Below are 279311 nucleotides of genomic sequence, written 5' to 3'. Positions count from 1 at the left end.
GAATAATTCTCAATATACTGATTACTCATGATGATCTCTCACACTGCATGGTACTAGCAAGTCTACTAGTTTAATTTAATTAAAGGATCCATGGGTGCTTTACCGCTTCATGGAATAATTCTCAATATACTGATTACTCATGATGATCTCTCACAGTGCATGGAACTAGCAAGTCTACTAGTTTAATCTAATTAAAGGATCCATGGGTGCTTTACCACTTCATGGAATAATTCTCAATATACTGATTACTCATGATGATCTCTCACGGTGCATGGAACTAGCAAGTCTACTAGTTTAATCTAATTAAAGGATCCATGGGTGCTTTACCACTTCATGGAATAATTCTCAATATACTGATTACTCTTGATGATCTCTCACGGTGCATGGAACTAGCAAGTGTACTAGTTTAATCTAATTAAAGGATCTATGGGTGCTTTACCACTTCATGGAATAATTCTCAATATACTGATTACTCATGATGATCCCTCACAGTGCATGGAACTAGCAAGTCTACTAGTTTAATCTAATTAAAGGATACATGGGTGCTTTACCACTTCATGGAATAATTCTCAATATACTGATTACTCATGATGATCTCTCACGGTGCATGGAACTAGCAAGTCTACTAGTTTAATCTAATTAAAGGATCCATGGGTGCTTTACCACTTCATGGAATAATTCTCAATATACTGATTACTCTTGATGATCTCTCACGGTGCATGGAACTAGCGAGTCTACTAGTTTAATCTAATTAAAGGATCCATGGGTGCTTTACCACTTCATGGAATAATTCTCAATATACTGATTACTCATGATGATCTCTCACGGTGCATGGAACTAGCAAGTCTACTAGTTTAATCTAATTAAAGGATCCATGGGTGCTTTACCACTTCATGGAATAATTCTCAATATACTGATTACTCTTGATGATCTCTCACGGTGCATGGAACTAGCGAGTCTACTAGTTTAATCCAATTAAAGGATCTATGGGTGCTTTACCACTTCATGGAATAATTCTCAATATACTGATTACTCATGATGATCTCTCACAGTGCATGGAACTAGCAAGTCTACTAGTTTAATCCAATTAAAGGATCTATGGTGTTTTACCACTTCATGGAATAATTCTCAATATAATGATTACTCATGATGATCCCTCACATGGCATGGAACTAGCAAGTCTATTAGTTTAATCCAATTAAAGGATCTATGGTGTTTTACCACTTCATGGAATAATTCTCAATATACTGATTACTCATGATGATCTTTCACAGTGCTTGAAACTAGCAAGTCTACTAGTTTAATCTAATTAAAGGAACTATGGGTGCTTTACCACTTCATGGAATAATTCTCAATATACTGATTACTCATGATGATCTCTCACGGTGCATGGAACTAGCAAGTCTACTAGTTTAATCTAATTAAAGGATCCATGGGTGCATTACCACTTCATGGAATAATTCTCAATATACTGATTACTCATGATGATCTCTCACGGTGCATGGAACTAGCAAGTCTACTAGTTTAATCTAATTAAAGGATCCATGGGTGCTTTACCACTTCATGGAATAATTCTCAATATACTGATTACTCATGATGATCTCTCACAGTGCATGGAACTAGCAAGTCTACTAGTTTAATCCAATTAAAGGAACTATGGTGTTTTACCACTTCATGGAATAATTCTCAATATAATGATTACTCATGATGATCTCTCACAGTGCATGTAACTAGCAAGTCTACTAGTTTAATCTAATTAAAGGATCTATGGGTGCTTTACCACTTTATGGAATAGTTCTCAATATACTGATTACTCATTATGATCTCTCACGGTGCATGGAACTAGCAAGTCTACTAGTTTAACCCAATTAAAGGATCCATGGGTGCTTTACCACTTCATGGAATAATTCTCAATATACTGATTACTCATGATGATCTCTCACGGTGCATGGAACTAGCGAGTCTACTAGTTTAATCTAATTAAAAGATCCATGGGTGCTTTACCACTTCATGGAATAGTTCTCAATATACTGATTACTCATGATGATCTCTCACGGTGCATGGAACTAGCAAGTCTACTAGTTTAATCCAATTAAAGGATCCATGGGTGCTTTACCACTTCATGGAATAATTCTCAATATACTGATTACTCATGATGATCTCTCACAGTGCATGGAACTAGCGAGTCTACTAGTTTAATCTAATTAAAAGATCCATGGGTGCTTTACCACTTCATGGAATAATTCTCAATATACTGATTACTCATGATGATCTCTCAACTTCGAAAATCAAAAAATTGTGTTGTATATAGACTTCATAGTGAGAGTAACTGAATCTTTTGTAAATTTATTCCAATCAACATTTTAAAACATTGAGAATTGTACAATCAACCGAATCTTTCTTAGATTCATCTCATGCGAAATTGCAAAATATTGTAAGTTATACAAAAGTTATATTCGGTAAATCATCCGTTAATAGTAAATTCAATCCTGTACGATATAATAACATATAATCACTATAAAATTCAATCATATTAACAATTCCTTCACCAAAATTATATCACCGAACAGTTTCCTCAAGTAATCAATGTCTTGATATACAGAGATTGTAATCCTTGCTTATTTTCTCTCTAAATTCCTTCAGATTGCAGGCTCCATCAATCTTAAATAGTTTCAATTCTGAAGAAGACCTAGACTCCTTATAAATCTCATTTCGATCCAAGATCATGAGAGCTGGTACGCTCCATTGAAACGATGAGGAAATGTTATACATTTGAGGATTGATGATTGAACATAATGTCACACGCTCCCCCTTGCACTCGATAACAAATTGCAAAGCAATCTCATTATTGTTATTTTCGTCAGTCTTATTTGCTTGTATTACTTCTAAAGAGGCTGGAATATCCAACTCTTTTAGATCAACCAATTTCCATGGTTCTTGCACGTTCTCGGTTTTAAAAACTGTTGAAGTGGGTGACGATGTTTTCTTCACACCTTCCGTATAACTATCCTCGGTTTCAAATAACCGCTTTACTACCGAACTTTTCCTGAGTGAACTTCGTAATAACATAGGTTTATTTGATCTAGACTTGGTTGGTCTTCTACATCGTCTTTGTTTTATATTCAATTGGGATATTCTTTCAGAAATATTGTCGAATTTCATAGTACGTGAAGTTGAGTCCTCGGAAGCTCCAATAACATTCAGCACTGACTAGTAACGTATCGTGAATTTATATATTTTCTTTTTAAAAAGTGGTGGATCCATAACAGTGGTGGATAATTTTCAGAAATTTATGAAGTTTACAATCGAAGTGAATAATAAGAGGTTCTTACTTTAACCGAATTATCTAATCCGTCTGTAAACCCTATCGAGAATATCGAGCTCCAACCGCGAAATTCAATTTCGCGAAATTACACATTATATATATTATATCGTCAACTTTCGCGAAATTACACATTATATGTTATATAGTCAACTTTCGCGAAATTGAATTTCGCGAAATTGAATTTCGCGAAAGTGAAATTCGCATTTGAATTTTTTGTAACATTTATAGTTTATATTTTATAATAAAAACATCTCTCATTCAACCAAATATATAACATTCTCCGGAAAATCAACCCCTCGGTGTCCCAGATATTAACCCCCTCACTCATCCGGTAATCTCTCGCTCTCCTCGATAATCCGCGAGATCCACTCCGGAAAACCAACCAGCCCTCGATGTCCCAGATATTCACCCCCCACTAATCCACCGATAATCCGCGACGATTCGGCCGACTAATCCGCAACAATCCCCCCGACTAATCCCGCGATAATCCACGTTTAATCGGATGACTCATCCCCCACTAATCGGATGACTCATCCACAGATAATCCGCCGATTACGCCGGGAGCGGATCCATACCCCCTCGAATTCAACCCCCTACTCTACACCACAATTTCCCCCCAAACCCCAACATCTCATTCAACTCCACGCAATTCAATCTACACCCCTAGCCAATTTAATTCGCAACCCCCTTTTTCTATCCCCCCACTGGATCCGTCACTTTTTTGTGTAGATCTGCTCTCTACATACTACTCTGCTATTCTGGTCTATTTGAGTAAAAATCTACTCAGACAATTTACAGCGCTTAAATGTTAGTCATCTTCTATCTTTTGTATCTGTTTATTTAATTTTGCAATATAATCTTTATTGCTCTCATGCTTGTTGTGTCATTTTATCCCAGTTTGTACAGGTGATATATTAACATGGGTACTCTGAGGCAATGGTACAGAACTTGATTCGACCATTGGCTAACACAATAACCTTTTAATACACTGCAAGTGATCAATTGATTGACCACTTGTAGTCAATCACAAATATACCTCAACAACCTTAAATAGCGCAGAAGTGTTTGATTCCAACTCAATGAGTTCAGGTTGAAAATGAAAGAAATCTTGAGTATCGCTGTGCTTAATGCTAGTTATTCATAAATTTGCATTTATGTATTTCATAGTTATTTATAAATTTGCATTTATGTTATTTTATAGTTATTTATAAATTTGCATGTATTTTGTTTTATAATTATTTATAAATTTGCATTCATGACAAAGATTTTTATGCTCAAAAAAAAGTTTTAAGATAGTTTGCAGTGCAGCATGAAGCTAGTTTTGTGCGTAGAATGCATATAAAAGCAGCGCTCACCTATCAAAGTTGGTTACACTTTATGTAAAAACTATTCAAAAAGACCATATAGATATACTGGCTCGGCTAACAACTCATTTTGATGCCAATATCATTTGGTTCAGAAATGGAGAAGACTTTAATCTAAAAAAAAGCGAAGATAGAATTTGAAGCTCGGAAGACAGTGAAAGTTGGCTAGCTGAAAGTACAATGAGTAACTCTGGGAAATAAATTTAATCAAATGCTTCTACGGTTATATTTGCAAGAATTATAAATATTTCTATATATCACCTACTTTTGTATATTTGTTGTTAACATTTTAAAGATTTTATTTGTTATAAAAATTTGCATATTTGTAGCATTCTGTTTAATGGCTCTAACTAAACTAAACAAGCCTAATGAATTCCAGGCCAGAGCTCGTATGTCAACTTTTTGTATCTCAAATCAATATTTCCTATATAAAATAACTATACAAATTACTGTGAAATGTTTATTTGGACGCCATGAAGGTCTATTTCCAGTTCTTCCCCTATAGTGGCAATGTATTAGAGGTGACCATCAAATAAAGGGTTGCGTTGTGTCTTTTTTCAAATAGTCAGTCAAAATTTAGGAGAGAAAAATTTAACGCTTTCACAGGCAAAGGAAATGTTGCCTATATTTTGTATTCTCCAATGAGCGGAGAGACATTAAGCCTTTTGGATGCAAAAAATCTGCCAACATACTTGCAATTTGTCATAGATCTCTACATAAATATGCAATGGGAAACTTAGAATGATCTCTACCAGTTGATATGAATGATATCTGTTGCTTGCAATGACCTACGATGATGTTACTGCTAGCGTTGCAATCTCTGGCAATTTTTTTCTAACTGGTTCATGGCAACCTGAGGAAGCTTATCAAACACCTGCTGGCTCAGCAAGTTTTACTGGATCCAGTTTCAATCAGAAACTGAACAGGCCGCCCCGTCAACTTACCAGAAAGGAAGTAAGAGTAAAATGTGGCCGGCTAACCGCCTGGGCGACTCAGCGCAACTAGTAGTCAGCAATACTGTTGCGGCCCTTTGGCAAATCTCCAGTGTAGCGTCTTTTTGGGGCAGTGCTATCGCACGGGTACAGGAGTCCCACAGCCTTTACACTGCAGGGGTCTCCTTTCCTGTTCTCTTTGAGGTCGGCTTTTCTTCATTTCCTGTTGCAGTTACTGCATGTCACAGCACCTGCTGCTGGACGAGCAGGGCTAATTGACCAACTGTTTGATCCTGGCCCAATGTGGTCTGTTCTTCGGAATCCTCCTCCACAGTACATATGTCGGTTGTTTCTCTGCCCTCTCTTGATTTTTAAAGAAACTTGTCCCCGGCACATACGGCTTCTGTTAGTGTAGCCGCCGGTGCGGCTAAATAGTGCCTCTGTAAGCTGCCATGGTTCACCAAACACAGAATAACTCTATGGCCATGTCAGCTTTGTATGTGACTGGCAGATCACCATATGCCACCAGGAATAGCCATTCCACCTGATACCGTGTTCCTAAAGAAAAGTAGCTGTGGCTCACCTAAGGATGTTGATCCTGCCCTGAACTTGTTTAGAGAAGAGGCCGAATCTGGCTCGCAGTGCACCGAAGATGCACCGAAGATGCACCGAAGACGGCTCCTACATGATTGATATGTCTGCATTCATTGGCCTTCTCTTTCAAAGCCTCTCGGATGTGCAGCAACCTGGCTTTTTTCCAAGCATTGACCTCAACTACGTTTTAAAACTCGCCAGTGAAGTACTCGACATCTCCAGATTTTGAGGTGCCTTGGACTGGAGGCCCAGGAAATTGTCAGCAGTTTTTCAAGAGCTTGCGCCAAGAGTTTTTCAAGAGCTTGGTCTGTACCTCTGTCTATGCTCCTTAAGCATTAGCCATCTATTCTTCCTGCAAGAAAGCTTGCCAACTAAGAAGGTGGTAATGCTTCAGCAACGCCTCCATCTTGGAGGTCACTTAGATGAGTATTCACCAACCGCCAGAGGACAGTGATGCTGGCTCCAGTAACACGGCCTGTTGAGAAGTTGAGGACGACCCTCGTTCCTAGAATCGGTATTGTGAAGCTGAGGTCTTCGATCCCGCTGCTGCGACCAGTGTAAAAGACTCCAGCAGCCCTTTACTCTCCACAAGACTGATCAGACAATCCAACACACCAAGTGTTTATTCAAGAAAACAATTCACTAAATATATTGTATTTAGTTATATGTCTATGCACAAATAAGCACGCAAGAACGTATGCATAAAAACTACTCAAAACTTTTAGTCAGTTCTACATGTATATATATTCATTTTTTCAACAGGCTCCTCCCGTTTTATTCATTTTTGCGTTTTAGCTCTTAGTCCTCACGGTTCATCAATGACCGAGTCTTTTGCCATGATAGAAAAGTTCGGTTTAGCTGCGCCAGTGCTCACGGATATGGCCTCTTTTGTTCATACCACAACGTTCTGCCGTTACAAAGTGACAAATTGTCCTGTTTAATTGCTTTGTTTGCGCAATACTTGGGGAGCTGAGTTGTCTCAGTTTAGAAAGGGCTAAAATGGTTAAATTAGACTCACCTGATTTAATCTGAAGTAAAAAGCGTCAGAACAAGACTGGGTCCAGAGATCATCAACCTCTTGGTTTCCTGATGTACACAGAAACAGATGCTCCCACTTCTAAAATGGTTAGAAAACTCTATTAAAAAGTTTGCTTGCTGATAAGATTAACTATCTTATCAGCAAGTCAATTTGTCTTCTATAAACTATTTAAAATAAAAAAAATTCTGAGCTCAGGGTGGGAGTTAAATAATGTTTGTGTGAAAATCTTCATAGTAATTAGCTACGACAGTCTGCACATTTGAATTTTCCTATTCAGAGCAGAATCAAAAAAGCCCAATGAAAAGTAGAGAGCATTTCATCAAAAGGCATTCAACTATACAATGGTTAAGTTTTACTCGCAGAAAATACACTAACTACATAGTTGAATTACTACAGCTAAGTACAAGTGTTAACCCTTTCAGTCCTGATCCCTACTATTTCGGGAGAAGTTGTGTTCACTTTGGCCTGAGAGCAACTATTTCGGGTCACCTTCTGAGTAACTTTATTGATACTCCTTTTATGTAGATCGTTTTTTTAAGCTTTATTTCGAAAGATAAGAGTCTGTTGTTATTTTGATACCAAAATTGTGGTTGGATAAAAAGATTTTACCAGGCCAATCCTGTGTTAGATGTTAACTTCTTCAACTCAGGAGGTCGCCATTTTGAATACGTTTACCAAAAGCCGTCGCTAGATTTCTGAGTCAACCTAACGTAATTGCAAGTTCAGATTAACAATTCAGCAGTGAAAACGATTCACGACAACAGAATGATAAATTATTAGCAGCATAAGGTAAGTTCTAAATGTACAACAGCAGAATCATTGAATTAATATATTTTTTATTTTGAACAAATTTTTTTTAGCTGATAAACCTTTTTATAGTTTTTGGTAGATACAAAAGACATAGTAAATGCATTTGCTTTTAGATATCGTCGTGCAAAAATTTGGAAGCTAGAAAATTATGCCGTTTTTATATAATATTTTTTATTATCGTTATGCTGTTTCTTGTAGGTGAGGTTGAAAATGTAAGTGATGATTCTTTTACTAATAGCAATGATGGTATGCACAAAGCGTCCACACATGTCAGTGATTACCAGCAACTGCTAGTTATAGTTTATGAACATTTATTTTATACCTTTTTTGATAAACTTCCTTTTTTACTTATTTAGATACACATTCTTTTTACCCAATTTCATGCGTTTTTAAATGATATCAGTTTTGTACTCAAGTTTTTTGCATATTATGTGTCTTATTATCATAATTGCAATAATGTTTGTTTGGAGTCATTAGAATGTAAATGTTGTCTTTATAGAATGTATTTATAGTATAAAGACATAATAAACCAATAAATCGAACTATGGATCGGACACTCTTTTATGCCATGATGTTGCATATAGGCTGATAACTTCAGTTCTATCAGTTAGAACTCCAATTTTTTTTGCAACTTACTCCTAACACATTTTTCTGTCATTCTAATATGTTATTAAAGTGTTATCAATCAAGAAGTTGACTGGTAGTAGCAACCAAGCATAGACTTTTCGATTTCCAAAACATACATCGATTTGAATCTCATCTATATAATATCCTATAAGTTACCTTAATAGGCTTATATTAGTATTAAATTGTAGCTAAAAATGTTACCAGCAAGTTACAAAAAGCTTTTTTAAATTATCTGCAATACAACATAATTTATACCCAATCTAATCCAACTCACTTGATTAAATAACGAGTGTGAAAAATAAATTAATTAGGCCTGGCAGGTGGTCAACTGGAAAATAATTAGGGTTGAAAGCGTATAAATATCCTTGTTAAATAATACACCATATATCTAAACCGTTAGGTAAATCGTAATGTAGGAAAAAGGAGAACTATCCTCACTGTAATTTGTTATTGTAGTTGTACCAGTTTTATGCCAATTATCATGTTTAAATTGTTTAATACTTGTACATAAGACCACTTCTTTTCCTGATTCTGGTTTTCTCAAAATAGCAAAGTCACAATAATGCGCTTGTTGTAAATTGTGCAAACGAAAATACAATTCGTTAACAAGTTGCTTTTGCAAAGACCTGGAAAAACCATAAAATACAAAGAGAACTTTTCAATGAGTAAAGCTTGAACTTCTACTTACTCTCATCATTGGGTCTAAGCCGTAGGTGTTTTGCTGGTGATAATATGTAGCAAAATCCTCTACAGCTTTGATGTATTCTGCTACTGACTGTAACGAGTGCTCATGTAGAGTCAATGCCAAAACTCTTAGTTGGATGGTTATCATATTTAGTGCAGACTCCCATGTTGTAATTTTGTGCTCATATAGAAAGATTTCCCGAAACTGAGCAACCCTTTGCAAGATCACGCTCAGGGCATTGGCATCAGATCTACATTTAATTTGCAAGATAATATAAGTAATAATAATAATAATAAATAATATAAAAAAAGTTGAAAATTATGAGAAGCCACTTAGCTGAGTTAGAGAAAATTAATTTCTTCACTACAAAACCGGGTTATTAATAGTTCAAACATCTACCTTTGAGATGAATAAGCACTTGCATCTGATTGGTAGAATCTCAGCCATTCCGCAAGTTCTGCGTAAATTGTCTGTTTGACCTTCTGCAAAAAAAGTAAAATAATTATATGACTGGCAGATATTTCAAAGATTTATATATACCTGTATTTCTATGTACTTTCAAACCTGTTATGCTTCAAATCTCTAGAAGATAATGGTTTATCTTGGCATAGTTTCTCTTTGGAACCAGAATGATATATGTACTCAATTACTTTTCAAACATTTTGTTAACCACAATCTATTTGTACAATCTTATCGCAAGTAATAATTAACAGCTAAACTCGGCAACCAACTGTGTTAAAACATCTTATATTTTATGTAACATTTGACAAGAAGCATTACTTCACAATTTTGTTCAATTATTGAAGCATTTTGAAAAGGAAAAATTAAATTCCTTATAATATTAATAAATAACAAAGGTGCAGTTAAATATGCAGTGTTTTATTTGAACAACCTATTATCAAAATGTATTGAAACCGCTGAACTTATTCAAGACCAGTTTGCACGGAAGTCAAATGACATGGTGAATAGCATGAAGTACACGTTATTTCTAAATGTGTCGCGGTCACAGAAACCATGGTTAAGTCGCAAATCACGCAGTTGAGTTATCTGACTTTGAAGTTGCGCCAACTGAATTTATAATATTGGTAACGATTTTTGTAACACGTGCATCTGGACCAATCAAAGAGTGATCTTTCTGAATCTAAAGCCAGTTTAGCCAATAAAAGTTTTCAACCCTCGGAAAAGCCCTCTTAAAACCGTTGCTAAGCTAAACAGGAAGTACTGAAAAATGGCGTCCGATAAATATAATCGTTTCTTTTTTGCCGATTTTAAAGATAACTCTGACATTGTGGACACTTATAATAAGTACTTTGGTGTTCCAAATGATGTCAAAAGCAGTAAAAATGAAGGGAATTACGATGATAATTTCCTAACAATTCTTAAAAGATAATCACATTATTTAATCATAAGAATAATTATTCGATTTTATAGGATTATTATCAGATTTAAGTAAAAGAATAATTATTCGAATTACCAAGATCGAAGTATATAGTGACCGATAATAAGCAATATGTTACTGTTGTTACTTTTTTAAAGATTTTGCTGATGATTTGATTGTGCCCGATATCGCGGTGCTGCCAAGCCATTTTGAAATATCTACAAAATTAAGTAATACATTTTCTTATAAATATACAGCTATTTCTCTGACAACCAGCTAAAATCTGTTTAAATGTTTGAATTCAGCATAATTTTTTGAATAGGAACACAGAAATCTAGATGAATATCACAACCTCCTGATATTGGTTGCTATGACGTTTTGAAATGTAAACAATTGGTTTTCGTTTCTCAAACTTTAACACAAGTTTTCTCGGAACTATTGTGGAGGACTGGGACATATAGCAATTATTACGCACATATATATATCCTTACTAGCACTTGCCTGAATTTCCTGAAATTCCTTTCCATTATATAATCGTATTCCTGAACTGCCTTTCTATTATATAATCGTATGCTTATTCTGTGTGCAAATCCTATTATATCCTGTGCATCCTTTGTGTTATAAATAGACTGGTGGGCGGAGCTAGACCGCTATATAAGCCAGCGCAGTGAATAGACAAGTGGTGCTTGATATCACTCGATCTTGTGAACACATGTTGTTAAAGCTATCATTAATCAAACTATTACATACCCGCAAAAACTGACTATATTGACGCCTGTCTGGTTGGCTCAACGATTACGCAAGCAGGCTCATTGTAACCATCGGACGGAACTGCCAGGTTGGCTCTATAAGGCTAGGGATCGATCCACGGCTTTGTCTAGACTTGATCGGGTGTGCTATGGCATAAGAAATCAAGTCCTAAGGCAAGCTGCTAGTGGATCCAGACTAGCCTGAAATAGAGATCCAGAGGGCAGGGCGAGGTTTGGTTTCGGAGCAAGCCTGACTACCAGGTTCTTGTCTTGGACTGACTTGACCGCTCTTGGCGGGTCAATTAGGCCTCGGACAAGGCAGGGCAGTAGCTCAGGTTGCGTCTCCCTTGTTAGGAAGTAAAGCTGACTCAGCTACCGGAGTCAGATCCTTTACACTGGTGGCAGCAGTGGGATATGCTGAACCAACAACAAGACAACTAACAGGGACTAAAGAAGACGCAAATATGGCCAGACGGGCTTGCAGCACAGAATGACCGGAAGCTCTCCGAACGGAGGGACTAGGAGATCTAGAGCGACTGACAGGCGTCTTGGAAAGACTGCTAATCAACCAGGGAACCCAAGGACCACCTGCACACAGAAACGTTCAGAGCCCCAGAATACGACGGAAGCAGCGATGTAGAGGCCTTCATCAGACAATTCAACGACTTAGCCGTTGCAAATGGCTGGGAGCCAGGATCTGCGCTGCTACACATCCGAGAGAGACTGCGAGAGCAGGCTAAGGACTGTAGACACAGGCAGACCATACACGCAGTGTTTAACAACCTCCTGGCCAGGTTTGGACTAACGCCCAAGAAGCCAGAGCCACACTAAAGGGCCTGAAGAGGGACCAGCACGCCACACTGTTCAAGCACGCCGTTCAAATAGAGAAACTGACCAACATTGCATTTGAGGAATTGTCGGATCGCCTGAAAGAAGAGATGGCCATAGATACTTTCTGTGGGTCGCTGGGTAGTGTTTATCTACAGAGACATCTGCTCGCGGTGCCTACCCCTACGTTAGAGGCAGCCGTGAGAGCAGGAAACGAGTATTTGCAGATTCGACCCAGTATAGCTACTCACCTAGTCCAACCCTTCAGGTCGGACGTCAGGGCAGTCCAGCCGGGTGAGACAGGGCAGGCCTAAGGAGAACAGGCCTTCGAAGAGCCGGCCGTGGTGGCCAGGATTGCACCAAATACCCTAAAAATGTTGTTGACCTCGGTAACAGACCTAACCAGAGAGGTGGCCAAACTAAAGTTGTACATCCATCAGCCCCAACCCATTCCAGGAAATGGGACCAAGGAAAGGGAAGTGGCTAAATGCTGGGGATGCAACCAGGAAGGCCACTGGAGAAGCTGTACACAGAGACAAACAAATCAGGGGACGCCCCACAGGCAGAACCAGGGAAACGCCTACCGCCCGTAGCAGTAGGTCTACCTGCTGGCTGCAATAGGGCGCCAGGACACAAAAATAACGCAGAAAACCTAGAAAAACAGGCCGAAGGGAGCCGAAGGGATCCGGCTAGGATGGCTGAGATGGCCCAGTAGAGACGATTCCCGTCTACAACCCAACCAAAGTCTATGGAATCTGGACGAGAGGGAAAAGGAATGCGAGGCGAGCCCCCGGGACTTGCCACAGGTGGCCAAACAGGCACAGCGGTAGTACCTCCACCAGATCCAAAGGCAGGACGAGGGACGAAGGGTTTATGAACATGCCGGAGAACCGGAAAAGCCACCCGGAGGCCGGGAGAGGCCAGAGAGGAAGGGAGGTCTAACCAGGGCCGAGCACCCCGAGAGATCTGGACAGCAAAGGTCGGGACAGAGAGCGGATTCAGTAGTAGCTGAAGCTCTCGAGAGATCAATGCAATACAGATCGGGAAAGGAGGAGCACTCAGCACGGGTGGAACCCCGCCATAAACCTAGACAAGTTAGGTCGGAGAGAGATGACCCCGCAGGCGCTGATCAACCGGATCGGGATGGAAATAGGATCCAGCAATGGCCGAGCATCTCCAGAGATCAGGGTATCACAGATCCAGAGGTGAAGGAGGCTGGAACCGAGCCGACCCTCCAAGGGGATCTGTGCCCAAAGAGAGACGAGGGCGAACCAATGCGGCCGTCTCCGGGAAGGGAACCAGGGCCAACGTATGAGTCCGGTGTCGGGTCCGACAGGCCGGTACGGGGAGAGCACGATACCAGCTACTCCTGAGGAAAGCCTGGCGCACCAGCTCAAAGAGAGTCCACCACCGGACAGGCCTAGGAGACGCCCGAAGAGAAGAAACTCAGAAGGGATGCGTGACGCCGCCGCGGTGGAGGAAGGGTTGCCAAGGATTGGGCTTTGGAAAAACCACATAAGTCGAGCTACTTCCTACCTGAAAAGGTGGAGAGGCAAGACTTACTGTTCCTCATAGACACCAGCTGCAACACTAACCTGCTATCCAAGAAGGTGTTCGATAGAATGCCGGGGAGGGTGAAGATGCAGCTCAAAGAGAATGACCGGTACGGGCTCATGGCAGATGGTAGCAAGCTCCAGTTTTATGGACTAATAAGGCTATCCGGAAGGATCAGGGATGTACTTATCGAAGAGAACTTCCTTGTAAGCCAGATCAGCGAAGTTGCTATTCTGGGAATGCCTTTTCTGATCTCCCATAAGTGTTAAATTGATTTTGGCCGACCAGTCATTTCCGTAGGAGATAGGCAGCTTACCTGTACCGACAAGTATGGGAGACTGATGGTGTCCAAAGTTTACACCTGGAAGAAGGTCACTATCCCTCCTTAATCAGAAGTACGAGTGGCAGGAAGGATTTCCGCCAAAAATTATGTTCCAGTGGGCATGATAGAGTGCTCTGACCCGCGCATACCCATAGCCTATAGCCTGAACCAACCTGGAGAGAGGGGTGATGTCGCCATACGATGCCTGAACCCAGGACATCAACCCATAGAGTTGGGCGCCAAGCACGTCATTGGCTCGTTCACGGCTGTCGAGGAAGAAGACGTGCAGACGGATCTCTGGTCCGGGCCGGAACGCGAGAGCCTCGACGAGTCAGGAGTTGGGTGTGCCGCTATACGGACGGGGGAAGCTGTCCCGGGTCACCTCGTTGAGTTGTACCGGCAGGTCCTTCCGTGATGCCGGCACGAAGGACAGAGGCAGAGCTTGGCATGTCTTCTGACCAGGTATCAGGACATGTTCAGCAAGTACGATGGTGACTTGGGAAGGACAGACCTGGTAGCGCACATCATACCTCTGATGGAAGGTGCCAGGCCGGTCAGACAACCCCCCGCAGGTTAGGACCCCTCAAAAAAGCAGAGGCGGATAAGCAGGTACAGGATCGAGCCTGCCAATGGAGCGTGGAGTTCTCCGGTCGTTATAGTAAGAAAGAAGGGTGGCGGGTGGAAGTTTTGCATCGACTATCGACAGCTGAATGCCGTCACCAAACAAGATGCATACCCCATTCCAAGGATCGACGAGAGCCTGAACGCCCTGGCGGGGAGTCGATTCTTCAGTACGCTGAATCTAACCAGTGTGTACTGGCAAGTACCGTTAGATCCAGAAGCCCAGTAAGATCTGCTTTTGCCACGAGAAGCGGATTGTGGAAGTGAAAGGTACTGCCCTTCAGGCTGACGTCGGCCCCTGCCACTTTCCACAGACTGATGGAGTCTGGACTTCGAGACCCACTTGGCCCGTTTGGGGGAGGTCTTTCAGAGGCTAACCGCCGCTCAACTGAAACTGAAACCCTCTAAATGCAAGCTCCTCCAGGAGAAAGTGCGGTATTTTGGTCATGTGGTGGGCCCAGAAGGAGTGTCCACGGACCCAGAGAATGTAAAGACAGTTGCCAAATGGCAGATTCCTCGAAACATAAAAGAACTGCAGGCCTTCCTGGAAATCACGGGGTACTACAGGCAATACCTGAAATATTACGCCGATGCCAAATTACTCACGCTCCTGACCAGCAAAGGAAAGCCATGGAAGTGGAGAGAGGAAGAACAGCAGGCATTCGAGATCCTCCGACAAGGCCTGATCTCGGCACCCGTGTTGGGATATCCCAACCCAAAGAATAAATATATTCTGGACACTGATGCCAGTAACGCGGAAGTGGGGGCCGTCCTGTCTCAGAACCAGGGAGGTAGGGAGAACGTGGTGGCCTATTACAGCAAGACTCTCAGCCCAGCCGAACAAAACTACTGCGTGACACGTAGAGAGCTCCTGGCAGTGGCAAAGGCCATCAAACACTTCCGGCCCTACCTGTATGGACAACAGTTCGTGCTCCGCATGGACCATGCCTCCCTGAGGTGGTTCTGTAGGAGAAGGGAGCCGTCGGCTCAAGTGGCTCGGTGGTTAGAAATTCTGTCAGAATTCTCGTACCAACTAGAGCACGGGAATGTCGACGGTCTGAGTAGACAGGTCTGCGCAAACGACTGTCGACAATGTATCCGAATGGAGGAACGAGACGGGGGCCCTAGCAAACAGGCATTGCTGAAAGGGGAATCTGACCCAGTGGCAGCAATTAAGTTACCGAGGGAACGAAACTTTCGACAGTTGGTGCAGAGTCAAATGGAAGGAACACCAGCCGTGGCTAGAATGTACTGGGCAATAAAAAGCGACCAGGAACTACCGGAGGAGTTAACCCTGGAGGTAATGAGCTCCGGATCCTACATAGAAGACGGGAAGCCATGAGGTTGTCAACTAACGGTGTCCTAGAAGTCAGGCTAGCGGCAAACGGCCACCCCAGCTGGTGTACCATATGCCCCCAGGCAGACCAGAACCGGGTGATTTGGGAGACGCATAGACTGGCCCATGCAGGGGTACACAAGGCCGTAAAGAGGCTACTGTTAAGTTGGTACTGGCCGGGACTGAATGCCGACGTAAAACGACTCATCAAGACATGTGAGATCTGTCAGGTGGCCAAGACCGGCGGGAACCACGCGACAAAGAGCAAACACTGACTATACGCCGGGCGACCCTGGCAAAAATTGGCGGTCGACCTGGTGGGCCCCATGCCAGAGACGGAAAGGAAAATCAAATGGATACTGGTGGTCAGCGACCATTTCTCCAGGTGGCAAGATGCCTTGGCCATTCCGGACGTGACCGCCCCGGTAGTGGCCACGGCCCTGGACGAGAGAATCTTCTGCTACTTCGGCCTGCCAGAAAAATTACACTCCGATCAATTTGAGTCTAAGCTCATGGGCAAATTATGTGGTCTATGGAACATAGATAAAACACGGACTACACCGCACCACCCCCAAAAGAAATGGCGTCGTGGAAAGAAATAACCGGAGCCTAGGAGATTCCTTAAGGGCCCTGCTCTTGCGCCGTGGACCTATGGAGTGGGACTTGTTACTACCTCAGATAATGAGGGCTTTCCGAGGCACTCCCACTCCGCCACAAGTGAAACCACAAACTATATGATGATGGGCAGAGAACTGAGATTGCCATACCAGCTCTCGGAACCCATTGCAGTCGCTAGTCAGGCAGTACAGCCCTACGTACTGGGACTAGCCAGCCGGCTAGAAGAAACCTATGAAATCCTCCGGGAACGGCAAATGAAGGTCCGAGTGGAGGAGGCAGAGGAGCTCCCGTTGTTTGAGTGCTTGGTGCTGCTAGTCAATAAAAGACATCGACGAGGAGAAACCCCCAAATTACAGCCCAAATATGTGGAACCATATACCGCCACCAGGTGTAACTCTAACAACACCTACCAAGTAGAGAGACAGGGCCAAGTATCCATACAAAACGAAGAGAGACTGAAACCATACTATGCATGCCAGGAGGCCGATGGGAGGGCCCCGGCCACCAAGGAGCCTTCCAGGAGACCAAACATGAGAGGTGCCACTGGACGGAGGGAAAGGAGACCGGAAGGGCTGGTAGAGATGCTGCCCACCTTGGAGTTCACTAGGAAGGAGCTCCCTCCGCCACCACAACAGGGGGAGATGGACTTCTCCCTGATATGGACAGTGACGCGTTCAGGAGACGACTCCTGGAGGTCCTGGCCAGGGAAGGAAGGCCTACCCCGGGAGGTCACGATCCTACCGAAAGGACCAGGGAGGCAACGGAGCAACCCGGTGTCACCAGCACAGAACCGGAGGAACCGAGTCTCGAGCCCTGTCCCGAGCCCCCGGTGGAGTCCCCCGGGCAAGACCTAACGGAAGAGGAGGCAAATAACTCTCCAGTCAGTGAGACCTTCACCTCCGGGGCCACGGAGCAAAGGGATCTACTCCCACCTGACACCTCTAGACCAGCTCCAGCTGGAGAAGAGGTACGGGTAAACCCAGAACCAAGGGGAGAAGAAAGCAATATTGAAGGAAGGCGGGACGGGAGACCCCGACAAGCGGTGGGACCACCCATCAAATACGGTCAGGCCGTATGCCACCGGATTTACCCTGAGGACGAAGGGTCGGAAGTAAGGGGAAGACAGGTCGAACTCATGGAACGGTACTAGACCACCAAAGTTATGGTGGAAAAACTGGCAACATTAATAGAGAGGGAAGACTTGAGGACGAATCAAGAATTGATGTCCCAATACGCGATCCTAAAAGAATCGATCTCTGAACTGGAAGGGATGTTGGCCATGAACCAACACGTGGAAGAACAACCGGAATCAATTATACTTGGCCGAAACATCTCGGAAAGGGGGCGGAGGCTGAGGCAGACGGAAAAAATCAAGAAGTAGGAAAACAGTCCGGCAATGAATGCTTTCGACAGAGGACTCCGGACAGCGAAATTTTTCAGGAACAAAGGCACGATGGGACCGGAAAGTGGCCATTTTCTGAAATTGACGCTGCTTCCAATCATTTCACACGCAGCACGCTGACGAACAACAAGCTCCCTCTACCTCTGAAAACTTATATCATTAATATCAACATGAAACCGGCACAAGACGATATCGGAGCTGTCGAGGACCGTGAACTGCAAGTACTATTGGCAGAACTGGATGGTATTCTGGAGGAAACGGAGGTACCAGCAGGAAAACAAGGAGTCGATCGAGAGAAAATATCCGTGAATAACGAAACAAGGGGAAACGCAGTACCCATTGCTTATAAGGGAAAAAGACCGGGGGAACCGGTAGCGACCAACACTAGAGTGGTACAATTGGTAGAAAACAGGGCCCCCCGGGACAAGGCCAAGTCAAACCAAGACAGGCCTAATTCCGAGGGACAGAGTTTTTGGGTCAGGAGCAGAGGTGAACCACTCAAGGGTAGCCCTTCGCTAGAGAATAGACAGAAACGCCAATCGCACACTCCGCTAACAACGAACAAGAGCAGACAAGGGCCGATGCGGGTCTGCTCGGTAAATCTACAAACAATTCCCGCCAACAAGACAAAAGAAAACGAATTGTTCAAGAGAGGGCAAGACCGAGAAACCGTCAAGGGAATATCAGAAGACATCTGGTACTCCCCCGCCTCCTACGAAAGGATGGAGGCCGCCGAAGACCGCCAGAAAGGGGAATGCCGTCTCTGTGGCTTCCAAAATAAGGAAAGCCGTGTGGTTAGGAGGCACATACGGCACCACTTATGGCGCTTCTGGTGCAAATGCCAAAAAAACTCCTCTTCATTCTTCAGCATATATAAACATCAGAAGAAAGCCAAAAATCCCCAACTACACCCCAGCGTCGTGTACCAGGTAGACCAAGAGTGGTATGCTGATTTTTGCACATATATGAAATGGAAGGAATGCCTCCCGTTTGGAGCCTGCCTTCCTGTGAAGGGTGGAAACGGATGGATACGAGGCAGGAGGGCCGGACAAAAACGGTCAAGGGCCGATTCACCGGAAGGGAAAGGGTGCGCCGACCGGGAGAACCGCCAAGAGGACGGGAAGAGTGGCCAACCCGACCTCCGCTTCCACCTAAACCGCTGCAGAACCACCGAAAGAAGAGAGATGGCCGACAAGCCAAACTCAGGCCAAACAATTGGGGGGAGAGTGTGGAGGACTGGGACATATACCAATTATTACGCACATATGTATATCCTTACTAGCACTTGCCTGAATTTCCTAAACTTCTTTTCCATTATATAATCGTATTCCTAAACTACCTTTCTATCATATAATCGTATGCTTATCCTGTGTGCAAATCCTATTATATCCTGTGCATCCTTTGTGTTATAAATAGACTGGTGGGCGGAGCTAGACCTCAATATAAGCCAGCGCAGTGAGTAGACAAGTGGTGCTTGATATCACTCGATCTTGTGAACACATGTTGTTAAAGCTATCATTAATCAAACTATTACATACCCGCAAAAACTGACTATATTGACGCCCGCCTGGTTGGCTCAACGATTACGCAAGCAGGCTCATCGTAACCATCAGACGGAACTGCCAGGGTGGCTCTATAAGGCTAGGGATCGATCCACGGCTTTGTCTAGATTTGGTCGGGTGTGCTATGGCATAAGAAATCAAGTACTAAGGCAAGCCGCTAGTGGATCCAGACTAGCCTGAGATAGAGATCCAGAGGGCAGGCCGAGGTTTGGTTTCGGAGCAAGCCTGACTACCAGGTTCTTGTCTTGGACTGACTTGACCACTCTTGGCGGGTCAATCAGGCCTCGGACAAGGCAGGCCAGTAGCTCAGGTTGCGTCTCCCTTGTTAGGAAGTAAAGCTGACTTAGCTACCGGAGTCAGATCCTTTACACTATGTTTTCGCATTAATGGTAAACGCGCATTTAGTTTATTGACCATAAAATCTGCTGTAAATAAGCTAGAATCAAAAAAAAATTTGCAAAATAACTGTGAGAATTTTCTCTTTCAGTTGATGTGGATAACTCCAAATCTTACAATCCCGACTTAACCATGGTTTCTGTGATCATGACCCAAATACTTTTGCTCCTTAGAATGAAGAGATGTTCAATCAGCTTGACATTGGTTATAAGCATGTAGTTTACAATTAATAATTTTTGGACACAAGAAGCTTAGAAAACGTTTCTGATTTCACAATGGTACTGAGGTAGCATATGCTGGTATTTAGGCTGCAAGTTTATTCAAGCTCCAATAAGATACCTTGTCAATGCAATTTTATTTTAGTGCCCACGTGGTGTAGACCTCAAAAGTGGGATTGTTTAAAGACAGAATATTAGATTACAGGTTTCCAGGTCATGTTTTCTGTGTGCCTCTTTTTTAATTGCAATTATCTATCAAATTTGACTCACCTAATAGTAGGTTAAAAATGACAAAATATAAATGTAGCACAATATTACATTTCAAAAGAGCAAATGCAAGTACAAAGTTCAGGCACTTTTACCAAATTACCAAATCTACTTATTTAGCAATTGTCGTCCCTCGCAAATGTTTTGAACAGATTTTAAAGTAAATCAGAGCACACCAAATATGAGTCATCGAAATTCAATATGATAACTTATAAAGTTATTCTTTATTAATCGTTTTATATGACTTAGCTCAAAGAAGTTGAATAAATGAATAACATTGGCAAACAAATGCTGTAAAACCTCTAGTTGACCGCCACCTCTATTTGAACGCAACCTCTATTTGAACAGCTCTTCTATTTGACAGCTAATATGAGAACAGGGTTAAAAAATAGAGCCCTGACCTCTATTTGAACGCAAATTTCATTTGACCGCCATGTTGGCAATCTTTGATCTTTATCAAGTGATCAGTAAAAAGTGTTCACAAAATTGTACTAATAATTAATTGTTTACGTCAAAAACAATCAATTCTCTTGTAGTTAAACTCCAAAGCTATTCACTTTTTTTGGTAAAGCTTAGAGAGCAAAACCAAAGAAATAATGACCGTCTCAGGCTAATAGTAGTCTTTTGTTTGAAACAGTCTTGATACTTCGAAGTACATGTACGCGTATACAAAAACCCGTTTAAATTTACGATGGCAGATGAATGACCAGTTTTGGCCCAAAGGTTTCATTTAGCGAGCAAAACTTTCAAGCGTTACGTTTATGCCATAGATATATATACCTAAATTGGCCAATAATATCTATTCCCATCGGTTGCCTGGTCAGACTTAAATAGCACGACGTAACGTCATTGTATTGTACCTCACGCTTGACTGCACTGCTGGTAACAATGAAGCTTATGAGGAAAATTTGACAAAATTACCTTTATTTTCACATAAAAACCTTCTTGGATACATAATCCATTAAACTAAAGCAATTATGTGATAATATCTGATAACCACCATAGATTAAAACTAAAAAAGCTATGAATTGTTGCACACAAATCGTGAGCCATCAGGGCTTTATTTGCCACCCTCTGCTATACCCATTCTCTCTTTTCCCCTTCTCCAAAGAAGAAGTGAGAAGGGGAAAAGAGAGAAGGGGAAAGGAGAGGCGGGGCAAATAGCCCACCCACTCAAAGAGCCAGACCCTGGCTAGGTAAATAGACTAAAATATTGCTGAACTAAACATGATGAGTATGTAAGTATGTCTTAAGTCAAAAATGAGACAGAATTATTATTTTACAGCTGGCTATGTAGCTAGCTAGGTCACCAAAGCTGAAATGTAATGATTGTTTCACTAGCACCGTGGATGTTACCAACTATGATGTAAACCAAGCAACGAATTTCCTAATCACAGTTAAAAATCGTGGTGGCTTGACTTTGTCTTCGCCTGCGGTGATTGAGGTTTGCAACCAGTGAGAAAGCGAATGAGAGTGTTGCTTAGTAGTGCTGGATTGGTGAAAAACTTTCCAAGGCTAGCACTAATTGTCACCATGGAAAAGTTGCTGAGATTCAACATCATGCTATTGTTTATGTGTAATCATCAAGCTAGTAGCCTAGCTCGTGAGATAGCAAAGAGATATATTTCGATTAGGGCGCATTATGAAGCTAAGAATAGAGCTGGCACAGGTAGCTCGTCTGGTCTTGACCCACCGGGTCAGAGGTGCTCGGGTCGGGCCACCTGACCCTCGGGTCTTCCTATACAAAGACACAGGTAGGTTTATGGCTAAACAACAGAGGTTGTATATCGCTTTTTAAGTGCGATTGAAATTGAGTCGCATATAGTCCTAGAGCGGAAGGACCAGGCGAAATAAAACAAGGTGAGTCAAGACTATATTTTTACGTCTGCGACAATAGTCCTTGGACTATAGGTTTCACAACGTTTTTCGGCAAGAAATAATCAACATGTCGGTGGTCTGGGAGTTCATGAAGAAGCCAGTCACGAAAGGAAAATACCAAGTTATTTGTACAATATGCAAAAGCAAGTTCAAGGTTGACTTGCAACAAAATTCACATTACAGTTATTTGGTATCATAAGATTCACCATGTCTTACTATGTTGTGTTCTAGGTGTGAAATATATGAGAATGTGATTACAAGCTCTTAAAAGCTAAAAAACGAACAGTTAATCGCAGCCACACGAGACCACCGTAGTTTGGATTCGCTTTCCAAAACGGCTAAAATGGGCTGTAGTTGTTACAGGATGGTTTCTGTTTACACTTTCATGCAACTATCATGTGACTACTATTGACCTCTGACCTTTTTATGTGTTTTACTGTTTTACTTGTAATTAATAAATAGAGACAGTTGGGCTCTAGATGTGAAGCAATAAGCACGCTTACATTAATTAGCAATACACATCGATACACTAAACTAAACTACTATAGTCCTACACTACAGAAGATAATACACACAATAACAATCATACTACACATGGTGGAGGTAGCCTTATTTGATCTTGAAGTACCTATCATTAGCTATGCCACCCAAGACTGTGACTTTGCGTCGGAGGCTTGCTGAGAAGGAAGAGGAGCTCAAACGCTTGGAGGACAGACTAAAATTATTTGAGCTACAGCAGCAAAGTGATCAGGCTGTGGGAGAAATGTCAGACAATGAAGAGGAAGTGAAAGTGCGACCACAGCAGCCTAAGAAAAGTATTTCAAGGACAGAATTAGCATTAATTGGAAAATTTTCAGGCTATGGTGCAACTACGGAGTTTATAGAATGGTCAGAAAAGCTAGTGTTGGACAATGAAATGACAGACAGTGAAAAGAAAAGGACAATACCATTGTTGCTTGCGGGTGGAGCCAATAATTATTATAGTTCGTTGCCTAATGCAAAGAAAGCAACGTTTGAAGGAATTATGTCAGAGCTGAGCCTACGCTATGGTAGAACCGATGACCAAATATGGAGAGCAACAGCAGAGCTTAATGCTCGTAAGTGGAACATTGGTAAAGAAACTATAGAACAATTTGCTGAGGACATTGACCGTCTGATATCTCAAACAAATAAAAGTTCGAGAGAGAAGTTAGAAGCAGTAATGCGAGGACTGCCAGTAGATGTACAAAAGCAAGTAATGTGCCATCGACCAGCCACGGTTGAAGCTATATTAGAGTATGCCAGGATATTAGCTCCTACAACAGGTCCTATGACTACGACACAACCGTCTGTGGCTAGTGCTTCTGTCTCGACTGAACTACAGACATTAATTCAAAATGAAATTAAAGCAGCGGTAGCACGTTACATGCCTAGACAAGAACAGAACAAGGGCAATCGTTATCATGCTAACAATAACACTAATGGCAATGACAGTAGTCATAGCGCTAGAAGCAATAACCATGCTGGGTATATCAAGAACTGTCAACGATGTGGTAAGTCTCATAGCAAAAATGCATGTTATGCTTTTGGTGCAACTTGTCGGGGTTGTGGCCGGCGGGGGCATTTTGTGGCCTACTGCAGGTCTGGCGGAGTTGGGTCACAGCCTTCAGCTGGTGCCTCGTCCCGGTCGGGGGAATCATCTCGGCAATAGCAATCAAATGCTCCTGTTCACGCCGGTTGCCTTGGGGGTTTGTCTGAGTGCCTTATTCTTGCTGCCTTTGGAGGTTTTTCTGCTCGTGCACCTGTGGACACGGGAGCACTAACTTCTTGCATGAGCATGACAACTCTAAATAGAATAAATCCTAAATGTAAGCTAACTGAATGTACTACCCCTAATCTTAGAAGTGTAGGTAACACAGTAGTTCCTATATTAGGTGTTACTGATGTAGAGGTTAGTATAGGTAGTTTTATCTGTAGTCATAAGTTTCATATTATAGAGAATCTTAGTCATGACATCATACTAGGTGTAGATTTCATGAAGGCTCATAATGCCACTGTGGAATATGACAATCAGGATGGCTCTTTGTTTCTGGAAGGTGTATTTGTTTCTACCATTGAGAGTTCAGATAAACGCTTTCCAAATGTGAGTGTTATCACAGCAGAAACATTTGATATACCTTCCCGAAGCATCGTTGTGTTCCCTGTAATATTCTCTGATAATGCAATAGCTAGTGACAATAGAGGACTACGTGACTGTGTAGCTGAACCTTTAGACTATAGTTCTGGTCCATTGCAAGGTTGCAAAGGTGCTCATTGTATCATTAGCAGAGACAAACCAGTCTATCATATATCAAATGACACAGATCAGGACATAACTGTTCAAAAGGGAATCCCCCTAGCTAGAATTTCCCCTATCAACAAACATTCCACAAATACCACAAAGAACATCAAAGCCAGTGAACTAGCTGTTACAGCTAATAATAGCCATATGAACGTGCAAGTGTGTAGCAAGAAAGTGGTTCCGCTTGATGGGCAAGCTTCAGCTAATGAGCTGAACATTGACTTTTCAACATGTGCTTTAAATAGCAACGATGAGGCTGAGCTAGTTAGCATGGTAGAGGAAAATTCTGATGTTTTTGCCAAATCATGGGCTGATCTAGGTTGCACAGATCTGCATACTCACAAAATTGACACGGGTGAAGCTCATCCAATACGCTCATTTCCTTATAAAACCTCACCAGTGATAAAGCAAGAAATCTCTAGACAAGTAAAAGAATTGTTAGAGCTAGGTATTATAGAGGAAAATGACGATTGTGAATGGTGCTCCCCTGTTGTTATGGTAAAGAAGTCTGATGGTAACTCTTGGCGCATGGCAATAGATTATAGGCGCATAAATGCTGTCACTAAACCAATGATATGGCCTTTACCACTATTCACTGAAGTCATAGATACATTGGGCAGTGCAGATGCTAAGATATTTAGTGTGCTGGATTTAAAAGGTGCTTTTTGGCAAGTGCCATTAGACAAAGATACTAAGGATAAATCTAGTTTTATTACCCATGATGCAGTATATCCATTCAACAGAATTCCTTTTGGGCTCATGAATGCTCCAATGTCATTTCAAGCAGTCATGTCTAAAGCATTAAAAGGTATTAGCTGGAAGTACTGGCTTGCATTTATGGATGATATCATAGTATTCTCAGAAAATTGGAGTGAACACAAAAAGCATCTGACTGAAGTTTTTGCTAGGCATAGAAAAGCAAATCTTAAACTTCACCCAGCGAAGTGTAAGCTAGCTTGCTCTAAGGTTCCTTATTTAGGATACACAATTGGTGATAATGGCCTTTCTGTTAATCATGACAAAGTGAAAGCTGTGCTAGAATATCCTGTACCAACTAATGTTAGTGAAGTTAGATCATTTCTTGGGCTAGCACAGTATTACTCACGTTTTATACCCAACTACAGTAGCATAGCTAGTGTGCTACATGGACTGACAAAGACTAGCAATAATCAAGAATTTGTTTGGAATGCAGAATGTCAAAGTGCCTTTGAGCAAATACGCAATTCTCTAGTCTCACCACCAATTCTAGCCTTGCCTAAAGCGGACTCAAAACCAGTAATATATACGGATGCGTGTGACAAGGCGGTAGGTTTTATACTAGGGCAAATAAACAGTGATGGACAAGAGACTGTGATAGAATATGGAGGAAGGGCGCTTCATGACGCTGAGAAAAATTACTCTATATGTCACAAAGAGGGTCTAGCCTTAGTTACAGCTATTGAGAAATACAAACACTACATAGCGGACAAACATTTTCTTGTGCTGACTGACCATATTTCTCTCAAGTGGTTAAAAAGCATTAAAGATGCTAATGGAAGATTAGGCAGGTGGTCTTTGTTGTTACAGCCCTATGATTTTGAAATACAACACAAGAGTGGCAAAAAGCATGGGAATGCTGATGGGGTGTCTAGAAGACCATATACAAATGACAATGATAATGAGAAAACAGTGACTGACCTGGTAGAGCACCTTCCTGTTTTAGCCACAGGAAACATTCATCGTGAAAATGCACCCAAACCTTGTTTGTATGAGCTTGAAATTGATGGTAGCGTTTTGGAACAAATGGGTGCTAGGACCATAAATGCGTCAATTTTGATGACAAAATAGACATACCAAAGGAACAAAGAGATGATGAGAGTGATAGCACCTGGGAGTCAGCTGAAAATATTCCTGATTATTTGATAGCTGAGTTTTTTCATAGGAAAGGGAAGAGAAAGAGGAGTAGGAAGTAGTATGTAATTAGGTAGATTAGATAGTAGTGTAGTATATGGTAGTTAATAGTAGTAGTAGTAGTATATTATGCTTGTTTGACAATGTCTAGTGAAGGTTGGAATGCATGGTGTCTGAGTAGTGACTTTGGAATTGTCTTATGTTGGCTTATGCTTACATGTCTATTATCATTTACTCAATTTATTAGTTTGCATAGGTAGTCAACATTTATATTGGTAAAAATGGACACACTTCTAAATCTTGTTTTTCATAGAGAATAAGTAGCTTGTAGACAGGTGGTGGGATAAGGCATGTGAATATCAATAGCGTATCTAACGTGTTGATAAATGAGATTAATTCAACTGGTGCAATAAAAATAGCCAGTCACCATGTATGATCAAAGGACATGCATGCGGGTAAATAAATTAATTGGTTAGAAGTATGCTAGCCAGTCATCATGTATGTTTAAGAGATATGCATGTAGTTAATAATTAAAATATAATTAGTTAAATTTACTGTAATAGATTAGCCTTAACTACACCTTGACCCAAGTTATGAGTTGTCTAGTCATGCAGGGTTGTGACCTGTTGTCCATTGGTGCTGGGGTTGAGTGGCTCGCTTTGGATTAGTAGTTGGGGCGCTTCGGACTGATCACTCGGGGTGCCTGTGTGGCGGGAGCTGTTGTTTGCGACTTGCTGGAGGGGTTCACCCGCTGGACGGGGTTTCTCCTGTTGGCTTGTCTGAGCTCTGCTCGAATGTGGTGGGTCGCGGAATGTCAAAGTTTGGTTAACGTGACAAATGCACTAGAAGCTTGACATGTTGATTGCCTATGAGACTTATTAGCATTGAATTTTTAATCTTTTAGAATACGTTTTATTCTGTGTTATTTTGAACATAAATAGAAGAGGCAAATATCATGTGACTACTATTGACCTCTGACCTTTTTATGTGTTTTACTGTTTTACTTGTAATTAATAAATAGAGACAGTTGGGCTCTAGATGTGAAGCAATAAGCACGCTTACATTAATTAGCAATACACATCGATACACTAAACTAAACTACTATAGTCCTACACTACAGAAGATAATACACACAATAACAATCATACTACACAACCTTGTCCGTCGAAATATTTTCACAAATATACTTCACGCATTCAATAAAACCATGTCTATTGTTCTTACGCGTCTATTTTATCATCATGGTAATGATGTCATTTTTAGCAGTGATATCTTATAACTTACCGTAAAAATTCGTTCAATTTTTTAGCCTTAGCTTGAAGGAATACATATCATGATTGTCTGATAATCATGACGAGCCTGTTGGTCACTTGTGATAATCAAAAAGTGCTGCAGAAATTATTTATGAAGTATTGGGTCACGTGATCAGATTACGACTTGACGATTGAATAAGGCCAAAACAAAAACTGTAAAGTAGCGAACATCTATATTTGATACGGGGTATTCGGTGAAACCCGAAGTGTTTGTCATAAACTAGTGCTACGATGAGTTTCATATTGAGCGTTTTATTGGCTTTTCAATTCACGTGAGAACATCACATGACGATAACCACACTGTAATGACTACGTCAGATAAATAAACAGATTCCCATCTACGGCGGCTTTTCGTTTTTGAGCTTTTAAGAGCTTGTAATCACATTTCCACGTATTTGACACCTACAACACAACAGAGTAAGACATGGTGAATCTTTTGATACCAAATAACTGTAATGTGAATTCTGTTGCAAGTCAACCTTTAAGCTACAAAGAAGGGTCCACCTCAATACTATTGAGGCATTTACAACGAGGGCATCCTGAGGAACTTAAAAGCGCGCCTAAGAACCTTCAATCCGACAAATTTATTTTATTTTTAGTTTCTTTCACTAATACCAGAAGTTTTAGGGAAGTAATGGATTTTTGCTTTCCACTTTGCTGGGTTATCCATTTCTATATTTGGAAAGTATTTCTTAACTAATCTCTTGTTGATTATAATAGCAGTTGAAAATAAAATCTGTAAAAAAAACTAGCCAAATCATGCCATTAATCTATCACCTATTGAATAGCATTGATCCACCAATGTCTAACCGTAAATTGTAGATTGCATCTATAAACCAAGCAACAAAATATAATGATTGGTGTGATAATGGTTCCTTTTATTTTAGTTTATTGATGTAACAACATTAGGCTGTAATATAACTATCTCTTAGCCTTAAATGAATAAAAAATCGCGCATCGTGCTGATCCGGTCCGACCCGATCTTGGCCCTCATTGCTGACCCTGAGTCTGGTCTGACCCTGCATTCCTTGATCTCGTTCCAGCTCTAGCTAAGAAAGCCATTGATTCCATTTCCCTGATCAGATCAAAACTTCACAGGCTCATCATATTTAGTCATGTTTAGTTCAGCATGATATTAGTCTTTTCACTTAGCCAGGGTCTAGCGCTTCGGGTGGGTGGGCTATTTGTGCCCCTCTCCTTTCTCCCTTCTCTCTTTCCCTTTCTCACTTCTTGTTTGGGGAAGGGGAAAAGAGAGAATGGGGATAGGAGAGGGTGGCAAATAAAGCCCTGATGGCTCATGATTTGTGTGCAACATTTCATAGCTTTTATACTTTTAATCTATGGTGGTTATCAGATATTATCACAGAATCGCTTTAGTTTACTGGATTTTGTATCCAAGAAGGTTTCAATGTGAAAATAAATGTAATTTTGTCATCTTCTCCTGATGAGCTTCATTGTTAATAAGAGTGCAGTCAAGCATGAGGTACAATATAATGACGTTACGTCGTGCTATTTAAGTCTGACAGGCTTTTTCCCTATTGGCCATTCTAGGTATATATATATCTATGGTTTATGCAAAGTGCAACGCGTTTTGCTCTGCCGAAAAATGGATAGACGCTGTGATTATTGAATTAGCTCAGCGGTGCAGACAAAAAGTTGAGGTCAGAAAACATTGCGAAGGGTATTAGACAACAAAAAGATGTTCGTTTCATTAAAAGGAACAATCCGAATGCAGCTATCTTAGCAAACGGTGCAAGTATTTTTGTTGTATAAACGTTAATTTTCATTTCGGCATGAACTATAAGTATGGTTTGTTTATGTAACTCGTCCATGAATATCTTTGTGTATTGTTTAATAGATTATTATTATGTAACCTATAAACTTCCAGATTTATAGCGTACTAGAAATTAAGATAGACTAGAAATTCCCCTGTCATACAGCCCACGACCAAAGTGATATTGAAAAAAAGAAAGGGTACTGCTGGTTGTGAAATGCAATATTAGCAGTCAAATGGCACTGCAGTGCAATAACAGAACCGTAATGGTGGCTGCTATGGTAGCTGTAATGTACTGGGTGTTATTATGTACAACAAACAGCTATAACGAAAGGAAAAGATTATATGTTTATCTCTCCCCTGCAATAGGAGATATGCAATATTAGAAGTAAAATGGCAAGCTGCTGTGTAATATACAGTTTGAAAGTTGGTTGTGTTGAATGTAGAATGGTTTTGACAGCGATCTGTAACCAAAGTGAAGAAATGGGTCATGATCACAGAAACCATGGTCAAGTCGGTTGTGTAAGATTTAGAGTTATCTACACTAGCAGAAGGAGAAAAATCTCAATTACTTTGCCAAAAAAATTTGATTCCAGCTTAATTACAGCAGGCTTAATGGTCAATAAACTGAATGCATGTTTACCATTAGTGCAAAAACATAGTTCTGAGAAAACTGGTGTTAAAGTTTGAGAAACGAAAACCAATGCACAATTTTGTTAACATTTCAAAACGTCATAGCAACCAATATCAAGAAGTTGTGATATTTATCTAGATTTTTGTATTTATATGCAAAAAAATTATGCTCAAGTTAAAAATCTAAACAGATTTTAGTTGGTTGTCATATAGAAATAGCTGTGCATCTATAAGAAAGTGGAGGCCTATAACTTAATTTTGCAAATATTAAAAACGGCTTGGCAGTACCGCGATATTGGGCACAGCCGTAGTATCATCAACAAAATCTTTAGAAAAATAATAACAGTAAAATATTGCCCACCATCGATCACTATATACTTTGATCTTGTAAATTCGAATGATTATTCTTGTAATTAAATCTTACAATAATCTTATAAAATCGAATAATTATTCTTAAAATTAAATATTGTAATAATCTAATAAGAACTGTTAGAAAAATATTATTATCATTTCTTTTAATTTCACTGCTTTGGACATACCTAGTTGGAATACCAAAGTACTCATTATAAGTGTCTAACATGTCAGTTACTGTATCTTTAAAATCAGCAAAAAAGAAAGGATTACTTTTCAGAACTTCTACGTTAATTACAGAAACCTTCTGCAATTGGACAATGCCATAGACTGGTGAAATGTGCGCACGTTTTCCTCGTGAAATGCGCACGACTTAATGGTTCTAGTCTCTGTCGCACGGCTTTATCGGAATTTTGTTGGCCGGTCTTAATTTTGATTAAAAAAGGCTTGTCAGGTTTAAATGGCGATTTTAGGCCAAATTAATCTGTCTATTTATGTATTATCCGATGAGATAGGTAAGTTTTAGGATATTGTCTCTACTTTTCAAAGACTTGGTAACAGATTTATTTTGGTGAATTTGTGTGTTGTATCGTTATTACAGTTAAACGACTCCATAGAAAAACGGTTAAATTTGTTGATGAGATTTCGGTACAAGGGTTTGGGACGGCTGTTGATGAATAATTTTTGTGAGTTGTGTGCACATATGCATTTATCATAAAGCTCCCAAACACTCGCTTCGCTTGTGTTTGGTCGTGGGATTATTTGATTACATCATTGCGGTAATGTGATCATGCAATTGATTGATTCTTACTACCCCTTATATTTTCATTAAAAGCTAGTTTTGACTGCAAATTTTAGCCAACATATCAATCAGTGCAATGAGCTTTTATGCAACATTGTTAAATCTATATATATATCTCTCAAAGTCCGTATGTTCGTCGGAACTCCGGTTATAGATCTTAAAACCACGAAATTAATATTACGTTCCGACGAGGATTCGATCTCGCACCAAGCCGTTCACAGGTCTTATGTCTAACCCACTGGACTATGGAAGTCAAAGTTGCTGGCCAACCAATATAAGGGATTATATCAGAGCTATACCTACCCTACAGGATGAAAATATTCGTTGGTCATAAAAATTCGCGATTTCGCGAGCAGTCAATCCCGCGAATTATTAAATTCAGTGAATAATTAGTTCTATTTTTAATCACAAGAGAGAATAACTCTTGCATCAAATTGAAAACTAGTCACTAGCCTAGTTTTTAATGTAAATACTAAACGTAATTGAGTTCCAAAACATTTTTAAAATCATTGCCTGAGCTTTGAGCTAACACCATTGGCAATGCATCACATTTATTTACAAACTTATTCGAGGTTGTCACAAGATATGCAGAATGGCGTCATCGCGAAAATAGCCGCGAGGCAGAAATACTAAACGTAGCCGAGTTCCATAACTTCTTTAAAATCATCGTCAGGCTTCGAGCTTTATTGCCATAGCGTCAAACTTGACAAAATTATTCAAAGTTTTTACAAGTTATTCGGCATGGCTTCAGCATAGCAAAAAAGCTCTCCTAGTCTCTCTACATTAGAATCAACTTCATCAATCTCTAATACCGAAGTCAAGGACGATCATGATTCTGATCTGGACATTATGGTATGTATTTGATTTGCAGTGCAGATACGTTTTTCCATAATCAACTGCATTAGTTAATTCTTTTGTTTAAAAACTGATCGCTTTCATCAAATACTTCAGCTATTGTTTTTGTACTTCCTCAACACTCGTTAATATTTTTTCTTTTTTGTGTTCACTGCAGATTGAGAATGAAACAACCTACTCCGATTACGAAAACTAGAGACAAGTAGTAATATTCATCAAGGCAGGAATTTTGGCAGGAAGGCAACCAGTCAACCTAGAAGTCAAGTTGCTTCATCGACAACTCCTTGATATCGCTGTAGCAAACATGATTAAATTATATATTTTATTTCATGTATAGATATATTATAATTTATTACAAACTTGAGTGTACAAATAAAATATTTCAAATACAAATAAAATTTTACAAATGATGAATGGAGTAAATATAAACAGTTTAGTCCATATGGCGGTTGTCTAGCAATAAAATTAAACTGGTACTCTTGATATGTGAATACTAGCGTGTAATGGTGCTTTCTGACTAGTTATTTTACTAATAGCAGATCTGTCACTGTCTTGGGTAGGTGTTGAAGGCGATTCTCTCGCTACTACATGGCTGGTAAGGAAGTTATCATCAGAACTCTCCTCGTGGCTTACTATTGCAAAGTTCTGCCGGTTGGCCAAAGATTTGTGCTCGTAAAGGCGTTTTTGTTCCTTTTTTAAAAACAGATATATTCTTCTCGTAAGTAGCTGCGGTCACTTCAACCTGAATTTCTAGACCTCCCTGAATGATTGGTGTTCTTCTAAGAATGACATCTACCACCCTTGCAATCATTGTTCTTCGGTGTATGATGAAAAATCTTTCTCTCACACTAAAACAAATAATGAAGCAGTAGGGATGGAAAAAAATACGGTAGTATTGCGTTTTACCGAAGAACCAAAGTAAAATTTAACTAATTTAGTAAATGTAAAAACTCATTACTCACCACAAGTTGTTGGCTTATCAAAGGCCTCCAAAGCAATGAATATTCCAAACCTCTGGACGCAGCAAAAATTGTTTACCGTAGAATAGCACGATCGCCTCGCAGCTGTAAGCTAAATATAAACCGGAACACGCGGTGTGCGCATGCGTAGTAATAACTATTATTAGCCGCAATAGAGTTAACTTTTCCTAGAAAGCGGCAGTTTTCAGCCGCGAATAAATTCATCCGCGAATATGCATGAAAAGACAATTTTCGCGAAATATAACTCCGCGAATAAATTCATCCTGTAGGGTAACTGCTTCAAGTGCGACGCAGGTCATAGCATAACGTCACGCGAAGCTGTTAGCTCACATTATTAAACTGGCTAATAGCAAAACTCTCACTACTTCTCATTGTTTATAAGACATAAAGCTTTTCTCACCAGGGCCGTATCCTCCTATACTGCAGCTACTGCCATGGCAGTACCATTTTTTGAGGCTTAAATTCCCGGAATTCACGTCATTTGTGCTTGATTAAAACACTTTGGCTGAGGAAATGACCAAAATGTCGTTTATCGGTTGCGTGGGGAAACGGCACTTATGTCGCTTTCGGTAGACATTTATAAAGCTGCCATCTCGTATGGATATAAATGCTAGTAAATTTGAAATATCATCAACAAGATATTAGCAGATAAATTCCAATATGAAACAATTATTCGAAAGGCGTTGCTTCGTGCTAAAGAAATCGCGCCTCCTTGAAAAAGAATAAAAGCTAGAAATACCAGTCAACACCGGCTCGACTTTCAAAACGGTAAAATAAAATATTATTTGAACCTCCGATCGTAAGTGACTTTTGGTGTGATTAGAATAACAATAATTCAGATGATAGAAGTGATGTAAACTTTTTAGACTTTTATTATGCTTGGAATATACAGAGAAAAACTATCGTTATGGTAGCTCGCACGGCAACGTTATAGCGTCGGACTCTAACGAAAGGAATGCTTCCAAGCATTTCATACAGAGAATTGTACATGGTTGTATTTTTTGTAGTAGTAGATATGTAAATGAATGCTTATGGACAAAATATTTTGTTCATAGAAATAAATTTAAGTTTGAGCTCAAACTTAAATGTACTACTACTTGCTCAGTATTATGAACTATAGTATAAGTGCATTATTTTTAACATGGTGCTCTATCAATTTTACTTTTTAACTCTACAATATTATTTAATTGAATTATATCATAGGAGACTACTCCTCTCCTACACCATTCAGCATTGTACCCAGTGATAATTCTACCTCATGCTAGCTGCGGCCAACCCCTTTAGCAGTTCTCATTCACATTATATTTTTAATAAGCATTGTTAAAGACAATCTCAATAAACAGTTTTATATTTAGAAAACTGAATTATAATGTCAAATTTGCTGTTAGAACATGTGCCCCATCAGGAGCCAAGTGTGCTAGATTTGCACCATTTTGGCTAGTTATACTAAAGAAATTTCTGTGGGAGAACCCCTGAACCCCCTCCCCCACCGAGAGGGCGCTCGGCACTTCTCTTGGACTCTCCCTGCAGTACCATTTTCAAACAGGTGGATACTGCCCTGTTTCTCACGATATGTACTTTGAAAGTTAGAATGGCAAATGTTGTTATATGTTAAACACAAATCAATTTTCTGTTCAAATACACTTCTATTACATGGGCAACGCCGGGTGGCACAGCTAGTATAGGTATAAAGTAAAAATATGATTCCAAATTTCAAAGGAAATAAAAATTGAATGCTCCAAAAAATGGCAAAACAGGACAGTCTATAATATCATAGCGGGTTAATTGTAAACAATAGCTATCAACTGGTAGAGACATTTCTCAGCTTCCCAAGGCATGTTTATTAAAGGATCTTTGACAAGTTGGAGGTAAGTTAGCAGATTTACAGCATCCAAAGAGTTTGATATGGCTCCACCAAAAGAAGATGGCAAAATATAGGTGACATTCCTCTCACCCGTAAAAGGGCTAAACTTGCCTTCCCAAAATTCTGAATAACCATTTTAAAAATACAATGCCAGCCTCTATTTGAACGCCACCTCCAATAGGCCGCCAGTAGTATAGGGGAAAGGTTGAAAAATAGAGTGCCATGGCGTTCAATCAGAGGCTTTACAGTAATTATTTAAATGTTCTTGCAACATAAAAATGACAATGTAGCCACTTAATGTTATGTTTCAAAAACCTACCGAAATTCGCACAACTAAATATTGCCTACTCACAAACAAACACACAAAAATTATGAATGAAACCTATAAATTCTAAGACAGCTTAAAAGAAACTCAAATGTCGTCGGAATTAAAAAAGTTGCTTGAATTTTTTATCGTCTTTTATTTTATTATCTTTCAAAGTTGCAAGGCTCCTTTGTCCTGGGTAGGTCCACTTAAAATAATGATTTTAAACTTCAGATAATTACCACCAACGTTAAGCACTAATTTCAGATGCATTAATAAAATGTTTTCATTCTAACACTTGCAATGAAACTCTGTTAGATTTAAAGTCATAATATTTGTCGAAGTTTAATTAGTGTGCTGAAATAACACAAAAATGATTAGATGTTGAAAAAATTCAAATCACAAATTTGAAAAATATTAAGGTAAAATTAGGTAACAGTGTGTCCAACCCGTTTGCAGCACAACAGGCCCCTAAGAGTAAATTTACTCCCTTTTTAGAAGTAAATTTTTTGGAAGAAACCCAAAAGAATGATGGCTATGTTTTCAGCCAAATGATATATGTAAATGAAAAGGTGACAGAAACAGAAGCTGAACTGGAAAAGAAAAAAAAAGAGAAGAACATTGCTGCCTTCAGTCAACTGTTGACAGTAGAGTGAAGCATACAGTTGACACCAGGTATACAAACAATAATTAGAGTTTACTATACTGCATATCGGCATATCTGTAGAGATTTCGACATACATATACAGAAACATTATGAAACATGAAACAGGAACGATTTGCAGATAATAAGTTTCGCTACGAAAAATTAAGTGTATGGAATTTTTTACTTATCTTCCGATTTTCACAAAACCCCACACATTACATAATAATGACACTTATTAGAGTGCAGTTCATGATGTGTTATGCCTAACTATCAAAAGAAATGTAAAGAAACTATCAAATTGCAATCAACTCAAACACAATACCAAAAATTAGCCTTAAGTTGTTCGTATATTTTAAGCTTACACATTTTCAATCAAATTTCAGATTGCTGCTTTTGCAAAAAACCGGCCAATTTGGGCTCTATGTACATTTGCTATATACATGTGCTGTTCTTACCTCATCTATATTCCACTGCCATAAATGACGTCCAGCACATGCCAGGATTCCATCTAAGGGAAGAATCATAGTGCCTTTAAAACCTACTGATTGCCGGTTGTTGAGAACATTCAAAAACTGGTCTTTGGTTAGGCAAGCCAAAAATGTATATGGGAGAACCTTGTCAATGTTACAGAAAGGTTTTAGCAGGTCCATCCAGGGTTTCCAGGCAGTAGCATCGCTGAATAAAAAATAAATGAAGTTCAAGCATTGCATTCCGCTTGAATCATATCTTCCAAAGTACTGTTTCTTTGTCAAGACGATGAATAAACAAAACTGTGGCATATATAACAATTGAATGTGGTCTCGTTAGAACTTGGTAAAAATTCAGGCAAATTCTTATTGGGTTAGCTTTTTTATGCTTGCTATACAGTTGTCTACATTAGAAGCTATGAAAGCAAGAGCTGTAGCAATACATGGATTCTTTTAAAAGGACTGTTCACTGTTTTAACAAACACATATTTCAGCAAGTCATTTATGGCGAGTTTGATAGTTGGTAATTTCACTAATAAAAGTTGGCAACTTGAAATAAATATGATATTTGATAATAAACAGAGATTACAGTTGGCTAAAATCCAGTTCTTTAACTTGTTTAGTTTGTAAAATGCTTTTTAATTTTTACAGTCAAAAGTAGTTCATAGCCTAAATACCTGATTGTGGTTTGCTTGAGTTTTTCAATGCAGTTAGTAAATCCATGAGTTCCCCACCACTCTGATTTGTGACAGTTGCTTCCACGATTATCTTGTGCTTTTGAGAGAACATGGTGAATCGGTATTAGGTACCGCCAGACGAGAGAGTTTCCGTCACTGAGAGCTTCTATGCAAGCTTTGAGGGAGTCTTGGATTTTTCTATAAATCCAAAATAACATTGCAAAGAATGTTAACTGATCTTCAAGGTACGGCGATACCAATATTAAAATAAATAAAACCACAAACCTGAGATATGTTTCGTCAGTAGGCCACTCTGCTAGTAAGGTCCTTGCATCTTGCATCTCATATGGATGGCCTGAGACGCGTTTTATGACAGTCTTGATGACCTCAGAAAGCGAGATGATCAGGACTGAGAATTTGTCATGTGTTAAGTACTGATGGGCTAGGTAAAGGAGGGCTGCTGCTGACTCTAAGACTCTTGGTGCAGGACTATATGCAGCAGACAGTTGTTCAAGAGTCTTTTTCAGGTATTCTTTAAGTGTCTGCAGCATAGTTCATTAGAATTCAAAGTTAACAATGAAACTGGAAACTGACATTAGAACAAATACATAAAATATTCAGGTAAACTAGTACCAAGATCTTAATTTATTTTAAAATAGATTTAATCGGCACTTATTAACAAATGGCTTCAAGTCAAAAGATTTATTTTGCCCTTCGATACTTTATATAATTATATGCACAAAGCACACATATTCTGATTTGCCTTGCACACTGTACAGTGTCTATTAGGCCTGCACTACTTGAGATATTTAAATTTAAGGGTAAAGCAAAGAATAAAATGTTGTGAAAACAGCTGCAATAAATGAAATAATTTTTTTGTCAAATAATAAATAAATATTATAAATATGTTAATGTGTTTCAGGATGTCTGTTTGAAAAAAAATTGCAATAACTTGTCTAATTTAATCTAAATTCAATGAGCCTCAATTAAAAATGTGCAACTTCTAAGAAGTAAACAGATCAAAATTTTTGCTTATTACTATTTGTGAAGCATTAAAAATGTATTTCTGCCATGGTGTTCATCACTGCTAATAGCTATATGAAATTTGTTAATGACCTTGCTTTGCAAAAAAAGGTATATATTTTGCAAATTTACAGACATTTATTGTGTTAGGAGCTGAAAGTGAGTGTATAAAACAATCATTCTGATCTGACACAGCAAAATATATAAAATATTTATACAACATCCTGCTGTTGATGCCCTATAGGATTTTTAACGTGACAGGAAATCTTCTTTTTGAAAGAATTTTGAGTACATGTAAATAATTTTACAGAAGTTAGTTTTGTGGACAATATTTCAACATCTTTATGGAATATAAAATGCATAAAACAATAACAAAGCACAATCTTCCCCAACTTGGCAGAAGAGGCTTTCAATTTTTCACCCAAAAGCTGATTGAGCTCAAACGAAAGGTTGTGTTATTAAGGAACAACACCTAATCTTGCACATACTACTTGTACACTAGATTAAGAATTAGGCAAGTGAAACATAACTCTCCATTGAATAAAAATAGCTTGGCAAGCATTACCTTAAAAATAGCAGTTTTCTCCCGGTTGACCAATTGTGGTTTTTCTGAAAATCCTGGTCTGTCAGAAAATTGTCTGGAAGTTGCAACTACTACCCAGTTTACCAAATTGCTCACTGAGGCTCCATCATGTACTTCTCTCATCCAATCAGGCAGCATGGCCTCATATCCAATCTGCCGTTCTTGTTCCTTGAACCATTGTTCGTTCAATAGCACGGCGCCGTCAAACAGCTTGACATCCTCATCTAAGTTGAAGGTTTGAGAAATGTAGAATTTGACTAACGGTTTGACTTTGGAATGTAGTGCTTGGAAGTATTAAGCAGCAGCAGCAGCTCAATAACAGCTCTTACATCTCTTTAAATTTTATTATATAACGTTTTAATGTCAAATTATGGACACCTATTGAGGCTGTGTTTGTTAGTTGTCGAGTGATTAGCCCTCATGAGTCATCAGAATATGACGGGAGATGTGAGAGGGTAAGCTAAATTTGGTATTGTATTCCCTAAAAGTATTTCAAGTTTTTTTCATTCTACAAAATTATATATTTTAGTCATTGACAATATAAATGAATTTCATCCTACGGAAAAAAGGTCTACAAACTTTGAACTGATGTAAACAGGAGCAGCTGTAGTTGGATGCTCTTCCTCACACCACACAATGGTTCTTGTGTGACTCAAACCACTGATCTGCTAATCATAAATCGGGGTCCTAACCGCTGAACACGGGTGCTTCATATTTTTTTCACTTACATATAATCTTCTGATTTTGTCCCAACCCTATTCTTAAGGCTATTATAAATAGTAGCTTAGCCATTTTAGAAGGATTAGACTGCATAGAATTACTGAAGAACTTAAGATATATAGATCAATAGCATCTTCATCTTGCAGTAAAATATGTTCCTATAAAAATTGGCCATCAGTAAGCTTTAAAAAGCCTTTCTATGAAAACGTGTTGAAACATGTCAATATGAGATATACTGAAATGCTTGGTATAACGATGCTCCGAAGATTGAAGAGTTTGTGAGTTTTCATTTACATAAGAAATGTTTGTATACAGTTAACCCGCCATACCACATTAATCCATTAAGTCAGTCAACCAAAAGTTGTATAGAAGGGTGAAGAAACCCCAATAAATAATCAAATGCAAACACCACCCAGTAAAAACATTATAAATTTCATATATGTACTATGCATATTAAAAATTTGTAACAAAACAATATGTTAACCATAGTAACCATGTAAAGGAATTTGCCAGCCTTTACTCGGCACGGCCTAGACTATTTCATACAGAAATAAATCGCGCCTGTTTTCATTCAACTTTTTATTAGAGAAGGAAATCCACTAGCTGAGGAGCGTACGGCCATTTGCTCTGCTCAACTAAGTGAGCGCGCTCATTTATATATAGTAGCATCACCTGTTCTGGCTAACGGCAAACGGTAAGAATACCGGCTAACAATCACTATGTTTTCATGGTGCACAGTACTGCGAAGCAGCCCCCTCCAAAGTCGAGGGGATTGTACGTTTCCATGCTGCGCAGTGGTTTTCAGCAAATACGGCAAATTAGCCAGAGAAGAGAAATTGTATAAATCGAATCGCCTGATGGAGAAATAGAATCGATCACGGATACCGAACGTCATAAACGGTCTTTTTATGATTCTGTCGTCATTATACTTTTATTTACAATACACATTCACAAGGTTTTACAAACCTCAACACACTTTTCACATAGTAATATATTTTTAATAAGTATTTTTAAGTAATATATTATTTAAACGTTAATTTAGGACTTGCCACCTATTATTCGAAAAGTGTTGGCATCGATAACAAAGCCCAGGAAAGTAATCACCTCATCATCCTCGTGAATGCAGACCATAATTAAATTTAGGTAAAAGAAGATAGTAAAAAAGGAAGAATAGTAAAAAAAAAACAAGGTTAGCAGGACAACTTTTGTACTAGTTTATGGCCCTCGAAGAATCCGTCTCCACGGCATGAGAGCTACATGTATGCGCAGCCACTGCGCAGTCGCTGTTTCCTTGCTGCGAATTTGCACTGGCTTCGCACTGACCAGTGCGCAGTGATTTCAGTGCGAAGACGCCGTTTCCATGATTCGGAAATAGCGCAACTCCGAAGCACTGCGCATCATGGAAACATAGTGAAGGTGAATAAACAGGATTTCTAGTGCGTTGGTATGACAACAAGTGAAGATGAGTGATAGCATAACGAGTAAAACAACGATATAATAAAAAGGTCATACAATAAAATAAGACAACAACATGAGTTACGACACGTGACAGCACACCGAGTAAAACTACAATAAAATTAAAATGAAAACGCATGCAATAAAATAAGAAATGTAACGTCATGGCCCGGCGTCCACCACAGCTGTAATTACCTACAGTAACTTAAGTGTATTTAGTGTGTTTAGTGGTTATGATCTGCAATAAAATGTAACATTACAATGTACTATGTGCAGGACATACCGTAGCAATTTCTTGATGGTCATATAATTGTCTAGTTCCCACAGTTACATGTTTATATAAACTCATCATGCGTATTCATCGGTTTATCTAAGCTGTGCTTTATTGCTTTAAGCTTTATTGCTTCATGTGATTTAAGTTGTGCTTGAGCTGCATACCTTCCCAACCCAATATGTACATGTAATGCTTACTCTGTCTATTGTATCTCAGTCGGTTATGCTATCTTGAGAAATAAACTTCTACTCGTTTCACACAAACTCGTAATTCTAACGGTTCTTACCTTCGATGCAGACATTACCAAAAACTTTGAAATTAACTCAAATGAGTTTAACTTACTAAACATACTTAAAGCTTTTAGTATGTGTTTTAGTAAACATTAGTTTTGGCATCACATAAAATTTTATCACCTGTTTCTGGTTTTGTTTTCACTATAACTTAAAATGAATAAAGCTAAAGTGGAAGAGAGCATCATATCTCGTTCAGGCGAGGAATTTCGTGGGAGGAATTTCAGCAAATGGCATGTTGGCATCTATGTTATTCCAACATATTCAGCACACAGACTGCCAAAATTGAATTTCGAAAGAACTTTTGTGTATGTCCTATGGAGGGAAAAATGTCGTATGGCGTGGACAAAAACATGGGTGCACAGTACATGTATGTATGCTACAACTAAAAGTAAGCTATAGAAGCAAAACATCAAGTACATCTGTATTATTCGTCAAACACACTTTCAAGTTATTTTCAATTACATTTATGCATGCGTAATGCCTTCAGGAGTTGAACAACGAAGCCAGCAACTTAACTTTTGGGCAGCTTGTCTGCGACTCTGCCATTGCTAAGAATTAATGGAACTTAACGACTGGTGAATGAGCATAATATGTTTACTAAATATCTAAATACTTTATAAAGTCACAATGAAAGTATATTTAAATGCTATAAAAAAGTTTTAGACAGTTAGGACGAGTTTTAAATTAATAGTGGCAAAAGAAATGGATAACAACAGAGTCACCCATTTAATCTTGATGTTGCAAACGCCTTCTAAATATTTATCAACACTTTCAAAACTTTGCCAAAGCCCACCTAGCCTGAGTTCCAACACAGTATAAACCTCTATACATCTATGAGATATTAAAAAGAAATATTATATTGCTTGATAATTGCTTTTCTCACCAACAGAAAAATATATTTCGCAGAAGTCAATTATCTGAAAACATTTGTTTCTATAAGGAAAGCTTACTTTTTGGTATGGTGTTTAATGACTAACGTTGGTACAATGTCTTTTAGTTCAAATTCGAAACCTTTCTTTGTGGTAGCACTCATTGTCAATTATGTTTGTAAGTTTCTGATACCAATAATCATATTTAAAATGAGAAGAAATTTATTTTAGTCGATCTTCTAGTCTGTATTATATTCATATTATGTCATATCACTTTATAATGATTTATTCTAGCTTATCCAAGCTGCATTCATGTTATCTTAACACTTCTAGTAACAAAATAAAACAGCTGGCACTCATGAAATATGAACTAGAGCCTAGATAGCTGTATTTTTCTTTTAAACAAGTTTTTTTCGTATCCGGCATCATCTGGGTTGCTTTAAGGTCACCCAAGATAGGTACGATATTCTGTTGTTTAAACATATAATGATCTAATGATATATTGTTAATTTGAGCTATATAGATCAAGTAATAACATAGTATTAGCCAAAGCAAAATGTCGTGTTTTTGAGTGAAAAAATACAGCCCAAACTCTTGCAACAAATAATGCAACAGTCAAAAGGTTAAAAACTCTTGTGTAAACAGAACTTAGTAGAAAATTATAATGAAAGATTGAAACTAATTGTACTGCTTAATTAAAAGATGGAATAATTTAAAATGAAGCTGAATGAAACGTTTAATTGTGGCAGCGTTTTGTAGCTGCTGTTGCCAACACAAAGAAAGTATGTAAGAGAACATTTTTGTTTGTCTATAATGCTTTGTATTGTATAACCTTTTGAATAATATCACAGCTGCTTCATGCTTTTATAATAGTAAACTACTTTGGCTCACTTTTTCCATGCTTTGCAAAACTAAAGTACAACACTTTAGCCTTAACCAGAAATAGCTTAATATTACAAGATACAATATAAGGATATTATATTATGCTTATATTATGCCATAAGTTCCAGGTTTTACAATTAGTCATCATTGAGGTAGCATAGTATACCTTTTTCAAAGAACACATGGCGGTTGTTATTGTCATGCTGGTGTTCCCAGTAATCACATCTTCCATCAGATATTTTGTATTTGTATTCAACAGCAAGAGGTTGCTTTGGAATTTTGAAGCATTCTCCTTTCCAGATGTTCCCACTGTAAAAAACGAATTATACATAAAAGTGAGATGAAGATATCATAACTACAGCAAGAGTTAGAACAAGACTAAGCTAACATAAACTATGGCAATTTTAAGGAGTTCAAAGATAATACATTAACCCGGACTCGAACAGATTTTGTTAGTTAGACACATAGACACAGGCATCTTATCGGTTTATGCTATGTCTATTTGCTGCACTTAAACTACTCTTTTTACCCATGCTCATCTGTCAAAAATACCAACTACATTCTTATGCACCTATTGAATGTATCCCTAAAAAAATTATTTGTTATAAAAATCGAATTTTCAAAAAATACTATGAATTAAATGCTTCTGGGACTGTTAGCTTGCCATCCCAAAATTACAATGAGGTTGATAACAACTACAAGAGGAACTAACATTCAAAATGGCTGCCTTCTTTCAAGCTGACAAAAAGCTAAAGCTGGCTAAATGCAACGTGTTCTTAGTTCTCTCGACTCTTTAAGCCAAGGCACAAATCGTTTGTTATTTAAACTATGTATGTAACAATATATAAAGCTAAATCTAACTTTTAAATCTACATGTATATAAACTAGCAAATCAGTACAATGCTTATACTGTTAATCATCAGGAGAATGAAAATATATTATTATTCAGGCGTGACTCCTTCTTGTCCTTTTGCCGGATTTCAATTCGATCCTAACTGGGCGTGCTGTGTATAGCTTCCAAAGTGCTCCAGTAGTTAATAGCATGCTCCAAAGTTAGAAAGAACTGTGTGGGTGGACGGTAGTTCTTCTGTTGGTCTAGCAACTTTAGGTAGGGGTCCGCCAGTGAGACACAGTATGCATCTGCCGTATGGTAGACTCTCGTAGGTCCTGTGGGCATACTGCGTACCAGTTTGGATAGCTTGGGAAGCCATGCGGGCTCCCAGCACCTTATTCAGCTAGATTATGAGAGAAGTCCACAAGTTGTATGAGGTTACCAGTTTTTTGCTTTCTATTTTCAGCTGTTTTAATATCATCTCATTTCGTCGGATATGGCTCAGTAAATGATTGTCACTAATCTGTAGCCTAACCTGCAACATTGCCAATTAATTTCTTTCCAGAGTCTTTGATTGCCACCTGCATTACATTGAGAGGTCTAGCTAGAGGCTGATTTAGCTCTGGCTTAGCTACTTCAACGGGGTTTACTACAGAGTCCGATGTCAATCTCACTACTTTCAAACCTGGAGACACTTCCCAGGAACTTGTTGTTGTTCACATACTCTAAATCTTTTGGAAGCAGGTCAAAAAAGACTTTCTGGTCTTTTTGGCCAACATTATTTGCATCAGCACTCCGTATCATAGCTCGATTCCCGCTCGCATTGGTATCAGACCTTGCTGATTTGCCTGGTCAGCCCATCTGCATTTTTGTGCTTCTGGATGGCCTGCCGCCCCAGCGTATACTAGAAACCTCCCAGTCTTTCCAGCACTCTAGCCATTTGAATTGAGATTACCTCTTTTGGCATCACCACTGAGGAGAGGTGGGATTTATCCGCAAAAGAACTTCCTGACAATACAGTCTCTGAAACGACTGTCACCAGATGACGGACACTCCAATACACCTTGCGCATACAGGGACCTAGTGCACTACACTGAGTCATGACGATAGAGGCAACCTGCCCTGGTGTAGTCCTGTCAGGTCTCGGACCTAAAACAGGAGGAACAACCAAAAATTGTATGCCAAATTTTACAGGTGTGGCTCAAAACTGCACACAAACTGCATCAAAGCCTGTTACAAACATTTATAGTTTATGGAAAGCCTGGATCAGTCTTTAATTCAGAGCAAAGGTTGTTTGGAACCGTATCATGCACAGCTAGATAATTTGGACCATCCCCAGCCGAGCTGGACCTATAAAAGAGCCAAACATGAAGAGGGAAAAACCTCGTCTGCAGAAGACAACCGAGAAACTGGAAATACTTGGTGTGATCCTTCTGCCACCAGTGCCACTCTCATACATGGAGCCGACAGAAAAACACCAAAAAGAATGGAATGGCCGACAATTCCTATGACCATCAGAGTTAGGGAGCCAGCCAAAAGATGCAATCATGATGACTCTATTCAAATCGACCAAGGAGCTGGTCCGGCGCAATTCCAGACCCACAATGTTCACCAGAAAGCCGGAGTGGTACAGGGAGTGAACATGTTAAATGGTAACAATGAAGTAATATGCTGGAAATCAAGGCGGAGAAAAAAAGGTGTAAGCAAGCTTACTCCACGGTCGACAAACCATTTGTATACAAACCTTCACATGCGCAAGACCTCATTGCTTTTCTATATAATATTCAATGAGATGTGGCTACTGAAAACTTGGACCCATTGCTGCTGGAGTTGCTGAGCTAGTTGGAAACACACGCATACTCTGCATCCACATCCACACTGACCAAACAAGCTGAATCAAGGATGATAAGAACTGGTAAGGGAATTGAAGTTACCTTAAAAGTGACAGAAGACTTCACAGTTGAATAATGGCTTACAAAGGTGGAAGATTTGGACAAGATCTGCCCAACCAGGCCAGCCAGTCAGCAGCGGTAAAGCCGCATGAAGACATCAACAGGCTGGAGGAGGGAGACAGACTGGAAATGGCATTAAGAGAATCACCTGCCTTAAAAGTTGTTTGCGGTTCACCAGCTACTACCGTGGCTGAACCACTGCCCTTGCCAAGGTCGGTCGTATATGTGGTGCAGGCCAAGCCAAGGTGAACCACAAAAGACATGAACCTCCTTTGCCAGTCCAGACCCATAGATAAATAGTTGAAGCTTGAACTGAATTGAATTTCCAATCTTTTGGCTAAACAGAACAAGCAAAAAAGATAGTCTGTACCGCCCAGTGCTTGTCAATTTAGACCTTGGATGTGGTAACTGCAGCACTTAAAGATTGCAAAGATCGGTGTGGCGTCTTCCGGTTCACCACTAGCCACCGAGGAATCGGTCATCACTTGATGCAGCCCTTTGCCATCTTTATTTGAATGTTTATGTGGCAATACTTCTCACAAAACAAGGTGCTCCAGCACCCGGATCACCAGAAAGCTCTGGACACCAAGCTAGTAGCCTACCAAGTAGATCGGCTCGAGTGTAACTAGTTCCTAACCAATAGGAGTTGGGACTATCCATTCCAGACATAGGGCTGGCTACAATGAAACCAAAAAAATGGCCAGCCGCCCCGAGTAGAGACCCAAGCTGAGAAGCAGCGCTCACTAACTACAGTGCTTCAGCCTATCCCCAAGAATTGGTCAGTCTCAAAAACGCCCGCCAAAGAACGCTGGCTCAAGTGAGCTAGTGGTGCACGCTGGCCAGTCAAGCTCTAGAAAAGAGCAAAGAAACAAGATCTGGCAGCTTTGCCAAAATGAGATGCTTAGGATGATGCAGCCCAGGCTGTGAAAGACAGCGTATGGTAGCAACCACAGTCTGGCCGGGCAGGAGTTGCTGCAGGAGATAAGTTGTGTTAGAAAAAAAGAGTGGGCTCAGTTGGCTCTCCCAGCCGAGCTTAAATTGGAGAATCATGCTTGTAATGGGTGAGAGTTTATGGTGGAAGCCAGCAATCCTTTGTCTGGACAAATTCAACTAGGCAACTCAGCTGGTAGGAAAAGCCGTCTCAGACAAATAAACAAGGACACTAACCCAGAAACTCGACAAAAGCGCGCAAAGCCTAAAACCAACAACGCATCAAAAAGATAACTGCCCGAAAAATCACAGGAGCACTTTTGCGCTTTCTTATATAAACATTTGGCTGCAACTCTCATATATAAAAATACTAGCTGTGCTACCCGGCGTTGCCCGAGTAATAAATTAGTCTTTGGACAGAAAATTGCTTTGTATTTAACATATAACAACAACTGCCATTCTAACTTTCAAACTACATATCATGAAGGAAGTGTTCTGGGTAGTTGAAATAATTTAAGGGACAAAATAAAAACCATTGTAAATGTTTTCAAACTTTTTCAGACAATTGTAACTTTTAAACTTCATATCATGAGGAAAAGGTTTTGTGCAGGACCAATAAATTAAAAATAAATAAAACAACTGTAAAGGTTGTTAAACCACTGTAAATTTAAAACTTCATAACATTCAGGACGTATATCTTTTAATAACGTACAGCAGAACCTCAGTTCTCGAACAGAATCCGTTTCAGAAGGTTGTTCGAAAACTTAGTTGTTGGAGATCCAAAACAATTTTCTCATTAGAATAAATTTATGTAAATTTTAATCCATTCCAATGGGAGAAAACAACATCGGTAAAAAATTTTCAACATTTCACACCATAAACTGTACTGTATACTGCATACTATAAATAAAAACGGGTAGATATAGAGCGTGTTTGATTTTTATAAAAAGTATTTTTTTTATTATTATGGAAAAAGACAAAAGTAAACAATTTGTATGTTTGGCTCTTAAAACATCAAAAACATTAACGGTAAAGATCCAATACTAAAAATTGCAAAAATTAATAATGAAACGGCAAAAAAATGCAACAGATCAGTTACAACAGAAATTGTAGGAAAAAGAAAATATGAACATCAAAGTCAAGTTTACTTTTCATGTTTAAAGGAAAATCCCCCTCCAAAAAAATTTAGGGTAACTCGACTAGAAGGATTATCTGCCCAAAAAAATTCTTCGTTAAAGGAGACATCGTCCCAGATGGTTCCTCCCTTTTGTAAAGAATTTATGAAGCATAAAATGTTTCTCCGTTTGATTCCATGCAGTTTCCGGAGCTGTTCTAATTCTAATACGCATGCTCCGGCTCGATCGAGAACCGAAATTATGTTCGAGCTCTGAGACGAACGAAGCTCAAAATATTTGGTCAAAAACCGAGTTGGTCGAGAACCTAAGCGTTCGAAAACCAAAGTTCAACAGTACATATAATCAGTACACAAATCGCCAAATTTTAAGTTCTAGATAAATTAATATCGATATCGTGGGGCAAAAAACATTAGCCCTAACAAAAAACACGAATAAGCATTGCATTGGATATACTTCGGTCCCAAAATATTTCTGAACAAAAGCATCGTAATTCGTAGACGCAAGGCTAAAATATTTTAACAAGCGCACCGTGTATCCGTGATATGAAAACTCATCTGATTACTATGGCATTCTAGCTCAGTGGTAGAGCATCCGGGTTAAAATCTTGCTGATGCAATTACTATTGCGTTCTAGCTCAGTGGTAGAGCATCTGAATTAGAATCTTGTTGATGCATTCGTCGCGAGTTCAAATCCATCAGTACACAGTATTTAATATCAATATTTTAAGATCTATAGTCGGAATGCAGACACACGACACACGGATTTTAAGAAATATATATATATATATATATATATATATATATATATATATATATATATATATATATATATATATATATATATGGAAGGTAGAAGATACATTGCTTCACTTATTTGGAAATTATTCTGAGATTGGTGTGATGCACTAAAGGAGTCAGTTGAGTTATTTTATAATAGTATTTAGATTTTTAGTTCGAAATTCACATTAGGTGTTTTTTATTGTAAATATATGTAAGGAATACCTCACAACACAAACGTCTCCATGAATTTTACTACCATGTCACAATGTGCCCTACACTATGGGGTACAATGGAACAGCAGTATGATCAAACTAAATGTTGAATAACTAATATTTATTGATGTTGAGCGTACAAAAAGTCGACATGTCAGATTATTTGCTCCATTAACTTTAGGTTAATCTAAACACTACATTTCAAGCAATAAAAAAAATAATTTGTTTAGTCTTAATTTATCCCACTCTCTCCTAAACAATGGCAAAACACAATGATACTAACAAGATAAACAAGCTCACCTTCTGCTGTTATTCTAGTAAAACTTTATTTGCCCATTTCTTTTTTGTCAGTTTTATTAAAGTTAGTCAAATATTAAAGTTTAGCAAAGACTTAATTTATAACCAAGTCTTCTCACCTGAAAAGAAATTCTAGCTAAGAAAAACAGATGATGAAAAAAGTACATACTGAGGTCGGTTAGTTGAACCATTAGAAGGTTCACAACCAGTTTACAGTTGTTTGTTCTTTAATAATTTTTAACATAAAACTTTATCTCACGTCAAAAAATGTTCTGTTTTAAACTTGAGTATTTAATGTTTTAGTACACAGAACACCAAATGATATTCTTTAATTGTTTTTACAGATTGCATGTTGGAGGCAGAGAGAAGGATTATAGCATAGGTGAAAAGGAAAAAAACACACTAACACAAAAAACTTGGACCAAGGAAGTAGGAGGAGACAAGTTTTGGTACGGCAAATGGAATTATTGCATTTACAATTTTTTAAGGTTCGGTAACCTAGCATTCAGCTCAAAGTTTTTTAAATAAAAAGCATCCAATCAGCATTGGCAATAAAATTATTTATTGCCCAACTTCATTATGGTTAACTAAAACAAACTTAATACTTTGTTTGATACATGTAGGTGCTTTCTAACAATTACAAGCTGTTAGGACTGATCACAGGCTACCTGCAATGTGTCTACCTTTAAATACATGCAAGTGCAGCTGCAGTGATTTTCCTAGTTTTTTTCTTGAAAAATATTTTTTTTATTTGAGCAACTATCATGCAACTTTTCAGATTTACAAAAGTAACATTTAAGCAGAACAATCTTTTATACGGAACAACATACACACCAACGATTCAGTTTTGCAAGAGGAGGACCAGTATTCCAAGTGTATGGTCTAAAATCTGACCGAACTTCAATCTTTGCATCTTTCGTAGATAAGATCTGCCTCACAGCATTTGAAGGAGCCACCCAAAATTCAACTCTTCGATAGTCTGACCTAAAGCAAAAATCAAATATTTTGTAAAATTAAATAACTGATTACTAGAAAAGATTCAAACTAATCTAAGTGTACAAAGAGATCATTAATTAAAATAACAACAGAACATATTTTGGAATGTAAAACGATCGTTCAAATACATTCAAGTCGTGCAATAAAAAGTGACAGATCTAACATCTATTAGCTAGTTTATATCTCCTGATCATACCATTTCTCTTACTACTATTTGGTACCGCTCATTGTTCACATTGTGATAATCGATCCTTAAATCTAAGCAAGTATTAAAAAGTTGCTTTCAAGCTATTTTTGTAACCGATTAAAAATTCATCACCAAAGAAAACTATAACTAGTCTCACTTGACTGCAAAGCTAAAATTTTGCTAAAACAAATACAATATGCTTTTCAGTAATCGCAGAAACTAAAAACATATTGCAATAAAGGCTGTAAAACTAGATTTTTCCCTCTTCTAGGTCAAACTATATAAAACACTAAAATATCAGTAATGAGAGAGAAGTGAAAAAATAAAAATATATATAAGGTAAAGTTTTCTTTTCAGTATAAAGTAGGTTTGGTTCAGAAGCAGATTACATTTCTCTGTTTAATTCTGGTTTGTGCTCGATAAGCTGCATTTACCTCTAGATAGCAAAGCAAAGAAATATATTAATATCAAATCATCCCCAGATACTGTACAATCAAAGTGGATGTACCACCTCTGTTCAATAAATGGTAGATACTCTATGTGTACCTCAGATAAGCACTCGCGCCAAACACTTGAAACACCTGACTTTGAATGCAATAAAATTTCTTAGGCTTCTCTGCGTGTCCAAACGTTGAGTTTTTCTCCATGTCGCATTCATGGATATGGTGTTCACAGACTGTTCACTCAATCGGAAGATGATGACTTTAATAAAGCTAATTTTAGCATTTATTGAACTGTAAGTATCCAACATAAAACCTATATTTGAATGCCACCTTTATTGGAATGCAATTTTTATTTGGCCAACACTATAAGAGAAGGGTTGAAAAATTGACCATCACCCTTTAGTTTGACAACACTGCCATTTTTTGATTTTTACAAACTTATAATAACAATTGATCAGTAAAAAAGTGTCCACAAAATAGTACTAATAATGACTCAATTACATCAAAAACGATTATTTCTTTTGTTGAACTGTTGGTATCAAAGTCGGTTTCTTAACGCCATATCTTTACGGTTTTTCGTTAAAACCTTGAAAGCAACACCATAGAAATCATTATTAACTCTATAAAAGTAATAGTAGGTCCTGGTCTAACCCGGTCTTAATGCTTCGACGTATGCGGAAAAATCATTTAGTAATCGCGATGGAATCAGCTCTATTACATGGAGGCTAAAATATTCACTTGCACATGCCCAAGCTTACACACAAACGTTTTCCTTATTAGCTCAAAATGTGCAATGCACAAAGGTTTAGCTTGGCTAAAACAAATTTCAACACTAACATTTACTAGTTTAGCAGTCTAGAAGAGCTGAGTTTAAAAAACACTGTGAACCAGAATAGCCAGAAGATGGAATGTGTCAAAACTCTAAACAAAGGCAACTAGAACCCAACTTGTCAAGCAAACGATGCTAATAATTTTGTTGCAAAAGGGTCAATTTCTGTTACTGCATGCATTATAAATATGGTTTGTTTATGTCACTTGTTCTGAAATATTATATGTGAAGCATTTGCTAGACTAGAAATTCCACTGTCATGCAGCCCACGACCAAAGTGATATTGGAAAAAAAAAGGGTACTGATAGATGAGAAATGAAATATTAGCAGTCAAATGGCACTGAAGCGCAACAGGATAACTGCAATGGTAGCTGTAATGTACTGGGAGTTATTATGTACAACAAACAGCAATAATGAAAGGAAAAAATGTTTATATTTTCCCCCTGCAATAGGAGAAATGCAATATTGGTCAATATTAGAAGTAAAATGTACTGATATTATTAGAATAATCAATATTATTAATATAGTAATAATAAAAAACCAATGTACAATTTTGTTTACATTTAAAAACGTCATAGTTAACAATATCGATAAGTTCTGGTATTTATATAGATTTTTAGAAAATTTATTGAAGTGTTTGGTCATGACAAACAGCAATAATGAAAGGAAAATATTATATGTTTATATATCTCCCTTGCAATAAGAGAAATGCAATATTGGCCAATATTAGAAGTAAAATGCACTGATATTATTAGAATAACCAATATTGTTAATATAGTAATACAGCAATAATAGAAAACCTATGAGCGTTCACGCGTCTGGAAGATTTCTGCAAACTGCAGCAAAATAAAAGCTGTTATAAAAGTGTTATAAAGCTGTAGGCCTAATCTACTGTAATGTATGTAATTCAACAACAAAAAAGAAATATGTTTATTATAACTCTGAAATGCAAAATTAGATTTAAAATAGCAAGCTACTGTGTACTATACACAGTTTGAAAGTTGATTGCGTTGAATGTAGAATGGTTTTGATAGGCGATCTTTAACAGAAAGCGAGTATGAGCATTCACGCATCTGAAAGTTTCATGCAAACTGCAGCAAAATAAAAAATGTTCTCGTCATAAAGGGGCATATTAGTTCGGCCCTAGCTTGTACATAAGTTGTAAAGAATTTCGGCTAACGTTTTAAATAATGAAACCTTCGGTGATTGGACAAAAGAACACAGGCTGATAAACTGTGTACCACAATTTTGTACCTGTAATTCGGTCTACGCCTCAAACGGTCTACGTTTATAACAGAAACCTTCGAATAAATTCAATTGCAAGTAAAAAATGCCATAGACTGATGAAATGAGCACGGCTTTCTCTTGAAATGCGCACTGCTAAATAGTTCTACTATCTTTCGCACGGCTTTATTGACATATTGTAGGCCGGTCTTAACTTTTATTAAACCAAGCTTTTCAAAAGTTTTGTGGCGATTTTCGTTCAAAATAATCTGTCTATTTGTGTATAATCCGATGAGATGGGTAAGTTTTAAGATAATGCCGACGGTATACAAAGACTTGGTAACATATTTGAATAGGCTTAAATGTGTTTTGTATCGTTATTATACATTAACGACTCTACAAAACGATGGTTAAATTTGGTGATGAGATTTCATAACAAGGGTTCGTCTCATTGTTGATGAATAATTTTCGTAAGTTGTGTGCACATGCATTTATCATAAAAACTCTCAAACTTCGCATCCGCTCGTTCGGTCATGGTATTATCATTATATAACTTATAAATGTGCGGGTTTATGGCATATTATTTGATGACATCATTGTTTTTATGTAATCTTGGTTTGTGATGGATTGAACTCCTTTCCTATTGCCCATAACAACCAGTTTTGGCTGAAAACTGTGGTAAGCATGTTTATGAGTGCAATGAGCTTTTATGCCAAATTTTTAAATATAATTATAAAATGAAAATTTGCCTTCAAATTTACTATGAAAAAGTTGAAAGCTTTATCCAACAAATGGCAATGTGGGCTTTAGGATCATCACAAGTGAATTGTAGGCAACAGGTACATGTATCAACTGATAGAGATGTTTCTCAGCTTCCATATTTATCTAGAGATCTATGATAAGTTAGAGGTAAGTTAGCAGATTTCTTACACCCAAAATGGTTAGTATTACTTCACATAAAGGCAACTGCAAACTATAGGCAACATTTGCTTCGCCGGTAACAGGGATAAATTTATCCTCCCAAACTTCTGACGAGCTATTTGAAAAATACAGCACCATCCTCTATCTGAATGTCTCCCCTAATAAAGTACCACTATTATAAGAAAACGGTTAAAAATACATCACCATGGCATTCAAATAGAGGTTTGACAGTATATTACTAAATCAAACTTTGTTATTGCCTGCGTGCGTGCGGGCGGGGTTGGGTGCGCGGGTGCGGGTGGGTGTGTGTTGGTCTGCGTACATGTATGCGCATACTTTTAACAAAATATTTGGTCTCAGAATGCTGTCTGCTCCCTGAGAACTAGTTGATTGAAAATGAAAGCAGCCTCCGGCGTCGCCGAGCTTACTGTTAGTATAGCAAGAATTTAGTTATTGCGCCTTAAAATCATGAAATAAAGCTTGAAATATTTATAAAAACTCTTTGAATGGGCTTTCAAAGTAAACTAATTACTATAATGTGACACTGATGCAGCATAGTGTATCAAAGAAGTGTTGGATATTTCCAGGAACAGTATGCCAGAAACGGGAAAACGCTGGTGTTTAGATTAGAAGCAGAATAGTCAGCATTATGGTCCCAGTTTCTGAGCTGTAAGAAAAGGTAGAGGGCCATACGTTCACACAACCTGAATGGACAGTTTTAATTACCCTGAATGAGACTAAATTTATCTTCCCATTCTTTCCAAGACTCCCATTATTCTTTTTGTTGAAACATTTAACGATCTAATACATTGAACTAAAATGTCGCAAAAGTTGTATGTATGATGCTATATGCACGGCAGTTTGTCTTCCGCAAGGCCGATGAAATAAATTACCATTCAAATCGAGTTTGATAACTCGCCCGACTTGACAATTGTTTTCAATGGATTTTTTACGTAGTGGGAAGCAAAAACTTCACATAAATTTTTTACGCTTGATGGAATTTACATTATAGGATATATATGTTGTAGGAGCTAGACTGGTTATTGCTAGATGGTTATAGCTCTACTGTATTGCTAGATTGGTTGTAGCCATTTTGCTTGTTAGGTTACGAAATGGCATTGTTATTGTTTAATTGAGCTTGAGAGATATTCATAGTCAATGTTATTATGAGCTCTCTTTTTCATTTATAGTGTGCACTACAGACACATTCTATTACAAGAAAATAACAATTATGTTTTACCTTTGATTAAGCATCAAAAAACATGTGCTCATCCACCATCAAAGAAGCCTTCCTGATTCCATTACTGTGCACACTAGTGTACCTGACTCAGTGTAAAACCTACCATGACTCATGTAACATTGTGAAGAACATGAAGTTAGAATCAAAATGCCAATTTTGCACCTTTTTGAAGCAAACTTATGTGTAAAAAATAAAACTTGAAGACCGACATGTTTAATATAATTTCTTATGATGACAAACATAAAGAGTCACCTGATTTCAAAGTTGCTCCAAGTATTTGAAGGCAACCACATTGCTTACCTCGGAAATGCAGTAGGTGTCCTTTCCATTTGCTCCTTCTTTGCCTATTTGAAAATTAAAATAGACCAGGTTGAACTAACGATTAACATCAGCTTTAAAAAAGTGTTTTATTTGTGTTTATCATGCTGGATTTGAAGCAGGCAATTAAAGTTAGAACTGAAAGCGACTAATGTTTTTGACCTAAACAATTAATAAATTGAATCTATAAATAGGTATAAATAATCTCTTAATTTATAGTTCTTATAAATATCTTATGGAAAGTTCAATATTTTAGTGTTGTTTTATTTCAACATCTGCTTCCGAATAAATTTCTTTTACTGAAGTAGGCATCAAAACCAATCATGGGTTAAATGTTTCATTGGAAACTAGTGCAGGGCTCATTCTTTTTGTAACAAAAGATTCTGATGGAATGTAATTGGAAAAATCTCACAAAAAATAGCAAAGGTAGCAGTCAGTTTGAATGAAGTCTCTCAATAGCTTACCAGCATTTTAGAAATGGCAGGCGCTATCAAGTCATTTTCATCAGCCATCCGTTGCAAAAATTTGGTCATTCCTTGTATAATCTGCTGCAGCTGTGTTCGCTTTTTTTCACGCTGTTGTGCATTTTTTGTTGATTTCAGTTTTTTCTGAACAGCTTTGTAGTTAGCGCTCAGGCCTGTGCATTTCTCTGCTGCATTCCTCAACGCTTTCTTTTCATCAGCTGTCAAGTCTTTTGCGTGCTGACCCTTGCTGATCACTTCGAGATTTTGGTTTTTCCATTGTTCAAATTCACCATAGACCTCTTGAGAAAAGTGTAGTTGCGCTGTGCAATGAACAAAAATGTGGTGTTTTGTTGCTCAAAAAAGTATGCAAAAAAATTATTTGTAAAAATTAATTAATTTGGTCAAAAAAACTTATCAATTTTAATGAAAGATACTGGACCAGTCTTAATAGTATCGAATGAACATTAATTACAATTGAAAGTTTCATTTTTTCAGCCAATTATAATTATTGTTTCAACTTATACAGTAGCAAAGAAAAATACATAAGTTATCTTTAAAGGTTTGCATGGTGGAGCCAATAGACTTCAAAGTTAAAGGATTTTGTGAAAGGTAAAGGGGACCCATGAAGAGAACACAAAAAATAATCTATACACAAATATTGTTGAATGAATGTGCCTGATAAGCAGGCAATTAATCACCACAATTTTCATAGAATTATGAGGATTACAGTGAGTGTTTCAAGTTTTCCCAGTTAAAATTGGAAAGGTAATTTTAACTATTACACCAACTCAACCATATAAAGAATAAGAAACCAGCTTAAAAACCTTGAGCGCTTGCAAGAAACAATGCAACGTAACACATACAACAGTCAGTTTTCGAATAAGATATTTCTATTTTAAGTATGAATGTTCTCCTTGTCGTCACTAGAGCATAAAACCGTGAACACTTAGGATTGGCAAAACCAGCCAGTGACTACAGCCATAAAACTAAAATACTAATTTAAGGTAGTAAATAATCAAAAACTATTTTTGAAGCTTAATTTTCAATTATTTAAAAAACCTGTTGCCTCCATAATATATTTTTTAACTAGTCATACCTCGACATACGAGCCTAATGCGTTCTGGGACTGAAGTTGTGAGTCAACTTACTCGCGCTTCAAGGCACTATTTCCAAGATAAAACTATTAAGTACAAATTAATCCATTACCATACTGTGAAAAAAAATCACCGAGACAAGTAAACTAAAACATGTTTAAATTGTTGTAATTCAATACCTACAATACCTATTTCGTTTTTATGATTTTCAATAAAATGTAACATCAATGTGTATATTATTACTGTAGGGAGTTTTTATCTTTGAAACAGATGGTGTGAATAACAGTTGTCTGAGAGAAACTTGAGAGCAATGTGTTCGGGACCCTAAATGTTTGTGAATCTACGTAAGAGAAATTTGAACTTGACTATAATAATAATTATTTATATAGATTTCAGGATATTTTTCCATTATACATAAAGTGGCATACTTTTGCTTACAATCAAAATTGCATCCCAACACCTCCTGTGATTTATTAATGATTGCAGAGGCCAATTGTGATTGGAAAATATATATTACCACATAAAGAATCAAAACCAACTTTAAAATCTCAAACCACACGAAACAATGGATAACAATGCATACAACACTCATATTTTAATTACCGTAAGAGTATGGTCTCTCTATGGTAATAGAATAGAAACGCTAATTCAAAATTTTAAAATATCAAAAAACAGTTTTCAAGCTACAACTTTTAATTACATGTATTTGTCAGCCTGCTAAGTCGACGACTTGATTAGTATATAGAAATGAATATTGCAATTGAAATACTTTTAGTACAGTTAGAGCTGGTTCAAGCATTCTACTAGCCTATTTGAATGACACTATGTTTTGTTAGACATGTTTTGTTTAGCTCTTTTCTAAATTTTAAAACGCATGACTGCATAATTCTAAACCAACAAAAACTAGAAACTAGGTCTGACATTTTTCAACAATACCTTTTTGAACAAGAACTCAAGATGCTCATGTTAGCTCTACTAAAGACTAAAATGCGCAATTAAATTATTTTATAAGAACAAAGATTAAAAACTTGGTCTTACACTCTTCAACAATACATTTTGAAATAAATATTTATAAAGTGAGTTAAAAATCATAACATACCAGCATAAGCTTGACTTTGATTTTCTTCTATAGGCTTATGAAGGTTAGCTTCAGTTGCAGGACCTGTTGCCCCTTCAGAGCTGTCTTTGTATCTGTTGATTAACAAACTTTGATATTTATATGGAGTACACAGACCCTATGGAGGTATGCAGCTAGTAGTATTATCAAACAATTGAAGTAGTTGTTTGATAGGCCCTTGAGATTAAGAATAGTTCAGATTAGGAGAAAAATGTCCAAAAGGTGCTGGTGGTGTTTTCTGCATATGTGATAACCAACGTGATTCTTTGCCTTTGGCTGGGTTGGTTGAACAATAGAACATATTTAACTCACTGTCAACAGTCAAATACATACATAAAAACTTTCAATTACAAGTAGTATATCTAGCAAATCTTTTGCAACACATACTGTGGCAAGCTTGGTTCGGCTGATGCAACAGAGTCTGGAGCTACCTCCTCAGTATTGGCGTTTGATAGAGGAATATTTATGCTTTCTGATTCATCACTTGTACCAGCTGTGTTCTTTGAGACTAAACAACCATAACAATCATAGCAAAAAGTTAGAGAATGTATTTCTAACACAAGATTTATTTAGCTTTTTTCCAAAATGAGACTTTCCTTGTTATGAAAAATATTTTTATTACAAATTCACCTTACTAAACTACCAGCCATTATCAACAGAGTGTCGAATTGAAAACCATGAAAAACAGCCAAAGTTCACTGTCTTGTCTGCTAAATTAATAGCATGGTCGCATCTTTTTTTCTTAAACTTCTGCAAAGGTTTGTCACATAAAAAATCATTAAAGCTGCTCAAGGTAGCTTCTTTTTAAAAGATAAAACGTGTAATTACATAATTTTAAACAAACAAAACTAGAAACTAGGTTTGAAATTTTTCAACAATACCTTGTGAAACAAATATTTATAAAATGAGTTGTGAATCAGATAGCGTACCATCGTGGGTTTGATTTTGACTTTCTTCTACAGGATTGTACAAATTGGGTTTAGTTGCAGGTACCAAAGCTCTTTCAGAGCTGCCACGGGTTGTTGATGTGTCACAAGTAGGATGCTCAATTACAGCAGCATTTTCACTCTTTGTAGAGCAACTGTAACAGTTTTTATCAATTCTACATGTATAATTTGATTCATACTTACATTACATTTACTATTTATTATTAAAACCACCTCTTTCAGTTCATAGCAGACAAAGTAAATTAGCTTTCATTTGGAAGTTGGGAACAACCAAGTAGAAGCTGCCCACAAAAAGTACTGGATGATTTGTAAGAAGAGCACATAATGATTCAGAAGTTTTGCACTAATGGCCTAAGAAGTTACTAAGCAAACTCACATAATAACATAACATTGCATTAAAAGTAAAGCATAATTCCAAAAGGAAAAAACTTTGCTGAAGTTCCTGATAATTTCTGAGATGCTTCGTATTTGTTGTACATACCAAAAAACAACAAATTTTGAAACTCAGTCATTTACATTAAATGAGTTATTTAAATTTCACTAAATAACTTTTAATTTGAACTAGATCTATGAGCTATATCTCCATATTTAATACTCAAAGATGGTCACTTCTTGCTTATGCTTGTCTTAATAAACATAGATTGAGAGGTATCATCCATTTACATTGGGAGCCAATCGGTTTCTTTACTTTACAGGGTGTTTACAAAGTTAGGTATGTATATCATCTATGGATTACAACAGATGTTTTTCACACAGAATGAATGAAGGTATGTGGCAAAACTGAAGTAATTGTTTGATAGGTAGCCTGAATTTGATGATTGATAATTTAATTTTTAGGTGAATTTAAGGCAAGGTAGTTTGGAATACGAGATATTTTTAACACATACTGTGGCAAGCTTTGATCAGATGCAACAAAGGCTTGAACTATCTCCTCTGTCTTAGCACTCTCTTGAGGAACATTTCTGCTCTCTGGTCCGCTACTTGTATCAGCTGTCTTCTTTGAAACTACACATTCATTGTAGTAATTTAGTACAGGCAGGTCATAAATGGTTAGAAGAGTAACTACATAGAAACACATATATATAAACTACATATACGGATAGGCCAGAAAAATAGTTTGCTATTTCTTCAACATCTGCTTTCGTAGGAAGGTGATGTTTTAAAATTCCCAAACTATTATTGCAGCTACATACATGCTAGGGAAAACTGTTAGTTTAAAGTTTTCTTGTTTTAAAGTTGTATGTTTTTATAGAGTACATAAAGCAAGCAATCTTACATGAGAGTATTGGGCACAAACCTCCAGTAAGATACGAATATTTGCATTTGGCACAGATGCGGGCAAAATTGTTTTTCTTGTGTGTTCTGAGGGTGCCACAGTCAGGACATTCTCCCAATCCTAACCAAGGAGGCAATTCTTCCACACAGTAAGCGCAATTTTGTCCAAATGTCCCATCATCCTCTCTATCCAAGTCTTCTTTACAGAAAGGACAAGGTGCAGTGCTGGGAAGAGCCAACTTTCCATCTGCACTCATCTCACATGTTTTTACACTCTTCCCTAAATTTTATATAGATTAGGATTAACATTAAAATTTTTACAGTGCTTAAAACATTAAGTTATAAACTGTAACAAGGCATAGATATATGTATCAAATGATATACAGAGAAAATATGTTTAAAGAAAGACTGAGCAACAAACAGTTATCCAGATAATTTAGTTACATGTATATCGTTTTAAACCTTCTGATGTTTTTTTGAATTTAATGAATATTTGATCAAGTAATTATGATGCTGATTATATACAATTGACAGTGCCATATAGCTAAAGACTAAAATTGTATGTATACTGGTAGGCCTCGGAGTGCTCGGTAGAGTGCTTGGTAGGGCCTCAAAGGGTGCTCCTAATCAATTAGACTGACGAAGGTTGGACAATTTTAAGAGGGTGTTGAACAAAGAATCTGAAAGCATATATTATCATTGACAAATATGGTGATCAATGTGGGTTAATATTTTTTATGCGTGAGTCATGACGTCCCTGATAGATTGTCCATTACCAGACTATCCTCAACATACTAATGATCAATAATGGATACATATAAATTATGATGGCAATGAAATTTATGAAGCTATTTGCACTGCAATGTTTTAATGAAGAGAAAAAAATGCAAATTAATAGCAATAAAGGTGAGTTGAAAAACAATGATGGTTTCTAAAAGAGATAAAAAATAAAAATGTTGTTTCAATGGATGTAATCAGCCAATGGATTATCTTTAATAGTTGTAGCTTTAACCAGTAACCTTCAACATAAATAGTTATTGCAATAAAATTCCTGTCATCACTGTTTAATAATGAAATCTGAAAACACTTCTGCTTTATCTCAGCATCTCATCGATCTCATTTATAAATTTTTAAACAATTTTTGGTTGTAGTGCAAAATTCAAAAGCTCAACCAGTTCACACAAAAGGCGCAAATAGACTAGGCAATATTTAGTGCGATATCGTGATGCAGCCCAATAATATGAACTGGACAATTTGATGTCGAGAGATAACCCTAGAATAGCTCAATTAGACACAGAATGCACTGTTCTGGTTGTTAAATTTTTCAGGTTATTATTTAGAAACTTACAACAACATTTTGTTATTCCATTATAATTGAAACATTAAAATAAACACTGAACTGTTCATAAATTTGATAAGAGCAATACACACGTACACGACTCAACACACAAGAATTACAAAGATACCGAGTTCAAGACCAACATTTGAGAGTCAATTGTAGTGCAGGTTGATCAGCTTGAGAATGGTAAAATCATTTAGTAAAAATGATAAAAGAATCATTTTTTCTTAGATTTTCTTCTAATTTGCAATCCGTGAAAACGATATAGGTCTAACAAAATTAGAAGTTGTTTACGTCATTGTCTATAAGGCGCCACATTTACTTATATCGACATAACAACAATCGATGTAATAACTGGTTTCTATAGAAGAAACTGGTTATACAGAATGCTATAGATTATTTGCGAGTGTACCCACGCTACCACTCGCCGGTGAATCATTCACCTAGGTGTGTGATGGCTTGTATGGGCAATGATTGTATGGGCAACATCCATTTTGCACTTGAAAAGGGTTAAATGTATCCTCCGAAAGTTTTGATGAGGTGTTTCAAAACACAAAATGCTATGTTTTATATAAACTTCAACATTACTAAAGCGCCATTATAGTGGAAAAGTAGAAAAATAGACTACCGTAGCGTTCAAATAAAGGTTTTATGGTAAGTTATTGCACATTCCTATTTACAGAAAATGGTCATTAGAAAAATATAGTGCATAGTTATTATGAAAATGTTTTTCAAAGCATCAAGAAAGTGAGATGCGGTGACATGTGACACAAGGGTGGGCTAGATTGAACGTTTCTACAAAGCAACGCAATTTGTTGTGACTACAAATTTAGCTTACTGTCCACTCCATAAGAATAATCATGATTTGTAGGTAACTCGATTGATAGCTGATAAAAAGTTTGCTTCAAGCTTTAGATGATGCATGAAAGCTCTACAGTCTGAGTTTATTTCACCTTATTGACAATGGTAAAACATGGTATTTATTATTAGCCTTCCATAACCTAGAAGCCATAGATGAAAATAAGATAAAACATACTTGCTTATTGAGCAAATTATTATAACAAAATATTACATAGATAATCAATGCAAATCTGTTCCCTTCATAAGTACCCATGTAGCTTTCAAATGTGTTATCCTATCAATGATAATCCTAAGGAAGCAAATCACTATTGCTTTACAAAACAAATCGAAAACATGTTTGCTCGTGCTGATAAATAGTGAGCCTATCAATAAAAGTGAACATTCAGTGTTTCCATGCTTTGAATGGGTTTGGAGTTGCATGCTACTGACGAGCTCACATCCTACAGCTTCAAAGTTTTTGAGTTACACTGTAGCTCTTTCCAAGAATCACAATTTACTCCTCAAAGCAAAACCTGTCATAGTAGTCCCGCTTTTGGGTCACAGTAACTTTTCAATTTATGTGTAGTTAACTAGTTTTACTAAAGAGTAAATATTTTCTCACTCTCATATGAACAAGCCATCCTTGACACATAAATGCTAATGAAAAGGTAAAATTCCCTCCGCCTTGAGGAAAGTGCAAAATATAGACAACATTCGCATTGTCTATAAAAGGGTTAAATTTATCTTTCCTAAGTTCTGACAAGCTACTCGAAAAATACACTATTTGAATGAAACTTTTAATAAAATGCCACTATAGTGGAAGGGTTGAAAAATAGATTGGTTATGAAATAGAAGTTTTACGGTAACTTCATTAGCATTCTGGCCGATTATCTTGGCTCTCTTGAAATTTTGTGACGCAAATGCCAGGATCTATCTGCTAAATTGCTACAGCAAATTAGTAAAGCCAGTATATTCTGGCCAATGTTTTGCATTAACCTTTACTGACCAAAACACTTTGGCAGAGCAAAGGTTAGAAAAGTGAGAGAAGTCAAATACCAAATAAATTATTCCGAGTTGCAAAAAAATTGTTCTCGAAATGACAAACTTATGCAAAACTGACTGGGTGAGTTATTTCAGCAGAAAAATTGGCTAACATACAATAGTATGTAGATTTATAAACAAAGACAACAAAACCATAATTAAACTATTACCTTGAAAGTTTCGGCTAGCAGCCAGTTCATTCATCAATGAACATCATTGCACTCAAAATTGCAGACAAAAAATTGATACTCTTGCAGTAACTAATCAATATGCAATAATTTAAAAACTATTCATCCATTACAGTCTTGTTTGGATGTTTTTATTGCTCTATTCTAAAAAACTGTGACATATAAACCACTCAATGAAAGGGAAGCAACATCCCCTCTCAGCGCAGAGTTGCAAATTTCTGACACAAATAAGCAAAGATTTTGTGAGATTGAATATCGAGATTTAATTACATGCTGCCTGTAAGAAAAAATTGGTAACTACCATTTAATTATGAAATGCTCCAATCAGAACTTTGTGTATTAAAAAACTGTATATATTAATACCTTGAGATACAGGTGTCTCACCATTCGAGAACTCCGAGATGCGAGGAAAAGTTTGGAAAAAAGCTCCAGAAATCTTCCACATCTCTACTGATGTGGAAGATTTTCTGGAGCTATTTGAGAACATAGCCATGCATAATGGCTGGTCTGTTGGGGAAATGGCTATTCGTCTCCGTCTGTCAGTGATGGGCTCAGCCGGTATAACTTTACATGGGAGTAACTACTTAGAGTTGAGGGACAGACTAGTGGCCAACCACTCTATTACCATGGAAAAGGCAATGGCTGTGCTTAAAACGCTGCGGCTGAGGCCGGGGGATAATGTATTCTCTTTCTCAGACAAACTTTGTAAACTCGTTAGTAAGGCATTCCCTGAAATGGAACGTGAGTCGGTGGACCGACATGCCATGAGGGAGTTAATTGCTATGCTACCTCCAAGCTCGCAAGCAGCTTGGCTGTTTAAAGCGCAACCACCTCATAGTTTGGAAGAGGCTGTCCGTAGGATTCATGAAGCTAATCCAAGCGTTGAGCGAAAGATAAATCAACAGGATGCGACTGAGTCATCGTCGAACCTTTCTGACAAAATGATGGCCATGATGCAGGGCACACAGGCCAGCATGCAAACCCTAGTGCAGCAACTTGCAGAGGGACAGAAGCAAATTGCTGAAGGGCAAAAGCAGATGCTGGAAATGTTGGTACAACAAAGGCAGCGACGTGGGCCCCCTAATAATCGTTCAGAGCCTGATAATAGAAAGTGCTACACTTGCCAGAACATTGGTCATATTGCTCGGAATTGTCCTACCAAAAGCTCCAACAAGGCTTCAATAGAGGGAAACTCCAAGGTCCAGGGGTCATAGGCCCAGAGCCCCCTGGACAGATACCTTTAAACCTGGGCAAATGCCAATTACATGGAGGCCATATGACCACTGCTTATTATGTGCCTGTCACTATAGATCAGGGAAAGAACGTTATGCTGTTGGACAGCGGGTGCACCCAGTCCGCCTTTCCACTTAAAGAGTTCCAAAAACTTTCGGCCCAAAGCTGCACCAAACTCCAGCCCGTACTCGGGCAAGGTATTTTGGCAGATGGTACCGAGATTCAACTGCAGGGCTTAAGCTATATACAGTTTCAGTTGGGAACTCAGAAGATAAGTCACCAGTTTGTCATAGCGGATATCGACAATGCTATTCTGCTTGGATTGGACTTCTTCGAGCACCATCAGTGCCTTTTAGATTTTCAAAATGCTCAGCTGAAGATCAGAGATTCAGCGGTCAGGTGCTGTGACAGCCAGGGAAACCTATTGAAAGTGAATGTTCAGGTCTGCCAGGACACAGTGTTGCCTCCCCGCACAGAGAAGTTTAGCATGGCACGGCTTAGCACTAAGTGGGTTCAAGGGACCGCTTGCATTGAATCAGCCGATAGGGTTCCAGGGGTGCTTGTCGCCACCACTGTTCAAGATCCGGATGAGCAACAAGTTCACCTGAGACTGATGAATTACACAGATCGGGAAATACGAATTCCAGCGGGGAAAATAGTGGCTACGTGTATGGCTGCTAATCTAACTAGACCGGCCCCTACAGAATCAGCTAGCCGTGGCCAGCTGCCTGAACACCTCAAGACGCTAGTAGAAGAGAGTTGTCAAGGGTTTAGCCTTGAGGAGAAGCAGAAAGTTCAGGCGCTGATAACAGAGCATCAGAGTGCGTTCAGTAGCTCCCAATATGACTTAGGCAAGACTAATGTGATTAAACATGGTATTCCGCTAGTGCCAGGAGCAAAACCCCTAAAACAGCGACCGTATCGACATGGGACGGCTCAGGAAGCCGAGATAGAAAAGCAAGTCAAGGAATTGCAAGGGCAGGGCCTGATCCGGGAAGGGCATGGTGCCTGGAGCTCCCCAGTGGTGTTAGTGCAAAAAAAGGACGGGAGCTGGCGATTTTGCGTTGACTACCGTAAGCTTAATGAGGTCACTCACAAGGATGCCTACCCGCTACCCCGAATAGATGACACCCTTGATGCTTTGGGGGGCAGCCGTCTTTTCAGCACCCTGGACCTCACTAGCGGCTACTGGCAAGTCGAAATGGAAGATGATGCAAAGGAAAAGGCTGCCTTCGCCACACGATCAGGGTTATGGGAGTGGCAAGTCCTCCCATTCGGTTTGACCTCAGCTCCGTCTACCTTTGAAAGGCTGATGGAGACTGTATTAAGAGGATTGCATTGGAAGACACTATTAATCTACCTTGATGACATTATTGTGTTCTCCAAGGATTTAGATAGCCATTTGGAGCGTCTAAAGGAGGTATTTGTAAGGCTACAAGAAGCTGGGCTGAAGCTAAAGCCCGCAAAGTGCAGATTGTTTGCTGATAGAGTCCACTACCTAGGGCATGTAGTAAGTGCTAGCGGGGTGGAGACTGAAGAGAGCAAGGTTTCTGCTGTAAAGGAATGGCCAGTACCTCGTCACAAGAAGGACGTGAGGGCCTTTTTAGGCACTTGCGGATATTATCGAAGGTTTATCCACAATTACTCTGACATCAGCCGACCATTGAGCCAGCTCAGTTCGAAACATGCAAGGTTTGAATGGACAGAGAAATGTAAGCTGGCGTTCCAAGAGCTTAAGGAGAGACTCACCTCTGCACCCATCCTTGCTTACCCGAACCATTCACTGCCCTTTCTATTGGACACGGATGCCAGTGGAGTTGGTACTGGAGCAGTACTGTCACAAATCCAAGATGGCCACGAGCGAGTCATTGCCTATTTTTCTAAAATGTATACTAAAGAACAAAGGAACTACTGTGTCACGCGTCAGGAGCTTCTGGCCATCATTAACGCTGTGAAGCATTTTCGTCCTCTTTTGTTTGGAAGGGAATTCACCATTCGTACCGACCATGCCTCACTACCCTGGCTTCTCCGGATGCCCAATCCTGCAGGTCAGCTAGCACGGTGGCTGGAGATATTGACAGAGTATAACTTCCAACTGCTGCACCGCAAAGGTCTGAAACACTGCAATGCCGATGGACTCAGCCGGCAGGTCTGCCATGATTGCCAGCAGTGCCAAAGAATGTTCCCCGATCAGAAATCGATGATGCGACAACTACAGGTTGATAGCCAACCTTTGGATTGTTCCACAGCTGCGTGTGCTACTCAGGGGAAGATTGATGTTGTTGATATTGCTCTGGCGCAGAAGGTAGATGAGCAAATCAAAGAGGTTTATCAGGCTGTGAAGGAACAGGCTACCATTTCTGGTAGAGAGCTTGGTTGGCATGCACAAAAGCTGCTCAGACTTTGGGAGCATTTGAGATTGACTGAGGAGGGTGCTACAGGTAAATCTGCCTCAGAGGAGCTCGCGGACGTGGAGGACAGTCTGCCCTATGAGCATGAGGGCTGAAGTTATACAGGCCACTCATGCAGAAGCTCATCTAGGTTTCAACAAAACATTGGCGGTAGTGCGCCAAAGGTGGTATTGGCCAGGCATGACAAGTCAAGTGAGGCAGTGGATCCAAGCCTGCCTACCATGTCAGAAGTCCAAGCCTGCCTCTCACAAGAGCCACAATACCAGGAACAAACTCTGGGCAGGAAGACCCTGGCAGATTATCGCTGTAGACCTGTGTGGTCCGCTACCGGAGACTACACGAGGGAATACAGAAATTTTGGTGCTGGCTGATCACTTTACGAGATGGTATGATGCTAACCCCATTCCCGATGGACAGGCCAGCACAGTGGCTCGTGTGTTGGATGAGCGGATCTTTAGCTATTTTGGCATACCAGAAATCATCCACACAGACCAGGGGTCACAGTTCCAATCGGAGTTGCTTGTTGAATGTTGTAAGCTGTGGAATTGTGACAAGACACAGTCCGCTCCATACCACCCTCAAGGAAACTCGGTGGTCGAGAGGTTGAACCGAACAATGGGAAACTCTCTGAGAGCCATGCTCGCCGAGTCAGAACACTTGGAATGGGATCAACTGGTTCCCCAGATTATGCGTGCAGTGCGCGCCACCCCCCATTCGAGTACTGGTGAGACTCCAAACTACCTCATGCTCGGTAGAGAAACACGCCTGCCCCATGATCTACTCCTCAACTATCCGACTGGTGTAGACTGCTCTGAAAATGAGTACGCAGTTCGTCTGCAGAATGATCTACAGACAGTGCATGAGAGACTACGACAGCAACAATTCCGTGTCCCTAGAACTGATGACAGTGAAGAAGAATCTAAGTTTGTGACTGGCGACAGAGTCTGGCTCAAGTCATACTTTAAAGGAAAGGGTCGGGGAGCCAAGTTACAGCCGAAATATGTTGGGCCCTATTCCATAACTAAGGTACTCCCATTCCAGACCTACCAGATGGAGCGAAGAGGCAAACTGACAGTTCAGCACGAGGGCAGGATTAAGCTTTATCGAGGAGACTTGAATGAGCCAGTGTCTCGATCAGTGCAAGACAAACAGGATCCTCTCCCAGAGGAGAATAATCCTCCAGTAACGATAGAAGAGAGGGCAACTTTGGCTGCACGGCGTTCTGGCCGGAATGTCAAACAGCCTGCACATCTCTCTGATTATTGGCTAAATCGGATGAAGCGTGTTTCGCTCCCAGATAGACCAATTCTGGGACAGAATTCTGTCTTAGGAGGGGACAGTGTAATAAAAATGGATGAGAAGTACGACACTGAGTTTCCGCCATTGTCGACGCAGAACAAAACCCTTAAAATGGAAATGGTGGCCCTGAGAAGGGCTGAGGTGGTTGGTGAGACTACTGGCACTCAGAAATCGATTTTGACTGGTGAGTCCAGTAGCCCGAGAGGGTCACTGTCGTCCCCGATAGGATCTACCGATGGGCGAATGATCTTGGACCCCACTTCATGCTTGTAAAAGCGAATGAGCTGTCAATCAGTGTGTACCCGTAATTGTAGACGTCAGAATGCGCAAGAGTTGATGACGTCTTTTCTAAGCCTATAATCCGGCAGCTTCAAATTGCTAACTCAACGGATCTATATTACGTTCATCGCAATTCAGACAAATTTGAATAGTCATTTATAAGGCGCACGCTTAACACTTGTTCAATGTAGAGTGTATGTATGTGTGATACTAGCAATTTTTTTATGTTAACCATTTATTACCATATTGTTCTAAGATTTGCATGTTACTATACAAACACAAAAAAAATTATTAATACTCGTATTGCGTGATTAGTTAGTGACAAATGTTATCGTTTTTGTATTCGAAATATGTTATTGTGGAATTGGTTGACCTGATTACTGTGCAGCCAATCAATTTGTGGATTTTTCTTGGGATTGCTATATAACCTGCCGGTTTGATCATTGTTGGTGTGTTACTGCTTGGTACTGAGAGATATAACACCAATAAAGATACTGCGTTCTTTATAATAAGCTCTGTTTGATTTTCAAAAGCAAATAGGGTACAAAATTCTTGTCACTGTTTCTGCCTTTAGCATTGTGATATTAGCCAGCGTATCATAGCTGCTTTCACTATAAATGCTATTGACCGAACATCAAGAATTATTGCGCTTGGCTTGCGAGGGTGTAACAATTGAGAGAAGTCGCCATTGAGTCTGTTTATCGGCTCACTCCCGAGTCTGTTTATCGGCTCACCCCCGAGTCTGTTTATCGGCTCGCCATCGAGTCTGTTTATCGGCTCGCCATCGAGTCTGTTTATCGGCTCACTTCCGAGTCTGTTTATCGGCTCACCATCGAGTCTGTTTATCGGCTCGCCATCGAGTCTGTTTATCGGCTCACCCACGAGTCTGTTTATCGACTCGCCCACGAGTCTGTTCATCAACTCATGGAGTTTGCGTGAACTCGCTCTTGAGTTGGGAGTTGGCTATCCTCAACGACCAGAATTTACTTCACCTTTATGCACATGCCAGCTATATCTCAGCCCTCCTCATGACGCTCGCCGCGATAAAATCGCCCAGTGTGTTTAGACCTTAATTGATTCGAAGATGGTCACGCATCTCTTTCATGCGTAATGATGATAATCATATCTGGGAGTACATCTATCATGCTTGTTAATGTCTCTCCTCAGCTGTATTGGTTAAATGGCTCATATGCTTGATATTTTCATCAGTACATCATTTAGTACGCTGTTTGTGGCAGTGGGGTGGCAATGCTTCAAAGCTGCTATTATGCTGTCCTCGTAACGCTACAATGCTTATAATACTGATGCATTCCTTGCCCCGTGGCTGCTCACGCTGACCTGTCAGCGCTTTAATCAATGATGCATTCCTGGCTGTCATATCTAATGCTTCATCCTCCTATCTCTGTAGTTTCTCGTGCTGACCTACATTCCGATCTCTGCTGATTCTCACGTTGACTTTCAAGCTGGCCTGTCAGTGCTTGCAGCCTTGATGCATTCTTAGCCTTGTAGTTTTTCAGCTCTTATTTTAGCATTGCAATTCTTGCAATGCCAATCCCAGTGTGATTGCTGTTTTTTCTTACGTTGCTGCAGAGTCCAACTTTCATTGTTTCAAACCCTGACACATACTGGCCCTCAGGTGAAGCTAGACCCTGGCTTAAACATTTACAGGAATCTGTGTTGATCATGTCCTATCTATATGCTGTATGGTTTTTGGTCTTTATCCGCCTGTCACAACAATGATTATTATCTCAGTTCATTAACATTCATTGCCCACTTGTGTCTTGTCTTTGTTTTGGTTAAGTATGATCTATGGGTGTGTCGTATTGCAGTTTCTCAATCCTCATTAGATGACTCTCCATTGCCGTAGCCAATTTGCTTCAGGTATATCGTCATATTTTGCCTATGTTGCTTTGTTGTCGATTGCACTTGGGCCGTGTTGGCTTGTCTGTAAGAAAATGGGTGCATTAAATCCAGGTGTTGAGTTGAGAACGTTTGACTACTATATTTCCTGTTCATCTTTGGTTGCGATAGATAGCGTCTACTTCTTTATTTGACAGGCATATTCATTGCTCGCCAGTCGTAATACTTCTTGTATATTTGTAGATTCAGCAGTGTTGCTTCTGGTGTACAATCTTTAGATTTGGAGCATGTTATTTCTTCAAGTAAGTCTAGTAATAAATGGCGGTGTGATCTGGCACAATATGTTGTATGACAGCATGGAATGGACTGGGTATGCTTTTGCTTTTCCAGTTAGGCTGCTAATCAAAATTATTGTGGCTCTTACAGCAATCAGTCCTACCGTTTTTTGCATAGCAGTTGTCAGTCTTTCTGGCTTATGTCTTGTGCCAAATTGAACTATATCATACTTTGGCAATTGTTGAAACTCAAAATAACTGTCTTTAGGGCTTTCTGACGCTTCTGATGCATGTTTTTCTGCTCGGAATGTTACTTGCTGCACTGTGTTTGTTTCTGTAGTTGCAGTTGCTTCTATGTCTGGCTGTTATATTCGTGACTGAGGAGTTGTCTGTTCTTTTTGTGGCTGAGGAGTTGTTTGCTTTTCATCAGTTGTAGCACATTCAAGTTTCTCCTTTACAAGAGCCGTTGGTGTAGGTAGGTCTGGGCTTAGATCGTTCACCATTCCTGTCCTATTAGTGTTTTGACCTTCGTGACTATTGAGAGTGTTGACAGCTCTCGGCTGGTTTCTGGTGTCTTGAAAGCGCACCTGCGATTTTGTTGTGTCACTCGTCCTTCTAGTGTAGAGTTGGCTGTTTTCCTACAAAAGTAGTGCTGATGACAAATGCAATTGCAATTTCTGCATATGGGTTCACTATTCATTGTGAACACCTGACCCACATGATGGCGATGATCTGCTTTTGCTGTTTGCATCCGGTTCTGTCGCCATAATTTTCTTCGACGAGCATTTGAAAAGTTGGTTTTTTTTATTTCTCTAACAATTATCAAATATTTCGCCTGAGTAATATCGTGCTTGGCCATTTTTAAAAATGCCGTGGAACTATCTACTCATCGGTTTATTCCATTTTCTGTCTCGCCAGTTTTGGTTGGTTGCCGCATTGCTACCATTATTTATATTTTGTCGGAACCAGTTTCTATTGTTATAATGTCTATGTCTGATCTCGGCTACTCTCTCACCTTCTTTTAGCTCCAGGTTTTTCAGGCTGCGCTTCATTGCTTCCAACTGCTCTTCCTGTCGTATGCCTGTTGTATTATATTAATATTTGCGTGTGCTGACTCATTAAGTAGAATAGCATTTGTCTTTTCCATTCTATGTGCTGCTTTGAAAGCACTATCCGCTGTAGTAATGCTAGGATTGTTCAGAAAGCCTCTCTTGAAGGTCACTGGGAGGCCTCGGACAGATGATGATAGTATTATCTGTTCTAGCGCATCAGCATGCATTGTGGGAAACAGTCTTTTAACCATAGTAGTGATGCTTGCATAGTATTTGCCAACACTTTTAGACTCCTGCTTTACTCTGTTGTCTAGGTCTACTGAGTTAGCTATTCCATCTGTCACCGCTAATTCTTCAGCAAGTTTAGCTGTGAGTATATTGTAATCTTCTTTAGTGGTTGGATTTCTTGCTACTATATTGCGATAAGTGATGAGGGCGTCTTCGGTGAAATATATTGGAAGTATTTTTCCCCAATTTTCTTGCGGAATACTCAAGGCTTGGCAGTTCAGCTCATAACTGTCTGTCCATTCACTGAAGGTGGTTTCTGCTGAGGGTCCATTTGAGAATTTTTCTACTTCAGGTAGTCTTGTAGCTACATTTATGATGTTTGTGGATTGCTGATCTGCTCGCTTCATGACTTGTTTCGCTAGTAGTGTTGGTAGTCCATGCATCTGCTTGGCAGGCAGTCTTTGTGTTTGTTTGGCTCGGATATAATCTAGGACAGAGCTGTCAGGTTCATAATAAGGTATCTACTGCTCTTGCAGTAGCTGGCTGCTTTGTCTGTAATGTTTCTGGCTTGATGTATTTGTCCAAAGTGTTGCCTTATACGTTTATTTTTCCTGATTACCTCTTCTTCCCAGTAGCATCTATGGCTGGTTATGTTCAACCTCACATTCTGGATAGTTAAATCTCTGTCTCAACTTTAATTTCTGCTGTGATTTGCTGCATAATCTTTCTTCATCTAGCTCTCACTATATTTGTTCTTTTAGATATACTAACTGCTCTTTTTCATGTCTTTCATATCTTGTTGAATGTGACGCTTGTAGGAATTGTCTCCTCTCTTGATATGATGCTCTGCCATATTATTTGTCCCCTTCAGGTATGCGGTTCTGTTTTGATTTAAGTATTCTTTTCTATGGCGTTATATCGGGTGAGTAATTGTAATGCATTGCTTCTTGAGGCTGATAACATTCTTCATCTACCTTTTCTTGTTATCAGTGTCTTTGCTCGTAGCGGGTGGGCTGCTCATTTTCATGCATGTTCGTTCTCTCTTGTCGGTAATTTCGTATTGGCTAGTAGTTGTCTGCTGCTTGGCTCATGCAGTCTTTGTCATGCTTGTCTGCTTTGCTACGCTCTAATTTAAAATAGTTTTGCTTAGTACTGCGCTCTCGCATGCTTGGTTGCATAATTCTACAATTACAGTTCTCTTCATCCGAGCTTTCTTCCTCATTGCTAATTATTAAGGCATCGTTCATTGGTATGTACTGATTGGCATGGAGTACTTACTCTCTAACTCCCTTGTAACTGAGAGCTGGGGATAATTTATACTTTCGAGGCGGTACTTCTTCATTAATTGTGCAAATTTTTAAAGGCGACGACGGTAAGTTAGCATGGTGTCCGTGCTTCATTGTTTTTATGTGTGCTTTGTAGCTGAGATGTTTGGTTCGAGGATCCTCATCACTGAGCGTGTCATGGGTCGATCTATATAGCCAGTCATTATATTCAGTGGTATCACAAATTAATTTATTCTTGTATGCGAAAAAAACCAAAAACAAATCGCTTCATTTCTAATTTCTGAAAAACACATAAAACAAGATATTACAATAAAAGATATGTTTTCAATTGTCCTAGTTTATGACAAGCACTAACAAAGTACTAAATACATACCCAGTAGTTATCGCATGCAAAAAATTTGACATTATTATGTACAGTAATGTAGAGGTTGTATCTTCTACGTAGAGTGTAGTGATAACGAAGCGGGATGGTGTTTGCAGGGGCGGCGGAAGACAGAAGTTATTTCAACTTCAATTAATTTGACTTCCTAAGCATAGGAATTCCATTGATAGCACCATTCAGAGGTGTTACGAGTGGAAAAAATTTGTGAGTGAAGCTATGACAAAAACATGCAGGAATGCGAATACAAATATGGCATTCACTTTAAATGACAATGCGTGACTTGCAGTGAAAGTGATTTCATTGGCTACTCAAATTGAAAATTAGCCAGGAATCGACCATCGATTCGTTATTGGGCACGGCCATCGATTCTTTATCGGACACGGCCGTCAATTTTATGAGGCACTGCCTGATTAAAGATTTTCTGAACAAAATCGGTTTGGGGCTCACTTGCTCTGTCACACGATGCAATTTCGGTTAGTATGGAAATCAGTCGGAAGATTGCCCTAAAATCAGCTAGTGAGAACGCAGCTTTACACAAACGTCTTAACGCTGTTGAACTTGACAACTCTTCATATCAATCATTTTGTAGATATTGTATTTACAAATTGCATTGCGTATATTATCCTCATGTCTGAGTTGTCTTTTCTGTATAAACCATTTAAACCTTTAAGCAACTATTTACCTCACTTATTAATTAAAAAGCTAATGATTACAGGTTTTGATCAGAGCAGAGTATTCAGGCATATTTATTAAACCAAAAAATAATGAGACTTGCATATGAGCTACACCTGTTTGGCATATCAAGCCATATAGCAGTTTTTCAATACATTCTTGGAACGCTGTCAATTAAAGTCTTAAAGAAATACTTACTAATCACAACAATTCACACCCTACTCAAGTTTAATACTCCCTCCACCCCAACGCAAAGTAAAGCTAATAAACTTTTGTTTGCATTTCAATACATCAGACCAAGAAAAATTTAATGTTCAGGGGCTAAATCAAACAGTTCAACAATAGTTAAATGAGGTAAATGGTGTTTTGTTTGAAAGTTTTAGGTAATATCTGTTTATACAAAATGTGCCCATAAACTGTAGGGCCCCCAAACCTTGAAATCTGCCAAACATCAAAGCCAGTTGGCTCTAATTTGAAGGTAATTAGAAAATAGTATAAGTTATGGAGTTTGTCTCACTAATCATGACATTGCAGAAAAACTAGAAAACACAGACAACAAAATAGTAACTGCTTGATAACAAAATGTCACTCATCTCTTTTTCCAGGTCAAAGTCTTTCAAAATTACCTAAAATGTGTAGCTTTTTGTGGAGTATTCAAAAAATTGGTATTCTATAAACATATGTGGCTTAAAATGAAATTTATTAGATGGTTTTTGCTGTGATGCTTTCTATCAAAGCAAGCCGCTTTGTTTAGCACTTCCCACAAACCCTTGCTCAGAAACAGTTCAATAAATCCGCTCTACTAAGTCGCTCCACTGTAGCACTTTCCCAATAAACGCAGTTTGGACCGCGGTTGCCGAACTCCAATCTTTGCACTATCATTGCAGTATTTGTAATAGTTGTTAAATTCATATACTATAAGCTCCCATAAATTACTTTCGCCTTGCTCAGTAGGAAAGAAGAAGTAATCAAAATACGCTAACGGTGAAGTATCAGCAGGTGGTGTGAAGTTGGGCGCTGAGTGAGAGGAAAAAATGTAGAGTGATAGAGGTTTGTCACCATCTAATTCAGAAACATTTTCCAAATAATAAAAGCCTGATTGGTTAAATATGCTCCATATTCTGATCCTACCGTGGTAGAAACCGGTGTATTCGAGCTAGTAGCACGGGTATTGGTTGTAACGGAGTTGCTATTATGAGACACTCTTCTAGTAATCAAAACAACAGCACAAGTGGATATAGCAATATCATCGTTCAAGCAACCATAACTTTTCTCTCAATAATCAAAGTCTTCAGCGTTTAAATAACTACTTCACCTAAAGTACTATTGTATTGATCAGTCAAACGATCAGTTCCCACCATGAGATCAAATAAAAGTTTTATTTTTTTCGTTTCAAATGCTGAGCGGCTTGGTGACTGGCTTTTCCATCTTAAAATTTTTTTCGATAAAACCGCAACTCCGTATATCTTTAGCTTGTAGCATAGAACAATGCCCATTAGATAATTGTCTTATACCATAATTCATGAATAAATATCTTGAAGAAAGTATTTGGACTCAATAACACTCATATCCTTTTTATTGTTACTAGGCAATGACTTTACAAACCTCTAACACAGTCGAAACTGATGTTGTTTCCCCGCCGAACCAATAGAAGACACCTATATGATTTATCCAGTGAATAAATTAAGCCAAACTAATCTGACTAAAAGAGATTAAATAATAAAGTGAAAAGGGATACATGAGTTACCACCTCTGCTTGCCTCAACTCACATTTCACCAACTTTTACCCATTTTACCAACTCACCATATTCTCATATATGACTTTTTATCACATAGAAAAACATTAGTCAACCTTCGGTACAAACTACTGTAGTGCAAAATTGAATAGTTGAACGAAATCACACTCACATACATATACCAAATTTGTCTACATTACTGTGGAGCTCCACCCAAGAAAGCTGTTTGCCCTGCGGCGGTGTGCCGGTTAATGCGGCAACAAAAGCATCTAGAATGGTCATGGCTGAAGTGCAAACAAAACCTGTTTGCATGACGCTATTAATAACTGGAACAATATGGCCCATTCAAGGTTAGAGTGAGTGCCTTCAGGAAGATGAATAGAACAAAAATGACTGCACAAAGAGCAGGGATCAAAGGCAAAAATGGCGAGACAGACATGTTCTCCTTTACTTCAAAATGAGTACATCATATGATGGTTCACTCCAATTGGATAATTTAAATATAGGATAATTTTATCCATGAATGTGTCTGGGCTTTCAATTGTGCTTTATGTTGAATGATCAGACTTCCAGTTGTCAATAGCAAATTTAACATAGCAATTCACCTAGTAGAAAATAGGCTTGAATGTATTGACCTGAACAATGACTAACCTTTACTGCGCATAAGTGGATGCTAGTCATTTACCTGATTTGTTTAAAATCTAACAACTGTTGACAACACTACTTAATATTTCCACATTTGTAACATTCAGACATTGTAGGTGCCATGCCCCATATCAGTATACATGACAAAATCTACTGTATATATATATATACAGTATATATATGCAGTATCTACTGTATATATATATATATATATATATATATATATATATATATATATATATATTCTGGAGGAATACTCTTCAGGTGACTTGTGTTCACAAGTAACCTGAAAAGTGCACCAGCACGAAACAGACCTGTTGTGACCACAGAGTAAAACATCAATCTGGAAGAAAGATAAGTAGCATTAACCTATTCCAATACTCTAGTTAGTTATATATATATGTATATACATATATATATTATACATATAAAAAAATTGTTTTTTCACCCCGGTTAACCCATATAGGTGGTAATTCCTGATCTAACTCGGGTCTCTTACCAGAGACCTGGGAGTTTCAGCACTCGCCTCAAGATCTTAGCTGTTCTCAACAGCACACTTTTCTGCAACTCACCTGAGTTGATTGCTATCGGTATCTGGGCAAGCCACATTTTATGCGCCGGTGTTTTTGCGCCCAGTGCCCCAATGACTACTGGGATTACAGTTGTTCTTACATCTCAGCATTTTTCAATCTCTTCTCCAAGAGGAAAATATTTCTCTACCTTTTCTTTTTCTTTGCTGTCTATATTGTAGTCATTGGGTACTGCTATATATATTTTAGTAGCTCTCTTGTTCTCCTTGTCCACTGTTATGTTTCTGTACAGAAGCAATTAAATAGAGTATTAAATTAGAGAAATGGTTTATTGCACACTCCAGAGACAACTGATTTGATAACAGAAAACCCAAGTATTTATATGTTTGGTCATAGAAAAGCTTTGTAAAAAGCTACAAGCATTATTAATAGCTATAATGAGGCAGTACTATATAATATTAGCTTGTATAAAGCTTTAGCTAAAAAGCATAATGTTTGTTGGCAAAGTACCAGTAATACTTGGCACTTGCATGACACCTCCTCACTAAGCTAAAGGTTCTTTCTGGTTCTCTTAGACCTTCGGGGTTTGTCTCTGCTATACTCATCTCCATCAGGTAGACGAGGGTTGCGTGGTCTTCTTCTAGACGGAGGTTGCTCTGTTACAGTTGTAGGGGCTGGTAGTTGCAGTTTTGTCTCCTCTGTTATATCAGGTTTATCTCCAGGGTCTTGATCTTCTTCTGTTGAGTATCTTGGTCTGAGTTGTTCAACATGTCTTCTCCAAGTAGGTCCCTTTGGTACCACTTTGACATTGAGACTACGAGTTCCATATCTCTTAGTAACAATGGCTGGAACCCATCTAGGTTGTCTGTTGCGTCTAGGTCCATGATACAAGGCATAGCATGGTGCTCCAAGATTGTAGCTGTGTATCTTGCTAACTGTCTTTTCTGCCGATCGGTTGACTTCTCTGGATTGATGAAACTGTGCTATGTGTGCGGGTGATGGCAATAGGGTGTCAATCTTGCATCTCATCTGTCTTCCATTCAGCAGCTGTTGTCCAATAGTGTGAATAGTGCATACTGTATCAACATCATCCTCATCTTCTCTTGCATCAAACTCTTTATCAGGTCCAACTGGCAGTCTTGAGAGGACATCTGCATTTTGATGATGCTGGGTAGATCTGTATTCTATGGTGTAGTCATACTGATTTAGTACCAGTGCCCATCTTGCTAGTCTGTTGGCTGCTAGAGCTGGAACTCCTTTGGTAGGTCCTAGAAGTGTGAGAAGAGGTCTGTGGTCAGTTACCAAGATAAACCGTCGACCATACAGGTACTGGTGATACTTCTTTAGAGCAAATATGATTGAGAGAGCTTCTTTTTGTATTTGTCCATATTTCCTCTGTGTGCTGGTCAGTGTTTTTGAAACATTGGCTATTGGTCTCTCACTTCCATCAGGATAACGATGAAATAGTACAGCTCCCAGTCCAGTTTCTGAAGCATCACATGAGATTCCCATGTCAAGATCTGGGTTGAAGTGTGCTAAGACACTATCAGTTGATAGCATATCTTTCAGTTTGTTGAAGCTCTTTTCTTGTTCCGTGCCCCACTTCCAGGTCTCTTCTTTGCGTGTCAGTTTGTGCAATGGTCCTGTGAGTTGTGACAGATTGGGTATGAACTTGCTGTAGAATTGTGTAGCTCCTAAGAAAGATCTTAGCTGAGTTAAGTCTGTTGGGACTGGCATCTGTTGTACTGCATCTGCCTTCTTTCCTTTAGTGATTCCCTTTGAAGTGAGTTTGTGTCCCAGATACTCTACTGTAGGTTGAGCAAAACAGCACTTGTCTTTTCTACATCTGAGCCCTCTTTCTTCTAATCTTTGAAGAAGTCGACGTAAGTTTTGTAGATGGCTCTCTGCATTGGCTCCACTCACTAGTATATCATCTAGGTATACTGCTACTCCTGGGAGGTCTTGTGTCAGTTGCTCCATGATTTCTTGAAAATACCCTGGTGCTGAGCTTATGCCAAAGGGCAACCTCTTCTGTAGTAGTACTCCTCGGTGTGTTGATAGTGCTAGTCGTCGTTGACTTTCTGGTGCCAACAATATTTGATTGTAGGCATCTGCTAAATCAATCTTTGTGTAGCAATAGCCTCCACCTAGTTTTCTGATTAGATCTTCTGGTAGTGGAATAGGTTTCCTATGTGTTTCTAGCTGATTATTGATAGTCTTGGAGTAGTCTCCACATACTCTGATCTTCCCTGCAGCTTGACCTGTTGTAGATTTGCGTACAGGTACAACTGGTGTTCCATACTGGTTGAATTGAGTTGGTTCCCATATGCCTTTAGCTACACCTGCTTCGTATGCTTGGTTGAGCTCTTCTGTCAAGGCAATAGGAACTGGTCTGGGTCGGCAGAAGACTGGCTTTGTTGAAGGTTTGAAGTTTATCTCTAGTTCAAAGTTCTTGAGACATCCTAGCTCGTCTTTGAATATTTCTGGAAATTCTTTGCACATCTCCTTACACTTGATTTGTAACCTCCCATCTGGCTGGTTCTCTGTGATTGTTGATACAAGGTTCTGTTGTAGCTTGTCATCAATAGAGATGCCTAGTTGCTGTATAGCAGTTCTTCCTAGTAGGTTGAGATCTTGTACAGCACTAATCACAAATGGTAGTCTGACTTCTTTCTGTGCATCCAATTGGGCAGTTAGCTCACATCTGCCAAGCGTCTCTATGAGATGTCCTGAGGCTGATTTGTAGTTAACTGTAGTAGGTTTTAGGTTTGGCTTTCCTAGCTTCTCCCATATTGATTTACAGATGAAGTTGTCACATGCTCCAGTGTCCAGTTCAAGTGTGAAGTTGTCTCCCTCCAGTTTGATGTTTTCAGCAAGTTTCACCATCTTGGTTGATGTGCATTCTATCATCTTTACTGGTTTTTCTGCTGCAGATGATTTCTTTTTCTTGCATGCTCTTTCTATGTGACCTTGTTTAGAACAAAAGTTGCAGGTGGCTGCTTTGAATCTGCAGTCATCCGCTGTATGGTTAGTTCGGTCACATCTGTAGCATAGCTTTCCTTCCTTCTGCTTGTCAGGTGTAGAGTTGTTTTTTTGGATTGGTTTGTATCTTGATTTCTGTTGAGCAACCTTGTTGACTTTAGACGAGTTTCCATAAACTGTCTCTTTGGCAACTTTAGCTGCTTCTTCTGTCTCCTGTGCTACCTGTATAGCTTTGTTGAAGTTGAGTTCATTGTCCTTGACCTTGAAAAGAGATTTGAGAACTGCTTCATTGTTTACAGAGCAGATAAATCTTGTTCTGAGAGCCTCATCTAATGAATCTGTAATGTCTATGAAGGCACATGTAGTTGCATCCTGACGAATTCTGGCAGCTAACTCTTGAATATTTTCTCCAGGTTTCCTCTGCATGTCACTCCAATACTTGTAACGCTCCCTAACAATGAAGCGCTTAGGGTCATACTGGTCTTTGAGAAATTCCAGTATTTCATCCATGTTGAGGTCGTTGATCTGCTTGGGTGTTGAAAGCTGAGCTGCCATATTACTAAGCTGCTTGTAGAGTGTAGGCTGTTGGTTGGTGAGAAAAGTGCCAGCAATCTTGTCTTGATGAATAGAATTTGCTGCAATGAATGTGTTGAATCTGTCTATGTAATCTGTTAGTAGCTCTGCTGTTGGGTCAAAACCTGGGAAGGCTGGAACAGCGGTTGCAGCTGTTTCTTGTTTCCGTTGTAGGTTTTGTAGTAGTAGCTCCATCAGTTTCTTATTCTCCTCCATTCTTTCATCTTGCTGACGTCTGTATTCCTCTTGTTGCTGCTTGAACTCTTCATGCTGCTGTTGTCTATGCTCTTCTTGCTGCTTTCTCTGCTCCTCTTGCTGCTGTCTCTGGTCCTCCTGCTGCTTCTGCATTAGCTTGATCAGGTCTGCTACTTCTGCCATTGTAGTGGTGCAATTTTGAACAGTTACTCTTGTAATAAACTAGAACTCTTTGTATCGATTTTATCAATGATAAAATCTGAACAAAACTCTTTGTAACTGTTCAAAAGAGAAATCCTTGTCGCCAATTAGCTTCTGTTATGTTTCTGTACAGAAGCAATTAAATAGAGTATTAAATTAGAGAAATGGTTTATTGCACACTCCAGAGACAACTGATTTGATAACAGAAAACCCAAGTATTTATATGTTTGGTCATAGAAAAGCTTTGTAAAAAGCTACAAGCATTATTAATAGCTATAATGAGGCAGTACTATATAATATTAGCTTGTATAAAGCTTTAGCTAAAAAGCATAATGTTTGTTGGCAAAGTACCAGTAATACTTGGCACTTGCATGACATCCACCAACACTATATCTGATTGGTTTACTAGGACATGCTTGTCAGTCCGAATGTAGAAGTCCCAGAAGATCTTAGCGCGGTCACTTTCATTGACCTTACCAGGAGCTTCCCATTAGTGTCGTGGTTTATTAAGGCCATACTCGTCACATAGACTTCTATACACAACACTTGCGACATGATTATGCCGCTCAGTGTATGCGTTTCCTGCTAGCTGCTTGCATCCACTGATGTGTTAGATGGTCTCAGGTGCATATTTGCACAGTCTGCATCTAGGATCGTCTTTAGTGTGATGAATTTTTATTTGGAGTTGCCTTGTTGGGAGCACTTGCTTCTTGGCCGCCATGAGTAGCGACTCTGTATTGGCCGTTAGGTTTCCTTTGTTCAGCCACATATATGTCTGGTGAAGATCACCACACTTAGATATTTGTCGGTGGTAAACACCATGAAGAGGTTCCATATGCTAGTCAATTTCCTCATCATCAAGGCGAAGCTCAACTGTCAGAGCAGCCAATTGAAATTCAGCTAGCAACTTATCTGAAGTGGCCATGGATGTTGCATAGGCTTTGATGTTTTGTTCTTCTCTTCTTCTTTCACTGTCTGCTGTACACTTTTGAGTCCCCTACCGCCATCTTTCTTATCAAGATACAATCTAGTGGTATCAGAATTTGGGTGAAGTGCTCCATGCATGGTTAGCAGTTTACGAGTCGCTATATCTGTTTCCTTGATGGCTTCCTCAGTCCACTTTATTATGCCTGCTGGATATCTTATTATTGGCAGTGCATAGGTATTTATTGCCATGACTTTATTCTTGGCATTGAGCTGGCTCCGTAGGACCTGCCGAAGGCGTTTTTCTGTATTCGGTAATGGCTTTACGACGTACCTAGGCTCCGTGATTGACATTACTTTGCATAATCCCCAAGTACTTGTACCCTTCTTCTATATCTTTGATGGTGCCATTTGGCATTCTTAAGCCACCTGTGAGCTTAGAATGGTCTTTCTTAAAAATGAGTCTTCCACATTTCTCAATACCGAAGGTCATTCCGATGTCCTTGCTGTATACCTGAGTGAGGTGTATTAGCGAATCAATGTCCCTTTCTTTGTTAGGATACAGCTTGATGTCACCAATGGAGAAGAGGTGGTTTATCTTGGTGCCACTCTTAAACTGGTACCCATAGTGAGTCTTCTCCAGCATATTGCTTAGAGGGTTTAGGCATATGCAGTAGAGCAGCGGTGATAAGGAGCCACCTTGATAGATGCCTCGCTTAATTTGTACACTCGCCAGCCTTTTGCCATTAGCCTCCAGTTCCGTCTTCCATTTGGTCATTGACATCTTGATGAATGCCACAAGAGCGGGGTGAACATTGTACATACTGAGGCACTCAAGTATCCAACTATGGGGAATTAAGTCATAGGCCTCTCTTTAGTCAATCCAAGCCATGGCAAGATTAGTATGTCTTCTCCTGCGTTCTTGACAGACTGTCTGATCCACCAGTAACTGATGTTTGGCTCCTCGGCTGTTGCGCCCAATTCCTTTCTGAGCACTGGTCATATAGTGACTCATGTGCTCTTCCAGTTTGTCTGCAACTATTCCTGAGAGCAGTTTTCAGGTGGTGGGCAAGCACGTCATAGGTCGATAGTTCTTAGGAATCTGCCCCTGCTTTGGATCTTTTATCAGAAGTACAGTTCGTCCTTTGGTCAGCCATTCCGGATGGTCGCCTTCTTCTATTAGGCATTCCATCTGCTTAGCCATTCTAGTGTGAAGTGATGTCAATTTCTTCAACCAGAAGGCTTGAATCATGTCATGGCCAGGTGCTGCCCAGTTCTTCATTCGCTGCACTCTGCACTTGATGTCCACTTCGCTGATGGTGAGTCCTTGCTGAGCCACAGTGTGTTGATGGCTCTCTTTAAGCCTCTTTAGCCAATTTACAGTGGTGTTATGAGTAGTCGCTTTCTCCCAGATGTCCTTCCAGAACTTTAAGGTGCTGGACCTGGGAGAATCTAACATTGGCTTCAGCAGTTCTCCTTTGAACTGGGAATACACTCTAGATGGATTATTGATGAACAGTTTGTTCATTCGCTTGTTATCCCGCTTTTTGGTGTACCGCTTCAGTAGTGCCGAGAGTGCTACTAACTGCTGTTTGGCAGATTCTAGAGCTTTTATCGTGGCTTCCCTTTTTGGACGATCCAAACTGTGGTTAGATCTTTCACTGAGCCTACTAACTTTCTTGCGCAAGTCCTTGATCTTATTTTGTAGCCTCAGCTGCCAAAATGGAATGGCTTGAAGCCTTGTTGGCAGTGGCTTTATACCCATCTCATCCAAGACGACAGTTGCCATACTGTAGATTAGGGCATTAGTCTCACTGATCGATCCAGGAATGCGAATACAAATATGGCATTCACTTTAAATGACAATGCGTGACTTGCAGTGAAAGTGATTTCATTGGCTACTCAAATTGAAAATTAGCCAGGAATCGACCATCGATTCGTTATTGGGCACGGCCATCGATTCTTTATCGGACACGGCCATCAATTTTATGAGGCACTGCCTGATTAAAGATTTTCTGAACAAAATCGGTTTGGGGCTCACATGCTCTGTCACACGATGCAATTTCGGTTAGTATGGAAATCAGTCGGAAGATTGCCCTAAAATCAGCTAGTGAGAACGCAGCTTTACACAAACGTCTTAACGCTGTTGAACTTGACAACTCTTCATATCAATCATTTTGTAGATATTGTATTTACAAATTGCATTGCGTATATTATCCTCATGTCTGAGTTGTCTTTTCTGTATAAACCATTTAAACCTTTAAGCAACTATTTACCTCACTTATTAATTAAAAAGCTAATGATTACAGGTTTTGATCAGAGCAGAGTATTCAGGCATATTTATTAAACCAAAAAATAATGAGACTTGCATATGAGCTACACCTGTTTGGCATATCAAGCCATATAGCAGTTTTTCAATACATTCTTGGAACGCTGTCAATTAAAGTCTTAAAGAAATACTTACTAATCACAACAATTCACACCCTACTCAAGTTTAATAATAGCCCCTCCACCCCAACGCAAAGTAAAGCTAATAAACTTTTGTTTGCATTTTAATACATCAGACCAAGAAAAATTTAATGTTCAGGGGCTAAATCAAACAGTTCAACAATAGTTAAATGAGGTAAATGGTGTTTTGTTTGAAAGTTTTAGGTAATATCTGTTTATACAAAAAGTGCCCATAAACTGTAGGGCTGCCAAACCTTGAAATCTGCCAAACATTAAAGCCAGTTGGCTCTAATTTGAAGGTAATTAGAAAATAGTATAAGTTATGGAGTTTGTCTCACTAATCATGACATTGCAGAAAAACTAATAACACAGACAACAAAATAGTAACTGCTTGATAACAAAATGTCACTTATCCCTTTTTCCGGGTCAAAGTCTCTCAAAATTACCTAAAATGTGTAATTTTTTGTTGAATATTCAAAAAAGTTGGTATTCTATGAACATATGTGGCTTGAACTGAAATTCATTGGATGGCTTTGCTGTGATGCTTTCTATCAAAGCAAGCCGCTTTGTTTAGCACTTCCCACAAACCCTTGCTCAGAAACAGTTCAATAAATCCGCTCTACTAAGTCGCTCCACTGTAGCACTTTCCCAATAAACACAGTTTGGACCGCGGTTGCCGAACTCCAATCTTTGCACTATCATTGCAGTATTTGTAATAGTTGTTAAATTCAGATACTATAAGCTCTGATAAATTACTTTCGCCTTGCTCAGTAGGAAATAAGAAGTAATCAAAATACGCTAACGGTGAAGTATCAGCAGGTGGTGTGAAGTTGGGCGCTGAGTGAGAGGAAAAATTTTAGAGTGATAGAGGCTAGTCACCTTCTAAGTCAAAAACATTTTTCCAAATAATAAAAGACTGTGTGGTTACATATGCTCCATCTTCTGATCCTACCGTGGTAGAAACCGGTGTACATGTATTCGAGCTAGTAGCACGGGTATTGCTTGTAATGGAGTTGCTATAATGAGATACTCTTCTAGTAATCACAACAACAGCACAAATGGATGTAGCAATACCATCATTAGAGCAACCATAACCATAACTTTTCTTTAAATATTCAGTCTCCAGTGTTTACATAACTACTACACCTGAAATACTATTGTACTGATAGTCAAACGAATAACTACCACCATGGGATAAAATAAAAGTTTTATTTTTCGTTTCAAATGCTGAGTGGCTTGGTGACTGGCTTTTCCATCTTACAGTTTTTTATGGAACCGCAACTCCGTATATCTTTGGCTTGTAGCATAGAACAATGCCCATCAGATAATTGTCTCATACCATAATTCATGAATAAATATCTTGAAGAAAGTATTTTGACTCAATAACACTCATATCTGTTTTTATTGTTACTAGGCAACGGCTTTATAAACTTCTACCAAGTTGAAACTGATGTTGTTTCCCCGCAGAACCAATAGAAGACACTTATGTTATTACTTCAGTGAATAAATTAAGCCGAACAAATCTGACTAAAAGAGATTAAATAATAAAGTGAAAAGGGATACATGAGTTACCACCTCTGCTTACCTCAACTTACATTTCACCAACTTTTACCCATTTTACCAACTCACCATCTTTTCATATATCATTTTTTTACACATAGAAAAACATTAGTCAACCTTCGGTACAAACTACTGTAGTGCAAAATTGAATAGTTGAACAAAATCACTCACATACATGTACCAAATTTGTCTAGATTGCTGTGGAGCTCCACCCAAAAAAGCTGTTTGCGCTGCGGCAGTGTGCCGGCTAATGCGGTAACAAAAGCATCTAGAATGGTCATGGCTAAAGTACAAACAAAACCTGTTCGCGTGACACTATTAATAACTGGAACAATATGGTCCATTCAAGGTTAGAGTGAGTGCCTTCATGTCGATGAATAGAACAAAGATGACTGCAAAAAGAGCAGGAGATCAAGGGCAAAAATGGCAAGACAGACATGTTCTCCTTTTCTTCAAAATCAGTAGATCATATGATGGTTCACTCCATTTAGATGATTTAAATATAGGATAATTTTATCCATGAATGTGTCTGGGCTTTCAATTGTGATCTATGTTGAATGATCAGACTTCCAGTTGTCAATAGCAAATTTAACATAGCAATTCAGCTAGTAGAAAATAGGCTTGAATGTATTGACCTGAGCAATAACTAACCTTTACTGCATAAGTAGATGCTAGTAATTTACCTGATTTGTTTAAAATCTAACAACTGTTTATCATACTACTCAACATTTGCACATTTGCAGTTCAGCCAGAGATCTTGTAGGTGCCATGCCCGAAATCAGTATACATGACAATATCTACTACATATATATACACCGTGATATATACATTATACACTGATATATACACAGTAGTATATACATATATATATACACAGTGGTATATACATATATATATATACACAGTGGTATATACATATATATACAGTAGTATATATATACAGTATATAGTATATATATATATATATATATACATATATATATATATATACATATATATATATATATATATATATATATATATATATATATATATATATACTACTGTATATATATATATGTATGTACTACTGTATATATATGTATATACCACTGTGTATATATATATGTATATACCACTGTGTATATATATATATAAATATATATATACAGTAGTATATATATACAGTAGTATATATATACAGTAGTATATATATATACAGTAGTATATATATATACAGGACAGATAGCGCAGTTGGTCAGGTATTGGTACCGTGATCATGAGGTCCTCAGTTCAAACCCCAACAACTGCACTGCAACAACCCCAACAACAACAGCTTTTCTGGTGGTCCTTAGACAAGACCCTTGCTTGTATGATGTCTACAACCTCTATGATGAGTGCAATAACCAAAGCCATGCCGGCTGGAAGCCATGCGCTGCCTGTAGCTGAACCAGGACAAGGCAGTGAAAAATGGGCTACTGGTTCAAAACGGATGAAATGGACTCGGACTGATAACACGGACCTCATGCAGTGCTACTAAGTGGGGCTACATGGAAAGGATGCGCCAACTGTGGATAAACATGCGCCCTGAATTGCCACTAACCGCTAAGCAACTTGTAGCTCAGAGTAACATAATCAAGCGGCACCTCATATCGGAACTTGAGGTAGATGAAATTAGGGACCAGTTCACCCAAGTAACCTCGAGTAAGTTCAACCCAACCAACAAGGAGTGCATATCAACACACACTGTCACGCATACACGATCATGTGTTGACTCACGGGTTGAAGAAGACATGCACTTGGACCTTGACTCAAGGGTGAGAGAGCTTGCGGAAAATATCATCAACAAGATGTCAGCTGCTAATGATTATGGAAGCAAGGTACCACTACGAAGAGTTAGCAAGGCCATACCTAAGAAGCTGTTGAAGACATTAACTTGGCGCTGGAGTCGATCTCAACTGGATCAATCAGTGAGACTAATGCCTTAATCTACAGTACAGCAACCGTCATCTTGGAGGAGATAATTATTAAGCCACTGCCAACAAGGCTTCATTCCATCCTGGCAGCTGAGTCTACAAAATAAAATCAGTAAATTAAACACTTGAAATATTTCTGCCAATGTGGGGGTTTTCTGTATCTTCTACCTCCTCGCCCTTTCTAATTAGTTGCTCCTTTTGAATGCTGATCGCGTGCATGGCCTTCTAACTCCTTCAAATCTTCAGTCGTAAGCTTCTTTTTGTGCTTGCTTTAATAGAGTTCTTGTTTTAATAATAATTGCAAATGCTGATTGGTTGCGATCATATCCTTGACAATGTTACTAATACGGGTGCCTTCTTCTTATTTACAACATCCAATTTTGTTGACATAGAAATCATTTTTCCTTCGTTTTGTATCAGTCTCAGATTCCATAGCTAACGAATTAAATGTAGATACTCGTAGTTATATACGTATGCTGACTAAAAGTTTATAGTAAAAGATATTATAACGCTACAAATGAATATTTCCTCTGCCTTGAGTATTTTACACGAAATTTTCCACGCGGAATTCTGACATGAGAGAAGTCGATCATCGTGTCTCTTCTAAACGTTCTGAAAATGTTTTCGGCACACTATGTTTCGGTGTCCTTTTTTATTTCGACATGCGTTATGAGCACACCGACCGCCAAATTTTAACTCGGATGAAACTTTTCTCACAATCGTATGGTGGAATAAAAAATTCGTATAGCGAGGTGAAGATCTCACAATGTTTGACTTCGTAAGGTGAAAAAATCATATATCAGGGTAATCGTATCTCGAGGGTACACTGTAGAAGAGGTGGTTTATCTTGGTGCTACTCTTAAACTGGTACCCATATTGAGTCTCTTCTAGCATATTGCTTAAAGGGTTTAGGCATATGCAGAAGAGCAGCGGTGATAAGGAGTCACCTTGATAGATGCCTCGCTTAATTTTTACACTCGCAAGATTTTTGCCATTAGCCTCCAGTTCCCTCTTCCATTTGATCATTGACATCTTGATGAATGCCACAAGAGCAGGGTGAACATTGTACATACTGAGGCACTCAAGTATCCAACTATGGGGAATTGAGTCATAGGCCTTTTTGTAGTCAATCCAATATATTTATATATATATATAAATATATATATATATATAAATATATATATATATATATATATATATATATATATATATATATATATACAGTAGTATATATACACAGTATTATATATACACAGTATTATATATACACAGTAGTATATATACACAGTAGTATATACACAGTAGTATATATACACAGTAGTATATATACACAGTAGTATATATACACAGTAGTATATATACACAGTAGTATATATAAACAGTAGTATATATACACAGTAGTGTATATATATCTATTTATACAGTAGCACATGTATACAATAGTACATATATAAAGTTAGCTTGATTGTAGTGACTTCATTTCTAAGGTGCTCCACTTAACAAGGTCACTGCAAATGAAGATGAAAATGAAAGAAGATGCAACTGTGGAGCAGGTGAAAGTCAGTGTCCTCTTGAAGGAGACTATCTGGTTAAATCAGTTATATACCGGGCCATCGTAAAAACAGAGCATAACACACCAGAAACGTATGTAGATGTAACAGCTGCTACATTCAAAAATAGATAAATCAATCATATGAGCTCTTTTAAAAATGAGAATAAAACAACTGTTACGTCGTCAAGCCAATTTATATGGAGCCTGAAAGATGCAGGAGAAAGATACAATGTAACATGGAAAGTGATTAGAATGGCAAGAAAATACTCTACAACTAGCGAGCAATTCAATTTGTGCCTAGCTGAGAAGCATATCATAATTTGCCACAACTATTTAGGCACCCTTCACACCAGAAATGAGCTGATCAATGCTTGGGAACACAAAAGAAAAAATTTATTGCGTAATAACACATAATTTGTTTAAACATTGGGCTTTACACTTGGTAGCTGCTATGTACAACTGCATTAACCTACATGTAGTATGGTTTTAGCACCCGATGAGTGTGGTTCGCTCAGATTTAAAGCTGTGCTTTTTATTTTACTGTAAACCATACAAAACAATATTGTAGTGCAATAAATTTTAATCACTCTAAACTTGCTTTGGTTATATATATGTATATATACATATAAAGTATTTTATATATATGTAAAATACTAGCTGTCCTACCTGGCGTGGCCTAGGTAAAAAAAAGCCTTTGGACAGAAAATTTATCTGTATTTAACATATAACAACATTTACCGTTCTAACTTTCAAACTACATATCATGAAAAAAGTGTTTTGTGTAGTTGAAATAAATTAAGAGAGAAAATAAAAACAACTGTCAAAGTTTTCAAAAATTTTCAAAAAACTTTAAGTTTTAAATTTCATAACTTGAAAGAAGTGTTTCGTTGAAATAAATTAGGAGGAAAAATAAAAATTTATAGGTGTTTAGATCCAAATGTGAAATCATTAGAAAGCGATGGCTAATTATAGCCTGTTTTGCCATGATTACAATGGAAAATTATTTGGTATACACTTATATGATTTTAGTTCGTTTCAGGGTTGGCGTGCGAAAATATCATAGGCTATAGACAAACATAGAGTGGTATAGAAATGTTTTTATACAATGTTTACATCACAAAACGTTGAGTTGTGGCATGTATAATGATTTAACTGCTGAGAAAACAAAATTACACTTTTGCAAAGAACAATAAAATAATCTCTGTGGTTTTATTGGCGCCTAAATTATTATAAAGTGTACTGCGTGCATTAGTGTTGTTGTTTGTCAGGAGTGTTCTTGACGATATTGCAGACCTAAGTGGCTGGCCAGCCTTACTAGATTTCTAATTGTTTAATTAACCCAGTACATTGACATAATATCAGAAGGTATAGCGGCTTGGTCTTCTGCGCGAATCCGTTAGTACGTTTTTCGGTACTTTTATGTTACAGTCATGTGACGATCATGTGATAAGGTACTAATAATACAACATAATGTAAATAATGATGCATAGCGAGTGACAATGTTTGATTTATCACCATACATACAATTTTTAAAACTATATTACAAAATCTATTGATAAAATTTCTATATTTTTATTAATTACTTGGCATATGGTATTAAGAGGAGAAAATTCCAATGTCAGAGGGAGCCGCAGCAAGAAGATGAAAGAGCCGCATGTGGCTCCGGAGCCGCAAGTTACCGACCCCTGAGCTAGTATATATATATATATATATATATACATGTATGCATATATACATCTACTAGCTGTACTACCCGGCGTTGCCCGGGTAATAAAAAAGTCTTTGGACAGAAAATTGATTTGTATTTAGCATATTACAACATTTGCCATTCTAGCTTTCAAACTACATATCGTCTGAAAAATGTTTTGTGTAGTTGAAATAAATCAAGAGAGAAAATAAAAACAATTGTGAAGGTTTTTAAACTTTGTCAAACAACTAACTTTCAAAATTCATATCATGCGGAAAATGTTTCATACAGGTCAAATAAATTAAAAACAATGAAACAACTATACATGGGTTTAAATGTAAATGCGAAATAATTAGCCAGTAATAGCTAAATTAAGTCTGCTTTGCTACGATTACAATAAAAAATGATTTGGTAATAGTACAATTAATACGAACTGAGAAAACAAAATCAAAATCCTGAATGTGTTGAATTAATAATAACAATTCTAGCATAGAAGTGCATGTGTATAAAAAAGATTACTGTTCCATCAGAAACTATCCATCAAAAATTTGAATATGGCGATACTGGTACCTCTCGATGCTGGTAAAATGTAAAAAATGAAATATCGTACTGTGTTTGTCTGACCGAACGGAGAGAGAATGTAGAAACCCTTCCTACGGAGATGATACAATTGTCTGCGTGAAAAAGTGTATGACTCATGTGCTAAAAGTAACAAATCTTTTATGACTAGATGCACATTCCTTGTTGTGAAAGCATGAAACTCGGAGCTAAGTACTCTCTGAGGAAAGCCAATAACAACAGCTTTACAAGAAAGAAAGTTGTTCAAGGACTTGAGAGCAGTCATCTTGTTGCAGAGGTTATACATGACATACTAATCCTAATGCAATCTATAATCAGTTGTTTTATACTCCTTTATTTAATATCGATGAGCTCACCATTTGTAGGAAGACTGCCAGACCGTTGAGGGACAGGTTTTTGACCCAGAGCCAGAGTATAGAGTAGAGCAATTGAAGAACTAGCCATTACCATTGAAGATGTGGCAGTTTACATCATAACCTTCTCTCCATCGCATGGTCGAGTTGCTGGATTGAAATTTCTACTAACGAACAAAGGTATTGTGGTAGTTCAAGATGTAATGAAACTTGTATAAGCGGTCATTTCCTGTTACTATCAGGCCTGATTTCTTGTTAGCAGTTTCACCCTTTGATTTAAATTGTGTCAGATGCTACTTCAAACGTTCTATCCCCTGTATTAAGCAGTCATTTTAAGGACAAGTTAGATATAATTGTATTGAAGCTGTGCACAAAATTGACAAATTATAGACATTTCATGTAGATGATAATGTATTAAAGAAAACCCTTGGGTGCTAAACTCATCAGTTGTAATATTATTTGCTATTGATCAGCTGCTAATCTAGTGTTGAATTATTTTGATTCAGACACTCAAACGACCTTTTTAACTCGTCTCTATACCCTGCTAAAAGAGCAAGATGATGTGAGTGTGAATAAGAAGGGTGGTTGGGTGAAATTTGATGCTGTCAAAACGAGTAACATGAAGAAGTCGGAAACCATTTGGTAAGAATTGTGTTTGATGCACCATTCCGTTATAGAAATGTCAATTTCTGTCGATAGTAAATGAAACTAACCATTTTTCTATTCTCGTGCGAAATTGTGAGAGCCGATATTTATAACAAGTCACTAAACTTTCCTTTGTTTGTGTTAAAAATTTATGCTGTACTATTGCTTCAGATTGTTCAACAGATTGCTGGAAATTTAACAGACATTTAGTACATTTTCTCTTCTGAAACGTCTCACGGTTATGAACATCACCGTCAAAAAGTTTGTTTGGAAATTACACAACAATGAAAATTGCTTCGCACTGGTTTCAACCTTTTATCTGTAACCTTTTGCATCATGTAGGTGTAGTTGATAATTCAGCATGAAGTCACACCCAAATTCCCTTAACAAAACAGTGTGCCGATTCAGTGAAGCCATAACAAATTGGCACACATAACATATACCCAATTTATTCCATATTTTATCCAGCTGGACACTAATGTATTGGATAAATGGCTCTCTCCAGGACTGAGAGTTGTGAGATCAAATCTAGTTCGCAGCAGATTTCTCCTTAAAACTTTATCGCTATAGCTGGACAAACATGGACGGACAAACATTGATCTATATATAGATAATAGCTGTGCTTTCCGGCATTGCCTGGTATTAAACATTAGCTTATAAACATTAAGAAGTGATGAGAGTTGCCTGCCACTTGCTATTAGCCTAGCACATTGCCAATGGAAAATTTGAGTAAGCTTACTAATGAGAGCTATTCGTCCCTGTGACGTTACGCAATCACCCTGCGTAGTATGCAAAGCCGTTGGGTTCTTGCTCCCATATAGCGACATATATTGGATAGCGAATATATCAATCTCTGTGGCCTAATTAGTACTAATTGAGATCAAATCTTCTTCGGTACGAGTTTTCTATTCTAAGATTCTATCTAATAATAGCTGGAGCTGGACATACCGAAAACAGACGACAAACTTGAAGAAATATATATAGTTTCTCAAAATATCTGCCCTTTTTTTAACAAATCTTCAAACGTCAAATAATTGTTATCTGTCATAGCAAAATTTCAAAATTAGTGCTATCTCCCGCAACCAACTCTCAAAATAACTCATCTGCAACGAAAAAACTTTAAAAATAGTGCTAGCTTAAAAATTTCAAATTGTAAAATTTTGATAAATTTGCTCTTGTGATAATTTCCATTTAATTAGAAGCTCTGGTTCAGTATTAAAAAGTTATAATTCGTTACAATTTGATATGATCGTATTACAATTCTTTCAAGCATTCTGGGCTTTTCGAATATGTGAACAAATTGTGTGATTATTTTTGTGGTTACAGACACGCAATCAAAGATTCGTTGGAGCGAGCATTTAGACCAGCTCTTGCAGCTATCATCACCTTTACAGATCCCCAGCACAATCTCCAGCTGTTAAATGGTTCTAAAGAAAATGTTCAAATGGTTCGACTGTGCCTGAGCTTCTTCTCAAAAGTTGATAATTTTATTAATTAATAGCATCCTTGCGGCTATCTTAACACAGCTTACAATAAATCGATGCTCATGACTCTACTTCTATATTACACATATATAGCTAGTTTTGGCTGCAAACTGTAGCAAACATAGCGATGAGTGCAATGAGCTTTTAGGCAACGTTGTTAAATATAGATGTAAAATAAAAATATGTCTTAACATTTAGAATGCAATAAAAATTGAAAATGCCAACAAATTGCAAAGAAGGGCACAGGCTATAATATCATTGCAGGTCAATTGGAAGCAATAGATATCAACTGGTAGAGATATTTCTCCGTTTCTCGATGCATACTTGTTAGCAGGTCTTTGACAAGTTGAAGGTAAGTTAACAGATTTATTGCATTCAAAAAATTTATCGCTCCACCGAAAGAAGAGGGCAAAACATAGGCGACATTCGCTTCGCCAATAATAGGGCTAAATTTATCCTGACATGGACAGAGGTGGCTCTTATTAAATCACTTAAGTTTTAAGTAAGGACTAATAAATAATCAGCATTCTTATTTTTGTGCTACCTTAAAGAAGTGTGAAAAATTTTAGTAGGTTCAGCAATGCATCATGGGTGATAAAGTTGTATTGTGTTACTCATTTTAGCTTACACTAGTTCTAGCTCAAATCATTTTAAAATACAGGTCTCTGGTTAGCCGAATAACTCTAGAGCTTTTGATCTGATAAGCCAAAACAATCCAATAAAAACTCAATATGAGTGTTATCTTACCTTAATTGGTATTATTTTATCTTTTTTTTTCTTTGAAATTGCTTTTACTTCTAAACCTGGAAAGCATTTTAAATGCTTAGACAAAAATTTAGTCAAATTTCACAAGATGTATTAAACAGGCTGTATATTGAGGTTGCGCTGTCTTGTTGTAGATATAGCCCAAAAATGCTAAAGATCCATCTTTAGCATTTTTCCTTCCATCTAAATCCACAGAATCCTTACCCGACTAGTATGCCGTGACCGTAGATAAATGGTTTGCAGTGACAGTGAATGACTAGCACGCAATGATACTGAGTGACTAATATTCAGTGACAGCGAATGAATAATACATGGTGACAGTGGATCATGTATTATCATGTATATATATATATATATATATATATATATATATATATATATATATATATATATATATATATATATATATATATATATAGAATGGCAGGTATGAACTCAAGCAACCAATGAAACTTGGTGATGATCAAGAATGTGTATATAAGGAGAAACTAGCATAGTGTCAGACAGCAAAAGAGGGTTGCATAGAGAGAGGAGCCAAGCCAGAGAGTGGCTAAATTGTCCGAACATAGCCAAAAGAGCCTGTACCAAACAGCCTGCAGAGGATCAACTCAACTAGAAGGAAACACGCAGTAGACACGGTTTACTCGAAGAGGTGAAGAGTCTGGAAACAATAAAGCCCTGAGAGAAGTGAGTTTATTCAGCAGACACTTGAAAACAAACTACTGGGGTGTTATTGTTGATTATATGATAATCACCTACAGACAGTTGTAGGCCTTTTAGTCTTAATACTACTTGTTGTGAACATTGATATTTTGGCTCATTATTTATTGCAACAGAGCAAAACAAAGAAAATCATTAATGATTAATCATTAAAGAAAATCTACATTGATGGAGTTGTTGTTTCAATTTTACTTTATAGCAAGTCTGATTTTTAGTGCAGTCCCTGTGATGCTGAATTGTAAAAATATCAGAAAACGACCAGCAGAATTCTTTTTGATTACTTCAAAATGGTTAATGTAGCATAAATTAACTAAACTAAAGCTCTCAGAAGTTGAAAACTTGCCATTTCGGGTAAAAATGTTTAAAGATATAGTTGTTCTATTTCACAACGTGCAGTCATGATTTCATAATTACTACGCCCTGTTAAACAATGGGTTTTAGTATGAGTGATCCGGTTTGTCATTATTCAAGAAAGTAGTGCGTACAGGCCCGTATTCCCAGGAGCGGCTTGGTGGCTGAGCTGCCCCAACTTTTTAGTAATTTTAACCCCTAAGTACTAAGAATTGCAGTCTAAGCTCATTCACTTGGAATTTCCAACTACTAATTACGAGCGCTAGTTGTGCTCTAGTGCAACTAGCGCTAGTTGTGCTCTAGTGCAACTAGCGATGAGCCTCACTAATCTAGTATTGGTTTTGCCTGCCACCAATGTAGCGAGTGAGAGATCCTTTTCTGCACTGAAGCAAATCAAAACTGCGATGAGGAGCACTATCGGCAGGCTCGTCGAAATAATCTTCCAATATTACACATATATAAATATGTTAAAATACATGTAGATACAGAAATTGTTGTGAAAGATTTCTGCAATGGACGCATTGACAGAACAAAAGCTATTGCAATAAAGAAGTAATAGCTCTTGTTCTTTCAATGTTTTTTACAGAAATCTGTAGTGTCATGAGTTTTATATCGTTCGTTGAATTAATTAAGAAATAGTTTTGCCTACCATGAACCATAAGCAATATATTTATGTAGATTTCGATGCTTGCAATTGATTGCATTTATGCATACTTTGGGTGTTGATGCTTAAAAGGTCCAGAGCTCCGGGGCGCTGCCCCATACCCCGTTGAAGAGGGTGGCTAACACCGCCCCTAAACCCCCAAGTGTTCATAACTATTCGCCTAACATTTGCAGCCCAACTTGCAACCAGGGAATACAGGCCGGAGTGCATAGGCTGCATGCATGTTTGCAAGTTGAAATGGAGAAAAGGGCTGCTGGGTCATGGGCTTTTCACTGTCTGAAATCAGAAAATGACAACTGTAACTTGATTGTTTTATCATCAAATCGGCTCAGCACTGCTGAGTCATATGCTCAGCAATATATTAACTATTATCTTGAGCCACAAAAGAGTTTATCCAGACTATATTTGCAAAGATCTTGTAAGGGACTGGGAGCATCATCATCTTCTACCACCACCAACACCTCTCAATATATCACTATCAGCTGCCATGAAAAATGCTGCAGCCATTTCACTCACAAAAAACCATTACAGTCAGCTCAAAGGAGAACTGAGGGGAGTTGAGCAATACTATCTCAAACAACAGTCTGGCACAGTTTAGTTTAGTAAGTTTTGCTACACTAGAAGAGGATCAGATGGTTGTTCTAGTTAAGGCTTCCGTATATATGAGATGCAACTGTTTTACTCAGAGTACACAAAAATCTAGTGTGTATGTGAAAAATGATAAGCTCTTAAAAATAAATAAAACAACTGTAACTTTGAAACTTCATATCATGAGAGAAAGTTTTTTGCGCAGGACTAAATTAAAAATAAATAAAACAACTGTAAAGGTTTTCAAACCACGGTAATTTTAAAATTTCATAACTTTCAGCGACGTGTAAGGTTGTTTGAAACCTGAAATAATTTTTCCCATTAAAATAAGATTATGTAAAGTTATTTTTAATTTAGTGGTCCCGCACAAAACCTTTTTCTCATGATATGAAGCTTAAAAGTGACAGTTGTTTGAAAAAGTTTAAAAACCTTCAGTTGTTTTTATTTTCTATCTTAATTGATTTCAATTACACAAAACACTTCTCTCATAATATGTAGTTTGAAAGTTAGAATGGCAAATGTTGTTATATGTTAAATACAAATCAATTTTCTGTCCAAAGACTTATTTATTACCCGGGCGTTGCCCGGGTGGCACAGCCTGATAACTAAATCCTATAATTAAGTTATCAATATGTATGTATTGTTATTTATCAAATCTCAATAAAAACCAGTTATTTGTTGAAGTTGTCTCCCTTGTGTCTTTAGAAAACACATTTGATAGCATAATGCACCTATTCTCTTAGGTAATAGCTCAGTGACTAGCTATGAAATACATTTGTATAATCACCTTGTATATAAAACAAAGTTAAATAGTTGTTTAAAAGCCCTTAGGTCACCTTAGACTGCCACGCACACAGTACAGGTGTTAATCGCAAATGTCGCCGCCAATAAATTATAATGCTGATTGAGTATTGGCAAGGTTGGCCATTCTGACAAAATAAATTTCTAAAGACATGCATTACAGCTATCTTTTGGAACAACCAAACCCTGTTCTGCTTTTGGTTTTTTAGGCTAAAAAAGTAAACAATTCAGTATCACAGGGACTGACTGCTTTACGTATTTTGTGGCCTCAGCAGAAACCACTTTCTGTGAATAGACAGACAATAATGAGCTGAGCTGGTAAGCCTTAAGCATTTGGCGAAAAATTGGGGGAAAAATACTTTCACCGAAGGTGCTCTCATCACTAATCATAATAGAATATCAAGGAATCCAAACATTAAAGAAGATTACAACATACTCACAGCTAAACTGGCTGAAGACCTAAACAGCAGAGTAAAGCAGGAATCTCAAAGTGGTGGCAAGTACTATGCCAGCATCACTACTGGCTAAAAGACTGTTTCCCACAATGAATGCTGATGCGCTAGACCAGATAATACTATCACCATTTGTCTGAGTCCTGCCAGTGACCTTCAAGAGAGGCTTGCTGAACGATCCTAGCATTACTGCAGCAAATAGCGGCTTCAAAGCAGCACAGAGGATGAAAAAAAGCTATTTTGCTTAATGAGTCACCACATACCATTGTTAGCGTAGTCAATCGTGACATACCACAGGAAGAGCGGCTGGAATCAATAAAGCAAAGCCTGAATACCTGGAGCTAAGAGAAGCTGAGAGAGTAGCTGAGAGAAGATGTAGGCATGATAATAATAACAACTGGTTCTGAGGGAATAGATATTATGGTGGCAATGCAGCAACTAACCCAAACTGGCATGACAGAAGATAGAATAAGCCAACGGGAAAACAGTTCCATAGCAGCTATAAAATGGCCAGGCATGATATCACTCAGGCCGAAGGTTTGATAAGCGTTAGAGAAGTTAAAGAAATAGCAACTTTTCAAGAGCGCCTCAATGGCAATCATGGAGACAGAACTAGATGCAAGCAGCCAAAGAACATCACCGCCAACATGTGGGTCAAGAGTTCACAATGGATGATAGACCCACACGCAGAAGCTGCGATGGCATTGGTCTACTTTTTGCAAGAGAGCAGCCAACTCTACACCGGAAGGATGACCGACTCAACAAAATCGCATGGTGCGCTTTTAAGACACCAGAAACTAGCCTAAGATTGTCAACATTGTCAGCAGTCACAGAGCTCAAGACACTAATATGACAGGAGTGGTAAACATTATAACCTCAGACCTACCTACACCAGCAATGCCTGCAAAGGAGGAACTCAGATGCGCAGCAACTGAAGAATAGCAGACAACTCCTCAGCCACAGATAGAACAGCAGCGAAATAAAGCAGAAAACCATGTTAATGACAGTAGTGAACCTACGAAAGAGCTTGAACTAGATGAAAAATTGCAAGAATACATAGAATAGTCTGTAGGGAACAAAGCTCATATGCTAGATACGTAGCTCGACGCATTACAGACAGCAACCGCATTACAGACAGCAACGGATGAAGAACGGTACCACTTATTGACATGGACGAGTGTTTACAATACTGATGAAGAAAACTGGAGTCAATTATATGAAGCAGAACTGGCACAACTAGAGATACATTTGGAAGATACACTGAATCAAAAAATATAACAATTGAGAGTCAACTGATAGACGGCGAAATACAGTATAACCAGAAACTGCAGCAGCAAAATGTTACAAGTGGAGAGAACTTCAAAGATAAAATGACAGGAGAAGGGTATGGCAACAGAGAAGTACATTGGACAACAAATGACACAATAGCACAAATCAACACCCTTCAAAATCAATCAAAACAAACTAAAGCGTGAGCAAAGAAAAGCAAACAGTACGAACAAAGGTCAGAACCGCGACCTAGATATCTTAATGGATCCATAAGGGAACTACCGGTACAAGCACATAGAATTCTCAATAACTTGGACGCTCATATGGTACAGCTTTGGATCAGAGAAAGCTTTAATAACCAACCACCACAGAATATGAGAAGGTAACAAGTACACACTAGTGATCCTACACTTGTGGAAAATGAGCAAACTTCTCAAAGCACCCACCTGGACACTAGTAGCGGGCAAAAGTAGCCTTAGCGGGCAAAATGCTATTCGTGATATTGAAGAAGGAAAGCCAAAAAGGCAAAAGAAAAAGGTAGCACTTAATAGGACTAAGGCCAAGCCAAGACATACCTTAGCTACAGAGAAATCATTTCGAACATACAGCAATCATGACGCTCCTCACAAACAGAGCACAGACAGATAATTTCCATTATTGATTTCCATAATTCATTTCCATAATTCATCTCCATATTATTTCCATTTCCATAACTTTTCCATAATTCATTTCCATATTATTTCTATTTTCATAACATTTCCCTATTTCATTTCCATATTATTTCTATTTCCATAACATTTCCATAATTCATTTCCATTTTATTTCCAGTTCCATACCATTTCCATAATTAATTTCCATATTATTTCCATTTCCATGACATTTCCATCATTCATTTCAATATTTCCATTTCCATAAAATTTCCATAATTCATTTCCATATTATTTCCATTTCCCTAACATTTCCCTATTTCATTTCCTTATTATTTCTATTTCCATAATTCATTTCCATATTATTTCCATAACATTTCCCTATTTTATTTCCATATTATTTCCATTTCCATATTATTTCCATAACAGTTCCCTATTTTATTTCCATATCATTTCCATTACATTTCCATAATTCATTTCCATATTATTTCCATTTCCATACCATTTCCATATTTCAGCTATTTTAAGCATGTGTTTTGGTTCATTTGAAACATACATATCAAAATTGCATTAACATAATTGAAATTTAATATTCACCTAACTTCACTTTTTTTAACACTAACTTTTTGTAACAGTTCAATAGAAGTAATTGTACTCTTAGGTACAAATTACATTTGAAACAAAAAAATATCTCACTATGGCCACCATCTCACCAAGTGTAATATTTATAGAATTTTTAAACACAGTTACAGAAAAATGAACAATAGTCATATCAACAAGTGCAGGGCTCATTTAAAATATGACAGTAACCATAAATGTTGATTGGATTTTTAAATGTTTATTTTTCTGGAATGAAAACTTGAAAAAAGCGTATTTAAATTTAGGTCAATGAAAAATGACTTGTCCGCATTAGTGGATGGGTGAAACTGAGATCTGGAGTGCATCACTAAGGTCAGGTCTGGCTCAATGGCAGTAGCATTGATGCACAAGATGTCTTACAAGTGAGAGTCCGAGAGTCGTGTCCTCACGTGGCTCTTATTTAAGTTCATAACCGAGATTAGCTTCTCACACAAATACGTCGACACAAACCTGCTTAGCCCGATTGCTCGAATCTCTGGAAACTTGTCATTATTCAGTTTTTGTCAATACGTCTTAGTAACCCTAGGCAATCTATCCAACGATTCGAAGTTTTTAAACTTTTATTAAATATAAATAAATGCCCTCATAATACCGTGATATTTTGTAAAACACTAGTAAAAAGGTCGGGCAACCCATAGCAAATGTCCTCAAACAGAAAAAACGTACTTCACCATTATTTGGGCTGAAACTACAAAAGTTCGTACGATTTTAAAAAACTTGTAAAAAATATTTACAGTAGTATCATATTCATTGAGCACATGTTCGTCATCATATGATGATGAATATAGGAATATAGGTGAAGTACTGTTTTTGAACCTGTTTTTGAGTCATAAAATATTTCATGACTCAAAATGTATTGGAAAATTACAGTTAGTATCATAAAATTATTTATTTGCATCACAATCATTTATGACCTACCAACAAACCAGTCGTATCGAGTTTTTCGCGATATCGTTCTAATAAAATTTGTTATTAAAACGAAGGACAAAAATAAAGATATTTGAAAACTGCTACAAATGGAAGTGAAATTTCTCGTCAAACATCCTGTGCAAGAATTAATTTGATTGGTTTACGCTGATATTTAGAAACAACTTTTGTAAACAATGCCAAGTGATTGCGGAATCTGGCCGTTAGGGATTCTGAAACACAATACGCAATGCCGAAAACCACCATTAGGGTTCAAAGGGTTAATTCTACAGATTATTGATTTTGTTGAATTTAGGAATTGAACTAGCGATAATTGCAATTGCAGGTATGCAATCACGCTCACCTAACCACAAGGCTAAGCTGTCTTTACCCAAATTAATTATTCTACGGTGATTCAGATGGCAGTGATAGAGATGGCATTCAATTCCGAGGTTTAACAGTAGAGTTTGTACACGTAAGAACATTGAGCTATAAAATTTGATTGTGCAGATTTGCAAGGGAGCAAAAACACAAGATTGACCATTTAATTCTTAGCAGAGAAAATATATTCCCGCATATATTTCTTACAAAATATTCCCCTCTAAAACTCCTCATGGGCCTCATGGCGGGTGAACTTACTATGTTAATGCTATTGGTGGTCTACCAATGATAAGTCGTAATAAACAACCATGCATAACAATATCTTAAATTATCGCACTGTAATGTAAAAATACTGTTTTAAATACAGATATGAGTGACTTCTGATGCAAAAAATCTAGCAAATTGATAAGGATTACATTTTTGAATAGTATTTTGTCACATAAACTGACATTTAAAATGCAGCAATCAGGCAAGTTAAAAAAAACTTTCGGTTAGAAAACTTCCTTATATATTGCATTGTATTTAGCTTATTCATATCAGTAGTTATGCGAACATCATACAATGAACATACGATGTTCTAAACCAAGGGTGTGCAACAGGCGGCCCACGGGCCACAATCCAGCCCACAGGCTAAGATAATGTGGCCCCTGCGTTACGGTGCTGGTGTTTTAGAGTAGTAAACAAACTCTCATTCACCTAGCGCCTACGGAATAGCCATGAGATCATCATCGCATTAACGACAATATAATAGCTTAGTTAGTGATGCTTGTTTATATCACCTATGCTTATAGATTGCACTGATGCTGCCTATGAATCAAATTGACCATTTTAATCCTTTTTTGTGTATTTTTAGCCAAGCTAGAAAGATGCATAGCTCTTGCATTGCCATTTTGCAATAAATTGTATTTTTGTTTATGTTATAGCCAACAATATATAAACTCTGCTGATTTGTACTAAGCCATTTTAAACCAAGCTACTCAGCATTGTATAAAATGACTTAGTTGGCAGCATGTAGTTTTTTAATATTTACGCTTTATCAACAGTCATAGCTTGACATACAAGTGATCAAGTCTTTTTACTGCCTTACCTGGGAAGAAGGCAAAAGAGGTATGCGATTTATATTATTAGCAATCATTCATGTAATTGTTGTAGCATTTGCATATTATAGAACTTATATATTTTATTGATTTTATATTGCTTAGAATTGTGCAAATTGCCTACTTATATAAGCTTATATAAACACATGTCAAAATGTTTTATGTCATTATGTTATGCTTTTATTTTAGTTTTCACGGTTTGGGTTCCAAATAAACAATATAAACCTGAATCAGTTGGACTTAGTTCTTTAACCCCGCAAGGACAGTACACTCTTTATTAATAAAATAAGATTGGGAAAGATTATTACTGGTAAGTGCTAACCAAAATGAAAATTTTTTTTGGGTAAGTCGAACATTCTGGGCTAGATTTTTCCTCCAATGTTTTTTACAAGATATTTTAAAAATATTTTCTTTAACTTATATCCCAAATTTAAAGGAAAATTATCGACTTTACCCAGTTCTGTGTCAGCTGATTGTACTCATTGAAGCTTTTTTTGCGATGGTAATATAACAGTCAAGGAAATTTGTTTTTTGTAGCTAAACATGTCTGCTACTAACAAAAGAAAAGTTGACATTGAAGGAAGAGTTTTCAATAAAGATTGGAGTAGCAAATATTTTGTTGTTGAGCACAACAAAGGTGTTATATGTGCAATCTGCCAAGCTACAATCGCTGTATTAAAGGAATACAACATCAAACGACATTACACATCAATACATTCAGCAATACACATCAATACAATATGATACCTTGTTAGGCCAAGCTAGATTAGACAAGCTGGAACAGATGACCGCGGCAATTAAGAAGCAACAAGGGGTGTTTACTTCATATAAGAAAGACTAAAGCTGGGCGGTTTGTCGGTATTACCGTTTTTTTGCGGTACTTGCTTTTAAAACCAAGCGGTTAAAACGTCACAATGGAACCGCGCGGTGCAGTTCGGTGGTTCACGCACCGAGGATACCGAATACTTTTGTGAAAATTCATGCTGTGTCGGTACGCACTCAAGTAGACCGAGCAACCGTTGTCAGATGGTAAAAGTTGCGCCAAAATAGAGCAGATTGATTGGTGGATGGAGATGATGTTTCATCGCAGGGGGCTATCCTTTGCGGAAAGAAGAGTCGTCACCGCGCTAGAATGAACAGCGAGAGTATCATAGAAGGTAAATGCATTTCATTGTTTATTATTGTACTCGATGTTAGGCCATGAGTGGTCACACTTTAGATTTTTGTCTGAACTGGGTACATTAGTATGGCTGGGAGGCATTTGATTTTTTATTCCAATGTCTTAATCTATCGTATGCATGGGTGGGGATCATCATTTTTCAATTTTTTTATTTTGGATTCAATATGCTAATCGGATGGACAGCCTTGAATATTGACTTGCCAGTTATTGCAGTTTTAGTGGCCGTACTATTTTTTTTATAAATCCAAATGGAAAGTAAATGCTAGCTAGGCAGCAGAATTAATTGGAATATTATTTATTCGAGACTCAAAGTCAACCTGTGATAAAGTGTTTCACCCTTCATAAAATGAATGACTCAAGTTGCAAGAGCTGAAGATGGCTATGTTCATTATGTTCATGATGTTCATGAGGTGGGAGTCCCAATCTCTAACATCAAACTAGGCTTACATTACAAATACTACTGTGTACTACAGCTTCGACGAACGCAAGCAGTTATTACTTCTAGATAGTAGTCTGGTGTCAATGTCCAATCATTGAAAAAATTCACACCAAAGCTAAATAAATTATAATTAATGCTCATTCTTTCTTGTAATGTACATTATAAGTACCATCTATGGTAGCGTTAGCTTGGCCAGTCGGTGTAGTATCATACTTCTTTCTTATTTTGCAAAAGTATTGTGGAGAACTCTATCTAAATCCAGAATGCCTGACAACAACAATACTACTTTACTACTACTACCAGTACCACTACTAGTATCACAACCACTACTACTAGTACCACTAGCTAAGCCTATCATCACTGCGTACATGTACATGATTGGACTCGTATGCATAGATAACTACATAACATATGGGCTGCTTTCAGTGTCAAAGAGAGAAGTAGTTGAAGTGGACAGTGACGAGGGAAGTGTTGATGAGGTTGGTACTGGAAGTCAAACTCCAAGTACATCTTTATCACATACTACAGCAGGTATGTACATAATAAACTGTTTCTTTTTTATTTTTTATTGCCAGGAACGGAGCCAGCGATAGCTCCCCCCCTCACACTGTTGCCCATGAGTTTTGCATAAGAAGTTAACGCAACTAGGATAAGATTTCGTGACTGTTGATCACTGGGCTATCTTTTGATCACAGTGACTAGCTGTTAATTTTCATGTTTGTTATGACTGTCAATGATAAATTCCAAACCATACACTTTGTCAGTTGCATTATCTTTTTAATTGTAATAATTAATTCCTTATCACTAGGAGTTTTGTTTCTAGCTTGCACTTAACTAACCGCCTGCCCGAACTTAAATTGCTTAAATAAAATCTATCATTTTAACAATGTGCATTATTCATTTGAAGCGCTTAAGAACAAAATTTTATGATATAGACATTGTTCAAAGCTTTTAGAATGACAATTACTGATATAGACATTGTTGCTTGCAAAATTTTATTCTTCGCTGTTCACGCTCCTCACGTTTGCGGACTGCTCTATATTTTATGTTTCTGTTTAGTTTGTAGTTCGTACTCTACTTGATTTTTGTTATCATTAATAGGTGAAGACACCGAGGATGCTGATTTGGGATTTCTATCACCGACATCATCATTGAAATCTATCGAAGATGCTGATTTGGAAGTGTTAACACCGACATCATCATCATCGAAATCCGATGTTTGGCAATGTTTCGATACGTCGAGTGTGATAGAAAAACAGGATATAGGGCTGAATGTAACCATAAAGACTGCGAATTGTAAATTTTGTGTTGCGAGTTTTCAAATTAAACGTGGTAACACAAGCAATCTATGGTCACATATCCAAAGAAAACATGCAAAGAAATATAGAGAAACAGCTTCGATGAAGTTACAGCAATCACGCAGTAAAACTCTGCCCACACCAAAGCAAAAATCTTTGGCTTTCCAACCATCGATAAAACAATCGCTGCTGCGGAATGTACCCTACCAAAAGGACAGTCATGAGGACAAAATTAGAACAAAAGCCATACTTGATTACATTACATCTAGTGGTAGGCCACTATCTATGATTGAGCAGCCAAAATTCATAGCAATGTTGAAGGTGTTTGACCCTCGTTATCGTCCGCCATCTAGGCGCACCGCTTGTGAACAGCACATTCCCAACTTGTTTTTGAAAATGAGAAGTGAAATACAGCATTTGTTGAATGAAAACAAAAGTTCAGTGATTCCAATGTTTAGTTTTACTACTGATTTATGGTCATCGGCCACGTTAGATCCGTACATATCCTTAACCATACATTTTCTCACAGTTGATATGAAACTGGAAAGTCGTGTGTTGGAGACCAAATATTTGCCGGATGCACACACCGGTGTCAATTTGGCAGCGGTTATAGCGGAGTTGCTTGAAGATTGGAACTTGACGAAAAACCACATGCAGTGTATCACAACGGACGGCGCTAGCAACATGATACGTATGGGTGAAGTAGGTAACATGCGTCGACTCCCATGCTTTGGCCATCTTCTGCACAATGCTGTCAAGAAAGCGATGGAAAAACCAGAAATCCTCAATACTACGAAGAAACTGAAACGTGTGGTTGCTTTCTTTCACCAAAGTCATCGGAGAAAGAAAAACCTCGAGCAAGAGCAACAGAAAAGCGGAAAGAAGATACTGGTGTTACATGGACCATGTCCTACCAGGTGGAACAGTACATACGTAATGTACCGAGCTATTCACAACAACCTCGTCGAGTTAAAACGTGTCGTTGTTCAAGAAGATGCAACACTGGTCACCACCGTTGATGAAGACAAGTTAATTGCCCTAGTGGTAGAAGCATTCGGTGCGTTTAATGATATGACAGACCAGCTAAGTGGTGATAAGATGGTAACGGTGAGCTCAGTGCTGCCCATGGTTCGCCTTATCAAGTCATTACAGTATAGCAATATGACAAACATCGAAGGACGTGAATACAGAAATACAGTGTGGGACTACTTCAATGACAAGTAGGCAAGCATGAGGCTAAATAGTTATTTCCTGGCATGTGCTTATGTTTCCATTCTCTATCCCTACCACCGAGCTATCACTACCTCTGAGCTATCCCTTTTCTATCGCTGAGGATTTGGAGCATTAAATTATTATTATATAGCATTTGTTTTGTCATCTATTTTTTGCTGTTTTGTTAACCTTTAGCTGCTTTTTTCAAGTCACATACGCTCTAGAAAAGGCAGTCGAAAGTTACTACTCAAGCGAGAATTGAGTGACAAAAATTCACTGAATGCCGTCTTCGCCTTGCTATTAAGTGATGAAAAGGCTTCAGAATTATTGGCAAATTTTAAGCACTCTCAGTCTCATTTCAGTCACGTGTCACTCTCAACAGCTAAATCTTTGAACTTGGCTATTAATTTTAAAAACATTTAATTCATTCAGTAATTGGAGAAACTATATCCTCTAGTTGATATTTTCTTCAAACATTGGTTTTGCTTGCCTATCGCATCGTATTATCATGGCCTCACCGAGTGCGAAGACATTTGACAAAGTATGAACAAAATCACTTTTTGGCCTTATCCTTGCAATCTTTCAACCAATAACCAATTACTAGTAATGCTTACAGGCTGGTGAATAACAGAAATGGAGCATATATGGAAATTCTGTCAAAGGCCACAGCGCTTGATCCCCGATTCGTATTACAACTGGAGACATTAGGCTCATCATTAGGTGTGGAGACCAATTACACGGAAAGTCTGCTGGCACAGTTGTCAATTATAGAAAAAAAGGGTAAGCTTTTATGTGCTCTCTAAAATGGGGATTGATATTGCTATATAGCTATGTATCATTTTTCATTTCCATTGATTTCTATAGTTTTGTCAGCGACTCGCTGGTAAAATTTCAAATTGAGAAGTCATTTACGGAATTTAAATTTACAGATCATTGTCAGTTTTGTCACACGCTATTTTCGACGACTGTCTCTCTTATGTTTTATGATCGCAATTGACCAATTTACAATACACGAGATGAGATACTCATAGTTTTAAGTGTTTCAAACTGCAGTATTGCTAAAAAAATTTACTGGTAGTTACTAATGAGTCTGTTGATGGCTAGCCCTCGATCTATTTAGTATAATACAATTAGTCGACATTTTTTTAGCAGCAGCTACTACAGCACCTGGGGATGACAATGCAATATCTGCGAAAAAGTCAAGACTCGGTTCTCTGATGGCATCCTTGGAGCCCAGCGATTCTGCAACTAACAAATGTACACCGGAGCAATTGGCGTTGAAGCAGTGGAAAACTTATAAGACCTTGGCACAAAAACACGCTTTGTCTTTTGATGATGACCCCTGCGAGTGGTGGGCACGTAAAATTTCAACTTGAGAAGTCATTTACGGAATTTAAATTTACAGATCATTGTCAGTTTTGTCACACGCTATTTTCGACGACTGTCTCTCTTATGTTTTATGATCGCAATTGACCAATTTACAATACACGAGATGAGATACTCATAGTTTTAAGTGTTTCAAACTGCAGTATTGCTAAAAAAATTTACTGGTAGTTACTAATGAGTCTGTTGATGGCTAGCCCTCGATCTATTTAGTATAATACAATTAGTCGACATTTTTTTAGCAGCAGCTACTACAGCACCTGGGGATGACAATGCAATATCTGCGAAAAAGTCAAGACTCGGTTCTCTGATGGCATCCTTGGAGCCCAGCGATTCTGCAACTAACAAATGTACACCGGAGCAATTGGCGTTGAAGCAGTGGAAAACAGCACAAAAACACGCTTTGTCTTCTTTTGATGATGACCCCTGCGAGTGGTGGGCACGTTATGGTGAAACGTTGCCTAAGCTACATCTTATGGCGAGGTCTTATTTGGCAGAGCAGGCGACAAGTTGCAGCTCGGAGCGCCTCTTCTCAAAAGCGGGCTTTATCGTGAACAAGCATAGGACATCGCTGAAAACAGATAATGTTTCGATGCTCACTTTCCTAGCTACCAATAGTCATGAGTAATAAGCATAAGTAATTCCCATATACCACCGACCATCATATATACAGGCCAGATGTTGTCCAGGTTAAGGTGTTAACGTATTGCTGGTATTGCTCTGCTAACCTCCACGGATATATTGCTTACATATATAAATAAAATAAATTGTCATCCATTGCTGAAGAGCTGGGTTTATTCTCAACAAACATGGCACATGATTTTATGTGTGTCTGATTCTGTATTCTATGCTCACTTTCTACACGCTCGTCTAAAATAAAGGATACACAATATCTAAGTTTAGAGTTTGGTGGAATGAACCAACAGGTGGATTGTGCAATCCAAATGCCATCCCTCCCGCAAGGGTTTGCTTAGCACACGGGACCCTGTACGCCAGTCAAGTAGAGCTGGAGTTGCCCTCCTCCGACTAATCTGGCGATTGCTGCGTAGCAATGGTAGGTGGAGCACAACTCTGAAAAATTCATGCGGTATTCGCTGTGTAAACCGAACCGTATGTTTTTGGGAGTTGTTCTCTCAATGTCGGTGTGCGGTACGGTATCGGTTTGAACAGGTGCGGTCTCGGTATACTGTTGGTGCCCAAAACCGCCCAGCCTTAAGAAAGACTCTGAGCTTGTAACCAAGCTTAGCTTCAGTCTGTGAGTTACTTGCAGAAAAAGGGATGCCGTTTAGTGATGGAGAATTCATAAAAAGTTGCTTGGGTATATTCACTGATTTCGCCTGTCCTGAAAAAAAACAGTTATTGCAGCAAACCAGTTTGCCTCGTTTTACTGTGGCACGCAGGATTAACCAGCTTTCGGATAACATTGAAGAGACTTTGAAAGAACGAATAAAGAGATGCACATCATATAGCTTGGTTCTTGATGAAAGCACAGATGTTAGTGACACTGCCAAATTGGTTGTTTTCATACGAGGCATCACAGATAATTTTGAAATAATTGAAGAATTTTTAGACATGGCCAGTATGTCTTCAACAACCACTGGACAAGACATTTGCGACCAAGTAGTGAAGCTGATGGACAAGTTTGAACTGGACCCTTCTAGGCTCGCTGGCCTAACAACTGATGGGGCACCTTCGATGACAGGGAAAATTAATAGATTTACTAAGAAATTCTTAGATGCCATATGTTCGCCAGAGGTTGTGGTGAATCACTGTATTATACATCAGAAAAACTTATAAACAAAAATTCTTAATTTTACTAATGTGATGAAAAGTTTGGTTAAATGTGTGAACTACATTCTCCTCGAGGACTCAATCATCGCCAATTCAAGGCAATTTTAGAAGAACTCGATTCAGATTACCCAGATGTTGTGAACTTCTATGCAGTGCGTTGGTTGAGTCGAGCTAGTACACTAAAAAGATTTTAGAATCTGAGAAAGGAGATTATGACTTTCATGGTTAATAAGCAGCAGGATGTTGCTTGTTGAACTGATGATTACTCGTTAAATGACCTTGCCTTTCTAACTGACATCACACAACATCTTTCAGATTTAAATGTTAAACTACAAGGCAAATTTCAGTTGGTAAACAAGATGTTTGAACACATATGTTCCTTTAAAAAGAAGCTTCAACTGTTTCGGAATCAACTGAGTAAAACACAATTTACTCATTTTCCTTGTTAAGCAGTCAGAAAAGCAGAACTGTCAGGAATAGATTGCTCCAAATATACTGAACAACTTGACAAGTTGCATTCCGAATTTTCAACGAGGTTTGCTGATTTTAGGAAATGTGAACCTAAGTTCAAACTATTTTCTCAGCCCTTTGACATGGTACCTGAAGACAGTCCCAACCGCTATCAAATGGAGATGATAGAATTACAATCAGATGCTGATTTAAGGAGAGCATATACTAATAATGATTTAGTAACTTTTTATGAGAAATATGTATTTGGAAAGTATCCAAATCTAGAGCTGCATGCTAGAAACATGTTATCTCTTTTTGGCAGTACGTGTTGTTGCGAACAGTTTTTTTCAAAAATGAAGTTCACTAAAGTGATAGGTACCGAAGTTAACTCGCCGATGAACACCTGACCAGTCAACTTCGAGTTGCTACTACATCAGTAAAAGCGGACATTGAAAAGTTGTGTAAAAACGTAAAATACCAAGTTTCACACTAATTATCTAATATGCACTTTATTTGTTTGTCTCAATTTCTTGGTCCAATATTACAGATTCATTCGAATAAAAATTTGTATTTATAGTTTGCAAGAAATGTACTTATTTATATTATAATATTTTCTCAGTCTCCTCAACTCGACATGCAATTTTCTATTATATTACATTATTTTGGGTTGCTGGCCCTAGGTGTTATTCAAATATTGAAAAGTGGCCCTCAAAAGAAATATCTTGCACACCCCTGTTCTAAACTGACGAGTCCTTGATCATTTCCTAGTGCTGCTCTAACACAAAATAACTCCACCTGGTTAGTCATTGTAGCCAATGATATACAGCCCCCCATGGGGGCTGTATATCATTGTTGTAGCTAGCTGTGTTAGTAAAATCAATTGCAGAATATAAAAGGGGAACGGTTTCCATTGCTCTTTTCGTTGATAATAATTTGTAAAATAAAACATAACTGAAAAAATCTAAAAACTCTGGTAGTGCGAGCATTATAGAAGAGCTGAACCTATTTATCAATTTTCAAAAACAAACCTTATACTGTTAGTTGCGTTGCGTAACATCAAACAGAAAAAGTAAATAAACATCTCCGTCCATTGAAATGTGACTAATGTCAGCCAGACCGGTAGTGATAACATAAATATTCAAGTTTCAGCAGACGGTACAGAGGTAAGCTTTTACGTTCCGTAACTTGGCTTCGCGCCAGAGTCAATAGCCCTGAATCTGAGAGTTCCCGCATTTGTGGCCGCCAATGGAATACATAGCCCAGTGTCGTATAGGGAGAGTTACGCCAACTGGAGTTACCTCATTTTCGATAGTTCCAAACAAACTCGCTTTGCTATATAAAGTTCTGTTGAAAATTAAGGTATCGAATCATAAATACGACTTAAACACAGTCGAAATCACCATTTTCTTAGCCTTTTTATATACCACAAAGATCGTCAGAATTTTCTGATTTTTTTCATGTATAACACGAGCACCTTATCTATAGTTCGTTAGATTTACACCAGGCTAAAGTCAAAGTTCAGTTCATCACACAGCGTGGAGTTATTTCGATATTTGCGTCAACACATTTCCCCTTTATTTTTTATAATTTTAAATTTAATTGTGATTTAAATATCTTCATCACAATGGTTAATTGTTGGGCTGTGGGATGCTCAGGCAGATCGGAGTTAGGTCTACAGGTTTTTCAATTCCCAAAAGATCCTGAAAGAAGGAATGCATGGATTGTTAAAGTGGGCAGGTAAGATTCAAGTTGTTTTTAGTGTTTGCAATTGTATAGATTTAGATATTACTATAAGTTTAATATTGAACTGATTAGTAGGAAAGCTAAGGGTAGTTGTAGACTTATTCATAGCCGTGTCAGGCCTATGTGAACGGAGTCATTTTTTATTATTTTATTTATTTAAACAGTGTCAATGTGAAAATTACAGGTTGGATTCTGGAAGTAGCAAAAGGAATCCAAAACTTTTGCAGCCAACTGCTTCTTCTAAACTTTGTGAGGTTAGTCAAAATATTGTTTAGAATTATCTTGTTATACGTATATACGTACATGTATATCGGTTTTTAAACCATATTGGTATTGTCATTGTAATTATTGCTGCTAGTTGTTAGAATACATTTTAAAATTATAATAAATGCTATTTATAAGTTTAGTTGTTTGTATAGTACCACTATTGTTTTTGTCATGTTTTATTATTATTACCAAAGTTTTCTTATCTGTTGTATTGCTTTGCATTTGTGTTATTATTGAAGTTGATGAAAATTGCATATAGTATGTTGCATTCATTAAGAGATAACTGGTTAAAAGTATTGGAAAAAGTTGTATAGGCATCTAAGAATAAGTTGAATAGTAATAGTAGTAGCCCTATTAGTAGGCCTAATAGTAATAGTAGTATTCATATTACTGTTTCCCTTGCTTACCTCTCCTCTTTTTTGTTTACTTATAGAGACATTTTGAAGAAAAGTGTTTTACACTGACTAAAACGGAAAAACGTCGACTGACAAGTGATGCCATTCCTACTCTGTTTGCTCACAGGCCACCACCTGTCTCTGAAAGAAAAACAGCTTTAAAAAATACTATAATCACAAGCCGCAGCTCTTCTGCATTCCCCAGAACAAGCCAAAATATGGGTGAGAAAATTTTTGTCATTAATTTCTATACAATTCAATTTCTCATTTATTGCTTATGATATATCAAACTGTGCAACAGATTTTTGCAAAAGTAATTTTATATTACAATCAGTTTCAGTTATTAATTTAAATGTATCTTTTAACAGGTGACTACAAAGAGGTATGGGAACAAAATTGCTGTGTGATTAACAATTGTATTCATTATATATGTAGCTTTCTTACACACTCTAACTTTCCTAACTGACACTCACTTCTATAACATTTTTCCTATTAGCGGTACAGCAATTATCTTATCAGTTGTTGTGGCCAGTAGAACTTAGGGGCTCAGGCATAAGTTTTATGTATGATTTAAATATCTGTCTAACATTCACGCATTTACTAATGAATTCAATCCCTCATCGCCAATGATAATAAATTGCTTGCTGCACAATTTCAATTCACTCGGCCAAACGTTTCTCACATTCTATTCATATTGATTTGCAAGTTTATGCGCTGTCCAGAGAGTAACAGTGCTCCCCATTTGCTGAATCTTAAAAGTGACTATAATTGTCATTATTTTAATATGGTATATTTGAATTTTTAGAAATTGATTCACCGAATGTCTTGGAATCAGAACTAGCGACAAGTAAGCCTACAACTTTGATCACATCCGAAATCGAGAGCATAGAGCGAATGTTACGGAAGAAGCTTAAGAAAGTATGTTATTAGTGAAATATATCGAAAACTATCATTTGATATAGATTATTTTTAAAAATATAAGCTGATTTACGCTATTATGCATTGAGGTAAGAGCAGTTCAGACTCATAGTGTTATAGAACAGTTTTATACGAGTAATTTTGAGGAAATTTAAGTTCTCTGAAACCCTAACATGTATATGCATGTACATGTATATGCTTGTTGAGAATTGTGATCGATTTCACTTTGATAACATGCAGATCTATAATGTTGCTATTGATTATTTTAATACCAACTTGCGTAGTCGATTACTTGTAAGGGTCAGCAGTGGCAACTCGATACAATAAAGAAAGGGCTGAAGTTGCGGTTTACTTGTGTGTCCACAGGTTACAACCATCTTCTGGATTCAGGAATGCCTCTTCCGTCTGTTAGGACACTGCAAAGACGACTTCAAACTATCTGCTTTGAGCCAGGAGTTCTCACGACTGTTTTTCAATACATGAAGGAAAAGGTGAGCTTGTGTAATTAAGAGTTATCTTATGTTTATATTCAATTTTATGCTTCTCATTTGTTTTGTTAATCGCTCTTTTTATATTCTGATGTCTTTGCGGATTATACTGCATTTACAAGTTTCTTTGATTTAGGCTGCGAGTATGGATGAGAGGGGTCGACAGTGTTGCCTTGTGTTGGATGAGATGGAGATTACTGAAGCCCTTGAGTATGATGCTAGCAACAGCTCCGTAATAGGAGAAGTGACGTTACCTGGCCATAGTGGCCTTGCTAGTCATGGTTTAGTGGTTATGCTTGGAGGTTGGTGACGTTAATTTCTTGTTTATTTCACTTATTACTTTCCTCTTTGTGTCTGCAGTTTTACCACTAATATTACATGTACTTCGAATCCGAGTGTTGGCTGTATCTTTGCAGGAATTACTGAAAGATGGAAACAAGTTGTCGCATTCCATCTCACTGGTAAATCTATTTCCGGGGACAGTCTAGCTTCTCTTATTATTGATGTCATAACACATGCAAGCGGTATTGGTCTGAAAGTTGTCGCTGTTACTTCAGACATGGGGTCAAGCAACCAAGCGATGTGGAAGACGTTTGGTATAGAAAGCAAAAGGGATTCACTAGTGAGCTGTATTCCACATCCTGTGTCTGGTGATAATGTACTTCATTTCTTAGCTGACGTTCCTCACGTTATTAAAAATTTAAGAAATGCGTTTGCCACTCATAAAGTTTTTACAATAGCTGACGATATTTGTAGAAAACATAATCTTCATTTTAACTGCATTAAACTCGCCCATGTTTTGGATCTTCTTGAATTCCAGTCTGGTAAAGACTTAAAATTAGCACCCAATCTGTCTGATAAAACTATCTCGTCTACAGGACACTTCAGCAAGATGAATGTGGCGAATGCCATGCATCTCTTTAGTAAGTCTGTTAGTGCTGCTCTGAGATACCTCGTTAGTAAGGAAGGTAGATCTGAGGAGTATTTGACAACGGCTTGGTTTATTGACACAGTCGATCATTGGTTTGATTTGATGTCCTCTCGACATTCGGTAATGGCTTTATCTAAACACAAACTTGACGCTTATGCAGATGCTCGTTCATTTCTTGATGATTTCATACAAATAGTTCAGTCAATGCGGATAGGATTCAAGTATGCATGGAAGCCAGTCCAGGCTGGTATTCACCTATCTACACGATCCATACTCAACATTTGTGATGACATGCTTGACAACATGGAGTTCTTACTCACCTCCAGGTTGACACAAGACTGTATCGAGAACCTTTTCAGCTCGGTAAGATGTAGGAGTCCTGTGCCTACAGCTAGAGAATTTAAATATGCTTTAAAACTGATCACTGTGGCACAGTATCTCAAACCGACCAAAGCTTCTAACTATGTAGAAGATGAGCGAGAGTACTTCGGAGATTTATTGCCATCTACCATAGAAGTACCAACTGCCGAGCCTTTGCTCATAGATGTACCTCTGGCTTCACGTGAGGAAATCAGCGCAGCAGAAGAAGAGTCATTATACTATCTTGCTGGCTATTGTCTACAGAGTTTGCTAAAGCTGAAGCAAGTATGTGAAGGTTGTTGCACCAGCCTATCTAACACATCTGGTGTTCCGCACTGTAGGTCTGGTTTTCTGCAATTTAAAAACTTTAAAGAGGGTGCTTTGTGTGAAGTTTCCGGTGACACATTTGCTCTGTTCAAAAAGTGGGAGTCTGTCGTGAGAAGCTTTGAACCTCATCTTAAGAACAACCATATTGGTACTTTGATAGCTTCTAAATGCATGGAGAATATTGATATGCCATGTGAGCTGCCCACTTGTCATCCTATATTGCAGAAGCTAGTGAGAAAGTTTGTGAATGTTAGACTTCATATTTTATGTAAAAAACATACCTCCGCCTCACAATCAGTGCAGTTTGGTAGCAGAAGCATGGCCATGCGAACACTAGCTCAGAATATTCATCATTAAGTGTTGTTGAAATTTGATGCTTTCTCCATTTTTACTGTACTCATTCTTGTGGACTAGTATTATATTTATATATGTTATAAACATGTGTAAGTCCGCTATTGCACACAAAATACTTTGTTGGCGTACCTTACTATAGTACTAGTACAGCTTAGCTTCTTTGACTTGTTTATTTGAAGTTAATAATTTTTATTGTAACATTACTATGAAAGATTTTCTATGTAGTATAATATGCTCTTTTAGTATTCAGTTTTTATTATGGAAAGTTGTTCAATTTTTATGTTGTACCTCATACTTCTTGCACGTTTAGTTGAAATCATTGTCCGTAATAAATTTGTGGTTGTCTATTAATTTGCATAAAACAAGCCTGTTTATAAGTTTTATGAACAAAAAAATTGGCAAGTGATGGTATTATAAATATAATTATCATTGTGAATACATTTAATTGTTTGTTTGGTCGCCCAAAGTTGTGAAATTGCAAGTAAACACAATTTAGCTAAGACATTCTAGTGCAGATAATAGGAGGTATTTACTATGAAGTAGCAGAAAACCTGTAAATATGGAGTTGTCACTTTTACAACTGCTATGTGAGTTAGAGCAAAACCTGAGCTTTCTTGTGGTATACTTGATAGTGCTCTAAGGTTACCCAAAGTAGTTTTATTAACTGATAAACAAAGACAGGTAAGTGCAGTCCATTGTAACTCTATATAAAAGTAGGCGTGGCCGATGTTTGTTTGGAACTTTCGATGCGTTTGTATAGGCTCCGTTGGTGGCGTAACTCTCCCTATACGACACTGACATAGCCGACACGCAGTATACAAACACCCCTTATCTACGCTACTACAAGTGGCACCGCATTAAAAACGTTTTAGTAGTGAGAATCGGCCCCAGCCGTGCGAAGGTCGTGACATCCTATCTGGAATTTCCAGTACCGTTAATAAGGTACTGTCAGAAAGTTAGTAGTGTAACGAGGATCAGCTATTTGCAATAACAATATCGTTTTTGCATCTATTCGTATTACTATAATTTGTTTAAAAACCGCCACACAACAACGGTAAAAATAATCACTTCCAAAAATATTCAACTTTTTGCAGTGACTTGAACTTTTAGGAAATATTAATATATTTAATTACTGAGAAGTTATTAGAAAATGTTTTATAAACAATACAAACTTACACCAATGAATTACTGCTAGTATGTGTTTCTGGTAATCTTTTTCCACGTATAAATACGTAGTTGTTTGTGTGAAAGCCTCCTGTCACCAACGTTCGGAAGCACATCTAGGCATGCGTTTGAAATAAATAAAACTGATTCGAGATCGTGATTATAAAATATTGCAGCCAATCACAGGCTCTACGTAGCCAAACCTGCTCGTTTCGAATCAAAGCCTTGATTACGCGGCTATACGTGGCCTTCAGACCCGTAATGCTTATTAATACATCAGCGACCTGGGCAATGTAACTTGACTCACTGTAAATTGGCTCCGTGCCAAGACTAGTAGCGATCGATGTTAGTTTGGTCAACAGGCGAACAAAAACATTTGGGAGAGCACATATTGGAGCTTATTGTTGCGATAACAAGCCTAGCTTCAAACCTCCTTCAAACGTCATTAGTAGAGCTGGCATCTAATTACATAGGGCAATATCCAAAAGGATCTTGGCAATATTTAGTCTATCTCCACAAATATATACAGTCCCCCAATATACAGCCATGGGGGCTGTATATCATTTATCTCCACTAATTCAAGGTCATTGAACAAGAATATGGTATTCAAAATAATCCATTGACTCTTGTTTCGTATGAATTTTTCTTCAATGTACACGAGCCTGCACCATGTACCTTCAGAATGAATTTATATCATAAAAACTATGATGTACATACATACTAGAAATTCCCCTGTCATACAGCCCACGACCAAGGTAATATTGGAAACAAAAAGGATACTGTTGGTTGAGAAATGCAATATTAGCAATCAAATGGCACTGGAGTGCAATAGGATAACTGCAATGGTAGCTGCAATGGTAGCTGTAATGTACTGGGTATTATTATGTACAACAAACAGCAATAAGAAAGGAAAATATTAAATGTTTATATCTCTCCCCTGCAATAGGAGAAATGCAACATTAGAAGTAAAATGGCGAGCTGCTGTGTAATATGCACAGTTTGAAAGCAGGGATTACGTTAGCCTGTCTTGACAAACTGTTGTTTTTGCGGAGTTGTCCCCCCATCGAGTGGACGAGCAACCCAACAGCTTGTCACAAGACGTGCTGCACCTGATGCATCAGCTGCACTGAAAGAGAGTTGCTCTCTTCTGTCTATGCGGCTTGGCTGCGATGTTATGGCGTTCGCTCCATTGGTAATCATAACGGATTTCGCGCAAGAGTTTATGTAGAAAAAAATAAGATAACAACGTTTCTCCAAAGACCAGTCTCTGTTGTAAACTTTAGTAGAACTTAACAATAAAATAAATTGAAAATAAAATCCATAAGAACAAATAAAACTGACTGATACAAAAATAGAAATAAAACTGACTGAGCACACAAATAACGACATGTTTAGTCGCTGTTGTTGCGATTAGTTCTCAAGTTCTACTAAAGTTTACCGCCGAGACTGGTCGCTGGTTAAACGTTGTAATCTTATTTTTTCTACATAAATTTTTGCGCCAATTTGTTATGATTATCAATGGAGCGACCGACATAACATCGCAACCAAGCCGAATAGACGGAAGAGAACAACTCTCAATAAGTGCAGCTGATGCATCAGGTGCAGTACGTCTTGTGACAAGCTGTTGTGTTGCTCGCCCGCTCGATAGGGGGACAACTCCGCAAAAACAACAGTTTGCCAATGCAGGCTAGGATTACATGTATGTCACAATTTCCATTTCCATAACATTTCCATAATTCATTTCCATATTATTTCCATTTCCATAACATTTCCATAATTCATTTCTATATTATTTCCATAACATTTCCATAATTTATTTCCATATTATTTTCATTTCCATACCATTTCCATAATTCATTTCCATATTAATTCCATTTCCATAACATTTCCATAATTCATTTCCATATTATTTCCATTTCCATAACATTTCAATAATTCATTTCCATATTATTTCCATTTCCATAACATTTCCCTATTTCATCTCCATATTATTTCCATTTTCATAATTCATTTCCATATTATTTCCATTTTCATAACATTTTCATAATTCATTTCCATATATTTTTATTTCCATAATTGGTTTCCATAGTATTTCCATTATTGATTCCCATATAATTTCCATTTCCATAACATTTCCATAATTCATTTCCATATTATTTCCATTTCCATACCATTTCCATAATTCATTTCCATATTATTTCCATTTCCATACCATTTCCATAATTAATTTCCATATTATTTCCATTTCCATAACATTTCCATATTTCTAAAATAAAATTTCCATATTCATTTCCATAAAATTAGAGAAATATTTATGTTTATGGAAATGGATATGGAAAAGTAAACATTTTTATAATATGTTTAGCGATCCCTGTTTGAAAGTTGGTCGTGTTAAATGCAGAATGGTTTTGACAGCAATCTGTAACCAAAGTGAAGAAATGGGTCATGATCACAGAAACCATGGTTAAGTCGGGTGTGTGAGATTTCGAGTTATTTACACTAGCAGAAAGAGAAGTTTCTTAGTTATTTTGCAAAAAAATATGATTCCAGCTTATTTACAGCATATTTTATGGTCAATATCCTGAATGCATGTTTACCATTAGTGCGAAAACATAGTTTTGAGAAAACTTGTGTTAAAGTTTGAGAAACGAAAACTAATGCACAATTGTGTTTACATTTCAAAACGTCATAGCAACCAATATCAAGAATTTGTGATATTTATCTAGATTTTTGTATTTATATGCAAAAAGTTATGCTGAATTTAAGAATCTAAACAGATTTTAGTTGGTTGTCATAGAAATAGATGTATCTCTATAAGAAAGTGTAGGCCTATAACCTAATTTTGCAGATATTAAAAAGGGCTTGGCCATACCGCGATGTTGGGCACAGCCGTAGTATCACCAACAAAATCTATTAAAAAGCAATAACAGTAACATATTGACCAACATCGTTCACTATATACATGTACTTTGATCTTGTAAATTCGAAGGAATATTCTTATAGTTAAACCTTATAATAATCTTATAAAATCGAATAATTATTCTTATAGTTAAATATTGTAATCATCTTATAAGAATCGTTAAAAAATATCATCGTCATCTCCTTTGCTTTCACTGCTTTGAACATCCGTTGGAATACCAAAGTACTCATTATAAGTGTCAAAAATGTTAGCTACTTCGAAATCGGCAAAAAAGAAGCAATTACTTTTTGTAGTAAATGCTTAACATTACGCTATACCTTAAATAGTTGAAGTATTGTATCAGCTTCCCAAGCACATCCAGCAAGCTCACCGTCTTAGACAAGAAGGCCGTTCCGATATCTCCGTCAGTTGTCGACTAGCTTCGCCAGTACTTCGTGACCTTCCGTTAGGGTCAATGCAGTTCTCACGCTATTCTAAACCTCCCCTTTAAGCCTCCTTCTGGGGTGCCCTCACACCCTTTCTACAACATAAATACCAACAACCAGCAGTAACTTTGTTTTCATTTTTTATTTTATTTATTTTATGTATACATATGTACACCTCTATTTAGATGAACCTCCTCCTTAATCTTTCCATATTAATTATGTTCACTCTCCTTATTTCTCTGGCCCAATCTCTAGTTATATCTCTCGTTGGGTGAACACCATCCCTCAAGAGTTGTGGTCACGACCTAATGGTTCTACTTTCTGTCGCACGGCCTTATCGGCATTTCGTTGGCCGGTCTTAATTTTGGTTAAAAAAGGCTTGTCAAGTTTTAATGGCAATTTTAGGCCAATATAATCTGTCTATTTAGGTATAATCCGATCAGATGGGTTAGTTTTAGGATATTGTCTGCAAATTTCCAAGACTTGGTAACATATTTAAATAGGTTTTTATGTGTTTTGTATCGTTATTATACTTGAACGGCTTCATAGAAAAATGGTTAAATTTGTTGATGAGATTTGGGCACAAGGGTTTGGGACGGCCGTTCATGAATAATTTTCGTGAGTTGTGTGCACATATGCATTTATCAAAAAGCTCCCAAACAATCGCTTTGCAGGTGTTTGGTTGTCGGAATATAGTTTCATAGGAGCTGATGCAAGTACTACGCTTTGCTAATTGTGTCACCCAAAACACTACATACATATAAGTAGTTCAGCATATGTCGTATATTTTTGAAGCATTTTTTGACCTGTTGTGCATAATCAAATCCGTAGTGAGCAAAAGGAGGTCCAGTCAGAGAGGTCATGGCACGTTCTGTTAAATATCATGATGACAGGATGCACTCGTTAACTCATTCGCACCCGACTGATTTCCAGGCGATTAGTCCTAAATATTGCTCATTTTTCAGAAAAATGGCATAATTCAAATTTCTACTACAAGAGACAGACTTGGGATAGTTCACTCATTCAAGTTTTACAAAACCAGCAAAATTGCAAAATATATAAAGTGTGACTAAAATTACTTATTTATTACATAAAATACACAGTTATGAATACTATTTATACATATACAGTTAGTCATGAACATGAAAATCATGAAACTCTAATTTCGAACTTTTCCCCGCGAGTATTATCCTTCAAGCCAAAGCATAGCAAATCTACATGCCAATATCACTCAAATAAACTGTCATAAATATGTTTCAAATAATAAAAATATGTTCAGTAACTCTGTTTTTGACTTTTCAGACTTCATATGCAGCTCCAAGAATCAATATGATCCTATCGAAATTGAATGATAACTTTAGTCTGACTACGGCTGACAGCCTAAAAAGCGCATTTTTATTCGAGCGTAACAATTAAAATCGACAAAATTAAAAGTTGATAAAAACCTTGAAACATTAAAAATAATGTTTTGATTTGATTTATGCAGTCTTTCACTGTCTCACCACCATTGAATCTGCATAATTACTGCTGAAGTTGAAAAAATTGATCGCGAACGATAAGCTTTCAAGGAGCCAGGATGATTTCCGGTTTAGGCAGATGTCGATATGGGTTTAGTATTTTGGTTATAACTCCTGCCAAAGACATTATTGAGGCATATTTGTATGTTTTTCTGATTGGCCAGTCATTTTTCTTTCTAACTAATCAAAATTTTCTTCTATACTTTAAAAATAACGATACAAGGAGTAGATAAATTTCAGAGGCGAGATAACTCGCGTTGGGTGTCTAGCAGCGTTATAAATACGCGAGTTAACTCGCGTATTCATAATGCTGGTTGATCTCTGCTGCTCGTTTATCTAACGGCTGGTTTGCAGACATGTTGTGACAAGCAGTAACAAAAGGTAATGGGCGGCGCCAAAGAACTTGTCAGAATATCGAATATGCTCAAATAATACTTAAACTGTAAACACACATACCTTAAGTATGCCATGTTGTTTTTCTGGCAGAGCCAACACAGATCTGTACTCGGTTTGGTGATGATAAGGTATGGCCAAAGCTCTTTCCAGCTCTCTTATTTCTATCTTGGTAGTTTCTGCCTTGGTTTTTCCCAATCCCGTTGAAAAAAAGAAATGTTTCACAACATATTCTCTGACCCACATACAAGAAAGCATTATGTAGCAGTGTGTAATCACAATAAAAGCTTTCGATCACAGATTTTTGACAGTAGCACATCTAAAACATCCTACTTATGTGAGCGAAGTTGCAGCGGCCTTGCTCCCAGTGCATCTCCTTGTGTTCGTTCTTTTTCCCAGTAGTCTCTGACATGTCTATTATGGCTTAAATCTTCCCAAGAATGATAAGATCTCTGCTCTTCTTGGCTAGTGATTTATTGACTGCACGGATCAGGCGTATCTTAGACACTTCAAATTGTGCAATGGAGCCAAATATCGGTTTACAACCTTAAAAAATTCATAAGCTTAACACTTGTCAGTCGGGTCATTGATGGTCCTACCTGATTTGAGGTTAACATGAATTCATGACACTAAATAAATGTATCACACTAAGAATTAGATTGGTAAGGGAAGAGATGTTTGGTAATTTCAACCAAACTGTGGAAGAAGATAATAATACTACATAATAATATTAATAAAATATTACATTATAAAATAATACTCATAATAGTACATGCAATGCTTTACTTATACTGCACATACCTGCTTGCAGTAGGTACTCATCATCACTGAGATGAAACTCTTCATCTGCTGGCAGAGCTGTACCTGTATCATCTGAGCGGGGCTGGGTAGCAACATTCCTTTTAGAAAATGTCTCTAAACTACTAATGTTATCAGTAAATCTTGGCTGAAAATTCCCTTCTAATCCATCATTTTCAAGATCTAAATAGATCTCACTGCTTCCAGAATCACTCACTATCAGTTCTATCAGAATTCTCTACACTGTAAATCTAAAAATGCTACATTTACTTCCTCAAATTCTTTTCAAAAATCACTACCATCAATATCATGGTAAGCCATTTTAAAATACAGTCAAAGTCAGATAACTAGCCCTCGGATAGCTTGAACACATTGTTAACTCAAATGGATGTGTTTGGTCTGTTCCACGCAATGATAAATTGCTTTAGATAACTCAAATTCAACATCATAAACTCGAACAGTCTTTTGCCGAAGCAAAAAAACTTGGTTTTCGTTCGTTTTATTTCGAAGGAATTTCCATTAGTCGTGAAGCTGCGACTACTATGCTCTCCTAGCGAGACGCTCCCTATGCATACAAATATAGTGTACCAATGTTCTCTCCCATACCATATAATGGAACCAGGTAGGAAACTGTATAATAAACATGATTAATAGGGTTGCTAACACATTAGCTTAGTTGTGGTCAAACTATAAATGTTAGAAAGTAATAGTGATAAAAATATAATAAAGATAGACACAACATGCAAAATACACATTATAAGAGTATTTGTATGTGGATATTTAAGGATAAAATGTCAAAAATAGATTTGTGGCCCGGTGTCCACTACAATTTGAATCTAAAAACGCCCTGGCAGTCACATCACCTAAAACAACAAACAAATTTCCAGTGATAGAAAAATATTTATATTTTCTGATAAAATATTTTAAAACTTTACATAAGAGGTCCTTTAACTTGCAATAAGCAATCTATACTTTTTGATTTATATACAGTTTTTATATGTACATGTATCTACTGATGAGTACATGCACTTGTGACAGTTCTCTGAAAACTTGAACGCTCTGATAACTTAAACACCTTCGCTCGGTCCCGTGAAGTTTGAGTCATCTATCCATGTTTGATTGCAGACTGAATAAAAAGTAAAATATCGCCATTTCATTGGCCTTAGCAACCACTTTAATTAAGGGCCTACAAAACAGTCTAATAAAGCATCCTAGCTAGTCAAACACATCAAAAATCGATTCCTGACATGTACAGTAATTTGCCCAAGAAAGGTCATGACCTCAAAACACAAACGTCTAAGCCACATGAGCATGTTTCACTCTGAAAGCCCATTGTGCACTATATGAATTGCCGCATTTGTATTGAAAATGGTACGACCTGTCACATACGCTATATGTGTTCCTCACGCACTGCATACTCTAATGGATATGCGATAAAGTGGCTACTTTATCTTTACTTTGATGATATTGTGGCAGTACAAAATTATTTTAATAAGACTGATTTTCAACGTAGTTTTTATTGTACAAACTCTGAACTTCTAGCGCAGTAGCCTACTTGTTCCAAACTACCACTACTACTACTTATAGATGGCAGACAATGTTTATGCATGCAGGTAGCCTCGTGCAGCTTGAAAACTCATGAATTGCAGTATTTATACATTGTCTATTCAGATTCCAACCACTTTGTATATACGCATAATAACATGAGAAATAAACATTTAATCTAAATTTAAAAACATAACCAGAAATATCAGAAAATATGATCTAACACGATTAAAGAAACTGCCTACTTCTTTACCTGTATTATACTACAATAAAACATAATTCTCAAGATACTTTTAACAGTTTAAAATTTTTTATGAGCTTTATTAAGTTAAATGTCAGAAAATGTCATTTCTTATTATATAAAGTTTTATTTGAACGCCTCTCAACGCATATTGTTAATTTGTTATCGATTTTTAAAATGAGCTTCAGTTAAGTCATTATGCATTCTTACATGTTTACAGCAAATGGTAATTTGAAAAATAAAATGCATATAATTAAATATAATTAGATAAAAGATATAAATATTATGTAAATTTTATTCAAAGCATCAATAAAGTGGGAAGAAATGACATGTGACACAAGGTTGGGTTTGAGTGAACATTTCTACAAAGCAATGCAATTTTTTGTGGTAACAAGTTCAACTTATTGCCAACCTCATATTAGAAAACTAATTAAAACCTGAGCCTATTATTGCCTAAAACCAACTTATTGCCAACCTCATATAAATAAGATTTGTGGGTAACTTGATTGGTAATTGATAGAAAGTTGCTTTAAACTATAGACGATAGGCTACATACGAGAGGCTCTAATCTCTTTTGTTCACCTTATATGACAATGGTAAAACATGGCATCTCCTAATAGCCTTCCATAAAGCGTAAGTGTTTTTTGTGCAAATTATTATAACAAAATATTATATAGATATTAAATTCAATTATCCTTTCATAATGTAACTTAGAAATGATAACAATGTTTCAAATGTGTCCTATCAGTGATAATCCTGTCAATGATAATCCTATCAATGATAATCCTATCAATGATAATCCTATCAATGATAATCCTCAGTAAGTCACTATTACTTTTCAGTGAGCCTATCAATAAGGGTGAACATTCACTGGGTTTCTATGGGTTTCTAAGTTGCATGCTTCCAACGAATTTGCATCTTACCGTTTCAATGATTTGGAGCTGCGCTATAGACCTTTTTAGCATTCATGATGTAACTCAAAGCAAAACTTGTTAAAATAAACTCTCTTTTGGGTCACAGTAACTTTTCAATTCATGCGTAGTCAACTAGTTGTACCAAAATATAATGATTTTGTGATTTTCCTACAACTCCTTTTTGAAACATAAATGTTAATGTAAAGGTAAAAGGTCGCTCCGCCTGAAGGAACATGGAAAATATAGGCAACATTCGCTTTGCCTGTAAAATGGTTAAAGTTATCTTCCCTAAATTCTGATGAGCTACTCAAAAAATACAATGCCATCGTCTATGTGAACGTTCCTTTTAATAAAATGCCACTGTAGGGGGAGGGTTGAAAATAGAGTGACACACAGTCCAAATAGAGGTTTTACGATAGTTTCATTAGCATTCTGGTTGATAATCTTGGCTCTGCTGAAAAAGTTGTGACATTAATGCAAGGATCAATCTGCTAGCTTGCTACAGCAAATTAGTGAAACTAGAACACCCTTGCCAATGCTATGCATCACCTTTCACTGACCAAAACGCTTTGGCAGTGCAAAAATTAAAAAAGTAAGAGAAGTCAAATAAAAAGAAAACTATTCTGGGTTGCTAACAAATTGTTCTCAGAATGAGAAGAGAGAGAGAGAGTGAGAGAGAGAGAGTGAGAGAGAGAGGGAGAGGGAAAGGGAGAGGGAGACAGAGAGGGAGAGGGAGAGGTAGAGGTAGAGGGAGAGGGAGAGGGAGAGAGAGAGGGGGAGGGGGAGGGAGAGGGAGAGAGAGAGAGCGGCCCAGAGACTAGGGACCAGGGAGGCAGATGGGTGAAATTGTTTGACCCTTTTACTGCTATTTTACCACAAAGAGATAAGGCCATGTGATCAAGTACTTTTACTACACTAATACATTTTTAAGACAATTTTGATTGCTATCATTTTGACAAGATAAACATTATACACTACAAACTATTTAGACGGATTTTCTTTATTTATTTTATGCTCAAGCGAGGCTCATTATTGCTGAATTTACATTATATCGAAGCCAGAGGTGGCCCAACCTATTGTTGACACGGCAACGACTACGATATTCGAGATTGCTTACAAAATTCGAGATTAGCGCCTGAGAGAAGCTATATACTGGTAATAGAAAAGTGGCTAACACTTATACAACAGATAAACAAACATTGGTGCTCAAACGAAGCAAGACAACTACTGAACTGAGAGCTATTTATACAAACATTCAGGAGAAGACAACTTGCTCAGAGTTACAAGTAGGGTATCTAACAGGTCATACATAAATTTGTAGGATTGAAGTTGACAGTTGGTTAACATAAAAACATTTTCTTTGCCTGGCAGAAAGAGCCACTTTGCCAGTTCGAAAAATTATTTGTTACATGAGAAAATCAGTCAGGAGTGCCTTACACTATATTATATAGAACCGCACCAAAACAGGATTACATTTCATAGGTTTCATTTCGTTAAATTTTAAAACTTAAATTCGTAGTTTAAACAATTATTTGTATAATTTATATCTGGTATAATGTTTTATTCATGTATAAGCATATTAAATATTATTGTTTTATCTTTTTCACGTGAGATTATGCAAATTATACTCTGGTAAAAACATCGACACAGGATGGCATTGGAATTCTCATTTTCTTTTATGTTTAGGAGTAAAGGAATTTTTATATAATCAAATTTTAAAAGGCTCTACTCAATTTCAACAATAAAAACACTTCAAGTAGTGCAACAGCTACTTTCCAATCATTTTATAACAGAAATGTCACCTTTTTATTTTTTGGTTTGATGATCAACATGGAAAATACGTACACATAAGCAAACCAGTTTAGATGCAATATTTTTAGAAAGTCACTAATATTTAAAAAAATTATTCCTATGGTAGCTGAATCATACAGAATACAAGTAAGCAATACTTCATGAGTGATGGTAATGAAGTAAACTCAAGACAACTCTCGAACTAGGCCAAGCAGAAACTGATGTTTGGTTATATGTTAGCTGAGACACCTTCGATAATTAACCACACTTTGACACAACCGGTGCAAGAGCCAATACTACTCACTATATAACAGCCGATAGCAGACTGTGTATACACCAGCGCAAACCTTTGATTCAAGCTGTTCAAGTTACAAAAGAAGATGTTTTATACTGGAATAAGTATATTATAGTATCATAGTATGTCTCTCCATACTAACAAAATTCCGAATGACTCTCAAACGCCAAAAATAACTATTTATATTGTGTTGGATTGAGCCACCAACACGTAGCGGCATACAAAACGTCTTACACTACAACAAATCACTAACCTCGGGTAGCACTGCGTTGGGCCGAGTTACCAACACACAGCGGCATATGGAATGTCTTATGCTACAGGTAACAAGTCACCAACTCGGGCAACCTTACGTTAGATTGCGTCACCAACACACAGCGGCGTACGAGACGTCTTACGCTATAGGCAACGCAATTGCTCGTCTCTAGACAGGGGTCGACCCCTGGTCGACAGTCCACAGCAAGGTCGACAGGGTCGACAGCCAGTAGAGGTCGACAGGTCGACTTGTCCTGATATACCGAGCAGCGCTTAGAGGCAAAATGCCGAGATACTTGCGATAAGTCAAGTAATTCTCCTTATCAGAAAAACTGAAGAGAGAGATGGTTCATGGAACAACATGTATTTCAGAACGAAATAATAAGGCTGATGCCTTCCTTTATATACTATAAGATATGCAAATTAGTGGAACATAAGGCCAGCCCACGAGGGCGTAGCTACTCGGAAAAAGATAAAAATAAAATAGGGCACAACTCCCTATAAAAAGAACGTTATTTACGTGGTGGCAAATCCACCACAATATAAGTGAAAAGAAACAAGTTCAACAGATGATTAGTGGTTACGAGTAGTCGAAACGACAGTTATTTTAGAAAAGAACCAACATTGTTTGCCAGTAAATATACAAGATAAAAATTTGGCTACATTTTTGTAATGAAATAATGCAATTTTTAATATGAAAAAAGAGTTACCCTACAGGATGAATTTATTCACGGAGTTATATTTCGCGAAAATTGTCTTTTCATGCATATTCGCGGATGAATTTATTCGCGGCTGAAAACTGCCACTCTCTAGGAAAAGTTAACTCCATTGCGGCTAGTAATAGATATTCCTACGCATGCGCACACCGCGTGTTCCGGTTTATATTTAGCTTACAACTTCGAAGTGATCATGCTATTCTACGGTAAACAATTTTTGCTGCGTCCAGAGGTTTTCACGAATATTCATCGGTTTGGAGGCCTTTGATAAGCCAACAACTTGTGGTAAGTAATGAGTTTTTTACATTTACTAAATTAGTTAAATTTTACTTTGGTTCTTCGGTAAAACGCAATACTAATTTTTTCCATCCCTACTGCTTCATTATTTGTTTTAGTGTGAGAGAGATTTTTCATCATGCACCGAAGAACAATGATTGCAAGGGTGGTAGATGTCATTCTTAGAAGATCACCAATCATTCAGGGAGGTCTGGAAATTGAGGTTGAAGTGACCGCAGCTACTTACGAGGAGAATATGTGTTTTTAAAAATGGAACGAAAACGCCTTTACGAGCACAAATCTTTGGCCAACCGGCAGAACTTTGCAATAGTAAGCCATGAGGAGAGTTCTGATGATAACTTCCTTACCAGCCATGTAGTAGCGAGAGAATCGCTTTCAACACATACACAAGACAGTGACAGCGACAGAGCTGCTATTACCAAAATAACTAGTCAGAAAGCACCATTACACGCTAGTATTCACATATCAAGAGTACCAGTTTAATTTTATTGCTAGACAACCGCCATATGGACTAAACTGTTTATATTTACTCCATTCATCGTTTGTAAATTTTTATTTGTATTTGAAATATTTTATTTGTACAATCAAATTCGTAATAAATTATAATACATCTATACATGAAATAAAATATATAATTTAATCATGTTTGCTACAGCGATATCAAGGAGTTGTTGTCGATGAAGGGGTCTAGGTTGACTGGTTGCCTCTGCCAATATTCCTGCCTTGACGAATATTATTACTACTTGTCTCTAGTTTTCGTAGTCAATCTGCAGTAAACACGAAAAAGAAAAAATATTAACGAGTGTTGAGGAAGTACAAAAACAATAGCTGAAGCATTTGATGAAAGCGATCAGTTTTTAAACAAAAGAATTAACTAATGCAGTTGATTATGAAAAAAACGTATCTGCACTGCAAATCAAATACATACCATAATGTCCAGATCAGAATCATAATCGTCCTTGACTTCGGTATTAGAGATTGATGGAGTTGGTTCTAATGTAAAAAGACTAGGAGAGCTTTTTTGCTATGCTGAAGCCATGCCAAATAACTTGTAAAAACTTTGAATAATTTTGCAAAGTTTGACGCAATGGCAATAAAGCTCGAAGCCTGGCAATGATTTTAAAGAAGTTTTGGAACTCGGCTACGTTTAGTACTTCTGCCTCGCGGCTATTTTCGCGATGACGCTATTCTGCATATCTTGTGACAACCTCGAATAATTTTGTAAATAAATGTGATGCATTGCCAATGGTGTTAGCTCAAAGCTCAGGCAATGATTTTAAAAATGTTTTGGAACTCAATTACATTTAGTATTTACATTAAAAACTAGGCTAACGACTAGTTTTAAATTTGATGCAGTAGTTATTCTCTCTTGTGATTAAAAATAGAACTAATTATTCACTGAATTTAATAATTCGCGGGATTGACTGTTCGCGAAATCGCGAATTTTTATGACCAATGAATATTTTCATCCTGTAGGGGTAGTAACAAAACAAAGAACCAACGGCTATTTTTTCTCTCTTTTCAGAAGGTTTTCTGCTTGTAAGTCCAAGGTCCAGGGTAGTGGGAGCCTTATAGTTCTTTGAGCGGGCACATTCTGGCCTGTATTTATTCTAGCAAACGCTTTAGTCTTCGTTAGTCGTTGAATCGCGTCATAATTTGAATCCTCTAGTTTACTACATACATGTGAGTCCAGATTGATTTGCTAGTATAGGTTTAGCCTGTGCTCCCATCCTCTCTTCGGACCTTCTCAATGCCACCAACGTCTAATAAGGATTTGTCCATTTACTCTAGTGGTGGAACGTGTTTGCATAATTTGTAGCAGTTTTAATTATTAATTACTCATCAAAATGTTAGTATAGGGATAATTAATGGTCCCATTGTAAACAGCACACTAGTTGCGAAGTTGATAAGATGCTCGCTGATGTTAGTTGTCATCTCTCTTCAAGTAAAAATAAATTGTGACTCAGTACAAAAAGCCTTTTTAACTAAATTTAGTTGTGCCAAGTAATGAGTGGCAATAAAGCATTTATGGTTAACACCTGACCTTTACATATCAGGAGCTTGAACTGCTGACCCTCTTTCAAAGTTCCCTCTAAGGATCATTTTGTCCGTCAGTTTAATATAATAGAGAGCAGCTTACCTTTTAGTTACACAATAGCACTAAACTAGCACCAGCAACCCTTTTGATTTAAAAAAGACTGTACGGACTCTTCCCAACTTACGAACAAAATACGAACATGTACGATAATAAGCGATCGTCTTTTGGACAAATGGTCGTTAAGCGAACTTGTTTATAAGTTGTTTCAGACTATAACTTGTGCAGTGCGCGTGGGATAAAGGTTTATCATAGTTTTGGCAAAAGGTTTTTCAAATAGCCAACGAAAAAGTTTTGCTCTGCTAAAAAGATTGTTTGGACGCTAATAATGACAAGTTCAGCAGTGCAGAAAATGAGTTGAGGTTAGCAGACACTGTGGAAGGTATTGAACAACCAGAAGAAAATAAAATCATTCCATACAAAAGCAACAATCAGAACGCAACATGCCGAGAAAACGATGCAAATATTTTTGTTTCAAAAATGTTAGTTTTCCCGAAATATATTTTAAATATGATTTGTTTATGTAACTTGTTCTTAAATAAATATTTGTAACATTTGATGGATTATTATTATATAACTTATAAAGTTGTAGATTTATTTACACAACACCGTTCATATCTATCATTGTTCGTAACCGAATTTTCATAAGTAAGGTAACATCTGCATATAGAACATACAAAATGTATATATTGCAAACTACTCAGCCTTTAGGTGGCATTGAAAAAGGCCACCTAAAGGCTGAGTATGGTAGGCTGAGTATGGTTGCATGAAAGTGTAAACAGAAGCCATCTCCTACAACTACGTCACATTTGAGCCGTTTTAAAAAGAGAATCCAAACTACGGCGGTCTCGTGTGGCTGTGATTAACTGTTCGATTTTTAGCTTTTAAGAGCTTGTAATCACATTTCCACATATTTTGCACCTATAACACAACAGAGTAAGACATGGTGAATCTTGTGATACCAAATAACTGTAATGTGAATTTTGTTAAAAATGATTTTGTCGTTGATTTTGACCGAAATCATAAAATTAACGAAAAACACAGAATTATTTTTCCGAAATTCACAGAATTGTCAGAGCTGTGTAGACACCCCCAAATCGTCAATGAAACGCTTTTAATTGGCTAAACAAATTATTAACGAGCACAATTCTAGGAGCTTTTGCAATTTATATAGTCCAAGGCACATAACGCGAATCACAAGAAGAATACTAACGCGATTTGCCATAGTAAATACGATGCAACTGACTTGATTGCGATTAAATGTTGAACATTATTATTTTATAATTACATATATAAGTCTGTTTAAATCATAATTAGTAATACCTATTATAACGTCTGTAAACACAGTCCTTTTATAGGCTTTTACGAACTTTTCATTTAAAACTGTTTTCAATTCTGATCGCTGTTAATACGGAGACTCCAAAATAAATCTTGCTACCCTTCGATGTTCAAAGATACACATCACCAAAGAAAAGCGCCAAATGAATTTATTAAAAAATAAAATTATATTTCGTAACATCATGCATAATTCAACTTATGACAAACATTCCAACAAAAGATTTTTGTCTGTCAACGCAAATATAGTTTGTAGAAAAAGCAGTAAGGAGAAAATGGTAAAAAAAAACAAAAGTTCATGGAGCAAAATTAATGACATATTATTTCAATGAAATAAATGACGGAATGATCCCCCAAATTAATATTGAATAAGTTTTAATAAAATTTAAATTTTTACTACAATCTATTTTCTTATTTCAATATGCTAGTTTTAAATTTTCTATCTTGCTATTTCGACATGTTGACCTTTAATTAGACATGTAAATAATTAAATTTGATTAATTAAATGTCTAATTTAATTGGACGTTTAATGTTGACTTTTAATTTAGACATTCTTTAATGTTGCTCAATAAATAAACCAGATTAACAAGATGAGAGAAACTACAGAATAGAAGTGCTCTATAACCAGGTCAGAGGTTAAACTCTACATGTGATGGCCGGGAGTCGTCATATCATATGGTGTTTCAAGGTGACTTGCAATTGAAGACTTTTTATATGCAAAGTTTTATGCTTCATTACGATATTTGTGTCATGTTTTTATGCTGAGGGCATCTATGAAAAAAGACAGCAGCTTTTCTAAATGGTTCTATCAGCCTGTTATTTCCCCCTGTAACTTAAGTCAGCACACAATCTGTGCTATAAGGATAAAGGAGACCTTTTTATAGATTTAACAGTTCAATAAACTCAGCCTTATTAAAGCAAGCTGAGGATAACAAGTGTGATGGCTGGCTAGATATCAGGAGAGGTCATTGTTTTTTGAGAGTCATTCATAGCAAAACAAATTAGTTTATTTTTAAAAAACCAATGATTTACTTATTCCATGCCAAATTCTCAAACTTTAAAATTATTTTTACTTAAATTAAATTAAGAAATTCTGTTAAAAATCTCAAGTACAAAATATATTTAAGGTAAAAAATATCCTAGGAAAGATCAATTTTCTGGCCCAAACTTATTGTCAAAGCTTACATACGCATCTTAGGAGAAATACTTGTAGACCACCAACAAACAGGAAATTAGTACAACAATATAGTGTTAAGTTGAGAACATTTATGATGACCATGCAGAAACAGTTATTTTGGGTTCAGAAGAAGGCTCAATACTCTGCCATAATCTACCGCGGAAAAACAAATGTGCTTCTCCCGTCTTGGTCCTCATTTAGACAAGACTAGAATTATTTCCTAAATAAATGATAACTTGTTGGCTAGTCATGAAGAATCACTGATAAAATTTCTATAAAACTACATGAGTTCTAGCGGACTGCAAGGGCTAAATAAATAAGTAGTTTCACCGGAGTTGTCTCGCATCAGTTGAGCTAAATAAGTTATTTATATAGATATTGAAAATTTTCCATCTTCTCTATACTATTTAACATATTCCATGTTATGGTTAAAAAAATATTGTCAGCAACATCTCATGCACTAAAATGCCCGTAAGTTTAATTGCTGCCGTAGGCAAATTATTGTTGTAAAGTTCACTGATTATCTAATCATGTATTGTTAAAAAACAAGTAACACTAACAACCACTAATATAACAAACACCGGAGTCCTCACAGACCAATGAAAAATGGATGGCTACATAAACAGCTGATGCAATGTCAGGTACGCAGTGGACATAGATCAACAAGTCAGAACTAACAACTTTTAGCAGGTCCATTTAGCACAAATCAATAGGACTTAGTTACACAGCGTTTTTCTACAACCATAAAAAACATTTTAATAACTGAGGCCAGTCGCTGCCTTGGCGTAAGACCATGATGTTACCCAAACTGTGTTTGATGACAATTTTACAAGGGCTAAGCTTGTTGCGATAACACATACTTCTATTTATAGCCCAACAATTATACTCCAAAAGTTTCAAAATAAAACATTTAATAATAACTTGATTTGTTATCAAATAAAAGTCCTTAATCATCTCCTTTGTTTGAAACTTAATTACAAATCACTCTGGTCTAAATTGGTCTAAATCAAATCTATTGCAAATTGACACAGGTCACTAGAAAATATATTTTTCAAAGTAAATGTATAATTAAAGTATTCAGATATTCCAATCAACACTAATGTAGATGCAGCTCTATTACTATTTTGTAATAGTAAGTACGTATGTGCCAATAGCAAAGTCGGCAATGACCCGAGGTACAGTAATTATATGCTATGCAGGCGTACTAGAGCTATGTCAAATATAATTTATTACCTATTGCCCTATTGCAAATGATCCGCTGTGGCCCTTACTACTCCACAGAGAACCCGATCACTTTAGAGTATAAAGCTTTAGGCTATATATTTGCCACAAATATATATATCTATATACAGTGTATATATATATACATATATACAGTGTATATATACAGTGTATATATACAGTGTATATATATACACTGTATATATATACAGTGTATATATATACTTATATACAGTGTATATATACAGTGTATATATATATACATTGTATATATATATACAGTGTATATATATACACTGTATATATATACAGTGTATATATATACACTGTATATATATGTACACTCTATATATATGTACACTCTATGTAAATGTACACTGCATATATATGTACACTCTATGTAAATGTACACTGCATATGTATAAAAAATAAAATGTATATGTATATATAATTATAAGTGGGACTTAGACAGCATTTTTCTCCAACCATAAAAATATTTTTAATAACAGTGAGGTCAGTCTCTGTACAGTCTCTTTACAACTACCTACATTTTACAGCGTTAACACAAAAGACAACTCAGCCCAACAAAAACATCTCACCCTGAGTTGTATAGCTGAACTCAGGTTTAACCGCTTCTATTCAACTTTATTAAAACCAGGCATGTAGCCAGCGGGACAATGCCTTGACATAGCGACACATAGTACCAATACAAGTATATTATTTGAACTGGATGAGAAAATGACTTCAGGTTAGGCGATTTTATTGGAAGTTACTTATTGAATTGAATTTAAGCTATTAAATGTAAACAAAATTTCTCTCTCTGATTGTCCGTAATGTTGTTATTCTCACCCTAGCTTTCTCTGCACTGGTACCATCCCTTTGTCTGCTCTCTCTTCCATTCTCTCTTTATAGATTTTCTAGGCAAACCTAGAAACTGCTATAAACTGTTTGTACTTGTATGCTGCTGATTACAACACTTTTAAAAAACTTGCGAGTTGTTCACATTAAAAAATCATGAGGGTGTAATCTGATGTTGGGGTTCCCATGATGATCTATGCAAAATACCTGAAGTCGAGCAAGTAATTTCACTAACATAGTCATCAATCAATAACTAATAGCATGATTATCATGAAAATTATTTATCTGTACTCTTCAGCCTATCTTGTTTCTTTCATCTTGTTAAACATATATTGTATTATATATTGTATTTATAAGTAATGATATCATGTACTTACAATAAAATTACTTGTCAATATAATATTATCTCTAATAAAACAATGTTCTAGATAAAGCTAGAATATATAGAGTAAAAATATTGTACAGTTGTTATTGAATGTGACTGGTTGATTACTTTATGATTCGCTTCTGCAAATCTTCAGTAAATTTGGCTCGTTTCTGCAATGATGGCCACGTCTATCACAATTATCAACGCTTTGCACTTGTTGCTTTATAAATATGTATATTTCACATAATATTCATTGATAAACTGGAATATGTTATTCCACTTTTGCATAGCGCTGATAATGCCTCTTAATCCACCACATGTTAGTCCTTGCTCTATTTTTTTGTTTCTATTGTATTGGTCAGACAACTCCCATGAAAGTGTTTCAGCTATTCGCGTTGTGGTAGTGGAAGGCATTGACAGATTTGTCTTCAAACCACTTTTGTGAAAACAAAATGACTTACATCTAATTAAAATCAAATTAGCTGTTCCAATCTATTATCAAATCCCTGTCCTATTTTAATTTGTCAGTGTGATGAATTATACCATATATAATGTGGTTCTATGGTTCGAGATATAGTAATCATAAAAGTAGCAATTATGGTATAATAATAATTGACAGTTATTAAATGATGACTCTGTATATTCTGAGATTATACTAATTATATTACTGTTATTATTATTACTGTTAGTGTTATTACTTGTTGATTTCCTCAGCTCTTCAGCCGGTGATACGTTGGTATCGGGCTAAAGCCCTAACCTGGTATATCCAACACTTTTCTCAGTATCCTCGCCGATCCTAGTAGGGCAGAAACTTGTACTCTATCCACTTCCTTCTTTTCTATGTCCTGCAGCTGAATTTGGTCGCGCAGGTTGGTCACTGCTCCCGCTTTAAAATAATATTATTATCATTTTTATTATTTTAATTACTATTACTACAATTAACAAATAAAGTATCTGTAAATCGCAAATTAAGAGAAATAAAAGAAGATAAAATGTCTAAATTAGTAAGGTCATAAACCTTGGCCATTTATTGATTAAAGGTATTAATGACAGATCAAGGTTACTAACATCAGGTTGACTAGTGAATATCATGATACGAACCCAACTGTCTTTAATGACTACAAGGGCTAAGCCGGTTGGGAAAGCATTATTCCCAATTTATAATTCATCAATTATCCTCCAAAAGATGCAGGATAAAATGTTTGATAATATAACTTGGCTTTTTATCAAATAAAAGTCCTTAATCATCTCCTTTGTTTTAAAGTTCATTTCAAATCACTGTGAAATTATTCTAAATCGGTGAAAGAAAAATGGACTCAAACCATTAAAAAGGTTTTAAGAGTACAGTGAAATCTCTAATTGATTGCCACCTTTATTTAACTGCCACTTTGACATTTTTTGATTTTTATGAACCCATATCAGCAAATACCCATACCCACCAAATCGTATTAATAATGAATTGTTTACATCAATAACAATTAATTCTCTATCTGTCTAACTCCAAAGCTTTTTGGTTTTTCGTTAAAATTTTGAAAGCAATACCATAGAAATAATTAATAACTGTCTCAGGCTAATAGAAGTATATTGTTAAAGGTAGTCTTGATACCTGGACGTATATAAAAACGGTTTATAGTTAAGACGATGTATGAATGACTAGTTTTAGGCTAAAAGTTTCTCATTACATTTATTTGTGCGATAGCAGTGTAAAAGTTTTGCTCTACCTAACAATAATTTGGACACTAATATCAAATGGTTCAGCGCAGAAGAAGAATTAAAGCTAGAAGAGATTGTGAAGGGTATTGGACAACCAGAAGATGTCTGCTCCATCAAAAGCAACAACCAGAACGCGGCTGAGCAAATGATGCAAATATTTTTGTTTTAAAATTGTTAATTTTTGTTTCTGTATGTAATATAAGTATGGTTTGTTTATGTCACATGTTCATAAATATATATTTATTGCATTTGATAGATTTTCATTACATAACTCAAAAAATTTGCAGATTTATAGCATATTATTTGATAGCATAATAGCAGTAACTTGATCTTACAATTGATCGACACTCGTAACTTTCCTCTATTGCATTTAAAAGCTAGTTTTGGCTGCAAACTGCAAACATATCTATGAGTGCAATGAGCTTTAATGAAACATTGTTAAATATAGTTATAAAAATGAAAATATGCCTTTAGATTTAAAATGAAATATAATATTGATTCCAGCAACCTGCAACGCAGGCAATAATATCATTACAGGTTAATTGCAAGCAGTAGATGCCAACCGATAGAGATATTTCTCATTGCATATAATTATATTGAGAGATATACAACAAGTTGGAGGTAAGTTAGCAAGTTTATTGTATACGAAACGGATAATGCCACTCTAACCGAAACAGAGTAAAAAATATAGGAGAGGTTTGCTTCACCCGTAAAAGGGTTAAATCTATCTTCCCAAAATTCGGACGAGCTATTTCAAAAAGACACCGTCATCATTTATTTAAATGCTACCTCTAATTGACTGCCAGTATAGGGAAAAGGTTGAAAAATAGAGCGCCATGGCGTGCAAATGGAGGTTTTACATGTATTTTAGATATTCCCCTTTGCTGCAGGTGTATTATGTGTGGAACATTTGCTGTACTAGCACGCTGTAAGCTGTAGCTGTTTTGTGAGTGTTGAGGAAGAAACTATGTTATGCATAGCTAGTCCAAATCTACACGCAGTATCACTGCTGAATTTGCTTGGCTATCTTTTTCCATTTTGACTTGTGGTCAGTTTGTGCACTCTGCTTGTTGGAACTAATTTGACTACTACTAGTTTAATTACTAGTGATGTTCCTCAGCTATTGTTAGCAATACTAATATTCACCAGTAAAAGATTGTTATTCTATGAGTCAAACAATCGAGATACACGAGTAACCAAATTTTAAAAGCATAATATTAATGACAGAAGGTTAAAATAGCCAATAAAAGTCATGTTTTTTTAACGGTTGTCCATGTTTTTTGCTCAGTGTTGTATGGCTGTAAGTCTCTACAGTCAAATGGAAGTCATGACAGTTCATACATAGGGAGGACCAACAGTTGAAATGGAAGGAGCCTAAAGCAGAGGAGCAAAAGAGCCTCAGGCCCTCTGGGAAAAAGCTGAGTCAATGGAGCTGCTCTCTTATACAGATGTCTAGCATGTGGGCAGTAGGTTGAGTGTTAAAATTCAAGGCTTGATGTCAGGTGTGTGGAGATATCTTGTTTGTGTAAGTCATCAGCTGGTGTACATGATGTAGACATGTAGAGTGGAGCTCGTCATCAACTCCTGGTATGTAAGTTAGGCCTGACAGAGGATGGCAGATCTGTATATATGCAATCACCTGATTTGTCTCGAACGCCTCTTTGGTAAATCTCTGGCAAAACGATTGACTCATTTTCTGTTATGGATTCCCTCCACCTTTTTTCTGAATTTCTAATTTTTTTCGGAGTATTTTTCGGAGTTTCTAATTTGCTTGTTGCTGCTTTTCGAATTTTTGGATCTTTTTATGTTTTATGTGTCATGTTGGTAGTGCATATTGGGTATGTATCTTGTAGTCTGGCTTAACACCTTGTTTGTATCTGATTTCAATGACATCTCCATACAACAGCTGCATCTTACAAAATTGTTTTTTTTTTCAGTTTGTGAACAAATTAAGTTTTAAACTCTGACAGCACCATTTAGAAAGTTGTTCATTATATTTGTCATGCGTGAATTGTTTAAGCCATTTGCTTTTTTATTCTAGCTATTTTGATGCATGTAATATATTACAGTTAGGTACTATTGTCTTTCACGGCATCTGCCTAACTTGTTTGAGAGGAGGTGAGCTGAGTTGTTCTGTTACACATGCCAACCTTAGGAGATAGCGTAGTTGTCTCCACGTTAATTAATGAGAGAAAGAGCCGAATCGTCTGGGATGATATTTCCCATAGAGAGGTAGTTAATCGAGGCGATATGGCGTTCGGGCGACATATCACGGACACCGTCACGGTTTATCGACTCTTGCCATTACGTAAACATTTTTCGTAAATACGCTTTTGACGGTCACCTAACAGCCTCCGCGAAAGATATTCGTTGCGGTTTCCGGGCTATTAATTATTATAATCTGATAACTAAACATTTGTCGGTGTTCAGTACATTTAGCCAAATCGTAGTTCCATAGTAGACCGTAAGCGAGCACGTTTTGAGATTTTATTTTTATTTGCGACAACGAAAGGCATGGTCAGTTAACCGTTAGCTAAAGATAAGTTATTACGCTTCGTTAGGTTCTGTTATTTGCTTTATTAACTGGAGTGTTTGTAAGAAAGACCCAAGCGTACTCTCTTAATGATGGTTTTTAGTAGGAAATATTTAATCGTTCAACAAACTTATGCAACAATTTTGTAACCAACTGCTTGTTTATATATTCTTTACTTTTTGATTTACTTCCTAGCTTGGCAATAAATCGGTGGTCTAACCTAAAATGACATATTATATTGTCGAAACATAAATATTGATTACTGTATAAGCCTATTCTGTAAGTGCTGTAAGTCTATAAATCTTATTCTGCTCATCCACGCTGGCCAGTTTTCACACAATGCGTTTTTAGACACGGACCTTTGATCCTATTTTACAAAATCATTATTCTATCAGACTGCGCTATATTTGTCGTCATATTGCAAGCTTCTTTAGCGATATTTTTGAAATGCCGTTTTTGTTTTTTAAGCTAAAATTCGAACATAAATTGGTTTGTGGCTGATGCATTTAGTACATCATGTGACCCTCTTGACTGCTGTAGAGACCAACCCTCTGTAGACCAAACACAGGCTGTTTCTTGCTTGAATATGTAGAGACACTACAAGTCAGCTGCTCCACATTATCTTTTAAGCATCCAATGCAACAGAAACCAACTGCTCCTCTTAAGCCGTCACCATGAATACAGAATATTCGGGTTGGTCTCTTCTTGTCTCCTCTATTTTTTTTTAAAAATCTCTGCCTTTGCTTTTTACAAAATTTCTAGCAACAAAAATGATTTCCTTGCTTGGGAACGCTTTTTCTATTTTTAATTTCAGCTTGCAGGTCATCCTTTTAGTGGCAGTGCTGTTTAGCCTCTAATTTTCAATTTGTCTGCTGTTAACAAATTATACATTTAAGTGGAACGGTTAAATTTTGTAATTGCAAATAAATATGTTTGAAATAGTTGTAATGGTGGTAATGCATGCATAATGTATGTTTCAACAATCCTCTAGGCTGACTCATTCCTCATTCTATTTTTAGTTATTTCTCACAAGCTCTTCTAACTAACTATGGAGATTTTTATGTATTAAATCAGCTATAAAAAATATTGCTTTAAAAGTAAAGTAATATTGCTGCTTTATGGTGAGTCTGATGACCACGTGTGACCCTCAAAGCGGCGACACTCTGAGCAAATAATAAAAATTTACTGCCTATACTCAGACTCATCACCAGTTTTCCATTCAATCAGCACAGTTATACTATCTACAAATTCAATGAAAGATATTCATCTAAATAAGTAAATGATAAGCAATAAGCAATTTGATAGATGGTATTATGAATTTGTAAACACTTCTTTGGGATTTTTAGTTAATAGTTGAGGTTTAGTAAAATAGTTCCCCAAACTAATCATAACTAATAAAGTTTATGTGTAATAAAATATATATATTATGTATTTTATATGTTACTTATAAATTTTATCACACATATATATTAAACAAGATTATACATCTTATGATATATTTTATTTAATATATTTTAATATGTATTTTTACAAATATATATTAAATATATGTTAAATTTCTATATATAATCTCTACAAATTTAATGAACAATATTTTGATCTTGCTCAAGTATCTCACTACCAAATTAATCTCTTTGTCATAATCATATACCATTCAGTAAAACCTAATTATGACATAAATAAATATAAACGTGAATAAATCTTCATAACTTTTGAACCGCATGGTCTATCAATAATACCAAATTAATACCAATTAATTTGATACTAAAGTAATTAGCATAAAATTTTGTGTATGCGTGAGTGTGTGTAATTGTTTCCATACTTTCCAGCCGATTTTATGTACCTTAACTGCGCAGGCTCTGTGCCTTCCACCAATTCGTTGAAAAAACTGATTCAACACTGTCTGCTTCTTGAGCACTAGCCTCTTAAACACCAACCTGCAAACTAATTGATTAAAAGTGTAAAAAAAACCCAGACATAGTCGGGCTTACTGCAAGTATTCATATAATATAATAGTAAGTAATATATGTTTCTCAATGTTGGTCGTCCGTCGTTGTATATATCTATCTATAGCTATTAAAATATTGAAATAAAGAATCCGTAAAGCAAAAGATTTGATTTCGGAACCTCCCATTCTCCAGTCCGACACGTTACAAGTCAAGTAGTCAAGTCATCATTCAGTAGCTCTTATTAGTAAGCTTACTCAAATTATCCATTGGCAATATGCCAGGCTGATAGCAATTGGCAGGCAACTCTCATTACTTCTCATTATTTGTAAGCTGATTTTTAATACCCGGGCAATGTCGAATAGCACACCTAGTAATATATATATACAGTGAAACTCAGATAACTCAAACTTCAAGGGACCGAGCAAAAGTGTTCGAATTATCAGAGTGTGCAAGTTATCAGAGCACTGTCACAAGTCCATGTATTTACTTATTTATTAGTAGATACATGAACATATACAAACTATAATATAAATCAAAAGCACAAATGGCTTGTTTCAAATTAAATGCTTCTAATGTAAAGTTTAAAACGTTTTTATCAAAAAGTATAGAGATTTTTCTATCACTTGAGATTGGTTTGTTGTTTGAGGTGATGTTATTGCCAGGACGTTTTTCAGATTGACATTGGCAAAACTTGATCGTTGCTGAAATGCTCAAAGAAAAGACATCTTTTTCTTTTGAGCGTTTTACCCACGATCAATTTTGCCGATCTTTCTTGAAGTTTTTGCAAAGATTACCTTACTTTACCTGGGATTCGTTAAGAGCAACACTCCGAGGCAGTTCAATTAAAAGTTTTACGAGGTTTTACGGTACATTGTATATCACTCACGCTTTTTGAATGGATACTTATTGAATGTACACACGTATTATGTGTTTAGGTCAAACGATGAATAGTTTTTTTAGCTAAGACAACGTATACGTTTGATTACAACATTTTTTAAGGCGTTTTAAACATTCAACATTCCGACGTTAATTCAACACAGAATCAACGTCGGAAAACTATTCATCACGAGCTAGCCGGGTCACGCACTTAAGGATTTTTGCCACGCAAATACAAAACAAAAACAACATGCTGTTTTTGTTTTGTATGTGCGTGGCGAAAATCCTTGCGCCCGTGACCCGGCTAGCCCGTGCTATTCATCGTATAGAAGTATAAATCAAATTTCACCAAACCTTTAGAACAGTCGTTGACAAAAATATTTTGCCGATGGAGGTAATAACGACGCTTATGAATTACGAAAAGTTGAGGTTTACCTCTATGGCTTGGAATAAAGTGATTTTCTAAAGCGATAGCAACCGTTTCGGTAGCCGTTGGGCAAAAAACAGTTCGTTATAACAGTGTTGAATTCGAGTTATATAGTGCCATTTATCATTGCGTGGGAACGGACCAAGCAAATCCAGTCGAGTTAACCATGTGTTCGCTATATCCGAGGGCGAGTTATCCATGTTTCACTGTATATAATATAGTATTCAAACAATATATAATTGTTGTAGTGGTTTTGAGTAGTCAAACTGCTATCATAGATATTTGTTCATATATTAATCACGTGAACCTTTTATTATTTTGTAAACTCAATGTTTATTAGGTACTATGAGGATTTTTATTATACTACTACTACCAACTTTTATCGTAACTATTACTAGTTATGGATTGAGGATAAGTTTGAAACTATTATCAAAAATCAAGAAGAAAACCCTAAATGCAATTGGGAATCATGAAACTCTTTTGAGCCATATAGTACAGCCTGGCAAAGCATTTGCATATTTCCATGAGCTTTAGCAGGTTTCATACAAATCGTCTTTTATTAGTGAGTAGCTAATTAAAGATATGGTTGCGTCAAATTTGAGTTGATTTTAAAAGAAAGTATTTTTTTTGTCTATCAGTTGATATGTTGTTTGTTGTGTTAGGCGATCTCATTGTCAAGATAATTAAAGATTAAAATTGAAAAAATTCGATCGCGGTAAAAACGCTCAGGCCAAAAAACATGCCCAGACTTGCCCAAAATGATATAGCGCGTGATACAACCTGTCTCTATCTCTCGTATTCACATCGGCTATTGTGATAAAAGTCTAGTCCTACGCGGCTCTATTGGCATATATTTTATCTTGTATTTGCTCGTGTTGGCTAGAATAAAATCTTAAATCCAGCTACAGATACATTATTATCAATGTCTCAAAGGCCTCAAACAAGGAAAATTAAAAAATTGTCATATTAGCTTCTTCTAAATTTTGTGTAAACATCTTAGTACCGACTACCAATTCTACCGGTCTACGGTCATTCTGTCAAGCAAACTATGTAGAATAAGGTCTTTGTATTGGCACAGTTCCGTCGCTACCCACACTAACGATATACAGCCTCTCAAAAAACCCGCCCAAATTATGCCGTCGCCTATCCTAGGGGTGGGGCTGTATATCATTGCCCACACCGGAAACTAGTTTCTTACTACCGTAAGTAAAATAAGCAAACTGCGTCTTTGAAAAGAATATGTGGCGAAACCAACTACATCCCTAAAAGTCATGTACATTGTATAGTCGACTGTTAACGTTATCGAGTCATTATTGGTATCGATGTGTAGAAAAAGTTTACTGGTCACATTTGGTTAGTTGATTCTGCAAATCATGTTTGTCATTTTCTTCAACAATATTATTTTACTATATAATTTTACAAGCAAAAAATTTGTCATCTCGGCATAAAGCTTTTAATAAAAATATCCATCAAGTCGTGGCCACTCACATAGTTTCAGCTCATACAATAAGACAAATTCATCTACTGCAGCAAACTCAAACAAAACATGGTTTATGCAACACACATTCAAGTCTCTCTTTCCCATTTATGGCAGTTTTCACACTGACAAAGCTACTTCGGCTGGTGGGACCACATAAACAACCTGTAATCAGTAAAACAAATGCAATAAATATATGTCATTCATAGATATGTCATTCTAACGCGTATCTATTGAAAGCTTTCAAATTGGGAGTTAAATAGATTGCGAGTGTAATTTTAAAAATGAATAAATGTTTAACGAAGGCACAAGTACGCCAAGCCAACGATTCGAAGCTTTGGTTCTGGAAATTAAAGATTTGCATTGATCAATTGATTTTCTTCACTTTTTACAAGTGAAAAGTGAACATCTAATGTCAAATCATAAATCTAATTTACTAGATAAAGCTGCCACAGAAAATTTGAAGCAAATATAGCTCGGAAAAACGATAAAAAATTATAAAACAATGATAAGTGATAGCAAAAAGTTACAATTTTATTAATTATTACATGTATTAATGAGTACTAAAATATAACCTTTAATATATTCATCAATCTAAGCTATTGTATTGTTAGATGCTATGGATTAAAGAGAGGCCGTCAAGAACTCACTGTACATACGTGTCTCGCACGCGCAGGAAATTACATTATAACCTCAAACAGGGAAATATAATCTGAATATAAACTCAACAGTATATCTGTAAGAGACTCAAATTAAAAGATAAATTCACCTCCATTCTCCTATTTTCCTCCGTAGCACTTTAATCACCTGATGCACAGAAAACTCGGAGCCACCTTCGCAGTAGTTTTACAGCAATTTTTACAATTCTGTTGTTCGTCAATAAAACGTGTCGATCGAGTAATTCATTAAAGTAATGATATTAATTAATTTAGTAAATATCGATGTCCGTGCGATTTAATAATAGAGTAAAATCCCTAAATTTGAGATCACAGACAACACGTTTTATGAGTGATAACATTTATTACGACCTATATAAAAATTTCGTGCTGATGATTGGCTAATGAAGCGACCTTATATTTATCGATCGTGGACTCTTTTCAGATGTATTACTAGTTACGTCACGAACGAAGCACCCGCTGGAATGTGAGCTTTTTAAAGATAGCCTCATTCAATTGCATAATCTCTGGACAGGATTGGTCTACAAAGACAAAAATGACCTCAAATTTTAGCTGATGTTTTAGCCTTTTATTGGTCCTAATTTCATTAAATCGACCTTTTTGATGCAACAACATCTTTAATAAGCCTAGTAATTAATGTAACTAGCCTAGTAATTAATTTTATTGAACTACTGATGGTAACTATTTTATTTTTAGCAGTAATAATAATGTTATAAGCTGCAATAATATGTACAATATTTATACATCATCCGACTCGAACATGTTCAAAATCGTTTGAAAACTAACCGACAATGTGTTTGAGCACGCGCGCACACATACAGTGCGATTGATTGATATAGATTAGTTCCATATGAGTAAAGTTGTTCCATATGTTTTATTAGTTCCATAATACAACATACACTAGTTAAACATACATTCACATTGTCCTAAGTTCTTTTACTAGAGTAGAGTTAGAACAAAAAGACTGTTTTGGACTCTCGACACCAAACTATTAGTGTCGAGAGTCCAAAAAAGACAAAAAGATAAAAACTTTTTATCTTTTTCTTGACACCAAACTATTGGTGTCGAAAAAAAGATAAAAAGTACAAAAAGAGAAAGTACAAAAAAGTCTTCTTGTACAAAAAAGTGTACAAGAAACTTTTTTATTCAAAACTCTCAACAGTTTCATCATTTATGCTTAATATTTGTTTTATATTGCTGGCTATTTGGTCTGTCGAATGATTTGAACAGTGATAGTCAAGTTTAAGAAATATCTGTTCACATGTAGTGGTGCCTTATTAGAAATGATGTTCAAATAGAGGGTGGCATTGTATTTTTCAAACTGATTCACTTGATTTAATTTTCATTTCAGTAGATCTGCTATGTATATAGTGCACCCTGGGTATGACTTGGAAGGCAGCGCGTGTATACGTTAAATGTCTAACAGGAAATCTATCTACCCACTCATGGATGACATGGGTGTGGCAGTATATCAGACTGCTGCGTTTTCAGCTGGTACACAAACTAGCTTTGCCAATAGCCGTATAAGGTAAGATTCTTTTATTTGTCCACATTCTTACTACCTATGCTGTTATTGGCTTGGTAGTATATTTTATATAATATATTTTCAGCTGTCAATCAACATGAGCTGTTTTCTTATTTTAAGCCTGCTACATAAAAATGGACATAACTTTTTAGTTGGCTTTAGAGTATATAGTAGAAGAGCATTAAACTTTTTATTTACAGTCCATCTTAAATGATTACTATACAGGTAAGCACATGTAGTTGCACATATGACATGCTTGTGTGGTACATTACATTACATAATGCTGAAATCAGTAAGAGATTAATGGAATGACGAAGCAGGACTGGAGAGAATCAGAGGCAAATCCTACTCGTTTGTGTGTGCCAATCGGTGTCAGGATAGGAAAATGATGAAAATCGCTTGTCGGTGATTCCCTGTAGATGAAGGAGAGATTTCCAAATCGAATTCAATTCAAATTCAATTTAAATTCCATTCAGTAGTTGAAAAGTATCTTGAGCTATTCATGGTTAAGATTCTATTTCTTTATTGTTATTATTATCAACCAGCTTGTTGGCATTTTGATTCATTCTCTCATTCCTCATCGACAGGACGAATAGTATATATATTGCTATACACTAAACGCACCTGCAATGCAAATAATCCATTCCGAGAACATTTACGCTGTTGGGATTTTACGAGCAGTAAAATATATGTACATGTTAATGTACATGTTATGTTACATATGTGGTATTTTTGGTTTGTATATATTAATATATGTATCAATACAATATTGACTTGGTAGTATGCAGAACTTTTTACTTCACTTTCAAATTGAACCGTTTTCACATATTTATGCCCTCTCAATCTGACCGTAACTTTTTATATGACTTTAAAGTATACAGTAAAATCATTAAAATTTTGATTAATGGTAAACTCTTTCACTTCGCAGCGCTCAGAGTTCAGCAGTAATTTCAGTCATTCCCTTTACTTTCACTGCTTTGGACATCAGTTAGAATACCAAAGTACTCAAAAGTATCCAAAATGTCAGTTACTTTGAAATCGGCAAAAAAGAAATTATTGTATTTCAGTATTTCTACGTTAATTACAGAAACCTTCGGCAATTGGACAATGCTATAGACTGGTGAAATGTGCACGTTATTTTTTGTTTAATAATTTAGTTTTTCGCACGACTTAATAGTTCTATTCTCTGTCGCTCGGCGTTTCGTTTGCCGGTCTTAATTTTGATGAAAATAAGGCTTGTCAAGTTTTAATAACAGTTTTAGGTCGAATTAATCTGTCTATTTATGTATAATCCGATCAGATGGGTAAGGTTTAGGAAATTTTCTACAAATAATAAAGACTTGGTATCATGCTTAAATAGGTTTATATGCGTTTTGTATCGTTATTATACTTAAACGACTCCATTGAAAAATTGTTAAATTTGTTGATGAGATTTCGGTACAAGGGTTTGTGACGACCGTTTATGAATAATTTTCGTGAGTTGTGTGCGCATATGCATTTACCATAAATCTTCCAACCAATCGCTTCGCTGGTGTTTGGTCGTGGGAAAATTTTGATGTTTTGTACTAGGAGTGTTTGCGTTACATATATACTACGGGTCTTTATACCCTCTATACTACATTTTCGTCTTACGATGCCAAAACTGGGAAGAATTAATCTCATATGGCGGAGGTCCACTGTTAGCATTTAAAATATAAAATACATGATTGGTTGAACTCATTTTTTGGCTTACCAGACGGCTGAGAATATTAATGAGTCATCAGAAGCGCATAGCACTAAATATTGGGGTTCAATCTTATTTTTGTGTAATTTCACTCCAATACCAGGTTTTATCAACACTTTCAAGTCGCAAGTAGCAAGAAAGATTGGCAACATTTGCAAACTATCAGGCAGAACCAGCCACAACATATATAGTTACATTAATTTATCTCAGTTCTTGCGATGGGTTATCTAACTTTTTTCCATTCAAAGTTCTATGCATGAAAGTAGAGCCTGATAGGCAGGGTTGTATTGTTCATTTTTAGGATGTCTCTGCCAATATATTGAGTAGGCCCCTTAGGCAACTTGTGAGGGCTGTAGACTCGAGCGGCCAGCGGGGCGGGTTCGAGAGGGGTGCAACGCCCTCCCAAATAGCGAAAAATTTTTACAGAACACACACAAGAAACCTTATCTGAGAGCAGCTTTAATTGTATTATTGCAACTTATACAAGCAAGGATAATACTAGAAAAAATTCTCAAAAATCATCAAGAATGCTGTGTATCACCTTCCGTACGAATTATTGAATACACGTCATGTGGTATGTAAACTTGTGCCAGGGGTAAGAAAGCAAAATATTATGATTATTGATTAAGATTTGATAATAAACTCTAAACAGCAAATCTATAAATAAAAGACTAAAGATTATTTAAAATCGAATATTAGAAGGTTTGCGATTCTGCTGAGAAAAAATAATGGTAGAACAATGAAGCTAATTTGAGCTATCTCGATCTATAACGAGAGCACCAGTCACTGAGTGACTCAAAGTTCAATGTGATGTCAGAGTTCTTTCCTGAAGATTACTTAAATTTGAAGATGGTTGATTTTAAATTTAACAAAGTTAGAGATTCTTCTCACGCCTTGGGTGATCAGGTTTGGTGCTAATGGTACTACCCCTTACCCATGGATAAACAGGTTCAACGAGTGAGCATAAAATAAAAACTATACAAAAAATATATCCATGCAAATATAGATAATAATATAGCTCACTAAACTAACAAATTATAGACATATAATACGTGACTAAAGCTTGTCAAGCAGATATTAAAAAAAGAAAAACACAAAATTACAAAAAGTTTAAATCGGCTGTTACATGTATGCAGCCTCAGAAAATCCTGAGTTGAATTCCATGCAATGAAGTAGATGTTTTCACGTAAAGAAAGTTTAGAATAATTAGTAATCATACTCGATATATGAGCAGCAAGAAGAAAGCTCGCGGCAAATTTCTTTTTTTCTTGAAAGTTTCAAGATAGTTCTAAACACGTCTGCTTCACGCAGCATCGATATAACAAATATAATAATAAAGAAAACATTTCAAACATAATTTGCAAATAGTAATCAGTTAAGTGACTAACGTCAAAATATTTCGTAAAACTGCAATAAGGCTAGTAAAGCCAACCAAGAATTATTCTACACGATCCCGTAAGTAATTGGCTTCCCATAACTATCAAAATATTGATCTTTAGTAGAAGTAAGTGTTTTGAAAGTCCAGAATTTATGGTAGTCGTCAAAATCAAAACTCTTCATCAGTTCAACAGCGTCTAACACATTAAAACTTGATCATTATCATTAAATATGTGAATAAGAATGGACAAAACCGAAACGTCTGAGCAGTAAACAATGTTGTCGATATGGATTCGCTAGGTTTGCAACCACTAATGATATTCTGAAAACGGGCTCTGCACGATACGTTCGCACTTTTCGTCCGAACATTGTCGACACTAAACAGCAAGAAAGTCACCGTTTGGCCGTTATAGTTGCTGAAATTTTGCCTTTGTCACTTTTTCTCAAGACAGTAAAGCCTGGTTCCCATATCGATTGCGATACTCCCGCGGTAACTTGCGCAGCAAAATGTTTGCGACGTTAGGCTCGGCGGCATATGTTCACATATACGCTGCATCGCTAAACATAATCGCGTAATCAAATAAAATGTTCGCTAGCCGTTTCTATAATGGGGACCTTCACCCGTACAGTGCATTTCGTAATATTGAGGTGCATGATGGTTCGTACATTTGCTCACCTCATAGGGGAGATCGGGGAAGTTGAGCAGGTAAAATCTGAATGGCCATCACCCATTTATTTATAATACAATCAAATTGACTTTCACAGCATAGGTGCGGCCTACCACAGTTTTTTATTAAGCAGTATTTTTTCAAGTCCAACTAATGAAGTTTTCACAAAAATTGAAAAATCAAAATAAATATTAGGGCATGTTGAGCATAAAACTTACTTAGCATGCTATAATTGCTGAAACCTTTATTTAGGACGCGAAATGGCAAGAAAAAGCTTGTAAATGCCTGTATGTAATGTTCATGGTCATAAAACTATGTCATAAATGTAAACAACAAAGCAAATGGTTGGTAGGAAATGGTAATGCTCAACTTACCCCACTCTTCCCTACTTGTGTGATGACACCATTATTTTGAGAAGTCACACGCACAGTCTTTGTAAGGAAGGTTTTAAACATCAATAAACCAATATATATTAATATCTAGCCTTGATTTTACAATTACCTTAGCATTTAGGTAATTGTAACAACTTCAACGTTGAGAGTTGTTGAACAAAATTTGAGTGAATATGTTTTAAAATACAAAATAATGTCCAAAGTGCAATGTTTCAAGTTTCTCTAAACATTGCCGTCCTGTAAATCAGCAAACGCATCTGCACTCACCCTTATGACGCAGTTTAGTGCTAAAATAAAAGTAAAAAGTGCTTTATATTTTTTCCTCAGGTTTAAAATTATGTATTCCCATAACAATAGTGTGAGTTGTGCTAGTTGTGAAAAACATCACACTTTCCTTAGAATTTAAAAAAATAGACCAATATCTTTAAATCAATGTTTTGATAATTCCTTCGAATGGTTTAATCATGTTCACTTGGCGATGGGTGAAAATTGTCTGATGAACAAAGCCTGAAATAATTGAAAGTGGAAAGGCGATCTCACTGCTAATTGAACTGTTTAAAACACATAGAGCATAAAATTAGTTTATAAATAAAATGAAATAAAAAAGAATTGTTAATTTGAATTGTATGCAGTCTAAGATCAACTAGTTTTTAAACTAGACTTCATGGAATTTAAATTAACATGTCGTAAACCGAATACCTTTTTATTTCTTCTACCTTTTTTTACCTATATCTCTTGTGTCACCAAAATTAAACATCAATTCATCTGTTTTTAGTATACAGTAAATACAAAGTTAGCAGCAAAATATTTTATTAACTGTCCCTGTTTTGTTAACAAATATTATGTAGTTTAAATATAACTTGCTTTTGACACAGATTTATATACATGTAAATACATTTTATAATTTTATATGTAGGGACCTGAAAAGTTTATCTTTTTATCAAGTTTTTCAACAGTGGAATGACTTAAATGAAGTACATTGCACAATTATACAATTAGTTGCTCCGATATAATTCCTTTCACAAGTATGTACTAGATAGCGTGTTATTACGATCATGTTCAAAAGTGATATATTAGAAGTACAGTAGGCGCTCTTACAACGTACAATGTAAATAATGTTTGCGTTCACTATGTTTATGTATATTTATGTTACTTATAACCTAAATAATGGAACGTTTACTTTATAGGGATTTTATGTTTTACAAACATTAAAATACGTGTAAATTGCCTAATCCGTCCAAGATCTTTCGAAACACACCCTTTTGGCCATGCTAAAACAAAAAACTTGGCGTAGCTTTTTTAATTTGTGAGCGGTACTGTAAATTCGGTATTATTGATTTGCATTGACAACTTTTCTCACTGGCTTTATAGACAACGATTGAGGTAATTTTACAATGAGTTGATGAGGGGCAAACGCCTTCGAGTTTCATTTACAAAGATTTGTTAAATTTCTCCTAACAGCAAAGTATATTCTGCTAAGTAAAACTGATAACAAATATTTTATACATCTAAAATAAAGCAAACAACAAAAAATTGTATTACCAAAAGCGGTACTAACGGTTCGGCGTCTATCGTATCTAGGGTCAAGGTTAGGATAACAGAGAATTTTCGATGATACTTCATTTCGTGACATTTAGATTGGTGGGCTAACGCTGTAACAAGCACCAATTGATCGCCTTCAAGTATTCATGAAGATTCGCACATTCTATTCTTCAACTACATATTCTCTGTTTTGTCAATACTTCTGACGATCTATCATGATGAACTAGAGTCTCATGGAAGTTGTATATATATCTAAATATAAATCTCAAAGTTGGTATACAGTTATTTTTATTGTCTCTCTCAAATTATTTCAACTACACAAAACACTTTTCTCATAATATGTAGTTTGAAAGTTAGAATGGCAAATGTTGCTATGTGTTAAATACAAATAAATTTTCTGACCAAAGAATTTTTTATTACGCGGGCAACGCCGGGGAGCACAGCCACTATATATAAACATGTATATATATATATACACGTATATATTCGATATAACGCTATAAGCCTGTCGTTTTTCTCTCTCTCGAGTTTGGCGAGATAGATTAGCATTCAAATCGATTCTCAAAACTCGGCTGACTTGGAATTTTTTATGTAGTAGGAAGCAAAAACTTCACATAATTTTTTACGTTATCTGAAATTTACCTTATATACATATATATATATATATATATATATATATATATATATATATATATATGGAGGTATACGTTATATGAGTGTCTACTGTATATGCAAATCCTACATAACCCAACCACTATCTAATAAAACTCATCATTTTTCCATAGATGCGTGATGCGGTGGAGAACTTGGCTAGCGCGTACATTGAAATCAGAAAAGAGGGATGCATACAGTTTGATGATCTGAAAGTTGTGGTCCATTGCGATCAATCACATGATGTTGCCATTGAGATAAAGCTTCAGGCAATAGAAGAGTCTCTCTATGGTCAAAGTTCTGAAAGTTCATCTTTGGAACACTGCCATGATATGTATGCCTACCTCACAACCTGCATCAGACGATGGTGAGAAAGCATGGATGAAAAGAGGAGGTATTTTTTATATTTGTCTTCACATGTGAAAGCTTAAAACATTTTAGGTGATCAGTAGCTTCATGTTTCTTGTTTTTATTTCTGACTTGCAAAACTTGGGCAATATTTTGTTCAAAAGTCACAAACATTGTTTTGAAATATGAGTCATTTGAAGGGCTTAAAACATGAACTGCTAGAATGGTTTTTCTGAGCTTAGGTTCAAACAACATTTCAGTGACTTGGTATTGAGTAATGATTTATAATAGTAATTATGAATACTGATTAGTTTCCTACTTATTAAGCGAGAACTTGGAGCTCAACTACTACACAACAGAACAGCTGATTGTCCTCAGAAAGGAACTTGGACGACTCAATTCTCAGGGTGACACGAGCTGCCTTGATCAGGTAGGAGATATTTCATGATAGGACTAAGATCAGTTTTCAAATTTGCTCTACAGTTTTCCTTGTTTTTGCTGGCAACTGCAGGAGTTGCGCTGTTTTTTTAATTTAATTTTTGAACGGTACATTTTACTGTTTGTTGCTAGTTCGTTTGTGGCTACAAGGCTACAACATTTCTTAAGAAGCATCAAAGATTTCAGTTTGAATATTTATTACAGCAAGTATACAAAACAAGATATTCTTGTTTGTACAAGTAGAATATTATTCAAGGGTATGACAGGTTCTGGTTTGGTTTTGGCACTTCATTAGCCCTTTTGATTAATAAATTTAAATGTTTGAAGGCATCTGATGGCCAGGATGTTTCAAGTTTGAATTCGTCAAACTTGATCGTAATTAAAATGCTCAGAAAAAATGCGTGAAAAATGTCGTCATTAATTGTTCTCATTGTGATAGTGGGTATTGGCTATTGCATTTAAGTTGTAGCGTTACTCTATTCTGCCAGTCTCATAGACGTCATAATCCCACTTTCAGTTGATCTGAGCATTTTAATAACAATCAACTTTTGTTGATTTCAAGTTTAAAATGTCATTTGGTTAGAAATTATAAATAAATTGCCATAAAAACTCAATAACTAACCGTCCGTTCTCAGATAAAGAAAACTCATTTACGATTAATGAGGCATGATAAACAAACTGGCGGTGCACAATACAGTCATACCTCGACATAGGAGTCATGGCTAAGTATTCAAGAGGCCGCTTTACAGAACAGTATTGCTTGGTGTTTCTCCTCGAATCAGTTTGAAAGAACTTTTTAAAAGGTTATATTGGGCGCGAGGCAAAAAGCGTAAAACCAGAACATTACAGTTATTTGGTATCAAAGGATTCACCATGTCTTACTTTGTTGTGTTGTAGGTGCCAAATATGTGGAAATGTGATTACAAGCTCTTAAAAGCTCAAAAATGAAAAGCCGCCGTAGATTGGAATCTATTTGTCTGACGTAGCCACGAAATTTGGTTATCGTCTTGTCACGTATGTTCTCACGTGAGTTGAAAGGCCAATACAAAGCTCGATATAAAACTTATGGTAGTACTAGTTTATGACAAACACTTCGGAGTTTACCGAAGACCCCGTATCAAATATAGATGCTCGCTACTTTACAGTTTTGTTTCGGTTTGGTCTAATCGGCAAGTCGTAATCTGATCATGTGGCCCAATACTTCGCAAATAATTTCTTCAGCACTTTTCGAAAATCACAGGTGACCAACAGGCTCGTCATGATTATCAGACAATGATATGTACTCCTTCAAGCTAAGGCTAAAAAATTAAACGAATTTTTACGGTAAGTTATAAGATATCACTGCTTAAAGTGACAGCATTACAATGACGATAAAACAGACGCGTAAGAACAATAAACATGGTTTTATTGAATGCGTGAAGTATATTTGCAAAAATATTTCGACGAATAAGGTTGCAAGTAAGTGTAAACAGAAACCATCTCTCACAACTACATCACATTTGAGCCGTTTTGGGAAGGGAATCCAAACTACAGCGGTCTCGTGTGGCTGCGATTTTCTGTTCGTTTTTGGGCTTTTTAGAGCTTGTAATCACCTTTCCATATATTTTGCACCTACAACACAACAGAGTAAGACACGGTGAATCTTTTCATATCAAATAACGGTAATGTGAATTTTGTTGCAAATCAACCTTTAAAGCTACCGACTCCTCCAATGACAACAATTGCTTAACTAATAGTATAATTTGAAATACACTTCAACGTTTCAATTAATTTCTAAGAACTTTCCACTATGTCAATTTTGTTGCAAGTCAACCTTTAAGGGTACGTTTAGATCTAACTATTTAATCTAGATACAAACTTTCTGTTACGTAGTGTCACAGTTGCTGTCAAGTTCATTTCACACTGTTAGGCACTAAGTCAGTTTCAAAGGTAAAAATTGCTGTACAGTGCTGTACATGGTAATGCCTTTATTACAGATTTTGACAACTAATTATGTATTTGTTACCTTGTTGACATAGGTACCAAATTATAATAGTTAAAACACATTTTTTTATCTTATGTCCTGTTTTATGTGTTTTTTCATAGTGCGGTAACAGATTAATTTGTATTCAGTCATTTTATGTAGGAAATAAAGCCTTGAGACACGAGTAAATTGGCTTATGAGCTTAATCTAAGAAGACATCAAACTCGTATGTCGATGTATGATTGTAATATCAAGAGCATTGCAAGTGTGTGTATGCATGGTCATGCTGATTGAGTATTCAGAAGTTGTTTTGTAAAATGGCAGGCCCAAGCATTGCTAGCCATGATACATCCAGTCACCGGCGAAGAACTACTACCACTTCTTGCTGACTACGACAGCATGAACACGGAAAGGGTTGAAAACGGCGATGGTCCATCTGGGAAGAAATATGAGGAACTGTCTCAAGCTGATCAAGACCTTGTTGAATACATGCTTTCCGAAGTCGAATATATACCATCCAGGGATGTTGCAGTAGAGGTTTTCAATCATATTGGTGCGGAGATGGCTTGTGATTCAGGTTTGATAGCATCTCAAGATATTTTGTGTCCAACAAACTTGCAGTTATGTTACTCTGCATATGTTATCATGTATGTTTAACATATCTGGGTTTCAAAAAGTTACACATTTTGACATTTTTATTAAATAAATTTAAATCTGCTCATAAGTGAAGAATATTTGGTGAAACACTAGAAAGCTAGTCTAACAACACACAAATGTCACCTAATAAAAGAAATCACTTGAAAACAACACATGTTCCTTTCTTATTGTATTATAACATAGTCATCAGTAAATTTATAGTTACTATCACATAATTCTTCATCCGCATCACGATCAACTATCACATACCAACAAATGAGTCGTATCAAACTCTTTATGCGATATCGTCACATTAAAGAAAAGAGAAAGTTGTATTAAAATTATTACAATAACAAAGGAAGTTGCTAGCAGATATTAGAAAAAGGTAAAAAATTGAAGTAAAATTTTTAGTCGAACGCCCTATGTAAAAATTAATTTGATTGACTTGCGCTGTTACTTGGAAACAACATTTGTAAACAGAGCCATGTGCATGGATAGATCTCTCAGTTCATCAATTATAAGTTTCGAATAAATTTCAAACATTTTCTTCTGAAGAGGTCTACATGTTGTAAACTTATCGCAACTCTATTGCAGAAGCTGTTATGGATTGGCTTGAAAAGCAGAAGCAAGTGCAGCAAGCTGCTTTCGAAAATGCCAGCAATACTGAGGATGTTCTCTCCAAGGTCATCAAAAGCTCTTTAATGTTAGTATCACTCGAATTTAATCAGCTTGATTGTATTGTTATAATTTCTCACCACTGTTCAGGGAATATTGTGTGTAAAAGCACTTCTGTAAGTTATGACATGTGTGCACCTGTGGTATTTGTTGGCATCTTAAGGTTTTTATGAGCACACTGCGTACCTTATATACGCAAACAGTTTTAAATATGGACTGGTTATATTATTACAATAATGGAAGTTGCTATAGCGTTAGTTGTTATTGATTTTGTTTTAATAATATTTTTTGCTATTATATTATCTTATCGATTATCTCCAAGTTTTCTAGCTGATGTGAATAACAATGAGCTACAACTTATGTCTTGTACACATCTTTGTAAATTACAAATAGTAATAAATAGTAAAAAAGCTATGCTATTAAAATTACAAATTGTACATTACCATTCCAATAAATAGTAAAACTTATCAAACCTGAATCACACATGTCATAGCTTATAGATGTCACACGTCAAAACACATGTCATGTGTGCGTGTACATGCATCAGTAACATGCATTAGTTGTATTCCAGAAACATGCATAAATTTGGTTGGGTATATATACGTTCTATTTATATACATTGTACATGCCTCCGCTGTTTGAATGATGTAACATAACAAATCTTTTAATTTGCTGGTTGGCTTCTTCTCACTTTACAAGCATCTCTCTTGTCCTTAGGTCTTAACAAGTCTTTGGTTTGCATGGTTTCTAGGCAGAAGTCTCTGAAGGAAAGTCTGGACACTCTCTGGCATGAATTTATTGCTGATACAAGCAAAAGTGTCAAAAACTTCCTTGGAGTTCCTCAATTGGCCTATGTTCTCAAGAATCTGAAAGGTACATTGTGTGTGGCAACAAAGAGCCCATATGAACATACTGCAATCGAATCACACTTGTTCAGACGTCGTTTTCTTGCCTCATGTGATAATTCATCACATTTTGGACAAAATACTGGGCAGCTTCTCACTTCAAATTAATAATGTAGTTTTCTGTTATCTGCGAAAGCTGCCCGAGTTGATTGAGAGCCTAATAAGTGGACAAAACTTCAAAACTAGAAGCAGCCATTTTCACTTGAATCTCATGTACTCGCAGCAAGTGCAAAAGATTTATAATAATTTCTATTCAGTTTTTTTTCTGACATTCTCAACTATTTAAAACTATTTGTCAAACTCGTTTGGCAAACTCGCCAAACTTGCGAGTGGACCTTGACACATAGATGATCATAATTATGGGACAGCTTAAAATAAACATGTTATTTGTTAACAATTCATAGTTTGTTAAGTATTTGTTAGATGAATGATGGCAATATGCACATCAATGGATAGTACACATGACTATTATTAAACATCATATATTAAATATGATGTTTACCATTTTATTTTGGTTTTGCTGTAACATAACTGCATCCGCGTATGACAAAAAATCCATGTGACATGTGACATTCCGAAAGTGAATTGATGGCCTTTGAATTATTAGTAGCGGCATAATATTTAGTTGACAACCCCTAACTATTCTATCGCAAAATGAAGTAATAAAATTGGAGTCCAAGAAATCTATTATATTTTGTGAGAATACTTTTGGTGACAGATAATGTCTAGAAAACTTGCCTCTCAAGCATATATAGTATGTAGGCCTATTGTCTGAGGTGATAAAAAAAATTGAGCTTATGCTATAAATGATAAAGAACACGAAAACTTACTAGGCTGTCCCATAATGGTGATCAGCACTGGATCAGCTTCTATGAGATTGTCATAGTCCTTTTTGTAGTTAGGGATGTTACATTTTATCGAGGTAAGTTGTATTTCAGATATGAGTGGAGATGTAACGGTACCGAGAACTTTACCTGCATGGCTCGAGAGGGGTAAACCAGTTCTCGTCGCCGTCCCTAAAGGTATGTTTTGATCAAGTTTTTGCGATTTTAAAAGTTTTCTTTCTCCTTTTAATTTTGCTCTATTGCTTTGATGGGTTCTTGTATAGACGACCACTGGTTTTATGTTCGACACTTGCATCACATATGAGCTTCAGCTGTGAGTCAATAAGTGTCAAACTAGTTGACTGTATCGCGAACTAAAGAAAAATCCGCCTGTAACCCCAGATCTACAGAAAGTGGTTTAGTATATTGTAAGAATTAAACATATTTAATAAAGTGGAAAACACCATAAAAATAGATGACTTACATATATTTCCACATACATTCTTACCTTTATATACGAGCCAATGTGTTTTGGGACTGAGTAATTTGTTTTGGGACCCAATAATTGCCCCAATAATTGCTCCAATAATAATAATAACATATCTAATAATAATGTGATCAGGGACCAAGCTCTTGTGTCAATTCATTCGCCTCTCAAACCGATTTTTTCTACATAAATGACTGAATACAAATTAATCTGTTCCCATGCTCTAAAAAATTACCCTAAAACTTTTTATTTGCTTTAATTCACCACCTACGCTTGCAAAGTAACAAATACTTACCTAGCGGATTATGATCTGGAATAAAATGTAACATTATGTACAGTACTGTCTGAAGTTCTTACCTTGGTATCTTACATTATCTTACATTTACGCTCTTACAGGGTCTTATCTTACATTTGGTACGCTACGGTCTTGTGACGCTGCTTAACGTAAAATAAAGTTTAAATTCAACTTAAATGGATTTACCTTACTTAACACACAATTAAAAACAAGTTTTAATCTTATGCTGATCTTAATTTTGTCAATTTTTTCATTTTTTGTTATTTTCTTACGGCTTGGCTCTTATTTTGCTTTTCGATCTCGCCTTCACTTTTTCCAGTGAACTTTTTTCTAATTTGTTCAAACAGATCCAACAGGAAAGACTGAGCGATGCTGTTTTCATACACAGCCTCTCACATAATCGGCCACCTAACAGCCACATTAAGAACCGTCTCGAATGCTCATTTCAAAATTGTCTCATATCTCAATTTGAAAATTTGCTCAGAATTCGGCTTACATCTCAAATTTTTCATGTGTCTTTTCAGGTATGACTGTATTCTGGTAGTGCTCTAGTTTTCAATAGTTTTTCAAAATGACACAGAATGCCTGCATATTTTAAGTGCTTTTGACTAAACAAAACTCAAAGTATTGCATGTGTAAGTTGGTAGAAAATTCACTATTGTAGCTAAAAACCTGAGCTACCGACTTTTTAGCAAAAAATACTAATTTGAGGTTCCTTCCTAACCAATCTTGTCTTTCGAATGGGAAATCTGGACACTGTTTCTGTTCGATCCTCATCAACGATATGATGATTCTATCGGTCATTTTTGTTGTTTTTGAAAATAACAACCAACAACCCAGCATAAACTGAATCACAGCTGAGCTACAGTTGCTATGAAATGGGTTAACGATCATCTCAATTTTAGAACAAACGTTCCAAATGGTGTTGACAATATATGAAACTGACCGAGAATTTAGAAGTCCAACAAGGAATGAAGTACTCATCTGCAACAAGACAACAAGACAACAAGAAAAGATGAAGTAAGATAACTATCTCATATTCCCAGAAGTTATTATGAGCTGTTATGAAGCTGAAGACGGGAAGTTGTCATGAATATAAACAGAAGAGAAAATTATTTATACATGTAGTTCTAATGGCATTACTTGTCCGTGCTTTGCTGACTCACTATTTCAAGATTGCTGCAAATAGCAAGGTGCCGATATTGTTTGCATCTATTTAGACTAGATCTACACTTTAAAGACCATGAATGGCATCGGATTTGCCCTGTTTGTGCAAGTCTTTTGTTTAAAGATAATTTACTCAAAACTTTTGTTGATTATATCAGAAAGTATCAGTATTTTTTATTACTTGCGATGGTTTTCGATGTTTGTGGTGATGTGACTGCCAGGTTGTTTCAATATTGCAATCCATAAAATGTGATCACAATTAATCTCGTATCACGTGGATGATGTATAACTATGATATCTATAGTTGCAAGAGACAAACGGAATAGAGACGCGTAACGCTGCAACTTGAACGCAATATCCGGTATCAACTATCGCAACGATAATAAATATTGACGTCATTTCGCACATTTTTTTCCTGAACATTTTGATAGCGATGAAATTTTGTCAATTATTAGTTTTGTCAATTAACTTTTAGCTATTCAATTGACATTTATGCTGAATTATAATATACCATTTGAGCTACAAAGTATTCTCTTCAAATACCTTTCACTCAATTCTAACTTGACTTACTCATCTTTTAATACTTTCAAATTGTAGGTTGGTCTGTTCTTAAATCGAGCTCTTCATGACAGATTCTCATTCTACTGCCTCGTGAACTGTCATCTTCTCAAATACGATGTCTGTCGCATCATTGAGAATCGTCTCAGCAACCTTGCTGATCATGAGGTAGACAGCTACGGTCTGGCATTCATCTATGCTGAAGAAGCGAGAGATGCTAGAATCAAGGCCTACTTGGACAAACAGCTGGTGCGCAACTGGCAGCTTGCTGATGACTCCAAACTCCAGACCTATGTTCAAAGTGTTCTGCGTGTTCCCGAGTCCGTTTTTAAGACAGCCTGCTGTGTAGATAGCCAAAGGTGAGATACAGAATACAACTTTACTTGATGAATGCATGGGTAATAACAAAAGTTTTTGTTCAAAAAACTTACTTTTAATCAACATATACAACATTTACTATTGTAACTTTTACTTGAAGGTGTTTGTTCATTACTGCGTGCTGTGCTACTCCCGTTTACTGTGTTTATTTCTCTGTAATTCATACCAAACCTGCTGCATTGCCTACTACAGATCTATACTGATTGCAGCAGTCTTGTTGGCTATATGAGTTCTTATATAAGCATTTTTTTCTGACAAGGCTTCAGATTTTTCTCATGGTATGGTTTTACGCATAACGCTATCTGCAGTGTTTAACGTGAAGCCAAGAAAGATCGGCATGTTTTTCAAGTATGTGCCAATTTTTTTCCAAGGTATTGCCAATTGAACAGTTTAGTGTATTGGATAAATGGATGTTCGCAGAACTGGAGATTGTGAGTTCAAATTCAATTTGCAACAAATTTCTCAATCTTAAAACTTTATCGCTATAGTTGGGCAGACGAATGTACGGACAGACAGAGCGACAAACATTGAGATTTATAAGTTGAGATGGATAGCCAAAGAATCTTCTAATTGGTTAAACCAGGCCTTTCTATTTTGAAACAAATAAAAAAATTGAATAAATTCATTTTGAAGATGTTTGTTTTATATTCTCATTGTTTTACAAAAAATTCTCCCTTTTGGCGCAACTTAGCCCTAAAATCATACGTAAGACACGACTAAAAAAATTAATTGTGCTGGTTTTGCTGTCAGTGTTTTGTTTGATTGTTCACCGAGACTTAAAACTTTGGGAATTCCTTTTATTTTCATGTATAATATGACATTTAGTATACCATATACAGTCAAACATGGATAACTTGACCTTCACGGAACCGAGTGAAAGTGTTCGAGTTATCAGAGCGTTCAAGTTATTAGAGCACTGTCACAAGTCCATGTATTTATTAGTAGATACATGTACATATACAAACTTTAATATAAATCAAAAGCGTGAATGGCTTGTTTCAAATTAAATGCTTCTAATGTAAAGTTTAAAATTTTTTTTATCAGAAGTTATAGATTTTTCTATCACTTGAGATTCGTTTGTTGTTTTATGTAAGTAATGTGACTGCCAGGACGTTTTCAGATTAAAATTGGCAAAACTTGATCGCTGTTGAAATGCTCCGAAGAAAAGACATCTTTTTCTTTTGTGCGTTATAACCAAGATCAATTTTTCCGATTTTTCTTGAAGTTTATGCCAAGGTTACCTCGCTTTTTCTAGCCTTTGTAGGACCATCGCTAAGTGGATGTTTGGTAAAAATCAAATTTCACCAAACTTTTAGAAAAGTCGTTGACGAAAATATTTTGCTGATGATGGTAATAACGATGCCTATGAACTACTAAAAGTTGAGGTTTATCTCTATGGCTTAGAATAAAGTGATATTCTAAAGCCATAACAACCGTCTCGGTAGCCGTTGGGCAAAAACTTTTCGAGTTAACGAAGTTGAAGTCATCTGAAGCAATTTATCATTGCGTGGGAACGGACCAAACAAAACCGTTCGAGTTAACAATGTGTTCTAGCTATCCGAGGGCGAGTTACCCATGTTTGACTGTATATATATATATATCGCCCTGACATATAATGGACTATGCTGATTTAAAATTTTCAAAACCAAGGTGTAGCCTGCGCTACCAATGTCTCAAAGTAATATACCATTGAAACTTGACTACTTGATAGTGATTATAGCTTAAACATTTGTAATTTATGTTTCAAGATCATTGACACGTCTTATTCGTTCCTCAAGAGCTGGTGTGGGCAAGTCTTTGCAGCATAAAAACCTCGTCCGTCGACTCAGGTCAATGAGTGATATGCCTGGTAAAGATGTGACCATCTGCTTGCACAATTTTGTAAACACTGATGACATCATTGCTCGCCTGACTGAAGAGTTTCCTCCATCACATTCTTGCCAGCCTTCCTATGATACCATACATCTAGACATTGCACACGAGGTAAATAAAGTATAGTGAATATATATATGTATATCTGTAATAAATATATATAATATATACATATCTTTATATATTTATTTAATGTTTTATATACCGTAAATTACGGCCTTTGAGTTGGAAATTCGGCACCAAATTTCAAGCTTAAATCCATCCTTGACTTTTACTATGACTTCATGGCTTGAATTCTCGTTAAACCCAACTTCAAAAAGCCGTCACAAGACAAAGTTACTTGATATGACGGGGATTTATTTATAAAATAGTAAAATACTAGTAATCCTACTCAACATGAGATGGATGAAACACAAAGTCCCATTCACCATTCAAATTGTCATTGCTAGGATTCTTCTGGAATAACGTGTTTTTTCAAATTTATTGCTTTTTGTAGTGTTTTCCTACAAGCCCACATTTTGCTGATCTATGTGACACGTCCATTATTGTCCATTCATCCTTTTTCTTGAACGTGAATCACAATTCCTGATTGAAATCTATCTTGCGGCATTGTGTTTCGGTTAAATATGTACAATGTTATCAGAGGCGGTAGTTTCGTTCTATTGGCGATCAGGCCAATAAGATGGTACATTACCATTTCCGGGCTCTGCATCCTCACTAGAACTATTCTCTCATTTTTTAATAAAATTGTTTTAAAAAATTAAAAAAACATGAAAAACCCCAAAAAACATTGGTGTTTTTTGAAAGCCATTGCTTCAGCTACGCATCGCCAGTCTCTGATGCCAACAGAACCGATAGCCATAAGGCGATTTGAGCCTGTAAAAAAGTCGACTTATATGACAGGTACATGTCAAAGCCAGGATTTTTCAACCAAACTTTAGATCTCGACTTGATCGCCGGATCTTGTTATACACCGGATCTTGTTATACACCGGAATTTATCCATATCCATAACATATATATAATTTATATAGTTATACATGTATTTATATAATATATATATTTATATAATATATTTGTATAACGTACATGTATATTCGTATGCTAAAATATTTTTTAGTATTCATCACCAATACATTTCTAAGAAGTTAGCTTATTGCCTGCATCTCAACCCATAAGTTTTGAGCTTAAATTTAAAGTCTGCAAAACCCTACCATGTTGAGCTACAGGAAAAATATTGGTGTTACTTTTTGTCTCAAACTTCACAAAAAGATTTGACTGCATTTTTTGGATAAGTACTTTTTGTTATATTTTGTATCCATATCTGGACCAGAATGCAGTTTTTTGGTTTGGTAATGAATCGAATAATTTGGTAATATATCGAAATTTTTGGTAATACATATAAATATATAATTTTTGGTAATATATCGAAAGCCAATATTTCCACAAATTTGAGTGTATAGTTAGCTAATGAGAGCATGAAAATGTTGCTAGAAATCTACAAACGTTAGAGTTCACCAAACATTTTCAGTATTTGTTTATATTTTTACATTAGTTTGAAATGTTTCTCCAGGTTGAACATGGAGTAGATGAACTGCTCTTCAACCTGGTCATCTTGAGAAGCATTGTTAACAGTGAAGGTGTTGTTTGGCAAGTCAAGCAAGAGCAGTACTACATAATCGAGTGCATGCCCTTCACAGCTGAGGTGGGTTGTAGCTATTCAGCTAGCACACTTTGTACATTAGTGGTTTTGCTTAATTTACTTGATCCTCCTACATTTGAACTTAATAAAGGCATAACCTTCGCAAATTTTAATAACCTTTTCACAAGTTTTCTGTATATTTGAATGATTCTTGATTTCACCTTATGACGCTTTGTATGTGTATAAGAGACATTTGATAGCATGTGTACACTGGTACCTCGCTGCTTGACCTCTTCCTTGAATCTGTAATACAGAAGTTATTCGCTTATTCATATGAGGGCTAAAATGAGTCTCCAAGTTAAATTAGAAAACATATTTTTAATAATTTATAAAATTGATCTTCATAAAGTTGTTCTTAAGATGAAATAGCAGATTGTTTCTTAGGAGCTGATGCAGCGAGTCTTTGACTGAGCTGTTGTTTAATTAATGAAAAACTAAATAAGTTGCTGTCTTCATTATTAATTTAAGCCATTCTAAACTAAATATACTTTAATATAAAGTTGGAATATATAAATGATTACAGTCTCGCACAAAATAGGGTTTTTCTTGGCGTGTTTGAAGCATTTCTTTAGCCCATTTGGATCCTAGCGTATTTGCTGGTGTACTTAGAATTATATAAAATAAACTCACCGGTAATCGAAAAAAGGAAAAAAAGCAAAAGTAAATAATAATTGTTGTATTTTTTGGTCAAAAATGTGCACACAAAAGTGTATTTGCTAATTAATATGTAAGGCATTATTCATTCAATGTAAATGCGTTTTTTATGTCTCCTTTGAAATTTTTTTTTCTGGCAATTAAAATTAAACTCTCATTATCAAAATGCTTTGCTTTTGATTTTTTATAAAACTTAAAATATTTGTGTATTTCCCAAACATTATGAAAACTATTGAAGGTAAAGTGCCTTCAATAGTTTTCATAATAGGTAAAGTACTTAAAAACATTTAATACATAATGTTTTCAGTGATGACGAGTTTGTTAGAAAATTTAATAACTGCTTTAAACACAGATCTACACCGCTACATCTGTCGCCTACATTTCACGAAAGTTTGGTTTGTCTTTTTAGCAATTGTAAATAAAAGTACAGTAATCCGTCACTACCCTGAGGTTTAATTAGCACAGCTTCAGTGCTTCATGAGATGAAAATTATTTATTGAAATGTTTCAGAAAAGTACATTTAAATAAAAATGACAACTTGAAACAAAATTGCATAAAATGCATAAATCTCCCTCGTACTCTGGCACAATGAGATCCTTGCAATAGCATAATCGTGATTGCAGTCACTGCTGTTCACATTTTTTCTTTTTACAATTTGTAAAGTGTAAAGGTGTGAAATGCTTATGACACGCTTCATCATGTCTCTCAAAATTCTTTAAAAAACTTAAGCATAAGAGCAAAATGTTTTGATTGAGGGAAAAGTGATTTTATCAGATACGAGTTTAGCAGTTTCGCTTTCGCAGATTTTCGCTGAAGCCTGGTTTCCATATGACGGCGCAATGATCGTGCGCGGCCAGTGATCGTACGCACTGCATTTCTTGGGCTGCGATCCAGTGCTTCCATAGCGTGCGTAGGCGACATGCTTGCATTGGACAGGGTGGGAAATTTCCTTACTTTTTTCGTACGGGAGACCGATTTCTTCGGAAAAGAGTCCTCCGTTGCGACCTTGCGCTGTGATATGAAAATCAGGCTTACTCTTTCGCACGGGTGTCCGATTTCTTCGGAAAACAGCCCTCAGTTTGAAATGTGGGATAGGTTGAAAAGGTCGAGTGGCGTATCGTGGGATACATTATCGCGCGCAACCGTCGCAAGGATTCATTCTTTTGGATCCTTGCGATCAGCGTACGCACGTCGTGCGTTGACGTTTCCACATCACAGCCGGCCTACGCACGACATCGTGCGCCTTGTTGCGCACTTTGCGCTGTCATATGGAAACCAGGCTTTAGAGCGGTGGTCCCGATCCGATTAACAACAAAAAGTGAAAGAATGCTGTAGGTTACTCTTCTTTTCATGATAATATTTTGAGCAGCTGAACTGATGTTACCATGTACCGTGTAGCTATCTATGTACCGTGTAGCTATCTATATGTTATAAAGTTCATCACCAGATACTTTTTGGGCCTTTCGTCACCCTCCCTGCCAAATACTACCACATTCAATGTTATAGAATGGATGCCATGGTGCCGGACAAACACAGCCCAAATCTGCGCATGAGGTCATTGACTTTTTTCCCACCATTCAATGCATCACTCCACAAGAAGCTTATAAACTGTACCTAACTCAGCCTGATGGTGATTATTCTCATTCCTTATTAGTCAGAATTAAAAAGATTTTTTCCCAAGTCATGCAGTTTGAAGCTAGAGATTTTTAAAACACTGTGTCGTGAATTCATTGCAAAATAAATTTACATTCCTCCAGTAACTATCTTATGTGTGTCTTATTTTCAATCCACTTATAATTGCCTTAGAGTAAACTGTGACGGTTTTGAGAATATCTGAATTCTGTAACTACGTGGTGGAAGAGAGATTTCTGTTGTAACTTGCAGAAAGTTGCATTCACTTGTCAAAAGTCAACTTGATAATCTATATCTATATTTCTCAAAGTATGTCTGTATGTCTGTCTGCACTCCAGCTAGAGCTATTATTAGAATGACTGTAGCTGGACAACAATGCTGCCGCAATTTCATGGAGTACCGTCATTAGAAGCCTAGCAGCTTACTGGAATTTTCCATTGGCAATGTGCCAGGCTAATAGCTTGTAAATTATAGTTGTTTGACAATGTTTTAAAACCTGTACAGTTGTTTTTATTTTTTTCTCAATTTATTTCAAATACACAAAACACTTCTCTCATGATATGTGGTTTAAAAGCTCGAATGGGAAATGTTATATGTTAAATACAATTCAATTTTCTGTCCAGACTTTTATTACCCGCGGGTAGCACAGCTAGTATAAATATAGTTCAAATGAAATTCAACACTCTCTGACTAACTCCTCTAATTTTTTCAATGGCAGCATGAGATATTAGATCTATGCAAAAAATTATCTGGTTTAAATCCACCATAAACATTGCTCACAAAATATTCTCAAATAACAGTATTTTAGTATTTTTGTTAGAACTAGCTGTGGAACATCTCCCAGCTGCGGAACAAGCATTCCGTATTGTGGTGACGACTTCTAATGCTATATCCTGTTCCTGTATTGGCACCGTAAAGCGAAATTGTCGCATATTGTATAGAGCAGTATAGAAACCCACAATGATTATCTAATGCAAACATCCCCCTAGTAAAAACCATCAAAATTTTATAAAGATACTGTACATGAGAAAAATTAGTAATAAAATAGTATGTTAACCTTAGTAACTAGAGATATATACAGTAACTTTAGTGTATTTAGTGGTTATGATCTGCAATAAAATGAAGCAATAGAATGTAACATTACAAATGTATTGTTTGGCTACATTTGTAACCGAATGTAACATTGGTACATAGTATCACTACCGTAGATACATTCTTATCTACGGCAGTTTTGTGATGGCGGCGATTACCTGTTCGTTTTTGAGCTTTTAAGAGCTTGTAATCACATTTCCACATATTTTGCACCTACAACTTTTGATACCAAATAACTGTAATATGAATTGTGTTGCAAGTCAACCTTTAAATGAATTTAATTTACACTTGAAGTTAATTTATACATGTAGTATGTATTTTACTACACTGAGCTTTAACGTTGTCATTGGCTAATATTCTATTAACTATCCGTTTTGATTTCATTTTCACTATAGCTTGAATAACCCCTAATTGAAAAAACGAGCATCGTATCTTTTTTAGGCGTTGTGAGAGGGATTTTAACGACTGCCAAATTTTAATTTCGAGCGAAACTTTTGTTGATATCGTATGGCAAAAAGATTTTGTATGACGTGGACGAAAAAGCAACATGTTCTACATCATAAGAAAAAACAACGTATAACATGGTAACCGTTGGTGCACTGTATTATCTTTAATGTACTGTATATGTACGAGATTGGCTTATGTATACACATAAGCCCATTTCCCATATCATTGGCAAGATTGACATGATGATGAGAAAATGCTGCAAATGCAAAAAATGATCATACCAATATTTTAATATACTTGTATTTGAAATTGGTTTATTTTCAGCCAGCTTTATTGGATTTGATCGTGAGGTGCTTAAAGACGAGCGATGGCAGCTAGTACTCAACCATCTTAACTGTAAACAAAACAAGCACCAAGATTTTTCTTTTCCACCAAACGCTACTGTTAGCAACCCAAAAGAAGCCATTATACTGCTCCTTCGGTAAGTGTATGACTTTTATACTATCTTTGGTTTTACATTTACAGAAAGAAGCGAGATAATTGTTTTATCCTCAACTTGTGGGAAAGAGTTTGTTGTACTTCATATGTGAAGGAAATATCCAGTAAGAACTTGAATTCTATTGACTGGGCTTGTTGGTGCTGTAAAGCTGTGTGCAATTGGCTAATTTTTTAAGCTGGATCAGTGAATCATTCATAGCAATTTTTGATTATTGGCTAACTGGAAATTTACCAAATAATCGATAGAAATTTAGTCGTTCATGTTTAATTTCACCAAGAAGGTTGACCCTATGATTAAGGCAGGCTGATTCTTATTCAACATCTAATGAGCTCTGGCTAGATTTCAAAGCAATCCGGTACCCTTATGTTACGTTCAAGCAATTGTAGTAGGTAAAACATCTTCAAGCGAATTTATTTATATAGAATAGCTTTTAAGATCCACTAGCTCACAATCCAGTGTGCTGTTCTTATTATGACTTTTGTGGCTGAGTCATTCGTCACCTGAAACAGTTGTCTAATGCAATGAGTCATGGCAGGAACTGCGGACTCCTCGATCCAACTTGGTCAGAGTTGTGTCACTACGTAAACTTCTTGAGCAGCCAGCTCACAAAAGTATTAGAGTCAGCATTCTGTGGAGCAGCTTTTAAAGAAGAGCTTCCCGGTTTTAAGACATTTGTCATCAATTTCATGCTCAAAATGGCTGAGGTAGGTTTCTCCTTTTTCTATTTGATTCTGTTATCAAATTTTGTCAAGTATTGTGAGGTTAGCTAAACCTGTCTTGTTTGATGTTATTCACTCTCTAAGACTGAGCAAAATTAGCTGTTGGTAGATAAATACCTCTTCGTTTTCACAATATATCTCATCGGCAGAGGTTCAACTATCTAATCTACTGATACTGAGTATTATGGACTATCACCCGAAGTTTGTAGATAATCAATGCAAAAGAACTCTACAGAGGTACAGAGAAAGTTTATTTCTAAAACAAAAAGCAAACACATTAAGGTCCTTCATAAAACTAGTCATAGGTTCTTTTGTTTCCCTTCGTGAAGGATCAGTTTTCCCATACGTAATTTTATTTATTTGGTTTTCCACTCTGACACCATTTGAGTTCAATAAAACGACTTGGATATACCCACAAATACTTTTCTACTTGCAGTTGATAAGTTTTAATTAGAATCACATAAAGTGCATTATATGTGTTAGCAGATGTAGTACAATATGGTGTTGTTTTGTATTATACAGGATTTCGCTACAAGGTCTCTCAAAATAGCTGAGGAAACACCTGGTCGCAACATTCATGAGGTAAATAAGCAATCACACTTGGCTACTTGCAATTTAAAGCTTTGACCACATTTGTTGAATTTTATTACCCAGCAAGAGTAATCTAGGCGTCACATAGCCTGTCTCGACAAACCGTTGTTTTGCGGAGTTGTTCCCCCGTCGAGCGGGCCAGCAACACAACAGCTTGTCACAAGACGTACTGCACCTGATGTATCAGCTGCACTGAAAGGGAGTTGTTTTCTTCCGTCTATGCGGCTTGGCTGCAATGTTATGGCGGTTGCTCCATTGGTAATTATAACGAATTTTGCGCAAAAATTAATGTAGAAAAAATAAGATTGCAACGTTTAACCAGCGACCAGTCCTTGCGGTAAACTTTAGTAGAACTTGAGAACTTAGACAACAACAGCGACTAAATATGTCGTTATTTGTGCGCTCAGTCAGTTTTATTTCTATTTTTGTATCAGTCAGTTTTATTTATTTTTATTATTATTAATTATTTTATTTATTATTTTTATTTTATTCTTAAATTCTACGTTTACAACAGAGACTGGTCTTTGGTTAAACGGTGTAATCTTATTTTTTTCTACATAAGTTTTTGCGCGAAGTTCGTTATGATTACCAATGGAACGACCGCCATAACATCGCAGCTAAGCCGCATAGATGGAAGAGAACAACTCCCTTTCAGTGCAGCTGATGCATCAGGTGCAATACATCTTGTGACAAGCTGTTGTGTTGCTCGCCCGCTCGACGGGGGAACAACTCCGCAAAAACAACAGCTTGTTAAGCTTGTCAGCTTGTTACAGGCTAGGCGTCACACTGGCTGCCTGATTAGCTGATAGGGCAAGCAGCACTTTCAACAAGCCTCTCCATCTTAGTTTGATAGATATGTATATTTATTGCAATGGTTAAAGTGAACTATTATGTTTGTCTGACAATTTTTGCACATATTATTTCAGTTATCAGTTCATTTAGCTCATATATCAGTTCATTTGGCTTAGGACTTGATCAAACTGCACCTAAAACTTTATGCTCCGGACAGACATGGTTATACACAGACAGACATGTCATACACGGATAGACAGTTAGATAGATGATTATATAGATGTTAGATGATGATATGTATGTATGATTAGGTAGACTTTATACAATATAACATAATTTGTTGCTTAGTTGGCTGGTAAGGTCTATAGAACTTCCATGTGATAACTTTTAGTTTTGAAATGTCTGCAAATTATCAACTGCTCATACCCTGACAGTCTAATGTGTTTTTTTTTGTGGTGGTGAACCACAGGTAATATGTATGTGCACAACTATTTTCAAATGTTGGTAAGCAGATAATTAGGTGTAAAAGTATCAGGCTGGTTAGCCGAATGTCACGAGTTCGAATCCCATATAATGCAATATTTTCCAAACTTCCAACTGTGACTTCGGATGAACAAACATGGATGTTGTTATAGTAAAGATTTAGCAAGGTTGATGTAATAGCTCCCAATTATTGAGCGCTAAATTTCCTTGTGAAAATATTTTTCTGTATTGCAGAAATGCATTTGCAGTAATTGAAAAAAAATGAGCTGAAAATAATTTTACAATTAATCAGTTGGCTCTCATTTGCAGCTCTAACCAGTCCATATTCTTCTGTAGATTTATTGGTTTTTGAGTATTCTCTTACTTAAGCGAGGCATTTCATTCACTCTCTGAAATTCTACGGTAGTACCTTAATGAAGGCATGCCTTCACCCAGATTTTAAAAGTCAGGTTCTAACATAAGCTTTTGACCATGCTCTGCAGCATGAAAATCTCTTACCAGACATGTCTATTTTGCTGATAAATAAGTACATTACGTTTCAAAGCTAGCGTCTGGTGAGGCCAATGACTTGCTTGAGAATCTGACCATGAAGAAGACGTGGGAGCGGTCTAACTATCCGTATCTGTTCTTCAATGAAGATGGAGAGTCTTTCACCTCGCTAGGATTTGATGCCCGAAGAGGTAAGTTGACATACCGTAAAACCTCTGTTTGAATGCCATGGCACTCTATTTTTCTACCCTTTCTCGATATTGCCATTTAATTCCAGGTGGCGTTCAAATAAAGGGTGGCGCTGTAGCATTGCCTAGCTTTTCAGATTTTTGAAATGATAAATTTAACCCTTTTACAAGTGAAGCGATACTAATGTCACCTATATTTTACACTGTTTTTCCGGCGATTTGACACTAATGCCGTAGATCTCAGCATTGTTTCTAAAAAATCTTTTATATATGCCGAAGTATCAGGATGAGTGCAAAAAGCTACTACCTTGATTATAAAATGTTAGCGTGGTGCTGCTATTAAGTATTTCAATGGTGTCGCTTTCAAAGTTTTAAAGAAAAAACGTAAAGCTTCGTAGTTTGAAAATGGACATAAAAATTTTATTTTTTAAAAGCATTTTTAATTTTTTAAAGTTAGAATACACCAAACAATGGCTGCTATTACGTCGCATGGTGTTTCTGAAAAGTATTCTTATAGTTCATCAAAACATTTTAAAGTCTTCCGGTATGACAGTAAACCGCATTATGGACGAATCTGAAAACAATGAATATTGCTTTAGACATTCGTAACTTTGAATCAATGTAATCAGCGTAATTTTGATGAGTATATTTTAGTACTACTAGTATTCTATGCTAGTACAAAATTCTAGTCACTAAAATTATGGCTACCACGAGCAACAACGCGAAAATTTTTTATTGTCATTAATGTAAACGAGTCATTATTAACCGTTTCGCGGGCGAATTTTCAGGACTATATCAGGCCCCTGTGGGCGAATTAATTTTCAGGAAAATCAATTTTTTTTAAAAGGTTTATACACTCTTTTGTATGTTATTGTGTGCATATATCTATGTATAAACATGCATATGTATTATATTATTATTAAGAATACATGTATATGTCCAGATGTATATATATATATTATTAATGAATAAAAATGTACGGCATAAAAATATTTATATATGTATGTAGATCTACCAAGATAAATATATATGTTGTATATCTTTTTATGATACAAGTGTACACTTTAATAAGCACAATTTCTGTACAATATGTCCAGAAGCATTCTTTTTACAAAGGCCTACATCACAGTCTTTGCACCAGGTGCTTATTCTTGTCTTTTTGTACCTATCACACAGCATCTACTGGAGTAAATACTAGACCTGTCACTACGACAAACTGATGAATTGTAGGAGATTTATCTCTTTTTATATTGGTAATATTCTTCCAGGCACCAACATCACCCCACCAACCTCATCATTATTACTGCTACCAGCTTTTTCATCAATATCACTTCCAGATGTAAAATAATTACAATCACAATTTGAACCTGATTCATTGTCATCTCTGGCTACTAAATATAAAAAGTCACAGTCAGCTGCGATTCTTTTAGTAACTCCGGTACTAGTACTTGATGTATTAGAATGATCACGCAGAGTTCTCTTAGAAGTCGTCATGGCAATAAACTAAAATAAAACTTTCGAAGCTTTCAGTAAATAACGGCTAAAACAGAACCAAAAAGAAAAAAAAGAAAAATTATTTAGAAGTTTTCTAATTTTTTTCGAAATTTTTATTCATTAATTACTGCTAAAAACGATCGTTTTGTGCAAATAGAAAATTTTTTTAGAGGCTAACCGAAGCCAATATATCATAGCTTGCTATCGATCAAAAAGTAAACAAAAAATGGCATTTAGCTAACCAAAAGCCGTAATAAAAGAAATATATTTCTCTAGCGACAAAATTGTCGTTCTGCCCATTTGAAGGAGTATCGCGAAGCGACAAAAATGTCGCTTTGCCCGCGAAAGGGTTAATACTATTTTGACATTTTTTTACTGATCACTTTCTATTATGGGTTCATAAAGATAAAAAAATGTGAGATTGGCAGGCAAATAGAGGTGGTGTTCAAATGAAGGTGGCGTTCAAATAGAGGGTTTGTGGTAAATTATAATTCAGTGTCATTTGATACAAGTTAACAGTTACAATCTTTTTGCTAATAATCAAAACCTGATCTTTGTACATTTTGATACTTGAAATGTTTTTAAATGATTGGAAGGTTTCTTACTAAGTCCATTGCAAGATTTGAGATTACAGGTCAGAAATAAATTACCAAATAGTAAGCGGCGCGTGTGATCTTTCTTTACTTACACACTTTTAAAAAGAAAGTTGGACAATTATTCCACTTCTGCAGTTTTTTGGCAGTTTAAAAACCTTGATATATGGTTAACAACTTTGTATGATTTAATGGTAGTCATTTTTTAGCTAATGTAAAGAAATCGTAGATTTTGGCCAGTCTAACGACTGTTGTAATCTAGATACTTTATTATTGCTACTAACTCTTGTGAAGTTTTAGCAATGACGGATGTTTGTAGGTTTACCAGTATATTTATAAAGTAATTATATTTGTACAGAATATACAGGTGAACGTTATTACAGGCTTTGCTACTGTTTCATAGCGGAATGGTGTTCTCTATCTCTTTTTACCGAGTGTTCCTCTTGCCTGGTTTGTGAGCCATCATGCATCTGGCTGGCTGGTCCTGCAGTTGTATCCACTGGGCATATCCATCTGCCTGGTTGATGCAGTTGGCTGGTCTGTTTGGCATGCCCAGTTGGCTTCTGCCACATTATTGTATGACTTCTTTAAGCATCAAAAGTGAAGTTTCATGGGATATTTTATTTATTGTTGCTCTAGCCTTGTGTGACGTTGCTGCTGCAGCGTTTGTAAATGTGCTTGGTCATTGTATTGAGCTGGTGAACATAGTTGGATTCAGTTTAAGACGATATATTTTTACAATCTCTCAGCTGTCAGCTGTGACAGCTGAGAGATTGTTATCTGACCAGATAGTACACAGATGCCTACATAATAACTTTATCTAACCTGACCTATTTCTCTTAATTTCTTTATTTAGCAAAGCACAGTCGTGGTTATGCTCTGTTCAACACAAACACCAATGAAATGTTTCCGCACCACAGCATGTCTGCTGACCTCTATCAAGCATTGCAAGCCAACCAGGTTCCTATTTCTGAAAACTTTGACCATCTTCAAAGGTAATAAAAGCACTGAAATATTTTCCTTGATTTTGTTAGACATAAGCTTTATTGCATGAACCATGTCTACACAAATTGTCAAGGACAGTTATAATGTTCACAAATTTTAATCATGACGTATCCAGTCATAAAAAGCCAATAAACATCCATAAAAAATGAATGTCCAATCAATGTCCATAAACAATCAATCAACATATTGCACATAAATTAAATGTACACATAAATTTACATGTACAGGTACCACATTAATTACACATTAGTTGAAAATTAATATGTAATTAACCTTGGAATAGGAATAAAAATAAGGACTTTAAAGTTGTTTTGTAGTCTTAATGTTAAACTGTGCTTAAAGCATGATGCTATGTAAAAGTAAACAAACAAGCAAATAAACAGAAATTTGTAAAAATTGTTTAATAGAGTCATTAGTCATTAGCTTTATTGTATGAACCATGACTACAAAAATGATCACTTTTGCACCAAGTTGACTTGAAAGGCTCTCATCAGTTTATTCATCTTGTGTTCATCTATTTCATCTGACATCGTCCAGTAATGGTGTACCAAAAAACATTGTATTAACTTATCAACTTTTGATCTCAAATGTGACATATTGAACGTCATTAAGAACCGTGTTTGTAAATGTTTTGTAAATGAATGTTGTAAACGTCTCAATCAAAAGTTTGTTCTAAAACCTGCTCGCCCTTAAAAAAGACTAACAGTATTTGGTTGAACAACATTGAATAATACGGTTTGATAAAGTTTCACTCTACATGGTCAGCCTTTAACTTTACAAGCCAGCACTAATATTAGCAAAAGAGTTTCATGAAGTTGGGAACAAACAAATATGATTTGAAGTATGATTTTTTATCAGTCATTATTAGCTAGGCTTTATTTGTTTTGTTTTTCATCCAGTTTTGGCGTAAGGTATTTTCATAGAACCAAGAATTTGAAGAAACAGTTCACATGCCTGATTTTTTAATAGAACCAATCTCTGTCTTTTATAAAGTCAACCTCATTGTTATTGGCATTGTTATAAATCCTTTATGTAGAACCACTTTATGTAAGTTACCACTTGTCAAAATTCATTCAAATATGAAGATTTCATTTTCAAAATCAGCTATTTCGATGTTTTCTTAAAATTCAATATTTTTGCTCTGATAGAATGGTCTAGCCTCAAGTTTTAGCATGAGGCATTTCTTTTAGCTCAAAACAAATTATTTTCAATATAAAACACCATGTATGAAAATTTAATAGATTTGGTTTCAAATCCAGTTATTTCTAAGCGTTTATCGCGCAGACACGGATTATGGCGATTAATGCGCAGACAGTTATTTTCAGCAAATCATCTTATTGGTTCAAAATAAATAAGTCGCGATCATTTTTGGGTCAACCATTTCGCCACAGAATTTTGCTCATTCTTAAAAACTAATTAATGGTGAATATTTCTGTCATATATAGAGCTTCAATTAAAACTAGTTTAGAATCATCAGAAAATTATACACAAGAATCAAGGCATTTGTTCAGCAAAAGCAATATTTATCATTTGTTTATATTCATACATTCTGTACATTCATACATACCATACTTTTCATACTATTAGCCGCTACTTTTTTCTGATGATTTGAGCCATGCGGCTTATATAAGGGTGCGGCGAATCTGACTTTTTCTTTCATAGCTAGGGCAATTTAACCAGATTCTCCAGTTAGTGCGCCTTTAGCAGTAAAAGAAAATACGAAACAATGCCTATTGCCTAGCGGTACTGTTCCGTTAGGCACTAGGTTAAAAAGCGTCGATTAATACGAAACTGCCGTTAGGCACTGCTCCGTTTTAAGCGGGAAAGTAGCTGCCGCGTTAAAACTCAGGACACTCTGCACCGTCCTGAGTTCTGCAGCCAATACAAAGGTGCGGCCTATGTATTGTTTTATTATCATTTTTTTGAAAATAAAGCAGATGCGGCTTATATAGGGGTGCGGTTTATAGTCCGAAAAGTACGGTATATTATATAAATATTGCTTAATTTGTTTAATCTCATTTCAGAGTGAAGCAGCTTAAAAAGCTTAGAAGCATTATGGCAAAGAATGTTGTGCTGCGTAAAGCAGTGGCGAAGAAGTCAGTTCTTGCCATTTTCCAGAGACCTGTAGAGACACAGATGTTCTCCGACACGGATGATCCTGACCCTAACTATGTGTTGACAATGGACAATGCCAAGAAAATCTTAGCTATTCATCAAAGACTCAGGTGAACACTAGTTTCATTCAATAGCTAGTCTTCCATATGCAGATTGTATTTGTGTGTCTGAAAATCTATGCGTTTATGTTGTAGAGTGAACATTCCTGTGATAATCATGGGAGAGACTGGCTGTGGCAAGACAAAGCTCATAGAATTTATGTGCAAGCTGCAGGTGCCCACTGAACTAAAGAATAAGATGAAAACAATGGAGATACTCAAGGTTAGGTTGACTATTTCTTAAAAGTTCAGTAAACCCTTTGAATTTCAACATCAATTTCAATGTATCCTGATTGTCACAATCAAGGCACTCCATACTCCATGTCTTTAGAGGGTTTGACATTTTTCGCCATATTGGGATGCCCTGGCTCAGTTGATTCAATGTTAAATAGTGAATACAGTCATACCTCGACGTATGAGTGCAGCAACATACGAGAAAATTGAGATACCAGCAAAAATTTTCTGCGGATACTTTGAAAAAACTTTAGTTGCAAAGAGACTGACAGAATAGAGCTGGATACAATAGCCGGTATCTACTATAGCAACTAGTGGCGTAATTTTAATTTTGAAATATCCTGGCAGTCAGATCACCTCAATCATAAAAAGCAACCGTAAATGTTAGAAAGTACTTATATAGTTTATTAAAACCTATCAAAACTCTTTGCCAATTCATCTTCAACATAGTCAAGCTGCAGCTTTCCAAAGCTTAAATAATGCATTTTATAAACAAAACATCTTTTAACCAACATTTTTTTTAAAGAATGATGTCTTATTTTCGCAAAAAATGTTTCCTTGAAGGGCTGATATTACATTCCCTCTGATCAAACTCATGAAGTGAACAATTAAATTTTATTTCTACGATTTTAACAGCAAAATAATACAGGTAATGCTAATACAACCAAAACAGCACTAGATAAATGCTATAAAATGAATTGCATACAAAAGTTCAGTAACTGCGTAGCCTTATATGTTTCATGATTGTAATTATAATATATGTTGATTCATACAGATCCATGGCGGGACAACTGAAGAGGATATTATACAGAGGATCAGAAAATCCCAGGACCTTGCTAAGACCAATCAAACAATCGCTGAAGATTATGCTAATCATTTTGACTTCAAACAGGTATTATAATAATAATAATGGCATCCTTCTGTCATGTAGTGACAATGCTTGGTAGTGTTCTCTAGTAGAGAAACACACCGCCAGGACTAGGTTTTTATAAGCTACCTTGGGTGGTCCTAACACTTATCAAGGTCTTCTTCTGGAACTGTCAGATTAACCTGAAGGGATACATTTTTGCAACACGTCCAGTCTGACAGAGCCAGGTAGCCATTTCACTTGTCCAATGTGCGGAGGACAGAGGTGGATCTTTAACGTGCCTTAACTGCCAACTTTAGTGTGGTACACAGGGCCTCCAAGTTAAGGTCTAGATCCGAAAGACCCAGCAATTTAGGGTTGAAAGCTTGCTGAGAGCTTTTTGTCAGATTGGCATTAAGCAGGGCTCGAACCACCAACCCCATGGTTGACAGTCAAAGATGATACCACTTTGACTGTCACTTTGAAACAGGTATTAGCATTGTTCATACAGTATTCTATTCTCGTAAGATTTACTTTATTGTATTATAATAAGATTGGTAATTTTAATTGTAATATGTAAATTATATTTTGAAAATTTTATTTTATTTTTTCATAAATTGAACGTGTTGAATTGACAGGCTTTTTACGATCTGACACTCGTAGCAATTTTTTATTAAAAATCTTTTCGTCTTTTTGACTTGACTGAGTGTGCTTTTAGCGCTACAAAGAGGATTAGTACGGTAAACCTCTAGTGTCTCCTTACACTCTGAAGTGCTATGCTTGTTCTTCCCATTGCCAATGTTGCTATATCATTTATTATTAATTGTACCGATAACTAGCGATCAAATCTTTGCTTGTTTATCTACCGTCTTAGAGTTGAGTTCCATTTTTTGTTTTGGTTACAAGAATGCTTGAATGATTGGATTTGGCATCAGTTTCTGAATGCTACTCTGAATTTACTTTCTTGCCGAGTTACGTTGAAAAAGTTCTCAACAAGTCCGCTAAAAGTTATAGAGACTGATAAGCGATAAAATGTTAGTGGTAAAAAGTTCGGTAAAATATTGAAAATACCTATTAAAGCTTAGCTTTGAGTGTGTTTTTAGTAAGTTAAACTTATTTGAAGTGAATTCCAAGTTTATGTTATACATACGACTGCCTTCAAGGCGAGAAATCTCTGCCGGTACATTATAATGTTACATTTTATTGCAGATTATAACCGCTAAATACAATAAAGTTTCTGTAGGTAACTATAGTTACTAAGGTTAACATACTTATTTGTTACTAGTTGTTAATATTGACAGCATTTGTATATAATTTTGATGATTTTTACCAGAGATGTTTGCATTATATAATTGCAATGGTGTCTATATCCCTACATTCAATTTTTTCACTTAATGATGCCAACCCTGGAACGCATCAAAATCTTATCTTTGAGGGTACACTGTATGCGTTGTTGCTGGACTTTCCTAATCTTAGCAACCCTGAATAACATTTAGGGTGTTAATACATAATTTTTTTATGGACACAGATGTGTGTTTATGTTTATATATAGAATAATGATGCAATACCTTCAAATAAAATAGAACTTGAGGAACAAATGCAAAGGAGTCTGTGAAATACAGATTTGAATGAAAAATGAAAATGAGTTTTTTCAAGCTACTGAGTACAGAAGGGTAAAACCGTCCGCAGCGGAAGCCAAATTTGAGTTTGAGCCTTCTTGTTTTTATCTACATAAAATATCGATTCATGATAGTTTTTAATATTGCTTCTATTCCTCTGTTAACTTGTGTCTAGGCACACTCCAGCGATGATTGAGAAGCTGAAGAAAGCTGGTCTGGGATATAATGTCAGTGAAGAAGAAACAATAGACAAATTTGGTAAGTTACCTGCAAAGACCTGCCAATTTGCTTAAAAACACCAGCAAAATTACCTGAAAACACCTGCCAAGTTACCTTAAAACATCTTTCAAGCAAATAATGTACTTCGAGCATTATGATAAAGTTTCAGAGCGTTGATAACTCCATCAGTTGATGCCATAAAAGAGCCACCAAAAATGTAACAGACTGAGCTTGGCCGCTTTTTTTAGGCATTTTTTAAAAGACCGGGAATGTGTCGAGTCTGATGACATATCAATATTATCATGGCTTACGGCCTTATTACTACACTAAAAATAAAATAATCACTCTCAGTAGTATTATTCTTCGATAAATATCACTGAAAGTCTATTGATCTACAATTAGTGAAACTTTCGTAGTTTCAATATTTCTGACAGAATTGCTATAAAAAATAAAGTTTTTGCAAAGCGAAGCTAAGTTCAAGGTGGGTTGTAAACATATTTTCTATTGTTTCAGTACATGCAGAAAATTGCTTCCTGTCAATGAACTACAGATATGTTAGGCTAATTTACTACTCACTAAGGGCAAAAGTTTTGTACGATGGTTACTAAAGCCACACCATGTGGCTTTAGTAACCATTGTACAAACTAAGTAAGCACTAGCGTTTGCGAATGACCAAGAGCCACACTATGTGGCTCTTGGTCATTCACAAACGCTTTGCCTGGCTGTACCACGCTTTGCCTAGCCGTAACATGCTTTGCCTAGCCGTACCATGCTTTGCCTAGCCGTACCACACTTTGCCTAGCTGTACCACGCAGGCTCATGGCGGCAAAAGAGTTAATACCTAGGGGATCAATATCCATTATGAACCATTAAATAGCCACAATGCAGTGACTAGCGAAGTTTCTTAGTCAATAGCAAACAAAATAGGAGCTAATGTTAGTGTTGCATGATAACACGATATAATTCGATATGACGATATATTTCAGTGGATAATTTTATATTTGGTCAGTTTTCAAGAAAATATGAATATCAAAGCCGATATTTTATCGAAATATCGGCTTATTTCATTTTGCAAAAATGGAGTTGTCTATTCTCTTCATTGTAATGAGGTGACAACTCCTGTTTTTCAACCGATATTAACCAATATCCTCTCATCGTTTATGTTAAAGCCTAACACTATATATCGAAAGAAGACAACTCCAATGTTCGATATTTTTCGATATTCGATATACAGTCAAACATGGATAACTCGAACTTCACGGGACCGAGCAAAAGTGTTTGAATTATCAGAGCGTTCAAGTTATCAGAGCACTGTCACAAGTCCACGTATTTACTTATTTATTAGTAGATACATGTACATATACAAACTATAATATAAATCAAAAGCACAAATGGCTTGTTTCAAATTAAATGTTTCTAATGTAAAGTTTAAAACGTTTTTATCAAAAAGTATAGAGATTTTTCTATCACTTGAGATTGGTTTGTTGTTTGAGGTGATGTTATTGCCAGGACGTTTTTTTAGATTGACATTGGCAAAACTTGATCGTTGTTGAAATGCTCAAAGAAAAGACATCTTTTTCTTTTGAGCGTTTTACCCACGATCAATTTTGCCGATTTTTCTTGAAGTGCAAAGATTACCTTACTTTACCTGTGATTCGTTAAGAGCAACACTCCGAGGCAGTTCAATTAAAAGTTTTACGAGGTTTTACGGTACATTGTATATCACTCACACTTTTTGAATGGATACTTATTGAATGTACACACGTATTCTGTGTTTAGGTCAAACGATGAATAGTTTTTTTAGCTAAGACAACGTATACGTTTAATTACAACAATTTTTAAGACGTTTTAAACATTCAACATTCCGACGTTGATTCAACACGGAATCAACGTCGGAAAACTATTCATCACGGCTAGCCGGGTCACGCACTCAAAGATTTTTGCCACGCACATACAAAACAAAAACAACATGCTGTTTTCGTTTTGTATGTGCGTGGCGAAAATCCTTGCGCGCGTGACCCGGCTAGCCCGTGCTATTCATCGTATAACAGTATAAATAAAATTTAATTAAACCTTTAGAAAAGTCGTTGACAAAAATATTTTGCGATGTTGGTAATAACGACGCTTATGAATTACGAAAATATGAGGTTTACCTCTATGGCTTTGAATAAAGTGATTTTCTAAAGCGATAACAACCGTTTCGGTAGCCGTTGGGCAAAAAAACAGTTCGAATTAACAGTGTTGAGTTCGAGTTATCTATAGCAATTTATCATTACGTGGGAACGGACCAAAGAAACCGTTCGAATTAACCATGTGTTCGAGCTATCCGTGGACGAGTTATCCATGTTTGACTGTATTTTGAGACCAAATAATCGAATGTACATGCAAAGATATTGTGCAGCACTAGCTAATGCCCTTCTACTTACAGTCACTGCCCTTGTCACCTGTTTTAAGCTAAAGATGGTTGTTTAAATTTTAGCAAGAAGTTGTTAATCTTTGAGCAACTTCATCTTAACTCAGAATGTTTTTATAGAAAGTAAACTGAACTTTATTCTCTATTCTGAAAATTTGCAAGTTTCTATCACATAACATTCAGGTATTGTTCATGTGCGCAGTTAAAGCACTGAATACTATTTGTTTTCAAGTGTCGTAACACCGCATTGAAACTAAACAATGATCATAAATTCACTATTTTTGACATTACAGAAGACACCCCTATAACGTATACCTACCTTCTATATCGTAAATTCCACATAGCCTTCAACAATTTATGCAAAGGTTTGTTTCACGCTACGTAAAACGATTTCATATAAGGTAAAGTGTCAAGTCGGTGCAAGTTCTCCCATTCCATTTGAATAACGCGAATCTCATAGTTAGCCTTAAACATATCGCTTTCTCTCTTATCGCACTGCGGAGAGAGAACCGACGTACGACATACCGAGTACCGAGAACGACATACCGGATTATTTTTATTATGTCAGTGTAATGATAATTGGCAGTCTAATTCGCCGAAAGAGATTGTCAGGTGGGTTGATGAGGCGCGGAGAATAAGTAGCTGTACTGTGCAATAATTCGAGCGGGTTTCAGTGCGTCAGTCTACCAATCTAAATGTCACAAGTCAAAGTATCATGGAAAGCTTTCCATTTTCCTAACCTTGAACCCAGACGATAAGCAAATGAACGAACGGTTAAACACCCTTCTTATTGTAGTACGATATATTTTGTTTCACTTTATTTTAGTCGTAAAAAACATTTTTTATTATTTTTCTTTTGCAGAATAGATATTGCTGTCTATAAAAAATAAATAAATTGACATTGAAGATCTGCACTGCCCTTAACTTGTTGTAAAATTCCTTCAATTTCTTATCAATTCACTCAACCATAAATTGAGTGAAATTGATAAGAAAAATGAGAAAAGTTGTCGATACAAACTAATATTACTACAGTTACCACACAGTCATTAAATTGAAAAGTCAAATTTAATCTTTTTCCTTTATGAAGGGGTAAAGGGCTAAGTTTGGGAAAATCTTGGAACAAAGCAATTGACATGTATTTTATTGTTTGTATAACATAGTCCTTCTAGTGATTATTAAAATGATTAAAACTCTCTAACTGTATTAGCTCACAGAGGTTGTTACAACTTAGGAACATGGTCTATCTATAGGGGGTTTATTATTATATTACTATTTTATTATGTTTACTAGCTGTGCTACCGGGCATTGCCCGGGTATTAAAAGTCAGCTTATAAACAATAAGAGTTGCCTGTTACTTGCTATCAGCCTGGCATGTTGCCAACGTATAATTTGAGTAAGCTTACTTATAAGAGCTACCAGCTCCTCATGAAGTTAGGCCATCTCCCTGCGTAGTAATAAAAATCATTGCCCATTTCCTCCCATATACCGCCTAGGAAGCTATCAAGCTTGTGTGGCCAAAATAGTAAGGTCTGGTGAACTGGAGGGTCCGAAATAAAATCCTCTGGGATATGGATTCTCAATTTTAAGATTTTAATAGTTATATCTGGACACGCATACACACATATACACAAACTTTGAGAAATATATAGATATATATAGATTATAAAAACTATCAAGTCCTATTACTGTACTTTTAAGTCAGAATCAGTGATTGCAAAGTCTAGTTCTGCGGTGTTCAATAATGGCAGGCATTATTGCAAAGCAAAAGCAGCACAAAAATAAACTCAATTTTATCTCGGCGCTCGGCATAATGGAAGACTGCATCTATCAGCCACATGCAATGTTCTATCGAATGCATACAACCCATTGCAAGTTCATCGACAGGATTTTCTAAATGGTAAATGTTGGAGTTCAAGTTAACACAACTACCATTTATAGCCTAAAATCTGCAAGTTTGGTTTTCCTTGTTCTGTATACCCTTCTAAACAAACACAATATGTGTATTCGTGTAACCTAAAGGAAAAAGACTTGGCATTTTAAATAAGCTAAACTAGGAGCGTTATTAGAGAGAAACTAACACTGCTACGAGGTTGTTATTTGGGTTAAATTTCCTCAGTAGTAACTTTCTGCTAGTAGTAGGAGTGCCAGTCTAAATAAATTCATCGAATAGGATTCTCTGGTCTTAATGATTATGCATGAATTTTAATAAGGTGAAATCTTTTTTTTATCTTCTGATCCATTCTTTGAGTTAGTCACACATTTGTAAAAATCTCAAACAGTATTAAGCTTGTTTATTCTAAAATGCTAGGCAGTTTTATAATTGAGTTTATATCTCCTATAAAAGATTTAAAGGTTGACTTGCAACAGAATTCACTTTACAGTTATTTGGTATCAAAAGATTCATCATGTCTTACTCTGCTGTGTTGTAGATGCCAAATAGGTGAAAAAGCGATCACAAGCTCTTAAAAGCTAAAAAAGCGCACAGTTAATCGCGGCCGTAGATTAAAAAAACGCCGTAGATTCGAATCTCTTTCCAAAACGGCTCAAATGGGACTTAGTTGAACACGATAGCTTATGTTTACACTTTCACGCACCCTAATTTGTCGACATATTTTCATGTGTATTAAATGTGAAATAAAATCATGTGTATTGTCCTCACGCGTCTATTTCATCATCACTGTAATGCTATCACTTTGAGCACTGATATCTCATAACCTATCATGAAAAATCGTTTAATTTTTTAACCTTAGCTTGAAGGAGTGCATATCATCATCTGATAAACATGAGGAGCCTGTTGGTCACCTGTGATGGTCGAAAAATGCTCTAGGAATTGTTTGCGGTATTTTGCAGGAAGTATGAGTCACATGATCAGATTACGACTAGATGAATAGACCAAGCTAAAACAAAACTGTAAAGTAGCGAGCATATATATTTGATAAGGGCTTTTCAGTAGAGCCCGAAGTGTTTGTCATAAACTAGTGTTACGATACATTTTATATTAAGCCTTTTATAGACACTTCACGTGATAAAAGCACTAATAACCACAATGTTTGAGTGGTGGACCAGGTGAAGTTTAGTACGTCGTCGAAATAAATGCTTTCCAAACTAGGTTTTGAGATTGCAGTGCTCAAACTAACAGCATTACAATGATGACAAAACAGACGCGTTAGGACAATAGACATGGTTTTATTAAATGCGTGAAATATATTTGTCAAAAGATTTTGTCGAATGAGGTTGCATGAAAGTGTAAACAGAAGCCATAATGTTCAACTACGGCCCTTTTGAGCCATTTTGGAAATTGATTCTAATCTACGGTGTTTTCGTGATGGCTGTGAGTGACTGTTCGTTTTTGAGCTTTTAAGAGCTTGTAGTCACATTCCCACATATTTTGCACCTATAAACATAACACCTACCAATAGGGCAGAGTAAGAAATGGCGAACCTTTTGATACCAAATACCTGAAATGTGAATTATGTTGCAAGTCAACCTTTAAAGTTATTGAATTGCTGTTGTTGCGTCTTTAGGCAAGATCCCTATGCGCCACCTTGTGTACAGAGTACAGGCACTTCCACAGAGTCTCCTGCCCCTTGTCTGGGACTTTGGTACCCTACAATCTGAGGGTTCAACATCTCCGGTTGACAGTGTAGAGGGAGCCTACATCAAGCAGATGATCATTAAATTTGTATGTCTATTACAATCTCATACTGTATAATATTGTTTAAAAAGTCGGATATGTAAAACATATTTACTTGTAGCTAATAGTTGGCAACCAAAAGGGTGTAGTAATTACTTTCAATATGATTTTGAATAGTTTGTGGCTGCCTTAACTCATGTCAACGACTGCGAGTTTAAGACAAATTTCTGGAAAAAATGTATTAATCACTTGTACATTCAAAGTGATACTTGTGCTATCTGTCTCTCCGATGCTGTCTAGCACAGTTTAGTTCTGTTTTTCTGATGCAGCATCGTATTTTAGTGTTCATATTGTTTACAATTTGACGACTATTGTAATATTGTATGATAACGTAATATAGTAATATGATAGCATACTATAATATTTGTACATTGTTAGAATAGCGCAAGTGAAGATGGCAACATTAGGTTTGATCACCAAACCCAACAGCTAGCAGAACTTCTTTCAATCTCCCAGCAGTTCATGCGAAAACAGAAGGTGAGGAAAAAACTCTTTGATAAAATATGCAAGAAGTCTGATATGCTTCATTGTAGAGTGGTTACAGGTAGGGTGAATACATGAATGGTAGTTTTTTAGTCTATTTATTGTTATATTTTATTGTTTTATTTTATTTTTTATTATTGTAATTATTTGAAAAGGTTTGATCATAATCGATTCCAATCCTACTATTTATCAAAATCGCATATTTTCCGTTTTGTCTCACGCTGCTCCACGATAATATCTCTTTGTATGGCAAACTAATAAAGTAAAATTGGACACTTTCAAAATTTAAACTATATGATTTTGCTACCTGATATGAGCAGTTACAAATGTCTAAATGCCCATAAGCATAATGCTCCAATGCCCAACATTGGAGCTAAGTTTTTTATTAGATATTTGTTGAAAATATTAAAATCATATATCCAACCTGCCTGACTATCCATTACATTCTTATTCCCCAATAGATGTATCACACACCAACACCTTACCAATTTACATTATAAAACAGTGCTATGCAAAAAGAGCTTTTTTCAATACACATAGTTTACCATACTATTGTTTGATTATGTCTCATAGTTTATCTTGTTCTAAATGCCATTGATGGTGGTAATAAAGTTAATATTTGTCTGTCTAACTCAAAACAGAGTTATAATAGCTAAGCCGAAATTTTGCTAAATGAAATGTACCATGCAAAGATTAGGTCTGAACATCAATAGTTTGAAGAGGTCTCTTTTATATAAGTTCCTCATACAATTCCTTCCTAAATTTAAACTAGAACACCCGACCTGGAAACAACAGCTTAGAGTTCAATTCTTAGGTTTAAATTGCTCTTTCCAACTGGGCATGTCTCTAGTCATCAAGACTTCCTTGATAATCGGCTCAGACATATCCAGCTTGATATATCCAACCTTAAATTGCTTTCTGTAACTGGTCATGTCATCAGTTGCTGTGGTTCTCTTGTCACTGGACCCAGACATGTCCAGCCAAGATCACAGAGCCACTCTTTGTACAACAATGCTCTTAAAACACGCACAGCCTTTGCTTGCAGTAGCTAAGCTGACATCTTACCTCGCTTTGATAAATTACTCAAGCAATGCTGAAGAATGCACTCATGCAATTTCCCGTAATTTCAAGAAATGTATAGACAATTTTTCTAGTGCTCAGAGATCTATCAGCGAATTTTAATGCAGTGTAGTAGTTTGATAAATGGTCAGAATAGCCATGGTTATGATAAATTAGGGCTTCGTTTGGTTTCAACATTTTCGGATGAAAGATATACTACTCATATGCTCTATAAGTTTTTATATTAGCATCCACAATTTGTTTGGAAACCCAACTCACAATTCATTAGCACATGTTTTTGCAGGATGAGTGCAGCTTTGTGAGCCTCAGGGACATCCAAAGGTTCCTTGATGTAGCCAGCTGGTTCTACACTAAGAAGAGACAACTCTTTCCTGCAATGGACAAACTGTTGGAGTCAGACCCTATTTTAATTATAGCAGGAGGAACTGGTGACGCGCTTCCCACGTATCACAAGGTATGGCATGGCTTTTATTTTCAATCATTGTGAAGAAAATAACATTCTTGGTTTTTGATAAACTTTGGCCATCATTGTGAGAGTTAAAAATTATTATGAAATACGTGCCTAATTATGGTAGTAGGCTAAAATTTGGCTGTATTTATAATAGTAGTGTTATAGTTTTGGTATTGTGGGAATATGACATCTCAAAGAGATGTTTTGAATCGCTCACTATATGCAGGCCATAATAGCATGCCGCCCAAATATAAAATTTTTAATTTACGAGTGCTTTAAATTAACACGCAATTCTCAGTCCATTCTACTCAACTATTCAACTTCTTACTCTAACCAGAGGAAGGGAGGGGATTGGGTACTATTAGTGCAAATAAACTGCTTGTAAAATTGTATGTGACGAGCGAAAAGACACCAATCTTCACACATGTCCATTCAATCACAGACCTATTACTGGCATAGAGTACTATTGTCAACCATGCTCTTTTTGTGAGAACAAACACCAGACAGATCAGAAGTTACATTTTTAAGTTTTGTGGAATGCAGTTGACGATCAATTTATTATTTAGCAAATTGACAACTTATCTATTTGAATTGAACAAAATTAGTAACTTTTCAGCTTTTTTACTTACTATATCAGTTATGTATTTTATTCTTTGATTTAGCCTACTGATGTGGTAAGAAGTATCCTGCTCGCAGTTGGGGTCTCCTACTTGGCCAGACTAGAACCTTTTACTAGAAGAGCCTACATGAAAACTATCAGTGGAAAAATTCGTCAATTGATGGGAAGCTACATTGTGGATGGAACTAAATGCTTGTCTCAGCAAGTTAGCCTGTAAGAAACTAACTAGTAATTTCTTTGACGTGTACACTTCGTAACTAATGTTTACTTTGCACGCAATGTCTGCTGTAGTCTCTGTCACTAAGTTTCCATGATCCTATTGATCCGCAAGTTTGCATGATCCGCATGAAAAATGCAAAAATCGACAAGTCAAACGAGGTTCGTTTCTAACCAATTTTCACCGAAGTGTTCATGCTTGCTTCATGATAGAAAGGGCACTTGCAGATGATGCATCGCACAAAATTTCACGTAAGCTATTCCATTTTAAACATTTTCCATGTTTCAGTCGTTCATATGTTGATTGCCATGACCTCTGGCATAGATATTCTTATTCCTTTCACAGCATCCGCGTTAACCCATGACATGCGAATGTTAACCCATGACATGCGAAGGTTAACCCATGACATGCGAAGGTTAACCCATGACATGCGAAGGTTAACCCACGACATGCGAATGTTAACCCATGACATGCGAAGGTTAACCCATGACATGCGAAGGTTAACCCATGACATGCGAAGGTTAACCCACGACATGCGAATGTTAACCCACGACATGCGAATGTCCATTAAAACTCTTATCACTCCGTTACTCAACATGCGCACTCCAAATCCGCATCATGAAAATAGTCTAGTAGAATTTATCTACACGAAAGTTTATATTCAACTGATTTACTCGCGCTGATTTCCTGATAGGTATTGGCCTTATGAGCAAGTGTTAGTGCTAGATAACAAAAGAAATTGTCGTCTTGGAATCTATATGAGCCGACAGCAATGACAATGTTTCAAATTAAAATCACTTAAAATCTTTTGAAGCTAATTGATGTGGGCTATTTTGCATAAAGGTGCTTGACAGATTTATTCAAAAATGGCTACAAACATTCAGAACATTTACTGATGCAGCATCAATTCCATAATTTACTAATTCTTCGAAATAATCCTGTATTTACACAACATACACTACATACCTTATGACTCACTTTTTATTCTAGTTAATTGCAATATTTATATTTCCAACAACAAATAGTTGTATAGTCATGAGAAGTTTGTTTGGCTTTTGGCTATCCAATTCATTTTTCTACTGTAACATCATTAAATGTTCCTTGAAACCTAATTATCAGCATAAAATTGTAGATCAGCTGTTGCCATAAAAAGGCTACAAATATGTTACAGAATGAGTCCGAATGCCTTTCCGACCCCTTTGAGCTAATTTATAATTGTTGACAGGTGCCAGGACCTGTTCGCCAATGAAGTTGTAGACCCAGAGCAACACAAGAACATAGCCAAGAACAAAGCACTCAAAGAGAATGTCTTCATGATGATAGTCTGCATAGAGACAAGGATTCCTCTCTTTGTAATTGGAAAGCCTGGCAGTTCAAAGTCACTCTCTAAGTCAATGGTTTTGGATGCCATGAAAGGAGATGCTTCAAAGAGAGATCTGTTCAGGACTATGAAGAATGCAAGTAGCTTGAGCTATTATCAGATATATATTTATTATATAACAGTATATATACATGTATATAAATAAGTAGTCCTAACTTTTGAACCATGAGGCCTGTGAGAAAAGCTTAAATACCAAATTAATCAACATAAAACTTTGCTGCATTGTTTTTATTGCAGTTCTTGTATGAAGTAAATTGGATCCTTTTGTTGGAAAACAGATTCTCATTTACAATATTGTTACTCATTTTGAATTCAGTCAATAGCCGTAAAGTATATATTAAACTAATCCTCATTTTGTGTTATTTTCAAACGTGTAAATCAAATAGACATAAAATTATACTTGTAAATGATTATGTAGGGTAAATTATGAATGTTTCATTTTCAAGGGTTAAAATTGCACTCTGTATGATATGATTACATCATATACATTTTATCTCCTTATTTAGCAATGCCTATAATAAGACTAGATTTTGAAAACAAACAATTTATAGTATAAATTTTGGAAACAAAACATTATCTCGTGAAACCTGGGGATATGTGATCCAGTCATTTTTTTATCAAATTGGTTTGAGAAGCTGTCTAATCTGATTTGGATGCATCTTTCCTATGCATTATTTGTTCGGATATTTTGTATCTTGACAAGGTTTTGGTGTATATAATTTGTGTTTGCTTACAAGTTATAAAGACGTGAACAACAAATTATAATTGGGTTTGAGAAATGTGTTCAATGAACAAAGGGATTTAGTTCATTTTGCCCACCTTTATACTTGTATAGGTAAATTGGCCAACAAAAGGTTTTGCTGATTTTTGTGTTTCATCGGTGCCTATTTTTGTTGCAGACTTACCTCGTGTCTTTCCAATGCAGTCGCCATGCCACTCCATCAGGAATCGTCAACGTATTCAAAGAGTGCGCGTCCTTTCAGGATCGTCAAGATTTGGATAAGTTTGTATCAGTCGTCGTTCTTGATGAAGTTGGATTGGCTGAGGACTCCACTAATATGCCTCTCAAGGTGGCTTGTTATCATATTATGAATACAAACTATATAATAATGCGTGTAGACTACTCTTTTGGCATCATCATGCTCACAATTATAATTTTAAACTGCTGTATCTTTTTATGCAATTTCGGCAATTGCAAGTTTACAAAAATTAGATTATATAAATATCAGTTCCTCTCTAGTAAAGACTTGATGACAGCATAGATATACAACCTCCACAGGATAGGTTACGGACATCATGTGAGCGGGCTTAATGATCGAGCTCTGTTAAGATTGTGCTAGCCTGGGTTTTGGGGCTTACACAGTTCTCGCGGGGAGGTCGCGTTGCCTTGTAAGGTTTTAAAAACATGACTCGCTGTTATCGTGTCACGGGCTCATTCAGTCAGTAGACTCCCGTGGTTCACAAAAGCAAACCTTGAATTTCTACAGTGTATAGGTGATACCTAACAAAAAAAAATGAATCCATGGAAAATAAAACATTTCAAATTGCCTATTTTTACCATTTTTGAGATTTTTAGAGGTCGTAGTATATGCTCAAAGTTAAATATAATTTACCCAAAATCATCTGAACAACATTCTTTTTCCTCTAGTTTTTTATCAATATTTTGCCACCCTTAATATCAAATGACAAAGTCTTTCATCGTTGTCACATTGTTTGGCCTGGCCAATAAGATGGGTCAGCAGACAAAGCTGTGCAGTGTAGTTTTCATAATCTAAATCTAAAACTAAATTTGGTCCATTTCACAATGGCTACTATTAATATCACGAATGCTTGTGAATGGCAACTGACCGACCATAATGGTGACAATATTGGGCAACAATATATATTTGACAACAAAATGAAACCAACAGATCAGTAAAATAACCACTATTGTTCATAATATTTGTAAGTTTGCAAGGGGCTTGATTTAGCATATTTGTTTGTTTGGGTGCCGTGTTAGGGTTCATACCAACAGAGAACGATCATTAAACCCCGCCCACTTGATGCCCGTCGCCTATCCTTGTGGGGTGTATATCATTGATGACAGGCATTAGTAATTTGATAAGCTATAGGGATAGTGATAAATCTTCAGCCTTGGATCATGCCGTAATTGTTATTTACAGTAGTAGCTCAACTCGTATTTGTGGAAGGGACGAAAAAGTGTCTGAGCTCAATCTGTAACATATTTGTAAACTACAATGACATGAACTGATGCAAAGTTTTATGCTGATTAATTTGGTATTAAAGCTTTTTTTACAGGCTTCATGGCTCAAAAGTAAGGACTACTTAAATTTATATATATATTCCCACGACCAAATGAGCAGAGCAAATGTTTGAGAATTTTATGATTAATGCATGTGCACACAACTCACGAAAATTATTCTTCAGCAACGTCGCAAACTCGTGTACCGAAATCTCATCAACAAATTTAACCATTTTTCTGTGGAATCGTTCAAGTATAATAACGATACAAAACACATATAAACCTATTTAAATATATTACCAAGTCATTGAAAAGTGTCGACATTTTCTTAAAACTTACCCATCTGAACGGATTATACACAAATAGACAGATTAGTTTGGCCGAAAATCGTTATTAAAACTTGCCAAGCCTTACTTTTATCAAAATTAAGACCGGCAATTGAAACGCCGAGCGACAGAGAATAGAACGATTAAGTCGTGCGTATTTTACAAAAAAATAACGTGCACATTTCACCAGTCTATAGCATTGTTGAATTGCCGAAGGTTTCTGTAATTAACGTAGAAGTACTGAAATATAATCGCTTTTTTTTTGCCGATTTCAAAGTATCTGACATTTTAGACACTTTTAAGTACTTTGGTATTCTAACTGATGTTCAACGCAGTGAAATTAAAGGAAATGACAATTATATTTTTGGTTATGAGATTATTACAATATTTAATTATAAGTTTGGATGACTATTGAAGTGTTATAGTCACACTAACAACATCGATGATGGGCAATATGTTACTGTTTTTTTTTTTTCAAAATAGTTTTGTTAAATAGATTTTCTAAAAATCTATATAAATATCACAACTTCTTGATATTGTTAGCTATGACATTTTGAAATGTAAACAAAATTGTGCATTGGTTTTCTATTATTACTGTATTACTATATTAATAATATTGGTTATTCTAATAATATCAGTGCATTTTACTTTTAATATTGCATTTCTCCTATTGCAGGGAGAGAGATATAAGCATATAATCCTTTTCTTTCATTATTGCCGTTTGTTGTACATAATAACACCCAGTACTTTACAGCTATCATTGCTGTTATCCTGTTGCACTGCAGTGCCATTTGACTGCTAATATTGCATTTTTCAGCCATCAGTACCCTTTCTTTTTTCCAATATCACTTTGATTATGGGCTGTATGACAGGGGAATTTCTAGTTATATATATGTGTTATATAAAATGTATATATTGTTATATAACAATATATATATTGTTTTATAACAATATATATTTTGTTATATAACACATATATTTTTGTTAAATATTAGGTTTCACTGAATATTTAGTTATGTCCCAGCAAAAAATAATTGGGCAGTAAATCTGTAAAATAAACTGCTGCTGTGGCACAATTGATGCTTAGGAATCTATAGCCGATACTTCATCACAATGGACAAAAGTTATACAATTGCCAGTTATTCCTACAAAAGCATATGCTTGTTCAAGTTTCATGTGTATTATTATAACAGCGTTTTCTTTTTCTGAACTCTTACTTCAATGGTGAACATTTAATAGGCATTACACCCTCTGCTAGAAGATGGCTGCATCGGAAATGAAAAGCCTGCTGCTTACAAGAAATGTGCTTTCATAGGCATTTCTAACTGGGCTCTTGATCCTGCTAAAATGAACCGTGGAATTTTCATACAGATTGGTTCACTCGATGATAATGAACTGGAAGTCATTGCCCGGTACTAGATAAACTTACTGTATTTCAGTTGGTTGGTACAAGCTTAAAAGTTGACTGGCAACAACATTCACATAACAGTTATTTGGTATCACCATGTCTTACTCTGTAGTGTTGTAGGTGCAAAATATGCGGGAATGTGATTACAAGCTCTTAAAAACTAAAAAACGAACAGTTAATCGCAGCCACACGAGACCGCCGTAGTTTGGATTTGCTTTCCAAAACGGCTCAAATTTGACGTAGTTGTGGGAGATGGCAACCATAAATAAACAAATTCCAATTTACAGCGGCTTTTCGTTTTTGAGCTTTTAAGAGCTTGTAATCACATTTCCACATATCTGGCACCTACCACACAACAGAGTAAGACATGGTGAATCTTTTGATACCAAATAACTGTAATGTGAATTTTGTTGCAAGTCAACCTTTAAGCTTTTAACATAATTTTGCTCTTAGGTCCCCTTTCATTCATTATGACTAATACATGCTAAAACCTCGATATGCTGTAGCAATTTATTGATGCTTGGCTGCATTTACAACAACCTGAACCATTATTCAGGGGAATTTGCCGATCATCTACAGAGACATGTGGTAATGCTGAGCAATTCATTGGAAATCTTGCTAAATCATTCCAACAGATTTGCAAAGCTAAGAAACCTGAAGGTCGCGATCTGACAGAATTCTTCGGACTTCGGGACTTTTACAGGTCTGCAACATGATCGACATTCTTAGCTCCCCACTATAATAATTTTTTCAGAAACTGTTTTTTTCAAGAGGAAAAAACTTGCTGTCCTTTAAATTTGTATGTGCGATTTTGTTTTCATCAAGAGGTAAATGTCTTTTGCAGTCTCATGAAGATGGTAGTAAGCTTTGCACGGCAAACAGGTGTGTTGAACAAGAATCAACTTGAGCACAGCATCAAAAGAAACTTTGGAGGTTTTGATCCAGATGATGAAGAGTTTAAGCCAATGGATTTATTTTTGCGAAACTGTCCTACCTTTGGTAGCTTATTGCCCAGTGATGATGGAGAACCTGCAACTGACTCTATTGGGCTGATTCAAGCTGGTCTATTTGGCACCGACAGCATGTATGTTACAAACTACAATGAGCATTATATGTATCAACATTCCTTCAAATAATCTCTTTAAAGATTAGATAAACTTAAAATTTTAAAGAAATTAGAAGTTGACATAATCTAGAGGGAAAAAGTCAAGGTTATCAATGGGTTTCTGACAACGAAAGGTTTTGTTAATTCATAGGATTTGGTATGTTGCTGATAAGTGCAGTTTTGCATGTTAACTGCTAAATTATTTCATAAGTTTCCTCTAATTGTCTGGAATCTACCCAAAAGTTGAGTTTCTATATTATTAATTTTGTAGTAACAGTTAGTATTTATATTCCGTGTCATCTTTTAACATTTTAATTGTTAGGTATACAGTACATGTTTACTATAGATACGTGTTTACTATAGATATGTGTCTACTATAGATATATGTTTACTATAGATATACGTTTACTATAGATACGGGTTTACTATAGATATATGATTACTATAGTTATATGCTTACTATAGATACGTGTTTACTATAGATACATGTTTACTATAGATACATTTTTACTATAGATACATGTTTACTATAGTTATATGCTTACTATAGATATATGTTAACTATTACAGATACATGGTTACTATAGATACAAGTTTACTATAGATACGTGTTTACTATAGATACATGTTTACTATAGATACGTGTTTACTATGTTGTTTCTAGGTTGCCCACTAAGACTATAAAGACTACTAGTAGATATATGTTTACTATAATAGATATATGTTTACTATAGATACGTGTTTACTATAGATACATGTTTACTATAGATACATTTTTATTATGTTGTTTCTAGGTTGCCTACTAAGACTATAAAGACTACTAGTTTAAGACTTTCATAGAACTTCAGAATGAATTATGGTGTAATTATGTGTTGATATCATCTCAAAACAACAAAGTGCAGGTATTTTCATGGTTAGCCTCTATTAAGACTTGTCTTTTTTGTTTCCTTGTTTTACTCGTTTCATTCTTGGCTGTTTATGTTGAAAAGCAGTTGAATATGTTGCAATTCATTGTTAAGAAATGATTGTTTTAAAAATATGTTTACCCACCATCTGTTTATTTTATTTGAAAAACTGAGACTGAGTTGATCCTTTATAGGTACCTCAGTAACAGTTTATAACTTTATACAGTTTCATATAGGTAAAAGTGTTTCGAGTGATTGACTGTTAATATGGTTAAACTTTATAAATGCTAACTTGGTTGTTGTGTAAATGGTTACAGCAGGAGATCTATTTCTTGTAATTATGTTTATCATAATTGCGTGTACATAATTCAGGGCTGACAGTCGCTACCTGCTGATACTAACAGAAAACCTGAGCGTCCTCAATGTGATCCTCGATGAGTTTTCGGGACAAGACGTACAGCCTGAGGTTGTGTTTGGTAGCAGATTCAGTGATGACATCTCCTATACTCAGGTTCAGTACTAGTTATACCTGACAGCATACTCCATAAATCCTGGTGTATAAGCAGCAACTGTGAACCTAAAAATTTGTTTTTTAAGTTTGGGGTTTGGCTTATTCGCGCAGTCTTAAAATTAAATCTGTAAACTTCTCGCTACACTCGAGGTTGCGGTATCTTTTAGAATGTGCAAATGCTAAGAATTATTTATTTACCATGCTAGGAAATATCCAATACTTGGACTCATGCAATGAGGTCATTAGTCATGGTCATGTGACATCACTAGCACTTGATTCCACACATTGGGTTGCTTTTTGTTAATGTCAATAACTTTAGCAGCATTTCGTTTGGTAGGTTCCAAAGCTACATTCACAATTTTCCATTTGAACTCGGCATCATATTTTGCCCTTCAAAATGCACTCGCTGATTTAGCACTTGTTTACTGTGGGTTGCTGAAGATTTAACACTTTCTGCTGTGCTAAAGTGAGAAAGTTCACTTGTCAATTGCCACTACATCCGCCCATGCGCACTTATGATAACAGACAGAGACGGTAGATTTGGCGAATGACCCACGTGGTTAGGTTAGGTGTGTTAGATGAATGGAACAAGCGGTGGATGTAGCTTATACACGTTGTATAAGCTAACTCAAAAAAACAACCTTTGAAATTCGAGGTGTGGCCTATACAGGTTTGTGGTATTCTATTGTTAGGAGCATTTGTACAGGTCTAGCTTACTTCAATGTTTAATAGCAAACATTGTTATTCATCAAGCTTCTTTTGAGCCTCTAAAGCTGATTTACAGACTGATAGTGAGAAAGAACCACTGCAAATTATATTGAATATATGTTTTCTAGATTTCATTTTAATAGTGTGGCCCTAGCCTTCTATTTACCACTTGCAGGTGTGTCACAACGTCTACCGAATTAAGATGTGCATGGACATGGGGAGGCCGGTGATCCTCCTCAACCTTGATGACCTCTATGAAAGCCTTTATGAAGCTTTGAACCAGTATTTCTCTATGTGGGGAAATAAGAAGTTTGTGGATCTTGGTCTTGGAACACACAGAGTGAAAGCCTATGTTCATGATTCATTCAGGTGATTTGCTGCATACACGGTGTTATGATTTTAGTAGCTTTTTATCAAGGAACGTACAACTAGCTACTTATTTTTTAAGAATTTAGTTTATTATGCGGTCTGCAATCAAGCATGTTTCTACTATTAAACTTTTGGAAATTAGGCAAAACTGATAACAAATCTAAAACTTGTTTTAAAATTTAAGAATAAAAATATTAATAAATTCCACTTTCTCATCGTGTGTTTGTAGACTGCGTAAACGCTACTGTTGGATAACAATTCGAGTGCATTTAGTTTTTCGATAGTTGTCCTCTCTCGGTTCATCAATTCAGAAGGAGAAGACAACTGTGTATGAACCAAATTTTACATCACGATTTGATTCAGTGTTTTTGGGCATTCCCACGCAGCAGCTTCCTAAGCAAATTTTCATGAGAGCATTGATCGGTCAGCAAATGTGTTTATAGTTTTTTTTTCATCCAAATTGTAGCAATAGTCTTGACTCTTGCTAAATTAACGCATGAGATATTTTGTAGTTAAGAGACTTATATTTGTAATATCTTATTATGGTGTTTATCTTCATTGGTTGTATTTGTCCTGAGCATATAGTAATTTTTTTATTTATTATTATTTAATTGTTGTTAAATTAATTAATTTGATGTTGATTCATTAAATTTTAAAGAGGATAACATTTTTCAAATTGTATTGGTTAATTAATATAATTGAAAATGTCACCATTCCCTAAACATTTTTTGCAAATATTAATTATTAGTTTACTATTTATTAATAACTATACAAATCTCGGTTCGATGTGGTTCATATGAGTAAACCGAAGTAACAAATGAAGATTCGGTTTCATTCAGTTTTCAAGAAAAAACAGCATTGAAATTAAATGCATAGTGCAGGTAGACATCAAACAGCTCTATTAAACGTTATGCATTTCTACATTTTCTTGCCAATTTTGTCAATTTCACATGCATATGATCTGAGCCTTCCTTCTGTCAGGTCACCAAAAATAAGTTGGTTGGAAAACAACGTCTGCTTCCTAAGAACCAGCCTCTTAAACACCCACCTGCAGGCTATCTGATTGAACATGGAAGAAATCCATGGCTTAAATATACTTAAATATTCAAGCTTGGCTTAAATATACTAAATATCAAATTACTGCTTGTTAAATATAAACTTTGTTTTCTTATAAATGGAGTAAGCTTCATCTTTTTATGGCAATGTGTACTAATATGCAATGTGGAACAGAAAATTTAGCAATTTTTGCTTGTGCCACTGAACAATAGGTGGGCTGAAGAAGGGCAAATGTTGAAGATTTGTTGATGAACAAATGAACATTTGTTATTTGTCAAGTTTTAACAAACAGCAAAATCATTTCTATAAAAAAGAAGAGCTCCGTTCATCTGAAGCCAAGCTGAGAGTGTTGAGAAAAAAATTGCATTGTACAGAAATTGAACGCAGATATTCAGCTTCCCTACCATCTGCTGCCACTCAACCACATTTCTGCATCTAAGAATAATTGTGTACATAGTTATTACACATGCCGATCTCTCACGGCGCACAGGACTACCAGAGTACTAGTATCCTAAAATAAATTGAAATTTAAAGGTTGACTTGCAACAAAATTCATATTACAGTTATGTCGTATCAAAAGGTTTACTATGTCTTACTCTGCTGTGGTATAAGTGCAAAATATGTGGAAATGTGATTACAAGCTATTAAAAGCTCAAAAATGAACGAGTAATTGCTGCCATCATGAAAACGCCGAAGTTTGGAATAAACCAATCTAACGTATTTTACATAATAATAATGTTTTCAAATGTGACCATTAATAGCTTGAAAAAGTCTCTTAGCCATGAAAAGGAGTGATCAATTATCTCTCTAGTCAATTTCTTTAATCATTTGTGACAAATTCTGGTTTGCTGAATATGGGTTCTGTTCATTTACTGTATGTGTCTAATGATATAAACCCCCCCCCACCGGATTGGTGAGGGCTATCACGTGGGCAAGGTTTAATGATCGGGCTCTATTGGGATTAACCTGAACATGGCACCAGAACAAAAAAATATGCTGAATAAATCCACTTGTAAATATGCAAATATTATGAACAATTGTGATTATTTTATTGACCTGTTTGTTTCATTTTGTTGTCAAATAAGTATAGTTGACCAATATTGTCACCATCAGACAGTTGCCATTCACAAGCATTTGTGATATTAATAGTCACCATTGTGAAATGGCTCAAATTCGGTTTTAGCTTTTGAGTATAAAAACTACGCTGCACAGCTTTGCCTGCTGTCCCATCTTATTGGCCAGGTCAAACAATGGGACAACAATGAAAGACTTTGTCATTTTATGGTAGGGGTGGTAAAATATTAATCAGAAACTGGGGAAAAAAGCCGTTCGAGTGATTTCAAGTAAATTATATTTAACTTTAAGCATATACTAAGACCCTTACCAATCTTATTATTAGTAAAAATAGGTAATTTCAAATGTTTTATTTTCCATGGATCTTAGTATATTGCTGAAATTGAAGAAGGAGAGAGAGAATTACATGTTTGCTGGTTACATGTTTTGTTGTTTTGTACTACTAACCGGAAATCGGGTATTATCCGCAATTGACGCACGTCTACGATGAAAATCTTGACCTAAAAACCTAACAAGGCAATGCGTGTTAGCCCCGAAACCCAGACTAGCACAATCCGATCAGCTCGATCAACAAACCCCGTCCACATGCCAGCCGTCACATATCCTGGTGGTTTTATAGCATTGATGAGGCACAGTATTACTTTTGCCCTATCTGAAACCATTTGCAAGCTCATCCTTCGCAGTATGAAAATTTTTTTTGTTAACGGAACAATAATAAAAACTGTTAATCATTACCTTTTTGCTTTTTCATCATAACGTGTGTTATGCAATACAATAGCAATAATAAACTATATTCATTCCAATATAGTAATCCCAGGTTATTTTGCATTTAAGCTTTCGTGGATTCTGTACTTCACATGGTCGGAAATAAGTGTCAAGGTACAAAGTCTTTGCTATACCATTGACCCTGCCCCTTAACCCTGTTAAGCCCAGAGGTATAAGTATTGATTCTAAAATTATTTCATTGGTTTATATGAGCTGAAAGAAAGATTTTGACCTAATTACCAAAAAAAATTTTCATAATAGGTAATATACATTGTTTTTTATAACTGTTGCATATACGCAACATTGGGCTATAAGTGAATGAAAACAACAGCTATTTTCATTGTTAACAAGCATAATGTATTGTTGAAAGCCACAAAGTAAATGCCAACAGAACATGTATAATTACAATAATAATGATAATAAAAATAGTATTACATGATGGTTAGAAAACTATTTTATGATATCAAAAGGTCTGATAATTTCCACTACTACTTTTTGTGGAAGTTTGTGAAGCAGTTTCTATCCTCCGTAAAACATAATCGAACTTCACATTTTGTACATACAGTTGTAGTATAACTGTTCTTTAGCTTGCAATGCCTACATCTACCCCTGCTCTCACATTTTCCTGGCCAGTGGCCTATGTTGTCAAATCTAACATCCTCATTGACAACTACCACCTTAGAAATTTTCTTAGCTGCCGCTGAATCATCTAAGGATGGCCGACCTCTCTTCACTGTATTGACATTTATCAAAGCATCAGCTACACCAGCCTACAACGTGTACCATTACAATTTACCCCAAATAAGAGTTGCATTTTTTGTTATATGCAAAATTCAGAAGTCACTGTCAGCATATAGGTACATCTACAGCACATCTAAATTGTTTTATTATACAATGCGGTATAAGTGTATTATATCATATACATAAATATATGTACATTTATGTAGGATATTATCTGGTATTATAACAAGTATGAACTGATTACATTTATGTTTACCTGAAATTTCCTTCTGCTAAGCATTTCTTTCTTGGGTAGTCCTAGCAGCCGATGTTCTCTCCTATATATGTTCCAGGCATTTACCATGGCTAATGTTACAATATGCCAAAACAAATACATATACCATCTTCTTGACCTTAGCTTGAATCGATAAGCTGCAGTAAAAGAATCTAGGAGATCAACGCTGCCCATGCTTTGGTTGTAGCTTGCTACTATAGCTGGCATTGCAAAGTACTCATAGTTCTTTTTACTCTTTACCCATCTCCTGACTTGCTGTGTTGGCTCAACACCTGTGACAGAAGAAAGCAGGCTGACTGCCCTATTATCATACCATCACACTGCAATGATGCTATGGTTTTGATCTACTCGATAATCGATGGTACCACGCCCTTTTTTCTTTAGCTCTTTTTCTTGCAGTAGCGCACATTGGCCCATTCTATTTTTTCTTACTGTCCCTGTGTATCTCATCTCTCTTTCATTTAGAGCAGTTATCAATCCCATACTAGTAAAAAAGTTATCAGCAAATATTTTGTAATTAGAATTATATTTCAATGATTCCGTGAGTTTTAGAACAACATCAGCTCCTTGGCCTAATGCACTTCTTTGACCTGTTCCACCTTGGTAGACGTCAAAGTCATATAAAATACCAGCTGGGTCAGCCCTTCCCCAAATTTTAAACCCCCACGGATGTGGCTTTCCTTTTATGTACTGCTGTATGGGGTTTGTCTGTCCTCTAAACTCGCACATCATTTCATCAATGCTGACGTTTTCTTCTGGTGTAAGTTTGAGGCAGTTTTCTCTAAACGATTCTAGCCAAGGTCGCACTTTCTAAAGTTTATCCTTCTGCTTGTTTTCGTCACTGACTGTAAGATTGTTGACCACATGCAGCTTGGTGAGCAAGTCACGAAATCTATTTCTGCCTATAGCGGTGCTGACAGGAGGGTAGCTGGTTTCAATCTCCCAGTATTGTCTGACTGATGACATTCTAACTAAACCCGTGTGAAAATACACCCCAAAAATCTTTTCAATTTCCTTGTGGTCAGTTTGAACGGAAGTTCCAGTTTTCTGAACACTATAAATGTTGGTCTGCTGTACAATATTGTCAATCATTTCTGTAGAAATGAACCGCCTAAAATATTCCAATGGGGTGTGAGTCGCTCCATCTACTGGTGGTTCAGGTTTTGGACCAGTGAAATCCAATGCAGATGGTGTGAAATTAGCCTTGAGCCACCGATATTCTCTCCTCTGCCCCCGAACTGCATTCCCATTTGTTGGTTCCTCTTCTTCTTCATCTTCTGATTCATTATCAGACTCCTTGCAAAAAAATGTCAACGTCAGCTTCCATGTATCAGTAAAATTTTGTTACCCGAATATCATAGGCTATTGCAAATGTCTATAAATGTATTTACATGGGCATATGCTTATTATGGATGTATACACTATATTATACTGTAGTATATGTACATAAATTAGTATGTACGCTGTATAAGGACAGTTGCAGATATGTGGATATATGTGGAGGCCTATATAACTTATATTGTACATGTATGTACATTAGTGAATATATGAATAATTTGTTATAAAATGCATATACCTGTTGTAGTTGCAAGTTAGTTGTTTGTTGGGTAGCATCAAAATCATCATCGTCATCACTTTCTAGTCCTTCATAGTCACTGCTATTTCCATCTATCTCATCTAATACATTGTCCACAGTCATCCTGCGATGTTGAGCCATGATTTTATAGTATACCTACATAACAAAATAAAGAGATACAGGTATTATAAATAGTTATACTAATAAGATATTATTGTATAACTATATATTTCTAAAGCCAGACCATACTTTCTTATAAATGTTCAATGTGATTTTATTTATGTTATAATTATTATTCGAAACTTTATTACAAATTTCCCTTTATAAAAATGCAAATTGTAATATTATTATTATATATGAAATCTCAATGTCTGTATCATGATATACCTAATATTTTATACATGATTGAAAAATGTAGCTTCCTCATTGTTACAAAGCATCTGATATTTATCACTATGACTATATTCTTTGTTGTGCACAAGTCCCAATGTTGCACTGGCGCAACACATAGTTTGACACACACAAAAAAAGATGTTATAGACTAAATTTATGCAACATAAATAGTTTATACAGTTAAACTACATCTGCACTTGAGTCTAATGTAAAAAAAATCTAAAGTTCTTACCTGAGAAGAAGCAAGGACAGCTAAGCTAAAATGGCAACTTTTCCCTCTTTTTGATATAGTCACATGGGCAACTTTGAAACACCCTCCTAGGTCACATGATTGATGTAACCAACAAAAATCCTTGGAATCCTTGTAGAAAACATGCATTAGGATAAGATAAATCCAGTTTTAATGCCACAGCAATATTAACTTGGTACTAAATTGCCTACAAAGTTTGTGTTGCGTATACGCAACACAGGGCCTAACAGGGTTAAACCTTTCTTCACCTTCCAAATTGTCTAATGAATCTAGTATCCTAATGAAAAATGGGATACTGTTTGCGATTGGTGAAAAATTCACTCTTTAGATATGGGTTATTCAGGATCTATGTGGCAAATTTTTACTCTTTCAGGTGTCACCAACTGAATGAGGGATTGCTGTAAATCCACAAGAAATAAACCTGCCATTCATCAATTAAATTAAAAAGTTGACCTCTGCAGCCAGCAAAAAACCATTGCTGTCACACTTATATTGCGACACAATATAATTATGTGACGCAATATATGATTATATATATAATATATGTTATAATAGCATTATGATATAATATTTTATTATAATAATAATTTTTATAATATATTATAATAATTATTTAAATTATTTTCATCATATATTATAACAATATATCTATTATATAATTTTAATATTTACACGAATATATTTGATAGAGTTCTTTGAAAATACAGCTTACCTTTATCCAACCTTGTCCAATTTTTGTAGGCTGGTGCTTATAGCGGAGAAGAGCAAAGTACACTTGCAGTTCCCGATTCCTCTACTTAACCGACTGGAGAAACACTACATGTCAGCTACGTCCCTCCTTGACAAAAACCAGAAAGATGTGAAAAACAGACTTGAGCTTTGGATGAAGAAGTTCTGTAAACCTTTGAAAAGTTTCAAGTAAGCTTAAGATCGTTACCTAACCAACATGGGAAACTGTATAAATTGTTACTTCACCAACATGGAAAAACTGTATAAATTGTTACCTAACCAACATGGGAAAACTGTGTAAATTGTTACCTCACCAACATGGAAATGCTGTATATTGATTTGTTGAATTGAACTTACGTTGACTACTGATTAAATAAATGCAGCAAAACATAATCTCAAACTAGAATTGGATTTTTAGGCGTAGAAATAGAAGTCACTAGAAATATTAAACCCGCAGTACCTAGACTGCAAATTAAACATGATATTTGATGTTTTACTTCAATTAAAATCAATTTGTATCTATATTTTACTCTCTTTTTCTCAGTACCATGTCCTGTGAGCATGCAGGCAATCATGGTTTTCTCTCTCACTGCCTATAACCATGACTATTCTAGGCAGGTTTCAATAGTGGTGTGTCATTGACTTCGGTTGGATGTTTTTATTGAGATGCCATCTCAGCTATCTGGCTGTTGGCTTACAGATGAGCTTCTTGTCCTCTGTGGGCCAACGGCCCCATAAAGGTTTTCTGTGAAGAGGACAAGAGGTTTTCTGTGAAGCCAGTTGGCTCACAGAAAACGGCCCTTGTCAGGTTTTTCCTTTTAGTCCTGCAGGGTGGTTAGTCACCCTCTTCATCCAAGCTGAAGTGTAGATGGTGGAGCTGGTTTAGTTGCCAACAACCCGACCATGTATTTTACTATATAAATCAACAAATGAATTTTTATATTATAACACTAGTTCACATTATTACACTGCCTATTATCGTGTTTCCAGCTTCATAGTTCTGGTCTGTTTAACGAGTTACTTTAAATTTAGGAGCTAAATAAAAATAGCTTCCATGTCACATGAATTGTTGTAAACTAATTAAATTTGGTATTATTGTGTAGCTAAAAGATTACTGTGTATAGTCCAAGTAAAAGTTTTCTACCTATACTTATTTTTATTAAGAGGGCAATTCTACACAGAGGTTGTCACATATTCATTACATGGTGTACACTGCATTGAAATGAGGTAATCCCTCATTTTAGTTTCCACTGTCATAAAACCTTATAGCATGTTAATTACATTCGTTGGTAGTTTTTTATTTACAAATGTTTTTGACTCAATGTTCTCTCATGTAATTTTTTTCAACTTTACTCTGCTTCAGCTCTTGCGTAACCAACTACAGTAATACTTTGAGATGTGAATGTTCCAGCATACAAGAAATTTGAGATATCAAGAGAATTTCGAGCAAAATCTTGCCTTGAGATATGAGCATACACAATGGTTCCCGATGCAGCCATTGCGTGACCGAGTATGCAAGAGGTTGCCTATGACAGCAGCATCGCGTGGTCTTTCTCGTAAGAAAAGATAAAAAGGCCATCTATGTGAATTTTGAGTGAAGCTCAAAGCGAGTCTAAAAACAATGCAAAATAATACCCAAGCTGGAAGAAAATAATAAAAAATTAAAATAAAAACAAAATTAGAATTAAGTTTAGTGTATGATTAAAACTTATTTTCAAGTGTCTGCACAATAAGCTAAATTCATTCAAGTTAAGTGTCAAAGTTTATGTTATGTAGCGCCACGAAAGTGTAGCGTATCGAACGTGCTGCTGTTATATCTGTCTGTTATTGTATGTCCCAAAATATCTTTCAAGACAGATAGTCAAAAACCTTGTAATAGTTGTACTTGTAAGTCTTGAATGTAAGAGTGCTATACTCCATATGGTACTGTAGATAATATTGTCACATATTATTGCAGATAACCACTAAATATTCATTTGTCTATAAAAATTTTTCCCCAGTTATTTTGTGAGCATAGGTTATGTATTAAAACAATTAAAAACATGTTTTTACTTTGTTATATCCAGATTTAAAAAAATTTCAGATGGTCAGTCTAGATTAATGTGTATTTAGTTATTTTACATAAGAAAAATTGATTTGAGATCTGAATGAATTGTCATACAAGACCATTCCTGGAACGCATTAAGCTCATATTTCAAGGTATTAATGTGATTGTTGCTTGTGCTTCTTATTCATGTTGACAACAAAGGCTGAAACTATGGAGTGGTTCTGACTTGCCATTGTCCGGCATCTGTTAGTTTCTTTACCAAATCTCGCAATTAATCTGTTTTAGTCAGTCGTGTCCAATGGAATGTGAAGGTTGTGGAGTCATGCTGAGCATACCCTATCGCTTACCTTGCCACCACTATATTGGAGATTGTTGTCGTGAGCGCATGTTTCAACAACATTCCATGAACTGCCCAAAGGAAGCTTGTGAATTTGTGCTAGATGAAGAGTTTCAGTGGACAGCTGACAAGAATGCCCTAGAAAGCAGGTGATTAAATTTCTTCCCGTCTAGGTTGTTTGTATTTAAATTTTGATTTTGTGTTCATGTGAGGTCGACCTTGTTTTTTTTTCTACGACAGAAACCATCCATCCTTCGAAGAAAAAATTCAGTTATAGTACAATAGACAGCCATATAGCGTAAACATCATTTTGTGTAAATTCTATTGAGTGTAAAAATTTATGTGAAGTTTTAGATTAAATCTTACAAAAAAATTCCATATAACGGAAAGTATCAAGTCGGTCCGAGTTTTCAATTTCTTTTTGAATAATGAGGGCTTTAAAAGTGCTATTTGCTCTCTTCCCAAGCATGGTACAGTAAAAGTATGTAGAGGTTTATCGGGTATCAATTTTTTTAATTTTAGACATAAAGATTTATTTTGTTATTTTGCAGCCGAAAGGCTATACTGAGAAAAAATGAAGTATAAAACTTGATTTTAATTTGACCGTGAATGAGTGGGCTCCCATTTCCTTAATGTATAATTGTCATAATCATGGAAACTAAACCGATTGTAAATGATAATAAAAAAGGGAAATGTTGTCGATACAAACCAATAATACCACAGTTACTGATCAATCATAAAATTAAGGAGTTATGTTTAGTTTTTTCCTTTTGATGGATCAAAAACATGATGGGTTTATGAAGATCTTGGAATGGATTAGGCTATTTTCACGTACTGTAAATTTCAGTGTATGAGTCGAGAATTTGACACAAAATGTTACTCTTAAAGATCCATCCTCGACTTACACGGGGGTCAAGTTTTTCATGATAGTAATCTTAGTAAAGTTCAACAGGAAAAGACTATTGCAAATCAAAGTTACATGACATGACATCTAGGGATTTATTTATAGAAATAGTAGAATACTAGTAATCCTACTCAACATGAGATGGATGAAACATAAAGTCCCATTTAAATTGTCAACACTAGGATAATCTTCTGGAATAACATGTTTTTTAAAATAAAATACCTTTTTTGTAGTATTTGCCTACAAGCCCACACTTCGGTAATCCATTTGATGCATCCATTCTCGTCTATCCAACCTTTTTATTGTACATTGTACATGGATAACGGTTCCTGACCGAATCTGTCTTGTGGCATGGCTTTTCTGTTGAATATGTACATATTATCAAAGGTGGCAGTTTCATTCTGTTGGCTAGGCGGGCTAATACGACGATGAATTATTGTTTTTCGTGCTTTGGGGGTTTTTACTAGCTTGAACTGTCGTCTCTCGTTCTTTTGTTAATTGTTGTTTTTGGCCAACGACACAAAAATATGAGCACTTTTGCTACTGGCATTTTAATATGCCATTTCTTCAGCTACGCATCGCCCGTCGTTGATGCTGACTAAACTATTAGCGATTAAACAATTTGAGCCAGAGAACAGGTTCAGCTCATACAGCAGGTACATGTCAAAACCAGGATTTTTAACCAACACTGAGACCTCAACTTCTATGCTGAAGCGAAATTTATGGTATTTCACGTAGTTATTATTATTTATTATTCACGAAATTGATGGTATGGTAAAACTTCCAATAAAAGGTTGACTCCTTTTCAACACCAAGTTTTAAACACCTTCAAACAACTTTTTAGAGTTTTTCATTATCAAAAATTATGGCAACAGCTCATAATCACATCACTGTCCTATCAAGTAACAGTAAGACAATGAAGGATTAGAATGAAGCAATTTGCTGAAATATCAGGCTAGTTAATTTGCCACCAATTTTGAATGTCCTAATAAAGTTATTGCTTTATAAGTACATAGCAATAATTTCATGCTGTATAAGCCAAACCACTTTTTTTAATTTGAGCTGCTTTGGTGATTCATACTTGAACGTAGTTGTTGTTCTTCAAAACTTTTGACACTTGAAATTGAGAATCGCCAGTGCTAGGGCATTATTTTGGTTGTTTGTGTTTTTTAAATAGTTTTGATTATTTTTGTACTGTCAGTCATATTCCTGCATTGAGTAAGTAATACTAGTTTTTTTTAGGCAATACTTTGAAAACACAAGTGTCTCATCATCATTCATTGGCTACAGTTCAGAGATGGTCTCACTTGTTGTGAAGCAGACAACTGATGAGCTTTTTGAAGAAAAGCGATCATACCATAAATTCTTTGATGAGGTGAATATTCATGGCTAAGTTGTTTGTTTTCAGGTATTGTTGTCCTTCTTGGCAACTGAGCTCATTTTTTCTACTTGGTTTCCTTATAAGTTTATCTCAAACTAAACTCTCTCACCATTTTAAAATTAAAATAAAAAAATTTCTAATAATGCTAGTTAACATCAGTTCTGTTGTGATGGTAACGCGCACTCCAAATAAACCTCATAAGTTTCTTCTATCCTTTGTGTAAAAATCCAAGTCACTCGTCTGTGATTTCATTATTAGATTCAAATAGGCTGGTCTCATTGCTGAGATATGGAGCAGTTGGTAAATAGCTGATGGTATGCTATTTGCATGCAAATAAAAATATGTTTGTGATATTTGTGTTTGTGATGTTTGTGGTTTTTTAACGCTTTTTAACTCTTCAAAAGCAACTTGAAGCAGTTTTAGTAAGTAAATTACTGAACTGGTTCTGCAATAATAAAGATATGGTTACTTGAAAAATTTGACTCTTTCGCTACATAATTTGTTGCCCATTCTGACGGAATTAGAATTAAATCGTGCCAACAAAAAATTTGTGTTGACACACAATTAGCTTAGAGTTTTTATTCTAATGTTTTTGGAGTCCACATAAAATTCTGCAGATTAATGCATTAAAATTAATGCGTTGACATAAAAAGCCATGTTTTATATTCTTTTAAGTTTAGAGAAGCAGGCGGGAAAAAAATGCTATTGTTTTCAATTTGACCATAACACTGACCAAAATTCTTGATTATAAAAATATAATTATTAGAAATACTTGGAAATCAAGGTTGAAGAATTTCACCAGCAGAAATACGGCTAGGTCACTGTTTACATTTTTTGTGTATTCTAGACTAAAATTTGAAAAATTTTGAAACTGTCATTTATGTTGGGAATTTTATTTGAAAGAATGCCAACTGGTTTTTTGGCAAAGTGATAGCACAATATCATAAATTTATTGTGGCAAATTGTTGGTTGGATCTGTTAGTTTTGCGATCAATGTTTTAAGGTGCTAAGGCAAGCCATTGTAAAATGGAAATATCTGGAACCCAATGCTGAAGAATTCCACTAGCAGAAATACGTCTAGGTCCCTGTTTACATTTTTCGTCCGTTCTAGACTAAAAATTGCAAAATTTGGAAACTGTCATTTATGTTGTGAGTATTTAGTTGAAAGAAGCCAGCTGGTTCTTTTTCTTTGGCAAAGTGATAGCACAGTATCATAAATTTATTGTGGCAAAATGTTGGTTGGATCTGTTAATTCTGTGATTTGTGATCAATGTTTTAATTAAGGTGCTAAGGCCGGCCATTATAAAGGCTTTCCATATCAAAACAGTTGAAGATCGTGTTTTACCATGATAACATGGCTTATGACATATGTCAATCAATCACGCACACAAAACAATTATCTAAGCATAAGCTAAGCAAAAGCCTGCTAGCAATGAGTTCCACTTTCTGGTCAGTTTTTAGAATTTGCCCTTCTGTACTGTAATGAAGAGCATTATTAGTTAGTGATATACATTTTTTGACGTCATCAATTTGTCTGCACTTGCGCTCGTTCGCGGAAACGCCGCCATATTTGTAGGCAAAAAATTGTCATTCTTGTTCACTTTATGTTATTAAATAGCTTTTTTGCTGTTATTTCAATGTTATATCGGGATTCTCTGGAAAAAGGTGTTCAGTGTCGATATACAAAATAGCGAACACCAGCGTCGTTTGTTGTTCGCTTGAAATTATTGCGGGAACTTAAAAGATAAAATGGCGTCACAAAAAACGAAGGATTAATTAATGAACTGAAATGGCTATGGTTATTACAAACTCTGCTTTGTTAATTATTATTTCAGCTTTTTAGGTATTTAAGAAGTCAAAAGAATGTTTAGTGGAATGCTGTACAGCCGAGAGCATACTTCGACTAGACAAAACTGAACTCAGTGACGAGGCGAAGCAGGTTCAGACGTGGTACATGGATGAACAACAGCACGAGAACCTTCTGCAGTATCTTGAACAGCATATGTCTCAGGCAGACCAACAATCTCTCCTCATACAAGTTAGTTTGTTAGTGTGTTATATTGGTTATAAATATAGATATGGCTGTTGTTTCAAGTCTATTGTATTACAGCTAGCAAAATATCCTTAGTAACTGGTCTGGTTGGATGCTCTCTATAGCCTCAATGAAGGGATCTGTACCTTTCCATCTCTAATACACTTCCTCAGCAAGTCGTCTATCTTTAACTATAACAAATATACTGCAATCTATTGGCTGCTCCATACAGTAAAATATGATAGAGAATTAGGACAAAATATCACTCCGACTGCTCACCTAAAAAGCTGTCAATCAAAACAGCTGCTGCTGGTGAGGTTTTTGTGATGTGTCGGTCAAGTTTGCTAGAAGGGATGAAATTTTAATGCTATATGAATAGGTTTGTTTGGAGCTCCTTAATCCGCAACTCCAACATTGTAATAAACTAATACCCTGTTAGAGTGTTGGTCTACCATTCTGAAAATTGAGAGTTTGAATCTTATACGACACAATCTTATCCAACATCGAACTGACGGACTCAGCTCTTTTGTAGCAAAAGTTGCTATAGATTACAATAAAATTACCTAAAGTGTTCATATCAAGTTTTTACTAAAGTTAAATGTATGCCAATAATGTAATCTTTATTTATAAAGATAATAATGTAATCTTTATGTATCGATTTTATTTAGGATGGTTTTGTTTATAAATAGCTTGTAGCAGGCTGTAATTCAAATGCTACATGAGCTCATTCAAACCTTCAATTGACGATTATTGGCTCAATGCAGTAAAATCTGCTGACAGTAGCATAGCCGGCCAGTAATACTTTATGATAATTTGTATCAAAGTAATGTGTCTATTTTTTGCCTCAGATTGATTGACAGGCGAGGTTTGGCCATACCTTCGATTCACTTACTATATAGTAAGCTTGCAGTATTATTGCCATATCAAGTGAACGTCTATTTACATGTATAGTATAAATGCCAGTAAACCTCAAATAGGTTGGTTTTCGTAACAACAAAAAACATCTCGTATTAAATCGAAGTCGTGTTTGTTAACTTTAAATTTAAATCGTGCTAATCTCATGTTTATTATTTGGGATTTTATTTGGTTTAATGTCTAGCTTATTTGTGTAATCCCCAGAACCTCAAACCTCCACTAATTTTTGAGGCTATTGTTTTATTTTAAATAGTTTTTTGGATACTGTTTACAGTCATTTTTCACTCCATTGATTTGACTTTTCTTTCAAACAATTCAAGAAATCTTTAAAATACGACGTCAAACACAATATATGCGTTCTTTCCTTACATCACCCCGTTTCTTTCTTATAAGTAAATCTTAGAGTTGATCAAACTCTTCATTACTCTTTTTGAACTAACTAGTGAGCACACGTCCCATATTGTGGTCGAAGCCAGCCAGCCTTGTGCCCAAGGCGACTCGAGTCGGCCCCATCTAAACGGCCGGACATTTGGCAAGAAGACTCTGTATGGGGTGAAGCCTAATCATGACACCCATATATTAGGAGGCTGACGCAGAAGATAAGTCATAGCAGTGGTCTTTCCTGCTTCCTCTACAATCTATACTACATGTATAATGAGAGCTGTGTCCGTCTGTCCAAAGATACACTAGGAGCGTTAAGAAAAAATATTGCCTGGAATGGGGGTTGAACCCAACGATCAGATCCAAATGCGAAAATGCTACCACTACACCAGTCACGCGCCTTGCAGCTTGATGTATACCCAAACCCCAACCTCTCCCCCCCGGCGTCCCCCTTCTTTTCATGGCGTCAGCAGATGTAGCATTTTACGATGATTAATTTGGTATCAAAATACTTTTATAAACCGTGTGGTTCAACAGGTATGACGATTTATATGTGCCCTTGTTAAATATTACGTTTTACCAATACGTAATTGTGTCTCAGTAAAGAAATTAATTTGGTTGCAAAAGAGTTAATTATGCTGATTACTCATGACGATCTCTCACCGTGCAAGAAACTGTCGATTGTACCAGTACTAGCTGGATGCCCGGTATTGCACGGGTAATACAACGTTTTTTTTACAGTATATCTACTTTAAATCAACATATTCAACATCAACATTTACCATTTTAACTTTTAAATACAGGTGTTTGTTTATTTTTGTGAACTTTACTGTTTATTTTTACTGAGCTTATTTCTCTGTAATTCATACTGTACCAGCTGCAGTGCCTACTACAGATCTATACTGATTGCAATAGTCTTGTTGGCTACATAAGTTTAAGCATTTTTCATCACTCATGGGCACACAGTTCTCTTGTGGTAAGGCTTCACAGATTTCTCTTCTGGTATGGCTTTAAACATAAAACTAGATGCAGTGTTTAACATGAAGCCATGGAAGATTGGCATGTATTCCAATTATGCGCCAAATTTATCCCATGGTATAGCAAAATGGACAGTGTGGTGTGTTGGTTAAATAGAGGTCCACAGAAGTGAAGGTTGTAGGTTCACATCCAGTTAACAGCGGATTTCTCAATCTTGAAACTTTATCGCTATAGCTGGACATACGGAAGTACAGACAAACAGAAAAACATTGAGATTTATATATATATACATGGATTAATTTAAATTTGTATGATAGTCTAGCAGAGAGTATTGAAAAAGTTCTTATGATTTTCAGTGGTCATTGTACAGTTATACACACTGCCAGCCTTCAATGAATGTGAAAGCAATTGAAATACTTTTCACAGAACAACTAGAATGTTGAACCATGAGTATATTACTTGTAGTGTTGAAGTAGTTGTAGTCTCATGAATAGAAGATGTTTTCAACGCTTGTCATGTTTTACTTCTGTTTAACAATGATTGTTGTAACCGTCCTTGTGTTTTTCAGGTGACAACTTTTGCTGAACTGATGAACAATGAAGATATCACAACGCTCCAGAAAATCCTATATTCACAAGAGGAAAGCTGTGATGTTCACAACCTTTTTCTTAAGGATTATCCTAAAGAAAGTCTGTTCACAGATGCTGCGAGGTTTGTCATTTATAAGTTTTTTTGCTTCCTAAGGGTATGGTCATGAGAAATGGAAATTCAAATGCAGGTATTAGCACACATTAGTTAATTTAACAGTGTGTGCCATGTGTAAACGCAAGGTCGATAAAGAAAAGAACGATAGAGGCGATGACAATGACAGGAAGTTTTACGGCAATAATTTGTTTTATAAAGCTGTTTGTAGTAACATAGAATTTTACTTTTTCATAGAAATCAATTTTATTGCCAGGATGTGTTTATCAAATGTGACAATCTATATGTATAAATCTCAAAGTTTGTGTGATTCGGTTTGTCGGGGTATAGCTATTTAAATTTAGAAATGAAATATTCGTTTCATGCGTGATTTGATTTCAGAACCTCCCATTCACCAAGCAAATATCTTACCACTTAAGCCATGCAAGATGTATCGAATTTTCAGGCGATATGTCGTTATGTGGGTGAAACTACGCATACCGTCTTTTGCGGCGCAATGTCATTTCATGCTTGCTCTTACGGCTCTTATTAGTAAGTATTCAAAGTATGAGCTTACTCCAATTAGCTAATGGCAAGTGGCAGACAACTACATTACCTGCAACTGTTTATAAGCTGTTTTGTAATACTCGCGGAAAGCCGGGCATTCGGCTAGTCACTGTATAAATTCATATACATGTATGCTATTCTAATTTCATATATGCTGTCTAATCAGCATAATACTACAATCAAATTAATTGTTAGCAGATTCGTCTTTTGGGAAATGCACAACAAGTGAGAAAAAAATGATTTTATATTAACAGGTCTTCAGTTATTTTTGTGTAAAATATGTATATAGTTTTTCAAAGCTATTGTGCTACATTTTACAGAAAGTTCTACAGCAAGCAGTTGACTACCGACTCGAAACTGTTGATCATACAATGTGAAGCCGCTCATGAAAACATTGAACTCCTAGACTCAGTCAGGTACATCATTCAGAGAGAGACATCAAGCCAACACCAGAACTGTCACACTATATTGTTGTTGAGCCTCGCTAGAGGACATCCTTTTAGTGGATACCAAGGTACAATTTATTTGCGTGAAATGTTTATTTGTAGTTTATGTAGTAAACAAAAGTTGGCATATGCCTGTACAAAATCAATTTTTTTATACATCATGCTGAGGTCTTCAAGCAATAGTTGTTAAGTAGGCACATGATAAGGGCTAGAGGGACGTAGGCTATATAAACCTGTACTGAAGAGATCTATTGGAGAACCTGTTCTCATTATGCCTGCTCGTAAGGCTGTTGTATGTTTCAAATTATCATAGCACATACATGCAGAATAGATGTAAGCAATTCAGTGATTTTTACAAAGCGTAACTAAGATTGTATATATGTATATATAATATAAGTGATTATATGATGATTTAGTGATTATTTAAGTTAAAGGTTGACTTGCAACAAAATTCACATTACAGTTATTTGGTATCAAAAGATTCACCATGTCTTACTCTGTTGTGTTGTAGGTGCAAAATATGTGGGAATACGATTAAAAGCTCTTAAAAGCTTAAAAACGAAAAGCCGCCGTAGATTGGAGTCTCTTTATTTCGATGACGTAACCGCAAAATTTGGTTATCGTCTTGTCACGTGATGCTCTCCCGTGAATTGAAAGGGCAATAAAAAGCTGAATATAAAACTTATCGTAGCAATAGTTTATGACAAACACTTCTGGTTTTACCGAAGGCCCCGTATCAAGTATAGATGCTCGCTACTTTACAGTTTTGTTTCGGTTTGGTCTAATCGGCAAGTCGTAATCTGATCATGTGACCCAATACTTTGCAAATAATTTCTGCAGCACTTTTTGATTATCCCAGGTGACCAACAAGCTTGTCATGATTATCAGACAATGATATGTACTCATTCGAGGTAAGGTTAAAAAATTAAATGAATTTTTACGGTAAGTTATAAGATATCAGTGCTAAACGTAACAGCATTACAATGACGATAAAACAGACACGTAAGAACAATAGACATGGTTTTATTGAATGCGTGAAGTATATTTGGGAAAATATTTTGACGAATAAGGTTGCATGAAAGTGTAAACAGAAACCATCTCTCACATCTACGCCACATTTGAGCCGTTTTGGAAAGAGAATCCAAACTACGGCGGTCTCGTGTGGCTGCGATTAATAGTCCGTTTTTGAGCTTTTAAGAGCTCGTAATCACATTCCCACATATTTGGCACTTACAACCTAACAGAGTAAGACATGGTGAAACTTTTCATATAAAATAACTGTAATGTGAATTTGGTTGCAAGTCAACCTTTAACTTGAGTGATTATAATGTCCAATCAAACTCGAGGCTCCTTCCAGAGATTTATGAGTTTTAGCGTTCACCTCATAAGTGTTTCCATAAGCATACTTTTCTGCAACAGACTTGCATGGCTAGCTGCCCATAGTTGGGCAAGTCACATTTGACATACAAGTGTTATTGCACCCAATGCCCCGATAGCTACTGGAATTACAGATGGTTTTATGTGCCAGCACTTTTATATCTCTTCTCCGAGCGTGGTATATTTGTCCACTTTTCATCTTTTCTGCTGGCGATGTTGTAGTCGTTTGGTACTGCTATTATAATAGCTCTCCTATTCTCCTTGTAAGGCCCCTACAATATTTGGCTGGTTTACCAAGTTGTGTCCGTTGTTTCAGATGCAAGATTCCCTGATGAGCTTAGCCCTGTCGGCCTCTGACCTTATCAGGGGCTTCCCTCTAGTGGTGTGGTTTATTGAGGCCATACGTCTTGCATAAGCTTTTGTATACTACATACATGTGCGACATTATGTTTCTAAGTGCACGCATTGCCTGCTAGCTGCTTGCATTCACTGATGTGTTGGATGGTTTTTTGTGCATCCTTGCAGTCTATATGTGGGATTATTTCTAGTACAATAGATCTGTGTTGGGAGTTGCCTAGTTGGGAGCACTAGCTCAAGCACCAGCATGATTATCAACTCTGTACTAGCAGCGAGATCACCTTGGTTCAGTCACATATATGTTTGGTGGAGGTCGGCAACCTCAGATACTTGTCACGGGTAGGCAGCATGGAGCGATTTGATATGACAGTCATATATGATTCATGAGCGTGTGGTTTCATTGTCACAGCAATAGAGCGGAAATCAGCTAGCAACTGGTCTGTGGTGACCATGGAGACTGCATAAGTTCTTGATCTGTTCTTCCTTTGCTGTCTGCTGTACACCTTTGAGCCTCCTGCTCTCTCTTTTTTACTAAGATAAACCCAGCAGTATCAGATTGCAGCTGGAGTGCTCTATGCATGGTCAGCAGCTGACGAGTTGCTAGATACGTTTTTTTGGATTTCCAACTCTATCTTATTATGCCTGTTGGATACCTTATTATCAGTCGTGCATATGCAGTTATGATCATGATTTGGTTTAAGGCACTGAGCTCACTCCATAAGACCTTCCGAACTTGTACTTCAGTTTCACAGTTGATGTTGCTTTCGCTTAATCCTCAAGTACTTGTAGTCTTCTTCCAAATCCTTCATCACACCTGCTGGCATTTCCAGGCAATCTGTGTGCTTCTGGCAATCTGAACATTTCACATTTCTAAATACCAGAGATGCGTCTGAGTTCCTTGATGTAGGCCTGACTAAGGTATATTAGTGAATCAACATATCCCATTCTTTGTTTGCATTCAGCTCGATGCCATACATGTAGATGAGGTGGTTTATCTTGGTGTTACTCTTAAACTGGTACCCATACTGGTACCCTCTTGCACATTGCTTAGAGGGTTTAAGCATATATAGAATAGTAGCTGTCATAAAAAGTCACCTTGATAGTTAGCCATACTTGTTTAGTATGTTTTCTAGTGAGTCAACATCTTCTAGTGCGTCATCGACGTCTTGAACATCACAAGGATGGTGGACATTGTACAACCTTCGGCACTCAAGGCTTCAGCTAGTCCTAGGCTTTTTTGTAGCAAACCCTAGCTATAGCAAGATTGGTATGCCTTTTTACTGTTTTGACAGACCGTCTAATCCACCGGCAACTGGCGTTTGACACCTCAGTTGTTACATCAAATATATACAGATTTTATAGGATATAGCTATTCATCACTTCTCAGCCAAGATCACTAGTTTTTCTTTCGATTTGAGTTTGACAAGACTGTTCTCCCAATATGTATTACAAATGGTCAACCTCGAGAGGGGAGATTACTCTCTATCTTGAAAGGCACAAACTTTTTTGCATATCACAAAACTTAATGTCATCATCTGAAAATCTCACATTTTGTTGGTTGCTCTCTTAGAAAATTTTTCTGGTTAAAAAACTTGCCTAAATTAATTTCCCGTGGAAAGAAATATAACTTGCAAATTCGTTCACAAATAAATTTGGTTTAACCCTTGTCAAAATTTCAAACGCGATAACTTGTAGTTTTGTAATAAAATTGTAATGCTGTGTTTTAGTTATTATGACTAGATTTTACTCTAGTTCATTCAAGTATATTTGTAATGTATCAAATAATTTTTGTTTGCAGTCGATCTCTTAAACATTGCCATGTTCTGATCATTGCCATGTTCTGATGCATGCTGAATGATCTAGACTTGAATTCATCAAATTCACAGGTGGAAAATGGAAGTGTGTGCACATTGATGATCCGAGGTCTCCAGCCTTCAAGCTTCCTTCTGTTAGTTATTGCATGCAAATTCAACCGAGAGAGCTAATTCGACGTGTTTTGATTACTATGAAGAATACCTCCAAAAACTTATCTGAGCGTGACGCTGAGGACATGTCACTACTACCTCCGCTTATTGACATGGATGTAAGAATATTGTTGTTTTAATATGTTTTGTTTGTGTTTAGTTATATATAAATACGGTATACCATATATACCATATATATCATAGGACAAATGCAATGCATACAAGCTTTGCTCGCTAAACGCAACATTTAACCTAAAACTAGTCTTTCATTTACCTTCGAAAATGTAAACAATTTTATATAGATGTACTTCAAAGTATAAAGACCGTGTTAAACAAAGAACCCCTATTAGCCTGAGACATTTATTAATTGTTTTTATGATGCTGCTTGCCTTTAGTTTTAATGGAAAAACGAAAAGCTTTGGAGTTTAACAATGAGGGAATTAATTGTTATTGATGTAGACAATTCGTTATCAAGACGATTTTGTAGACACTTTTTTGCTGATCATTTGATATTGTGAGTTCGTAAAGATCAAAGATGTTTAAAGGGGCTGTCAAATGGAGGTGACATTTAATTAGAGGGTGGCACTCTATTTTTCAACCTTTCTCTCATAGTGGCGGTCAAATGGAGGTGGCGTTCAATAAGATGTGGCGTTCAATTAGAGGTGGGGTTCGATTGGAGGTTTCACCTTTTATCCTAGTGTTGCAACGTTGTAATTTTCAATTGTTCAGTCACCTAATTAAGGTAGCTTCGTGTGTTCAGCGCCATATTGGGTTGGTTTTATGACATGATCTTTCAACATTAGAAAGCGTCAGAAAAGTTTTATCTGAGGTTCTAAAAAACTCCCTCGTGTGTACTTAATAGCTCTCTATGGTCACTGATTGGCTAGTTTTATTCTTATAATTTATTTAGTGTATGTAATTATCTTTAATAACATTATAATTATGATTGTAGTTCTACAAACTCAAAAATGTTAGAGTTAAATACTGCAGAGATGTTGCTCACTGCTGTGGTAAGTTTTGCTATACAATTGAGTAACTTCTTTAGGATTGCCCGGACACCGAGTTAGATGTCTATGGAACTGATCCAGCAAGGGATGTAACAACAGTTGCTAGCAGCATGGAAGCTGAAGATGTTCTCATGTTTCTAGAATACTGCCTTCCCGGTGCTTTTTCTATCATAACATCTGCTCCATCATCTAACCGCGCAACAACCCTCAGATCACTTCTGAAAGATGAAGGTATATTATCAATTTTAAAATATAAGTAACATAATTATGCTCTACTCCAATTTTTCATATTTCACAAGCATAGCTGTAGTAGTATTGAATACAAATGGTTATGCTGTGCTGAGATATGTAAAACTTATTGGCCTAATATCCAGGTTTCAAAGTATTATTTTCTCTTTTGTAACTGTGTTGTGGTATAAATTTATAGAATGATTTATTTCCCGTTTGATGGTTCAAACTAGATATTCCGATACTATTTATTTGAAAATGAGCTAAAATATTTTACTTAGCACTTTACTCAGCTTTCTGTTGTTTAGAATTTTGCAAGGAGTTCCTCACTCATGTCTACAACCTGCTAAAAGAGCAAGATGATATGAATATGCAGACGCAGTGGGTGAAAGTTGACGCTGCTAAAGCGAGTAATATGAAAAAGTCAGAAACCATCCGGTAAGAATTGTGTTTTAAAGGCTTCGTAGGCCAACCTTCCTTGTTGATAATGGTAGTTATTCAATGTTGAAATATGCCTAGTCGCCATTTATTTTGTAACATATATTTTTTTATGGTTGTAGGTAGTTGTATTTAATACTACTAGCTATAGTCACTTATACCTTATTTATTTAATACTAGTAGTAGTATTTATACTATTAGTAGGTACTACATGTTTAATAAATGAAACTGGCAATTCATCGTTGATCAAAAACCCAACAGTTCTGTTTCCTTTTTAGAACTAATTTGCTCTAACTTGCAATAGCTAATCTCTATGTTTTTGTTGCATTCAAGCGTCATGCTAGCATAATTTCAAACAAAGTTTTTGCTAACACAATTAACTCTTTTCAGCTCTTACAGTTATAATTAAATCTTTACAAATAACTTTTTTTATAGCTGCGGCATTATTAGTTCTTGAAACTTTGCTACTTTGCAGATAGGCCTCCATTTTTTACCATAATTAAAAAAATTATTTATCCAAGTGCCACAAAATTAAAATGAAAAAACTTTTCTGAAGGATAGATAAAGGTAATGATGTTTTCGTAGTTCGTAAAATGCAAGATTGAACAAGTCGACAATATTGACCGTTTGCTGTAAAATATTTCAACGAGTTAAACAGTGAGTCGACCTGTGAAGAGGGTTTTTTCATGGTTTTAGCACATTCTATTCTACTAGTTCTCTCAACTAACTCAACTAAACCACAACTCACTAGCCTTTTGTGGTTGTAAACATACCCTTGTCATTTTCTGTTTCTAGACATGCCCTGGAAGATTCTTTAGAGCGAGCATTTAGACCGGCTCTAGCTGCTGTCATCGCCTTCATGGATCACCAGCACAATCTCCAGCTACTGAAGGGATCAAAGGAAGTTGTCAAACTTTGGCTCGACATTTTCACAAAGTCTGATGAGCTTGGACTGAACTTTGAAAGCTTAACTAAGGGGACGACAAGCAAGAATCCAAGCTCGGTGCGTATAGCATTTCGATTGTTACTATTGGTATATCAGCGTTCAGATAAACATCCATCATATCTAGAGTCATTTCTTTTTTCCTACTGCTAAGCCGCATTCTAATATGCTAATATTAGAATGCAGCATTCTAATATTCTAATCTAAGCCGCATTCTAATTTGTATAATGTAGTTGAGCAGCAACGTTCAACCCAAATAGCATAAACTCTTTAGCTTTGGAACGCCTTCATACCATCTCATGTATTATTTTTCAGATATTTGTGATAACTATATCTTTATATTAGAGAAAATAGGTCTGCGTTTTGGTCAACCTGCGAAAATGATACAAAAATGGTTTTCTTTTGCTACCGGTTTTACTAGACTAAAAATAATGTTGAAAATGGTTGGTTCTTGTGCAGAATTTTTGCTGATTTCTACAAACTTAAAATTATAGCTTTATGACAAGCTTTATTTTTTCCAGCAAAAATTCAGAGTGTACATCAGCAAAAGTTTTTTTGTATGCAGTAATTTCATCAGAACAAGAAAAAATTGGCGTAATGAAATAATTGAAAATATTAATAAAGTGGTTGAGCTCTGAAAATTAACTTGGTCCGTTGAACAGAAACATCTACTTGTAAAAGATAATGACATGAAATATTTAAAAGTAAAAGTTGAAGTTCAGTAAAATAGTTGAGAATACATACTAAAACTTGGCTTCAAGTGTGTGTTTAGTAAGCTAAATTCATTTAAAGTAAATTCAAACTTTTTATTAAGTCTGTCCTGATGGTAAGAACTCCCTATAGAAATACTGCACATAGTACATTGTCATGTTACATCTTATTGCAGATGATAACCACTAAATACAATAAATACACTAAAGGTACCGTAGTTACTAATGTTAACATACTATTTTGTTACTAATTTTTGATATGTACATATATATTATTCAAGGTTGGTATTTGTGTAGTTCCCGATATAGCTATTAAATTTTGGAATAAATAATTTGTATCACAGAAGATTTGATTTCCGGACCTTCCAGTTTGCCAGTCCGACGATTCACCAATTCAGCTACACAAGCTGTATGCATTCAGGCGATATATGTCGCTATATGGGAGCAAATACGGTAGCGCTTTTTGTCGCAAGTGATGGCGTAACGTCACAGAGAAGAGTAGCTCTTATTAGTAAGAGCAAAAATAAATTAGGAGTAAAAATATTTGTTATGATAACAAATAGCTTCAGAATAGTTAACAGATAGCTTCTGTTAACTTGACCTAGAATTTTTGTAAAAGCACTAGCATCATAATAACTTCAAAGTTTTAAAGTGTTTGTTTAATAAAAATTTCAAATTATTTTTAACTGGTAATTTAAAACTGGTACATATATATGTCTGTTGCTTAGCTCATGTGTTAAGGTCTTGCTGTAGGGGTATCAGCTAATCCAAATGAAATTGAAAAGCCTGTTTAGACTGCATCAGTTGGCAAAATGTTCTCACATTTATTATAAATATATCTCTTTTATCATTGTAGAATTTACTGACATGCAACTTCAAATGGAGATGTGTGAAAACTAAATGAAGAAAATTAACACTTTGCTACAGTGTCTCCGTTCCGCTCAAAGTTTAATTGAAGCATTATTATTGACTGTCCAGAAATGACACTAATAGCTTGGTTGACTTGAACATCTAGTTAATAGTCACTACTGCTGTGTTATATAATTTAAAACCAGACAAATAATTACAAATGTGTTACTTTTTATACCTCTCTCAATACCTTTTTTAATTAAAACAGATTACATTCTGTCTTTTTAATTACGCGTTGCAATATCTAATACTTGTCATTCTGGGGCAACCTCACTGCAATTATTAGTCATATCCAACCCTAGATACATCAATGATGCTATATTAATTTCTAGCTGAATGTTTGGCTGGAAGCCAAAATAATTACCCAATAAATTTGATTAACTCACCTGGTAAGCTAGTAGTTTTGAGTTAGTCTAAATCTTTACTATAATTATAGCCGTGAAGCTAGCCAATGACATCAGGTTGGTCAACAGTATTTTTTAACAAGCGCCGCATGCGCTTGCTTGCCATCAAGAGTATGGCAAGGGCAGTGTAGTGTATTAGATAGCCCTCTCGTCTGCAGGCCTAGAGATTCCGAGTGTAAATCCAGTACAAAGCGAATTTTTTATTCTTGAAAGCTTTGCAGTTATGACAAACACGAACAACAGATGAGCGAACACTGATCTATATAATATATATAGATTAATTAATAATTTCTCCTTGTCATTGTATCTCTGTCCGCTAGTCGGTGTAAACGCTAGTTAGTCTGCAAAGGCCCATGTCTAGGGAAGGCCTAAGTTGGCCGCTATGTATCTTGCAGACTTGGGCCTTCCGTCAGCTTGCCAAAAATATTTGGTTTCAAAACTCTGTCAGGTTCCTGAGAACCAGCCTCTTGAACATTAATCGTGAGCTATCTGGTTAAAAATGAAAAATGTTCCAGGCATTGCCGGGCTTACTGCTAGCGATCTATACCACTATACAATTTGCGTGATTTATCAATTAGTGGATATTACCCTTATCTTAAAGTCTTGCAGACTTTATATATAATTTTCTAGAGACTGCCAAAGTCATATACAGTCAATGAGGAAGGCCTTAGAGTTTTTCGGGACTTTGAAGCCAGATTTCCTTTCTCTTGGCTGGTGAGAGACACTGTGGAGCAGCTGATTACAGTGACACCTAATGCAGCAGTTCTTAAAGGTGAGAGACGTTATATTTTAATCTATATATATATATATATATATATATATATATATATATATATATATATATATATATATATATTAGCACTACTGAAACGAACTTCTTTCCTACACAATACATCACAATAGAATTTGTCTGGTTGTAGCTATATGAGTTGCACAGCATTCACCCATCAAAGTTATTGATTACTTGAATCTATTTATTTTCTGTTATTCTATATTATTTAAATATATTTGTGATATAGTTGTTCTATTTCATTATACCTGTAGAATCAATGGAACTTACTTTAAAGTAATGGTTTTACAAATTCTCATGCTGCTTCGAATTGTAGATCGGCAGGGTAGGTGGCTTGCAGAACCGTTTGGAGAGACGACCATTGGTAAAGTTCTTAGAGAGCTTGATGAAGCAGCCATGAAGAAGTTTACCATAGATTACATCCATGACTTTGTCTACATGACACATCCCTGTTCAAGTTTGACTGAGCATGAGGTATGCAAACAGTTTTCATAAGAATGGGATGTCTCCCATTCGAGTTGAAGTAGGATTAGGTTAGTGCTCAAATGGTCTGCTCTTCAAAACTTGCTCGTCTGTTCTTAAAAGTGAAAAGAAAAGTAAGGGGTGAAGTTTTAATCATTCGATTTTGTCTATAAATATTTTTAAAAAGCTTAAGAAGCAGTAATTTTACTAAGTTTTGTCCTTTCCGTTAGGATTTTCTTTTCATTAAGCATTCATTTCGCTATCTCCGAAATCGCAGAGAGACTTGATCCCAAGTCTGCAGTGGTAACACAATTCCTAAAGTAATGATATTGGTTGCCTCATAAGTTTTGTGGCTACTTTGCTTTTAGAAAATTTTCCATTTGACAAATCATGCTTACCAATTTGAATTCTGATGAGGATTTACCGTACTTTTCGGACTATTAGCCACTACTTTCTTTCTGATGATTTGAGTCATGCGGCTTTCATGAGGTTGCAGCTATTCTGTGGCTTTTTCTTTGACCATTAACCATAATCTACGGTTAGTGCGCCTTTAGCGATGAAAGAAAATATGAAACAATGCCTAACGGTACTGTTCCGTTAGACACTAGGTTAAAAAGCGTCGGTCAATACGAAACAGTGCCGTTAGACACTGTTCCGTTTTAAACAGCAAAGTTGCCGACGTGTTAAAAGCACCGTCCTGAGTTTTGCGGCCTATACAAAGGTGCGACTTATGTATTGTTCTATTATCGGTTTGTGGGAAATAAAGCAGATGCAGCTTATATAGGGGTGCGGTTTATAGTCCGAAAGGTACAGTAAATCTACTTTTTTTTATTCATGTTTAGGAATGGTTCAACTTATATTTTAAAAGTTTTAGAGGTTAAAATCGGTGATTTTAACCTCTAAAATCAGTGATCTCTAATCTGCGGATGTTTTCAAAGCAGTGCTTCATTGACCTTGAGGCAATAACTTTGCTTTAGTAGTGCGCAAAATGGTGTGACTTACAGAATTATATCTCATATACTTCTCTCGATATATCAAAAGACTGAAATGCAATTTTTTGCAATTGTTTCTTTTGCTATTAGGTTAAAAGACCGGGTTGTTTTAATATCTAGTCACAAAAAAGGTAAATTTAAGGGGAGATTTTAAAATAGCTTAAAGGTTGACTTGCAACAAAATTCACATTACAGTTATTTGATATGGAAAGATTCACCAAAGATTCTGTTGTATTGTAGGTGCAAAATATGTGGAAAGGTGATTGCAAGCTCTTAAAAAACGAACAGAAAATCACAGCCACATGAGGCCGCCGTAGTTTGGATTCTCTTTCCAAAACGGCTAAAATGTGACGCAGTTGTGAGAGATGGCTTCTGTTTACACTTTCATGCAACCTTATTCGTCGAAATAGTTTCACAAATATACTTCACGTGTTCAATAAGACCATGTCTATTGTTCTTATGCGTCTGTTTTATCGTCATCGTAATGCTGTCACTTCTAGCAGTGATATCCTATAACTTACCGTAAAAATTTGTTTAACTTTTTAGTCTTAGTTTGAAGGAGTATATATCATTGTCTGATAATCATGACGAGCCTGTTGGTCACTTGCATTAATCGAAAAGTGCTGCAGAAATTATTTGCGAAGTATTGGGTCACATGATCACATTAAAACTTGCCAATTAGACCAAACCGAAACAAAACTGTAAAGTAGCGAGCATCTATATTTGATACGAGCCCTCGGTAAAACCCGAAGAGTTTGTCATAAACTAGTGCTACGATAAGTTTTATATTGAGCTTTTTATCTGCCTTTCAATTCACGTGAAAACATCACGTGACAAGACAATAGCCAAATTTTTATGGCTGCGTCATCGAAATAAAGAGGTTCCAATCTACAGCGGCTTTTTGTTTTTGAGCTTTTAAGAGCTTGTAGTCACATTTCCACATATTTGGCACCTACAATACAACAGAGTAAGACTATGGTGAATCTTTTGATACCAAATAACTGTAATGCGAATTTTATTGCAAGTCAACCTTTAAGGTCATAATTAGGGGATTCCACAGATAGAGATGATGGAGGGTACTATTAAGAGATATATGTATAAGATCGCGTTTCATTTAATTTTCATGATGAATTAAAAGTGCCTGTTAATTTTAAGACATGAATATGTGATCATTAATACAATAGTTGTCTACTCTTAAGGAAAACAAACATGTAAGGATATCCTTTTCTTAAACAAAAACAGTCATATTGCGACATACAAGCTTAACGTCTTCTGGGACTGAGCTCGTATGTCAATATTCTCATATCTCTATGCAATATTTCTTGTATAAAATAACTAAATGCAAACTAATCCATTCCCATAGTGTAAAAAAACTATCTAAAACAGGATATTACAATGTTTTTAATTGTTGTAATTCAGTACTGATGCTCACAAAGTTACAAATACTTATTTAATGGTAATGATCTGCAATAAAATGTAGCATTACTATGTACAGTACTGTATGGAGTTCTTATCTCCTAGACAGTCGTAGTGACGGAAGAGACTTGACAGCAACCCATTCAATACGCTTTATTTTGGGTTGCTACGTAACATGACTCAAACTTTGAAATTTAACTTAACCAATTTAGCATGCTAAACGCATACTTAAAGCTAAGCTATAATCTTCTAACTTTGATTTTGTCATCGTCTTAAATTTTTAGCGTTTTCCGGCTTGACACTTTTTGCCGCGCTTTCACAAATGTTTTTGCCTAATTTTTTTCCAACTGATTCGATGGAAAAAACTGAACGATGCTGTTCTCAAGGTTTTCAAGAGCCAGCTGGCTTATATGTCAAAACGATGATTATTATTTTTGGTATTTCTGTAAATTTGGGATTGTGATGTTTGTAGATTGTTGCTCAGACACTGCTATTTTCGATGACGAACGGCGACTACAGCATCACTCGTGTGCACACAGCAAACCTCAACCTACTCCACCAGCTTCAGAGCTTGTCAGCAATCCTCAGCTTTGACTTAGAGTCAAGTAAGGTTGAGTTTGGTGAGAGCAATGCTTCATTTGCTTCAAAACTAACAGAGCAAGTCAGTGAGGCTTTGCAGCTCTTCCAAGATGCTTCGGACAGCAAGGCGAGGGAGAATCTAGAGGTCAATGAAGAAAATCCTGGTCCTTTAGAAGGCTCACCAGTGACTTGCGATGAAAATTTGGACCAAGTTGAAGAAGACCATCAAGTAACACTTTCTGCAAAGGTCAGATATCTGCCATATATATATGTTGGTCTGCAACTTCTTTTTTTCTTCCTAATATCACTATTTTCAGTCTGGTTAGCAAGTCATAGATGAGTAATATTTATTCATGAAACGTTTTTAGTCACCAGTTTTAACTTGATTAACAAGCAAAGGGCCTGAAGTACAGCAATGTTTCTCCATTGAACATGTGATCACAACAATTCCTAAAAGTTTTATCAGAAATTATACAGATTTTGTTTGTTGTCTGCGCTTCCTATTTGTCACTCTATTTATAACCATCGGCTGTTGTGTTCAAGATTGTCGTATTGCACATCATTTGGAAATGTATATCATTTTGTATTTGCCCGTGATTGCTGGAATAAAACTTCAGATACATTGCTGCAATAGTGGTTTCAAGTGATTTAACGTTTTAAACCCTAATGGCTGTTATTCCGGCATTGCGTAGGGTGTGTCAGAAACCCTAGCGGCCGGAATACTGGCATTCACATGGATCTGTTTACAAAAGCTGTTCCTAAGTAACAGCGAAAACCAGCCTAATTTTTTTTTCACAGGATGGCAGACCAGAAATTTCACTTCCATTTGTGAAAGTTTTCAAATATCTCCATCTTCATCTACTTCCTCCTTTATAACAACAGATCTTATTACAGTCAAACATGGATAACTCGAACTTCACGGGACTGAGCGAAAGTGTTCGAATCATCAGAGTGTTCAAGTTATCAGATCACTGTCACTAGTCCATGTATTTACTTATTTATTAGTAGATACATGTACATATACAAACTATAATATAAATCAAAAGCACAAAAGGCTTGTTTCAAATTAAATACTTCTAATGTAAAGTTTAAAACGTTTTTATCAAAAAGTATAGATTTTTCTATCACTTGAGATTGGTTTGTTGTTTGAGGTGATGTTATTGCCAGGATGTTTTCTAGATTGACATTGGCAAAACTTGATCGTTGTTGAAATGCTCAAAAGAAAAGACATCTTTTTCATTTGAGCGTTTTACCCACGATCAATTTTGCCGATTTTTCTTGAAGTTTATGCAAAGATTACCTCACTTTACCTTGTTTCCGAAGGGTGATCGCTAAACGGATGTTTGGTATAAATCAAATTTCACCAAACCTTTAGAAAAGTCGTTGACAAAAGTGTTTTGCCGATGGTGGTAATAACGACGCTTATGATTTACAAAAAGTTGAGGTTTACCTCTATGACTTGGAATAAAGTGATTTTCTAAAGCGATAACAACCGTTTCGGTAGCCGTTGGGCAAAAAACCGTTTGAGTTAACAGTGTTGAGTTTGAGTTATCTATAGCAATTTATCATTACGTGGGAACGGACCAAAGAAACCGTTCGAATTAACCATGTGTTCGAGCTATCCGTGGGCGAGTTATCCATGTTTGACTGTATAATGATATCGCCAAAAAATTGATACGTCTCATTAGTTGGTAGGTCATGGATGATTGTGATGCAAATGAAGATTTTTATGATACTAACTATAAATTTCCAGATTATTTCCATTTATGTTGACATGTTGTCGATGGAGTTTATACTACTGTAAATATTTTTTCAAGTTTAGTTTTAGCACGAATAATGGTGAAGTACTGTTTTTTTCTGTTTGATGACATTTGCTGTCAGTTGCCCGACATTTTTACTAGTGTTTTACCAAATATCATTGTATTATCAGCACATTTAGATATATTTAATAAAAGTTTAAAAACTTCAGATCAAACTTTGTTGGACAAATTTCCCAGGTTTACTGACACATTGACAAGATTGGCTAGAGTTCAAAGAGGGTTAGTCCCATTGTTTTATTATGTCGTGTAAACATATAAGTAATTATAAGATGCTGATTATTGGCTAAATAAGAGCATGTATTTATGGCTTATAAACAGGAAGCGGCACTGTTGATGTCATGTTGAGGGAAAACTGGGCACATCTTTTTCCTCTGAGTTTCTCAACTGCAATCACGGTTTGACGATTTTAATCTTGAAATATTCTTTTGAAATATACTGAAATTTTGTTGTTGTTTGCGCATTGTGGAACATATGTCTCCTAGGCGATATACCTTTTGATACCTTTTCGATACATGCTTTTGAATAATTCCAAGTTGATTTATATAAGATTTTAGTGAAACTACAAGGTATTTATTTTAAATATTTGATAGTCCTCTCCATCTCAATAGTACCATTTTTATTCACTACAGGGGAGACAAATCTAACATCCACTTGTCACCTAAAAAACTCTTTTGAATAGCTTAGATAACCCAAGTTGAATGTAACCTTGTGTTATTTGGTCAAATATGCAGCTTAAATCATTGAGCCTTGAGCTGTGTTGTGCAACTCGAAACAGCGTCTGCACATAGCAGAGAGACGTGTTGTACGACTTGAGTAGGTTTCGTACAAAACGTTTCGGATTAGCCTGTAATGTTTGTTCTAAAATGAGAAGAATGAAACAATCATTTACCTGCGTTGAGCCAATAGAGATCATGTTTACAAAACATCTTGAACTTAACTGCTTTTTCTAAAAACTTAATTTTGTTATCGCATTTTCGCAATGACTAGCCGTGATAGCTAAGGCTAGTCATTGCAAAGAAGCATTACAGCTATGGAGATTCAATGGACTTTTGATGATTATATATTGAACAGTAGTGCTTCTGAAAGGGATCATTTTATTTTTAGCAGTAATAATTATGTTATTTATGGTAGTCGCAAAATTGTCTGGAAAAACTGTCTTAGCTCCTTTTTTCATGGCATAAGCTGCTGTAAAATTTTATGCTGATTATTTTATGATGATTACCAAAATATTTTGCATTGATTGTGTGGTTCAAAGATTATGACAACTTACAGTATGTGTGCCTGTCTCAAATATTAGACTTTACCAAATATTGAATTGTTCTAGTAAAAAATTTGATAACGAAAAAGTTAACTGCATTTGATGTGGTATTTCCAATGTGTCTTTTCTATTGCCCAAAGCATTATTGCTTGTAAATTAGCGTTATCAACCAACATTCGGTATTGCAGATGCCACATATAGGCGCTATCGCAATGCGTCAGCTCATAGATGCTATTTGGAAGGCTCCGCTACAGAGTCTATTGAAGCATCCAGAAGAATGGGTGGGCTTGGTAGATCAGTGTAAACTCTTGGCAGAGAAACTCATTGACCCGTCTTTGTGTGATCTTGCTACTGATGAGTTGGTTAGCTGCAGGTAGGATAGCCTCAGATTGAAGAGGATCTGAGAGTGTCTTATTGGCTACAACCAACCGTTGATATTTTACAAAATATTCTAATTGCTCTTTTTCTCGTGTCTCACGAAGTTCATCATGTTCTTTGGTTCATAGCCATTAAGGTCATCATAATAGTCTGTTAATAATAAGGCCATCGTTATAATCCAATTAGTTTGTTGATAAGGATATGTTATTTATGTGGTGTAGTATTCACTACTGACAGCTCGTTATTTTGAGTATAATTGTGATGAGACTGTCTAAAATAAATACACTCAGAAAATTATTGACCTTTCATGTAGCATACTAAATACATGACTGTGTTCTTCCTGGAGAACCTTTGACATGTTTATTTTGACTATGTTGTATTTATACATTTATATATATATGTGTAAGTATTTATACATTTATATATATATGTGTACATGTATGTAGATATATATATATATATATATATATATATATATATATATATATATATATATATATATATATATATATATATATGCTGGAATGTAAGAACAACTGTAATCCCAGTAGTCATTGGGGCACTGGGCGCAATAACACCGGCGCATAAAATGTCGCTTGCCCAAATACCAACAACAATCAACTCAGGTGAGTTGCAGAAAAGTGCGCTATTGGGAACAGCTAAGATCTTGAGACGAGTGCTCAAACTCCCAGGTCTCTGGTAGGAGACCCGAGTTAGAGCAGAATTTACCACCCATACGGGGTATCCGGGGTGAGGAAACAATTTTTTTTTTTATATATATATATATGATAGTGTATGTGGATATGGATATATATACACGTATATTATACATTATATTATACATAATATATATACATTATTCGTATTTACATTTTATATATATACAGTTTTGCGTATATGCATGTTACATATATGTATTTATTATATATATATTTCCTATATATGTGTTATATATATTTAATATATACATGTATATATATATATAATTGCTCTAAAACTAACTTTCTAAAGATTACCTTTGAGTTAAGCTTTCAGAACTTTCATGGTAATAGCTGCCAACCATGTCACCTGTCAACAAGTGTTTGTTTGCTGATAGATTTGTAGCAGTCAAGGAGATCATTGTGCTTGTATCAATGTGCTAACATACAGCAGGTACCATAGAATTCAGCATTGGAGCAATTACTGGGCTCTTCTGTTTATGCTAGCTCATGTTTGTATTTAGAACGTGTTGGAACTGCCTGTATAACATATTTTGTAACTTCCTGAGTATTGCAGAGCACAGTGGTTGAGACTGGAGCTTAAAAAGCTCTATGTCGAACACGTCATCATGCCAAGTAAGGTCGATGATCGACTTGGAACACGGCCTGCACAACAAATCCTTCCCTTCCTCAATGTATGTTTAAACTAATGTCTAGAAATATGCATTGCCTTGGTTAGGTAAAAGCAGGAGTGCTTTAAATGGCAAGGGCTGCTTGTTAGGGCATTGCCTTGGTTAGGTAAAAGCAGGAGTGGCAAGGACTGCTTGTTAGGGCATTGCCTTGGTTAGGTAAATGCAGGAGTGGCAAGGGCTGCTTGTTATATTTTGCTTTCAATGCAAGTTTGATATGAATCACTTGTAATGTATGTGTGAATTCTATGCAGTATTTAACTCTTTCACTACCGCATTAAATTCTGACTGAATGATTATTATGCCCAAATTAATTCAGAAGGTTTTTTGAAAAACCTAGCGCTAATATAGCGCTGATGTTTAAGCAGTATCTCGAGGATAAAAACAGATGTCAGTTTACTGTAAAATGCATCATATTCAGAACAAAATTTTCTACACGATAAGTATAAAATTGTTTAGTGAATCTCACTCTCGCAATTTGTCTTTGCGTTGAACGAACGCGGTGAGTTTCTTATTGCCATGGCAATAAGAAACACACCGCGTTCGTTTGACGCAAAGACAAATTGCGAGAGTGAGATGGCAACCAGGTTGTTTCGTTGGAAACCAAATTTGATTGGTCTAGCTAATGTATAGGCTTCGTAATGAAAAGAAAAGTGAAACCCGATTTATAAGCTAATACGGTTTGTACGGTTTGTACGGTCTAAGCTTACGGTCTGTACTTATATTACCGCGAAAGCCGATACATCGGCTTGCTGGAAGGTATTAGTTAAGGAAAAGGAAGGAAAGTTAAGGTATTATGCAGATACATCAGTGTATCAGTAAAGTGAACCTAAGGTCACTAATTAGCAAAGTATTTGAAACATATACAGAAATTCTGAGAATTTTACTAAATATTATTGTCCAAGGGAAGTGTATGCTGTGGAAAATAGTTTGGGTACATATGGCACTGTATAAGAACTTTTTGAACTGTGAAAAGATAAATACGAAATAATGTATACGCAATGTGTACTATGTATCAGCTAAACACCATGAGCAAGTGGTTAATAGAGAACTTGTTTGTTTAATATACAGGAATTAACCCTTTCGTGGGTAATTATTTTCATAGTTTCCCTTCGTAAGCAGATAAATTCCGAAAAAATATTCAATATGTTTAACAGTCACTATTTTGATCGTAACTCAAAACTGGTTTGTTTTATTTTAATGAACATGAGATGATAATAAAAATGATCAGTGGAAGATTCTCCATAAAATGATACTAGTAACGACTAGATTATATCGATATACATTAAAGTCTGTTGTTGTGGTTGACGTGGTTTCGAGTGTGCCTGAGATGATTGATCATCAGAATCACCAGAGCTAAACTATGGTTTGGAGTCATTAAGTTCTAAATCTATCCTTCTGTTTTTAGATTTGTCCATAAAGTTGTTTATAACTAGATCTGAAGACTTCAAAGCATTTATATGGGCATTTAGAATGTTCTTTAGAAGCAGTGTATGACGCGATTAGAGACCTTTTCGTGTCCTCTTCAAATTCCAAAGTATTTCGGTCGTTTCTCATCAATTTCAAAGTAACACGGTCGAAATAAGTAATAACTGTATCCGTTAATCTATTATTTTTCACTTAGAGTAGTCCCTTGTTTAACTCGGTTTATTACTTCGACGTATAGGAAAAACTTTTATAAAAATGCTGGTGCTGAAAACATTAATGTTGCTCTGCCTGTGAGAGAGTGCAAGCTATAGGCCGTATAAATGTCCCTTTGTTTAACAAAAGGTTACACCATAATAATGTTTCAATATCAGTCTCGAAAACATCACCATCGGCACAAGCTCCGCCCATAAATACCTAACGTAACCTAGCTTTTTAGGAATGGAATTTAGGAATGTTTAGACCGATCTAGAATAATAGAGATGGGTGTTTTAAAACCCATTATTTAAAATCTATTATTATCTAAATTCAGTCTTAAAAATAATCTGTCTTTTCTGAAAAGTAATTAAGCTACAGTATATAACATTGCATATTTAAAAATGAGCTCAAAAAAGCGCGATAACAATGCTAGCTTGTGATAAAATCGCGCTTTTTTGAGCTCATTTTTCTCGACATTCAGCCCATTTAAACATAATGTAGTAAGCTACGAGCAATTTTAAATAGTTTATATACCTTTCATAAAAGACAGATTATTTTAGAGGCTGGATTTAGTTAATAACGGGTTTTAAGACACCCATCTTTATTATTCTAAATCGGACTAAACATCCCTAACTTCCATTCCTGAAAAAGCTAGGTTTCGTCGCGTATTTATGGGCGGAGCTTTTTGTGCCGATTGTGTTGTTTTCGAGATCGATATTAAAACGCTGTAAAAAAGCCTTCAATACTCTGAAAGTTAGTGGACCAATCTTTATTTTACGTACAAAATCGGAATCAGCGTGTCTGATTTACTTAGAAAATACGATAAAAGTTGTACGTGACAGTTATGGTTTAAAGTAGAGCATATAGTACATAATGCAGTATAAGCTGTATATGCGCATAAATCAAGTGAGGGATACAGCCTATGAGACAGTGAACAGCTACACAGTAAAAGGCAGTTTATACACAACTAGTGTTGAGAATGTTTAGTGGAAGTGAGTATCTGAGACAAGAATGAAAAGCTTTAGACTATTTAAGACTGAAATTTTGATGTGTTTAGGCTTCTGGGAAAGTTGTGTGCTATCAGAAGGAAGGGTTTGACGGAGTTGTTAACTCTCTGCGAAAGATAGTTGGAGATCGCATCAGAAGTCTTCATAAGTATGTCAACTTTTTAAAATAGTTTTTTGTTTTTTTTTGTGCAAGTTAACATACAATATGGTTTTTAATGAAAAACATGTATATTATATAATTTCCCACACTGACAGGTATTTAAATTTTTTACAAAGTAACAAAGACTTTTTTTAATTTGTTTAGAGATTGCCCCAAAACGTGTCCCGGATGTGAAAAAGCCATTGGATCACCTTCTAAGTTGCCATCTTGTGGGCATTTCCTCTGCTCATCATGCCTGAAACAACTTGATTTCTGTCCAATACGCGCCTGCAATGAAGAAGTTCCCAAGAACTGTTCCTACACACCAGAAGAAGATGAGACTATTGAGTAAGATGTTGTTTTATAGTTTATTCAAATTAGAACATATTTTCCACGATGAAATTTCAAACTTGTTATCTTTGATCTATGCTTGCAGTGAGGCAAAGAAGAAGGATTTTGAAGAGTTCCGAAAAGGCATCAACAACTTCTTCGTCCATTTTGTGTCAAAGCTGGTTTTCTTACCTGGAATTTTCCCTGACATGGATATCGTGGAGTGGCTGATGAACCGTGTCACTTTTCGTGATCGGAGACGAGAATTTTCCATTTTCCAAGTCGAAGACATTGTGAACCCAACTCCTATTCTCCGATCTTTCCTCGTAAAACTGTTTCTTCAGTACCAGGAGAGCCCTTCTGTCTCTAACTATCTGGATAGACTGATTCAGACCTGGAGCGAGGAGGAGAGTTCTTCAGAGTTGGTCTCCAAGATGGCAATGATTATCAACTGTCACAAGGTAATGCGTATAGTCACAAGGTGCTTGCAACCTTCTTATGTTCTCTGTTTGTAAAAATAAGACTTCAACTGTCAAACAAGTCTTCTTCTTGACCCTCAATGGAGCTTCATGTTACATACAGGCTATGAACTTGCTTTCCCAGTCAGGCTATGAACTTGCTTTCCCAGTCAGGCCGTGAACGTGCTTTCCCAGTCAAGCTAAGAACTTGTTAAAAAGCAGATTTGCACTCAATTTCTTACAAGACACTTCATGGTTGAAAAGTATATGGTCTATTTAAAAATACATTACAACACTTGCAAACGGCTATTTTGTAAAACCGCCATCAACTGTGTTGATAAGCTTATTTTCGAAAAGGTAAGATAACTTGCTAATACTTTAGCATTTGACATCATAGTGACAGTTTTAAATGTTTTACTTAAAAAAGCAAAAATTACCGTTAGAATGAGCATTTGCTGAAAGTTGTTTGTATATTTATTAGGTACATTTTACACCAAAATAGCAAAGGGAGTCTTGAGTAAAGCAATAATATTATATCTGTGGTTACCAGAGATTAGCCAACGAATTATCTGGTACACTGCAAGTTTTTAATTATTGATGGCTCAGCTTTAGCGTATTAATCGAACTTCGATGTTCTTTAATACTTTCAATGCACTTTCGGTTTCAGTCACATTGTGAAGATATATATGATGGGTCAATATTATATATTTTATATTTAAACTTCCAACTCTCTGAATTTAACTTCATTTAATAACATACTTGCAATAGTTCTTGAATAACGGATATCTGACAATTTCTGGAATGCTTTTTTATATTATATCCATTTGAAACAAGTTTGGTAAAACCGATCATCAATTATAAAATCGAGTAGCAATAATTGCTTGAGAATCAGATAAAAACAATATGAAATTTAGCAGTTCTGCTGAATTTAGGAATGTCTGATAATCAAAGCTTTTTTATGAATAATTATCTTATTAAATATTTTGATATCTTGAGCTGAATTCAGTACACGATACGTGCCTCCTGTGCTGAATAACGGGTACATAGTATGGACTAAGGTTGCTCTTTTTTCATTTTATGATTCTTTTATGGCATAATTTGGAAAAAAAATTTGGCATTAAGTTATTAACAGTGAAGTTAAATATATATAGTATAGTACTGATGCAATTATGCTGTAATTTTCACTGTCGTGAAGGCAAGTGAATTATTCAGATTTTTATTTTGTGACATCACACTGAACAAGTAATGCTTAAAAAAGACTTATTTTTATGATAATTTTTGTACAATACTTTTACCATTATTTTGTTTAGTCCATCATTTTATAAGCTTTTAAATATCTTATTAGCAAGCGCTAGAAGAAGGCTGGTGCCCAACCAGTGACTTATTTCACAAGCATATTTTTCTTTAGCATTCTTACAGAACAATATGCATCAAACTATTGCAAACACATTTTTTCATTCTTCATAATTTTTCGCCATCTCTTTTTGAGAACTTTTTTTCTCAAAATGTTTATGTCAATCGCACTATCGTTGTTGAAATTTCAGGACATCCATGGAAACAGCCTTCAACAATTTTCTGTTCAAAAACTACAGCGCTTTTTCTCTGAAATATCTGGATACTATCTCAAGCTCTGTTCAGATCCAACAAAAGCATCACTACTGGCACTAACTAGCATCGGAGACATACAGTGTGCCTTAATCAGAGCTTTAGAAGAAATCATTTATTCTCAACCAAACAAAGCTGAAATGTTGCACATGCTGAAGGACTTTCTTACAGCAGAACAACTAAAAGACAATATCCAACCTCGGTGAGCAGCTTCAAACTATCCTTATTACTTTTAGTAGACATCTTCTAGTAGACAATCTTTTTTGCATTTGTTTTGCAGAAGCTGGACTCATTTCCTGCCGTGAGATAAGCCACAGTTTTCACGCCGATTGTTCACCCTTGAGAATTTATAGGCTGGTCGTGACAACTGCGATAATTCTCCAATTGAGTTCCCTTGCGCAGGAACCATTAAAATTGTTCTGCAAAATCCATTTCAAATTTAATTGAGTTTCTCATTTCCATGTGGCAACAAAACTTTTATACGATAAAAGTGTTAATAATTCAAAACTACAAACTTTTTAAAAGTATTTTCAAGCTAAAAAAATTTGTACGATATTTAAAAAATTTCTCAACTTTATCATACCTGATAAGATGATAAAGATTAATGTTCTTTATGACTGTTTCATAATTTTAGTTTCATTTTAACAGAATTTGATCGAACTTTTGATACATAGTTTATAAATTTCAGTCAGCACTAAATTTGATAAGTGAATGTTGTCCTGAAAACTAATGCACCAGCTAATAAGTGCTTAGCTAATAGCCTCTGACTACTTGGTGCCATCGCTATTAGTCAAAACTCATTTATGAAGGGCTCGAGAGATGGTATAGTGTACATTAAAAACTGCGAGAAGAGCTACCATAATTAAGATTTAGTAAAGGTGTTAGTTAGGCTGTATGATTGGAGTAACATCGTTATTATGGTGGTAAATTTACAAATGCGTGTTTTCGGTTGTCTGAAGCACTAAATGGCTATAGTCTAACTGAGTCCTGGCAACTAAGATCTTGCTAGTCAAAATTTTAGAGTTTTCATTATTTGATTTGCTTTTCATAAATGATTGACAGGATTTCCATAACATTAAGCAGTACATTATATGATAAGCATGTTCCCTGAATTTCAGCATGCCGTAGCATTTCAAGACTAGTGGTCAAAAACCGCTGTTATTAGTTGAAGCATTCGTGTTAGCATTGGTGTTAATCGTGGTGTTAGTGTTAATGTTAGTATTGATGTAAGTGTTAACATTAGCTTTAGTATTAATGTTAGCTTTAGTATTAATCTCAAAGTTAACCTAAACTTTAGGAAGTCACCATGGCTAATTTTTTATTTCAGTTTTTTCATGCGCTGTTAGGAGATGCCCTAACTACAAAAGCGTTCTTGCAAGATAATGATTTTTGTCAATACACTAAATCACCAAATCCTTTGTGAGTTGATCTTTTTTGGTAAACAGCTTTTTACGCTAGCTTAAAAATGAACTGGCAGAAAACTTAGCACATTGTATCAGAAAAAATTAATATTTTCCTTTAATTTGCGATTTTTTTTTAATGTTTGAGGTGGTCTGATCGCCAAGATGTTCTAAGACTATGATTAAATCAAGCGTAAGTGTGGTTATGGCATTCTATAGTTGAAAAGAGGTCGACAGAATAAAGACGAGAACCCTTCGATTTGAATGCAAGAGCCTATAGCAATGATAGCAACTAGTGACGTCGTTTCACACATATTTTTCTTCTGAGCATTTTATCTGTGATGAAGTTTTATGGATTTTAATCTAGAAACATCTGGTCAGTCAGATCTTTTCAAACAAAAAACGATCTCATGATAAAAGCATACAAATACTATAGCTGTACCAGGTTATGTCTAAGGGTATGCGTCTACGGGTGCAATAGGACTAGACACAATTCTTTGAGGTTGAATAGGTTATTTTATTATGCGTGCCAGTTCTTGGTATGCACCGTGAAAGCTAAAATAAAAGTCGTAATGTTAAGAGTAAAATACGTAAAATCGGCAAGAATGCGATAAGAAATACGTTTATAAAAAAAGGATTAGTAATTACCTTTTGCCCTTTAATGTTCTGGTACGGCTAGGTTTATGTTAGTTTATAATCATGTATGAGTTGTCTCGCCGTAGTGGTTTCTAACTAATAAAGAAAACAGATTTTAAGAAATATTAATACACAAATAATTCAAGTTAATAAAAAAGAAAAATGACAAAATCAGAAATTGGATAAATATTAAATGGTAAATACCTTGTACCTAAGAATAGAGTGGTATAGTTGTCCAATACACGGTATATTAACTCAACCAAACTACAGAGACCGGTGTGACCAACTGAACCAACCAAGTTATTGTAATAATTAGATCAAGTGAAAGCGTGATTATGGCGTTCTATAGTTGCAAAGAGGTCGACAGAATAAAGACGCGTAACCACTTCGATTTGAATGCTATAGCAAGAACATATAGCAATGATAGCAACTAGTGACGTCGTTTCACACATATTTTTTTATCCATTTTTTTTTGTTTATCAACGAGGTCTCTCATATTCTATAATCTACATAGCATATACTCTATTCTATATAGATTATACAGCACATATACCTTATGCTATATAGATTATACAGCACATATACTCTACGCTATATAGATTATACAGCAAATAAACTTAATGCTATAGACCTTTTACATGTTTTTATATTTCTTGTAGCTATTTTGTCATTCGTCAGATGCTTAGTCTCCAGGGCGACAGCTATGTGAAAGACCTCATCAACACAAAAAATAACTTCCTAGTTCCCCGTGATGTGCAAGAGGCCTTGTTTTCATTCAGCGTTCCAGATGTATTCCTCCTATTCGGAGGAGAACAATACCAAAGTGCTTTACAGTCAATTGACAGTATAATTGCTGCTGAGGATGACCATTTAGAGGAAGCTGTCCAGGAATTTGTTGAGGTGCTATTTACAAGCTTCAAGAACATTTTAGTTGTTTCATTTTCAACTCTTGCTATGGATAGCCTTTATAGACCTTAGTACCTATACAAAAACGTTGATCACGGATCACTGTTAACAGATCCTCCCAAATAAATATAGGATATTGGGTCATCATTTTGCAAAAAATAAACCCGCTAATTTTCTTGTTACTTAGAATTCGCAGTAATGCAGTATTCACAGGATTGATTTGTAACATAATTAATATCGTGGAAATGAGAAACAAATTCTGTAATAAAAGAGTTGTATACAAATTCTTGTAAGAAGAGGAGTCATAGGAGCACTTTTTTAACATGTCAGACTAAGAGTTGTTGAATTTTACAGGGAAGAAAATCAAATTCATACATTGAATTCATATGATTTTATGAGTAGGTGTGGTGTAATATGCAAGCATTTATCGAAGCTCTTAGAAGTTCTTTGTCTGTAGTAATTGTAAGCATTAGTTTCAATTTGTAGATGTGCCAAGGAAATGTTGCTACTGTGTTGCACACAGTCTTTTCTCGGGTAACAAGATCACACGCGGCTACTGTGCCAGTTTCTGAAGACGTAACAAAGAAGATGTCGCAAGTTCTGTCCGCTCAGTTTGAAAGCAGCAACGTAAAGGTATTCTTCTTCACACTCTGATTGTTCATAGCAAAGTGTTGTTTCTCATTTTAGCTGTTTACAGTTTAGCTGTTGGCTCAAATAAATTAATAGGTAAAAACGTATGTTTTTCAATAATCAGAATCACTTGCCTCGTCTGTAAACAAAATCTAAGTACAGTCAAACATGGATAACTCAAACATCACAGGACCGAGCGAAAGTGTTCGAATTATCAGAGCGTTCAAGTTATCAGAGCACTGTCACAAGTCCATGTATTTACTTATTTATTAGTAGATGCATGTACATATACAAACTATAATATAAATCAAAAGCACAATTGGTTTGTTTCAAATTAAACGCTTCTAATGTAAAGTTTAAAACATTTTTATCAAAAAGTATAGAGATTTTTCTATCACTTGAGATTGGTTTGTTGATTGAGGTGATGTTATTGCCAGGACGTTTTTTAGATTGACATTGGCAATATCTATAGCAATTTATCATTACGTGGGTACGGACCAAAGAAACCGTTCGAGTTAACGATGTGTTCGAGCTATCCGTGGGCAAGTTATCCTTGTTTGACTGTATAAACTAGATAATTTTTTCATAAAAGCATTTCATAATCTCGCATGTAGCGAAACCCATTTGAATAAATATTCAATAAGTATTAGCACAAAAAGCTAATGAATGATACAAAATGGTTTCTCTACAATTCTTTTATTTACATTATACTAAATGTGACTGATATGTGACCAAACATGCTTGAGTGCAGTTTTAGTGACATGTTTAACAAAATGTGAAAAGTCGGACTAAAAAATCTTACTATCCCAATTTTAGGGTATCTTTTAACAATGATTCAAGTCTCACATTCACTTTCCCTGAAAATTGTTATCCTAGACAGACATATTGTTTTTTAAACTGTTAGTTTGTGAAGAGATTGTAAGCAACTAAGTTTTTGTGTTTTAGCAAATGCTAAATGTAATCTTGGATGGCCAAGGTTTGCCTCCTGAAATGGCTGTCAATCAATCAAAAGGCACTCACCTGTCGATGCTTGTCATTCACTTATTCACAAGCTTGGTTAGCTGCTCTAAATCTGATGATCTGTATCCACTTCAGGAGATCATTTCTCAGCCTGGACAGGCTCAGGTTAGTAGTGTTGTCATTTACTAGTTTGCAATGTGTGAGATGCTTAAGAGCCCGTGTCATAGCTAGAAATGTCATAGAAACAAAAACAATGTTTTTACTATTACTCATGAGCATAACTTCTGAACAGTTTGTGATTGACAAATCGTATGAAGTTTGTAGTCATTTATCCAAGATAGATGAGCCGTGATAGCCAGCCAGTTCGAAGTTTATTGCTCTTTTCCGAGCTGTTGTTTGTTTATTGTGAAGCGACATCTCCATGGCAAATATTCTTACAAGAAAGCATTGTTTTTGTGTAATTCATACCACCACTAAAAAACTAATGATAGATTACTTTGGGTAGCATATATATAGCATGTATAGTATTAAATAAAATGCACTATATACATGTACAACTACATGTATGCTTAAAACTCGATGCAAAACATCAAAATATATTCAAGAAACTAAACAATAAAGTAAAAATCTAAGTGTTTTTTCTTCAAATAAAAACAAGCATAAGAGGTGGAGGCAGTGATAGGTATGAGTGGTACATGTATAACCTACTCAAAGTTGGGCTAGATGAAATTGAATCTCATTCAACTTATGTATTTTCTCATTTACTCCTATGTATGTTTAATTTTCATAAATCTCTTCTCTTTCATTTACAAAATCAAATTGTTTGAAGAAACGTTAGACATCGTGTATTGGAAATCTTTGCTAAGCTTTTACGACTTTGTGTCACCAAACTCAATGTAGTTGTTTTCCTTGTGTGTACCTATTAAATACTGAATGGGTACTTATTAGTACCCATTCAGTGCTAATTAGCTATCGGTTGACTGCCCCCCAAGCCTAATTAGTTTTTTAGTAGCCTCATAATTAAAATGGAGCTGCACGCAATTTAGTATAACTGGAGTACTTTTTAAAATAATCTAGATTTGTTTTTTGCAGCTTAAAGGAAACATTCCAAGCTATAATTTGATATAAATATCTGTGTACCTTTACCAATTCTAGTAACCACAATTTCTAGTACTTCCGTGAAAAATATTTTTGATCAAACTGAATGTTTATGTTTCAAAGCAGCTCACAAGCAGATTTTTGGTACTGACATTGTTGGACTATGTTAGATTGATAGGAAGCTTTATCAGCAGCAATTCAAAAAAAGATTTCTTATTTCCAAGCAACAGAACAGGTGTTACGAGCTTCTAACCAACACAGCATCACAACACTACCATACATCATATGCTTATTCTTGTTCCTCTATAGTCTTGCCTTTGCCTATTGCCTTTGGAGGACGCCATGACGATAAAATAAAGTTGTTGCACTCTGAGAAAACATTCAGAAAGCAGAAACAACCTATAAACGAAATTCGCAACTTTATTTTGATACGTTTTTATTTCGGATTTTTCATTCGTTTAGTATTGCAAAAATGATCGTTTTTATTTCTCAAAACGGCCAAATTTTTTGTTGCTAACAGAAACCAATTTATTGTAGATTACTGTTGTTAAAATAATTAAACAAAAAAACGCCTAAAGATAACCAAAAAGCGATTTATAAAAAAATCGTTCGCGTGGCGACATAATAGTCGCTCTACCCATTAGTGTCAGTATCACAAGGTGAAAATTATGTCGCTATGCCTGCAAAAAAATGAATTAAAATGTTATAATCATGTGTAGCATAAAAAATACAAATCTTACACTGTTAGAATATAGTTTGTTTGAAATTCACCACAAAAATTTCGTTTTTTTGTCTGGTTTAATTCTATACAGTGCCATGTAAAAACTTACCCTTTTCCATGAGAAAATTGTCATTTTTTTCTTAACATCACTTTCGTTGCTATTTTCTTCACCTGAGCTGATTACCACCTCTAATTCACTTGAGAAGTTTGCCATCGTCGAGATAAACTTTTTCCAAAATAACAATCAACAAATTTTCGGAACAGTTTAAATCTATCGCGTAATTTGTCAAAAGTCATAGTCAAAAATCTATCGTCCAATTACATATTGAGTATCAAAATGATGCCCAGGCTCTTAGATTTTGTTTGGTGAATTAATAAAACCGATGTAGCTAAAAGGCTAAGCAATAGAGCGACTCAAAATTTATCCCGAAACATTCGGAATCAGGCCCAAGAGAACAGAACTCATCCCGAAATATTTGGGAACAGGCCTGAAAGGGTTAATATTTTCTGATTTACAACCAGTTAATGTTATTTACATGGACCATCATAAATGAATCTAGAAGTTCAAATACAGTGATTTTTTACAGGCTCACTTCTTTCCAACCATGAAAGACAACATCATAGAAATGATGATAAAGCAGCACCACTCAATAGTCCGGCATGAACATGATGCTCTCAAGCCTTTCAGTAAGATATCAAGTTCATTTGGTCTCTTTATCAGCACAAGACTCTGACAAATGAAAATAATTGATTGGCTTTGACAACATTCTCCGAGTTTATCGTGTTTTGTTCTTCTACTATCTCCAATTCTTGTACTTGTAGGATGTGCTTGTGGAGAGATATACCTTATTGGAGAAGTAAGTAAGACAAAATGATTTGAGTTAGTTCATATGTGCTTACCACATATTCCTTCCAATTTTGCTTTACATTTGGGGGTAAGTTTGTGTTTGCTTTTCAACATTAATTGTCTCACGCTGTTTTAGTGTGGGAGGCCAGTACCAGGGGGAGATAAGTGTCAGGCATGCAAGTCTCGTATTGGTGGAACAAACTATAACGTCCTTGCATCTAACAATACTCGGCTCACCGAGTAAGTGAAATTTAAATATTTGTCTATATGCACTGGGTATACAATTGGAAAAAATAATCAAGTTTTTTTCCAAACAAAAACTATTTCAAGTGCAATTATGCAACTCGGCTGTTTATATAATTTATTTTATTTAGATTTATCAGTTTCAAATGTAATGTACCTTAAACCTTTTATGCGCATTTATGAGGCTCTGGGGATGCCAATCAAGTCAATCATCTAGCACATTCGGCTAAAAATACATCTCTATTTATTTATATATCTACACGCAGATGTATGAATATATATGTATTAATATTGATATTACATTATTAGCATTGTTATTTTCAACAAAATAGCAAAATATAAAGGTTTTTTCACTACTTCGTTAAAAAGACTTATTTAGGCGAACAGATCGGAGAAAATGTGTGGTTTCTGTTTATAGCAAAGATGTGGAGACAAAAACAGGTCATATTCTTGGGCATGCTGCCAACAGAACTGTCATATCAAATCGGGAGAGGGAACTGAGTGGATTGTCGTGTGCTGTGCTACGATGTTTCTCGCATCTAGCCCTGTTCGTCTCTGCACTTGTTAACAAGCAGCAGGTAGTTTTAAACTGTCTATAGTTCTCATCTTTGTTAGGTATTGATTAACGTCAATCTCTTGTTTTTTCAGTCTTTCTGTTGCCATTTTAGAATTTTGTTCTGGTTTTCATAACTCCTCAACGTTAACAGCTTACATAAATACGCACATTGCTAAAACTTATTAAAACTATTACTTGTGTTCCAGCTTTCTAATATGATTAAGATGGTATAAATCAGTATTACTAGCCTTCATATAAAGTGGCAAATTTATATATGTGGGGTTTCTTTTTTGAAGTTCTGCTGTTCTGGTAATATGAAAAAATTCTGGCCAACATTTTTTTTGGCTCCATATGTTCAGATATGGATACTCTGACTAGCCTCTCATTGAAAGTACGTTTGCCACTGATAATATTTAACAATTATTTTTGTAAATGGAAAGCTGACTTTGTTTTACATGATTAAAAGATTTCAACCAAAAAAGACCAAAAACAACCAAAAATAGCATGGCAGAAAGTACCTGTCCAGAAATAATGAAGGCATCGTTTCTTTAAACTCAGTGTGGACATTTGTGAGACAACCTCCTTGCTGTTGACCAAGTGTTGCTTGCAGAAAAATAACTATATACAGTCAAACATGGATAGCTCGTCCACGGATAGCTCGAACACATGGTTAATTCGAACGGTTTCTTTGGTCCGTTCCCACGTAATGATAAATTGCTATAGATAACTCGAACTCAACACTGTTAATTCGAACTGTTTTTTTTGCCCAACGGCTACCGAAACGGTTGTTATCGCTTTAGAAAATCACTTTATTCAAAGCCATAGAGGTAAACCTCATCTTTTCGTAATTCATAAGCGTTGTTATTACCACCATCGGCAAAATAATTTTGTCAACGACTTTTCTAAAGGTTTGGTCAAATTTGATTTACACCGCTATACGATTAATAGCACGGGCTAGCCGGGTCACGCGCGCAAGGATTTTCGCCACGCACATACAAAACAAAAACAGCATGTTGTTTTGTACGTGCGTGGCGAAAATCCTTGAGTGCATGACCCGGCTAGCCCGTGACGAATAGTTTTCCGACGTTGATTCCGTGTTGAATCAACGTCGGAATGTTGAATGTTTAAAACGTCTTAAAAATTGCTTTTATTAACCGTATACGTTGTCTTAGCTAAAAAACTATTCATCGTTTGACCTAAACACAGAATACGTGTGTACATTCAATAAATATCCATTCAAAAAGCGTGAGTGATATACAATGTACCGTTAAACCTCGTAAAACTTTTAATTGAACTGCCTCGGAGTGTTGCTCTTAACGAATCCCAGGTAAAGTAAGGGATTTTTCTTTGGTAACTTTTTCTTGAAGTTGCATAAACTTCAAGAAAAATTGGCAAAATTGATCGTGGGTAAAACGCTCAAAAGAAAAAGATGTCTTTTCTTTTGAGCATTTCAACAAGGATCAAGTTTTGCCAATGTCAATCTAAAAAAACGTCCTGGCAATAACATCACCTCAAACAACAAACCAATCTCAAGTGATAGAAAAATCTCTATAGTTTTTGATAAAAACGTTTTAAACTTTACATTAGAAGCATTTAATTTGTAACAAGCCATTTGTGCTGTTGATTTATATTATAGTTTGTATATGTACATGTATCTACTAATACATAAGTAAATGCATGGACTTGTGACAGTGCTCTGATAACTTGAACGCTCTGATAATTCGAACACTTTTGCTCGGTCCCGTGAAGTTCGAGTTATCCATGTTTGACTGTATATATATATATTTCTCAAAGTTGGTCGTATGTGTGTCGGTCCAGCTATAGCTATTAAAATCTTAAAATTAAATTTCCACGTTCTGATGGAACTCAACCCACGACGAATTCATCCGCAAGTTTCTTATCCAGACACTCTACTACTGAGCTACAATGGTAAATTGATCGAAGACGTTATCGTATACCGTATGCACATGCTAATTATCTTAGCTTTGCGCCCACACCTTACGATGCCCTTGTTAAGAAATATTGTTTGTAATGTTCAACTACTATATCTGGCGTCAAGGCCAGTTCTTCTCATGCAGTCTCTTATATTATCTCCATAGGAAGAGCCTCAACATCCTCTCTCCGTTCGGTCAGACAAAGACAGTACGATAGCTCATTTTTACATTTGTACCGGTATCAAGAGGTATTGTCGTATTCAAAGTTTTGATGAACAGCTTCTGGTAGAACAGTAACCTTTTTTATACAGACACGCTTCTATGCACGAGGTGTTAATACTAGATCAACATATTCAGGATTTTTATTTTGCTTTTTCAGTTTGAATTAATTGTATCATTACCGAATCATCTTTGATCGTAATCGTAGCAAAACTGACTTACTTTAGCTATTACTTGCTTGTTATTTCACATTTACATTTAAACCCTTTTATAAATGGTTTTTTTTTTAAATTTATTTGACCTGCACAAAACATTTTCCTCATGATATGTAACTAGAAAGTTAGAATGGCAATTGTTTTCATATGTTAAATACAAATCAATTTTCTGTGCAAAGACTTTTTTATTACCCAGGCAACGCCGGGTAGTACAGCTAGTGACCTCATAAAATTCAGAGATTGTCTGTTTGAGTCGTTTAGCGAAAACTCTTAATCTTTAAAGTCAATAAAAATCACCAAGATCGTTATGTTATTTTATCATTATTTTGTTTCATACTAGGATATTAAAAGCAAACGTGCACAGATATTGTTGTAATTTCAGTAGCCATCAGTATACATGTGCAGTAGAACTGCTCGTTAAAAGTAAAGAAGCCATTTCATAAGTGAAAAATTTCATAAATAGTAACCGATTTTACTATATAAATTACAAGTCAATCCATTCCAAGTCTCCAGAAACTTAGATGTTCTAAGCGTTTGTCTGTGCAGTTATAGCGACAAAGTTTTGGCAACGAAAAATTACTTTCATACTGGATTCGATCTTGCAGCATTCAACTCGCATGTCTCGCACACTCGCAACACACGCATGTCATGCACACTCGCAAGTGTGAATAACACAAGGCTAAGCCCTTCTTGTCTAGTCGTCATTCTTACTAGATACTCTATATCTTCTTTGCGATTGCGCACGCCAAATGTGCAATTTTTATTAATTGGCATTACCTTTTGTTATTTTTTTTGAAATTTTTTAAACGCTTAATTTTTACCATTACCTGTTTTTTAATTTGTAATTTTCAAATGTGCCGCTACATTCCAATTTCCGGTTTTTCCCAAGGTTTGATCGCTAAATCTTCGTAAGACTAGACACTTTTCACGTTGACAATTGTATTATCTCAAGTAGGAATTGCCTCAACAGTCTCTCTCCATTCGGTCAGACAAAGACAGTGTCATTTTGACGTTTCTATCAGTATCAAGAGGTACCAGTATTAAAATATTTGATGAATAGCTTCCGCTGCAACAGTAACCTTTTTTATACAAACAATTCTATGCACTAACTGCTATTATTAATTCAAAATAGTCAGGATTTTTATTTTGTTTACTCAGTTCGTATTGTATCATTACCAAGTCATTTTTCATTGTAATTGTTGCAAAACAGACTTTATTTAGCCATTACTTGCCAATTATTTCTCATTTAAAAACACTTAAAGTATGTTTTTTTCTCAAATTATTTGACTTGCACAAATAAAATTTTCATAATATGAAGTTTAAAGGTCAGAATGGTAACTGTTGTAATATGTTCAATAAAAACAATTTTTTTTGGCAGACTTTCTATTACTCAGGCAATGCCAGGCATTCACCTAGTTGGCCCATTTATTGGACTCCACATCGATATATGATAACTCCATATTATACAACGGATGAAAAAAAACTTGTCACTTGCTTCCTACTAGCTATAGAAACTGAGTGAGATACATTGTAGGTCGTGCTCACAGGCAGCAATTGGCACGAACCTAACAACCAGGCCAAAGTGTTTAGGCTAACGTAACAGGCAAAAATGTAATGGGCCTTTTTGTCTTCTGTATTTACTAATCATTTTCATAAGAGGAAGCATAATTTCTTCCAAAATACGTTTTGCATTTTTAAAATTTTGTATGTAGAATCATTCGTAAGTAGCGTTTACCTTGCAGTTGATAATCAATGTTCAGTCTGCCCACTTATTACCAGTGAACCCGTGAAGGCTCCGAATTATTTTCAATATTAGACTCTCTCAATGGTTTTGACTTACTGTTCTTGTTCAAAGGCAGGTCATTTTGCAATTGTAAAATTTTAAAGTCGGCAAACTTGATTGTTAATTGATTACATAAATTTTAGTAAATACCTTGAAACCTAATTTGCTAGAAGTTTTCTCGTTTAATCTACTTCATAGTTGGCAGTCAAGTGTAGGTGGTTATAAATTGTTACATTTTCCCTCAAGTTTCATCAATTCTTCAGTTGAAAATGCTTGAAGGTTTTTTCTACCACTCTGTTATGCTGGATAGCGGTAGTTATCCTGTTACTCTCCCATTCAAAGCTTAACAACCAAATTCATTAAATAATAGTATTTAAGAATCGTCAAACATTGCCAAAAAAAGAGCTCGTTTTTAAAGATCTTAAATTCTTGACAATAATGTTTGTTCAACTAGATGATGCTAATAATAAATCCGGCCCTCAGCTGCCTTGAGGAAGTAGCCCCTTTTCTGGAAGCACACATACAGATTGACCTGCAGCAGATCTCTGAATGCTGTGGTGAAAACATCGATAATTGCATCCTTCTCCTTCACGACGTCATCAATCGAATGAGGGAAGGTACGTACTTGACATTATATTTGTCAGTAATTTTTACTTCTATACATACATTTATGTAGGCAATTGAGCAATACTTACATTGAATTTTTAAAAGTGAAGATATCTAGGCATGGCTGTGGCAAAATAAAACAAACTAATATGATGATGTACCTAGACATTACAGAATGGGTGAGAATGTTTTCATAAAGCATAAGTTACCAAGAAAAAATTTCCGCAGTTTTCTTTTGAGATATGTTTGAACTAATGACAATGTTTTTTCTGACTAATTGTTTTGCCAAATCATGTCTCATCATGAAGTATAACCGTATCTTCTGACAAGCATTGAGCCGTGGTGCTCCACATAAGATAGACTTTAGCATAAAAATATTTTGCTTGTCAGAATGCTAATTCTATGACAACGTATAACAAAAATGTTTGTAATTTTCCTTACATGAAGGGTCTTGGCTTTTCCATTAAAATATATAGGAAATCTATAAAATGGTAGATAAAATCATAAAAAGTTTTACAAAAATACTAATGGAATAAAATGTTTTATCGGTAAGATTAAACTGCAAGAAAAAACAATAAAAATAAAAATGATTTACTTATTTTGTAAAATTAATGTCAATCTTTAGAGACAGGATATCTTCACCTTCGCAGGCTCTTTAGCCATATATAAGTTGTTCATGGCGTGTGGATAAGCAGACATCTACAATATCCAACTTATTGCTTTAGTTGGTCTTTTCATGAACATGATGGAGCATCTCTTTAGTTGGCCTGACCACAGTAATTGTAGTTACCATGGATAAACCAAATAATTAAGGTAACATTTTTGGTGATGGGAACATAATCACCGAGTCTGTGAATCGCTGAATCTAGAAAGTCCTTTTTAGAATTAGAACTGATGTTCAATATAGTTCTTTTAGAAAAGGGACCAGTCTATAATAGATTTATAATATGTAGGTTCACCAATATTCATGAACATTAGGTACAGATACTACTTGTGACAACTGCTTGTTATGACAAACATAGATTTTTTCCGAGATTGTGGCTGTGAAGATATTTTTATTTATTTAATATGCAAACATTTATGGGTAAATGTGTGGTTGTTGTGCGCACCAACATTTCACCAATCATAACTGAAATTAATAGAATACATCTATCATAACCAAAAAATATTTGAAGTATCTCTGACTTAACAACATTCACCAAGCTATTGCTTAGTTTTAGTAAACTGATTTTAAATTTCAGATGAATATTTATTATTATATGCTCATAATTTATTAAATGATTTGGCTAGGTATTTCATTATGGGACAACCTGCAGCCTGCTGGCTGCATCTTAACTACTATAAAAGACCGGCGAGACTGGGAGGCAGTGTTTCAACGCAAATACATCAACCCAACCTTTTCAGACCAGGTAAGTGGATTCTAGCATCATAGATTGAAATTATTTTGTTGTAGTTCTCCAATGTTGACTTCATAATGTTTAATTAATCTGCATGCATTGTAAGGGTGCAGCTTCCAATAGTGTGTTTTATTAAACTTTCCTGCAACATTGCTCAGATTATGGTTCCTTCTATTAGCTCTATGCTGAACACATTTGTTTAAAATCAGTAATTACACAGGAGCGTCTCTTGCAAACACTGAAGCAAAGGATTGGCACAAAGTCACCACGTGAGCTCGCAGAAATTGTTTCCACGACGAAAGTTCCAATTGACAGAGTCAACCTTCTAGCTTCTGCCGGACTTTGGGAGTACGTAAAGCCATTGACTGCAGTGTCAGTGCTCAATAACATAAACATCTCTGGCAAGGTGAGACAACTCTACAACTTTTCATGATTTGATATACTACATGTAGGTGTTGACTTAAAAATTACTTTATTAACGTTGGTGCGATGGACATCGCCTAAACCAAATGTGTCATTACTCGTTGACCACTAATTAACAGATTATTCAAAATAAATTACCACACCTCATAGAATAATAGAAGCATTTGGTGTATGAGACATATGGTGTGCACTAATACACAAGGCTAAGTGTTCAAGGCTAAGCAAAAATGTGCAGCCACTGGCAACAACTTCTGTAAGAAACTTGTAGCTACAGAGTTCTTCAAGGTCATAAAATTTAGATTATCCTGTTGTACCAATTAACCTTTTCATAATGTTGTGTGATGGTTCATGTGTAGTTTGGTGTTTTGCTTCATCTAGAACAGGCCTCCCATTCCACAATAGATATATTGCATAGACTTAAATGCATGACTTCCATTCCACAATAGATATATTGCATAGACTTAAATGCATGACTTTCATTCCACAATAGATATATTGCATAGACTTAAATGCATGACTTCCATTCCACAATAGATATATTTCATAGACCTAAATGCATGACTTCCATTCCACAATAGATATATTGCATAGACTTAAATGCATGACTTCCATTCCACAATAGATATATTTCATAGACCTAAATGCATGACTTCCATTCCACAATAGATCTATTGCATAGACTTAAATGCATGACTTCCATCCCACAATAGATATATTGCATAGACTTAAATGCATGACTTCCATTCCACAATAGATATATTTCATAGACCTAAATGCATGACTTCCATTCCACAATAGATATATTGCATAGACTTAAATGCATGACTTCCATTCCACAATAGATATATTTCATAGACCTAAATGCATGACTTCCATTCCACAATAGATCTATTGCATAGACTTAAATGCATGACTTCCATCCCACAATAGATATATTGCATAGACTTAAATGCGTGACTTCCATTCCACAATAGATATATTGCATAGACTTAAATGCATGACTTCCATCCCACAACAGATCTGTTTCCAATATCCTGTCACGGGTACCCTTTGAAGGGTACGGGTAGGGATTCCAAAATCACCCTAAATTCTGGAATTACCAGTTGGGTGAATTTACTATTAATAGTCATACATCATTTTTGCTACTCACTGTTACAGTAGTGTTCTAACTGTTTCAAAATGTTCTAAATTAAACTTTTTTTATCGCTGTTTTACAAGAATCTCATGTATTCACATAAATTTTATAAAGCTCTCAAATTATGACATGGGAGTAGTGAAAATTTTCTGTTTAATACCACAGTTCCTAGTGGCATAGGCTGAGAATATTAGCATTCATGCCTCGTACCTGATTGACATACTTAACCCTTTGACTGCCACATCATCTGTTGTGTCAAGTGCTATGGTGCCACATTTTTTCACTCAAAAGCACGGTATTTTGTTTGGGCTTTCGCTCTGCTATTACTTGGTCTATCTAATCTGGTCCAAATTAACATTATATCGTTTGAACCCTTTGAGCAAAAGAATATGACCAGCACGACTAGGCTATGGTGCCTTATATGGTGCAAATCAGATGAGGTCGAATACAAAAAAGCTTGTTTTTGAAAAAATGCAACTGTCTAGTTCATATTTCATGATTGCTAGCCGTTATTTTTTGTTGCTGGAAGTGTTAAAATAATGGAAAATCAGATTGGACAAGCTAGACTAAATTAATACAGAGTAATATACAGTCATACTTCAACTTACGAGCTTAATGCGTTCCGAGACTAAGCTCGTATGTCAATTTACTTGCATGTGGGTGCAATTTATTTATATATAGAACAATTAAATATATATTGATTGGTTTCCATACTCTAAAAAAATGCAAATAAAGCACTCAAAGCAAGATATTGTAACAGAAAGAACATGTTGGGTTAATGTCCTAACTCTTACCACATGCTTTCAAAAAGCAACAAATAAAAAATAATGCAAGGAAATATGATTAATTAAAATGTAAAATTAAATACATACAATAGCAGTTAACGCTAGTATTTGCCAGGGAGAGAAATATAAGTTATCCTTCATTACAACAGTTGACTTTGATAAATTTGGATTTCATCCAAATTCTTAAAAGACAAACTTAGAAGCAAACCTGAAAGCAAACTTTCAATTTTAACTTAACGTAATTAAATTTTCTTTGGCGTTCATAGTTTGAAGTTTCTCACTGGTTAGTTAATTTTTCCTTTGTTTCACTTTCATGGCTAGCCAGCCGTTTTAAGATAAACCTATCTAAGGACGTTTGCCTTTGTCGCCCTTTTAACATGTTGCGATTAGGACGAACACAAGTGTCGTCACAAAGGGTTAATGCACGACCACTAGCCAACTTGTCCGAATGTCTATTTTACAGTTTTGATAGATAACACCGGCTTTTTCACATAGCATCGTTTCAGTTGCGCTGTCATCGGCCAATTGTTTATCCAATGCTTGGGCAGTCTCTCCATCAGCGGTCGTGAAGATCGCTGCGCCGTTTCGAAACTACGGTTAGACCTTTTGCGAACTAAATGCCCTGAATATAATCTTTCTGTTTGATAATTGTGGATGTATTTCTGTCATATTGCTGAGCTAGCTCAATCACGCATACGCATTTCGCATATTTTTCAATGATTTTCCGTTTACTATCAATTGTTATCATTTGCTTTTTCTTTGCATTATCTTTCATTTTACATGCAAACTTTCGGTCTACGCACAGCACTTTTAATTCACATAATTCTGCACTGAAAATCGCGCACAAAAAACACGGTACAAAAGTATAACCTGAGCAGTTGAAAAATACAGAGTGATGCTGTTCTCATAAAGCACCTCCGGCATACTTGCAGGGTTGGCTTGGTTTACACTAATGGTTTAAACCGTGTGGTTTAAACCAAGGTGAAAAAACCGGTTTTTATGGTTTTGTCAGTTTTTTCATTATTTTTGGTGAAAAACATAATATTTTAAGCTTTTAGTGGTTCATGTGCGGTAGAAATGCAATTATATGTAATTATCAGCTGTGAAAGTTTATTTAGGACACAGTAAATTGATTGCAGAGCTCAAGTTGGAACTATATGAAATCCTAACACAACAATGACTTAGTGAATTTCATTTTCAATTGGTTTTATCAAGTAATATGATGATCTCTTTATTGATGAAATATAAAACCATGTGAAATATACTAATCCAATCATCGTCTCTAATAAATAATGAATACTTTCTCAAGTCTGGCCAGTGAGAAAGGAATACTTATAATTAGAAATTAAAATTAAAACAAAATCTTTTTGGACAAAAGCTTCAAGTTTGCAAACTAATATTTCTTTTATTGGACGCACGCCAAAGTAGTTGGATTGTTAGAATTCAGTTTATCAAGTTTTTTGTTTCTTTTGAAAAGTTAAAGTTGTGCCTCAAACTTTCAACATGCCTCGCAAACAGGATTCCATTTGGCAGTTTTTCACTCGAACTGCAAAAGGTAAAGGCTTTAAGGCAAAATGTAATATGTGTGCTGTCGTAACGCAAGGTCACGCAGATAGGCTTAAAGCGCGCATAGCAAAATGTCAAGCTGAAAACACCAATTTAGACAGTGATGCTAGTATTCAGGTGATAGAATTTGAGTCACCTGCCACTGCTCCAAACACTAGCAACGCATCTGCATTATGCTCTGCACTACCTGGATTCTACTCTGCACTCTGGATTAAAATTCCTACTTATGCATCGAGCTGTATGTAAAATATTCACTTTATGTGATAAGATTTCTGCTCTGTATTTCATCGATTATGTTTGATTAAAGATTCATTCTGAAATTTCCATATGTTTTCTGTCTTTTTCCCATAAAACTCCCACAGTACTATCTTTAACAGATGATTCCACATATGTATGTTCAATACTCAATCATGCAGCTATAATAAGTGATGTTAATTAGACTTAAAAAACATAGTTTTTTTTCGGTTTTTTCATAGAAACTGGTTTTTCCAATCCTGCATACTTGGCAACTGACTCACGTGCTCGTATCTCAAACATGGCTCGTATGTTAGTGCTAAAACTTGCTTAAAAGCTGGCTCGTATCTCAAGTTTCTCGTACGTTAGAGCACTCGTAAGTTGTAGTATTACTGTAATGTAATATGAAGATAATACAAATCAGAAACTCACTTCTGAAAACAACGTAAGATCCAGTAATAAATAAATTTGTATCATTCAAAATATGATTATCGATGGCAAAAACTTCCTAAAATTAAAGACAAAAAAGTGCCCCCACAAAGGAGAGTTTCAAATTTAAACTAAAAGACATCGCAACAACTTTAGACATAAAACACCATACAAAAATGTAAATCTTTTCATGGAAACTAACGGTTTCAGATAATTGATTTTCGTAAAACAATGTTTTCGGTAATCGTAGCATAAAGTTACTTAACTATTAATCTCTAATACTAGTTTATAATAAAATGTTGTAAATTACGTTCTGACGGCAATGCATAAAAGTTTGTAAACATTTCTTGAAAGTTTAGTTTGCACAGTAGGACTTTCTAAAAATTAATGGCTTGAATAGTGTACATCATCTCACTATTCTTGACTGTGAGCCCAAATTTCTCCAACTCTTTTTCTACAGTGTATCTATATTAGTTACATTTTCAGTAAATGGGAAAATCCTAACTAGTTTCAAATAATCGTTTGGGTTATCAGAAGCTGTAAGATTTACATCGTTATAGGCATAGATATAGTAAACCCTAGATTGGTGAATAGCTATCATTACTATGGAGCAAAAGTGAGGCCTATAATTGGCTGTTGTTTTCACGACGTTACGTCGTAGTGATGTGCATCACAGCATCAAAGCCTTCAATTGAGCAATAAGTTTAGTAGTGGAAGCATGCTTGTCATACTAGTTCTTCAGTCATAAACGTAACAATAAGACCAAATTCTTAGTGAAACGTCATCAGAAGAGACCACAACACCCCAGGTATATCCTGAATTGCCCATAACAAGACAGAACTTCAACTCAAAACAAGAAGTTCTCAACAATATCATAAGCTATCTATGCCAATTAAAGACACCAAGCTGGAAGCTGCTAGTGGAAAATAATAGGAAAATCATCATCATTTCGTCATTGGTTTTCAGTCAGCAACCAAATGTGTACATGGCATTGCTCAATATCTTTTCAGCAACCACCCTTACATCAACTACTTCCTAACCTTTAAGATCAACCAGGATCACATTGAGATTCTGTTTTCCACAATACGATCTGAGGGTGGCTATAACAATAACCCGGGTGTGCAGTGCTTTAGATCTGCAATTCCAGCACTGTTCATAAAAGCAGATATCACACCACGTCCTAATGTTAACTGTATTCATCTGGATGTCAGCAGAGCTGAAAAAACTGGCCAACTCCTGCTACATTCTCTGGCTAGAAAGAAAAAGAAAGAAGAGACAAAAGCTGAGGAAGGTGAAGATGAGGAGTTCGGTGATGAGGATTGTTTTTTAACTCAAATGTGATGAGTGTATCAAGTTCTTGACCGATGTAGAAGTAGTGGGAAGTAGAAATAGTGATGACATAACCCTAATCTCAGTTAAAAACAGAGGAGGATTGGTGACCAGATTGATAGGCCGAATATGTATTGCTGCAGAAAAGTGCCTACGTTCACACATGGAGAGCTATGGTATCACACAGAGAGCTTTTAAACAAGTAACATCACAGACAATCACATATATGTCTTATTACATAACCTCAATCAAGGTTTTACATGTACAGTGCATGCCAACAGTCTGCTCAAAACTATAGTAAATCGCTATACTAAAATCAGAATACACTATGCCGCTTCAAAGCAGGAATCTAGTTCAACCAACCTTAGACAAAAAATATCTCGTCTAGTTATTTTCAGTCATGTCTAATGGGTGTTTAATACAGTGGTCCAGCGTAACTGCTTCTAAATCTCATTTGACTCATTAGTTTGTTATTAGTTTAATTTCTATTTGGTCCCTCTTTGTATTTTCAATGATATAGAAGCTTCTAAATCGTTGGTATTTTTCATTACCATGTGTGTAAGATTTTTGCCTTTCTCATCCAAAGTCATTACAGTCATACTTAGACTTACGAGCTTAATGCGTTCAGAGACTGAGCTCGTATGTCAATTTACTCGCATGTTGCTGCAATTTATTTATATATAGAACAATTAAATATATATTGATTGGTTTCCATACTCTAAAAATGCAAATAAAACACTCAAAACAATATATTGTAACAGAAAGAGCATGTTGGTTATCCTCCTAACTTACCACATGCTTTCAAAAAGCAACAAACAAAAAATAATGCAAGGAAATGTGATTAATTAAAATGTAAAATTAAATACATACAATAGCAGCTAACGCTAGCATTTGCCAGAGAGGGAGAGATAAGTTATCCTTCATTACAACAGCTGACTTTGATAAATTTGGATTTTATCCAAGTCGTAAAAGACAAACTTAAAAGCAAACCTAAAAGCAAACTTTAATCTTTAACTTAACGTAATTAAAATTTCTTCGGCGTTCATAGTTTTCAGTTTCTCGCTGGTTAGCTAATTTTTCTTTTGTTTCGCTCTCACGACCAGCTGGCCGTTTTAAGAGAAACCTATCTAAGGTCGTTTGCCTTTGTCGCCCTTTCAACATGTTGCGATCAGGACAAACACAGGTGTCGTCACCAAGGGTCAATGCACGACCACTAGCCAACTTGTCCGAATGTCTATTTTTTAGTCTTGATAGATAGCACCGGCCTTTTTACGTAGCATCGTTTCAGTTACGCCGTCACCGACCAATTGTTTGTCTTTTATCTAAAGCCTGAGCAGTCTCTCCATCAGTGGTCATGAAGATCGCTGCGTTGTTTAGAAGCTATGGTTAGTCCTTTTGCAAACTAAATGCCTTGAATATAATCCTTGTGTTTGATGATTGTGGATGTATTTCTGTCATATTGCTGAGCTAGCTCAATCACGCATACATATTTTGCATATTTTTCAATGATTTTCCGTTTACTATCAATTGTTATCATTCGCTTTTTCTTTGCATTATCTATCCTTTTACTGGCAAACTTTCGGTCTACGCACGGTACTTTTAATTCACATAATTCAGCACTGAAAATCGCGCACAAAATACATGGTACAAAAGTATAATCTGAGCAGTTGAAAAATACAGAATGATGCTGTTCTCATAAAACACCTCCGACATACTTGGCAACTGACTCATGTGCTCGTATCTCAAACATGGCTCGTATGTTAGTGCTAAAACTTGCTTGAAAGCTGGCTCGTATCTCAAGTTTTTTGTATGTTAGGGCACTCGTAAGTTGAAGTATTACTGTATATAAGTTTTACATATTTTCAATAAAATGTGCAGTCTCAGATGCACAAACTATGGAAAAATTGAGCAGTTTTTAGTGCTAAGTCAATATGAGTTAATAGATCAGCTGATTCGCTTTGCACATCACCATGACATTGCGTCATGCTAATTATAGGCCTCACTTGTTTTGATTATTCGCATATCTAGGGTTTACTATATCTATGGTTATAGGCATCATTTGGTTTCTCATGTGGTATTAGTGCATAGTCAACTTCATCATAGCATTGTTTGCTGATGAGACCTCTGTTTTTAATCTTTTAGGAGTTGCCTGTCCTGACAGCAACAGTGACAAACTGTGATGTCTTGGTAGCTGTTAATAGCCTGCCAGAAGTCATTCATCTTATCAAGATCTTAAGTAGCAAGTTTCACGGTCGCTTCACCAGAGCTCAGGCTAAAGAGATAAAAATCGGCTCCTTCATAGTCAGACACACAAAGACGCTAAACATTCCTGAAGAGCGGCTAGAGAAGATGGTCAGGAGCTATGTGAAGGCCTGGAATACCGCTATCACCTCTTCCAACTGTATGTAATTAATGCCGCTAAAAGACACTTTGTAGATTTTTCTTCATGGATATTAGTATAAAGTATAACACAGTTTTTAGTACAGATCTTACCACTCGCTAATAGCCTGTAGTATTGGACACACTGTCCGTATAACCTAAAAGGCAGCTATTAACGCAGGTTTTACCACCTAGTAAAAACCCATAGTTATAGACTGAAACACCATCAAAATAAAATACAAACACCACTGTGCTGAAGCTGAAAATGTTCGTAATCAAGAACCAGGACATCTAGCTTGCTCTTGTAGGGAACAACGCTGCTGGAGTGTTGAGTGAGGACCCTCCACTATCCACATTTCTCGTAGATCGACACAACCAGCAGGTGTCTCATTCATTAAAACTTGTCAGGTTTCTTGTTGAAACCCACAATGCTGTTGTTCAAGCTGCCAGTTATGAGAGGTTAGTAATATGTATTCAGGGCAATTAGATGTCAATGTGGCTCGCGTAAAGAAGTACAGTCAAACATGGATAACTCGCCCACGGATAGCTCAAACACATGGTTAATTCGAACGGTTTCTTTGGTCCGTTCCCACGTAATGATAAATTGCTATAGATAACTCAAACTCAACACTGTTTACTCGAACTGTTTTTTGCCCAACGGCTACCGAAACGGTTGTTATAGCTTTAGAAAATCACTATTTCAAGCCATAGAGGTAAACCTCAACTTTTCGTAATTCATAAGCGCCGTTATTACCACCATCGGCAAAATATTTTTGTCAGTGACTTTTCTAAAGTTTTGGTGAAATTTAATTTATACCAAACATCCACTTAGCGATCACCCTTCGGAAGCAAGGTAAAGTGAGGTAATCTTTGCATAAACTTCAAGAAAAATCTGCAAAATTGATCGTGGGTAAAACGCTCAAAAGAAAAAGATGTCTTTTTTTTTGAGCATTTCAACAACGATCAAGTTTTGCCAATGTCAATCTAAAAAACTTCCTGGCAATAACATCACTTCAAATAACAAACCAATCTCAAGTAATAGAAAAATCTCTATACTTTTTGTTAAAAACGTTTTAAACTTTACATTAGAAGCATTTGATTTGAAACTAGCCATTTGTGCTTTTGATTTATATTATAGTTTGTATATGTTCATGTATCTATTAATAAATAAATAAATACATGGACTTGTGACAGTGCTCTAATAACTTGAACACTCTGATAATTCGAACACTTTCGCTCGGTCCCGTGAAGTTCGAGTTATCCATGTTTGACTGTGGATTACACCAATTACCACCCGGTAAATGCAAACCATTTCCGATTTTCCGATTCACTATCTTGCAATTTCGTTATCACAGCATTCAGAGTAGATGCTAGCACTAGCAGCCTCGAGTGAAATAATCTAAACTGGATGTGACCGTGTCTTGGTACAAAGTTTCTCGCAGTTTATGTGTCATGGTCGTTAGTAAAGCTGTTATTAAATTTGTTTCCAATAGATATTGGTAAAGTTTGAAAATGTGCCAAAAATGCTAGTGAATATAAAAACTTTCCAAACATGCTTCACTACTAAAAGTGCGCTGTTTCCATGTTTGCCACAGAGGTGTAGTCTAGTGCATATCTTTGTGGGCAGGTGAAATATTGAAACTGCCACAGTTGTCAGCGCACTTTATATGCACGACTAATCTTCTCTGTACGTTTCGTAAATCAGCTCTATTTGTGATTTGTTTAGGAGGTCTCACAGATTTTATAATTATAATATGACTTTTGAATTAATACTAAATTGTCAGAAATAATAAAATGTAGCATGGATGTCATTGGTTTATTTCCATGTTACGATAGCAGTTGTTGTAAATTTGCCAACTTTCCTGAAACCGCGAAATTCTGTATGTGCAATTAATGAGGCAATTATTTTTGCCGAGTTGGGATTTCACCTCATGGCATTCAGTTTATTAGACCGATATTCTAGCCAGCTGAGTTGGTCTGTCATATTGGCCCCCCTCAGACTTTCAAAGCCTCAAAATAATATTTATTTTTTGTGTCTTGTGATAGAAAAAGTGAATCGACTGACTGCAACCAATAATAGTTCATGTATATACATATAAATCTAAGTGATTGCTTGTTGGTTTGTCTGTCATGTTTCAAGTTATAGCGATAAAATGCACACGCTTGCAGCTTTTGCTAGCGTTAGGAATTAACTTTGCTATACTTTGGAATATTTGTGTACACACGTATTACACTTGCCAATCTTTAATGGTGCTCAAGACTGCCAGGGCACTAGAAGAAAAGTAAAATATGTTTTGTTTAGTACACTGGCAGACTTCTCCAAAATGCTATAAATGTATGTATATATGACATAAACCTAATTAAACTTATAGCACACACAAATAAAAAACCGTCTACCGTACTTTTCGGGCTATAAACCGCACCCTTATATAAGCAGCATCTGCTTTATTTTCCAAAAATCCACAATAAAACAATAATAGGCCACACCTTTGTATAGGCCGCAGAACTCAGGACGGCGCTTTTTAATGCGGCAGCAACTTCGCCATTTAAAACGGCACTGTTTCGTATTACCTGACGCTTTTTAACCTAGTGCCTAACGGAACAGTACTGTTAGGCATTGTTTCGTATTGTCTTTCACCGCTAGAGGCGCACTAACCGGAGATTCTTGTTAATGCGCCCTAGCGGTGAAAAAAAAGCCACAGATTAGCCGCACCGTTATATAAGCTGCATGGTTCAAATCATCAGAAAAAAGTAGCGGCTAATAGTGCGAAAAGTATGGTAGTTTTTATTTGTGAACCACAGGTAGAAATTTCCTCAGGGAATATAGCAGGTAGCTTTGAGTAATGCCAGATTGTCAATAGTACAACAATTTCCAATACAAGTTAATCTTTGTAGAGAGCCAGTTAGTCTTTCTGATGTCACTCCTTCTCGGTTGGTGAGTCTGACAAGCAGAGATGAAATCTTTAGCATCATCACAGCCTATACTGAGTTCTCCTCAGCTACAACCAATGATCTCCTTTATGACTGGGATGGAGCTGAACACGAAGTGAAAGTAAAATTTGTTGGCACCAGAAGTAGAATTGTATTTAAAGATAGCGAACTGTCTTGCTACATGTTTCAGGAAGACTTCAGTCTTCGAAATCAGATTGAAGTACTCAAACCAGCACAGGTGAGGGAAAAAGGCACATCTGCATTGTTTGACAGTTTATGAAGTCCAAATATTTTAAACCTATTCATTATGAATTTGGACCAATGGGTGTTAAGGTAGTAATATTGTGAAAACTTTATATTACGTGTACCTTTTATCTTATGAGTAATATTGAACACAACACCCTGAAAAACTAATGGGTGTTTGCTGATTTTTTTCAGCTGTGAACTGAAGTAGGATTTTAGCTGAACACAAGTCAACTTTTTTAATAACTTGAACATTTCCCATTAGATCAAGCAGTTCAGAGAAAAAGACTTTCAATATGACTAATTTACGTTATTTTTTCTGCTATTACTCATGTATGATACTTTATCCAGTTGTTACAGTTGAAGGTAGTTAGTAAAGGAGCAGCTTTTACCTACCTGCATTCACCAGTTTAAAAAGGTTCTATAGCTGTTCTTTTCCGTTTCCTGTCTTGTTTTACTTGATTGCTAATAGTGTCAATATAGTGTCTTGTTAATAGTGTCTTTAGTGTCTACCAAACTGCACCAGTTGAAGAGGTATATACAGTTGAGGCTCATATAACATCATCTTCTGAATAAATTCCAAATAATGTAAAAAATCAACAACTATACTTCATGCTCGTATCTCAAATCAAACATGCGCTCGGACTTCCCCTCATATCTCGAATTTTTTGTAAGTTGGGACACTCGTATGTCGAGATATGGCTGTATATGTATAACATAAATAAATGCATGTACTGCATATATATATAGATAAATGTATATGCATATATATATATGCATGAATGTACAAAAATATAGGCAACTGCCTCACAAAAGGAATTATCTAGGGAAACATATATTCATCAGTTTTTGAGAATGTATTTACCTGCCTGCTTTTGAGAATGTATTTACCTGCCAGTTTTTGAGAATGTATTTACTTGCCTGCTTTTGAGAATGTATTTACCTGCAGTCACACTAGTAAATATGTTCTCAAACGAAACATAATTTTACGGCTAATTTACTTTATTTTAATGTCCTACCTTAGCTAAGGATACCTGGCATCACAAACTTCTTTCGGTTGGGGAGTTTTAGTTCTTATCTTTTCGTTAGGAAAAGCTGGACAATCAGATTCGTGACATCACAGCAAATGCAGCTTCTAACCAAAGCATTCAAAGTTTAACAAACAATTTGAATGCTCTGGGAATTGCCATCAACTACCTGTCAGTAATGCCAAGATATGACAAAGAGGTTTCCCTCACAGATTTCATGCAGAACACTGTTGGTTCTTCGCTTCCGTGCTTGCCGGCAGGCATCAAAGTTAGGCACACAGTGGATGTCTGGTTGCTAGTCAAGTACTGTCAAACTGATGCACTCATGCAAAACAATCAGGTTGGTTTTTAATCATTTTGTGCCTGCAAAAGATCCTCTGTTAGATGTGGCTATTTTAAATACCACATTAAAAGATAAATTTAAACATAAAATAAACATTAAAGTTTTGCAAACATCTGCTCAGCATGTCTAGAATTACGCAACACATACATGGATAATGTAGAATCTTAAAAATTAACAGCCAAGTACGCTTTTGTCAGCGACTGATGAAGCAGTTCAAATCAAGATTTTACACGCAGTACTGAGTGCAATTGTTTTCCTACTATTCCCCTTTCATACACCAGATGTGTCAAGAGGTTGCTATGGTAACTATAGTCTAATTTAAGTAGTAATGTTGAATGGTTCAAAACAACCTTCTAATGCTTGTTGTATCTAGTTATCTAATTATCACCAAAGCCCAGAAGCCTTTTGTTATAGTTCGAGTCTTTGAAATTGTTTTATTCAATAGGAACCATTTGATGACGTGGAAGCCGCTTATACTCGTGACCTTCAACCAGAAATTGAAGACTTTGTGAGGGAAAAGTGTACCTACAACAGCCCGAGAACGAAAGCTCTCCTACAACAGCTCTTTGCCTATATCATTTTTAGTCTAAACAAAGAGGCTGTAGAGCAGGATTATGTGGATCCAGAAGAAGGGTGAATATTCTTATCACTTTGAACCAAGCGCTATGTACATGTACAAAGTGAAATTTGAGCAAATATTCTGTCTAGACAGTAACAGTAGTTCCTCAATTTTCGCAGTTGATGAGGATCAGCATCTTCCGTTTTATGTGAAAATTTGCGAAATAGAAACTAATCCTTTGAAGTACTTGTACGAGCAAAAATTTTAACATGTATATATATACAGATATTAATGTGTTTTAATGTTTTTAATCAATTTTTTTTATTTTTAAACAATTATTGTTGAACCATTTAGTACTGAAGCGCGGAAGGTGAGCCGTGAACTGATTTTCAGACATTTTTGCAAGTAGAGTTGAAAGAGATTAAAATAATGATAGGTAAGGGATGATAACTCGCTGATTGAGTTTTTATTGGATTCCTATGGCTTACATAAAAAGCAACAGTCCTAATGTGAATCGGCAAACATCAGAGCTCTGTTTTTAAGGTAACTTAAGCCATATCTAGTGCGAACATCAGAGCTCTGTATTTTAAGGTAACTCAAACCATATCTAGTGCGAACATTAGAGCTGTATTTTAAGGTATCATCTAAAGGGATCTTAATTTGTGTGTTTCTTTAGAAGCACTGACAGAGCAAAACAAACATATTGATCTCTTGTCACTGTATTCTCTTTACTATGATGTATTTACATACTAGCTTGACTCTCCTCTGTCTTCTCAGCTTCTTCGCAATCTTTACCAAAATAAGAGCGGTGTCTGTCTTGTTTAGACCAGTGGGAAAAAGAATTGTATTGTACAGGAATTCAAATCGGACACTCTGTTCGGTGGATCCAAGTAATAACCACTGCACCGCTCAGGCACCGCTCAGCCACTGGCCCGTGTGTTTGAACTGCACACACACTTATTACGCATCATGCTATCTTATGCTTAGAAATTCATTTCTTAATTTAGCACTTGATTGTTGACAGGCTTCACTCTGCCCTCGAGTTGTTCATTATGAAGTATGACGAAAATGGACACGAGGAACAAATAAAAATGCTCCCTGTGCTGCCAGATGTTGTGAGGGTATCGCATGCTGCCAAAATCTGGAAATGCATTTGGAAAAGGTTTACTACTGCCGTAGAAATGAACTAACTTTTCAACTTAGCTGCTAAAAAAATATTCATAAAATGCTGTCAAAGAATGCTTCTATACAATCAAGTTGTGTGATTCGATTTATCAACACAAAATTCGTACCACATCACATCTTATCGATCTATCAGAAAACGTTTCATATAGTTTGTGTTCGCGTGTTGATCATATTTTTTTAATATATTTGATTTTCATATTTTTGTTATTATGAATAGCCATTGTCTAAAGTATGAACAATAAAGTGTTTGCCTGTTTACATTGCTAGCGCATAGGATAAGCAGTCTAAAAATACAGAATTCTCAGTTCAGACAACTTCCTATCTACACTCGTATGAGTGCAATATCTAGATGCTTCTTGAAGTTCTATTCCACACTGATGTATTTATTTTTTAAAGACATTTTGAAATAGCATGTAACAATATTAACCTATAGTAGCAAGTCTTGTGTAGCAGGTATGTTATTAGTATTAATAGTATGTAACAATATTAACCTGTAGTAGCAAGTCTTGTTTAGCAGGTATATTATTAGTATTAATAGTATGTAACAATATTAACCTGTAGTAGCAAGTCTTGTATATCAGGTATATTAATAGTATTAATAGTATGTAACAATATTAACCTGTAATAATGAGTCTTGTGTAGCAGGTATAATATTATTATTAATAGTATGTAACAATATTAACCTGTAATAATGAGTCTTGTGTAGCAGGTATAATATTATTAGTATTAATAGTGTGTAACAATATTAATCTGTAGTAGCACTTTTTGTGTAGCAGGTATATTATTCACCAGCACCTGGCGTTATGGAAAGGGTTACGAACCAGGATAGTGAACTCAGTAGTTCAGCAAGCTAATGAATTTTGGTTTTTTCATGGAGACTAACATCTTGATTTCTAAAGATGTTATTTAGGCTTTAAATCTCATGATGTAAACAAACCAGTATGGCATTGCCGCAACATTGCAGATCTGATAATACTTGCCTTTTCCTGAATGTTAGTGTCACCAATGACTATCTGAGAGAACCCGAATTAAATTTTAACATTTTATTAGATTTATTTTTAGAAGTCAAGCTAAATACAATATAACTTGGCAATCAGACTCACCGACTCTCAATAATTACAAAAAAGAATCTATTTCCGTTACAAACAGTTTGTTGTGCATTTTTTTTCAATCTATTGTGACAGTTAACAATGCTTGGGCTTTGTAAGTTTGGCAAACATGAAAGTTTGCCGAACAAAACGTAAGTACTTACAAACATTATATTAGATTGTCATTTCACTGCTTGAAGGTTGTGCAGAGGTCTTGATTGCCAAAATATAAATACTATTTTTAAGATTGCCCTTGCTGACACTTTTCATATGGTTGACAGACAACTACAAGTAACTAAAAGTGCTTATCAATTAGTGGGGCATGAGGCTCAATCAAGGTGGAACATATTTGACCTCAGGTAACATGTTTTACGCCTTTACTTTTAATTCCTTTGCTCTCCAAGAATGAGGTGCAAATGCACCATTTAGGACAGTAATGATCTCACCACCAGATTGGGCGCATGGAGCGTTTATTCTGCAGTGTAGCTTCTTGCCCCGAGCAGCGGCACCACTAAAGGTGCAGGATTATGAAGCTTTAAATTAAATATTTTCTGTTACAGTTGATATAATAAAGTTAGCCTTTGTTGTAAATTGGTTCTTTTTCCCTTTCATGTTGATAAAGATACAATGTTATACTGCTAACAATTTTATAAAATAATTGATTCTATATATATTAGCATTTAAAGAGAATGCAAGGCTTTCTCATTTTTTAGAAGTGATTTACTATGATTAGTTCAGATCAATAAAAACTCCATCGTACATAAACATAAAGTTTATTGTAAAATTTGAGACAGTATTAAGCAAATATGCTTGTGTTGTTAATACTTGAACTTTTCTGACAAACTGAAAATAGAATTTTTAAATTTAACCTGGTCAAAGAGACATGCATGTGTTGGTAATACATCGACAATTCTGAAAAACTAGCAAAAATATTTTTAATTTAAACTGGTCTGTTGAACGCTAAAACAATGTTATGCAGTCATCTTTGCAGAATAGCTCATTTAAAGATTTTGTCACTCACTGAGGAACATATCTAGAAGTTGGCTGTGATAATGCCAAACAATAATGAAACTAAACAGTACAGCACTCGCCAGTCTGTAAGAGAATTGTCTGCGTGTTAGAGTGACATCGTTGTCTCTTGCGATAAATTCACAGTATTCATCTTCATCCATGTACTTAAGGCACAAAGGTAATGTCATGAAAAAGACTTTAATCAGTAACATGATGACTATTGGTTTTGCACAAAAATAGAGGTAAGAAAAGCAGCAAAAATATGAGCTGCAAAGAGTTTATTTTTTATTTAAGACCACAGCTAAAATGACTTAAAAACAGCACTGACATTATCTCTGGAATGCCATTTTTTAAAATTTCAACATACAGTATGTTAAAACTATGTATAACATACCAACTGTATGTTAATATGAATATTGATAATACGCTTAGTATATATGCTCGCTATTATTTTACGTATCGGTTAATATTTTAGATCATCAATACTTCAGTTATGTTTCCATGTTTTGATTTAGTTTGTTTAACATATTTATTATTTAATATAAGTGTTTATAATTAAAACACTTACTATTTTTAAAATAGGAAACAATTTGGTTTGCTCAGTAGACCTCAGAACCTCAATGTTTTAAAATTAGATTGACAGTTTTCAAAATTAAAGTAATCTATTTTGCAATTATTAAAAGTAAATGCGATTTAAAAGGTGTGATAATCAGTTGTATAAGTAGCTAAAACTTGTTACCTACAAAACATGGATATACCATATCACAAATATGAAGCGTTTACCCACCGATTACCTTGAGAATAACTGAGTATTTTCTCAGTTACTTTCAGTTAGAAAATGATAGTAAAATAAGCTGCAACATGTTTTATGTTTCTAAACAATATAATCACAATAATTTCTATGTTAACATGGCGCTAGCTGTAACAAAATGTACTCCGTAAGACATTGGTATGTAAGTCTTTTGCTGTCACTGCATATTAGCTGTTCACTGTCACTGTGTATTAGTCATTCACTGTCACTGCATGTTAGTCGTTCACTGTCACTGCATATTAGTCGTTCACTGTCACAGTTTATTACTTTTACACTGCCTTTGCAAGTCATCTGCTGTTACAACATCTGCTTTCACAATTTATAAGTTATCTATTGTCATTACATAGTAACCATTCAGCATTACACAGTTTTAGTCGCCAACTTCTGTGACATATTAGTCATCTACTGTTACTGCGTATTATTTGTCCATTGTCCCAACTTATTAGTGATCACCTGTCACCATGTGTTATTCATTCCCTGTCACTGCATATTAGTCATTCACTATCACTGTGTGTTAGTCATTCACTGTCACTGTGTGCTAGTCATATGCAGTCACTGCGTATTAGTCATCCACTGCCACTGCAAATTAATTATTTGCGGTCATATTAGTTGTATATGGATTCTGTGAATTTAGACAGAAGGTAACTATCCTTAGCACTTTAAAGCAAATCTTTGGACTGTATCTACAACAATACAGCGCAACCACAACATACAACTTTTTTTTACACATAATGTAAAATTTGATTAACTTTTTGTCTGGGCATTTGAAATGCTTTCCAGCTTTAGAAGTAAAAACAAATGTGCAGGTAAAAGGAGAAAATAAAAAAATAAAAATTAAGGTAAGATAACTCTCAGATTGAGTTTTTATTGGATTGTTTTGGCTTATCAGATCAAAAGAGACAGCTCTAGAGTTATTCGACTAACCAGAGAGCTGTATTTTAAAATGATTTGAACTATAACTAGTGTAAGCTAAAGTGAGTAACACAATACAACTTTATCACCCACAATGCATTGCTGAACCTACACATTTTTTCACACTTTTTTAATGTTGCGCAAAAATAAAAATCCTGATTTTTTATTAATCTTTAGTTCCCTTGCAGTATGGTGTGCCGTGAGAGATCGTCATATGTTATAAATCAAAGAGAATAATTATGTGCACAACTAGTTAGAATACTATTATGTGAACAATTACGGCAAGTGATAGTGTACTGGGCTGCTAGGTTAAAAGCAGCAAATTCACAACTTTTGGTTAGTTCGAATTCCATACGATGCGACCTTTTTTCAACCTGCAACCGTGGCTTTTAATTGACAGACATGGCTTTTAATATAGACTAACTGGTGGAATGCTTGGCGCTGCCTGGGTTAGATATAAACTTACTGGTGGAATGCTTGGCATTGCCTGAGCTAGAATATGCTGTCTTAAAATATGCAGTCTAAAAATACAGAGTTCTCAGGTCGGATCACTTCTAAGCTACATTCATATGTTTGCAGTATCTGAATGCTACCTTGAAACTTCATATGAGTATGAAGTGGTCAACTGTTGTACTCTTGCATCTAAGTATGCAAAATGTTGCCAGGCTCTATGTCCAATATACGGGTGTGTCATAATCTTTGTACACAATCATTAAAAAATGACAAATATTTTTAAATTTTGTTTGCCTTCAATAAACTAAGCAACTTTGACCTTTTTGTGATAAAATAATGTGATGAGTTTCTATGAATTCATAATTTGTTTTTCATGGCTTTCAATTTTCCATCCGTAGCTTTGCACCACAGCTAACTTAGATGATAGCCTGAAACAACAGCTAATTTAGATGATAGCCTGAAACAACAGCTAATTTAGATGATAGCCTGAAACAACAGCTAATTTAGATGATAGCCTGAAACAACAGCTAATTTAGATGATAGCCTGAAACAACAGCTAATTTAGATGATAGCCTGAAACAACAGCTAATTTAGATGATAGCCTAAAACAACAGCTTTGTTACAAGCTTGTTTTAAGCCTTTGAGGAGTGGCAGCTAAATCTATACATTTTTAGAAAATTTCTTTTCCACAATTGTCATCTTTTGTAAACAAGAGAAATTGTTTATGGAATAATGTGCATATAAGCTAAATATTGTCCTTATTGCCACGCGGCAGATTATCCAACACAACTAGAAACATGGTGTTTTGTCAGTCTTTTTATTCGAGGCTGTTGTAGTCATTGAATATACAATAACTTCCAACTAATATTCATGGCAACATCAAATTATACCAACAGCATGATAATTGGTGTTAAGGAAGTCAGCATAACGTTTTATTTAGACACACTGCTGCTCAAGAAATAGCTAGTGGTTGATGTTCAACAGTTATACATGTATGTATTTGAATAAATATAGTACACTATTGATGTACAGACAGGCATAAGCATTTGAGAAGCAAGGAGACGCTTTTTGCCAGCAATGTGAATGTCTGTCCTTTTATATCAACAGTGATAGTTAGGCCCCGGCTATACTTGCGGGCTCAGTCTTCTTGCTAGGCTGACTTTGATAAGCTCTGGCTTGGCTATACGTCATTGGGCTATTAATAATGATTGACCCAACTATGAGCCAGCTGATACCTACCATTTTGGTTTATCATTGTAGAAACTGGTTTCTCAGATGGTCACCAATAATGATAGTAAAACTATAATGGAACGCTGTATGTTATTATATTCAATATTGTATCACTACTACACAAGTTTGAAAGTTTAAGAGCACCTTGTTTCAATGTTGGTTTTAGAAGTGGTTTAAAAGACACAAAAAGTGACACTGTCTGAAAATTGATTTTTGAGCAGTACCAACTATTAAATCGAGCAAAAAACTCTTTTGCGGGGAAGTATTTACAACATTGTGCATAAAACTCCTTACTTGAATAAAAGCCACTTCTGTCCATAGCTGAAACTAGAGGTTTGGACAAAAGGTTACATCAGAAATGATTTGAACTTGCAACATAGAAACTGAAAATGCAACACCTTACCGCCTACACTAATAAACCATATTTTTGCATTTTGAAGTAATTATGCAGATAGTTAATCCCTGTGTTTTATTAACACATATGGCGATCTCTCACAGCACACTAGTGTTAATAATATATACGCAATAATAACCTCTGCTTAAAAGAAAAATTATACTACATTGTATCAGCAATACAAGAACAAGGCAAACAAATCTGATTTAGAATTTAATTTAAATATTTAAAAGTTAGCGCGGTATGAAGCTTGCATAACGTTTGTGTTATCCTTGGTTTAATAAAGTAAAGTTATGTCTGTCATAACTAACTGTGAGTTTGTAGTTGCTGACGAGGCCAAAGAGAGTTGAAGTATGCAGAAAATAAAGTTGCCAGGCTTAGCGCTTGATTTCATGATATCTAGGCCATTCACAATAATAAACTTAATATGTACTAGAAATTGACTGTTTACATGATAAGACAAGTCTTTTTGAATAAATGTAAGTAATTCTAGTTATTGCTGGTTACTGCGGCTATTTATTCTACACCAATGGGCATTCAGGTAGGATACCAAAATACCACTTCAAAACCTCAACGCACTGAGTCTTGGTAGAGTGATGAGATTAATGACAAATTGGCCTTTTACCTGATTCTGTTAGGGTTGTTTCCATGTACTGTTTTTCCGGCCTGTTTGATCCTGTATCACTGCCAAAATTGCTTTCAAAATGGTATCGATATCTTAAACTGCTCGACAAACTGTAAGACCAAAAATCATATTTATTTATAGTAATATATTTATTTACGCACTCCAAAGTGGTCAACAATAAAGACTAGTTTTTGGCAGCTGTTGAATGTACCACCACGTTATAAACACCAAGCAAGTCAAAATTAAATTAGTATTAGCTCTTTTAAATGAGTATCGAGCCTTCTTCTGAGCCCAAAAAATCTGGTTCTGGTCATCATAAATTTTATCAACTTAACACTTTATTAATCCCTGTTTGTTGGTAATCCATAAGTATTCCATTCAAAAGACTTATGTAAGCTTTGATGATAACTGTGCTTCAGAAAATTCATGTTTGCCAGTATATGCTAGGAAAAGATAGATTTTGTATTTAAAATTTTTAGTTAATGCACCGACTAACAGAATGATAAAGATTTAAAAAGGATGAAAATTCAAAGTTTGAAAATTTGGCATGAAATAAGTAATGCAGAAATTTTTTGACCCTCATATTGTAAAGGCAGGAAACACTAGGACACAAGTTGTAAAGAGCCTTAATGGCCGACTGATCATGCTTAGACTACGAGGCTAGCTCAGCCTCCCCAAACTAACAGAGAACCAGCTAGAAGTCTAGAAGAACCAGCCCAAGTCAACTCTCGACTTGATCAGAAGCACAAACAATCGACCACCAGTCGTTAGATGTTAGCTGAAAAACAACCTAGCCAAATATGGAGAGATAAAGTGACCAGCAAGTCTGGTGACATTACTGCCACGAGTCCACCGATATCACTTATTGTTATCACTGATATCGATATTAGTGAAGGGTATTACAATATCGGCTGCTACCATGACAGCTAGGCTACGGCTTATCAGGATTCTGGAGGCATAAGCTAGTAGGAAAAAGGTCATTGTTTTGAGTGGTTAATTCCTTAGGATATGTGAGATTGTGTGCAGTCAGCTTTGGATGATAAGCCTGATACCTGCAGTGCGGCAACATGTGCTCCAAAACTTTGTCATCTTTGTGTGACCTCACATGTGGCAACACATGTCATGAACTGAATTTATGTGGCAGTGAGGGACACATGGAGGTGGCAGATGCCATGATGCTATTTATCATGTAGACAAGAAAAAGAGGCAGTCATTCCTTTAGCCATGAGGATAACCAAGTGCACTCAATATCATGCCTCAAGGCGAAGGCAGTGAGGCGGGTCAGAGTTTTAGAGGAGTAAGGAGTCAACCAGCACTGAAAACAAAAGACGTCTTGTGTTCAGTTCATCAATCAACATAGTAGATGGCTGCCCTAAAGCCGGTTGCCTCAACTGACCTACCATCAATGCTATTGGCGTGTAGTCATCTAGTCATCTGTACATGGCGCAACAAGAAAGAAGGACCTGGTGGTTGATGGATGATGGTTGAAGCTGGCATGAGTTGATTAAAGCAATAACTGACTTGACCCGCAACCACAGGATGAGCACGGACCACAAAGGATTGTCAAAGTTTCTGCTGCACAGAGCTTGCACAGCAGGAACTTCGACGTTAGGAGTATGGTGCTCGGCAACTTTGATTTTGGCCTAACTAACCATTTTTTCCGGATGCTTCTTAGAGATCCCTACAAGCTTTATTGGAGGACAAATGTAATGGCAAGAGACACCAGAGCCCTGGGTCAGAAGGAACTCTCGCAGCCAACAATTTGCGCTCGGATTACGAGGTCGGTTTCACACCCTGAACTAGTACAGAACCAAAAAGAAAAGACCAACTCAGCTCTCAACTCAATCAAAAACACAAATGGCCGGCTACTGATAATCATCATTTAAAGAGGTATACACCCTGAAAAACTAATGGGTGTTTGCTGATTTTTTTCAGCTGTGAACTGAAGAAGGATTTTAGCTGAACACAAGTCAACTTTTTTAATAACTTGAACATTTCCCATTAGATCAAGCGTTTCAGAGAAAAAGACTTTCAATATGACTAATATACGTTATTTTTTCTGCTATTACTCATGTATGATATTTTATCCAGTTGTTACAGCCGTAGGTAGTTAGTAAAGGAGCAGCTTTTACCTACCTGCATTCACCAGTGTAAAAAGGTTCTATAGCTGTTATTTTCCATTTCCTGTCTTGTTTTACTTGATTGCTAATAGTGTC

At 36.1% G+C, this 279311-nt stretch overlaps 2 protein-coding genes and 1 long non-coding RNA gene across 4 annotated transcripts; all 3 read left to right on the top strand.

Moving 5' to 3' along the window:
* Nucleotides 1-113759: 113759 nt before the first annotated feature.
* Nucleotides 113760-115449, top strand: LOC137398880 (uncharacterized). Of its 2 annotated transcripts, none has more exons than XR_010979035.1 (4): nucleotides 113760-113877; nucleotides 114068-114137; nucleotides 114584-114781; nucleotides 115351-115449. It is a non-coding gene; the product is annotated as an uncharacterized lncRNA (long non-coding RNA). The 2 variants fall into 2 exon arrangements; XR_010979034.1 differs by having other exon boundaries at nucleotides 113768-113877; nucleotides 114048-114137.
* Nucleotides 115450-153176: 37727 nt separating this feature from the next.
* Nucleotides 153177-182729, top strand: LOC137398112 (E3 ubiquitin-protein ligase rnf213-alpha-like). Its single transcript, XM_068084221.1, has 22 exons — nucleotides 153177-153227; nucleotides 155909-156141; nucleotides 156450-156552; nucleotides 158848-159100; nucleotides 159754-159862; nucleotides 160586-160707; nucleotides 161678-161761; nucleotides 163251-163365; nucleotides 164145-164337; nucleotides 166252-166431; nucleotides 167893-168024; nucleotides 170182-170305; nucleotides 172171-172327; nucleotides 172881-173049; nucleotides 173587-173646; nucleotides 175475-175614; nucleotides 178561-178689; nucleotides 180724-180799; nucleotides 180830-180924; nucleotides 181009-181135; nucleotides 181922-182038; nucleotides 182712-182729. Exons 1-22 carry the CDS (start codon nucleotides 153177-153179, stop codon nucleotides 182727-182729), a joined length of 2787 nt encoding a protein of 928 aa, XP_067940322.1.
* Nucleotides 182730-183791: 1062 nt separating this feature from the next.
* On the top strand, nucleotides 183792-270829 carry LOC137398111 (E3 ubiquitin-protein ligase RNF213-like). Its single transcript, XM_068084220.1, has 47 exons — nucleotides 183792-183870; nucleotides 189769-189926; nucleotides 190317-190415; nucleotides 191785-191955; nucleotides 192615-192784; nucleotides 194014-194245; nucleotides 195069-195239; nucleotides 197977-198149; nucleotides 198702-198848; nucleotides 198990-199229; nucleotides 200528-200666; nucleotides 201550-201743; nucleotides 208614-208790; nucleotides 210934-211134; nucleotides 213132-213264; nucleotides 215114-215308; nucleotides 218145-218287; nucleotides 219145-219338; nucleotides 222891-223087; nucleotides 224014-224206; nucleotides 224512-224641; nucleotides 225437-225644; nucleotides 228238-228379; nucleotides 228714-228871; nucleotides 231740-232093; nucleotides 235113-235297; nucleotides 236578-236695; nucleotides 239370-239467; nucleotides 239624-239806; nucleotides 239895-240249; nucleotides 241791-242053; nucleotides 244547-244787; nucleotides 245280-245426; nucleotides 246369-246548; nucleotides 248790-248889; nucleotides 249025-249059; nucleotides 249186-249289; nucleotides 249711-249870; nucleotides 254454-254616; nucleotides 255896-256014; nucleotides 256223-256408; nucleotides 264046-264304; nucleotides 264591-264741; nucleotides 267178-267451; nucleotides 268546-268824; nucleotides 269273-269460; nucleotides 270497-270829. Exons 1-47 carry the CDS (start codon nucleotides 183801-183803, stop codon nucleotides 270594-270596), a joined length of 8277 nt encoding a protein of 2758 aa, XP_067940321.1. The 5' UTR covers nucleotides 183792-183800; the 3' UTR covers nucleotides 270597-270829.
* The last annotated feature ends 8482 nt before the right edge of the window (nucleotides 270830-279311 follow it).

Source organism: Watersipora subatra, chromosome 6 (genome assembly GCF_963576615.1).
Source record: "Watersipora subatra chromosome 6, tzWatSuba1.1, whole genome shotgun sequence".
Classification (NCBI taxonomy): Eukaryota; Metazoa; Bryozoa; class Gymnolaemata; order Cheilostomatida; family Watersiporidae; genus Watersipora; species Watersipora subatra.
This window is presented reverse-complemented; position numbering and strand designations above follow the sequence as displayed.

Bases quoted from the DNA above. Each gene is read 5' to 3' on its own strand.
- LOC137398111 (XM_068084220.1), top strand. From the start codon at position 183,801: ATGATTGAGAAGCTGAAGAAAGCTGGTCTGGGATATAATGTCAGTGAA. The intron at 201,744-208,613 runs GTGATTTGCTGC...CAATTTTTGTAG, and splicing joins TATGTTCATGATTCATTCAG to GCTGGTGCTTATAGCGGAGA. The intron at 239,468-239,623 runs GTATGTCAACTT...TAATTTGTTTAG, and splicing joins CGCATCAGAAGTCTTCATAA to AGATTGCCCCAAAACGTGTC.
- LOC137398112 (XM_068084221.1), top strand. From the start codon at position 153,177: ATGGTTCGTACATTTGCTCACCTCATAGGGGAGATCGGGGAAGTTGAG. The intron at 173,050-173,586 runs GTAGGTTTCTCC...TGTATTATACAG, and splicing joins TCATGCTCAAAATGGCTGAG to GATTTCGCTACAAGGTCTCT. The intron at 175,615-178,560 runs GTTGACATACCG...AGCAAAGCACAG, and splicing joins TTTGATGCCCGAAGAGGTAA to TCGTGGTTATGCTCTGTTCA.